Genomic DNA, 288,358 nt, shown 5'->3' with positions numbered 1-288,358 from the left:
CAATATAAATATAATAAAAACATATTCATATAATATTTACAATATTTTATATAATTTAAGTAAATCCACCAATTTCAACTCGGCATAAAAATCCTATATAATCCATACATTTCTAAGAATCTACACATTAAAATCTATGTTGATTTTATGTGTGTATGAATTAATAGCTCGTAATCAAATAAATCTTAAGATCTATAACTTAACCACTTAGGTGAACAACTGAATACTAAATAAAAAATAAACATAATTAAAAGGATTAAAATATATTTTTAAAGAATATATAAAAATACATTTATCAATATTATATTATTAACTCAGATTGTCCATCTAAGTTATAACAATCTTTAGATTATCTTGTACAAGATTTTTGAAAAAGTTTACTATTAAAATAAACTTTGAATTATCCATGAATAAAAAAATTAACAATTTCAAATAACGGCCTTGATACTATTTGTAAAAAGTACTAAGTTCTAAGAAAAAGGTTAGAGATAAACAAATAAAACTTTAGTTTTTACATAAAATAATTAAACATACCAATTTCAGTAGGTTAAATAAGAATTAAGTTATAATAAAAATGGTTTATTAAATTCAGAATATTATAAAGGTTACACTAATACGAGTATATTATATTAAACTCAATAAATTATTTTTTGAAATATGTTTAATTCTTATGTACTTGGTCACAATAAGATACGGTAATCCGATAAGAAGAGAGATCATTCTAAACAGTTTAATTTTTATAAAGAAAGAAGAAGAATGACTAAAGCTTGGTTATAAAAAATCCCAGTACTTAGATAAAATTTTAAACGACTAATAGGATTCTATAACCTGCAGTTTCCTAGGTCAGTATATAATTAGTTAATTTTAAGAGCACTTTAAGGGAGCACACAAAATAAAAAATACTCTAGATAATATTATATTTATTTTATATAATTTTACACTAAGTTACTTTCAATGAGACTTTGTGTATTGTTCCATGTACACAGTAGTAATTAAATGTGTGTATAACTAATTACAAACTTAAACTTAGACTAACATTTTATTTAAAAACTTTTTACCATCTATACCTTTTTTTTTTAATTAAACTATTATTCACACTTTTAAAGTTCTAACGAAAACATTTTTTTTTATGATATAAATGTTAAAAAACCACTTTTTACTCTCTTAAAAATAATGTAAGTTCAAAGTATCAAAATCAATAAAAAAAAAAAAATCGTTCAAAAATTATCTTGAATTTTAATGTAATCCAGCTATTTAGAATAGTTTAACTTTTAGTCCTTTCAGGACTGTTACTAAAAAATATAATACGACTAATTCAATAATGGCTTATTTAATGTTAATATTAGTTAAATGATTCGTGTTTCTTTAAATCATCACTATACTAATATTTAGAGCGGAAAATAGTATTTTAATACACCTGTTAAAAATTTAGGTCCATGTCGCTGGCACCCCCCATTTTGAATTTTGAATTCAAACCCAGGGCGATCGTTTGTGCTTCGTTAGTGCACGTTAGTGCTTTAAACCCCGTCGTCGTTAGTGCTTTATCCCTTCCAGAGTTATTCGCATTTTATACAGGGGGGTGTCGGGAACATGCCAGCACCCCCCATTTCGAATTTCGACTCCAAATAAATTTTAATCGTTAGTGCTTCGTTAGTGCACGTTAGTGCTTTAAACCCCGTCGTTAGTGCTTTATCCCTTCCAGAGTTATTCGCATTTCATACAGGGGGTGCTGAGTATGTATTAATTTGAGTCCAGTCCCCAAATTTTTGTCTAAAAATCTTCAATATAATGAGGCAAAGATGATCTTTAGGTACATTCCAGTTAAATCTCGTTGTTTTGGGGTTTAATAACTTTTATCTAAGTTTTAAATTTTTACAATTATTACGTAAAAAAAGAAAATGTATTTTTTTTTCTAGTTTCAGATTTATGCTTTATTCCACTAATAGCTTTATGGCTCAAATTAAATGCATTTCTACATATGATTTTCTGATATGGAAAAATATCGTTAATGTCTATTAGACCAGTGATAAATAAAACTGGAAATCTTCTTGTACAAATTCTAAAAAACTCACCTTGGTACCTTACTACTTATATAACTTAAATAATTATTATTTTGTACATATTTAATACTTATGAAATTAGTACGAGTTACCTATAAAATTTTATCCTTGTTTGAGTAAAGAAAAAAAATGCATGACCAATAATACCTATACTTATAGGTTTTGTAGTTTTTTATAATATTATATACAGGAGATTAAATTAAAATGTGTATACTGAAGTGTAATAATCCTTATATTTTTTTTATTACTTATCTTAAATTTTTGAAAAAAAAAAAAAATAATAAAAATTTCAAAATACCTAGTTTTCCAAAATTAATTAATTTATAAATTAAGTTATATTGAATCAATTAATTATTCAGACAATAAAAAAATTATTCAAATCATTTTCAAACACAATGCTAATACAATATACAAATCAGTATATTCGATTTCATTTTTTTTCTAGTTATTTCTTTAGATAGTTCTATATTTATTTCATTTAGAGTACTTTTCTATTTATTTCAAATACAAAAAGATTTAGAATTGTGAACTTAAAATACAATGCTAACTATTGTTTTTTAATACGTAAACATTTTAATTACAAAAATACCAACTATATAGTCCATATATCAACTAAGATAAAATGACTAAATATTATTTGAATAACTATATTTGAAATTATGTTGAATAATATTTTATTCGAATAACCATAGTTTAAAATTATTCGAATACATTTTTAAAAATGTTTTTATTTATTATTAATTGATAATAGCACGACTTTGGTAACAATGTATTGTAACAAATTAGACATAAACATGATCAATAATTATCCAAGTAATATTTTTATTAATTCAAGTAATTTAATTCATAATATTATACAGTATTATAGTAATAAACACGTAGTACTAAACTACTATCAATTTTAAATGATTATGGATATCAAATTATGTCTAATTATATATTTAAAAAAAAAAAACCAAAAACTGCTGTATAGTAGGTGTCTAGTGAAATTCACTCATAGGGTAGGTCACTATAATGATGTGTTAAATATAAATGCAATGGTAGGTATCATTGAATACAATAAAAGATTCTGAACGGAAACGATATATATATATATATATATATAAGCTTAGAAGTTAGGAAAATTAATAATATTACATTTATATATTATTAGTAATTAATTTTATATTATTATAATACTGTAATTGTGAATTATTATAAGTATTATAAAAAAATAAAACGCTCATAAAAATATTTATAGATTATTATTCGATTTTTTGTTCTGTGATTGTAATGCATTTTAACATGAGACTAAATTATATACATATTAATACATGCATATGTATTATACCTACTATGCAAATGATTTTCACTTATTTTAACATTTTTAATTTATTAACTTTACTTTAAACTTAATTGATATATTAAAAAATGTATTAACTTAATTTTTAATTTAATTAAACAAAAAATATTTAACTTAACTGAGTTCAAAAAATCATTAACTTTCCCAGACTTGTTTTTTTACGATTCATTAAAATGCACACAACCATTTATAATTAGTTATTTTTGTTTACTTTTTGAATATTTTTACGTATTTTTTTTTTTTTTTTACATGTCTTAAATGGTATAAAATACATTAAAATTTGAAATATCTAATTATATTAAAGAAAATAAAATTTAAATAAATAATAACTTATAAAATAATTTTGAATAATATAAAATATAATGCAGTATACATTTTGTTTTATAATAATTTATTATTATGTATAACATATTTTTCTTTGGATAATAATTTATTTTCATTATTTAATAAACATGTAATAATGTATTTTATTATTATTTATCGTTATACTCAATAATTAAAAAAATATGTTCACTAATTATTCATTAATTATTTTACATAGTTACATTATATTATATTATTTTATAATTAAAATATTGTAATTTATATAGGTACTTACCCTTTACTGTGTTGTAGATGTTCTTTATACATACTAACCTGTATAGCTTTACTTACTGTATTGTCATAAATGACAATGTATAACAATAGTCTATCTGGCCAACTATTACGAATAAATTATTATCTTATAACGCGCATTTGAAATGTACGTACCTATATCATGATTAAGTATTGGTTATCGGTTAAATTTGACAGATGAGACACTGTGACTGTCCTACCTATTTTATAATAATCTAATATTAATCTTATATTATTCTTTAAATTATATTTTTATAGCGGTAGACTTTGTTAACTATCTTAATATAATATAGTCAAACAGCATTGTATAAAATTTATCACTTTAAATTTGGCTTTCAATTATTAAATTCTTTGATAAACAAGACTATATTATATCTTTGTTGCGATTATCCAAAGTGTCTTAGGATCTTTGCTATTAGCTAAAAAATCATCTAAAACGTTTATACTTATTATATCGGTGATAGTTTATAATAACTAGATAGGATATTTAAAATTATATTAAAATGCAATTATAAGCTTAATATTATGATAAAATCATAAAACATTTAAAGAACATAAACTGTAGTAAAAGAAATATTAACAACAGCTAAAATAGTTCGATAAGTTAGATACCCACTATAGTTCAAGTAGTTTGCTAATTCGATAGTTACTATTTAAGTGCTTAAAAGGCATTAATACATTTTTGTAATTGTTCATAACTTCTGGCACGTAACTCAAAAAGAAATTATCTATAAAAGTGTTTTTTTTTTTTTATAATTTTCTAAAAAAAAAAAATGTTAACAAACTAATTAATTCAAATTAATTAATTATTACAGTGTTTTCTAACTAAATATATCATATAATACACAATATATAAATACAAAATATAAAATTAATTAAAAAATTATAGTTATACATTACTTTTATTTCACCGAACCACGTGTATTTATTTATTTTAAATCTTTTTGTATTTGAAATAAATAGAAAAGTACTCTAAATGAAATAAATATAGAACTATCTAAAGAAATAACTAGAAAAAAAATGAAATCGAATATACTGATTTGTATATTGTATTAGCATTGTGTTTGAAAATGATTTGAATAATTTTTTTATTGTCTGAATAATTAATTGATTCAATATAACTTAATTTATAAATTAATTAATTTTGGAAAACTAGGTATTTTGAAATTTTTATTATTTTTTTTTTTTTTCAAAAATTTAAGATAAGTAATAAAAAAAATATAAGGATTATTACACTTCAGTATACACATTTTAATTTAATCTCCTGTATATAATATTATAAAAAACTACAAAACCTATAAGTATAGGTATTATTGGTCATGCATTTTTTTTCTTTACTCAAACAAGGATAAAATTTTATAGGTAACTCGTACTAATTTCATAAGTATTAAATATGTACAAAATAATAATTATTTAAGTTATATAAGTAGTAAGGTACCAAGGTGAGTTTTTTAGAATTTGTACAAGAAGATTTCCAGTTTTATTTATCACTGGTCTAATAGACATTAACGATATTTTTCCATATCAGAAAATCATATGTAGAAATGCATTTAATTTGAGCCATAAAGCTATTAGTGGAATAAAGCATAAATCTGAAACTAGAAAAAAAAATACATTTTTTTTTTTTACGTAATAATTGTAAAAATTTAAAACTTAGATAAAAGTTATTAAACCCCAAAACAACGAGATTTAACTGGAATGTACCTAAGGATCATCTTTGCCTCATTATATTGAAGATTTTTAGACAAAAATTTGGGGACTGGACTCAAATTAATACATACTCAGCACCCCCTGTATGAAATGCGAATAACTCTGGAAGGGATAAAGCACTAACGACGGGGTTTAAAGCACTAACGTGCACTAACGAAGCACTAACGATCGCCCTGGGTTTGAATTCAAAATTCAAAATGGGGGGTGCCAGCGACATGGACCTTAAAAATTTTTTTATTTTAAATTAAAAACACCACCAATATATATATATAGGTATACACATGTAACTAATGTGTACCTTCTATATTCAATTATTTCCTCATGAGCAATTTTTTTTTTTAATAGTTAATTCAAATCTGTTTTTCAATTAATTTGAAATACATTAGAATTAAAATTATATTTCAACAGACATAATAAAAAATCATTATAAAGCATGTAATTTATACCCAAATAAATATATTAAAATATTATAATATATTTATAATTATTAACTATTCGAGTTTAGGCAGTACTCAATTTTAAAATGTAATTATTACAATATTTTCACATAAAACTTAGTAATAAAAACAAATAAATACATATCATTATCCAAAAAGTTTTTTTAAATGATAATTTTCAAACAATTTTAATCCTTTATAGAAATTAGTAAACTCAGAGTTTTGATTTAAATTTTTAAATAAAAGCTTTATGTTATTAAAAATTAATTTTACAGCAGTATTTTTAAAAACAATAATTGAAAAATACAAATTTTTTATCTTAGATCATAGTTATAATGTATGAATACAATCTATGAAATAAAAAGATAATAATTAATTTTAAAAGTATTACAAAACGAAAAAAATGTAAGAAATATTTAATCCATATGTTACTTAATACTTATTATATGGCAAAGTTATAAAACGTATTTAGCTTGGAATATGTGAATACTGTAAATTATACATATGTTAAACCGCAAATAAATTATTTTCATCCTTAATTTAAAATACCGATACAAATTGAGCATTGAGAAATATAATTCTTTTATTTATTCGAATTTTTAAAACATAATAACGAATTAAAAAATCCAATTCATTCAGAATATAATATACTTTAGAATATTGAAATTTGTTTATACATTTTAAACAAACACTTTACAAATTGAAAACCATTATTGTTACACAAATATAAAATAAATGTGAACCTAAAATTAAAAAAAATTACTTACCTACAAAAGTAATAATAAATAAATAAATTTAATAACACATTTTAAAATAAACTGAAAATTTCAAATAGTAATAAATAAATAAATAAATGACGTTTATATTTAATATAATTTTTTTTTATCTTAAATAAAACACTAGAATTGGAAATATTATAGTTATTGACACTGAAATTAATGATCCACATCAATCAGTTTTATTGTATATATACCGTTAGTATATCAATGATATTTTCAATATATTCAAATTTAATCTTAGTAAGTATTTTATACAGTTATTAATATTAATAATTTCTAAAGGCTATAAATAAGTCATACAATTCTTAAATATAACTACTTAAGTTCATATTTTAAGTTAAAAGTATTGTAATTATAATCATTTGAAGATCATCATGAAAATTGTATTAAGTTTAAATCAAATCATTGTGTAATTTTAATAGAATTAAAAAAACATTATTTTGATTTAGACTAAAATAGTCTACAAGATATGGGTTTTTCTAAAGTATTTTTTTTAATTACAATGAACAATTTTATAAAAAAAATGTTTATCACTTTTCATTATTTTTTGATATTAAGTGTCGAAATATTATTAATTTGAAAAATTAAAACATATTGTTTTAATTTTATTTATTTTACTGTAATTTTCATATATTCTAAAATGTTTCATTGTATCTATTTATACCCTTGATAAAGTTTAATAAAGGGAATTCAAGTGCACAAATAGAATGTTTATATCGACGATTTATTTCTCACGAAAACAATTGAAGCCGATAAAAGCTTTTTATCTTCAAAATCCTAGTTTAAAAACAACTTTAGCACGTGTTAATTTTCACACCAGACTCATTGTAAAATATTTTTCCCTAAGGAATGCAATAATTAATATTTAAATTGATTAAAACTTTAAATTTTGGGAAAATATTTAATAATGAATTAATAATATTTTCTTTAAATGTTAACAATAAAAGTAAATACTTATTGGTTCGAGATTTTAAAAACTAATTTGACAAAATAAATCGTAATATTATATAAAATTTCCATTTAAATACTTATATATGTATTCCGCAACCGTCTTTTCTCCCACTCAAATCATTTAATTAAAAACCTTTTTTAACCCATTGATACACTTAAAGCGCAAATGGTGTAGAAACCTATTTCAATTTTTAGCAAAAAAAATCCTATATAAACAAATAAATAAATTTATTTTATAACTTTAAAAATCAATAATAAAATTTCATAATTAAGGACTTCTTTAGTCGATATTTTTTATTTTATTTTTTTTCATGTTATCTATCTCATATTTTATATTTATATACGTATACTTAAAATAAAAAAATATAGAAAAAATATTTATTTATTTATAATTAAAAAATACAAACTATATTTAAACGTAAATTCATATCGATAGTTTTTATAATAAAACAAAATATAATCATTATTGTTTATACCAATTTTATACCAATACACATATACTATACGAGTAAATATCAAAAATAAAAATAAATAAATATTTTGAATGGACATCTAACATGGATAATTGAGTGCTCTGTCGATCTTATAAATTTTATATATATATATCTACCTACAGTGAAAAAATGTGACATGTCACTATAATGTCCTTTTAAGTAGAATAACCACGATGAATTATAATTCGGTTTTAAAGCTTTTTAAATTTATGTGCACTTTTAAACACTACTTATGCACTTACTATCATACTACCATTGCATAATTAATTATAATAAATAATTGCGTAACCTACATATATATTACTGGCAATATGAATAACCCTATATAATGTATAATGTATGGAAATTTTAAAAAAAGTGACAAAGTTTTAAAAACATCAGGCAATTGATGGATGTTATAATCACATAAAAATGTTCAATATTATTAATAATACTTATACTAAGTAATAATAAGTACTAAATAGATGAAAAATAGTGATCGGCTTGTGTCGCTTTTCTCATAAAACTCACCCTGGAATCTGTTATATTAAGCAATCAACTGTTTACTCTATTGCAGCATAAGTCAAAAGATACACTAAGCGTTTTCATCTCCATTTTATACTTTAATGCTATTGATGTATTTCAATCAAAATCGAAAATATATTACAATTTTACATTTAAAATTTAAACTTTATATTTCAAGTGTGTGTAATAATTTTCTATTTACTACTTACTTTTATACAATATTTACAAACTATTAAATTTTAAAATAATAAATATAATAACATAATCTATTGAAGTTTTAAAATTATTGAAGTCTTTATGCATTTTAAATTAATAACTACAGACATAAATCATTAGTAGATAAAGTTTAAAAACAAAAAAAATTCAATGATGTTTTGATTTAAATTCATCAACATTATTATAAAAATTATAGGAATAAAAAACTTACATTTAAAATGGGTGATTGTATTTAAAAACAATTTGCTCAAAAAACGATATACGCAATCTAATAATTTAAAATATGCTATTTAATAAATCAATCAAAAAATTGTAATTTAAATAAATACATGGTTAAAAAAAAAAAATTGAGAGTAAGCATGTTTAAGTAAATCACCTTATATCCTATTATATTTTAAAACAATGAAAAACCTAATCAACTACTAAATTTGAACAACAATTTTAAGTTGAACTTTTATTTGATGGATAATATTTTAATTTGAGTATTTTACTCTATCCAGATATTATTATAAAAAAAAGAAATAAATAATAAGAGGTTATAATAAAATTAACCACCTTCAGATAAACTACGCTCATATCACATGTTAATACCTTAAAGCCAAAGAATATCTACCTCAATTTTCAGAAAGTATGTTTATCTCAATCAAACACATTCTTTTCAAATTCCAAAAATATATCAAATTAATCACGGATATCAACTATCAGAAATTTCAACAAAAAAAAAAAAAAACCTGAAATTTTCAACAAAACAGAAAAATCCATCTATCGACTTATGAAATGTATAAAACTGATTCTTGTTAACTAATACTTCATTGTTACAAAAAATATTTAAATTAAAAAAAAAAGAAAATTTTTACCATACGTTTTAATGTAGTTTCTAATCTTGAATTTAAATTTCCAATAAAATAAAGACAGTTACCTTGAAACTTAATGTAATAAACATAACTATAATTTTAACAATTTATCAAACAAAATTGTCAAGATTTTATTACTTATAAATTAAATAATGTTATTTTTAGATCTTTTTGAAATGACAATTATACAATTATTTAAAAACATAAGAAAATAAATAGAAACATTTTGCACAAATTAACAAAACAGTCTATTTTAACATAAAGTTAATATTTTATAATAAAATAAAATAATGTTTCTTTCACTATGATGTTTAAATTATAAATATTTATAAAAATAAACATAAAATTGTATTTTTTTTTAGCTAAAAAAAAAATTATTTATCTTTTGTTGTGTTTATACTTATTATATTTATTGCAATTTTTAAGTCTTATAAATAAAAAAACTAATTTCTTATGACTGAAATGAAAAAAATCCCAATTTCAATAATCAAGTACCTAGCTATTTATAGGACCATATAAAACTTTTGGAGAACTGGCTCTTTTGTTTTAAGAAAAAAAAGTGTTGACGCGCTTATAAAAAAAGTCCTAGCCTTACGTGATATTCATTAATCAAAACGTAATTGCTTATTTTAATTGATATTATGTACCTACTTTCTTATAACATTATTTGTTTTGCCCAAATTCTGTTCATTTTTAAATATTTAATTTAAGGTTTTTTTTTTTTTACAACATATGTAATCAACTTCTTTAAATCTAAATGGTTTATATTCTTATTTAAAAATTAATGATAACAATTTAGATTAGCCTATTGAAAATTATGTAAATAGACATTGTATACTATACTTATATAAAGATGAATAAATACATTTTTATAATTGTTAATTTTCATATTTTATTATATCTAGACTAAATATATTATTATTTTATCAATATTTCTGATTTAACTTTATGCTAACAAATTAATCTAATATGTTACATTTTCCATACATTTATTAATTCACTTATGGCTAAAGACTACCACTCAGTGGTTTACACTACATACATTTAATAAATATTTTGATAACAATAAGGGTGAAAACAATTTAGATGAATCAAAAAATGACTTAGGGCGTATGGTACGTAAGCATCTACATACCTATACCAATATATATATATAATATGACGTATATACTACACTCCGAGATTTCATTAATCAACTGCCATAACCGCCTCCCTGTGCTGACTGTTATATATGTGTATTCTGATGCTCGTAAATCTTATATTTCTTTCGGTGCCCGTCGATCTCCGACACCTCCTCTTCGCAACCGCACCACTTTTTCACGTCGACAACCTAGTCCTTTTGTGCAGAACCTACATCACCATCACGGCAACAAGTGTACACTGCAATAAAATTTAAGAATGCACACCAATCGGGTACTTTTTACCACAATCACATCTAATTTTTCTATTTTTATGATCTGTATATTTAATATTATACAAGATATATCTGACATATCCTAATTTAATTTTAACTTAAAATTCTCATATTATGTTCATGATACACTATAAATATCTAATATCGTTGTCAAATTTCGATTATCTTAAATACGACTTAATATTCTGCGTACCAATTGTTACGTAGCTAGATGTCAATTAGATTACGTTCATTTTTGCATCATAGATGTTATCCAATAAAAAAAAAAAAAAAATTCGATTTATAAATGTTTATTATTACATTTTTATTTAAATTATTGTCAAGTGACATATATACATTTACATTAATGATATTTAAATTATATAACACGACTTTTATATTTTATTTTTTTGTCGTCACATCGTGTGAAATTAATTAAACTGACTATATCCGGTAACCCGAAATTCCCCTTATTTCTATTAATTCACCCACTCATATATGCCTTCTATAAGCTCTATTACAATATTTCTTCTTATTTTATAACATTTTTTCGGGGTATTATATAGTATACAATGATTTGATTGCCAATAAATCTTTAAGGTGCCTAAACCAATTATTCTTGTGTTGCTGTATTTTAACCAAAATGGACAAACACCACTGATGGCAATCCTTTTATAATAATATATTACCACACGTATTTGGACCGATGGTCCAAAAATATTTTGACAATAAATATAACATATTCATTTTATATCATATTTTCTTTTAAATTTTTCGATGACTTCTAAATGATCCATTTTATTTTGTAGATTCTTTTGAATACTTTTCATCTTATTTCAAAAAGATTATAAAACGTTATTTTCACAACTGTCAAGTTATATAAAACTAATAACAATCTTATATTTGAAATATTTCATTCAAAAAGATCAATTAAAAAAAATAAAAAAAATAAAAAAAAATATGTGTTCAACTTGAGACAACAACAATGAAATAATATATTCTCAGTATTGTAATCACGATACTCTACTAAAATTAATAACTGTGTTATACTTGAAATTACTATGCACGTTTCTTGAATTACATCGTTGCACTTTTTGGAGATAATTAAGTATTAAGTTTAAAAAAAAAATATATATATATATATATGTACTGGAAATCAAAAAAAGAAATTTAAAAATTATACTTTCAAATATAACACAGTATTTTCTACTAAAAACGATTAATCAAATTTATTTAAATCGTTATTAAATCGTTTATTGGTTATCTATATCATCAAATGGTGATTAATTTGTAATTTACAATTAGATAATTATCCATACTATATTACAGCATTAAAATAGTTGTAATTATTTATATAGTTTAAAAATAATTATTAATTTACATTAGTTAAACTAAACTAGTAGATATTTTAAATAATTCTACTAAAAAAAATTTTAAACACCGAAGTATATTGATTTCTTATTAAATATAAATCATAAGGTATAATTTGTTTTGACACATCATTTCTTGTCATATAAAAATTATAAGATAAACATTTTTCAACAATATTATTTTTAAATGTGTTTCAACATTAATTTAATTATCTAATGAAATTTTATTATAATAAATATAATAATATATTTAAATATTTAGTATTGATATAAATATTTTTTTTAATTTTCTATAAGTAGTTTTCTAAGCTCCAATCAGAATAAAAAAAATTTTTGATGATTATATTGAATCATTTCTTTAAAATGTATTTTTAAATTACTTGTAATCTATTATGCCCTATTTAATTTTTTGAAAATATATTTATTTTTTTTTTTCAATTATTTATATATCATTGAACAATTGGATTTAAATATGCCGTAGTTTACACATCTACTAAAGTAGGTATAAAACTGTTTAAAAAAAAAATAATTTCATTGTACTATTGTCTATCAAAAGTTTCATTTAATTTAACAGTTATATTATAGCAAAGGTAAATCCACAATAAATTAAATGAATCAGAAAATGTACGGGTTATTTTTTCATCTATAATTTGCATCATTTTTTGACAAAATAATAAAATGAAATTTTTATAAATATATAATTTTATCTATTTTTAATGATAAATGATAAGAAAAAATATATTAAAAAAAAAAATAATATAGATATAATAGGTACAATAACAAAAAAACAACCATATTACATAGATATGTTGTGAAGCCGAATAAATTTACAATTTCGACGTCAGAAGTTTTTGAAGTTGAATGAAATTCTGGTTATGCAACAAAGCCAAAATGAAAACTTGCATTGACGACAAAAGTGAGTAGAAAAGAAAAGTTGAGAAGGGTAGGTACATTGTGCAAAAACAAATAGAAAATGTTTTATTAAATTCAAGCGAATTAACAATAAGAACAGTATTAAGTCTTCAATCGTTTCTGGTTTTTCCTTTCTAGATCTGCATGAAAAGACATTACAGTGAACTTAAAGCCAGCTATTTTCCATTTGATGCTGTGTAATGCAATTCAATATTAAACAGATCCGTAATACATCATTTCTTTATCTTAAGCTTATGTTGAAATATTATATAAAAATGTATATATTTTATATTGTGAAAACGCTACTTGACATATTTAGTTTTTCACTTAAGCTTATAAATTTCAAAATACAATTTAAACGAAACAATACATGTAAAATATAATCATTTTCGAAATATAATACTTGAACGATTTTCATTAATTTAATAACATTAAATAATTACATACTTATTTTAAGTGGAGCCACGGTACATTGGAATAAATAACTCAATGAAACAATGTCCATTCACATTAAACGGAAACTAGGTTTACAATATGAATTATGATGTATAAAATATTATTGTTACTGTTGATACGCATAAATGTATGATAAAATGTAATTGAGACTTCAGAAAATAACTCTTAAGATGAGTGAGGCATAAAATAATAATTTACTATATAGATGTCACGAAAAAACTTTTAAATATCAATAATAGATTAAAATTTTAAATATGAATGATTAATGTTTGATAAAATTAATTTAATTAAACTGAAAAAAAAACTTCTGATGGGATGCAAAAACAGAATTTGTTTAGCATGTTAAACGCTGAATTTCTAGTACTCATAATGTATAAATATTGACTACAGTCTAATGTTGAAACAGAAATAGTCCAGTAATTCCGTATCCGGAAATATGAAAAACAGGATATTTATTAATAAATAATTCGAATTTTGTCTCTATTCCCAACGGTAAAAAGCGTAACGGAAATATAACTAATGAAATCAATATTACGTGACGTTGAAATAATATTATGTAGTATAATTTACACTATAAGGTTTGGAATATTACTATTTATAATTTATTGCAATCTATTGACCTATCGTGATAATAAAATATTGTTATCTGTTAGTTGTTACTACAGTACATTATCAACTATATTATAAAATAGAAATAATTAAATGAATGGAGTTACTATTCTATACAATGTACAGTATACATATTGTATTTCATGCTACACTATTTGAACACGTAGGATACGCGTAAATACTCAAGCAAAGTTATTGTATGTTTTGTACAAATAATATCCTGTACAAAATAAATATTGTTCTATGTCTATTGTCTACTAATGAAATGGCGAGTACGAAGAAAAAATGAAATTTATTTAGTTTCAAAGACTTGGAAATATTATATTATATTATATTACAATTATGTTTATTTTTTTAAATAACTGCAATGCGGAAAATACACGTTTCAATAATAAAATGTTATTATAGTTCCAAATAATCAATACATATCATATACATTATACGTATAGTACTTTATGAATCTATAATAATTATCATTTTATGAATTACAAAACCGTTTAAATGTGAAACAAAAAGTAAAAAATAATGTTAAACAAAATTATTTTACATTTTTTTTTTTAATCTATATGACATCATAATAAAAATAATAATAATATTTTCAATTAAATTATTCACTTTTAAACAATCGAAACTGTATTTAATCAACAAAATGTATCACTTAATACAACTGCATTGAAATTTTCCACAGGTACTGCCACATTTTTTAAAATTACTATTAACTTTAAATTAGAGAGAGGACAAAATATTTTAACTTCAATTTCGAGTTTTGAACTCATTACTATGTAAAATATATTATCTGTCAAGTTTTATTTCTATCAAAAATCGACAAAAAACTAACACATTGCTTCTTGTGTAGAACACAACAATGTGTTATACAGTTATGTATTTAGGGGCGTGTTTATGGGACATTACCTCGGAATCAACATTAAGGGGGTCAGCATATTTTATAAATTGACATGTTTTTTTTTTTTTTTTTTTTTTGCTGTGCAATGAAAATGTTCAACTAAAAAAAAAAGAAAATTAATTTAAATTTAAGGAAACAAAGTCCTAAATTCTTTTTTGCTTATTCCCAAGCCCATAACAATTTCTACACAATTAAAATTACTTACAAGAGTAAATTATAACTTACATTAATATTTAGAGTAATGAGTTGCATATACACATAATTCACAATTTAAATGACATCAAGATTTAGAGATTATTTTTTTTATTTTTTTTTTTTAATACGGATGTGATTTATGAAAAATTGAAAACTTAATGAATTTTTAAATATTACAATTTATATTTTTGTATTAATATTGAATTGATCTATTGATCTGCCACAAGATGAAATTCAATATATTATTTAAACTGAGTATTGTATAAGGGTAATAAATTAGTAAATTAGTTATAAATAGATACTTTTTGATAAAAGCAAATAATAGCAAGCAATAACGAGTGTCAACTACGACCTATATAATTTTACAAAATCGGTAAAATAAAATATTAATTTGTGTGATTAAGTTAATATACATATTAATATCCTAGTTTATTATCAATTTTATGAATATTTTCATAACATAGGTAAAGTTAAAATATGAAATCAATTATCTAAGATTTATCTATCTATGTAGATTTTCAATCGCAAATTTTAATTTAAAAAATGAATAAAATAATATACAACATTTATTTCAAGCGTTTATGGTTTTCCTTTTACTGAATGTAAGTACTTACATAAAATTTAACCAAATATATTTAAATCATGTTATTTATTTATTTTTTTTTTCGATAAAAAAAATATATATGTATATTATATATATTAAAAATAAAATAGTTGATCCTAAGTATGTCATTACCATGTTTGAGCGTTGTGTAATCACATTTTTTTTTGAAACATGCTTTTGTAATCCAAATTATATTTAATATGATTGCCCGAATAAAATAAAACAACTTTTTTTTTTTAATTGTATACACAATTTTAGAATGGAATAACAAAAAAAAAACACTTCAAATATATTATAAATTTATGTTAAATATAATAAATACTTAAATCATCTTTTTTTTATTCTAAGTACATTTAAACAAAGTAGGTAACCTAGAATTTTAGCATATAATATCTTAATAATGAATTCATTATTTTATTCCTAAGAATTATATGAAAATTCAATATTTTAAATTAATTTACACAAACTAATCTAACTTATATTTTTAAGCTTTAAATATTAAACAATATTATTGATTTTATTTTTTGATAATTAAATTATTAAAAAAAAAATGTTACACAATATTTTTTTAGCTTGTCAATTTCTAAATATATATATATACTTTATTACTATTAATAAATTATTAACTAAAAATTTTCTAATTATACATTTAAAACTTGTGCTGTAATGTTTCAAAAAAAAAAAAAAAAATACATTTAAAATATAATTAATACAATTTTTTAGAAAGTACATTATATCACTATCAAATGTGATGCCAATGATGTGATTAAATTTAAGTATACATATAATTCACTTTCTGATTATCCATTTTGTGAAAATCTAGTGTGTTACATTTTTAATCATGGTAATTATTCTGAAAAAGTTATTTTATACGTTAAGAGCATCCGGTTAGTAGGTATAAATATAAACTAATGTACGAGTATTTTTACATAGCTGTAAGTATAACTAAAAGTACCAAAAACTAACAAGTCGTAAAAAACAGTAACTAATGCAATATGTACGAGAAACAGTATAATATGTATATACAGGTGTTACAACCATTTCTCAAAATCAAGCCTGTCTCTAGTCTGGAAATGAAGTTTTAAAAACGAATATTGGACTAATGCAACGCGAATTCTCACATCCACCGCCGCCTCAACATGACCGGATGACATTTACCGCAATAATAGTATGTCATATACATACATAATATTTTATACACACAGAATGGTTTGTTTTAAAGCGAACCGAGTGACAAATTATTCACATTGTTATTCGTTCAGTTTAACTTACTTTTCCTGACTTTTGAGGACGTAAAGTTCATTATATTTTCATAATTCAAATACTATGTTTACCCTTGAACGTTCAAAGTAAAAAGTCGGGCAACATCTGTATAAGATCATATCATCCAGTTCGTGTGGTAACGACGACAAAAAAAAAATATCACCCTGTATGCGCATCACGACGTATTGTGTAGTGTGCTCCGCCCCAGTGGTGTGCAGAACAAAGATAACATTACGCAACGTTTACTTTGAATGACATTTTGGCCGAACGTAAAAACCGACCCACTGACACGTCTAACGATAGCAAATTTTGATAACGATAATTAAAATATCGACCCTCACAAAGTCACACAAAGGCCGATACAACTTTGCACCGCCGCAATACAACACGCCGTGAGGTACATGTAACATTATTTTATACGCTGTACGATATACATGGAAGGCTTTTGAATATTATATTATGGCGTGTGATTATGCATTATTATAACGCGACCAAGTGTGATGATGTGTATACGATATATTTTATATTATACTATGGACAAAATAACATGGAATGATAAAGTCACACACAACGTGTTTAAAATCGAATAGTTTTCGTGAACGAATTCAATTGTACACTAATTTATTTTATTTCATACAAATACACGTCGCTTGAAACAAACTCGAACGTCGAAGTTTGGACGATTTAATCGTTATAAGTTTTGAACAGGTTATCCTTAGAGCTGCCATAATGTCGCAGTGGTATATGCATTTAAATCAGCAAAAACATAAATCGTAGTCAGTTATATTGTCAAAAAAAAGTTGGAGATTAAAATATTTAAAAAAATACATCTATTTCGAACTATTCGTTCGATGAATAGTAAACAAAAATTTAATGCAGTAAGCATAAACACTTTATAAGTTAAATTTAATAATATATCTTTTTTAAGTAAGTAACTGTAAACGATATATTAAATTTAAATGCTATTATAAATTATTGAATACAACAAAATTATTTCAAATGAAGATGATCTGTCAGCGTATATTACCTAGAATATTTTATAATATATGTAATTGTTAATAACTACTATTATAATATAGTAGCTATTTATATTACAATTAATAATACGGCAATTTCTGTTGAAAACATCGCATTCATTCTATTATTAGTTATTATAATAAAATATATTCATATCATATATATTTTTGATAAAAACTTTTGAATCATTCCCAACAAAAAAGTGTAAATAGATTCAGGATAAAAAAGGTAATAACTTAAAATTTATCAAAATAATTTGGAAAATTGAATTGTGTAGTATAAACTATAATGAACAATTTCAAAACCCTTTAAACAATATTTTTTTTAAATTACTACAAAATAACAAAAACCATAAATGTTTATTTAAATATTCAATTTTAAGGAATTTGAACTTGAAATATCTATTGTCAAAAATCATGCAAAAATATTTTTAAGATTTTAAGGTTTCTACAGTTACTTTTTACGAAAAATATTTTAAAAATTAATGATTTTGACGACTTACTACTTAAATGCTTAAAAAAATAAAATTGTTTATATCTATATTTTCTATATTTTAAAACTGCTATAAATACAACTTATTTAACATCTTCTATTACATTTTTAAGGGTTTTTTATGACACATTAAATCATTTTTATCAATATAAAAAAATATATTAGTAATATTATAAGAATATTAATGTAATAATGTGTATAGAAAATGATAATTTAAATAAATATGGATTGTTACTAGTGCTAACAATTAAACTAATTATTTAAATTAAAATACAATATCAAAAATCGTTTGAAGAGAGATTATTATTTTATATACGAATATTCTAAACTTTTGAAAGTCATAAAAAATAATATTGTATATTTTGAAATTATACTCAACTTTTTAGATTCTAAGTGAAACAATGAATGTATTAATTTTACAATAATGCGCTGTTTAACTATGCGTGAAAAATAGCTTCAATTTTAAACTTAAATATTTTTTCTGTTATAAGAGTGAATATAGTTTGTACTTTTTTAATATGAAAATTAAAAATGACCAGTTTTAGAAATAATTATTGAGGGAAAATAATAAAAAAATTAGTTTTTTAACCTAATTGATTTTCTTATTTATTTGTAACGTATAACTGTGAACACTTGAAATGTTCACAAAATGTTTTTATAGTTTTTATAAGCATTTTTCGACCTTAGTATTATTTCAAAATATTTCTTATCATTTTAAACTTTTTTTTAAACATTGAAAAATTTTAATTTTTTTTTTTTTAATAATTATAGATAAAATATATTTGCTTGGTTTAAAAGCTTTAAGATTTGATCCAAGATTCTTTTTAAATTTTGATAAGCAAATTTTTTTTTTAAAAATACATGAAGTTTAAATTTAGATTAAATTAGATATTCAAACGATAAAAAAGGATTTTAGTTATTACTTATTTTATTATAATTATTCGGAAATATTATTCGCAGAGACTTAAAACTTTTACGTATATTAATATATTGTTATATTTTATACATGCAAAGTCATATTCAAAACATTCAGATTAATTTTAAGTTCTTGTGTATATTTTGTACCAGAACTTACCGACGAACCTATTTACACCGTTCTACGGTAAGGCGCTATTAACACAAAAGTTAGTAACAATAATAAATTATATGAATATTTAATACATAGTATTATAATAATCAAACATAATAAATGGAATGTTTCAGTAAATATTAATTCTGTATTGCTGAAAATAAAGTAAATTATTTGAATAACAATATAAATATATTAAAATTATACTTATACAATAGTGTAAAATAGCAAACCGTTTTTGCTTTGAATCATTTTTTATATACGATTATTTATCATAGAAATCAAATTTTACACGTATATCTCAGTGGCTTACTTAATGAAGAGAAATACATTTGACATATACTGTACAGCAAAGCGATTAACTACTGTCTTTTTTATTTTATAATTTAACAATTAAATCATTTTGTAAATGTTTGAATGATTGTGATTGATGAATTTCGTAAAAATTCAAAACTTTAAATGTTTATGAGAAAATTATTTACAATATTTTTTTTTGTTTTCTCTAAGAAAAACTCATAAAAAAATCTTATAGTATATCAATCATTTATACATACAATTAAAAATTTAAACAAACATAATTCAAAAAAAAATAAAAAGTCAATTATTTAAAATATTTATAAAAAGAGTCAATAATTTTTTAAATTATATTATGATATTCCATAATTTCATAAATAATTTTTTTAATTCTTTGTGATTTTTTTTTTTTTTTGAATTAGATGAAACAAAATTTAAAAAAAATAAATTAAATTGGTCCAAATCAGGATAAGCATAAAAATTTTAGCTTTTTTCGATTAATTAAAAAATTATTAGACATATTTACTATTTACTTCCTAAAACTTTTATGTTGAAAACCAAAGCATTTTTTAAAGTTGTATATTAAATACACACACTCAAAAAAAAAAAAAACAAACATTCATCATTGTAAAATAAATTCATTCATCGCTCCACTCAAAATCTAAAATGTAATTTTATTTTTTTATTTTAAACAATTAAATATAATTGTATAATACTTGCTATTTAAGAAAAACATCATCAATTAAAAATGTATATTACAGATTACGACAAACAGAAAATTAATGACTGATATTATGAGATTAAAAATATATTTGAACACATTACAATAGCTGTACATGTCTGCAGATTTGAATGTAAACAGGTCTTAAAATAATAATGTATTAAATTATTAAACTTAAATAGTGTGGAATTCGGTCACAGATTCCGAAACCACACTCGGTTCGACCCATCAACAGACGATCCCCTATTTAATTAGACTTTCGAATATTCTGCACCAAATAATCAGCATACCCATGTCCAAATATCAGAAATACACACACGAGCACTACGCATCTTATGTATAATTTAATACTATGTATAGTATAATGCATGGAAAATTACGTGATTCGAGGACAACGTGAACGCAATAATATTCCATTCCAGATTTTGTCATATGCGACGAGCAGCAACGATGACACAATACACACTGGTACCGGTTCGCATCATTGTCGCCGATCCGGATTATTTTCATTTTTTTCACCACCACACAACTCTGGGGGTATTCGTTGTATACACCCACAATCGTATATATAGTCGGTAGACCACGTTCAATAATCATCATTCAATCGAGCATTGTCCAGCCGTCTACATTCAAAATGATGAAAATCGTAAGTATTTAATATAATAATGTTCTTTATTACTGAACTATATTATACGTACTAACTTATATGTACTATAATGATTTTCTAGCGATTTATAATACCGGCATTGCTTACTATAACGTGAGCACTTATGGTAAAATAATATCGATGACTTTACTTGAGAGCAATAAACGGTGTTCATATGAAACTACACTAAGTTATATTTTCTTTAATAATCATGACGTATTGTTTGTGTGTGGTTTCAGGCAACAGCTCTTGCTATATTGGTGGCCGTAGCACTTGTCAGTGCTGACGCGTCCAAAGATGACAAGAAAACGGCCAAAAAAGAAAAAAGATTCGCTAGTAACTTTGAATACGGACTGTCTGGTCTGGGCTCTGGTCTGGGCTACAGTTCCGGTCTAGGCTACGGCTCCGGTCTGGGATACGGCTCCGGTCTGGGATACGGCTCCGGTCTGGGATACGGCTCCGGTTTAGGCTACAGCTCTGGTTTGAAATACGGTTCCGGTTTCGGCTACGGCTCCGGTTTAGGATATAGCTCTGGTTTAGGATACAGCTCCGGTCTGGGATACGGTTCTGGCTTGGGCTACAGCTCAGCCTTGAAATATGGTTCTGGTCTAGGACTATCATCCGGCTTAGGATACTCCAGTGATGCTATCGTCACCTCTGCCGCAGCCCCAGCTCCGACTACCGGCCCCCTCGTACCGATCTCCAAGGAAGTGCACATCATCAATCGTCATGCCCAACCAGTGTCCGCCCCGTATCCAGTGCCAGTTCAACACGACGTGCCCGTCGCCGTACCACACCCCGTACCCTACGCAGTCGACAGCCCTTACCCAGTCAAAGTACCTGCCCCATATCCAGTGCCGGTTGAAAGACCAGTCCCATACGCAGTCGATAGGCCAGTCCCTCATCCAGTAGCTTCACCATATCCAGTTCCAGTAGTCCATGACGTTCCCGTACCTGTGTCCAAACCATACGCTGTTCCAGTAGTCAAACAAGTTCCAGTGCCGGTAGCCAGCCCAGTCGTCGTACACCAACCTACTCCACTGATCGCATCCAGCTACAGCTCTGGACTTGAAACGTCTGCCATCGGTGCCAGTTACGGTTCTGGTTACGGTTACGGTTCCAGTTACGGATTATCATCCTACGGATCTGGAAGCCACTACAGTGGATCATTGGGATACAGCAGTGGAGATCTTTCTCTACACGGTCATGGACACAGTTTCGACTACAAAAAGTAGAGCTCTCAAACGTAACTCCAACTCAGCCAACAATGAATCTACTAAACTTTTATTTTATACCATGTATATTTTTATAGACAATTTTTCTTTTTATAATTGAAATATTGTTAATAACAAAAAGTTGTTAATTAAAATAAATACTTTTATTTTTTTTCATATTCACGTATCATCATTATAAGTTAAATAACTAAATCCTAAATTAAGCTATTGAATTATAGTAACCGTTCTTTTAATTATTATTTTTAGACTAAAACATGATGGAGTAATATTGATAATTTCCGAAAGTAAAAGAGTAATAATAATTAAAGGCATACTCTTTTGGGCCAAAATTAACCTTTCCCTTTTCGGCAGGTGTAACTTTCTTAGTATTCAGTAATAACCATTTTCAACCAGCATACTATTTTGGTCACCAATATAAAATTGAATTATTAATTTTATTTAACTTTAAAACTTTATCACCCGTTTTAGATTTATATTGGCTGTTTGCTTTAAGATTATCATATTTCCAAAATATTATAATTGTATATGGTATACAATGAGCATTTAGGAGGATTTTCTGATGTCTAATGATATTGTCATTTATTTATTCGTGTACAGTATAGAGTCAAGTGTAGTGTACTAGTGTGTTTGAGAACTGCAACGTAGTCGCTAATGTACTAGTTTTAAAAATTCACTGGCATTTATTTTAACAATTGTAAGCACTTAAAACAAGCATACAAATTTAATACTGTTTTATAATGTTGTTATTCTACATTGGTGGTTAAAAATAAATACTAGCCGAAAATACTTATTACAGAATAGCCGAAAAGGAAAAGGTTTTACTTAGGTTGAAATCAGTTTCGCCCATAATTAAGAAAGTATTGAATACTTTTTGGTTATTATTTTTAATTTGGCAATTTTAATACAAGTTTCCACAAATAATATATTTAATAATGACAAAATAATTAAAATCGTTTTTGTTTTAAAAAACAATGATTTCATTTATATATTTCTTATATTTTATGTATAAATATAAACTACTTATGAACAATCTTGTATAATATTTTCAAGAATTTTATTTAGTGAATAAATTTTTATCAATATTAATAAAAATATTTTAGAGTTTATTTAATTTTTTTTTCTTCTTGTAACATTATATTGAGTAAATTTGATTAATTTTATTTTATGCATTTTTCTGTCCATCTTTAATTTTTTTAATCAAAAAATATGCTAATTAGAAATCTTCTCAGATATTTGCCTTTTAACTTTAACATTTAATCAAGAAAACATCTATTTCAAAATAATTTTATAGTTTTATAGTAAATTAATTTTATTATTAATATTTTGTAACTAAAAATTTGTATAGTTACATATCTAAAGCTAATTTAACAAAAAAATGTTAATAATTTTCTTCAACTTAAATTTGCTTAAACATTCAGACACCTGTATTTTTTGGTGTTGTAATGTTTAATGTATGATTGTAATAAATAAACGTGTAAATAATTTATTTTATATGCCTCATATTAATTATTCTACTATTGGTGGACATAAATAATAAGAAACAAAATTATCGTTTTTAATTTATTTATTAATTTAGTTCCTAATTAAAGTTAATAAAAATAAATATTAAAATGTTTTATTATTATTTAATACGGCAATATTTTATAATTAAAAATGTGGAATTATAATTATTACGCAATATAATAACGAAAGAAATGTATTTATTTATCAGCAAACAATAATTTTACTATTAAAATAAACGAAAAAAAAAATGTGTTTAGTTCACTTTATATAATATAACCGAATATTGCACAACCCAATATATCACAAAGACTTCGTAAGCCTCGAAACGTTATGGTGATATCTAATTTATATGTAGTGGCGTTTCAAAAGTTATGTGCGTGTTTTTTTTTTTTTTTAACACTGATTAGTTTGAATACAAGCGGGTAGTTACTGGCTCCAACAGTATGGAGTTTTATAAATGACATTATACAATCAAGTGTGTATTTTTATACGTAATTATTAAAGTTTGTCTTCCCCGTACGATCATACATTATAATTGCGCGTTTCAACGTTTCATAATTATTTATAGATATATTTTCGTTCGTGTTTTGCCCCATTTATTAACTCCTATTTATTTCCATAAATAATTCAACTTTGATAATGATAGGTTGTTATTTTCATCTAAATATTCTAAAACAACAATAAATTACGGTTAAATAATTCATATGATTTGCCGACGTTTTGCGCATGAACTCTCCACAATAATATAAAAAGATACTGTTTAGGTAATATAATAACACGTTCGTTGACATTAAGTATACCTACATAATACCAATAAAATATGCGAACATCATAATATAGACAGCTTTGTGTACAGAGGTTCAACTATCTAAACACTAGAGATAGGTGTGATGCATGGACACAAGTAACACTTAAAGATTGTTTCATTTTTCAAATATTACTTACTAACAATATATTATGTGTTAAAATTAAATACGTTATTATTTTTAAACCTTAAGTATTTTTAAAATATTCAGTGAGAAATGATTGTAAATTGTGGACATTTAAATGCGATTTTGATGTAAAAATATTGTTGTATAACAGCTATAATATTTTGAATAAAATTCGGATGTTAAAAATATTATAGTTAATTTTTTATTGGTCTAATTAAAAACTATATTATCTATACATTTGTAGCATACTATGAAAGATTATGACATGAAATGTTATTTTGCTTGATTTGATTTATTGTTTTTTTTTTCGTTTTTATTATTATTTACTTGTAAGTTATTATGTTTGCTTTTTTTAAAGCATACATTTTTTTATAAAATATGTTTTAACTGTGTTTTGGAAATATTCGAAAGGTTGATATTTATTTCTATACCATAATTTCTATAGAAATTGATCCAATAAGTATTATCTTATAGTTTTAAATTAATGAAATGATACGGAAAATAAATTTAATTTCATAAAAATATCGTTAACTTATATGATTACCTAGGTGAAAAATATAAGCTAAATTAAATATTTACATAATTATTTAGATAACGCAATGTCTACTAGCTGCTGTCACATTGTATGTTTCATAAATATTATTTAAAATTTTTTTTTTATAATTTGTCATATTTAAAAAAAAAAAATAATTGTAATATTTTTTTTAACCAACTGTCATAAGTAACAGTAATACGGATTGCTTATATTATAATGTTGACTAAAATTACCTAATACGTCAAAATTAAAACTTCAAATAAATAATAAGTTATTTTAAAAAAAAATTAAAAAATTATAATACTTTTAAATTTTTTTATTTTATTTTAAGTACTTTTTTAACGTTTTATAGAGCTACAACATCCTATATTTTTATTTTAATAAATAATTATTTCTTCATTTATATTTTATAGTTAAATCTGCATAGTGTATAGTATTAAATATATAAAATTTTCGTTAAAATTAGTAGATAGATATATTATATAAATTCTTAACAGTATTATAGAGGCATATTTCAACATTTAGTTAAGAATTACTGGGTTAAAAATTATTAAAATACGATAATTTTTTTAAAAAAAACTTCTTTTTTTTTATTCAACAAACTTTAGTGGTAAGGAGCCGATTAGTTGGGCTAATTGAAAGTTGATTCATTTGTTTGAGCATATAGTAGTTTTCACCAATAATTTATTTTCTTAATATCTTTCCTACGTCTGACCTATGATAAATTATAAATTATTCGTGCAGACATGCTATTATCAGTAGAAGTCACGTGGCCATAATTTTCAAGTTATTTAAACTAGACTTTGGATAAAATAATTTAAGTTTTAGGAAAGTATGTAATATATATTTATAGTCACTTTAATATTTAAGATATTCACGTATCATAATTATACCTAGTTGTAACTTATTATATATTACTATTATTTTTATTATCATATATGCTTGTTGTTTGGTTTTGTTATAAGTACGTTTGGGTATAGGAAAGGATTAATCGATTGTAGAAAAACAGAATATATATGTATTTATATTTTTTGCGAAGCTATTGTTTTTGACAGTTAATATAATACCAAACCACCAATACATAATCCAATAGGTACAACATTCATACACGCAAAAAACCAAATGGTAAATGCATCACAACAACACACGTTAAAATTGAACTTGTCACCGACCGAAACTCTACAAGCAATATCTTACATAATGTAGGTATGCGTTAAAAGCAACTTTGACAGGTTCAAACAGCCCACACAATATAAGACATAAGTATATGAATGTAATAAGTTATATTAATATATACGAAAACTACATAAAGTACATCGAAATGCAAACAAGTATATACTTATACAAAAACACTTATATTTATATGCGCTCGCGTGTATGGGTCGAATTATTATTTTATTACAATTTTATAAGGACGTTGCTACAACAGCTAAACATGTATAAACCTAATTTTTTTGTTTTTATTTTTTAGTTTAATGACAAATTTACGAGCTACTATGTTCATAGAATATTATGTTTAAATCGTCTTTTTTTTTAACCCAGCAATAGCGGGTTTTTAGGACATCACTATTATTATTATTAGATAACTCACATCATTTGGTATAATATTATGTAAATGAAGTCGTTCGACCGGTAACCAGTAAGATATATATAAAAATATTTATGTTTAAATAATAATTCATTTATATACTATCATATGTACACATACATACATGCAATGTGTAAGTACCAAGCTATTACATTAACCACGGATAGCTGTCTCAGTTGCACAATGAAACATAATATTTTTAATATTTTGGTACTTTATGAATCGATGCTATAATTAAAAACGACTAATGTATTTATCATACAAAAATGTTAAAACTTTTAAAACTATTTTAAAACATATCATTTTTCTAAACTGGTTTTACTGAAGTTAATCAAAATCATCCGTTTTATTTGATTCGACAAAATAAGTACATATAATTCTGTATAAAAAAATTCAATTCAAACAAACATTTTCACATTTAAAAAATATTATTAAATATATCACTAATTTTGTGTGATAATCGAGTCTCCAAGTATAAAATCCTTACAACATACAATCCTATTACTTGGCACAAAAACTACGACTCGCCCCTGTCCGTTAGTAACTTAACATCTTATAGTGACTTCAATATACTATTATTCGTGACACAAGCCTCAAAACTTTGTCAGCGGTTCCTTAGTAAACTGCAAAATGACACTAATCCACTTCTGTTTATCTTTCTATGAACTTCTAAAATGTATAACATATCTCTGGTTAACAATAAAAAAAGAGTTCTTTTAAATTTTTAAAAACTTGTACTTATTCAATTCAATTGTAATAATTATACTATATAATATGTATTATGAATAAACTAAGTATACAATTAATGTGTTAACAAGTTTATAATTAACTTAATATTTATAAATATCTTATGTATTAATAAACATAGATTGAAAAAAAAATATTTTTAAAATAATGTCTGAGATAACATTAAATTATTAACTCGTCCACTCATGTTTCATTTTAATTATAAACTCAAAGGTTATATAACAATTTATTACATTTTATTATTTAATTATTTCGTTAACGATTAAAACAATGTAAATTTTTGCTATCGATTATTACTTTTATGGTAAATAGAACCATAGAAAAGTTTTTTTTCGGGGTTTTAATAACAATATAATGTTATATCATGATATCTATGTAAAACTATTCACTGGCAAATAAAAAACTATTACTCAAAAATAAAATTGAATGACTATAGATAAAAATTGTCAAAAAAACCACTAAATAATTTTTATAAATACATTATTAAAATCAATTTGTAAATTAATAATAGTTAATTTTTCAATTACTAGTAATCTTATTTTTCAGTGTTAGGTTTGTTTGATGCATCGAGCGTATGATGGTTGAATTATCAAAATAAAATGTATATAATTTCAAACTCAATTAACATTTAAATATTGTTATAATTGATCAACTAGTAAGTTGATATTTAAATTAAAATATTTAAATTAGTAAGTTTATTTGTTTCTCACATTTGCAAATTACTCTAAGTAAATAAAAAAACAACTATACTTTCATTTAAAAAGATTTTTCGTATATACGAAGTACCCACCCACATATATAACACAATTTGTACTGATATTCAATGTCAAAAAAACATTGCGATGTATTATCTATATATTCAATTTGTTCAACGATATCATTTCACGTTTTTCTATCACAAAAAAAAATTAATCGATATAATCATTTTTTTTAATTTCCATCAATATATTATATATGTGTGTGTGTGCATGCAATGCACATTTTTAAATTTAATTTTATATTTTCAGTGTACATACTTTTTATATACTATAAAATGTAATAGAGTTGAGTTTTCTTAAAAAAAAAAATATGTCTTTTTATTGAAAAAACACTAATTTAATTTTAATACAGGAAATAAGCTCTTCTGTATATTAGAAATTGAGATTAGTTTCTCATTAAATAGAAAAATTGAATTTTAATTCCATAATGAACTATTGTATACAATATTAAATCTAAGCGGAATCGTTATGTCAACCTATAATATTTCTAAAGATAATATGTTATTACATATTGTTATGATTTGGTTGAACAATATTTTTGTGTACAAAATTTCAAAATATCTTGTTGTTTATATAATATAATAATATCTTAATTTATAAGTGTCACATATCATATCATGTGAAATCATATATTTAGTAATATTAATTAAAATTCTCAGTATTGTAATTACTTTTTAAAACTATATTGAGTGTATTAAAACTGACATAGTAATTAAAATAAAATATAAGTACAAGCATATAGTAGTATATTATATAATATAGTTATATTTTATTTTTATTTGAATGATGAAAAAAATATTGCTGCGTGTAATAAAAAATATTCAGTATAAAACGTATAATATACTTTAATACTTAATTATTTAATCTATATAATGCACGATTCATGTTTAGATTTACTGCTACACTGGCAAAAATCATGATCGCAACATCGTTTTTTTCTTGGTTGTTTTTAATGAGAAAATGTAAGAATTGTAATTTTTTATTCTTTGTTTTTCACTTATAGCTCTGTATTGTTAAAGTACATGTCTAAAATATTTAACAATAAATTCGAGCCAGACTTATATCAATTAAGCATAATTTATCAGGTTTACGTTAGTTATCTTAAAGTCACTAATCGCGTTAGAATCGGAGATCTCAAAAGTACCACCAAATGTATACTGTTATGTACTAAGTTTTGAGAATAATAAGTTCATACATGTCATATAGCGTTCGTTAATTACACGACAATTACTTTTAATATACCTTTAATTTTTTCTTGTTACTCGTCACAATTGAACTGTTCAATAAAAAATATTAATATTTAATTGTACGTCTCTTCTATGGTAATAATTATTAATAACAATATGTCATATTCACACTCCATTGTTATTATACTATACATATAACATTCATTACAGTATTTGTTTCAAATTCTGTACAATTATTTCTAGAGCTGGAAAACGTTTTAAATGTGTATTTAAAATATTTTAATCGAAACTCAAAACAATTTATTTAGGCTTAAAAAAACATAAAATTATAGATATATATTATATTGACATCGATTATGCTATTAAATGAAATTGTGTGTGCGTATTATATAGTAAAATAACTTTAATTGTTGATATAAGAAGATCACGAATAATTTTATGCTATAAATAATTGAGTTATAATTTTTAAAGAATTAAAAAATTAGGTGCAACTATTTTAGAGAATAGTTATGATTTTATTTACCATATTTTTCTAGTTGGTGTTTAACTTGTTAGTTAAAATTCAAATTAAATTTGGTTCTGATGCCAAAAAAATAAATGCATTATCATTTAACACTTTCAATAAATTGATATCTTAATATTTACCATCACCTTCGTTTCCTAGGTATAATTTTTATGACATTGTTTTTGCACGTTGAAAAAAAATATTAATTACTTAAAACTTAAATTGTATATATGAAAAATATAAGAAAATAATTATCAAAGTTTCAATCTTCTTTCTTATAAAACACAACAACATGAATTAAAAAATTTCGGTTTTCATTAATCTGAAGCAAAAACCCTAAGTACCTTTTTTAAACTATAATGGAAGCGTAAACAATATGAAACCAATAAATAAAAGTCACGTCAAGTATGCATAAGTTATAAACAAACCAGATTGAAAAAAAAACTTTCATATATAAACAACGGTCGAACGAAACTAAGCCAAATAATAATAATCATACAGCGAATATAAGTGACAAAAAAAAGTAAAAATGTCCTCTTTATAACATTCGCAAATGAAACAATTAATTTATAATTATGATAGTTAATAACGAAGATAATATAATGAATACACTTTTGAAATATCTTAATCTCACGATAACCGTGATTATAAAAAAACAAAATAAGACCAATGACAAATTCTCTTAACACTAAACAATTTATGTATAATATATTAGAAGCTACTAAACCAGTTATTAACAAGAACAATCAATTAGTTAACTATTACATACGATATAAATGGTGCATATGAATCTTAAAACCTAAAAAATATAATCAAATTCTGTCATCCGTAGGTGAATAACTTCTGGTTTCGTTTTTAAATTAAATAACTTAATTTTCAAATTCTGTATTTTAAACATTTAAAACATGGTATAATAAATAATATTTCAATTATATCATTATTATTATAATATGTTAGAAAGTTTTAATTAGCACGCTATAAGAATATCTTATTTGAATCCATATATTAAATTTGTAAGATTTATAACAAACGAACATTTTATCGTGCTTAAATTAAAAATTAACAAGTATTGGCATTATTTAATAATAATTCACTATAAATTAAAACCGAGCTAGTTTTTCGTAGAAATGTTGTAAAATATATTGTTTTACCAAATGTTTGATGCTCTCAATTTACAATTGTTTAAATTAATTTAAAAATAAAAAATTAACATAAAAAAATAACAGTTTTTAAAAACTATAATTTATACTATGTATACTGTATAGTATATACATAACATTTTGTATAATTTGTCATCAAATTAAACTTTTAAAAAAACTATACCAATAATACAGCATTTGATTGTATTGTTTTCGTTTACCTTTATTCTAATTATCTAGTCAGTCTCATCAATCAATTAATATAGTATTCCCTAGAATAAATAAAGTAAATTTTAATAAAAATTAAGCATAATATATAAGTTATGCAAAACATTAAACTTATTTTAAACACTGAAAAATGATTGAATAAACATTAATTCCCTACAGTATTAAGTATTATTTTATACTATGATAGGATATAATCATAAATCTTAATAAATAATTAATTAAATGGACAGTACCTGTTATTATACTGTAATAACTATTTTAGTTTAATAACTACATAATTATTGCAATTCAATTTATCCCAAGAATTTCAAACTTTTCATTCTTATGTAAATTATTATTTTCAATAAATTATGTTTCAAAATATTTAGACTAATTTTAAGCTATTAGATCCACGAGCTTATATTTACACTGTCCTTTGGTACAGTTATATTTATTTATAAGTTAATATAAATAGTATATGATATTATATTTTTAATAATTTTATTATTATATGAAATAATACATTGCAATATTTTTAGTCATTCTAGTAAATTATTAAATAAACATAAATTAATTATAGAAATAGAAATGTGTTGAAAAATAAAATTGACAAAACATATCTGCTCATAATATTTTTCGTATGAAATTATTCATGGACTTGAGAATTCTGTTTACATTAATAGGTATGTGAATAATATTTTGCGATTCTTCTTACATACATAAATATAAATCAAACCTTAATAATTATTATAAAATACCATGTGTCAACGGAAACAGAGTCCACTTTATAACTCAGTACATTACATATTATATTTCTCAATTTTGTAACAAGATATTGTTAAATAAGAATTTTAGAGCAATTTTTTTCTGTACAAATTGAAAAATTTGTTGAATAATTTATTTTTGCTATTTCTGTAAGTAAATGTTGTGTAAAATTTATTATTTTTACAAAGAAAAAAATAATATTAATTTAAAACTTTGTTGTCTGGTAGTAAAAACCGTGTATTTATTTATGTTATTTCATCAATATTGTAATAATAAAATAAAACACCTAATAATTCACAAATTTTAGTAAATTATGGCTATAGTTATAATAATCGTTGAATTAAGAAGGAAACAATTCGTACAGTTAGGAAAAAATTTATCAAAAATTCATAAATAACAATGTTTTAATTTTATCATACCTTTCATTCTATCAATTTTGACTTTAAAATACGATATAACCCATCAAAATGGCATGAAAAAATCGATCAATCCAAAAATAGTACTTAAAGTAGGGGTTTGCCTCAAAAATAAAAAATTAAGTTTTGTTGTGTATGCGCAGAATACACGAGTTGAAAACATTGTAAATCAAATGAATTTATGATCCAATAGTCAATTTAAAGTTCCAAAAATATAATTTAAAAATATATACAATGTACTGAGTAATAAAGTGAACCCTGTTTCCGTGAACAGACGATATTGGATAAATTAAAATTATTTTTACGGAGTTCATTAAGTTCTAAAAAGTCAAATTATTATATTATTTATTTTCATCGCCAATTTGCACAGCCAAGCGTTTCTAAACAGTAATACCAAATTATAAAAATATATAACAGTCTGTACATATTTTAATGACATAAGTTACATATTTTGTGAACTCATACATCAAATTTATTCATTGTATATTTTTCTAAAAATTAAAAATATGTTGAACTTTAAATACAGAAATAATTTTTTTATGACTATGATTATTAATAATTATGCAAAATTTATGCTTCATAATACAAGGTTATTAGTGTTGTGCACATATTATATACATAATTTAAAAAATTATATAGTTTAAGAATACGATCTAATAAAAAGCAAATTAAAAAAAAAAAGAATACGATCTAAATTATACGAGTCAAAATTTTAATATGTTTTCATAACTCATTAGTTATTTACAATATTAATTTTGGTTAGAGAATATAGAATTTACAACCAAATTAGTGTTATTGTATCTTTGTTAGTTGTATAAAATGAAAATGTTAAGCGGGCCCGCCGTCGGGGGCTCCACCCGTTCCATAAGACCGGCCAATCGGAAAATCACCGTCGGCGGTCGGCCAGCGGCCTTTTCGAGATATCGGCCCGTCGCTTCGTTTCCGCGAGCCGTTCGTTTGCGCCCTAATTGGCTCGGATTCGTTTCCGTTTAAGCCGTTCTCTTTGAATCTCAGTTCTCATTGCACACGATACGATTAGCGTCCGCGAACCAAACTCAAATCTCAACACATCGGACAGTACGGCGTAAGGATCAAGGGGGAGGGATAAGAAAAATAGCACGGTCGGTGCCCAGCGGTAAGTCACCCGCGCACGTCTACCCCGGCCACTCGTAGCGTGACAGGTTTGCAGGCGTTAACCGTTCGGTCGCCAATGCGGTCGACCATCCTGCGGCTCGTGGGCGCCCGACTTTTTTGGTCTTGCGGAGCGACGATGGCGACACGGTGGTTAGCAGTGTCGGCACAGGCAACGGTTGCACCTCGACAGCAGTACCGGCAACGAAGACTTTGGCGCGGGGCGAGTGACGACGACAAGTGCTTGGAACCCGGACATCGGCGCCGCTGGACCCGTTAAGAAACTCAACGCTCCAAGACCGAGCGGTGCACGACTCTGAGTGCCTATCTGTACGCAGATACGGCCGACGGCGGACGCCAGGACCAAATCTATGGAGAATACTCGTCGGATACCGCGATGCATTGTCCCTACTCCCTTTTTCGTCACGCAACAATTCTGCCGGTCGAGTCTTGGTCGTCGCCGATTCCGCGACATCATATCTCCGTGCCCCCCCCCCCCCCCCCCCCGTTTTGATCACCACCGTTCACGCGCACTTGACATTCGTCCGCCCATCAGGACTGACCACGAAAACGATACAGAGGTTACTCGTGGCCAATATTTTTTCTCGCTATTTATATTTCGAAATTTCGCACCCACTTCGTCATCTGGTTAGTTTAACTTTACGTTTATTATGTCATCCTACCAATATACTTCCCAACCCCCTTCTTTTTTTCCCTTTTTATAAAGTCAATTTTTTTTTTTTGTATAAATACGTTTTGTTTAGATTCTTAATTAAATTTTATAGCACATTTATTAACACTTTCAAAAATACACATTCTTTTTTCAATTACTTCACTATTCCAAAATCTAATATACTATCTGAGACAGAGATTTCCAACCAGGATGCTGCGGCACCCTAGGTTGCCGCGAAATTATTTGAAATACATTTTTTTAAATGTAATATGTGTATATAGCATTATAGTATATACCTACACCTTACTACTTTTGTTTATACTTATGCACTGATAAATAAAACCGAAGTAGTCTAGCCTCCAGATTTTTAGAAAATGACTAAGAGTGCCGTGAGTCAAAAAAGTTTAGAAATCTCTGGTCTGAGCACTTGAGCCACATTTTTATTTGTTTTTTATTTTCAAATGCTAATTTTTGTATTTATTTACATGTATAATGATATGCTCACACATCATAATTTATTGTATATTTTATCATTTCGTTAAATAAAGTAACGGTCAAGTTTTCGCACGCAGATAGCCTTCAATAAAAACCTATAACCCCTATTGATCACTGACAAGAGAGACGATCTACATTGTTTGGCCACGTGGGAACCCAAACGCTATTGCGACCATATGGCACAAAGCGTTTGACCTATTTTCGTGTGCCGCCAAAGACAAGGGATGGTCCAATGAGGCTCTCTGTCATCGGGGACCCTGGCTGTCTTGATCACGTCGTCTTCTCTAGTCAGTGCATGAGCACTAGCCAAACCATCGAGTGCATGAGCACCAGCCAAACTATCGAGTGCATGAGCACCGACAAAAACACAGTGCAGGCGCACCAGACAAACGAGCAGGAGCTCTTCCCAAGACCCATCACACACCCCACAACTCAAGACTGCGAGCGACAGCTGGACTTCTTTCTTTTTCTAAGATAAAATCAGTGTTGTTTCTTCTTATTTAAATTTAAGTTTTCCTTAAATCACATCGCAACTTGTATTATCTTACATCTTTCTCTGAGGATCGTACTACAGGTATACACCGCGGCGAACCAGGTAAGGTGCATGCCCTACATACTTATTGTCAGTACGAAATATTTCACTATTTAATTTACATATGGTGTATTTGATCATATTCTCGAATCACGATCTCGAGAACCCTCCGAAGAACTGGAGGAAGGTAATAACGCAAGAACAAGTACATTCAATATTTATCAGTACCGGACTTACATACAAGGCTTGTGTCTCTTGTGTCAGTCCGACCATGTCATACTCATAACAGATACCCATTTATTTTAATTTTTGATAAGTTTTACATTTTAATTTTAATTTCTCTTATTTTTGTGTTATTACACATGTTTTACTATGAATTTTTTAAAAAATAAAAATTATTCGTTTAAAAATTGTGTTTTTTTTTTTCATATTATCGAATACACAAATCAATTATTAACAAAATCAACAAAAAATAACAAAATTAACAACTAAGTGTCATAAAATAGTTAAAATATCATGCACTATAACGTAATGAATTGTTTGAAAATCGAAACAATAAGTATGTCAGTTGATAAAATAGCCACCACAGCTTTAAATAGAACTATTTAGTTCATTTATAATATTATTAATACCTTTTAACTATTGCAATTTTCAAAGAGAAAATAAGAATTTATAAAAAAAAGAGAAAGAAATAACCGTCTGATAAAAATAGTTAAATTCACTGTCAATAAATATCATTTTCTCATCATCAATTTATAATGTACATATAACTGTATCATATATATTTTATCATATGCTTTTTATATATTATTGGACTCGTCCCGCTTTCAAATATATTTATTTTTTTCTTATATTAAAAAAATAGATAGTTATTTGCTTTTAACCTATATTTAACCATGTTTTTAAGTTAAATGGAAATTTTTTAAGCTTTCGGCTTGACATTTTTTTCTAAGATCTATCCAATGTATTACTTTTATAAATTCTATTTAGTTTTACTTCCAAAATTCAACATTTTTAAATTATTTATTAATATGATTTATCGAATTTAAAAGTTTTCTTTTTAAATATTTCCCCTCGAATAATGTTAAATATTATTAACAGATTTAACAGCATTTTTACCACTTGTCTTTTAGTATAAAATGTTTTAATTAAAACGGTGTTGTCATAATTTTCATTAATTTATTTATACGTACTATATTATTTTTTAACTAAAGTTAACCTTAACAAAAACTTTGTGATACAGTGTCAATAACTGTCAATGTCAATAACTTAGTCTTCATGTAACGTTTTTTTTAAATTGTCAATTATACTTGAGTCAATATGATTTATTCTAAAAATAAAATTGATTTTATAAATACAATTATAAGATATTAACAATAACAAATTGTTATAGCTTATTATTATAGTATTATATAAACTTAATAAAATATAATACTTTCTATTTTTTTCGAAATTCTGAAAGATTTCGAAAAAATCCCTTAAAATTCTTAAAATGTGCTAAATACAAAAGTATTTAAATATATTTCTTGCAGTTTAAGATTTAATATAATTTAAATGTATTATAATTGGAATTTTTTCAAAACGCACTTATAAATACTATAAAGACACCAAAATAGAATTACTTACGTTTTCGGTTCTTTAATTATTTATTTATAAACATGAAAACTGTGGTACATAAGTATTGTATAATTACTACATATCTTACATGAATACAATAAAAATACATAAATATGCTGGTTTTTATTACAAAAATATGTTTTATTCTAAGATTTACTTTTGTTTTAAAAAAAATTGTTAAAAATATATCAAAAATTTTAAAAATTTCCTTTAAAATTTAAGTTCGTCAAAAATGTAAAATAAAAATATTATTAAAATATTTTAAATTTCCTTTATCATATTTTTCATTTGCAGAGGTACGTTAAACATAATTAAAATAAAAAATGAAATAGTATTAAAGCAATTGTAAACTGCAATAATTCTAACTATCACTATTGTTCCATATAATTTGACATTTGTGCTATTATATGTGGTATTATCCTAAATGGTTAATTATATTTTTAATAACATCACTATATCAACATTTTGTTTAAAAAGTACCTATAGTAAACTTAATGCATGAGCGAATCGTTTAAGTGTTTATAATAAATAATAATATATATTATGTTACGCTCACAGATGTTCATTATTGTTTTCGTGTTTTAAGTTTATATTAACTGAACATACTATAGTCAGCAATTTCGGATTAGTTAACTTAGTATTACTATAATAATCATGCTTAAATGTAAATTGTTTGTGTTTTTTAGTAGACGGCGGGTATTTTCGATGTTTTTTGGAATGAGTTGTTGTATGTTCACAAATTAGTATAATACATAAATAAATTAAACAAGAGTATATGATATACCATTAGTATACATTTTTAATAAATAAAACTATAATGCAATGATATGATAAAGACATGAAATATACGCACTGGAACTTGTGATGACAGCTTCTTCAGCGTTTGCAATTCGGAACAATAGACGTCTATAATAATAATAATAATAAATTTATCATAGTTTACCTATACAATAATAATATTAGATAATAATATATCATTAATAACGTCGTATATCTTATGAGCTCACGCTAACTAGGTTCCTTACTTTTTCGTACGGTCTATGCGTCTCCATCGTTTTTTTCATAAGCAATAACAATTAATGAACTGAAGGTTCTTCGGATTTTATTTTTTTCTCCTTCCTGCGTCTATTCTTTTTCCATGACCATCGTTAGCCGAACCACATATATATTCATGCGCCATACGTTCTATACATACGTAAGTACATATTATATGTATATATGTTTATCCTTTTGTTACGGAACGGTCAAACGGGGTAGGCAGAGATCAACAGGTAGAGACCTACATCTTGTATGTATAGGTATGCACGAAAACGGTAACAAAGTACCGAACTCTGGCTGCAGTGGTTGGTATTATCGTATCCGTTACCCCGGCAACCATACCCAAAGGGAACAAAGGGCCAAGCTGAAAGTTCAAAGTCACTTTTCATATTAAATATTCAATTTATCTCGGTTTTCTTTATTTTATATTTTTCGTCCAGCGTTCATTTACCCATCGAAACGACATTCATATTAATTCGTTAACCCATATTTGCCGAACCATATCGTTATTATAACGTATCAATTGTATTAATGTAAATAGTGTGATAAACGATGGTCATTTCGGACCTTCTATAGCATAATATACTGCCATACCTAGGACTATAATTACTATGGTAATTTACGTAAAACATTCCAATTTTATACTCAAAAATAGAATACGTCTTCATTAGCTCTGTGGTAGAGGCCGCTAACGATAACAGGCTGATGTACTACGATAAAACGCACGAATCATCGGGAAAATGAAAATCATGCACAAACGGTGTTCAATTATAAATAAAATTTTACTCTTGACCGGCGAACGAGATAAACAGTTGATAAACCTATTTAGTTTAACATTTTCTCAAAGCTACGCTGATTCATAATAATATGTGTAATAGTAAATGACGTAAACTGTTAATGCTTGATGCAGCTAGTGTATATATTATAGGTTTATAGGAGCATATATTATAACGTTTATTTATATAGTGCTCACTGCTCGAATGTGGAAGTTAGACATCTATATTTGTAAATTGGAAACATTTTTCAGATATCTACAAATGAACAATGATAGACTCCCTTGGCTCCTCTTTCCTTCTTTTTGTGTATGCACAATGTATATTGTATATTGTTCAGGAGGAAGGAACAACAGAAAAATCCAATAAAAAACCAACCGGAAAATCCTAATTTTCTCTCAACAGGCGGGGCAGTTTTGATACGATTGTACGAATAATCTATGCCCATGTACGCCATATAATAAATCCTTTCTAACTGATATAACAGCTGAACACTCGGAACTTAATAATATAATAGCATGCATGTTAACGACTTTTTTTCTTCAAAAATAAATCATATCTTATATTTTTAAATTATTAAACAAATGAAAAACCCCTTCATTAAAAATTACTTGCTATGTGTCTGATGTATTAATTTGAGTGCTATAAAATATAATCGAAATCATTTTTTCATTATCGCTAGCTATTTATCAGTCTAATCTGTTCGTTGTACTGAGTAATATTGTTTGGTATGATATGGAATAATACAATAATGATACTGTTAAATACCTACTTCAATAAGTGTAATAATTTTATTAAAATTTATTTTTATCATATTTATAATAAATATTAATAATAGGTATTTATTATTGTATGTTTTTATGTTTAAATTATCTAAGTAAAGTAATACAATTGTACTGAATGTAATAAATATTATTTTTACATACTTTAAATTAGAATGATTTATTTACCATTAGCCTTGAAAATGACCAAGCGCAATTGGTAGGTATATTGCATTTGATAATATCATGGTAATTGAACTTCTAAAAATCATTCTAATAATTTTAAATAATATTATTTATTTTTTTATTTTTTTTTTAATACATTATTAATCGTATTTTAATAATTCAATCTAAACTTAAATACTAACTTTCATTTATAGTCAATAATAATATTCACAGTTACTTTAAAATATTTATGAATGGAAGATTTGGTTTTATAAACAATTTATCTATTATAATATTCCTGCTACCTAAATACATATTAGTAATGTATTCAATTTAGTTTCCTCGTCCTTTTGATTAGCACACCATCAGTTAAAGTTAAAATATATAATAACTATTCTAATCTATAACATTATTCAAGTCACTAACATGATTTTAGACGCGAGAAACTCTACAGTATTAAGCTATACCTTTTTATTTATATTTTATAATATTTTGAGTTATTTAATGAATTATTAATGAAAAATGTTTAAATATTTCAATTTTGAACTTATTTTACTTTATTTACAATAAGTTGAAGTCTCGTTTATTCACCTTTGTAACCGTGTAAGTATAAATAACTCATACTATTATGACCATTATAAATAGTAATTTGATGAAATAATCGATATTTCTATACTAAAATAATTTTTATGTTTTAATTTTCCATTGCTATGAATTATTTTTTATCTGAAATATTGATATATTACTATTACATGCATTGAATAAATTATAAGATCATAAATCATGATATTCATGTATAAATACTTAATGTTTTGGCTTTATACTGTAGATGGCGGATGACGGTTGGTTTATAGTATCTAAAGTTGAGTTGAAATATGGGTACTATAATACACCTCACTGGTGACTTTTTTTTGGTCACTCGCGTAATATTTCTACATAATATAATAGGTTATTCTGTTTTTAGTACCGAGACATATTATATTAATTGATACATTCATAATAATGTAAGATGTCATTTAAAATATTTAAGGTTTGCATTAGCATCGCGACGCATTGTAAATTAATTTATGTTCTAAAAATTAAATCATTAAATCGAGCAAATATACATATTATATGTATACAATTTAAACAATGACTAACTTATACATAATACTTATTTAAAATGGATAGATATTTAGTTCATAACTTTAATAGTTTGGTTATATTATATACAACATACCTACATTTTTCAAACCAGAAAATATTAACTTTTAAAACTTTTTACAGTATAGGTACATATTTAACTTAATTGTAAAGTGTTAAGTTAATTACATATAATTAATTAATTTTTATTATTTTGCTAATAGAAAAAAAAACATTTATTTAATATTTTGTAGAAATAATTTTTTAAACATAAAATAGTATGGCTTTAAAGAAATTATTTCAAATATAGTTATGAGCATAATTAATAAATATTAAATAACAATACGTTTTGAGAAAAAATTAATATATTTTTGAATTTTTTGTATTTTTGGTGATCAGTTGACTTGCAATTAAATAATAACCATATAATAACAGAGAAATTAAATAATAAATAGATTGTAATAAGTAATAACTTTTAAACTATATATTTAGTTTTTTTTTTAATTATTGATTGATGTGCTATATTATGGGTATATTCGATTGAAATGTGGGTTCCACAGCTTTCTCAAATTCAACTAAGTATACAAGCGTCCCAATCAATCAATCACTCTCCGTATGGTAACTTCTACTCTATAGGTCATGGTACATGTAACACACTCTACACTCCACACCGATTTCAAAATTTAAACAATTAATCAGTTAACCAATAAATGTTATACGAATTGTATTTAAAATTTCTGACTCAAACAAATCCATATAAATTACATTAAGTGTTAACAGGTCGGCTAAATCGAGTAATGCTTATACAACTTGATATTTAATAGATTTTACCAATAAATATCTTTTAAAATCTATATATATTATATACGTTCTATTTGTGGATATAAATTCATACTTTGGTTTCCGTATGTTCATATATACTATTGAGTCAAAACTCTATAATATTAATTATTTTATTTAAATGTTTAACCTATCTAAAAACCTCACTCTTCGAACACTCTACTTGTATTTATTCTTAAACTTGATACACTAGAACAGCATCGTTTACGTTTAATAATTTTTTTCACCTTAACCTGAAATCACCTTTTTCCTATTGAAAAGTACATTAAAATTAGAATACATGACTGTTAGAAAAACACTGATCTACTGATCTATACTTAAAGATTTAAAATGTATCACAGATTTTTTTTAAGTTTGTAATTTCTTTAAATTTTTATATTTATCTTATCATGTTATAAAAATAAAACATAATACTGTAAACAAGTGTCTATGAAACATTTACAAATCGAAAAAGCTACATTCTCGTAAAATATTGTATACATTTTAATGACAATAGCAAACTTATTGTCATTAACTTATTGTTGTATGATTTTTCAAATACATTATGTTTAAATAAATCGCAAAACTATTTAGTGTTAGTAGAATAGTGTGATACCATATTATTTGAACTTTACGCTATTACACCTTATTTCACTGTGTGTCGTGTTGAAATTTGAAAACTTCATTTTTAAAATGACTATTAAACATCTAAGTAAATAAACCACGTCAATTAAAAATTAAAGGGGAATAATTTACTTATTATGTATCGTTTCCTGTCCAGTTTCAAAAAGTTTTTCAAATGATGAATGGTTAATTTTATTGTATTATTATTAATTTATTTGTTCACAACTCAATAATTATACTCTTAGAAAAACGTCTACTATAATAAGATATTTTTTAAATAAAATAACATAATGAAATGCTAATGACTAGTTAATAGTAAATGCGTAAAACCCAATAAAAATTTTTAAAAATCGTTAAACTCGGTTAAGTGATTTTTCGTTCATACTATTTAATAGTCTTTCGGCGTCCAATGTGAAATAATCTGTTATTGTAATTGGTTTAATAATAATAATAATAAAGGTAAATTTATTTGAATGACTGATGTATTGCTTTAGTTTTATGAAATGTATTATAAAACGTGTTAACTTAGTCTGTTCTGTGCACAGTATTATGACAATATGAAATAGAACAAATGAATAGGATGTGAATAGATCACAGAAATAATTATCAATAGGAGGAGAATGATAATATGATTATTATGTTAAAGAATTATTTTTAATAATGAGGAACCAGATATATCTATTATTTCTCAGAATAAAAAAGAGGTGGTTTTTCATTTAAACTAAGACATTTTTGGTAGTAACAAATGGGTCTTACGATTTCAGAAATTGAAGGCTCAATATATTTAAAAGTAAAAGTTTAACAATAATATTTCTTTTCGACTAGTGCATCTTTATAACAGATGTTTTCGGGTGCCATTGTTTTATTTGAATTTCCTTTTGAGTACGTAGTTACTAGTTGGCATACAACAGTCTGTAAAGACAAATAATCAATAAATTTAATGGAAGGGCAATTGTCAAAATAGTGTTTGGCTTCACCACAGAAGCTAAACGTTAAGTTGCTATAATAATATATATTCATGTACGTATAAAATTTAAACGAAAATTGCACTTGACGGGGATTGAAAAATTGGATTGACTTCAAAAATAATTTCAAATAAAAAAAACTATGATTATTATTTTTTGGGCTGCAAATTTTAATTTCAATTTATTAATACAAGCCTGAAAATATTTCTACTTTTCTTTATAGAAATTATCTTAAAAGTTTCTTTAAAACCTTCCGCGATAGTCACGTAAAAATTAAGCAAAAGAATTTAAAATTTAAGCAAAGATCATTCGTAATAAAGTAAAAAGAGATTTTTATTTTATTTTATAACCAACAGACTTGATTTTTATGAAACCAATTAAGTTAGCGGAAAACAATTTAATGGCTCTAAAAGAATACCAGAAATCTAGACATCTAGATTTTTTTTTTTTTGGTCTATACTTTTGGTAAGAATAATTATAGAACCATAGGTATATTTTAGTTTAAAATATCAAAATAACTTATTGTTTTAATTTTAAATTGTATCGATTATTGAATTATTTGAAGGTGAAAACAAAGTATCTCATTTGATATGTAGCGTAGAACGAGTATTAAACTCATTAGGGTGATTGTTTCCGATAATAACATCATCAATTACTATCAAAAAGGACGTGATTTCAATTGAGAAAAAAGGTAATTATAATTGAATACCATATTGTGTGTGTTTTAAAGTTAATGAGTTTTACAAGACTTTATAAAGATGAGAAAAAATAAGGCTGATATAAGATTTTTGTTTGATCAACGGTCAATTTTGGAACTATATCCGCCATTTTCATTAAATGATTTAATTTTATTAGGTGCCATATGTTGACCAATGTATGATGGCCGATGATGTTCATTTAAATCTATAATCACTAATTATGCTAAACAAGCCGATAATAATAATATAGTCGATTATTACATCATAAACGAAACACGTGATTCACGACTATGTACGCAACAACTAGGTAGGTAACTAAATGCTACTAATAAAATAATAATTAAAAGTATTAAATGTCCTGATTATAAATAAAAGCTGACCATTTCTATTCAAAATGGTTGTTCATGGTAATTTGCTATTATTAACTTAAATGTCAATACAGTAGAATTATATATATAGGTTCATGGTATAAAATCTTAAAATTAATTTAAATATATTGAAAAATCTATTATAATAAATACAATTATTTGTCTGTATGTTCAAACTTCAACCAGATTTAACTTAAAGACCATTAGATGGATTAAAATGAATTAATTTTAAATAATTTCTTACGATATAGACATACTATCAAATGTAATTTCTAAATAAGTAATATTATCTGTGTTATCAGACATTGTCTGGGTATGTTTGGGAATAAAATAAAAAATAAAAAAATATAATACAATGGCGATGACTTACAAGGATATTTTCAGGGAAATAAATTACAGTTAAATAATGTTTAACAATAAATAATAATATATGGATATAGATTATAATAATTTTAATGTTAAAAATAATAAAAGACGTTTATCACATAATTAATTTTAGTAAATGTTAAGAGTAAAAAACAAATTACTCTTACAGTTGTTTCATTAGGCATAACTTTAACTCTTCTGGCAGGCGGAAGGACAGTGGCGCCAAACACGTACTTTTATAGGACGGTTCGCCCCTGTATTTAATCATGGTGGTAGTCGGTGGATGTCGAGTGGGTGCCGAATGATTGGGTAGGTTGACACTCTAGTTTTTAAGTTTTAGAAGTATACAAATTTTGCGATAACCGATCAGTAGCATTGATTTTATAATATATACTCAATATCACAGTAAATTCTAAAATCAATGTCAGTAGATAGTAGGATACTGTTGGATATCATCTAATAAAATATCATAAAGCAATAAAGCTTCTTTTAATAATAATATATATATATGATATTAATTCTTTGTTAGTTGTTTTTTTTAGATACGACAGATTGTATTTCTGAATACTCTACTTTTAATTAAAAACACTTATTGACAAAAATAGAGAAAAATGAAATGTTAGAAATACTAAAAATATAGGTTTGACAATAATACATACTTATAGTATGTAGCATTGATATTTTATATGTATCAGTATATTAAGTATTGAGGTATGAATGTATTATAAAGTAGAACAAATATGATTTATTATTACAATAACTTTACATTGAATTTATAGTAACGATTTATTATAATTGGTTAATTATATTTCACATTCAACAAAACAAAAATAATGATTTGTTTTTAAATCAATTTAAAGCCATAAAATATATGATAACTAGATAGGTAAATATAAACTGTATTTGTATTATAGGTTATAGCTGACATTTATTTATTTATTTATTTTATAGTTTTAATCTAAATAGTAACAATAATTATTAATATAACAAGCATAAATATAAATATTTTATATGAACTTTAAATGACAAAAACTATAAAATATTAAATAACTGACAATTTATATAAATATAAATAAGATTCACACTAATTTTTTAACTCAGACAATCGTCGAATAGCGTTTCCTTCTAATAAGTGTAGATTTTTCATATTTCCTAAAAAAAATGTACCATGTATTCCACGACAAGGTGTTACATTGTTTGAATTTTTCCAAGAATTTCACAAAGTTTCGAATCTGCTGAGTTCCATTTAACCAATAATGAGCACATGTAAACTCCTCTAACATTTTGTAAATTCCCCTAAAAACATTTTCTACCATATAACACTTACATAAATTCCACTAAAAAATATTTTGATCGCGTATTACACTTATATTAATTCTCAAAGATGGGCAGGTTAATGAAAATAATTAACTCAAGTTAAATTAAGAGTATCGATAAGTTAAAAGTCAATATGGAAAAAATGTTATCTCAACTCAGTTTAATATAATCAATCTACTTTTATTTATTAGTATGCAAATCATAATATAAAGAGTAACTATGTTCTTTCTAATTTCTTAAATTATAATAAACAAATTTATCGAATTTTTATCATGATGTACATTGTACAGTGTATACACCTATTTAACTTTACGTTACCTATTATTAAATATTTAAACTATACCTAAACGGCTACACATCTCAATAATATAACAAATATTAATTTGTTATATCAAATAGCAATTTAAGGTCATAAAATATTATGTTTATCTAATCTAATCCTATTCTTGTATTTAATCGTCATGCTCTTTTGAAACACATAATACATATCTATTCAATCAAATAATTTAGTTTCCCTCATAATACTAATAAAAACTATCAATAAATATAACTGGATCTGACTATTTTCCTTTCTTAATCAATCACATACAATCGTCTTTTTTTGATCTACAAGTATATTATTCTATATTAAATTTATAATATTGTATGTGTTTTGTGTGATATTTTAACATAACGTATTTATTTATTTATTAACCAGTATGTATGTTAGAAATACAATTTATAATCAGTGGACGTGGTCGTTCATTAATTGTGAATAAAATGTATAGAATATATTATTTTGAATGGTACATTAATTCCAACTGACGAAAATAAGTAGTGTTGTTGTATTAAAAAATGTCCAACTTTCAAAAAAAATATTAAAACCTTCAAAATTAATATCATCAAGTAGGTAATGAAGATCATAACCACGAATCTTGCAGTGAAAAAATGATACAGCGTTAACAGCTGTCTGCATCATTAAAAAGAAAAGCAACTAATAATTCTAACGATAATCCAAGTAAAGTTTTAATTCAATGTTTAAATTTTGAATGACCACTCAACCAAGAAGTTATTGATTTAAAATATGTTTAAAGAAACGCATATAGTACGTGTATTATATTTTATCTTCTATATCAACAAATATTAATTCTATCCTCGAAGCTATTAAACAACTTAATATAAAAACAACCTAAGATAAACATTCCATACTAACAAATAGTTTAATATATAATTTAATCATTTTTTCATGTAAATCAAATTCAAGAGCTATTTGTCAAGCTGAAATTGTTTATCTTGATGAAGCATTTGATTTATGTGTAACATTTTTTTTACCATTTCTTAACTTTCCGTGGTTACTTAAACGGTCATCATGTTCCTTTAATATATTTTTTATTAAGAGATAAAAAGGAATTATCTTATAAACAATGTTTTTAAACAATCAATGAGCTATGTAATGAAATTGATAGTGAATTTAAACTAAATATAATTTTAACTGATTTTGAAAAAGGATTAAGAAATGCTTGCATGTTACAATGATTTCACGACAGTTCATCGCGTATCAATTTATCGTGTGAAAAATCATCGCCGACGTTTTATTATATGCTTAATAATCGTGTAGTATCTTATCGCGAATATTTCGCCGTGGTTATTTCATCGTGAACACTATGTCACTTGTTTAATTTCATCGTGCTTCACTTTATAGGAAGATTATTATCGTATAATATTTGTATGTTCAGTATGTTGTATAGGTAACGCACCTATCTAACTGCCGAACTGTGATAGCCAAATCAAATAGTGCGAATCAAATACGATGTGTAATTCCACGAGATATAATATATTATTAATTAAAATAAAAATAAAAAAAAACTCGATATCATTATGGAAAATTACTTCGGTTTTTATATATCAGAGAACAAATATGTCTTGAATTTTGATGTCCAAAAGCAGTGATTTTTAGAATTGTATGTTGGAACTTACAATAACAGCCTAAAATATTAGCGGACTATCGCACGCGAATATTTTAGAACCGGTATCATAAGTTTTTAAATAGCTGTATTGAGTAGGAGAGTAGAGTGACGACTGACAATACATAACTGACAACCTCGTACATCCGTTTTCCGTATGAATAAATATTGAATGTTTTTGTGATATATGGTATTTTTTCTTTCTGTTTTTACGATAGTGTTTCATCACACGTATTTACTGTTATGTATAGTATTTTTTTATTTTTAAATTTTACCTAATGGTTTAACTTTTTTTTTAAATTATTAAACTAATGAAGCTAATAAATTAATAAACATTTTATAATAAAATCGAATTTATTTATTTGACTATATGAATGACAAATTATGTAGGAATACGATGATGAATATTGCGATGATGTGTCATACACTATGATATGCCATGCGATAAAATGTATTCGATAAACTGTTACACGATGAAATGTTGGCGAGGATGTAATTAGATGGTTGTCGTTTTTATTTATTGCATGCGTGATGGCGTGCAATTCAAAGACTTGGACTCGCAATGGATTATAGAAATGACGAATCAGAAATAAATAAAATAATGGCATCATTACTGTTTTGGATTAATATTTTTAAATCCAGAAGATGTTGAAAATAGTTTTAGTATTGACTAGTACAACACTAAACCAAAAGATGACCGCCCGGATACATTTTATAATTATTTAAAAAATGCATATATAAATTCATTTAAAAATACATATATTTGTGTAGGACAACTAGAACCGCCTCCACGTAGTGTCCTCTGGGTTACGCTAAATGAGAATTAATGTAAGTATAATAAGGTAACAAAATTACTTTAGGAGAATTTACTATTAGGAGAATTAATTGTTTCATTTTTCGAGTGGTTTATGTTTACCCCGATTCATTGATTATACCTTCCTTGTACGCAATAAAAGCTACTAAGCTTATTCACCTCAATCTCAATTTTTCAGAATAAATATTTTAAATGGAAATATAATTTAAGTTTTATAGATAATGAAAATATTATAACCTATTTATAGATACTTAAGAAAATTAAAGTTAATGAGTTAAAGTCATTTATATCACTACTCTCTTTCGCCACGGCCTGTCCTCCATTTTTGTCATACGCCCATAATATGTATCTACGAAGTTATTCAAATCGAGTACTATTAGGATCCGCCATTTTACAGGAACCTTATCTGATCAACGAATTTAAAAGATAAAAGAAAAAAAATCTACGTGTATATTCATATGGATACTTATAGACTATTTTTTTACGCAAATATGCAATAATTTACCTACTAAGATTATCTTAACACAATTCTGTTAAAACTTATCTAAACTTGAGAATTAGATTGTATATGATATTATAATATGGCGAATAAAATTTTAAGTCTTAACAGAAATAACTATAGGTACAATCATTCCAAATTAAATTTGAATAAATAATTATAAAGAAGCAAACTAAAAGTACCTAAGTTTAAAAAATGTAACCTTTCATTCTAACCTCAAATTATAAATACGATTGCCGACATTGAAATAATGTTATAAAACAGAACTAATACTCCACTATCGTGTTAAATGATAATACATTTTTTTTGTACAACTCATCTAAAAAAAAATTCTTACAGATCACATGAAGATATTATAGGTCAGGAATTCAAATTTTTTCTACGCAATATTTCCTTTCACAACTACATCTTGAGATCTACAACTGAAAAGAATTTTGTAAATTTGTAAATTACTAAATATTAAAAAATATATATAATGTAATTTCATTTAAAATAAAATATGATCAATATACCTATCATACATAAATTGTGCTTTACAAAAAACACATATAATATATAATATATATTTGAAAAAAAAGTTTTTAAATAAGTTTGAAAGTTTTGTAAAAAAATCAAAGATGTTTCTCAAATTTATTCCACCTCACTTACACCACCTTCATTGTTATAAACATATCGGTCAATAATATCTAATAGTTTTCACGAAAATAAAATCTTATGTATATAATATTATTTTATTTTGATATTTATTTCACATAGATACTAGATAGGCAACATTCAAATTATAAATAGGTACGTTATTTCTGAAATATTCACTTACCATTATGCAGTTAATCGCATCATTTGTTTTATTTATATGTGGATAAAACGCAATTTGCAAAGTTCCTAGAAATTCTTCAAAATCGAATTTCATATAAATATGAAACACTAAATTATTGTGTCTTTGATTTAGTAAAATACTACATTTTTGTTAAAGATAAAAAAGTATACTACAGGTAGCCGGTAGGTAATTACAAATTTTTCAAACTAATATTAAGTTAATTGTAAGATTTGCATGAGCTTTGATCGTTTAAATGGAATAATTGTGTTTAAGCACTCGTTGAATTTATAAAGAATAAAAGTTATTCTTATGTTTCAGATCCATTAGGAATTATTTTTAATCATACAATTTAACGTTTTAATTTTATCAAGCTTGTACAATTTTTTTATAAAAAATTGTTAAAAAATGAAAATTCTCTGCAGATATTATACATTTATTATTCTACTCAGGATATAAAATAGAATAAAGAACACATAATATTGTTAAACCAATATATTTATTGCTATGCAAAAAATCTGAAAAAAGTATGCATATATAAAAATAACATACAAATATGTTTCAATGATGATAAACTTAAACATCGAGCATACAGTGTAATACATTTCTAGAGACTGTTTTTTAACTGGAAATATATAAATTCCTTTACCAAAGTAAACTTTAATGATGAATTATAGTCTTATCAAGTTTAGATGACTGATTCGTCTATATTTATTAAAATATAAATCTTATAATATGCAGAATTTAATTTCAGGTTATAGATTTATAATATATTCACGTAATATGTTGACGTTATTATAAGCATTTTTTTTAATATTCCTTTTTAAAACCAACCTTTTTTCCAACATCTATTTTGCCCCCAGGAGTCCCAACGAAGATAAAAATACAAAATCTTATTTGTAAATAAATAAGATATAAGATAAAATAATATTTTTAACTCATAGATTATGACTATATGTATTATGTATTATATATATATATATATCTATTTCAATACAATTAAAATTCATCGCTTAATCAAAAATAATCATTTATTTTAGATTCTGTAAAGTGTAAGATAAATATTTTTAGTAGTGTGTGAATTGTATTTTTTAACTCTTTTTGGAACTTTAATTATTGAATTGTGCAATACTTCTGTAGGTTGAATAATAATAATAAACATAGATACAAATTTATCGAAATGCCTTTATAATCATTTAATGGTCATTTCAAATTTCTATTTGCTTATAAAACGGCAATTTAATTATAAAAGCATAGGTAACGCACATGTATTAAATATTTGTAATGATAAAACTGTGTGCTTTAAATATGTGTATAGTTTATCGAATATGTTATTCGTAAAAATATGGACACACTTATTTTCTTTGAAAAGGAAATCAAAACACAAAACATGTGACAATACATCATAAGTACATCCGCTATCGCACTGATTACAATTTCATAATACTAAATGAGACAGAGTTTGGTAGTCGTCTTGGAAATTGCATTCTATTAATTAATTATTTATCTATATGTTCGACCTCGTTAGTCGTTACGGTACCTAAATAGAGTAGATTAACTAATTTCAAGAACTTTAAATTAATGTTTAAGTTTCAAAGTGATTTTACTAAAATACAGAAACAGCCGTTTGAAAAATAATGCGTAACTCATAAGTATTATAAAGTCATCGTTAATTCGTTTACAGAAACAAAATATCGTGATGTGATATTGTTTAAATATTATATATTTTAAATTCACAAGGTACAATAAGGAAAATCATAATTTTGTTTTTCGCTGATTATTATTATTATTACTGTCACGAAAGATCGCGTTATTTATTATTTACTAGTTTGATAACTACTTACCAATATAATGTAGTATATTGTCGTGATCCCTGCAGCCTAATTGTTTCCTGCAGTGTATAATATTTAAAACCGTGACGATAAATTACTTTATTAATGTAGTTCATTCCGTAAATAAGGCAGGTATTTTAAATATAGCTCATAAATACAACCTTGAACCAACTCAAACTCTTATTTTTATCACTAAATTTATGTGTATAGTCTCTAAGTGTATGCTTTTATTCTATAATTTAAGAACGTAACACAAGAAATAGGGTATATTAATAAATTAGTATTCTATTACAATATATATATATATACGTTTATGTTTTGCGCACTCATGATAAAATTACTATTATAGACCCGACTTTATCGCATACTTTTTTTTTTTTAAGTAAACAATTGTTTATTACATAATGTGTATACCCAAAATCATTCTGAAAACTTACGGATAATCTGCTGTGACTTAAATATAACTCCAAGTATCCAAAATACTCAAACACACACACACATACATAATATTATATAATTTGTTATATATAATACTTAAAGAATAACGATCAACGGCTTTAAGGTCTTAAAGTTAAATGCTATAAACTTTTAACTTTCTTATACTATATGTGATACAAAGGATAATATTGACAAATTTATAATTTATAGGAAATAATTAAGGCGTAGTACCTACCATACCTTATTTTCATTTAGGAATTCATGTTGAGCAATCTTATCGTTTCACTTAACTCGAAGCAAATTCAATTTGGAATTTTGCTTTAAGTTATTTTGTCAATATATAGCTTCACTTTTAAATAATATACGAAATTATTACAATCATTGGATATATAGTATTATTTAGTTCCAATATTATATATTATATACATTTATGAACGCAAAAACGTTATTAGTTAATTATTCAAAACTTTTGAATACCTAATTGATAAAAACTATATACCTAATATACATAATTTTGGAAAAAAAATTGATTTAAAGATTAATAGGTACTTATTAAAACATATATATTAATTATAAATAATATCTGTGTAAAATAAAAATTAATTTAAGCTTATTATTAACTAATAACTTTCAAGGTTTTATGACTCGTGACAAACGTTATTCCAATCAATGAAAATATTATGGCGAATAAAAAATTGTTTTAACACATAGAAACTAACTTTATTAAGGATAAAAGGTTCATATTATTACATTATAAAAATCTAATAAATTATTACATTTTAATAGTATTACAATATTAAATTACACATTTTCATACATTTTTCATACGTCGAGAATTAAAAATTTCGTTCCAAAATAAGTTGATTATTTTAGAAGGAGCTATACCTATAGATGTTAATTTTTTATATCCTTCATTTTATTTAAATTTATCGATAAAATGTCTTTATTGTTTTCTATCGGTAATTTAATATGGTTTGTTCCAGGTAGTGTCAACCAGAAATTATGTTTATTGACGCTATTAGTATTTTCGCTAGTTCTTACCATCCCTTTATTATAAGCGTAGTAGTAAAAAAATAATATATTAAAAGATACTTTTTCTTCCCGTAGAACTGATCTATTTGAAGATTCAACCGAATTGCATGTTTTTATAATATTTATTCTACCATGATTTAAAATCAAAAATATCCGAGTGTGTTATAAGTTGGACTTCAAACTTGTTTCTATTACTAGACTGTATATTAACTTGAAATATTCGCGAATGGTATAAATCCAGTCAATATTTCTGATATTGTTGAGTGTAAAAACGACACAAGTCATTGACTAAAGCCGTTTTCACTTTTCACTCACAACCAGATTTTGCAGTTGTAATTTTATAGATAAAAAAAAAAAAAAAATAATTAAAGACATTTTTACAATCATTGGATGGAAACACATGATTAGTGTATGTTTTTATTAATGTATTAATTTTATAAAATATGTAACTCGTTTTCTGCAATCATCGATTCATATATAATAAAACTGAATAAAAATAATTTCAAATACAAAATACAGAATGACTACATTGGACTTCATCAAGTAGACATGGGAATAACTATGTGATATAGTTAATAGGTAAGTATTTTCTAATATAATACCTAGGTACATACCATGTACTTATCTACCTATGATATTTTTTAACTCAAATGATATTAGTTAACTATACAGAGGCGGATTTATCTTTTTTACGGCTATAGGCACCAACAATTTGCCGCCCCCATAATAGGGAATAACTGAACAAGTTACCACAACCAATAACCATGTACCATATATAGGATAGTAGAAAAATATAAAATAAATACACACATTATTAATTATTTTTCGTAAATATAAAGTAATACATTTTTCATTTTTTTTTTTTTAAAGTTCGATGTTTCTTTAATAAAACACTACACAATTTGCCGCCTTAGGCAGCTGCTTAAAGTGCCTAATAGGAAATTTACCTCTGTACAAAAATAATATTTAAATGGATAATAACACTTGAGACTTATTGATCAATAATTGACAATGATAAAGTGAAATAATATAATAAAGTTCCAAACGTAAGTTTCACGCATTCTTAAAATGGAATCAATAATTTATAAAATTTAAGTTTGAAACATCGTTTTATTTTTCTTCATTTTGATTTAAAAAAAAAATGAAACGTACTAGCTACAAATCTACGATACACTTCGGATAATTCATAATACCTACATTGGAATTTCGAACACACATTTGTTTTACATTATACTAATTAGCAATTGTATATAAAACTATTTTAAGTGAAATGCTAATTTTTAGTGAAATAATAAAAATAAAGCAACTTGCTAAAGTCAGCTACAACTAATTATCAAGTGTAATGTGTCATTCGAATTGCAAAGACTACGATATACCTAACTAATATTACAAAATTTCAGAAGTACAATTTTTAGGAAATTATCAACATTTTAAAACTAAAACATAGAAATGTAATTTTTTAAGCAGAACTTATTAAAGTGTCCGAAATTTATAAATATACTTAACATGATGGTATACATTGTAGGTATGTTTTGAAAGCACATATTATATTCAAATTTGTTTGAATAATAATTCAGAAAAATGTATTATTTCTAAAAATGAAATTCCTTGCTTGCATCAGTTCCTAGGGAAAACCTGCGTTAAAAATGAAATCATGCATTTAGTGTATAACTGTCTTGGTGTTGAAATAGATATCAAATTGAATAATAAGCACGTCGAATGTAATGTACAGGCGTTATAAGTGTATGATTGAAATGCACAACAAGAACATCACAATAATGATGAGATGTCAAAAAAATCTTATGATAAAAAGGGTAGTTAGGTAACAAAATCACCTATCTAGGATACCGCGGCGTGTTACTATATTTTATCATTATAAAATGACAACGTATAAGACAAAAACGTACATCTTAATTTAAATTGCAAAAGAATTTACGATACGAAAAAATGTATATGTACCGTTAGCATAATATATCGGTATATTAGCTAATAAAGTTTATCACCATGAAATTAAATGTTTTAATAATATAATATGGTACTGGGATATTTTTTAAATTATATGTACCTATAGATAAAATTCTATTCAAACTAATTTTTTTTAAATCTCTTTTTGATAATTAATGTTTACGCTGGAATTCGGGATACTATCTATGTTTTTCGTATAATCAACTATTTATTTTATTTTATATAACCAATGGTATCATGTCAATAAAAATTTATAAATTGATTTGTTTTATTTGAACGAATGATTTTTCTGATAAATTTTACATATGTAAAAATTAATTTTATATCAAAAAAAAAATAATAATATTTGCTTAAAATGTATTTATTTAGTAAAAAAAAAAAAAACAAAATAAAATCGAAAATACGCAAAACAGATTTATTGAATCAGTCTTTACTATTTATTTTTTGAACGAATATGCAAATGCATAAGTCTCGACTCCTGAGCCTTGTTTATGAACAATGAAATTCTGTCTAAAACAATCTTATAAAAAACGGCCTTTTTAAAAATATATTTTATGACCTGTTTGGATCATAATTTATTGTACATATTGTAACTAAGTGTAATTACTGTTTGGGTCAAATTTACAATGATATAATCAGCGTTTTTCTTTTTCCTCCCCATTTTTCATAAGCTTAAGACTGTCAAAAAGCGTTGGCTTTAGTATACCGTGAATTCGACGTTTAAAATAATAAACATACAACACAAGCGTCTATAGGTACTTAGCATACATTTTACTATCTTTAGTACTATATTCGTTGTTCGGCATTGATTGACCCTCTAATTAATACACAGAATCTAGTGGCTACAAATAGCATATTATGCTAGATATTATATTATAAGTATTAGGATTTCATTGTTATTTTAGAATTACGAAGTTATTCACATTTTTAGTTGACTTTAATTAGCTAGTAAACCATCATAGAAATACAAAATGTTTCATAAAAGCTTGAAAAGCTATTTATGGTTTAACCCAAATGTTTTTTTATTTAGTCAATATTTCTTGAACGATTTAAGTGTTTTCTCTTTTTGAGAAACTTTGTACTAAGATTTCAAGAATTTTGACTTTTAATCGGTTTTGTTAAAAACTAGAAAGTAAGTACAACTACATACATATTCCAACTCTTTCATAACTTTTTTCAATTCTTTTTATTGTTTTAAAAAATATAACCAAAATATTTCTCTTTACAAAATAAAAATCATAACACAAAATAATAGTCATTTAATTCTTCTCTCATTATCTTTAAATACTATGATACAAATCTTACCGTAAATATCAGACGAAAAAACAAAGAGTACTTTTATTCAATATTAAGTTGTATTTTATAGCTGAACCAAATAAAAACAGTATTGAAAACAAAATATTGACTTGAATTACTAAAAAAAGAAAAAATATAATAATAAAACAATACGAGTAGAAAAGAATTAAAATTGGTTAAAAAACCTAACCATTCTTAATAAAAAATAATTAAGTCGATGACGTATGAAGTAAAAAATTATAATTGATAAAATAATAATACAACTTTGTTTATGAATTGGGATATTTTTTTTTACATACTTCCCAATTACTTGTAAACACATTAAACAATATACCACAGATAATAAATTATAGTTAATATACAATATAAAAAAAAAAAGTTTGAAAAATAATTCTAATAAAACTAATGTGATATTACCATATAAATAAAGAATATGAACATTATTAGGTACATCAATAATTGTACAGACCAAATGTATCACAGTAATCTAAGCACCACACATCATACAAGCATCTTTGTTTTCCAATGAACACACCAATTGTTGCATATTTAGTGCATCATTCTTCTCAGTTTGAATTGCAACATTATTAGATAGTGTACTTTTGTCAACTGTAAACTGTATAGGATCGGCAGCTGGTCTAGTTCGCAAATAGTACATACCAGTTTTTAAACCCTGATAAAATCAAGTGAATATAATAGTAGAAATATTTAAAATTGTTTAAAATAATTAACATACCTTTTTCCATCCATAGAAGTGTACGGATGATATTTTACTAATACTTGGTTGCTCAATGTGAATATTTAATGATTGAGATTGATCAATGTAAGCTCCTCGATCTGCAGCCATATCTAATATGATTTTTTGAGATAATTCCCAATTTGTCTTGTACAATTCTTTAACATTGTCTGGAATACTTTCTATTTTCTGAGTTAACAAACATTTTAAGTTTAAGTACAAATATCAGTGATTAAATTATTTTCAAAATATTAATTTTTACCTGTATTGACCCTTTATAGTAAATCAATTTATTTCTCATATCTTCATTCCATAAGTCAAGCTTAATTAGATCATTCAATAAATGGCGATTGATTACCTAGAATATCAAGATAAATTAAAAATAAAATAATAATAAAATTATACAATTTACTAACACTAAATTCTCCACTAAGAGTACGTCTATAATATAGATTTGTGGTATATGGTTCAATAGATTCATTATTTCCAAGAATTTGAGCTGTTGAAGCAGTAGGCATTGGGGCTAATAACAATGAATTCCTAACACCATGTTTAGCAATTTTTTCTTTTAACATTTTCCAATTCCAGAGGTTACTAGGCTTTACATTCCACATATCATATTGTAAAATCTAAAATAATAAAAATTAATTAATATATAAATAGTTATATTTTAAAGTACATACTCCTTGACTAATTGGTGATCCTTGATAAGATGAATAAGTTCCATATTTTTCAGCTAACTCACAACTAGCTTCTAACGCACCATAATACAAAGTCTCAAATATTTGTAAATTAAGTATTCGTGATTCAGGAGAACCAAATGGAAACCTCATTAATAAAAATAAATCTGCAAGCCCTTGGATACCAATCCCAATAGGACGATGTCGTTTATTTGAAGTTTCAGCCTAAGTGAATAAAACGTTATATATATTAATGATTAAGGTTTGAGATTTGTAGCACTTCAAATGATCAAAACATGCTTAAGACTTGCGACTACAATTTTTTATATAAAAAAAGTCAGAAGAAAAAAATTTTAAAAATAAGTTGGAATAAATAAATTATTTAGAATGAAAAATATTTTAGGAATTTTTAAACTCATAAATTTAAACTAAGCATTTGAATAAATACACTGAATTAGGTAGGTTAGTTGATCTACAAATGGCAGAAACAATAACTACAAAACACAAGTATCAAACACATACTAATTTTATTAAGATGATAGGAAGTTTTTAATCGTGATTTTATTGAATACAATAAACAAAAATATTCATATATCAACAAAAATTTGTTCAATTACTGATAAAGACAATCGAAGAATTGTACGTCAAGATATTTTAGAAAATTAATTTTAAATGTTTAACACATAATTAGCCATCAAAATGATGATAATGAGAAGTTGAAAAAAGTGAAAAATATTCTAATGTGCTATAAAATATTCAAATATGATTTTTTTTTAATATGATAAAATATGCAAAAAAAATTGTATTTAAATTATTTATTTTATAAAAATAACTTTCATCTTACCAATAACAGTCTGCAAGTATTAAAAAAAAAAAGAACATATAAATGCAAGAAATCTCAAACCTTAGATATTACTAGATTTTAATTTAATAAGTTTAATTACTTCTTTGACAGGATAAAAATTGACATCTATTACTTTGTTCAGATTTTTTGTGACAATTTTAGTAATTTCTAAAAGTTTTTGAAAATCATATTCTCCATTAGGTTTTACAAACATATTTACTGCAATTGAAGCTAGATTACATACTGCAACCTATCAAATAAAACGAAGGATATAAATATGAATAAAATTAACCTAATAAAATAATTAATAATAAAAATATATGATTATTAACCTCTTCAGGTGAAGTGTATTGAATGACTTCGGTACAAAGATTACTACACTTAATTGTACCAAGATTTTTTTGATTACTTTTAGCATTGCATGCATCTTTATATAACATATACGGCATACCAGTTTCAATTTGAGAAGTTATAATACGGAACCATAATTCTCTTGCTGATACTTGTTTGTTGTAAAGTTTTTCATCTTCATACCTATGGTAGTAAAATTTATATTTTTTATTAGAAATGTGTTTTTTTGTATGATGTAAGTTGTAAATAATTTAATTAAAATTGTATTTAAATTATAGAATGAGGTAATAAATATGTTTCTTTATTACGGCAATAAAATAAATAATAATTATTTCAAGCGAACCTTACCATTATGAATTCAATCATAAATTATTATAAATACTGAATAGAGACAATATTAAATATTTTAAAATATACTTATATTATAAGAAAAACAGTGCAGTGACATGTTAAATAAAATTCATACCAAAAACATTAGTTGTGTTATGAAATTTTATGTGAAAACTGCATAAAACAGCAGTTCTCAACCTGGGATACGTGAGATGATCTCATGGGGTACGTGAAAAAAAATTGAATGGCAGAAAAATGTTGAATTTGTTTATTTAAAAAGATCCGTTTCAAAAATATTCAATATATGTTATTAACTATGAAAACTTGTATCACAGATTAAAACTTAACCATCAATTTATAAAATACTACACTATTTAGTACTATAGTGTAAATATATAATAATATAATATGGTAAGTTGCAGAGATGGTTGTACGGCTTAAGCATAAATAACAGCTAGGATTAACAGCAATATTGTTATTGCACATTCGTTCACTTGAGTAAAACTCAATTTTATATCAGAAACTAATCAGTTTGATAAAAATGTTTGATACTAGATTGTTTTAATTATATACAAGTTTAGATAATGAATGTAGTTAGAATTTGAATTACAATTATAAAACATATGAATGGCTTTACTAAGCTAGGTACTTAAAATACCACCTAAACTAACTTTTAATTGGGCATCATCTTCAATGTTAAAAATTAAAATTTGTTTACTATTTTCAAAGTATACAAAACATATCAAATACAACCAAAAAAAATAAAAAATAAACCATAAATAAATAATTGTTTCATTAACCCCTTTGCTCAGATTTAAAGATCAGTAGCTAGTTTTGGTAATTATAAGTATAGACTATTTAGTTAACAATCAATTGATGTTTTAAATTTGTACAGTAGAACTCTGATTATACGAAAGCCTATCATCCGGACGAGATATTTTTTTCAAAATAAAATAATAATTTACCAAGTCAGCTTATTTTTGGTTTTAAAATATGTCACATATTATAATTAAATCTTATTTTGCTTCAGTTAAATACATAATACAATTAATTGTTTATGGTTATAAATTTTAAATCATATTACATATTATATATTAATAATAAATACATACAATACATACAATATATTCATACAATTATATAACTTTAGATATACCATACGTCAATCATCCAGACCACCCTTGACATTAATTAGTCCAGATAATCGGAGTTCTACTGTAGTATAAATAACTAATAATAGTTAAATTTAAATTTAAATAATAAATACTAGTCATACTTTTTATAAAGTTTTACAAAATCATCACCCCAGACATCTGAAAGACCAGGGCATTTACGTGGACACATTAAGCTCCAAGATTGATCTGCCTCAACGCGTCTCATAAATTCATCAGGTATCCAAAGAGCCAAAAATAAATCTCTAGTTTTTTCTTCTTTATTACCAGTATTTTTACGTAATTCAGTGTAAGTATATATATCAGCATGCCAAGGCTCAATATAAACAGCAACCGCTCCAGGTCTCTATTAAATCAAAATATATTTTAAAAAACAAATTTCAACTAACTAAAATAAACTTACCCTTCCACCTTGATCAATATATTGCGCTAAATCATTAAGAACTTTTAACGGTTCAACAAGACCATGTGATTCATGTTTTGGATACTTGGTCCATGTTGTACCAGATGCACTAACATTGTGGAGATGTACACCAATACCACCAGCAGTTTGAGAAATTTTGGCGCATGTTTTAACTGTTTTACCAAAGTCTTCCAATGAATCTGATTTATTAGCCACCAAAAAACAACTAAACCAACATTTTAGGAAAATTTAATATAAATAAAATATATTTTATTCTTACCTTGAGAGTTGAGGTCTAGGTGTAGAAGCATTGAACATTGTTGGTGAAGCATGAGTAAAATACTTTAATGACATTAAATCATAAGTTTCTATAGCTGCGTCAATATCTTCACCGTGAATTCCAATTGAAACCCTCATTAATAAATGTTGAGGACGTTCTACAACTTTACCATTAATTTTTAATAAATATGACTTTTCGAGTGTCTGAAAACGTATCCATAAAAATAATATAACATATGATAAAATTATAAAAGAATATTTACACAATTTATTATTTACTTTAAATCCAAAATAACTATAAGCATAATCTCTATCGTGTTTAATAGCATTATTCAAACGATCAGCATGTTTCATGATAATATCATAATGAAAATCTGAAATGATTGGCATACGGCTTTTATTTCGTTCATTGGGCATGTTATACAGATCATAAACTACATCTGCAATAATATAATAAATCCAATATTAAATATTAATAACTATGTATAGAAATATAATAGAATAAATTATATACCACTGAAATTTTCTTTAGTTTCTTTGTAAAGATTAGAAATTGCAATACGTGCAGCAAGTACAGCAAAATCTGGATGTTTAGTTGTTAAATAAGCTGCAGTTTCAGCAGCTAAATTGTCAATTTGTACAGTAGTTATACCTGGGCATAAATCACCAATTACATGTAGAGTAATTTCAGGCTAAAAAAAAATTAAACAGTTAGTAAAATATTAATTTTCTTATCAACTATAATACTGTTAAACTATAAATTTAGTTGAAAAAGTATAAGGTTCAATAGAAAAATAAGAAAGAATTAAAAATATAATTTAAAAATGCATATAAACAGCAAAAATCTAAAAAACAATTGTAGATTTGTACGAATAAATTGATTTTTTTGCACTGTAATGTGTTTCCATAAAAGTCTACAAAAAATAAAAAAATCATAGAATAAATCTTATGTATTTTATATTCAGTTTTAAACTTTGTAAATTATTGTTGTAGTAAGAAAAATTTTTAAAAATTCTAGAAATGTAAATATTTATAAAATAGATTCATACAGTGGCACGATGGCTCAAAAAGAACTATTATTATTTTATTTTTTTAGGATTGCAATTGGTTAAAGCAAATAATATATATTTTTGCTTTTTAATTAGATAATATTTTAAGAAATTACCTCTTATGTAATGTCAAACTTTTTTTTTAAAATCTATTAGAAAAATTAGTACTTATTATTTAAAAATATGGTTAATAAAGTGTTATGTCAATAATATTTTTTAAATATTTATCATTATAGTTAAATAAAACCATTTGTGGCTTTGGAAGAAACTAATTTTCTTATATTTCATAAATATTATTAAATAATAATTAAAAATACAGTTAAGAATTTTTACCAAGCTCATCAGGAAATTTAAAAATAATCCTTGGAATTCATATAATTCACTGAGTTAAGAACAATTATTCAATTAGAATCGTCATTTGAATTTTGTTTCAAACTTAGTCTTTAGAAATTTATCATTTGTTATCACCAATTGCATGCATTATTTTTGTGTATGGTCATATAAATGCTGTCATAACGAGACTGCAGACATTTAATAAGTTATATTGTCAAATATACCAAGAACAATGATCATAATTATTAGTGTTAACAAATTTATAATGTTCTATAGATATTACAATAATTTGTGACTGGAGAAGGTAGAATATGATTAAATGCATACCAGCAATAATACAACAGACAATATAGCTATGAACTAGTTTGATACTACCACCCATAATGTAATTTATCAACACACGCAACGTAAAAACTAGATGCGATTACTGTAATAAATGATAAATTTCAAAACACATTCTGAATGACAATTTCAATCACTTTTCACTTATTCTTAACTTATATTTTTTTATAATTTCTCAAAGAGCGTGATAAAATTAACTTATTTCAAAAATTTTATTTAACCGGATCAATGAAGTCCATGTTGAGGCCATCGCATAATTGTTCAATTCGTAACGTGATCTTGTCCATCATTACTTCTTCCATACGTCCATCTAAACAAATACATTTCAAAGATTATAGATTAAACATAAGAAAATTTAAAATTTAATTTATCGAAGGACTTTGTTATACAGTAAGACATGTTATATAATTATGATTTTTAGAAATTTCTAGGTAACGGTATACATTTTTAATATACCAACCACTAGAATGAGTTGGAAGACTTTTTCAAATTTTAACATGTAAATTGATCAAGTTTCATATTTATGTTGATTATGTAGATACCGATATTATAATAAGTAGGTAAATTGTGTATAATTACTAATAAATAATAGAATAAATACATCGATACTTACCACGCTTTTTAACGAACAGTTTTGAGTTCAACTTTCCTGCATCGAACATGATTGTAAACTGTAAAGGTTCGTAAGCACGGTTAAAACTAATTTGATTAAAAAACACCGACAGGAGAATTTCGTAGAATTGGACAATACCTGGATAACAACGTACAATGGATACTATTATAACAGGGTCTGTGATAAATCAATAATTGACGTGTGTTCGGGGCAGTTGGTTTATACCTTGCCAAATATGTTTCCGTTACAACAGAATGAATTCAGTAGTAATAGTTTAACGGTATAGCTTATCCTTAGCCCCGACCCCGAGTAATTATTAACTGTTAATAAATGACACAAAAAAACCGGACATGAAATTTGCAATAACTGACGTAGTGGCGGGAAACGCATAATGAATAATGATTATATAATGATAGTATCACAAGGTTTCCCGCGTTTTTTTACCATATGTTTATGATTTGCACTTTGCAGTCGTACCCCTCGCAATACTAAAAACTAAAAACTATAACACATTATCTAAACATTTGACATTGCTGTATGCTGAATTGTAAACTTGTATTAACTAAGTGTAAAGTGTAACATATAAACAATGATTATTGTGTGGATTAATGACTTAAATAATAATATAAGATGAATATTATAAACGGCAAGCTACAAACTGAACAGACTATGTGTAAATAGAATGTTTAATAATCATAATATATTCTGGATCAAACTGACAAGCTGTGAATTTTTTCAACTCGGTCTGCGAACATGTTTCAACAAAAAAAATACCTAGGACCTAAAAACCATCAACTATCATTGTTTCTACCTGTCGATATTGTTATATAAGTCTAACTTTCCTATTTCCTAGGATCTAAGAATAAGATGTGAAGACTGTACTTGTTGTACTTGTTTTCTTTTTATGGAACTATTCATGCCCTCGACATAAAAATAAAATAGGTTATTACTTATTACTATGCGCGATACAATATTATTTGAGCAGGTGGAACAGGTGAGTATATTATTAAATTGATAAGCCTAGTTTTGGCCGTGTAGGTATACTACTACATTACTAGTATGGAAGTAGGTACCTACTTACTAACAGCTTTTTTACAGTTTTACTATCGGTGAATGTTCATATTTTTTCCAATCAAATACTAATGGTTGAATATTTTAATTTTAAATAATTTATTATTTTGGCCCTGTATAAAATATAATTATAATCAATACCAATAATGTCATTAGAATATTAACGTAGGCTTTAGTGCTATATTTTTATAATTTTTTAACATATTTATTTTAATTTGTACAATCTGTAACAGAAATATTTACAATAAGCACCTATTTTTATAATAAACTTAAATAGTTAAATATATAGGCAATAGTGATTATATCATCTACCTATATTAATTCAAGTTTTTAAATGTTATAATGACTCATTAGTTATTATAAAGTAGTTGGAACTCATAAAATAATCTTTAGATTTTATTAGTAAAATTTTAAATTTTAAGCAACGATACATAATACATTCAATTCGATGTCATAACTTGTAAGTCGTATACTTGTATATTGATTCGTTTAATATAAAATTGTATGCATTGCATACTATTATTTTAAACTTGACGCTAATTCGACACTGTTCAGCGAACGATACAATTTTTTTTTTCAAACCTGGTCTCACTGGCTTAACAATAGAATTTTGGCGCGAAACTACATCCTTGTGTTTTTTTTGTGTATGTATTTAAATCCATCTTGCTGAGTACTGAGCGAATAGCGAATATTAAATTACTGTCTACTGATACTATATTGTAATTCGCGTAGAATCAAACGACTATTAAGTATATAGGAACCATTTTGGTAATTTGGTGTTCGTAACGTCCGTTTTGTTCTTGCTCGTTAGTCAATACTTGTGAACTTCTTACATTTGCGTACGTTGATCATTAGTTAAAGTGAATGTTCATTGCAACAGTCTTCGATTGTAAACATAAAACATTTTAAAGTGTGCATATTGATATTGTATTAATTTAAAATTAATATTCGATCCAATATTATTATGGCTGAAATAAAGAAGCATTTGTACGTCCAAAAAAGAGGTATGTATTATATACTGTTGCAATATGTTTTTTTTGAAGTTCTAGAACTTGTATCTATTTGTCATGTTATTGACTACTTAACTGTGACTTACTAGACATATGTATGACTAATTAAAAAGCAAAGTATTATTTTAGTATTGTTTACAAAAAGGTAATGTAGAATGAGTAATTTTCTTATAATCTATCTGTGGCATATTGTCTTATTTTATATGAAAAAATAATGGATTTATAATGTTAGTACCTATTTTCAAATATTAATTACCTAGGTATAAGTTAAAGAATAAAATAATAGTATGTACATACTTTGGTTATAATTATTGTTGTAGATGGCAGTATTGAGAGTGTTCACTACGATGAAATAATTGCACGTATTAAACAGTTATGTTATGGCCTGGAAAAAATTGATCCAGTAAGTTAAATCAAATATATTTTTATTAATGTACATTATGATTAAAAACTTTTATCAAATGTATATAGTATAGTCAAATTTGTATAACATATTTGCTATTCAAGGCTGTGATAAAATAGCACACATTTTGTTTTTTATAAAAATAATTTACTAAAGCATTATTATTTATGAAGTATAAGATTTCAAATTAAATCTCATAAAGCTTATATATATTTTTTTAGGCTGCTACTGCAATTCATGTAATCAAAAAATGTCTTTATACTGGCATTACTACATCTCAACTTGATGATGCAGCTGCTGAAATGGCAATTACTATGGCTACTATTCATCCTGATTATGAAAAACTAGCAGCTCGTATTGCTATTTCTAATTTGCATAAACAAACTAAAGAGAAATTTAGCGGTACATATTTTTATTAAATATAAATTAAATAGAAAACCAAATATTAATTATATCTAGAGAAAGAAATAATTTTAATTAAGTATTAAGTACTTAAATAAAAGTATATTCATAATATATGTATATTTATGTATTATATTTAAATCTTATAAAATAGTTATAAATTATTTGGTTAAAAAAATTCTAGGTACAAAATGTAGGTATAACATCCTCTAAAAAGTGATAATATATTTTTGATTTCAGTATTAACTATTAATTAGTTTCCTTGTTACTTAAAATTACATTTTTAAGCATAGGTAAAAATATTAAACATCTTATAATTTGTATCTATTCTTTGCAGTGACTTGGATAAAGTACAACCAAGACCTATTATGCAGAAGAGCAATTTCCCTGTTTTATTAATTTTTTTTACATGTTCCTTTTATTAAGTAATAATTAATTTCTATAGAAACTACCAAGCCTCATATTTTTCTATATTACACCTTTTTCTTTAAATTTTCTTCTGTAAAATAAAGTTTATCATTAAACTTATTTATCAAATATTGATTTATTTTATTTTCTTTGTAGATGTGATGAATAATATTTACAAAAATGATGATTATTGGAATATTGGTTTATCAGATGATATTTATGAAATTATCATGAAAAATAAAGATCAATTAAACGAGGCAATTAATTATGAAAATGATTATAACTTGGACTACTTTGGATTAAAAGTAATATTATATTATATTGTGTACATTGTGTTTATATATATATATATATATATATATATATATTATATAAACACATTAGTATTAATGATTTAATTATACATATTTATGTTTTTTCAGTACTTAACCCAACATTTTTTAGTTAAGTCTGAAAATCAAACTATAGAACGGCCTCAACATTTGTTTATGAAAGTATCTGTAGGTATTCATGGAGATGATATTCAGTCAGCTATTGAAACATACAAAATGTTATCTGAAAAGTTATGTATGTTTTCTCCTGTGGTTATGCAATTGCAGCCAGCTGCTAGAAAATTAAATGTATCAGTTATAAGGTACTATTTATGATAAAATAAATAAAAATTAATACTTACTTTTGTATTTTATTATATTTTAGTCATTATTCAATAGCAATGATGGCAGATAGCATTGATGGTATTTATGATACTCTTAACCGTTTGTCAACATTTATTTTACCTTATTCAAGTACTGCTGTCCATGTGCACAAAATACGTGCTGCAGGCACTTATATTAAAGGCAGCAATGGAAAATCTAGTGGTCTTCCTCTTATGTTGAAGCAATTTGATTCCATGGTCCATAAAACAGAAACATTAGAAAGGCCCAAGAGTATTAGAGGCATAGCAATTTATTGTGAATTATGGCATGCAGATATAATGAAAGTTATTGACCAAATTAGAAAGACTACTATTGCAGATATTAAATTAAAAAACAGTCATTTAGCTTTATGGATACCTGATGAATTCATGAGAAGAGTTCAAAATGATCAAATGTGGAGCTTTATGAGTCCTGATCATTGTCCTGGTCTTATAGAAGTTCACGGAGAAGAATTTGATAAACTTTATAGAGAGTAATATAATAAAATAACTGAAACCAAATAAACCTTTTGTTTAAATTATTGTTATTATTTTTAATATTCTTAGGTATGAATTGAAAAATAAAAGTTTTGTTATAAGACAAATTGAAGCAAGGAAGTTATGGTCACAAATTATTCAATCTCAGATTGAAACGGGCTTACCACTTTTATTATTTAAAGATGCGTGTAATGCTAAAAGTAATGAATCTCATTTGGGAACAATTCAGTGTGCTGGTAGAAATGGAGATACTGTACAATTTACTGCATCTGATGAAGTAACATTATATAATATGTATAATCTATAGAAATATGTTAATTTATTACATAAAAAATAAAAATTATCTTGCATTTTATATATTAAGCACTGAGATATTAATCTTAATTTTTAATTCAATTTCAACATTGTTCAATAGGTGGCCACATGCACTTCAGCTTCTATTTCAGTAGATATGTTTTTAACATCAGAAAATGTTTTTGATTTTTCTAAACTTAAGAAAATAGCAAAAAAAGTAACTTATGATTTAAATAAAATAATTGAAAACAATAATACTATATTTAATGAGGTAAATTTGTATAATTTTTTATAATAATCTCTTTAAAGAGTGTTAAAATAAGTTTCTTTTAGGAAGAACGATTGAAATTTGGTTTAAAACAAAATCAATTAGCCATTGGAATTGGTATCCAAGGATTAGCAGATCTATTCATTAAAATGAGATTTCCTTTTGATAATAAAGAAGCTAGAGATCTTAATATAAAAATCCATGAAACTATTTATTATGGTGCTTTAGAAGCAAGCTGTGAACTAGCTGCTAAAAATGGACCATATAAAACTTATTCAAATAGTCCTACTAGTAAAGGGGTAAGACAATTCAAATTTAATATTTAATATTTGTGTATATAATTGTTAATTTGATTTATGCAGTTATTACAATTTGATTTGTGGAATGTAAAACCCTCTAATTTATGGGATTGGAATAGTCTAAAAGCAAAAATTTCGCAACATGGACTACGGAATTCTCTGGTTACAGTTACTTCAAATACCGAAATTGAGTCTGCAATTTTTGGAAATGTGAATTCAATTGAACCATTAGACACCAATATTAAAATTAGATATATTTCATTGGGAGAAAGTAAACCAAAAAAAATTCAGGTATTTTTAAATAAGTTTAAGTTATTTATTTATTTTTTTAAAAATGTTTGTCTTTAAGGTTGTTAATCCATACTTATTAAAAGATTTACACGATCGTAACCTCTGGGATGAGAATATAATATCTGAATTGGTGAATAATATGGGCTCAGTACAGGTAATTTATTAGGTACTAGGTATCAGAGATTTAGCACTCATTTAATAATGTGTTCAGGAAATCAAATGCTTGCCAGAAGATTTAAAACAATTGTACAGAACAAAATGGGAAATTGATCAAAAAGCTTTGGTAGTTATGGCCGCTCAACGTGCTCCATTTATTGATCAATCACAGGCTTTTTCTCTTAATATGGTCAAAGCAAATGAAGAAATAATTTCTGAAATGCACATATCAACATGGAAAATGGTAATTTTAGTAATTTTAAAACATTTAGTAGAGCATTTTCATAAATATAATTTCATATTTTAAATAGGGTTTAAAAACTGGGGTATGTCAATTAAGGATTAAGCAAACTGAAGAGGATCTAAGAGATTAATAATTTCTGTAAATATTATGTTTTTTTTTTTTATTATTATTATTATTTTATTTAAAAATTAAATGTGTAATTTAAAAATATTTTTAAAAGCTTATATTTTATAAATTTATAAAATTATTAGTATATTTTGTATTATGGAATATAATTATTCATTCGGTTAATTTTAATTTTACTATTAAACTATTAAGTATTTAATTCTATTTCTATAATTATTATTTATTGTCCACATTTGAGCTTAAGTTGAAGTGGTTATAATAATTTGATATAGGTGTGAAGTAGGGTAGTGAATTAATAATCAAACCGAGTGAACAGTTTTTAGTTCTACCTTTTCCTCCTACAGATTCATTTTATTTATAAAGAATAAAATTAGTTACAAAATAATTTGTTTTAATACCTATGTAATAGATCTATAGTTACTATAGGGATTGATTTTAAAGTTTATATCTATTATTTTTTAGCCATGCAATATTTTTATTTTACTTTGTAGCCATCTATGGACAAAAAATTATAATTTAATATAAAACCAATAACAATATAATAGTAGATATTTAATATGTTTTACAATCAAATATTATTATTATTAATAAATTGTATTAATAATAATAATAATATTAATTTAAATAACTTACATTAAATATTACTCTTATATAAGTAATTAGTATAATTACTTAGTATTTAAGTAATTTATGTATTTGTTTATTTTTGATACAAATAGACCAAGGTCCAAAATTTACTAGACTCTAGTAACTAGAGTATACTTAATAATACTACACAATAACAATAAGTCAATAACATTATCTATTCTGAAAAATAAAAATATTTATGATGGGTGTTAGAAAGACTTATAATGTAGTAGATGAAATAATTATAGACATAATTATTGGTGTGCAGTGAAGTTGCAAAAGGAATGTGAATGGACCTTGAAGTTTGTTTGTTAAAAGAAGTATTAATAAACCATTGATCAAATTGTTAATTTAGTTGAAAGTATAACTCTTAAAGAAGAAAATATACTGTTAAACTCTCATTTCATAGAACAGTGTGTGAGCACTATAGAACTGAATAATATTTTATATCAAGCATTCAGTTGTGCATTGTGATTAATTCTGAGTTTGCAAAAAACCTAATAAATGAGCAATGAGGACGGTACAATATATGGATTCTATTTATAAATGAAAGCAAGGGTAGGGTAGTTTTTATATTCTAAGTCCTTAATATGATAACGGTAAATCCAGTGTTAGAACAACTATTATATTTTAATCATGTTAAGTATATTGAAAATGCAACATTAATGTGACGATGATGAATATTGTTGAATATACTCTAATATCTACTATTATAATTTTGCTAAATAAAATATATTATGACGCATATGTTTATATGTACCTACGTTAAATATGCAGAAATGTAAACTACTCGTTAAAGTCCATTAGGTATATATACGATAGTGGTTACATAATTCTATAATCTGTTACAGCAATAAATTATGCCTGGGCTACATTTTAACACTTCTTGCAGTGGCGAGCCTTTATTCTTACAGATATAGGTATTATTAAATAATAATTTTGTCTCATTATATAATTGTGTACAGGCATAATCGATAATAAATCACTAAATACGTTTTTACAGTGTAATATTTATTTTTTATTTAATATTTTTGTGAAAATTAATAATCTCCTCTGTTTTAACAAAAATAAATTTTTTTCAATAACTTGCAATATATATAAAAAAAAATAATCAATTAATTTTCTCTTTTTCTTATGAATCATTGAATTGAAATCAATCACAGTTAAAATGACGATTTTTGCATAGAAATAACTCAAATATTAATACAATAATACATATCTAATGTGAATTTATTTAAAACTATATATTATTATTATTATTATTTGGGCTTACGCGATAAGATAATTAATTTAATTTTTCAAATGAAAAACAATTTGGCTAATTTAAGATTTACCATAATTTTTAACTTGATTCTTAAATAGTTACTAACAATTGTAGTTAGTATAATTTCAAAATAGATTTTAAAAGTGAGGTATTTCTTTTAAGTATGCGAGTCTAAGTCAGTAATTCAGCTTTCATGAAATCTTTGTACATAGTTGTTTGATATTTTATAATAGGTATTTACTTTCAAGATAATATATTAACGTTGAGTACTGAAATAACTGGAACGTACAATTTTAATAATTTTAAGACTTGGACAAAGACAATGATAGGTAGTAGGTACCTATACTACAAAGATAATTATAATAATTGCATGTATTGAAAACAATTATTTTCAGCAGCAGTGTCCTTGTTCGGCTTGTCCTCTACACCTTTTAAAATCGTTAAATGTGACATTGTGACAAATGACAATGTCACTATAGTTATAAAGTACTAAATGATGTATTGAACAAAATACCGGTTTTCAATCGCTATAGTACAGTCAAATAAGTCAATTCCTACTCGATATATGATACATAGGTACGTAGCGTATAGGGATTTATATTTTAGGCATTCAGTTGTTAATAGTATTAAAATATTTAATATGTAATGGGTGTTGTCATAAAAATGCGTTAGAAATTCTGGAATAAAATATAAATATAAGTATTTAATCAGGTTAACCTACTCAATAGTCAATCTTATTATTTGTTGTATTACAGTTAATAAAATATTAGTATAATAATTGGTATATTATATTATATCGTTTTAAATACGATATGTTTAAATCGTCTCGTACCTAATTCCAGTTTAAAAATTTAAAATATAATTTTAATAACAACAATATTTATGATTATAAGAGGCAAGAGCATCTGTTATTAAAAGATCTGAGCAGTAGGTAATTCGTAAACGTAAGCTCCATCGATAAGTACCTATCTACGTAAGTATAGTTATTTGGACTACACTCTTTCTAAGACCGATAAAGCTCGTTTCAGTTCACATTGCATCGAAAACATGAATTTCATAATCAAGAAAAATCGCACCGCGTCACGATGGTCTTGAAAATTAAAATGATTGACGATTCGCGAATATCGATGTTTCGAGCCCCAATATTGTACAGACATCGTTTTTCAGTGGTGGCGGTAGTAGTGCTGGCCAGGAGGGCGTGTCCTATGGTAGCGGCAGCAAGTTTTATGCGATAATAATAAAATGTAATAATTATTAATATAATGATCAGTAAGTAGTTTTAATATATTATGCCATAGCCTATGGGCTATTTTATACATTGATAATATTAATAGCTATTGCCTATTAATAAATAATAAAATAATATTAAAAAGCGACGACGAGAGCGTGATTTGGTGTTGGCCAAGGGGTGAGTCATCTTCCCATCCCCTCTACTGCCCGGTCCAGACGACCGACAAGCGTGCACCGTGGTCTGTGAGCCGGCCCTAGACACTAGACAGTTAGACTTTGATAGTCACTAAGTCACCAGTTATTAGTGTGCTTACAGTTACTCGTAATATATCGTTTCTTGTTCATGTCACCTGCTCAACCGTTATAGCCCACACATTATACTGTTGACCGGCGTCTTTGTTACAAGTCATTGAAAACATGCCGAATATAATTAATGAGGTGAAGTTGGACTTCAAAGATGTGCTGCTCAGACCGAAAAGGAGCACTCTGAAAACCCGGGCACAAGTGAGTGATGCACACAATACTTGGGCATAAGAAACAAAATCTATATGTGTAAAATCTACAATATTTTGTTCTCTGTTCTAGGTGGACTTGTTTCGGCATATTACATTTCGTAACTCTAAGCGTACATATCAGGGTATACCGATGATGGCATCCAATATGGACACAGTCGGAACGTTTGAAATGGCAGCTGCCCTAGGAAAAGTAAGAATTTCAACAAAAAATGACTGTCTAAGTCATGAAAATAATTATATCTTGATAATAATGAATTATTTATATTTTAAAAACCAAATTTTATATTTACATAGCATATTGGTTGATTTACTTAAATTCATAATAATATTGTTTTCTTGACTTCTCGTAGATATTCAGTATTAAATAACTTATAGGATTTTGATTATTTATATTTTTTTTAATTTTTTTCAACTGCTCAGGTTTAGTTAATAAATTATTATATTCTTTTTTTAACATTTGTGTTATAGTCTTATAATATATTGGTTATAGTATTTATATTTTAATGAATAAATAATTATATTAGTTATAAAATAATCATTGGTGTTTATGAAGAAGGTAATTACATTTTTAGTAATTACTAAAATTTAACTTTCTATGTCTTTGACCTACTTATTTTTTTTTTATCCTTCTGTCATAATAATGATAATGATGTTTTAAAACACTTCTTACATTTATGTTTATAAATAGATTAAGCTAAAGTAAGGCAAGGACTGTTTAATGTTTTATTGGCAACTTAACAAAAAATATAAATTATTTTATTTTATTCAAATATTGCTGTTTGTTTATAAATATTGTATAATATTCATGTGGGTTGTAGACATTTTCAATTTTTGAGTTAGGTATATAAATTTTAAACAATTTTTATTATTAGTTTAAAATGTTTTCTTTTTTTCTTTTCTACCTTTTATACAAATATTGAAAATTGTAAGCTAATTTTAAATTATTAGCTATTACAACTGATTAGCTCTTTAAAATTGAATTGTTTAAAAATATTTTTGTTGAAACTAAATTGTTTTTTTTTGTAAATTAAAATCAAAATCAAAAAATGCTATAGAATTTTAGTTTAAAATATTTTATTTATCACATTAAATTAATCATTATTATTCAATCTATAGTAATATGTCTCTATAAATGTTTATACATGCAATTTAATACTGGATACCTATAGTATAAATGTGTAATCATATATGATTTAAAATTTATGATTATAAATTTAGGATTATAATTCAGATAAATTAATTAATGTTATTCAGCTAAACTAAAAATTATTGTGTAATAATAATAATAATAATAATATAATAACTAACTATAATATTTTTATTTATTGTTGGTAAATAAGTTACTATAAATTAGCATTATTAGGGATTCATAAGTATATATTTTATGCATAATTAATATATTATATTATGTATACAATGTACAGAATTAAAGATCAATAGGTATAATTTCAGTTATAGGTTTGTTTTATTACTATAGCTAACATAGGAAGTTAATTTATCTTATAAGTTGATAAGTAATCTCATAAAACTATATAATTTTAAATTAAAGGTAATTTAAACTTAGAGAAAATAAAAATATAATACAATTCATTTTATTTTCAACATCGCTTTTTTATAAATTATAAGTGATAATGTTTTTTATAGACTAAACAAATACTTGATTAAGTTTGACAAAATTATTTTTCACATTATTCGTAATTAAATATCAGTTAATTGAAATTTATGTAAATCATAAAGACTAAATGTAGAAACTTGTTAATTGTGTACGTTGAAACATACTATTGTGAATCATGAGTCATGACCGTTATTATTGTTTAGACTCTACTGAAAATCGTTATTTTACGTCCACAATTTAAATAGCACACTATAATAGTAGTACTTCGATGTTTCTTTTTAGTATTTATCTAGATTACATGCAATAATAATAAAACATGACTACAAAGCCTGGTACACAACTGGTACGGTTTACGTTTAGTGTATATTATAGAATGATAGCTTATGTAATTTTCTTATGAAATCTAAACATTTTTTTAATAGAAATTTGAAGTTGCATTTAATTTGTTTCTTTAATTTCTTAGTTATTTTATTATCTTGTGGATATTATAATATAAGATATGCGTATATGTATATATTATATAATATGTATAATACGTATATACGAGTATATATATGTATATTATTGTACTTTAAAAGTTATTCATGTTACATTAATTTATTATTATCCATTTGACAAATTAGCAATATGTAATAAATTACTTAGTTTCGTTGGATCCAATTAAAAATATCTAGTTGTTTAATAATAATTGAGTTGTAATTAAAATTTATCAAAAGGCTGATTTAGCTTGGAATTATTATTACAGTATACTATTTGTATTTGTACATTATAAACAGCTCGGGTTTTCTCTATGCATTTGATGAAAATACATAAATAATTAATTATTATTGTGTAGAGTAGTTTCGAGCAATTTCAAATTGATTCATTTATTATTCAAATAATTTAAGCATTTCCACAAAAAATATGTTCTTAGTTCAAGTTGTAAAAATAAAGGTCCGACAATGTATGATAGGTAATAATTTAATTTTACTATTCCTTACTATAAGTAAAGTAGGTACCTATGATATAAAACTATTTTTCTATCATCCATTGCGTATAAAATTTTAATAGACATCTAAACTCAATGCTAAACAATGGCACTATGAATCACGTGATCGTTAAATTTACTTAGTACATACTTTTGGTGCACCATGAATTGGCATGTGTCTGATATTAATTATAATATCTATATTATTATCTATAATAATTAGTATCTAAACATTTTTTCTTTGTTGTGTCTTCTGATTAATGAATAATATTTATATTATTCACGTGATCACCTACAAAATAACAACACGATAGAGAGATTATTTTATTAAACAAAATATATATCTGTATTTTATTTTGCTGATTAATCAATATTATCTATATTATTATTTATTACCTCATATAATATAACGAATGTTAATATTATTGTCTTGCTATTTACTATAGGTACTAACGGATATTTTCTTTTCTTGATTTCCTTGTGATTCTACAAGGGGCCCTATGGTTACAGATAGTACGTAGGTTAATATAATAAAGTTAAGGTCATTTTCTTATTTTAGAATTAAAGAAGAACAAGTATATGTAATATTCTGAAAAGTACATAAGTCATAACTATTTTGAATTCTGAGCGAAACGATGTTTTTGTTTTTTCTCTAAGGTTTTAAAAATAATATAATCTTAAAATTTAACAGAGGTTTCTGGTGGAAAATTGAGTCTAGTTCGTACATTTAGGGATTAAAAGAAATAATAGTTTTATTTTTAACTTTGAAGACTAAGTGTATAAATACAATTCTAACCTCACAAAATGATATATATCTAAAGATGAATTAGTTAAAAAAAAAATTTAATTAACCAAGCTAAGTGTCGTCAATGGGTAGCTAAGGTGACTTCTTATTTAACTTTTCACGTTCATGTTTTATTTTTACTGTATAAACTTATTGTATATAGACTGTATAAATTGTTTATTTCTTATAATTAAAAAAGAAGTCTGAAGATATTTCAAACGTTTTAAAAATAAAAGTATTTTTTGGTAAATTTCATAATTTTAAAAATATTTGGGTTCTTTTTGAACTATAATATTAGATACAGACTTTTCTAATTGTTTTTTGTATTGTAGTAGACGCGTATTCTGTACAATAATGAACGACTTTAATTGTTTTAGTTTTATTTAAAAAAATATATAAATAATTAATAAATTAGGGTTATTAATTATTATTCAAGTAAAAATTAAATGTAATAATAAAAATTTAAAATTTATAATTTTGTCGTTCAAAAAAATCTACACAAAATAGTACTTAATCGGTTAGTCAATCTTCTTTAGTAGCATTTCACAAGTAGTATTTATTTATTTTTAAGGATGAGAATGCAGAAAAAATATTCTTTGATTGATACAGGCATTCATCAAAAGTTTTAAGAAAAAAAGTTTAGGCTACATATTTTAGAATGCTTCAATTACTTTGGTATAATAACTATTCTCAGTTACGATATGAATTTTTATTTCCTCTTGTTCTTTTCCAATGAGTTAATTCGATTCTTAATGAATCTAAATCCAAAAAATCTGAGTTCAAATCATAATCGCTTGTCTCTATTGAAAAATGTATGAACTTATGTGGTTGTAATCTATTGATATATATATATATAAACATTGATGAAATATTTTTTTTTTATGATTAGTAAAACTGTAGAAAAATGGAATTGTTATAGTAGTGCAATCTACAGTATTATACGATTTTATTGACGAGCCAATTACTCTGGAAATTAATTTTTTTTTTGTTGATCTATAATAGACTAAAAAAGAAGTTTAGTTTTGTCAAAAATCGATTTAAAAGTACAGTCCATATTTTCTCAGAAATTAACTTTCCCGTTTATTATAATAAAGTTTTTACTTAGAAAATATCAATAAATAATGGTCAATAAAGTTTTGTTCAACTATTGTTTATAGTGTTTCAAAAACAATAATTTTTATTGGTTCTAGATATTAGAGTAATACTTTTTTACAAAATTTCAACAATTTAATACATTTAAAAAAATCTTAACTTTATGGTTCTTTACTTAACGTGTAATATACACTGAAATCAATTTAGTCCACTTTGTACTTGGAACAATTTTTTTGATATTATTTTTTAATATATTTATACTCATTGTCGAATTTTTTTTTACATTTTCGATAATCTTGATTATGTTATTGACCTACACAATTTATCATATTGTTTTTACTCAATGATAAATACTGAATTCATTATTTTCTTCATAATGGTTATTGTTTCTGACTTAAACTATTAAAACTGTTTTTGATTTTAATTAATACCTATTATAGTCATATATTTTTATGAAGGAGGTTGTTTTAAATTGATTTAAATATAAATTTGATAAAACTATTTGAATCTAAACATTGGTTATTGAACCAAAAATTTTGAAACTAATTTTTCAGTCATAAATCTTCCACGAAATATTTTTCGAAATTATTTTCATAAACATATGAGGCATTTAAAAATTTTGTTTTCGGATAACATTTTTAAGTTCAATGTTTAATAATTATAAATCTTGTGTTTAATATTTTTCACCCTGCATTAAATAATTGTATAAATATTATATTTTTTGATTTAATTTATTTTTAGCATGGGCTATTTACCACAATCCACAAATATTACGAACCTGATGAATGGTTAGAATTTGCTAATAACAATAAAGATATTATACCGCATATAGCTGTTACTTGCGGTATAAATGATCACGAATTTGAAAAACTCAAAAGAATATTGGAAGCCGTACCAGATATATCTTTTATCTGCCTTGATGTAGCTAACGGTTACACTCAACAATTTGTGGATATTGTTCGGAAAACGCGTACAGCATATCCACAACATACAATAATTGTAAGTATTAACTATTTTTTGTCTTATGTCTGTATCCCATTCTTGGAACTTAAATTATAGTGGATTATGTATCCAACTATTTATATCACTTTGGATAAGCTTAGTTTACATTGCCACATTGCAGATAAAATTGCATTTTTATTGCTATACTAGTATATTAAATTATTTTAAAGATATTTAATGTATAATGTAATTTATAAAAAATTGTTTAAGGCCGGCAACGTGGTTACTGGTGAAATGGTTGAAGAATTAATTTTGTCTGGTGCTGATATTATTAAAGTTGGTATTGGCCCTGGATCAGTATGTACCACACGTATAAAGACTGGTGTAGGATATCCTCAATTAAGTACAGTTATTGAATGTGCTGATGCTGCTCATGGTTTGCAAGGACACATTATTTCTGTAAGTATTTATTTACAATTACCATAATTATTATCAATATATATTTTATAGTCAATATGCAATATTGCAATATATTTTTTTATTTAATTTTAAATTTAAATTTAAAATGCTTAAATATTATAGGATGGTGGATGTGTTTGTCCTGGAGATGTTGCAAAAGCATTTGGTGCCGGAGCAGATTTTGTTATGCTTGGTGGTATGTTAGCAGGACATGATCAGAATGGAGGCGAGTTAACCTTAAAATCAGATGGTACTAAGTGTAAATTATTTTATGGTATGAGTTCGTTAACAGCTATGAAGAAACATGCTGGTGGTAAGGCAGAGTACAGGTATGCTATTGTTATTATTATTATTATTATTATTATGTCTTATGGACATAATTATTAGTTTAATTATATTGATAATTTTAGAGCTGCAGAAGGTAAAGCTGTTGAAGTACCATACAGAGGTGATGTAAATGAAACTATTCTTGATATACTTGGTGGACTTCGTTCAGCATGTACCTACACCGGAGCACATACACTAAAAGAGTTGCCTAAGCGTGCCACATTTATTCGATGTACTCAACAAGTAAACTCTGTGTACTCCAATATAACTACTCGAGAATAAATACCCATGTTCTATAGTATTATAATATAATGTTTATTGTACATGGTAAAAAAGGTATTTATTTACCTGATATATGATATAATATTCAATTATTGATTCTATAGTATAATTTATTCCAAGGTCATATTTTGCATTACCTGAGCATCTGTAGAATTTAAGACTTTATTTTTTAAAGGATGTTTAATAGTTTTTATTTTTTTTATTTTTAAGAGTCCTTTCAATTTTGTGATAAAAATAATTTCTCATTGTTATTAATATTAAATTAATTATTCATAATTAATCATTAGTTAGTGTTTTTAAAATTAATTTAAAAATACAATTTAGGTTAGATCTGGTTTTTAACGTTTTGATTTTTTTTTTTTAATAATGAAAATTGTATTCTTAATATTTTGAACATGAAATTTCATGTTGGATTTATTATAATTTTTTATTTTCTTTATGCAAAAAGTAACTCAAATTCTATGCAATATAATTATAGAACTGTGATGTGATTTTTTTCCTATGTTTAGAAATATCTTTAGTTGTATCATTTCTAAGTATAACTTATATATCTTAAAATGTTATTAGTTATGTTGATTTTTATAGATTTCTAATCCTATTTATGATCTGATTACAATCAAATAATTTAATGTTAACAATTATTGGAAAAAAAATTTAATTTGTTTTGAGTGTTTGTAAAATTATTTTAAAACTATTTTATTTTACTTGTTTTTTTTTTTAATCAACTAATAAATTAACATTTGATTAAAATGTTATTGAATAGTTGTTTGATATTATGTTAGTATATTAAAAAAAAATAAAAATATGCTAGTAATATTGAATGTAGCAAATGCAGGTATTACAAACATTAGGATTCTTACAATTTTAAACGTTAATATTCTCTATACAATTAGTACATGATTATAATACCATGTGTAAATTAAATTTATAACAATAAAACCGCAAGATGATTTAATGTTAAAAATTCTGTTCTCATTAATGTGAAGAATGGTTGTTATGGTTTATTTTGTTAATAATATGATTCTTGACAATAAGCCTGATCACTAATCAGTTAATAGTTATCAATGTATAATAGGATATACTGCGTTAGATATCGTAGAACTTTATTTAGTAAGTTATTGAACATAATAAAATTGTATATTACAACTGAAAATATATTTTAAAAGTTATTACATTGATAGAGAAATTATTAAATAAGTACGAAATAATGGATTAAAATCGTCTCAATAGTTTATTATAAATAATCATTAAATAGAAATTACAAAATTGTCAGCCACCTTAGTGTAATAAAATATTTTACCAAATTTGCATTATATATTTGGTAAATTAAAATCAAAACACTGGTAAACTTAATTGATCGTGTATATAATTTTGTTTTCTAAAGTAATAATACAACTTATTATTTAATTATTATAATATATTTGTATCAACACATCTTATTTCTAAATAAATAATTATGGAAAGGTCAGAAGCAACAACAATAAATACGATTTGTGCAGATTATTGGTACCTATTTAATAAATAAGACAATTAGATAAAAAAAATAATTTTTAAATAAACTACAACTCACTATTATTAAATTGCTGCATTGTAATTATTAATTAGATTAATACTTTGAGTTAATTTTTATATACGAGTACAACCAGTTGTCAGATATTATGTTAACAAGTTAGAACGTGCAAATAGGGACTATTATAATATATCATCGCAACATTTGAAAATCGTTTGAAAAATGACATTACTGACAAATTTTAATGTGGAAATTGGAATTATGGAAGAATAAAATATTTTTTGTTTAATGGGTTACAGGTAGATGTCTTTTAATTTTAAAGTAAAATGCTTCTGACCTCTGACTTAGACATATGACTTTTTTACAATTGTAAATATTTACTCTAAAACTAATCCATAAGTAAATTTATTTAAAATTTTGTTACTCATATATTTTACGAAAAAGTTTAAAATTATACAATCTTAATACAACCACAGTAACATTAAGCTATGGCATTTTGCATATTTTGCTAAGTAAATGCGTACAATATAGATAATACAACAAAAATATTATCACCCTTATTCAAAATTTGAATAATTAATAAAAATTTTACAATCTACGCACAATTATTATTATTTTTAACATCGATTGACGTACAATTTAACATTATTGTTAATATTATAAAACATTTAAACCAAACGTGATTATTATTGATATAATTATCATAAATTATTAACACATTCATAATTGTAATTATCATAATAATATACAAGGAAAAAATATACAAGCTATTTGCAATTTATATGCGTCTAAATCTACTTGATACCCGATACTCCGAACTGTATGAACGACCATGTCGTGTTCATCAATATAAAATTCACTAAATAAACAAAACAGTAACAAACCGATAGATCGTCAAATAGCTTAAGTTCTAAAAATATGTTTTAGATGGATATAAAGTGTGAAGTAAACAAACTTAAAATATGTGGTATAAATAAAAAAAAACGTTGTAGATATACATAACGTTTGGATGGATATGTGTAAGTATATATATATATATATATATATATATATATATATATATATTATGATTATGATATGATTGAAAAAAATTACAGAAGAATCAGTTTTGGAAGATTTGAGATAGGTGGGTACATATTATACAAGTAAGTATAATATCCGTCGTATTGTTTTTCGTGTGCATGTATGCGCGAGAATAAAAAAAAACAATACGAATAGTACGAAAAAAAACAAATTGATTAAGCTAATACACCGATATTATATACCTAGGTATTAGATACCTACCTTTATGTTATTTTATATACCTATATATTAATCTTATGCTATTTAAAGATAATTCTCTAAACGTATGTACGTACGTGAAACAACACGAAAAATATACCCTTTAAATATAATATTATAGTTCCTACGCATATTAGTGGGTAATACGCACACAATTAAACTAAAGTCTAAAAGTCTTATTCGTCGGCCAGCCTATAACAGGCTCTGTGAAATGTATTCTGCCGAGAGTAAGTTATAAACTCGACCGATTTTGCCATTGAATAAGACAGCAAGTGTTTAAAATATATTAGGAGTGACTACTGGCTATGGTCATTTATCGATATTTTAGTGTTAGTACCTACAACACTGTGCATTATACAAGGATATTATATGGTGCTTTTGCCTTTTAGTCCTTAAAAAGTGTTTACCATTAACGTCTGTGTTAAGGTACACGAGTCAAAGGACAGCGAATAATACGGAAAAATCACGTAAGCTTAAGTACATGTCAGGGTTAGAATTTCGAGTTGGTTTCCTTACGAATTGTGGTTACCTGCATAATATTAATGCCATCATAACTATACGGTACATTTAAACTGAATATTATTTGTTTGAAATGGTTTTCGCCAATTTTCGGCCTTATCGAGTATTCCTTCAAAATTCATCATCCATAATTCAAATATTTTTGGAATAAACACATCAGTATAAAAATGTTTACAGAATTTGAAATAAAAAACATATTTTATTAAGTTTATAGATAGGTACTATACCAAAATTTTCAGCTCCTATTACCAGTAAAGATATGCTTGTTCATATTTATATTGTTGATAGCTTTCGGTAAATTTAAATAAATTATTTGTGAAAAGCAAAATGTAAAACAATTTTTCAAGACTGTTTTTTAATTATATTTTGAATTTTAGATTTAAAGGCAAACATTTTACCAAACCACTTCGAACATTATTAAATTATTTTTATTTTAAAATATAAATATATATATTTTTACACGTGCTGACACTTTTTTTCATAATGTTAAGTGATGTAAAAGACCAAAGAAAACGACGTTGAGAAATATAAAAATGAAATGACCGTACTCAAGTGAACGCGAATTCGTGAAAAACATTCGGTAAGTTTGAATAGTTATATATTACAGTTACAAAAAACTATATTAATATGCAAATTCAATTATACACAATACGTATAATAAAACTTTATTTGCGTACAACTAGACTAACTAACAATATTACGTGGTCCCTGATTCTGCTGGCAATACAAAATACGCGTTCGAACAACATTTTATAAAATATAAAATGAATGTATTTACGAACGCGATCGCAATAATAATGACAGTAATGGTCCCTTAAAACCATCATCATTATCGTCAGAATAATGACTGAAAAAACAACAAATTAAAAAACGCGAAACGTTTAAAAACGAAATAATAATTCAAAATCCATTTAAAATTAGATGATTATAATAGTATTAAATTAATATTAATATTATGTATCCAAGAAAACTACTACCTATCCAAACGCCGAAATGTTATCGATAATTTATTAATAAACTTCAGGCATTTAATCGTAGTAGTTGTACTTGGATTAACGTTATTCCTACGACTTATACCTATATTTTGACTAATCTTATAATTATTTAGTATCGAATTTTAATCAGAACCTTTTTCAAAGTTTTTTTTCTCAAAAATAAAATGCCTATAAAAAGACAAAAACGAGGCTTACATCTGAACAATATCATCTAACTACCTATATTTACAAAAATTTATGTTTTTGCCGTTCTTGTAAATGTATCAATTTTATTGTATCTGTATGAATACCTTAGTGTTGAGTTTACTTTTCAGTAGTGGTACCCGGAAAGTAACCGATTAAAATAATACATAACTTAAGTTTTAAGTGCTGAACTTAAATGTCATATTTTTTGATCAAATGTAATTATTATAAATGTAAATCCAAAAACTAGGAATGATGGTGGGTAAGAATTCTTTTTTGCATTGGTTCAGCCAGCCTGCATATTATGCTAATGATAAAAATGACAAAAAATAATAGCAATAAAAATAATAAAAAATAACATATGAAACGTTGATATAGGGTTTTGATCCTTTTTTTGCGGTTGTATTTAATATTTCTTAACGGGGATTTTTTTCTCTGCGAAACAGAGTAGTATGAAAAATACAAAATGCATCTAAATAATAAAAAAATTATCAATTTTATCTTCTTTTCCGAATTCGTTATTAGAGCACATGTAGGTTTTCACACGACTTGGACTTGGAATCTCTGGCCCATACCTTGCTTAACAGTCCCTTCACTCGGAGACTGGTAGACGTTCGGGACCCCCTGTATTTTTTGAACGTTGGTCCGCAGTTTCCTAAAGGTGACTTGGAGCGTTTGCGCATCGATGAAGACCGAGTCACGCCATGTTCCGGTGGCTGGTCCAACTTCAATCGAATCTGTGTCAGTATGCCTACTAGTAATTCGTCCACGTTGTAGTTGATAATCACCGACGTCTCGATAAATTTACAGTCATATCGAGTAGCCATTTGTTTGCCAACTAAAAAACAACCATTGGACATAGACATTTGAATTAGTAATTGTATCATTGGAAAGAAGGTATTTTTATGGTGAAGTAAACAACGTATCATCCGGCGTCGGTCTTTGTTGTATATTGTAAATTTGTAAATATATATATAGGCGATTGACATGTCTATTTTTGACTATATACACGCCGGGGAAAATATACAGATTTGGAAAGACATCAATTAGTTTGTCACTATTTTGTGTATTCTCAGTCCATTTTCATTTTCCTGAATCAGTTATTACACCATGTTTGACCAACCACGATGCGATAAGTAATTTGTAATATTAAATGGAAATTGCACGGACCCTGACTGATAACTTGTCGGTCACACTAAAGTATATTATATCGTGTACTGAACATGATTAGTTTGTATACCTAAACTAAAATTGTATTTTAAATTATATTACAACAGAATTATTTGATAAACTAAAAATAAAAAGTTGTATAATATGGTAAATATTTTAGTACCTATTATCAAATAATTCAGAGACATTTGTTTATATATTTTTTGGTATAATAAACTTGTTTTATTTTGTGATAGATATTCAATTCCATCTTATCTATCTTTTGCTGGCCTCAATATTTTGTTACAAAATGTGTGTTGTTATTGGATCGTTTTGTAGTTAGTCGTATAATTATGCAATACCCAAATATTATGCTACTGGACTAATTGACAGTTGGAAACCGTGTGATTTATGTTGAAATTCAATACATACTCTGACACAGTGAATATTATCTGAGCCGAAAATTGCTAGTCAAACAAGGCGCTGATTACCGTGAAAAGAAATGAAAACGGATTTGTAACATGCAAATACATATATAATATATTATACACAGAGGTGAATAGCCGATAGAACAAAAATATAAAATTATTATAATATATAATTAATGTTTATTGATAAATAAGGCTCGGAAGTAGTAGGAATAAATTGCATATTGTTCTGTATGCTCTCGATTTAAAGCAGACCAAGTTAGAAATCTGAACTGTACAATGGAGAGTTAAAAAATTGAAAATTGAAAATACATATTTTGCATATTTTGTCAATTTTAGCTAAAAAATGTGCATATTTTATTAATTTTATACGCATATCATGCATATTTCATATTTTTCTAAAAAAATTGATTTTTTTCTTTCCTAAAACTTGTATATTTCAATTAATTTTGAATATAAAACTCAAAATTTTCAACGAAGGTATTTATTGTAATTTCAAAAATATTAAATAAATATTTTTAATTATATTTTTAGCTCAATAAGATGTCAAAATGCTAACCAGTTACAATTTTTTTTCAGTTACAAACAGTTTTTATGTTTATTATTATTTTATTAATTTATTAACAATATTTATTGTATTTTTTTTTTGGTTTTAGAATTCAGAATAATTTTTTTGCACATTTAGCATCATTTTAATGCATATTTTGTATTTTTTTTTGTTCATATTTTGCCTTTTTTAGCTCCAACAACTTTTGAGCCTTATTGATAAAGTAGGTACCTAACATTAATGTAAAATACTACTGTACCTCCTGACGGCACGACGTTTGGTCTCACAATATCATTTTTGTTACCAACTAATATCACAGCTTTATTTCTGACTACATCTGCTTTCCATAAAGCTTGTAACCATTCTTCGGCTTGTTTGAAGCTGTCCCAATCATTTCTCGAGTAGATAATACAAAAGGCATGCGGGGACTCCTCGAAGACGTCATTACAATCGGCCGGCTAAAAACATATTTTATAGTTTTACGTTATTTTTTACACAACAAAAGACTTATCTATTTCTAAACAAGGTTTAGTTTATTGCCGATATATATGATTGAAACGCAATGACGACAGCCCCAAGGAAATGTTTCAAATTTAGTTGTTTGAAATTTGTTAATAAAATTAATTGGTATTATTTTAATTTTAAAATACTATGACTTATTTATATTTTGATTATTTTTATAATACACGACACTCCTTAAGTTGTACAAAAGAGCTTAACAATTTGAAAATTTAAAAATAAGAATTTAAATAAATATTACTAAAGAAAAATGGAGGTGATCATGCTTGGTGAAATAGTCTTTATCTCAATATCTTTCAACAAATGGTGTAATTATAATAATATTATTACACATTATAACAATGTTATTTAAACAATTTTAGGCAAATATATATATTTAGAATATTTTTTGATATTTTTTAATAATTTATTTTATGATAAAAACCATTACAATACTTTTATATATATTTTTATTTTGAACATTTGATTGGAAATATTTTTTTGACAACGAGTGATTTTCAATAATAAAATAAAATTAAAGTATTAATTCAATTGCATATAGCGTAATTGTTTTTTTAGAACTATGTTAAAATGATTTTTTAACATCACTTTTTTATTTAAGTTCAAAAACTTTCTAAATTCAGCTTATTTAAATAACTGTTTTAAAATATAGTTCTTTATTAAAATAATGTTTAAAATATTTCTCGGTAAATTATAGGTTTGAAAAATCCGCTGTTAAACCAATAATAGTTTATTTCTTAGATATCATATTTTTATTATTAAGTAAATAGGATTGTAAAAGTATAAGGAATTCAAACAATTTCAATTTTTTTATGTTTAATATACTTTTAATTTAAAAATTGTAAATACACAAATAATAGACGAAAAAATGAATTACGTCAACATTTATGAGTTTTACGTAATTAACTTAAAATAAATTCAAATGTTTTTTGATACATAATTTATCTGAATGTTGGGATAATAAAAAGATATAGAAATATTTGGATTTTATTTGGGTAAGGTGATGTATGTTTGGGGCACTTATGACAATATTACGCAGGATTGATAAACACTAATTAAAATTATTTATGTTATTTTATCAATATAATTTTAGTGTTTTAGTTTCTCGGTGATGTAACAAGGGCTTTTGTGTAAACTGTATTACGTGTAATATCAATCACGCGATGTGGCTGTCTTTGACGTTACTACATATTTTTATTGAAACAGGAGGGTACTCAGCTATTGATTTTTGAAATTGTAGCGACCTTTCTTGTGAAGTGGTTTTTAGTGCTTTTATTTTCATTTGTAAATAATACGTTTTAGTTAATTACGACGAATTCCATTTGATAAATTCTCAGGCTAATAGTGTTTATTTTATATGTAACACTCATCAATGATCACTAGTTACTTTAAATTAAGTTTCTTCATTAGTGAAATCAAATGGTAAAATAAATTGCTGCAGATAATTAATTAAATACATTCATGTATATATAAAGCAATTCAATATAAAAAAATTATTTTTATTAGTTATTAATTTATTTTTAATTGTGCAGTAATATGAATATAATTAATATGTTATAACTTATAACTTATGACAATTCAGTGAAATTTATTATATATAGTTCTAAATTCTTATCATAAAATGTATATTACTTATTTTGTACGCTTTAAATAAAATAAAGATAATTTTCAATAAAATAGGTTATCGGTATGGTATTTTATTTTTATTTTTTTTTATTACACTACAGGTAGTGTAAACCTAATAAATATATTATGTTTACAGTACAAAAATATATATTTATAAGCCTAAACAAATATTATAATGTATATGTTTTTTCGTTATTTTAAATGCCATTATACCTTACTTAACTATGTGACAAGAATAATATATTCTGTACAATATGATGTTATTAGTGTACCATACCACTATTAACCATACACACTTTAATTTCGGAGAGTTCCTCGAGTGGCTTAAGGTGCACGACTATTAAAATAATATAATGTAAAGTAGGATGTCTTTAGTGTTCTAAATAGAAGAGATAAAAGCCTGTAGGTAACATAATTCATACAACTTTTCCCGTAAATTGATCTATATAATCGGCAAGGCTTAAGTTGTTTAAAGAGTATTTAAGTATATAGTTTTATTGTAAGCGAAATGATGAACTAATTGGTTTTAAAATAATGCGTGTTTGTGTAATTTTTTAGATTCATTTTAGAAATATGAATATATTAGTTTTTATGTTTTTTTTATCATCTTTTAGATCATTAAAAATTATTCGATTTTTTTTTTTTTGAAAGTGGTTTGTGTAGCAAATTGGATACCTATAGTTGGTTAGTTTATGTGAAATTCTTCAATGTTTAATTTTAATTATTACAATTTAGTGTATTATTGGTAGACAATGATTTTTTTTCTTGATTTTAGGGAAATATTACAAATTGTATGCAATTTAAATGAAACATCTTGGTATAAAGTTAACTAAATGGAAATTGTATTTACATAAAGTCGAATTATTTTGTTCACGAATTTCAAGATTAAAAGATACAAGCGGTTGAGTTAGACAGGAAAAATGTTTTTAAGTGCCAAAATCATTGTCGGTACTGTTATTTTTAAATACAAAATATCTGTTTTTTCAAAACATACGTATTTACTACTACACCATAATATAATATCTTATAAATGTAAATGTACAAAATATTTTCAGATGAGAATTACAACTTATATTTTTAATTGTTTTCATTTACGATTACGATTTAAAGAGTAATTAAATAAGAAGATTGAATGTTTTATTAAAATCATTGCACGATAGACAAACGAGAGAATAAATATTCAACTATAATAGATTAATAAATTTTATATTCTATTAAGCTATGTGCTAACAGGGCAAGAGTTTAGTGTCTTGAGTAAATTTAAAATTAATATTAAATTAGATGAAACATTGGAATTCCTATAAATATTTTAAAAGTTCTATTTTTTATCATAATATAATTGATAGGTATAAAATTAAGAAATTATGTATTTTAGTTTTTTTGTTCTGATAAAATATTGTGACATACATACTTAAATATTAAAATATTATATGATGTATTATTTATTATTTATTACTCACCGCATTAGATTTATCTAAAAATATTAACTCGGATTCTTCTGCATCTAATAATACAGAAACAGATTTTTCTCCATCTTCGTCTAAAACAGAAAAAAAATATTATTTAAAATATTTTACTATTAACAGTCTAATGATTAGGTAAAAAATGTAATTTAAAGGGAATTCATGTTTGTATACATACTTTATATTATTAATTTTACTAAACTTTTTTAATAAAGTATTGACTTATAAGTATACAATATATTGTATAATTATTTCTGTTAATATATTGTAAAAATTAATAGTAGTAAAAAGTACCTATATTAAAAATACAAAACTGGAACTTAAGATTTTACGTAATTAATAAATTAAATTAAATTTGAATAACATTATTATTGCGCAATAATGGTTATGAGAATTACAACGGATACCTACCAGGAATTATATCTTTTAGTAAATTACTTTAAAATGTATTAAAACATCCTATATTAGGCACTAAAATCATAAATTCTAAAAATTCCAACAAAATATATTATATTTTACGTATTTCGTAAAAATTGTTTCTGTTACGTCCTCTTAATAGTAATAAATGTTAATAAGTTAACTAAACTCCGTTGGATAAAAGTTACGTGAAACTTTTTTTTTAATTTAGTTGCAATTAATAATAAATATAAACTTGTTGAGTCATATTTTCATCTGTATAGGTGTTAGAAGTTTCATATTTTTTTTTTTTAATTAAAGAATAGCCGATAAAATGTCTGTTCTTTGTCTTATTTTGAATTTCACAACAGAAAATGAATGCTTAGTTTTTAAAATTATTTATCACTTTTTTTTATACTTCCGCTATTATTTTATTATAATCAAAGAAAAATATTTTTTATTGAACTTACAATTTTTTTTTTTTTTTTTTAAATACTAAAATCTTCTATAAATTTCTAGTATTTATTTTTAGTGATAGGATTATAATGGAAAACAAATATTATATTATTTGATAAAATAAAAATCAAAAAAACTTATTTTTGTACAATTTTTATAAAATATTAATGGTAAACTAATAAATGATGATTAACTTTAAATAAACACAATAAATGATAAAAATAAGGAAAAAATATTTTAAATTACTTGATAAATATTGATTTTTAATTAATAACAATTATTTGAATAGTAGATTTTAGGATAGTAATACCTATGTTTTACTAAACAGTATGAAGTTATGAAATATGTAGCGTACATAATATTTTATTATACCTAATTAATTATACAAGAAATCGAAAACTGTACAATAATAGATTTATATTATTTACTATTTACACAATTTATACTGTAAGTAAAGTGCGAAGATATATTGTGTGTAAAATTTGTATCTAATTAAGATCTTTTTCCTGTAGTATTTACAATTAGTTATTGCATTAATTCTACATATTCATTACAGTAGGCTGTTATATGACAAGGTACACTTAAAATTTTTTAATGCTAGTATAATTAATAATATAACAAAACATGTTCTAGATTTTTTTGTTGTAATTTTTCCTTGTGATTAAAGGAATAAATTATTTAGACAGTTATCTTTTAAGTACGTACCAACTATTCGATATTTTTGTAATAAAAAATTGCTACATAAACATTTTTAAATAGTCCTACCATAAATTAATGGTCACATAAAAATAAAACTACGTGATTTTAAAACCAATACTTGGAACTTAAAAGTTATGAAATATGATGCTTTGATCATATTTTATATACCTACCTACTGTAATACGTAGAAAATGTTTTTATATTGAGCTGACGAAAATATATTATCCTATTTTTATTATATTATGAAAATGGAAATTTTACTTAATACAATTGAATATTAATTGTACGGTTTCATTATTTCATGTTAATAAAACATATTCAATTAATGTCGTTAGCGATTTACATAATATGCAACGTAGAAAAGTTTCCGTGGTGGCGAAACATGATAATTGCTTACAACGCACTTTTGTAGGTTATTTATTTAATTCATTTGTTCATATATTTTCAGCAAAAGATTAATTATTTAGATAAACTTGGCTATTCGGCTTTAATCATAACCATGTGGCTATTTGATGTTTACATAGTTTAAGGGATATTTAAGTTTATTATAGAAATTGAACTATATCAGCTAATTTATTTAAAATTCTAATTTTTTAAAAGTAATATTTAGTATTCACATTTTTGATTTGTTTTATGAAATATAACAGAACAATAAATTATAATAATACTGGTAATTTGTATTTATAATTTGTATACATACCAATATACCTATAGTAAATATTACATATAACCAATAAACATTTTAAAGAAAGAATATTAATTAAATTAGGTAACTATTTTTTTCATTTTATAGGTACCTCAAAGTAATATAAGTTTTGTATAGATGGACGATAGGATTTAAAAGGAAGTTGAATAGCCAAGAAAATAAATACTGAATGGGACAACATTTTCACGAATACAGAAAATACGAGGTAGAAAATAATGTATTAGAGATTACAAAAATATACTCTTTTAATGAAGACATAGTTATGAAGAATAAAAAGAAACACTGAACAGATTACAAGGTAGATCGTAGCACTAAACAGACGAAGACGAGAATTAAAAATAATAATAATAATAGCATGTTTTGATTCACGACTTAAGTACAGTAAATTTATTTTAGATAAATAGAAAGTAAATTATGAATTCTTTTATTTTATGTTTTAAAATTTTAAAATTCAGTTAATTTTTGAATGGATCATCTTGGATAATTATTTATTTATTTATTTTTGAAAAAATTTTGATAATTTCCTAGTTTTCACATTATATCACAACTTTTACCTGTATACTATGATATTACCATCTTATTAATATTTCTTTGCTCCTCACAATGGCGTATCAACTTAAGGTTAAATGAGCTTACGGTAAAAAAAATATAGTTTAACTTGTAATGTGATTCACGCTCACGTATATTGTTGAACAGTACGGATGATAACGTATTTAAATTTAAATAAATAATAGAATATCGAAATAGGGTTAACAACAAATTGTGCACCGGTGCACATTTGCGATATCGTGTGAATGGCGCTCTAGAAAACAGTATAGGCTTCGAGTGTTAATCGTTGGAATTATTGGCAGTTTCCTGGTCCAACAATGCCATTATCGATAACATTGTCTTCCCAACAACAGATTCGGTCGATTGGTTATTTATTATACTTTAATATTATGTTCGAAAACTGTCGTTGTTGTTTAGGATTACGCTATAGCGCGTATTATAATTTATTATATAATGTTAAATACTTTGTGTACACAATACAGTTGTTATTTGCATTACTTTATTATATTATTATATTTTTGCTGTATAGTAGGAAAAAAACCAAAACGAGTTTTATCCAATTGTATAATTATATATTTAAATTTTATATTATTGTATAATATTTGGTAGCCAAGTGTTCGTGATGATTATAACAATTTATTCCTATTCCCCTAAATATATCACATAAAAAACTGATGGAAAATAGATATTCTCTAGGCATTAATTTCAGATTTTCAGAATAAAAATACAGGGCAGATTTTAATAATATTTTATGCATTCATATTAAACCTTCCGTCCATTAAACTGTTTTTTTTTTCAATTTGTATTCATTTATATTATATTATAACCACTGAACGGAGAATAAAAAGAGTTAGAGGAACTCTTTGAGAAACCATTTAATCCAGAATAGAAAATTACAGTGAGCTAATTACGTTTGGCATAGTCAGAACCAACTTAACACATAGCAATGCATGTGAATCTAGGAGGGCAAAAGTCGTATGGACGACTCTGAGATGGTAAGACGTGGTAAGGAGATTTTAAAATCTTTAAATGAAGGTTCTGACTGCAAACTGAAATCAGCTGACAAGAAGAATTGGAGAATTAGTTGTATGACGGATGGTTTTAGAAGCCACTAAAACTTGAGAAGATATTATATTATTGTAGTACTTAAATGAAAAATACTATTTTTCTATCATTACATTTTTTTTTTAAATTATTAACTTATTGCTGAGACTAGGTTTATTTATGCTAACCATAAACTTAATAAATTTTCTGAACATAGGAAAAAACTTGTGTTGATTAACGATGTGAATAAATACAATAAAATCAAGAGTTATAATATTTATACATGTACGAGTATATCAACAAAATTTAATTTCATAACAACAAATACATTTTGGTTGTATAAATAAGACACGAGTCATAAATTGGTCACTCTTGAAATATATTATAGATGTATACATTATTATGATTTTTGGTCCATATTGAACTATTGAACTGAAATGTTTAAATAAATAATGTTAACAGAAATAAATAGGTTCATTATTGAGTTTTAAAAATTGACAAATCATATTTTTTCTCAAGTATAAGTAAATCGAATTACATAAATTGTAGATTATCTTATTTCTAATAATTATTTAAATTGTATAATAAACTTAAGGAATCAGGGAAAACGTTTTTATCATACTAACTGAGTTAGGTATTTGATTAAACAAAAAAATAAAAAACAGAATGATTTTTATGATAATACAGGACAATCGATTAATTTTATATTTACATTAAATCGTTATCATTTGAGGGAATTCCGATAGTAATATATATATATTTTTTATACTATAACACGATCGTTTTCTGCCGTGATTTTTGTTGTTTCAAATCATTGCAGCAGTAACCAAAAACTGTATATTGCAATAGGATAAAAAAAGGCTTTACCAAATAACGTGAACCTATACATAAATACAGAATATATACATATTATATTATTTTATACGGTGAACGCGATGGGAAGAGGGAAGTTTGGATGAGCGGAAAAGGAGCCGGAACATTTCACGTACAATACTCGAATGTATATTATGGTCCGCGGTGTGTAGACCCGTGGATGATAAATCACGTATGGCCGAGGTAGGTGATTTCTCTCCCCTACGATGCGCGTCGGCAGTGTGGAAAGCTCATCAATCGGCAAAGGCTGTGAATATAATATATATACATTTACCTGCCTACCCTTTTCATCCACTACCCCTCTCAACGTTGTCAGTTCGCTTTTGTTTTGTGCACGTTTACACATACGCAAGCAACCGCAATATATATGTGTATAATATTTTAGGTAAGTACGTGTTTAAGTACAACCTCCTAATTTAAAATACTAACACGTTTTCGATGACTTTCGTGACTCATAGCGACGACGTTTGTTTTTCGCTTTGAGCACGCCATTAGTGGACAACGAGTGTTTTCTATATTTTATTAACCGAACGGCGTTCATTTTTTTCAACGGTTTTTGGATCACGAAATATAATAATAATATATTTGTTTGGTTTTAGTAGCAAATATGCGGTCGATTGCTCGTTTACTAGTCATGTGTTGTCATTGCGTAATCGCTGCTATATGGTGGCGTTATACCGCTGACCTGAACAAATTGACGAAAAAAAAATAAAAAGTCAATACACAATCCACAATTGATATTGGTTTCCAAAACTTTTTAACCTTATGGTTTTTTGGAATGATTTATTCTTTTTTCTTCTACTGAGAGTTTATTAGACATTGTTGAATTACGGAGTTATGTACATTGAGGTTTATTGCATTTTGTTAAGTGAACTAGACAAAATATTATGTTTTTTTTGTTGAATCGTTTGAATTTTATTGAAAACTGCTATTTTATTTTTTTTAAATATCAAAGTAGCTTTTTCTTTCGTAAGTTATTTTTTTACTTATAATTTAAGTATAGCATATTGACGGCGCTGCAAATGAATGGATGAAAATATGTGTTGATTATTATTTAAAAGCTAGATCAAATGACTATTACTACTTGTATCTATATAACTAAAGAGTTTTAGCACGTTTACTTATTACTGTTGTCACACATAACGATGTGTAAGGGGACCTAAAATTTAACCGATGTAAAACTTACTTTAAAGTTTTAAAATTATATTTGGCTCTGCTTTAATCTTAATCGAGTTTTGTGTGTCAGTAACAAATAAACTAGATACTAAATTCTTGAATTTTTAAAACGTATTTAAATATGAGCATAATTATTTATAATAGTTATTAGTAGAGAAATGTAAATTATATTTAATAAACCACCTTAACAAATTAAAAAAATAAAGATAACATTTATTTTTCAAAAAAAAAAAAAATTAAATACTTATTATTTTATTTAATTTGTCTAATTTGTCGGTATTTATTTGACTTTAAATTGGTATGACGTGTGCATTGATATTATAAATTTAATAATAGTTTTATAGTACGTGCTAAAACATTAAATTTTATAAAAATCCAATAATAAAAGCAAACATTATATTTTTGTTTGAATGTATTAAAACATATAATGGTGTTAATAATTATTCGATTTATACAATACAATAAGCCAATATTATTTATATTCAAGTTTTATAAATTACATAAAAATTTAGAAAATAACTAACAAATCATCATACATATAAAGCATAATTCAATTTTTATTAATACCAGTCGTAAGCATTATCAGTTTTATTAGTTTTAAGTTTTCATTTAAAGCTTTTGATATCGATTTTAGACGAATATGAAAGCTGCGAGTAATGTGGTATACTTTTGAGACATGAAAGTTGTATTTGTTGGTTAAGTGGGCGTCATCAATTAGACGATTAATTGAATTGTTTTTGAAGTTGTTTAGTGGACGTTAATCTGTTTTTATTGGCCAAAGTAGGATATACAAAAACATATCATCAAAACTCTTTGGTTCTTTTGTTATAATAATTGTAAATATGTTTGTAGTTAATTCCTACTCGAATAAAACTGTGAATCAATTTACCATTATAAACAGGTTAATGTTATGCAAATTTAACTTGTGGTTATATATAAAAATAAATAAACAATATATTACCAGTATTGAAGTTATTTTAAGAACAGAGAAAATATGTTTTACTTTTCATACATTATATAAACTGTTGAGAATTGAGATAGTTAGCGACTGATTTCTAAAAAGACTCACATTGTTATTTCATAGAATATCTTACAAATAATTGAAAATTATTTAAAGTGTTACGAATATTTTGGGAAACTATAGTTAAATATTACAACTAGGCAAATTCATAACATTTTTTGTATACAATTTAGGTATTTTTATTTATTGATTTATTTTTGTTCAATTAGAAGCTTCACGGATCTAGTCGAATTTCACTAGAAATAATTAAACTGTTGATGTGCTCCAATGGTAAAAAGTTTTATTACCAACATTTCAATTTTTATATTTCCTGTATGCCAACTTTTCTGAAAAACCTCTTTCAGTGAATAAAATATTGGGAGTTGAATTGGGTTGATTCTTTTTTCATATATAAAATAAAAATTGGCTAGGGGAACTTTAGATGTTTGGAGTTTTCAGTGCTTCAATATTATACGCTCAAAAAGTTCAAAGGACATTTGTAAAAAAAATAAAATACATTTTATGTAAATTTTTTATTTTGCACGGTATATATGAACAGTGCGGAATCATTTTCATTCTTCCATTGACAATGTTTTAGTATAAAATATTATTATTTAACAAGAAAATTGTTCAAATTAAGGTATTTGAAAGATTTTTCTAAAGATATATAAATATTTTTCTAAAAACCACATGCGTTTTTTTTCTTGACTGCTTGCGAAAAAGCCACTAAAAGACAAGAAAAATAGATTTTTAATTGATAAATTTTATATTGAAGAACATATTATTTTATTATTATATTTATTACATTATAAGGTAAGTATTTTTAAAATTATTTGTGTACATATATAGTTTATAAATTATTAAATTTTTTTCCTTTTTTTCGAAAGAATAAAATATGTTAATATAAAGTTATTTATTCATTTTTATTTAGAAATTTTTGCTTTAACAGCAATGGTTATTAGTCCATAACTGACTTTTATTGTGTGGGGTAGGATTCGGTTTTGAAATATATTTATATGTAGCAAGGACTTGTCACTAAAAACTCGGTGTAGTCATTCATCCAGCAGCTAGCGACACCGCCCGATGCTTAACCTCAGAAAACATTAGCGACTAAATTCATCCACCGTGCTACACTAGGCCAAAGTTATCAACTATTTATACATATTTTAAACACATTTAATTGTATTATTTGGGTATCTTAAAATAATAATTCATACTATTTGATAATTATTGAATTCAAAAGTTCCATTCAGTTATATATTTTAATTTTAGTAATGTATGTTCTATTCGAATTATTTATAGTTTTAAATTGAAATATATTGAAATTATGTGCTTGCTTAAAAAATAATCACAGAACATACGTTGGGTAGTGACCTACATGGTCGACTCAAGAGTCGTGGCGTAGTTGCCTTAAACAATAGGTCATTAATTAAAATCCAGCGGTGGGATTCTTAAACTTTGGATAATGCTAATTCAAGTGTTACATGTCCACATATCAACCAGTGTTTTAATGTTATGGGATTAATAAGTACAAATTATAAAATATAAAATGATAAAACTGAGTAACTATTAATCAAGCGTATACATAAACACTTATATAGTAAATAATATACATGAAAAGAAAGTGTTATATTACGCGCTAATGTCCTTGGAGAGTATTTTCTGCAAAATTGATAAGTGCAAAGCTAACATTAATTTAAATTAAATAAATTCAATTCAATAGTTGCATAAATACTACCGTTAAGTATGCTGTTAAATTGTAAATAATCACAAAAAAACCTGTGAAATATACAATTAAATCTAATAATAAATATATTTTTTGTCATAGCATTTTTAAATTATATAAATATATTTATAGAAGATTTAGTATATTTTAAATTTGAAAATTTTAACTTTTTTAGTTCATTAGTCACTTATTATTAAAAAAAAAAAAAATAAACGACATATTTATTTTCTGTAAAAACATAATATATTAAAAATAAATCAAAAATAAAACATATATAATATTATGTATACCAGCTAGCTTAAAATTGTAAATTACAGCAAAAGTTAATATAATATTATTTATCTTTATTTTTACTTGTATAGTTTTTTGTTATTTTATTAAAAACTGTTCACTAGCCTAATAACAATCAAGGGAGTTTTGAGTGCAACATTGATTTAAATTAAATAATAATCTCTCCAAAAATTACAAGTTACAACTTACTAATATTAAGTGTTTTGATTTTATTAGGTTAAAAATAATTTGAATATATTTGTCTAATATATAAGGCATTAAGACAAGTTGAATTTTTAGAAGTTAAATATTCATTATAGCTTAATAAAAAAATATATATTTTTAAATTTAGAGCGTAGAATCATTTTTATATAATACCTGTATGCATATTTTTTAAGTGGGTATATTAAAAACTATATATTTATATGCACTGTTTACTATATACTTTTTGTATGTCTTAGAAGAAAACATAAAAAATATATTTTTAATATTTTAAGTTTAAAAATATTTAATACTTAGCAATATTTTAAATATTAAGCCCCATAAATATTATTTTTAACGTTTTTAACAATTTCTATCATATATAACCTAAAATGCGAATAATGCTGATAATAATTTTGTATAATAAAATAAAATTATAAAATTATATAATTTTCACTTTTATTTTTTTTACTTTACTTAAGCTATTAAGAGATCTGAGAATAAATGAGCTAATGTATTTAATAAAAAAAATATTGGCCTAGTGTATTATATTGTTTAAAATATATAGATTTTTTTAAATTCAAGTATTTAAATTACTATTTGTAATAATTTTTACAAGTATTCAAGTTTTTATAATTAAATGAAAAAAATTCCTTTTATTAACATCGATACTCATGGTAAAAAAAAACTTAAAACTAATTAAAAATTAAAATGTTGGATTTTGCGTAAGTGTGTAAAGAATAAGTAATTAAAATTACGATAAAAAAAGTTGTGAGAAAAACAAAATTGAATTTAAAGTTGTATAAATTTTTTTTTTTGTTTTAATATAATAAAATTATTGGCAAATAAATTAAAATGGATGATCTTTCGCATATTGGTTTATAAAAATACGTTATAAGGGTATTGTACATATTAAATTATTAATGGAATAACTAAATTTTATAATTTGACTAACAATAAAAATTTGTTTTTTATTAATTATAAATCGTTTTAAGTCGTAATGGAAACTTTATTTAGATTTAAATATTGTAAATGCATAGATTTATAAAAATATAATGTTTAGTAAGTATCTAAAAGCATTTGAATAAGCAAATATTATATTGTAAAATGTAAAGGATGTATTTTTTTTATGGATTTAAATCATTAACGCTTATAATCTATAATTATTCATTAAGAATAACCTAATTGCAATTGGATGAAAAGTTTTAATGTTAACTTAATCTAACTATAAATTATAAATGGTAACCTTAAAAAAATATGTAAGTGAATTTATGTCTGCTTTGTTTGAGCTATATGTAACGTAGAAGATTTTCGTAAAACAAAATCAATCTTGTGTATTTAGCTTTACTATTGGAACAGATTTACTTATTACCAAACTTAATTTTGGGCATTATATTTAACTTTCTTGATATATTAATTTATTGTAAAATATTAAGTGGGTTATAAATTATAATATTATGTGAAATATTACAATTTTAAAATATTTTTTATTCACTTTAGAGCTAAGATATCAATATAAGTATACGAGGTTTTTTGTCTTACCTTTGAGTTTGATAATGAATTAATTCATTGCAATATTAAAAATGACAATACAATATTATGCTGTTCCTGCCGAACAATAATTTACTATTTAAACGTGGGCCAGAGAGAAAACGAACAGCGTGCTTACTTCTTCTGAAGAACAAATTGAATATTAAACAGATGTCAGATAAAACATAATTACGATTATACTGATTATTATTAGCATAATATTTTACACGATGTTGCTTACTGTACAAAGATAATTAATAAACACTTTTAAATATTACAATAACGAAATATTTTATCTGTATAGGCAGATACAGAATAAAAAAATCATGAAATAAATAATATTGATAAAAGAAAAAAATTGCGACGAACTTTTTTTCCCTCCCATGTCTTTATTTTGATAATTGTTTTTTTTTTTATTTCTATTCTTTTATTCAACGGATCTTTTAGCAATTGACAGAGTCTATTGAAAATGTATATGCTCTGCCGCCTGCCTATCTATTAACGGTCCTTTGTCCTAAACATGACTTCATCCTTATCTATAAATTTGTAATAATTTGTCTAGCCTTGACGAACAAAAACTTTTCATCAATTAATCTTTTTTGTAACCAACTCAATTGACTGTCAATTAAGTTTTTAATGTTTTTTTTTACGTCATACTCGATTCACAATCCCTTTTTTTATTTCTTTAACCAAAATGAACTATTTTATTAATTCCCTTCTGCAGTATTGCTTAATGAAAAAAAACTCACCTTCAATAATTTCTTTAAAATTAATTTTTATTTAGTTAATCATTTGTTAATATTACCAACATGTCATATACATTATACATATTTATGTTTTTTTTAGCTTAGGTCTATAATGAATAAATAAGTACGAATATTATTATGATATAAAAATCTATATAATCGGAGTCAAAATAAATTGGTTTCGGGAGTAAAATTTGGATATTCATCCATACAATTATAATTTTATTTTATTTTATTAGATAAGTAACTGTACCTTCGTCATCACGTTAAATTATAAATGGGCGTATGATATATCTAGTATCAATACTCATGTATGATTAATAGTATAACAATTATATGGTAGTCTAAATTATATTAGCTTAAAAATTTACCTCGTTTGTTTTTATCTTTCATCTAAAATGTATTTAAAGTTAGATTAGTTTACATTTAAAAAAAGGAATACACGTATTATATAGTTTTAAACTCGCCTTCATTATCATTAATCAACGACTTCACTCATTATAATCAGGTTAATATAGTTTCACATTATTTCAATTAATATCTTTGTACAATATTTTAAGTTAGCTCGAAAAAAACATGTTTTAATAATACTTATTATTAAAATTAGTTCTTGCAATTTGTAAAAATGGTTATAGAACGAAAACAAAATCATCGCTGTAAACAAATAATAAATAAAAGGTATTACAGAATAATTTATAAAACTGCTGATTTAAATTTATGTTAAAATTAGTATTGAAAAAAAAATGTGGATAAGAATATATATGTTTATATACATGCGTATTTAAAATTCTTGAATTCTTTTCTATTTTTATTTATACATGTGATTTACTTTAGTTTTATGAGAGTAATAAAGTTTTAGTAATATTATTAATGGATATTGAATAGTTATGTATATATATATAGGCAAGTACAATGTTCAATCATTTTTATGTATATATATAAATATAAAGTTTGAATTATTTGTCTGTATAATAGAACATAGCCTCAGATTAATACTTATTTTTTTTAACATTTTCATTGTCTAGTAATTTAATATTGTTTATAAGGTAAATATATGTTTAAACAAGAGTTGTAATGTTTTAAAAGCAAGTTGTTTTAAATTGCAAGGATTGATGGCTTTTGAAACCCTTATTTTGGAAGATTAAACTGACGTTAACTTGAAGTCTTTCACATGACATAAGTTCGATATTAACAATATACATTTTGACGGGTTAATAACTTTACATATTATTTTTTTGGTAGCGTAAGTAGACAAAATTACCATAATATGATATTATAAATTAGACGAAATAGAAGTTTGAATATTTAAATTGTTTCCATTTTTTTTTTTGAAATACGTTCAAAAGTTAATTTAAAAAAAAAAAAGCTAACTGTTATATATGGTTGTATTAAGATTTAAGAGTTTATTTTTAATAAATTTTAATTTTTTTTATGTACTTAAAGTTTTTAATTTAGTACTAATGTGCAACAAAAGCTTTACCAAAATATAAGATCATTGTTTAAATAAAGGAAAAACTAACTAAAAGTAAAAATAATACAAATAATAAACATTTATATCCATTGATATTTTCAATAATTTTACTCATTTAAAATTATCAAATATAGTTTGAATTTCAAACAAACACAATAATAACGTTTGAAATTACAATATTTCATTAAATTTTTGGATTGTTGATAAGTGATTCATAGTAATAACGACTTATGTGATTATTTGATATTATAATAATAATTAATAATGTATGATGTATCTGCCTGGAGTTTAAATTAATTGTTACAAATATTACAAGATCCAATAAAAACTTAAAAAACATAAAAACTTAATGTAAAATAATCAATATTAATACAAATTCAAGAATATTAAATAATATTGGAAAACTTAAAAATAATATATAAATTGAAAATTGAAAATATTTATAGGTACAATACAGCTTTAAATAAATTAATCGCTTTTCTTATTGATTAGAAAAATCGAGAAAAAAATTTAACTTACCGATACATATTTACTCTAGTTATTTCATAATGTTGAATGAGTTAAATTGTAGATTATTTTAATTATACATATTCTTAGTTACTTATGTAACTATCGTTTACCATACAAAAAAAAAAAAAAAATACTCATTAATGTTTAATATTATTTTTTACAGAACAATTTAGTACTATTAATCTAACCTATTTACTTATACATTATATTATATAATTAGTAAAATACTTATACCTAAATATTATATCATTACAAAAATAATGATTTTAATATTCGATATTTTATTAAATTTAAATCTGAATAATATTATTAAAATAATTATATCAGCATAAATTAATTTAATTTAATCAATTTAAAAATATAATCAAAATATACGTTTTTAAATTTACACTATAACTTAATGTTCTTAGAACTATTATTTAATTTATTGCACGTTTGGTAAATGTGTAATTAAAAATATACTAAAAATTTTAGGAGTACAGTAATCAAAAAAGATCGTTAATTCTACGGATAAATAATATGATGCTTTTCTTGCACACCTCAATACAATATAGTAAGTTTACATACTGAAATATAGATGAGTATTTATTCTCAGAAAATGAGTTAAAATGGTAATGATTTTACGTTTAGACTAGATTATATGATAGTATTTTATCTATTATTGGAAAGAACATATCCGTAATCTTTTTAATTTGATTTCACGTGCTTGTATAAAATGTTATTTATCTAATAGAACGAAATAAATTGTTTTTTGATTTTCATAGTGTTTCTTTATTAAAAATGTTTATTTTGTAATATTTGTTATACATTATAGTATATTATTCATAGCATTTGTGGATTTGGCGAAATTATGTTTTTTGCAAAAGTATGTATTTATATATGTGATTTACTATGGAATATCATTAAATTTTACTTATTTAAAATGTCTCTTTAGTTAATCGTATATGAAAATGAATAAAATAAATCATAAATTATAAAAATTTGAATATCATTAATTTATTTATTACAAAAAAAAAAAAAAAAAAAAAAAAAAAAAAAAAAAAAAAAATCAACAAATTTATATTATATCATTTATACTATTATATTTTATATAATATGACGTTTTAATTCGTCTGTGGAATATTAATTAATTAATTAATTAATTGTTTTAAAAACGTAATCCATTAAAAATTATTTTTTTATTGTTAAATGAAAATACTTATATTATAATTATACTGTACCCACATAATAATCATTTATATTAAAAACTTTATTTTTTAGAGACAATTATTAGAATTTTTAAAAATCAGATTTTTTTATGGATGTGGTTTAATGTTATATAGTTCGAAATCGAATAATTATAATAATTATTTGTATTTTATTTTAAATAAATTATAAATAACAAAATAATATTAAAGTATAAGCTATGTAATTTTGGCTAAAACTTTTTAAAATTGTGAACAATAATAAATTGAATAAACAGTGTATACCTATTATTTTAGTTTTAAATGGACACACGCAACTGAAATAGTCTAAAAAAAGAAATTATTGGAGTAGTGTTTTAGTAAAATAATATTTTATTTTGACTTGATCATGAAATATACTATTTAATTTTGTTTTTTCACGAATAAAACAAAAAAAAAAAAGTCATGATTAAAATTGTTGATAATTTTTACTTGAACACGGAAAGATTTTAAGCAACCCTAAATTGTTCACACTCTTGATAAGTAAGACCATTGCGTATATGTTGAATATTTGTAATATATAATAGTATAATATACGATATTACACACTTAATAGTAGGATATATTACCAATGGTATTGAAAAAATACTACTTTATATAATAAAATATTTAAAAAAATGAAAAACAAACAGTAATATCTGAAAATTCTGAACTAGTGCACTTTATCACCAGTAAAAAATGCATTCGTATTAAATTTGGTTAACCGTGAATTCACCTCGTGCCAGTCTTAAACATTGTTAAATTTAAACTTCACAGTTATTTGCTTCTTTTTAATCAATTTTATTATAATTATTTTTATTGTATATACCTATAAATAGTTTTAAGTTGATAATGAGACTATGGAAGGATTTAAATGATTATAGAATTTCTCAGAATAACGTAGACTATCTTACAAAAACACACATAAAAGTCGATTTGGTAGTTTTGAGTCTATTGATTTTGCTTTTTGGATATATCATAATCTTTTTTTTTTTACATAGATTACATATATTTTATTGTTGAAATATAATCATATTTGTTCGTAATTTTGTTGGATATAATTAATTATATTTTTCTTTAAAATGTCGCAGAACAATTTAGTTACATTTTTCTATTAGATGTTTTAATCATTTCTATATTTAAACGTTTTTTTTCCTAAATTTTCCTTATTTTTACGTTTTATTTATATTTTTTTTTTTTTTACACATAGGTAACTGTGATGTATTTTTACGTTATTAAATAGTGCATGGTGTGTAGTAGAGTGTAAATATTCATATCCCATATATTGGTATTAAATTGTTTCAAAAGGATATGCCTGTGACGTGTGTACGAACATAAAATATGATCACTTTTATATAGATAGATACACAATAATAGTACAAAAGATATGCGGTAACCCTGTGCATGTAAATGGATCGTCCAGTCCTTTGGGAGGGAACCATTAGAGGGTTAGTGCGGTTACGTTATGTCGATTAGGTGTACCTTTGTAAAATCAGTAAGCGTGCGTGCCATTTTTTTTATCGTAACCGTATCATATAATTTAATAATGTGCAAAGCGTAACATAATGGTTGAAACATCCGATTGGCTGGAAATCATTTAGACAACATACCGATTTTATTTAGTCCTTACGAAAAGAGATTGCTAATGATAGAAAAACATATCTCATAACGGTCATCAGTTTAGCATACATTTACAAAGCTACAAAATTCCTATCGTCCTCAACCTTTAGCAGGAGAATGTTATAAATGTATAATATAAACTTTTTATTCTAAACTTGGTAACAATCGTTCTAATCTATTATAGAGAGAGAAATTTAGGTTTATATATTTTGATAATTTATTTAACCATACATTTTTTTACAATTTATATTTTAAAATAGAAAAAAAAATATATTAACACACGTGATTTGGTAAATTTATTTTAATGTTAATATTAAAATATATTAAAATGTCTAAAACATTATTTTTGTTCAAAATCTATTGGTCGGAGTGCATATGAGACACTCCAAAAACAAACTATTGCCTGATTTTTATTTGTTAGATAGTATTACAATTGATAGGTCTATATCAATAAACATTAATTATACTTACCTAATTTAATATAGACTTTTATATATAGTTAAGATACATAAATTAATAAATCATTTTATAAAAAAATTTAATTTCCATTTATTTATTTTAATACATTTTATATAACATAGTTGTTAATTTAAGAAAATCCATAACATTATAATTTTTGTAATAAATCTTCTAAAAGAGATAAAAGATAATTAACTATTTATGAACAAATTAATTCATGTTAATTAACATAAAAACGTTAATTTTATGCATTGTAAAAATATTATAAAAATAAAATATAATTATAAAAGCAAACACCCTACTTATTGATGATTAAATTTTAAATTACTTATATCAAATTATTGAATTGAGTTTTTTTTTATTAATTTTTATTTACTTTAACATTCTTGAATTTTTCTGTTTTATCATTGTATTATGATTGAAATATATATACTTTAAGCTATAATGGTTAGTTTCAAATACAACCGTGAAAATTCCAAAAATCACGGAAAATCAATATAAACATCATTAATGACAGTTATTTATAATAGCAATGTTTAAAATAATGGTGTGCCTTAGTAGTATCTAAGAACTTAATAAGTGTTTTAGTTCAATTTAAATGATTTTTAATTGAATATATCTTGTTAATTTGAATAGTAATACGATTTGATATTTTATATCTATTTAATTTGTCATACAAAAAAAATATGTTAGGAAAAAAGTTTATTTGTATTTTTATTGTTATACGTGGAATAGAGCTTATCTCTATTTTTTACTTAATTTTTTTCTATCCATTCAATATTATAGCTATGAAATAATTCATAAGAATATTATACACTCATATATATTATATATATTTGAAAAATTATCAACCATAATATAAGTTCATATCTTATTGGATCCAAAAGTGCAATAGATTTTAAATGATAAAATTGGTGATCATAAATCATAGAAGCATGGTTAAAAAATTATTAACTAGAATTTTATCAGCAAGAAAGATATTACCTAATAATATTCTGATAAATATGATTTTTTTGGTCTTTGTTCGCATACACAAATTATCGGTGACGCATTTATAAGAATTAAACAACTTTTTCTCTATTCGTTTATTTGAAGACTAATATAAACAAGTTTATTTTTATTAAAACATTTCAAATAAGTAAAAAATATAATTTTAAAATAAGTTTTTTGGTTCATATTTTGTATTTAGATATCTAATTTTCTAAATTAACGAGAACTTTGGATTTTTTTTAAAATATTATTTCATATAAGCATCATAGCTCTATAGGCTGTAGCTATATTATATTTAAACATATTATAAACATCGATGATAATTTTAATGTGATCTACGATTAAAATAAGTGCTATTTATTAGTTATTAAAAGTTAGTGTAATTTTTTTTCTTATACTACTAATTTTGAATATTTTTTATTAAACAATCTATTAAAATAAATAGAATGATAAGTGAACGTAAAAAAAAAATATATGATTCACAGAATGAAGAAGTCTCAATATAGTGGAGGAACTTTGATTAGTATCATTTAAGTGAGATAATTTTTTTTTTTAAATAATAAAATATATTAGATTATTCATTTAACAAAGGAAACTTACTATTTTAGAAACTATTAATGTTTTTGAAAATTGTTATTGATACATTATTTCTTTAAGTATTAAAAAAATATTTTTGAAGATAAAAACAAATATATAGTTTATTTTTTGTTTTATAATGTATTTTGCATTTTTTAGTTAAGATAAGCCGATTTGAGTGGCTTATGTTTCGTAAAAAAATGTTGGACTATTACTCCGATTATTTTAACTTTAAATAATTACAGATTATACAATTATAAATTATAACTAATTAACTACACCAACCGAATTTTAATTTTATAGATCAAAATATTCCGAATAATATTCCGTTTCATAATATAAGGTAATATAAGGTCATTCAAAAAAGTAAAAATGTAAAATACATTTATGATAAAAGGATTAAAAACAAAGTTAATTTTTTAAAGATGTTGTTTTGTAATGAATCAAAATTATATTCAAAAACACATTTATAGTTTTGTTTGAACGAGCATTATACTATAAATTAATCACCTGGTATACAATATTTTAAATTATAAGTTATGTTACTCCATCGTAATTTTATAGTACTTATAAAATATATCAATTAAAAAATTAGTACTAAAATTATATTTATATTTGCAAAATGCAACGGTCACTAGACAGGTAATACAAATTTCCAATAAATCATTTATTTTGTTTTAAGTGAAAACAATAAATTTTATTAGGAAAAGTTACATTTTAAATTATAGAAATAAGATAAGATTTTGGTTTCCAGATAATAAGTTATTACCTGTTAATTGAGCAATATTTTTTTATGCACAAACAAGTTTTTTTAAGAACGATAAAATTTGTATGTGTATTAAAAAAAAAAATAGATAATTATTAGTTATACATTTCAAGAAGAATTTTTAATCATCGAACTTTATTAAAAACATCTATTATATGGATTATTATTTATTAATAATTGTTTTGATGTTTTATTTAAAAATTAGTTATGTTGTTTAATTAATATTAATGTTATTTGATAGTGATTGTTATGCGTAATTTTAATGTAATAATACCTACGTACTTTGATTTTTTAAAGATAAATCAATAAATAAATAGCTTACACATAGCTTAAAATAAATGCGATTTCAGGTTTTAAAATACTGAATACTATTTTTATTGAATATTTATCATTATTTTATCTTGTATAAGTATGTAAATTTATGGCTGATACCTATTTAAGTACTATCTATTCGAGTATGGCTTAAACTAAAATATAATATAATGCTAAAATAATAATTCTGAAAGTTGTTTGCATCTTGTAAATATTTATCATTTGATCCTATGTATCTTGGTTAGAAAATTAGATTATTTTTTTTTTTAAATAGAACTTATTTTATTTAATATACTGTATTAGGTGTATACTCTTGTAAGTGCTTAGTTTTATAAAGAATTTTATTTTTCGCTATATATTTAATATACCTAAGTCTATAAATAGAAACCAAAAAAATATAAATAATATAATGCATTTTTCTTGAAATTATCATACTAAATGAATATTAATAGACTGAAAAAGAAATACATAATATACGTGTATATTATGTTCTTATTTAAATAGCTCGAACATTAGTATGTAAAAATTACTTTCTATCTCGGAAAGTGTTAAATGACAACTACGGGTATTTTTACTGTTCGAGAGGGAGATGATTTGTGGTTGTTTTGTTTTTAAAATATACACATATCCGAGATACACAAACACTGACTTCTGTTTAAATATGCCGCTAATAAATCAGATAAACTACCTAGATACTTTGTTCGGAAGACACCACCTTAAGGTTTCTGAGTTATTTAAAAAATAAATCATACACACAGAAATCTTATTTTATTTTTTTTTTTTGTAACAGATTAATTTTATCTTATCTGTTACTTTGTTTATTACACCATCATAATAAGCCCACACGTAAATTATTATTTTTCATTTAAATTAATAATATCAATTTTCTTATTTAAAATTTAAACATATTTTTAATATATAAATATTGTACACAATTATGCAGCATAATAATTGATAAATATAAACTTCGTTTAAAACTTTTAAGGTTTATGAAGTATATTTGTGAACATTTCGATGTCATTTTAAAAATCTTAAATTATATTTATATCATCATTTTTTAAGTAATTTATTTTTATAACAAAAACACACATTTTTAATTGGATACAAATTTCTAATCAGAATATATTTTAATAAATTACAATGTATAAAAAATAATTATTTAATTATAAGTATTCGTAGCTTAGATAAATTAAAAAAAGCGGTATATCCAGAAAACTATCTTCTACTTTAATAATTTCCAACTAAAATATTTATAACTAATAATTTTTTGGAATATCTATTTTTGTGTATTAAAACACTTTAAAAAATATCTTGCTAAGAAATTAAAAATGCACGCAGTTGTTTTAAAATTGAAAAATTAACTGTTATAATGATAAAACTTAAATAACCATTCTGTTGTACAGTAGTCAGTAGTAAATAACTGTACCTTACAATCGAGTTGAGTACCATAATGTACGGTGCGGAATTTGATTTCAATGATAAATCACTGTACACAAACTATGATCTTAAGCGGACATAAACCGTCAATAAATCATCATTCACATAAATTGCTATTAATTACTAAAGTAATTTATTATAATATCATATAAACTATAAAAATAGGTAATTGCATAAAATGTATCTAATTTTTTCAAAAATATCATATAATAGTAGGTATATAAAATATAATAATATAAAAATAAAACCAATGTATTCTTCGCTTAAATATCGAATTTAATTTAAATTTGAATTTAAAATGTCTACAAAACTGATCAAATACGTTTAATTTTTAGATATTTTGATTTAAATATAAACTACTTATGAGGAACTTTGTGTTAAATATTTGAGATTTTTGACCGAGCAAAAATATTTTTTATCTACAACTCTAGCAATAATTAAAAGACAAATATTTAGAAATAAATTAGAAAGCGTGAGAATAAATTGTATTATGCATATAAGATGCTAATATAAATATTTTTAAAGTATCTACGGTTATTTGTTTTAAAGTATTTTAAAAATGTATCAAAAAGATAATATAAATTTAATCAAAAACTGGTTTTGAGTAAACATTCTCATTAAAAAACAATAATATATTTCTGACATACTCATAAAAATCACATAAACATGATTTTGAGTTAAGACATTTTGTTAAACTGTAGTACTAAGTATATTTTTTATTTATATTTATTAATATTATAAAAATATTTTTGAAAAATGTCCGAATTATTTAACTTAATTTAATTCACACAATAATATTTCAGTATAAAAAAAAAAAAAATAAATACTTTTAAACTTTTGAGTCAATAGGTTAATTTGTCGAAAACTAGTTTTGCATAAACATTTCCATTTTATTTTCAATTTCAATTTATTTAAAAAATATATTTCTAAATACATTAAAACTTTTAGAAAAAACTAGATTTTACCTTTAACACTTAAAAGGATTATTCTATATTATATTATAATATACACATTTTGTGTTTGTAATTATTGATGTTAACGTGATAATTGAAGCGAATGTCAATAAAATCGTAAAACAATAATACAATCTAAAATATGTGTATAGATAGTAGATTTAATACAAGAATTAATTGACTTTTAGTTTTGGGTTAAAAATAAAAATCAATATGCATTGGTATGTGTGTGATTGTATAAACATATATATATATTTAGTTATAATAAGGTATACATAATACTGTTATTCAATATTTTGAACCATAAACATATGTATATAAATATATTTTGAAAAGCTAATAACATGGACACGCTTTTTAACTTTTAAAAGATCGTCTGTGATGGAGTGGCTTGGGTTGAAAGCATATAATCCTTGAAATGTATAATGGAATGTTTATCGAATATGGGCGTAGTACATAGATGGATGAGTGGATGATTATCCATGTAACTTTGCGTGTCATTCTTCAGTTAGGATTTATAAAAATTGGTGAGCATTAGGCTTACTAAGTTGCTCATAAAAAAAAACCTTATCTATAACATCTCTGTTTCTCTTTAGGACCTTTATTAATGGCTGACCTTATTATGGGTAAAAGTAATAAAACACTTTTAGCATCCTTACTTAAGAGTGTTTTAAATCTGAACAATAATAATAGTTTAAATTATTTTTTTTCTTTATCAATAATGACAAGTGTTTAAATTTTAGTGAACTAATCGCAACAAAATTTAAAACCTATTCTCATCTATAAACAATCTTCACACTAGTTTTCCATAATATGCTATAATCTGTAGAGATATTAGGGACGGGCTGACAATAATAGATTCCCATAAATCATAAGAATGTGGTTATAAAACCAATCAAAAATGTTATCGTATTAAATGTACTAGAGCTTAACAAGTTATTAACAACAGGAAAAGTTCAATTCGTATAAAAGTTCATAAGTACATAGAATAGCACAAATAATTACATTTGTTCAATTTTATTAATCAGCTGTTTGATTATAGAAACTTTTATTCATTAAGGTCTCGAATATATGCTTCAACTTTAATTAGATCAATTTTATAGAATAATAATAAACTTGTTCTACGATAAAACTTCAGTATAGATTTTCGTATACTACATATAAGATGATGTTTTTCTTCACAGTATATAGTATGCTCAAGATTAAGAGTATTTATTATTGCTATTCATGCTTTTGAGACTCTTGTCAGCTTCAACTAAACTTATCCAGCTTTGCCGGTATATGAAGACTTATAATTTCTTAGATTTATTAACCATTCTTACGTTTGGTTTTATTTAGTTCAATCATTTTTGTCAGGATCTTTTACGTTTTTGTTTCTCAAATTAGTAATAATATAGTAAATATTATGCGTGAAAAATATATTTTTACTTGTTGAAGTTTAAGAGAATATTGTTTCTTTCCATTACTTAGAAAATAAAATAAACAGTTCACTGATTAATATAGCTAATACCTAATTATAATTTAAAATATTTAAATACCATATAATAGTCAAATACATTTATTTACTCAATAATAATTTAAATATTAAAGAAATAAAAAATTAATTTAAATTTTGGCCACATAAATAATAGTATTATCGTGCATTATAGCTTTGAAATTAAAAACTTTTAATGTAAAAAAAAATGTTCTGAATAATTAAAATACCAAGAAAAAATATTGAAACATTAATAAAAAAAGTCAATTATATTGATAGATTGTATCTATTTTTAAATGTTCTGTTAGGAATTCAATTATAATTATAATCAAGGTAACATGCAACTTTAAAGTTTCTTGAACTAGTGAATAACAGAGTAGAAACTAAACAAAGTACATTAAATAATACTAAAATGATTATAAAAAAAAACATAATAGTTGTTTTCAAAAAGTAGAAATTATAAAGAATACAATTTTTTCAATAATCTAAACATATAAAATTTAAATATTATAATTAAATACAAATTTTTTTTAAAAATAAGAAAAAAATATAATATACAGTATATAGTATAACCTTGTAAATAGACAGTGTCTTAGGATAAAAACACACATTTTACTTATTATCTTTAAATGCTCTGACATTTATATTTAAAAAAAAAAAAACATTAATTTAAGTTTAAAAAGAACCAAATACTTTGTTTTTAACGTTTAAACATTTTCAAATTTAATAGCAATTAATAGTTATTAGTTTTAAATACTTATTTTTTTAAATTGAATACAATATTTTTAATTTTAAGTTAACTTGTATTCTATATTTTATGGTAGGTTAAATATTTCAAGTGTTGAAAATATTTATTTTAGATTATCTTAGTAATTTTTAATATACAGCTGTACAATATATGTTGCACTAAAGATAAAATGCATTAAAGATTTTTTTTTAAACGTGTATGATATATGTAAATAGATTTTATTCAAAGTCTATATTATATGGTTGTTGTGTATACTAATTGTTTTAATGTATGCAATATAGGTAAGATAAAAATGGTAAAATTATATATCTTTTTAACTTATGTGGGGAAATAATAAAGCAAAATTAACAATAATTTAGATTTATATAGCATGAAATATTATATATTGTTATATGTTCAATCATTATAACTCAGAAAAAAATTATTTACAAATATTAATATATTAATTATTGTCATTTTTCTAGGTTTTAATTTTTAGTTTTATGATTTATTTGAAAAGTAAGTACTGTGAATTTTATTTTTGATTCCCAAAGTACAAATTTAATTTAATTTGTTATGAGATAAAAAATTACATTATATTTTTAAATCAATACGTTATTGTTTCATCTTACATAACCTAAAATAAAATTATTAGATAAATTTAAGTTTACGTTTTTTGTGTGAATTTTATGCTTTATTAGAGTAAGTATGTTAGATTAAAATATAATGAACAATGAAATACAACTTTATTTTTTTAATGAATTTATCAGATAATAGTTTTGCTTAAAATCATTTAAAAGAAGTAGTTTAAAGTACTGTTTTACTATTTTTAAATATTTTAAAATAATATTTAAAAATTATAAATTTTAGGATTTAATACTGCCCAAGATTTCTTAGATTGATTATTATAATCTACTAATTTAGAAATACTGTAATTTTGGTAATACAAAAAGTGAAATTGTTTGTTTGTTTATTTTTTTTGTCATTTAAAATTTTGTTTAAAAATAGAAGGTGTTAAACTTTTAACTAAAAATAAGTTTATATGTTTTAATGTCATTATATAACTGAAAGACCTATAATTTTTTAACTTTGACAAATACTATACACAAGTAGTTATATTTAATTTGTATAGAAATAAAGAATAAAATAAATAATAAATCTTTTTAGTCGAAATAATAGCGCTCAATAGATAAACTAACATTAAACCATTTTATTTTATGCTTGACATAAGAAGTTTTTAATCGTGATGTCAAAATGCCATCTACCATTATATGGAATACTATTAAATTACTTACAATAAATTATCGTTTGCCCCTGTTAAAGTATATTTATACATCGGTTAATATGTATCATTTCCAATATTACAGTTAAATATCTTGAATATTATTATAATATCAAACTTATTAAAATTAAAAATATACGTTTTTTTTTTTATAAGTTGATTTGACACATTGTAAACTAAACATTTCACGAATATATAATTAAAATATTTTAAATGTTTGTTAAATCGATTTGATTGAAGTTGATAATAATAAATAATCACGAATAGAGTTTAATAAATAGTGTTTTATTGAAGTACTTACAACAGTATTCTAATTTTTAAGTAGGTATCGAAGTGAAGATTTATTATTATTTAAATAATAAACAATATTTTATACAGCCACTAGTGACTATGGTAAGTGTTATCATACTTTTACAGATAGTACTTAAATAGATCAATGATAATTTTGTGCTTATAGTTTATCAAAGAAAAACGATAATAATTTTCATGACAAAATAAACCTTTCACGTATCATTATCAGACGAAAGTCAATATACCAGTATCAATAATCGATTATAATTTATTGTGTATAAAACGAGTAGGTAGTCAGATTACCTTTATACTCAGCGTAGAAATGGTAAAAGGTATTATAGGCATAAAAGAGATAAATAAACTACTGGATAATTATCTACTCTTTTTTTCTTACTAACCGTATGTATAATTGAATAATAAAAAAAAATGTTTCTTTTCTCAATAGTACTCTGGTAGTATACATAATATTAATGTTTATGTTAGTAAGTAAATACAGCCAATTGCTCTAAAAACGTATTTAACATAATGGTTCCTATCAACGTCGTCCGGGACAAGTTTTACGTCGAGTATCATATCTGAAAAATTCTTCCAGACCAGTAACCCACCTATTCGTACAGTACATACGGACTAAAATTGATGAGAATGCACTCACCTATTGAAGCGTCGTAAATGTGCAGTGACTCGGATGTCATGAACTGACACACTAACGATGTCTTGCCCACGCCCGTAGCTCCCAACATGGCTATGCGAAACGGCTGGGTAATGCCTGGACAACTGGCGCAACTGGACTCTCTGGAAGACGCCAATGACGTGCCGGCACTAGTTCTCGCCGATCCCGGGTAGGAGCCTCCGCCGCCACCACCACCACCACCACCACCGCCTCCAGGACCACCACAGCCTACGCCGATTACCGTGTAGTTGGAAGTTGTCAAGTGTTCGGTGCTGAAAAACCAGACACTATTATTTTTATCTTGTTATGGGGGACAAAGCCTTAAGTTTTCAATGAAAACGATTAAGTGAATATTTAAAATACACTAATATTATTATAAATTTGAAATGAGGAATTAAAAATCTTTATTAAATAATAAATTGTTATTTATAAAAAATTAGAAGTTCAAAAAATAATAGTAACACATATAATTTGTGTTGTAATTAAGTATATAAATGTCTTTAACAATGCATACAATGGCTGCTGGGTATAAGAGACTCAGTTGTTTAATAATAATATTATTGTGTGACAGAAATAACTATAACTATTCATCAAAAGTATGAAATCACATTATCAATTTAATAAAAATAAGTGGTCAGTTGTCTTAAATATATATATAAATATATATTATAGGTTTCGTTCAATTTCGTAATACTTTATTTAGTTTGTGACTGTTATGAGCAAATAAATGTCTAGATAGTAATGCGTGTCCAAATATAATCCGTGGTAGTATCATATCTGAATTTAATACAATTGGTGATGTCAAATTATCTCAGAGTTTCTTTTTACAGTGGTTGCAATTTCGTGGAGTAATTACTTTTCACTAAAACAGCTATAAACGAAATAGTAGAAGTAAAAAATAATTGTTTGATTTCTTTTTAAGAAATTAGGTAGCTTAAGTATTGATCCAGTATATAATTTTACTTAAACGATATCGCTTAAATGTAATAACTGAAATTATGATTTTTAAACGAAAAATAATGAATTTTTGATTTTGATTTCTAAATGTTTGTGTGTTTTAAATAAGTCTTTTAATAATATTAAGTCAAATGTTAGAATAAAATTTAGACAAAAACTTTGGTTGTAATTTATTATGTCTTATACTACCATCAAGATAATTTAGATTTTTTTTTTTAATAAAATATAAAATTCATATTATATGATAAAAAAATTAAATTGATTTTTAGAACAAAATTAAAAATAAATACAGAAATAAAATTTTTGTTTAATAAGAATGATTTATTATTTATTTTATTTATTTTATCTTATTTTAACAACATTTAAACATAATTTATACTTATTTAAAAATAAAATATATATTTAAAAATTATATAAATTCTAAATTTAAATAAAAAAAGTAAAAACATTTTATATAATTATTTTTTTTTATGCACATTTTTATTTTAATGTTTTAATTCATATTAATCTCATTCAAAATGAAATATTATTGTGAAAACAGAAAGGTTTTTCCTATGTTTAATTTAGATACATCATTGTACAGTGTACATATGCATGTAGCTCATTATTTTACTTTTAACTAGTTATATATTATCATGATTATGTATGAAAACATTGTACCAATACGAATTATAATTTTATGTGTGATTGTACACGACTTATATATATATATAAGTTTGAATAAAATATACTAAATAGTTGTACGAGACATTTGTTTATTAAATGTGGCCATGTGGGACAAATAACTGAAATTTATTTTGAAAAGTTTATGTTTTGTTGTTATTTGTTAGGTGTATGTATTTAAATGGACGAAAAGTTTTTTTGGAAATATGATAAATCTAAAATCAGAATATTTTGTTTTGAATAGATTATTAGGTAATTTTATAATATTGTTCAGATATAAATGACATTACTTTTTGATAAAAAAAAAAAAAAATCGAATTTAAAATGATTGCATTTTATTTTTTTTAAAATTAATTTGCTAATTGTATTTTTTCAACTTGATTATAATATCTGGGATACGTAAATAAAATATGTTTATTTTATAAAAAAAATATTGAATTTATTCGGTTTATATATTTATGAATTTTGTTGATAAATAAAAACAAAAAAAGTAATCGTATATTTACAGCTGCATCTGAATTGCATGTAAAAAAAAAAAATATGTTCGAATTGCATGCCGTGTACTCACAAGTTTATCTTTATTTATCAAGTACTTATATGCACAACTTACACTTTATTTTTTATTTTTCTAATTAAAAAAAAAAATATATATATACTATATTATATGTTGTTAAAAACTTCACCAAATTGTTTAATATTATTGTTTGTTTAAAATACAATGTAAAAATGTAAAATTACAGAATTAAATTTACTTATTTTTGGGAATTAAAATCTGTTTATTAAAGTGTACTACGATTTTTAGTAGCAAATGCTTTTGTACTGTAAAGAAAATAAGTTTAAAAATTACTGTTCTAGAGGATTCACACACAACTTTACATATAAACTGATACATTAACATAAGTGTTCTAAATTATTATGTTTATTTATGTTTATTTTTTATATGTTAAATGATCTATATAAAAATGTCAAAATTAATCAGCTAAACAATTAGCGATTGCTTGAATTTATCTTAAATACCCAATACAATTTTAATATTAATGAACGTATCCTTTTAGACTTTCTTGTATCCTTTAGAAAGGATCTCTATTGTTTAAGCATATTTTGTTAATTTCTAATCAGTAATAGTCTAGTTGCATTATTTTAAGTTAACCTGTCGTTAAATTTAATACATCTATAATATATATTAGGTGTATGTTTATAAATTTTAAATAATATAACATAATATATGCACATGGATAAAATTTATTTTATGTAATATATGTAATTAATAAAATATTTTAATCACTTGAAATGTTAGATAATTAAATACAATTGAAAACGAAATACATAATATCTCATGAATTATTGAATTAAAATTGGCCTTGGATATATTACCAACTAAGATGACAATGTAATTTTTAACCACCATTGAGAGAATTGTAATGAATAGTACTAAATTACACCTGTCTTAAGAGTTAAGTCGTAAAGCATACGAATGGTAATTAAAGCAATTTTGTTGTATTGCATTTTCAATTATGTTGTGGAAATATGAAATAGATGAAAAAGAGAAGGCATTTGTTATTCAACACCTGTCAAAGCTATTTATTTATGTTGAAAATACTAAAATGGTACAATTTTACAAAAATAATATTACGTAATATTTAATGGTTATGGATTTTATAATTTATGTGCTTAAATTAATAATAACATAAGCCTTTTAAAAATAATGCAACACTAAAAATTTGAATATTATAACTATTAAGTTAAATATTAAACATTAACTAAATGCATAACGATAGAGTAACTTAGTTTACTTAAAGTATCAATGTTTCTATACGAGAAGATTTTAAGTTTTTTTTTTTTAATGTAAGTTAATCTTTAAAATATTTAAATGTTCTTTATTCATTCTATAGTCTTAAGGTTTAGTTGACTTTATTCAAATATTTTTTATATTGTTTAATTAGTTAATTTTATTCATAGGAAAATAAATGTAACAATTATAATAAATTCACTCGGACAGAACCAAATTATATCAGAAAAATAGTTATAATTTGTTTTTGTTTTTACGAAAAAATATAATAAAAATAAAACATCATAATGATATAGGTGCTTCAACCTGCTCATACAATTATAAATATTCGTAGGTAACTTATGTTAATTACAAACCAATTTAACTGAATTATTGAATCTGTCTGATTTTTATAGGTTTTATAGTACTATTATTTTAGCCAATGAGCTTAACTTCTAGTCAATATGTGCAATTTTAACCGTAGTTAGTGATATATTATGCTATAGTGTTATTAAATTTTCAAGTCGTATCTAATGATAATTTGTACAATAAGTTGCACTGGCATATTTTGGCTACTTAACAAAAATTATAGGTGTTTTCCAAAAATGTATCGAAAATTTAAATTATTGAACGGCACAATAATTTATGACAGATCAATTAGTTCTGTAATTTTATGTTAGTCAGATAAAGGAAATACATGGTTTAATATATTTATTAAAACACAACGAATGTCATTCAAATTTCAAACAAGCTTGTAGAGTAAGTAAAATAATTTTGGGTAGGTACGCTTAAATTTAATATTAACTTGGAAAATTCAAATTAACAAAACAATTATAAATGTTTGTTCTTCTTATTAAATCATGGTTAAATTCGTCAGATAAAATGTTCACTACTGTAATATATTATGACAATAATGAGATTGAGCTTTTAACTAAATCTAACTTATGAAATGAACAGAGTTTAAGCTGCTGCATTGATAAATAAATTAATAAAGGTAAATTAAATAAAATCAAAGAACTTGTTCAATTCAAAATAAGTGAAATAACCTCCAAGTCAAGATTAAAATGACATTTATCTTATGATATTTTCATGGAAGACCAACTAGACAACTAATAAATATATTTTATTTTGTATTGTATGTACTAAAAACATTAAGTTTATTGACTTAAATCAAATATTAATAATAAAAAAAAACATTTCAAACGCATAACACTAAAATCAAAGATTTTGAGTAATAGTGATTTGACCACAATGTGGTTACGCAGCTGTGGTGCAATAAAAGCAGATGTCACTACATTATACAGCATCCCAATCAAAATAAAATCGCAATAAACATTCTGCTGAGGCCATTAATTTACAAAGAATAAAGAACAATAGTTTTTGTGTTATCAAATGCCTATATAAAATTACGGCCAGATAACTTTTGACCATGCCATAATTTATAAATAAAAGTTTTATTAGAATGTACGTATATTTCGTAATAGTTCTACTAATTAATTAGTAGAAATATTTTACTAAATTATTATTAAATGTTTACAATTTGTAATTTGCATGTATATTTATTTAAAATTTAAAAAGTAAATTTAGTACAAATTGTGAAAAAGTGAATTCCGTTATAGAAATATATTACATATTTAAAATAAATTAAACATTACTCCCTTGCAATATTAAGTTAATCATTAATATTATTTAAGTAAAACTATATTATAGTAAATTTGTAATGCATAATTGTTTGCATACCATCCATAAATTATTCTTTAGTAAAAAGCTTATAATGTCGATAATCTGACATTGATAAAATATATTTTTTAATATATATATATACTGTTTGATGTTTCAAACGATAAATTTAAATCATATAATTATACAATTTTTAATTGGGTAGCAAAAATGTATAAACTGTTGTGAAGAATATCCATATTTATAATTTTTTATATTTAGCTGTTTTAATACGTACTTATAAAATACAAGTTATATTTAAATAAATAAAAAGAGCTGCATTAATTTGAAAACTTGAAAGCCCTATGGGGATGCAGATTAAATGTGGCTGGGTCTATATATTTGAGAAAGATGAATGAAAAATAAAAAAAAAACAAAAAAGTAATGATTTAAAAAAGTAAGTATGATAAATAAAAAGTTTGAAAAAATCAAGATAAATGTGTTACATGCTAACATACAAGAATTAGCAGTTTATTATCTAAAACGTACCTATTAAAATTATAAAAAATTTAATATTCTTACTATTTATACTGATCTTGAAAAAGTGTACGATTTTATTATTAAAATTTGTATTTACAAATTTATTTAAAATAATGATATTAAAAAAATAATTTATTAATTATAAGCAATTAGAACCTATTTCAATATAAGTAAATATGATAAGTTTAACAATGAAATTCATAAAATAAAAAAAAACATAGTGGCTTTTGTAATCTCAAATTTATTAACAGTTTAATTTTCATATTTCCATAAGCCTATTTAATGTATTGACATCAACAATTTTAAGTATAATTTGAATTCAATTTAATTTACCTGGAATTACTGGATGCAACACTGTTATTAGATTTTGATCTTCGACTTTTTAGCGAATCCCCTCGGTTGATAATCCCTTTACCAGAAATTGAAAACTGACGGATTCGATAATATTCTTCTTCGACACCAGTATTTGGCATACTAGCAACTCTGGACCTTTGTTGTGGCAAGGTCAGTTGGTTGGAACGGTTTTTAGGTATACCGTTGGGTCCCAATTGCAATTGTACCGTGCTTTTGCTGCCAGGCGTTCGAACACTTTGTGATCGACTATGATGAGGACTCCCATACCTACGAAATACAATTAAAATGCTTTAAGTTTATGAAATTGAATTAGAGTTAATGAAATTGTAGATATGTGTTCAAGTAAAATTACAATTTCTCCACAAACGATTATTTATTGTAATTTAAAGCCAAATAAACCAGTTAATCATTAGTATAGTTATTGTAAATTTGCGGTCAAGTATAATGACTATAATGTTATATAATGATATATAATTTATATATTTTTCATAAACTAATACAAATTCATAAATCTATAAATATTAGTATAAACATTAACAGATGATTACACAAATGAAAATTATTCAATGTTTTTTTGAATTAAATGTATTTGTAATGCTGTTATGTTAGAATGACAATCTGTTAAAAGTTGAATTAGATATTTTAAAAGTTTTATATACAGTTGGTAAAAATTGGTAGTAGATCTTTATCATACATATTATCTCACTAAAATTTCAATTTAAAAAACATTATTTCAGTGGATGTATGTGTGTATCTTTTTAAAACTAGAATTGTTTTAATATTAAATCTCAAAAATATATTTATTGCAGCTAAAATTAATACACCGGTTTATTATACCGTAAATTCAGTTTTTTTTTCAATTTTGTGCTTTTCTCATAAAATAAAAAGTAATTTTGATATACATGAAATACAATTTAAATTTAATTTCCGATCAATTTTATACATATCACAGAATACACTTTTAGAGTATTAGTACTCTAAAATGTTACCTTGATATAAAATAAACCCATCATCATTGGAAAACCATTAGGCTTTATCACATTGTTGTATAATCTAAAAATGATTTTTATAGTATTTCAATTATTCATTCAGATGATAAGTAATAACGATATACTATTGTAGTAATTGGTTAAATATAATATTTAAAAGTATGTTATAAATTAAAAATCTATCAACAGATGGTTAATAGGAATTTGGTTTATTATATTATACAATACCATACATGTTTATAATAGTTGTGAAACCAAAACCATGTATTTACTATATGTTCTTATTTAATCATTCCGTATATTTAAAATGATATATATATATAAATATTTTAAATATAATTTTTATTTTTTAGAACATTAATTCTGTAAAAATTAAAAAAAAAAAACCGAGTGAATTATAAAATAATATAATGCCATTATTCATATTTGCTCAAACATTCATGATTTCAAAAAATAAAATTTAAACTAATGAAGAAAGGTAAATTTAGTATAAATGTATCACATTTTTTGCAAAAGTTAAGCTGGTATTTAAATTTATATCATACTTCATCAGTATTTTTATTTTATTTTAATCAACATTTTACAGCTCAAATTATTATATACTATTATTTTACTGTATGGCGTGTTTATAATAAATTTTATAATAGGTATTATTCTATTCTGCGTTTGATAACTCAATACTTTGCCAGACATAACTATACATGTTAGAAAAACTACTTTCTTTCATTTGTCTCAACTATTTCAAAGCGCAAATATACTAGATTTATATTCGTTTCGATTATAGCTTTAGACATTTTGCAATGACCCCGTCGCTGTTTCATATTGACAACACAATCCCGTGGGAATGTCGAGTAGTCATGAAAACGCCAAATAGGGAAGAAAAACCCTTAAAAATATTGAATAACCAATGAAATTTGTTTTCAACCGTTTTATTAAACACAGTGAAGTATCCCATACGATAAACTTTGAATGATTATTTACAATGAATATTTTGTTGCTAGAAAAAATGTTGTATATATTCATATAAATGTAGTATGTCGTTTGTATGCAGCAATTAATCATCTATGGACATTAGACATGTCTATAGAATACAAATATGTGCACTATAGAAAGACATCCAAGTGTTGAAGAGTCATTAATATAAAAAATGAAAGCGTCATATATTTTATTGATTTTCAATATGTTTGATTGCTTATTATTAAATTGTTACGTATAATTTTTAATTTATATAATAAAGAACTAAGTGCCACTGATGAGAGGATTTAAGTTTTTTTGACTGTAAAATATACATTTGTCGACCCACTATTTTTTTTTTTATTTGATGTATGGGTATGTATTTTTTTTTAATTTAAAATTAAATATTTATAATTTAACTGACCTCGTATTAGAATTTAATGCACCTATACCTTTTTTTCCGAAAAATAACAAAACAATAAAATATTGATATACTTTCGTCTATATACTTCGATATTCTTAATGTTTAATATATTTTACATAAGTTAGTTATCAAAGGATGAGTTAATAGGTCTTAGTTTATTAACAGAGTCTCGTTAATTTAATATACTGTACCCATTAACTTAACGCCTACAGACTGGAGAAAGGCAGCCGTTGTCGTGTTCATTCAAATTTACCCTATTATGCTGTCTCTATTGCCACGAATATTTTAGATCTTTGTGTGTTGACAAGCACATCCAATAACGTGCACACGTAAATTAATAATAAATGAAAGTGTCTCAGTGGATTTTCCCAATAATATTTATAGAAAATATAATATTTACTGGTTTAAAGCTGTCATAGGTTTTCGTCATTTGTTTGAAATTATTATTTATTTATTTATATTTTTGCCCAGAAACTGACGTTTTTAATATAGTTGGGTGGACGTTATTATGGTATGTCACTTTGATGTCTTATTTTAAAAGAGCGTGCAACTTGTATAAATCATAAACATATTGTATTTCACATAAAGCAATCAAAATGAATAACCGAAATAGTATTATAAAATATATAGTATATTATAATATTGTTATTAAATTTCAAATCAATATAATATGCTTCGGGGTATATTGAGTCAAACATAATGGTTTTATTTATATCTCAATAATAACAACAACAATAATTATTATACTTAGCCTTCCTGCTAATATACTATATCATACATGCTATAGATCAAAGAACGATAAAGATTAAATTAAATTTATATTGTAAACATTCCTCTCCCATGCATATTGTTTTTAAATAAAAATATTTAAAATCGTCTACTCATTATTAAATAATTAAGTTAATTATCATATTTGAGAATAAAAAGTAAATATATTTCAAGTGTAAATAAAATATTTATTTTTTATTTGTCAATAAAGTTACAAACCCTAAAAAAAACAGATCTTTTATTTAATATCTAGAAATAAGGAATATTAGAAAATATTTGTGATTTTTGAATTTATATTTATCAAAAACGCTTGTATTTTATTTTTTTATTTTATTGTTTTATGACAGAAAAATATAATTTTTTTAATATACTAATGATGATGAATGTAATCCTAGCGTTGTGAATCAGTGAAAAAAATTACACAATTATTATAAACGTAAAACCAATTATGTAATAGCTAACAAACAAACATTGAAATGTACACTGTTAACAACGCAAAACTCAATAATAAGAAAAATGATTCTATATAACATTTTACAAAGGCCATTTTATGGATCATAAAACGAATTTGCAATCCATCCAATGAATGTAATTGTGAGAAAGGGAGGTTTATACTGTTTTATCATACCAGTTTAAAATGAGAAAAGAGCAGTGTTGTTTTCAAGAACTCACTACAGTCTTCATTGTGAACTCAATTTTGAAATGATTTTTCATTACGTTATGTATATTATAATATAATGTAATCGATAGTTGGTTTTATAGAAAAAATTAATAAAACGTAAAATAAAATAAAATAAGATAAATACCCATTTAATACTTATAATTGAGTTGTATTTACAATATTTGCATACAATTTTAGACATTATTATAAGAATATGTCGAATAGTTATGTAAGTTTTGCACTTAGTATTGTCACATTTCATCATCTCTAAATAAGTACTACCTATGCATAATATATGAATTCCATTGTTATTATTTTTTTTTTTGTGAGTTATTTATATAAAAATATTATTTTCAGTGATATAAAATATAAATCGTGTTTCTTAAATAGTTTGTTCTTTTTATTGAAAAATATTCTTCGAAAAAATGTCATCATAATATTATATAAGATGGTGAACTACGCGAAGACGCGAAGTTTTCAATAAATAAAACCATGGAAACGTGATTCCCTTGGTAAATTCGTAAAGACTATTTGTCTTCGATGAACTAAAAATAAATTCTGAATATATTTAAATATGATATCATATTTTCTACTTTATTTTATTATTATAAATTATAATAATATAATGTACCTATTTGGTTATTTACTTTATAACATAACATATGACATATGATTCTAACATTACCGGAAAATATATTAATGCATGTAGACATACAGTATGTACTCCTGCTTACTTTAATATGTATAATAAAATCATAAAAATAATTCAAAGTTGATTTACACCACTTAAAGTTCAAAACTATAGGTATTTTATAAAAAATAAAATACAAAACATTAATAAAATTAAAATGTTGATAAATAATAAATGTCATAACAATTTTCATATAAATTAAAAACATTTATGATAGCCAAAAAATAATTAGTTGCTTATGATTAAAATTGCACAATATTTGTGTATCACGTCACACACATAATATTAATATGCCTAATTGATAAAACAATATAACGTGCATGATGTGATTTCTGGAGAAATATAAATAATATACGAAAGTCTCTTCATAAATATTTTAGTGTTATTTATAATAAGTCAATAAAATATATTGGTTTAGTATTAAATTTATATTAAATAAATTATACGAGACTTTTAAACCCGTGTTTACTATGAAATTTACTAATGCTGCCATTAAAAATGTTATAGGCATTTCGTATTTTTTGCCAAGTCGTAAATCATTACGCAGCACATGATACAACATTAAAACCAAACAGTTCATTGCTCTTAGCTGCAGTTTCAGTTTTGTAAAGTCACATCGTAAAATGCACGCAGTATAAAAAAAAAATGAAAAGTAGAATAACTAGATGCACACATGTAAAATGATGCTATTATTAAATTTGACATGGAAACTTGTAAATATAGGTTATGCGCAAACCCTTCATTTTACATCAGGGTAAAGCGGGTCTTTCGTCCTTTTACGGGCGGTGGCCATAAAAAAAGCTTGATTAATGATTCTCTTTTTTCTTCGCAAAAGGTTAAATGAATGGACAGTTTAGTGTGATGGGAAAAAAATACATTATAAAAACTACAGTTCATGACAAAGCCGATGTTTTTTTAAAAACATAAACATAGGTCAACTTCCCGAGCATTTTGTACATTTCGTCAATAACAATTTTTATAACATTTAAATTATATTTTAAGTTAAAAAATGTCCCTTTTGTACACCCTGAAAGTATAATATTTTTTTTCCTTATAATTTATTATAGTAAGAATTTTCAATACATTTTTTTTTTTAGAGTTCACTGAGATCCGTTGATTTAAAAATACAAATAATGCGGTTGTTGGTATAACAATCATATTCTTTTTTCTTATTGAGCACTTTTTTAGTAAATACTTTTTTTTTTTTATAAAAAGAATGCTCAAACTTAAATCGTATATTTTTCAAGTCAAATATATAATATGGTATGTAAATTCGTGTTTCAGTCAAATATATTATAAACTGCATTGTACCATTTCAAAAATATTAAAAAATATTATCAAGTGCAGTTATAGCACTAAGTCATTAAGATTTTTGAATAATTTAATATGTTTTATTGAACAATAAATGTATTTCAATATTATTTAATTATTTTCAAAATAATTTATATAAATATAGCCAACTAGTGGATCCATTGTATCCAATATTCAAATTATAAGTATCATAAATTTATTAAAGTTAATAAAATATTAGACCATCCTGGTTTTCAATTTTAATTAGTAACTAATCTACCATAAATTTATATAATATAACACTATGTTATACAAATAATTTTTTAGATTTCTTGGATTAATTTTGAAGAAAGTTTTATAGGGAGTATTTCCTTTAAAAAAATTGCTAAGTTTGTATTCATTTTTTTAAAATCATTATTAAAACTAACTATGTTTTCAAAGTATATTTACTTGACGGCAAAATAATTGATGGATTTTTCAACCAAATTTTCATTATCAAAATTTAATATCATTAATATTATATTTCTTGGTATTTGTTATTAAATATATTTTGTTTTTAAAAATTATATTCTTATAACTTAGAATTATTTTCATACAAATATTAAACATATAATTTTAAATTTATGATCAATAACTTACTGGTTCAACCATAATTACTTAAACAATATTTCTACTAAAATTGATAAATTCTGTTTCGCCAGGTTATATTTTAATACTGATTGGCGTTTATATACTTTGTATATTAGAAATTATAAAACATAGATGAAATCTATATTGACTGAAAAGGAGATAGATCTTATCAAACCATTTTAATAGTTACAGAAAAATAAATATTAATATTAAAACATATTAGAATTTTAATAAATAAATAAAAAATAAAATGAATAATAAAATATAACCATCTCATATTTTGTTTGAGAAGTTTTTGAAATAATATGACGTTCAAAAAATGTGCAAATTAAAATTTTTATATCTTACAATATTGTGAGATAGAAATCATTAAAATCTAATAACTTTATAGTTTTTGCTGATATATCTAAACACAGTTCATTATATTATGAAATATGGTTTTATTACATACATTAATATTTATCAGAAGAATATATTGTTTATTTTTCTATAAGAAAAAAATGTAAATTTTTTTTTAAAAATCAGATATACAATACAAGAACACGAATAAAAGTTTTTGATGAAATTAAGTCTTACAATCTAATACATCACAGAATGAGATTTTAAAACCAATAAAACTTACACACTTTAATGAGCAACAATAACTTTTACAATCTTAAACGAAAAAACGATAATAAAAAGTGAAAATGAAGGAACATTTCAGTAAAATGGTCAAAAGGTTTTTTAGTTTCTAAACTCTGAACTCTATCACATTTATAAAATAAAATACATTTTTTAACCTGTAGACACAAACATGCTAGGAAGTGAAGATTTAGGTTTAAAAAATAAATAAATGTATATCCCAAAATCTTAAATTCAACTAATAGAATAAAAAAGTTACAGATATTCTAAGTGTTTTATATTGTTAACTATTAAATTTTATAATTTTATAATTTTCTATCAAAAATTTAGTAAGAATTTATATTTTTATGTTATTTGTTATATTTTAGGAATACTTATAAATCTTTTATTTTATAACGATTTTAACTAATCAGAGTTATTGTCATTGAATTCAACTAGAATAAGTAAAACATTTTTAAATTTTTTTTTAATAAAATGCCATTTTCTGTAACCTTATTAAGTAAGTTGAAAAAATTCATGAATTAAGTCAATATGTTGTTTTATTTGAATTGAATTAACTAAATTTGATATCAGAAAGACATATTTGTTTAATATTAATACCAAGAAAAATCAATAGTTAATATTTTTGTAGTATTATATTTTGTTCACAGACTTTTTTTTTTGAAGTTTTGAGGATTCATTGGGAGGAAAGGGTAGTGATTTATTTACTTTAGAATTGAAAATTCAGTAAATACATTGAAGTCCCGGAGAAGTCAAATATTGTGTTATTTGTTTTAATATTATTTGTTCTAGCATAAAAATAAATTATAGATATTTAATAATAATTGAAAATCATAATAAATAAATAATATATTTTATAGTATATAAATAATGTATGTATGACTATATAAATTATAGTGAGATAATTCGTTTTCACTTAAATTTTTCATAAGAAAATAAGTATTAAAAACACTAAACATTCCTTAAAAAAAACATACAGTCATTTTTAAATATTGTATTATTCCTATTTGAATGGTTTATTATTTATACAAATTGTTTCGACATAAAATACGGCACAGTCGGCCGATATCAATTTCCAATTAATTTTTATAATCCATCAATAAAATATTAAAAGGTTCCATGATACGAGATAGTTACCTGAATAAAGTAAAATTTCAAGTTTCTTTAATAAGTAATAACTCTGTTCTTTATTTATGTTTGTCTCTTAATGCACATTTAATTACTGACCTCCTAATATCAATTTATAAATGCACGATTTTTCGCATATTTATCTACAGATATTATAGTAATCACTAATATATCATTTGTATTAAAAATTATAGCCAATACTTGGCGTTATAAAATAATAATTAATTGTTAAGCAAAAATTTGAAATTCACTTGATCAAGACTAGCTTTATTAATTTCACGTCTCAGTAATAATGAACAGTTGTAAAGAATTACATTCTCAATAATATTTTTCAGGCAGTGAGAAGATTGTGGCAAAAAAAACTCATCATATTGCACGGTATACAACCTTAAAGTATAAAAGTTAGCATTTCACTTGATATAACGAAATAATTTCTAATATTATATGGATAAAAAAAAATTGAAATAATTATTTGTTGTCGAGCACAATTTAGGATTGTGATATCCAATCATTGGGAAAAATTTACACATATGCCCGTTAATAAAATGTAATTATATCGACTGTCAAAAAGTCCGAAATACCGGAATGCAAAACCTAATTTGAAATATTGCATGCTTAAAATAGTACATTGACACAACTCACTTCATCTGAAAATCGTGATACTGTTGCGAACTTATGCTGTTGGCGAAGTCCGGCCACCGATTAAAATCAATCGGAAGTTCGACGGGCGCTGTCTGGCACCCTTCGTGCCCCTGCTCGGGTGAGTTGGCAGAGAGCGATGGCTGTTGGACGACAATTGTAGCTACTTGACCCGTATCCGACATGACCACCGCAGCCGATTGGCTCTTGTTGATGACCAAGGCATCTAGTAGCACCGCCGAGCCCTTTCGCTCCTTGTTGTTCCAGTTCGGTGTCCGGCTGTAAACCGTCGACGGCCTCCTGGAAACCGTGTAAAGTCCCGTAACAATCATTCGTAAATATCGTAAATCTTTATAGTAAAATATAGTATAGTATAGTATAGGTAAAATCGTGTTTATCTTTTCTAATAACTTAAAATCCCCTTTAGTGTTCGTGATACGCAGCACACGTATTACAGTGATCCACGACGTCGTGGTACGTGGCTGTGCTATCCATACGGATGCAATTTGTAAAGTAGAAAAAAAATTATCTAGTGGGGGAACTTCTACAACGCGCACATGAGTGATTCAAAGCCAACATGACTCTCTACGTATGACCTGGTCGGATAAAATCCAAAAAATAAAAGAAAAAGACAAGACATATACCTACTTTCCGCGTTAATGCATCCGACGCTTCCAAACAACAGCTCCTATTGTATTCAATAATGAAACGTTCATCATTATTATGATTTCTTATTTGATGACGATTTTAATAATTAAAAGTCTGATTTCAATAATACGATCATTTGCGACTTATCGAGTATTGTTAACGTTTAAAATATTACTAATGAATAGTGTTTGGTTTAAATACATGATATTTAATTAATTTTTATAGGCGTATTTTAACATTATGAATATCAAATAAAAATTTGTTTTTGAAAATAATTTTTTTTTTCTTTTTAATTTAAAATTTGAAACTTAAATATCACAGAAACCATTAAGACTACGAATGAATTAAAATTGGGTATTCGAATATGAGAAATAAATTTACTTGATAACTAGTGCAAAATGCAGGTAGTAAACATAAAAATGGAGAATGTTATATTTAAAAAAAACAAAAACAAATAGTTGTATTATTGGTGGTTGTTAGTAATTATATTATACAAACGAATCAAAATTCCTCTATATTTTAGTAAAGCAAAAAAAAAAAAAACGATAACGATTAATTTATCTTTTAGCGTAATAACTCAAACAAAATGAAAAATTCATTTTTGTTTAATAATAATTGAAAATATAATACCTTTCTATATCAACACACATAGTTTAGTAATTTGATTTTAATACTGTTATTAATGGATAGCAAAATCTTTTAACGCGTATATAGTGTATTATACTATCATTAGTAACCATTAATTTTGACATATCATAGTTGTGCAACAGTAATTAATCTAGTGATATCCACGAACAATATTTGTGGTGTAAATTTCTTGTACCTGCGTTATTTTATCAATTTAATTTACACGTTGTATTATATCATTTTTAATAAATTACTACATGCATCCAATACTTATAAAGATGTGACGAAATATGTGATGCATGCTAACGTACATACATTTCTTAGAAATATGTGTTAATATTAATTATTTCCTATATTTATAATATTAGAATGAGATTCTTTTTGTATAACTTTGATTTTACACAAAAAATCTATTATATGAAATTATAACCATAAGGAAAATGAATACAAATCATATTGTAATCTTATCGTGTTTTATAATTAATTTTTTTTTAGATAATTTATATTGACTATAACTTATAATTTTAAACTTTTTATAAACATTGTATTTCATTGATATGTTTTTATGGAAATATATTTGAAAAATAAAATGTCAAGTAATAACAAAGTTCATTAAGAATTATATTATTTTAAATATTTCTTTATTAAGAATGAAAGTGTTTTTTTTTTTAACTTATTTTTATTTGAATATAAATATAGTATGATTCATATATATATATATTGATATTTTAATTATACAAATAGTATATTATTAAACACGAAGATAAAATAAATTTTTTTTGCGATTTTCTTGGTTATAATTTTATAATTTAAGTCATAACTTTAATTGGATATATTATTTTAATTTGTATAAGTTCAATTCAATGTATTGTGTATAACTTATGAAATGAGTACTCACTAAGAGTTAATAAATGTGAGTATTGAAAAGGTGCCAACAATAATTATTGATTCTGGTATTTTTATCAATTATTCACAAAATAAAGTTCAAGAATATACAATTATTGTTTGTGATATTATACATTTAAATAAATTAAAATTAGGTTATGCATATATATATTTAATTTTATTGATATTAATAGAATGACTGCCATTATTATAAATTCAACGATGTAAATATTGATTGTGACCAGTATAAATTAAGCTGCTTTAAAATAAGATAAATAATGAATGTTAAAATTAATTACCCAAAAGCGACAATTACTTTAAAACTTAACGATATTGCCAATAAGTAAATAATGATAAATTGACAAACGGATTAGCAAATTTAACATGCAAAATGTCTATTTATTATTAAACAAGCAACTTGATTATAATATATATTATTATCAAGGGTTAAAAAATGAATTGTTTTTAATCGTGATGTTTTCAAAATTAATTGAGTTCTATAAATTAAATTTTAGATGTGGCTTTTTATCAAAATAACTACAAAATATCTATAATTATTGTACATTAATAATATTACCAAATATAATAATATATTGCAATTTACAGTCAAATGTTAATCATATAATATTGTTAACTAATCTTTCCTATGAAATATTCACTGGCGTGTTTCAGTGTTAAATGCAAAATGTCTTATGTGTAATTTCCCTACTAACTATGAGTAATTACTAGGATAAATGCAAACAACTTGAATACGTATCAAATACACAAAAGTATGTAAGTAGTCTATGTCGTAAGTAATCTTGTCGATAAAATTTTAAATATATTCGTTTATAAATTAAAATGACTTTAATGAATTAAAATGAATAAAATATGGTAAAGGTAAATTAAAACAATGTATTTAATTTTTGTGGCATAACAAGTTGAAGAAGTAAGACTTAATATCATTAAAGTATAGACTAAGTTGGTAAAAATGTTATTGAATAATTTAACAATCATATATTATTATCTATAATTATTCAGGGATTCAAAAGTTTGAAAAATGAAACATTAAATAAATATAAAAAAACATAAATTAGTTTGGACGAAATAAGGTAAAAATGTTTTCTATATTTGTTGAACACGTACTAAGAACGGCAAATATTTACACTCGTAAGTACAATAGATATAACCGATTACTTTTGGGGTATAAGAGTTAAAAATAATTGTTTCTGCAGTTGGAATTTTTTATCCCAAGATATTAGGAAAATTTTACAAATTCGGGATTTTTGATTTAAACATAAAGCATAGTATTATATTTACCAAATGACAAATACACTTCATATAATTTATGTAGAACAATCGTCAATCATATTTTCAAGAGTAAAATAAATATTTTAATTTTAATATATTTGATTTATATTTTAAAATTTAAGAAGTACAGTTTTTAAAATAAGGTACATTTGAAACGATACATTTAAAGGTAACTTGCGATTAGTAAGTACTATATTTTATTATAATATTGTTTCAATATTTAAAGATATTTGCAAATAATTTATTTTTCATACCTTTTATTTGTTTCATTAGGTTCATCTGTTTCGTTGACTGTGGGGAACGTAAAATGTTGTTTTGACTTTGTAGGTGATGATTCATCGTCGCAAGTAGGTGACTCTGGAAGACCAGTCGGTGACGAAGGAATTGGTGGAGATCCATTGTCCACTTGGAAAGAGTCTTCGCTATCGATGGTCATTTGTTCAGCAGCGAAACCTGATGAGTTTCGACCGATCTCTGTTCGAGTTCGGTCCTCTTCAAATCGACTTTTAGCATATCTCCTCGAAAGCAATTTTAATCTAAATATATGTATTAATTATAAAATCAGTATCTATATTGTTTAAAATATTTTAAATTAACCAATAATAATAAGTAGTTTCTTGGAAAATTTTTACTATAAAATTGTTCAAATTGTAGAAAACAATTTCCATTAAATAGCCATTGCATAAAATATTATATTATCTATCGCTGTAATTATATATACTATACATTTTATGAATAGGCATATTTTTTTTATTAATTTTTAATACATTTGAATGTTTAATATTCAAATTTAATTTCTTGAATTATGATTTATGTACTAAAATGTATACTCCAATTATTTCTAATTCTTGAGTTCTAAATTACTTTTGTTTTTAAATTATTAAAATATAAGTTAATGTACGAATATTAAATATTATTATGTTTTTTTTTTTTTTTTTTAGAAGTATAGAAACTCGGCATTATCTCAGAATAATTCAAACTAAAAGGTAAATAACTAAATAATGTAGCTAAAAACACACGCATATATTGAAGATTACAATAATGGTTATCGTAAGTAATATATTTTTAAGATGTTATATTTGAAAAATAAGAAAATATTTTTTATTAAAAAATTGGGTTTGGTTAGTAATATCGTTTATTTATAAGATTATTCTTATGTAGCATTTTATATTTCCTGGAAGAACGTTTTATAAAAGTGAAGCGAAAGTATTACTTATCGTAATTTATAATCTCTACCTATATATTACTATACATATAAACACAATTGAAGTGTCTGCAGGGTTATTTTTCAAATGTCTGTATCGATTTTGATGAAATTTTCACTGGCAGGTAAAATACCTAGCATTGAGTAGGTAACTTAGGTTACTTTTTTGTATTAGAATTCAATTCTTAAATATAAGTTTACAAATGGATTTTATCGTTAAAATACGAAATTTTTTTTTTTTTTATTTCTAATAATTGCATTTACCGTTTTCATACAAAAGTAAGCAATAGAAAATATCTTAAATGTCTTGTACAGTTAAATGTTCTAAGCATTGGTTAAGTTAGGTTAGGTCTTCATCTTGGTTGAATCCACACAGCTAGATACCTAATCTAACCGACATTAACTTGCTTATGAATTTAGTTGAGTATTTCACTCAATTGGAAATAAACTAAGCCATGTATTTTATATTTTTTAGTTCTTTTCCTGGGAAAAGTTGATAAATAAAGCCTTTATTTAATAATATGTATTAACTGAAATATTTAATATTTCCGTCATATGCCGTTATTAAATTAACGCACAATTACAAATAAAATCTTGAATTTCTTACTTTGGGAAAAGCATAAGATTATTAATATGGTATGCTAGATAGCATAATATTAACAAGTAATTCTAAGAAATGGTTCATGATAGGAAAATTATGAAATATAATTTTGTGTTTGTCAAAATTGAACATAGTAATGTTTGATTGTGCATTTGAAAATGTTTCTTTTTTTAGTTTTCATCTCCAAACGTAAGACATATTTATGTCAATAATATAAAATGATATGTTGTTAAAAACATAATTGCCAGATTAATCACAATAATTTATTAACATTATTTGATAGATTAAAAAATTTTATCAGGCATATAAAATATTCTAAAAAATTAAAAAATTGTGTTTCCTAAATTTTTAATTTATTCTAAAATAACATTATTGGTTAAATATATTTATTTATTTTTTTAAGTAAAATTGTATTTAGTTATTATTAATGTTTATTTAAATATTTAAACTTATATGAAGCCATGAGGGAGAAGGTAACCCTCTGAATCACATAAAAGTTAAACCACTATAAATAGGCTAGCTATATTTTTATGGTTTTTATTTTATTAGCTCAACATTTTTACATGCATTAGTTGCATAATTTACTAGAGTTACCCATTATATAGCAGAATATACTTTTTAGCAAAATAATCTCTAGACATTAAATGTGTGGGTACTTTGAGTATTCATTGTAGGTATTAGGTAGTTACTAAGAATATTATAGTCGTTAACCTTTAGTGGGTACCGATTGTGTTTATTTCCTCGCTTTATCTCAAACTAAGTGTACATAATATTAGAATTTCATGAGTTCACATTTATCAGGGTACAAAACGTTTAGTCAAATATTTAAGTATTTTTCAAATTCAATTCATTTTGACCTATATGTAAAACCCTAGAGAATTACTGGTATGTAAATGCATGCATCCTAATACATCTCCTAACTATAAGTGATACAAATTCCAGACTATGGTAAAATTATTTAAAAAATTATATGAATAGCATTATTTTATTTATTTTTTAATTAACTGTTATATAATTTTTAATTTAATTGTGTATTAGATTAATTTATTTAAACAGTTGTTTGATACCGAAGAGAAAAAAAACTTAAACCAAAAGCTAATAATATTATGAAATACGAAGTATTTTTATGATAGATTAAGAGTCATGTTTTTTGTATTATTAAATTAAGGGTCTATAATTTATTTATAAGCTCTGAGTCTTAGACTTACCTTTTATTCGCTATGATGGTGTTACGGTGAAGATTTTCGAGCAGCGCTTGCCGCTTCATGATGTTACGCCATTCCAGCGTGTTGTCTGCGTCATCGTCTGCGCTCCTGTCTCTATCGGCTGGCCTAAAGTCTTCAACTTCCGCGATGGTGTTCTGCTCCATAGCACTGCCGTCTTTCCCGTAGTTGTTGTTCGTTTTATTGTCGTTATTGTTGTTGTAGTTATTGTTGTTCTGGTGATGATGGTGAAAGCTACTCGGCAACGTAGTGTACTGCATCAGTGGCATTCCACTGTCCTCGTATTCTTCGGGCGCGGTATCCTGGACGGTGAAAACGGCTTTTGGATCATCCCTGGGCTGTTCCTCCGTACTAGACGCGCTGTAAAATTCATCGTCCTTTTCTGCAGATGACGAAGACTGAGTGCCGTTGAGCACTTCGTCTAACAGGTTCGGAATTATACGCATTTTTGGTTCGAACTAACAAAAGTTTATAATAGAACCAATTAATAATCAAAGCATTGTCCATCGTGAACTTATTGATAGCTATTAGAACTATTAGTTATTACATGTTTATTGCACGATCAATATTATTTTTCTGTACGTTCTTTTTAAACTCAAAACAATAAACACATGTGATTATATAACAGTTTATTGTAATTTATTATGACATTTGAACTACCTTTATTAAAATATATTAATTTTAATAATCTATTATCTATCATCAAATTATTTCAGTAAAAAAAAATTGATTACATTTCTTTAAAATGCTGTATGATTATTAATGTTATGTCTGAGTTTTCATGATACGCAATATAAAATCTTTACATTTTCAATGGAGCAATGATTCTGTTGCTCTTACAATAATGTACTTTTTTTTTTTATCTGAAGTTACATTTAAAAGAAGTAAAAATTCAAAATTAAATTTTGGTGTTGGTTTGTTATAGAAAATTGAATTTACCTGACGTTGGTATTTGATTGTATTCGTATGTCAAAAAACAATAATTAATAATATTTAGACGCAATTTTTTTATAAGTGTTTCAATGAATACGTTTAGAAAATAAAAAGTATTGAAACATTTTTTCAAAATAATTAGTCTTGTTTGTATAATTTATAGATATTTAATTTCATTTTTTTTTATATAATTACAATGATGTGTATTTTTTTAATTAAAATAAACTGCAAAGTATAAAACTATCAATAATACATCGTCACAAAAGAACTTTTTGAAAAAAAAACATGAGAATGTGCACATTTTTTTAGTAACATTTTTATTTTTGTAAAACTATTTTAGTTAAGGCTTGAAAATGTAACACAAATACTTTTTTTCTTCAGAAATTGGTGTAAAACAATTAAAATTTACAGTTATACTCGTAGTCATTTCAAGTTCGAAATTCTACCAAGTATTATTCAAATTTTTTTATTGATTTTACAAAAATATCATACGTAGGAATTTATATGAACTTTCCATCACTAAATATTCATATTAAGTATTCATTATAATATCTGTGAAAAAATATGAATATTTTAATATTTATAAACCATACTAAGACAAAAACAAACATATTTTAGTATCATTGAGTACCTACCGTAAGTTACATAGGTTTAAAATAAACAATAAGAAGATTTGTCTAGTTTTATGTAGAAACCAACACTTACAATTTTAAAGTGGTACAGGAATACAAACTCATCTAGTTTTTATTCTATTATAGAAATTTACATGTACATGGTTTACTTACTAATGTAAAGTGTACTTATCAAATCGACCTAAATGCCAGTATTCAACACAGGATTATGGATATCGCAATAATACATACAAGCATACAATGTGAGTACCTACACGAGGTAATCAAATGTTGGTAATAATAATATTCCCAGAATGGTTATAATAACGAGATTGGAAGAGATACAAAGAGAAATCGAATATCAAACATAATATTATATTAGCTTTAATAGTAGGTAGCTTATGGTAATTTGTGTAATAGTGAATATGTCTGGTATTAGGTATAATATATGATACTATGTGATGTAATTTATACTTAATGCACGCGAAGAGCACTTACTCACATTTTTCTGCATTTACATAAATGTATTTTAGGTTTATATTTTATAACTAGATCAAAATTTTAATTTTATGTTTTACTTTATTTAATTCTTTGAAATTTAAATTTAGTATAAATGCTACAAATATTAAATATTTTATTTTTCATTTTTTTTTTTTTTTAAAGCTTAAAGTTAAACTGTCACTTAAAATTAAAAAAATAAAATAAATAGGTAATAAATATTATTTTTTATATTATTAAATTTGAAAAAAATTGTATATCTAATATAATATATTTTAAATACAAAATAAAAGATAAAAATATAGTTCAGTAGACACGTGAAGAAATTTTCATATCATACATATTTGCATATAGTGCTAATAAATATTGTAACTGTCAATAGAATATTTTTCGGGGTTGAAAGAATGATTCGCCTAATGATTTTTTTATTATGATGAAAAAATATGACATTTATGGAATTGCATTTTCTGTTTCAATATTCATCGTCATGAATGTCAAATATAATAAATAAATAAATAAATAAATGACTGTAACAATCGATATCATATTCTATTTGTTGATGTAAAAGAAAAAAGTTATGCTCGTTTGGGATTTAAATTAACGTAGCTTTATGCGTTAGGTATTCGCAAATCACTGAAGTTAAATTAAATTAATTGCTTAAACTGAAAAATGTATTTGACACAGCAATTAAAAAATATCCAATAGAATTTAATTAAAGCAAGTAAAAAACACTTTTACGGGAAAATATTCGGTATTGAATAACAACAATACAATATTTGAATTCAAACAAACATACTACAGGTATATTGAAATAGCGTGTCACTAATCAAATTCACTAAGGGAAAATAGTATACATTCTTTTTATTTACCCTATAATAATCTCGGATAATAAAAATTGGACGATGGGGAATTGATTTTCAAATGCTCTTTGTGAGGTATTACAATGGGCAAAGTAGTATATGCTTGGATTAATATCCACTTTCAAACAAACATTGGGTCAAAACAGTATAGTATGTATAATATATCCTTGCTTGTGTTTGTGGATTTAATTATGGTATAATGCACATAATTCCCCTAACGCCTTTGAAAAGTGTAGTATGTTTAAATGGTTTTTTTTATTTTTAGTTTTTTAGAATCATTTTAAAGCAAGATTGTTTTTTTTTTTTTTTTTGCTCTGGTGTGGTATTACAATAATTGTTTATTTCTATATATATTTCATGCTATACTAAACATGCGATTTAGACAATTCCTTTAAAACTAAATTCTATTTTATATTGAGCACAGATAATTTTAGTATACATTATCTTTAGAGTGTTTATAAGAGTTTCGTCTTGTAGTACATAACTATTCACTATTTTAGTATTTAATTACTAAATATACTATTTGGCATTAAAAATTATAAGGTATAATTTTCAAACTGAACCAACAGATTTCATACTGAAATTACATACGGTAATTTATTTTTGTGTAAAATATTGATTTGGAATGTAATTTCAGATGACTTTAATTAAATAATATTACATTTTAAATTACAATATTTAAAATCAACAAATTCGTTTAATCTCGATTTTATCATTTGCATAGTTGTGCGGACATGCGGTACCCAAACATCGGTGGCTCAGAGTATAATAGTACATTGCGGTCACTCAATTTTGTCGGGTTACCACGCTGGCCAATCGTACTGTAACTGTATAAAATATTATCCAACCAGAAATAATTGAATTCCTGTACCACGTCTGTCTTACACACACGACTTACGCATCAAACTGTTAGTCGTGTACGGGTTACTACCGTGTTAACTGTTTTCTCGGTAGAGCGGAAGGTTTCGCGGAACCTCACGTCGTCTAGTCATATCACAAGAATATAATGCCAATAGTCGTTTAGTTGTACTCACCGGGTTTTCGAAATTGTCCTCGTTTTCCGTGTCGTCGGTAACCGTGGTCATGGTGGCCGCGGACGAATCGGTGCTGGTGTTGACCGTAGCCGACGATTCTATGGACACCGAGCTGGACCCGAGCACCTTGAGCTTGGGCACCGGCGACGATTGCAGCGAATGCGGCTGCTGTGGCTGCAAGTGCTGCTGCTGTTGTTGTACCATTTTGGACCGGTTGAGCATGCGTTGGGCGCCGGCAGACTTGAAGTGTAGCCGGCGCAATGCGCTGGACGCGCTGGCGATGAGATCGTTACCGGATGACGCGGTACCGTAACTGGAAGCCGACGACGGCGTGGGCGATCCCGGCGCCGACTTCCTCACGAGAACCGCCATTCGGTGTTTGCCCGTGCCGCTGACCACGTCAACGCCGGCTGGAGTCCAGCCACCATCTGCCTGAAAACACCGAGAAAATAACATTCCGATATTATAATAATATGCTACCGCTATGTTAACTTTCGCACACATGTATTATACGCGCGTATCTACTGCTGTATCACGTCATAATATTAAATATTAATTATTTAGGTCGATTTTTGAATTTTGAAAATATACTATACTCATAGAAAAATTATCACAAAACAGTATTCATCTATAATTTTTCAAATTTCGAGGCCTACAAAAATTTTTCTTTGACTATGATTAAGGTGTATAGGCGTGTAGCCGTGCTTTTAATTCTAAATTGTTTGACAATCGTTAGAATTCACCGTGGTGGGAAAACCAATTAAATATTTCATCAAGGTTAATAGGTTATTTACGCATTTTAATAATATTCTCAATGATTTATAGGCATGCATATTTAAAAAAAAAAAAAAATTACTTGTAGCTACATATTAAAAATGTCTGGATAATTTATATATTATACTGAAATGTTATTTTATGAGATATTTCTGAATGTTATACTTAAAATATTATTATACTCCAAAAAATCTTTATTTTAGAAACTGAGCTTACGATTCATACATTTTATATATTTTGAATATAATTTAATAATTTATTTAATTGACAAAAGTATAAACAAAGTTGAAAATATGACAAGATGCCATAAAGTTCGTTGACATAAAGACACACTTTGCTGTGCAATACTTGAATTTATATAATTAATTGTGCAAAAGTAACTCTGTCAAAAGTATTCTTTTTTATATTTTAACTCAGTATTTTTGTTGTTATCCTCATATTTAATTATTGTAAAATGTATAGAATGTACAACTCAACAAATATTTTTTATGAAAATAAAAATACATTATTTTAATAAAAAAAACATTTTAAAACGATCAAAAGCAAGTAAAACACGTAATAACCTCACAAATAAATTATTGACCTAATAGTAATAAAAATAAAGAGTACAACAATTAAATTATTTATTAAAAAGCAATAAATACGAAAAAATAAATATTACAGTAACAAAACTGAACAAAATCGTGATAAAACAAAATTTATTTAATATTTTTTATAAAACCATTATTGTATATTTATATTATAACTTACAAAAGTACTCAAATTTAGCTATAAATAAAGTATAATCTGCTTATTTTTAAATTCTTAGCGAAGAGATAAATATATTAATTTCATAATTATGTGAGTTTTTTTATGATTGTATACGTGATAGTCTATAAAATATTTCGATTTTAACTATGAGCGAGGTTCTGAATAAAAAAAATAAGATTTAGTTTGTACTTTAAAAAGATCAAAATTGAAAACTCCCAGTATTTTTTTTTTTTTTTATAAACGGGAATAATAAACAAAAATTAAGGAAAATATGATTTTTCGTAAACACAACATTGTAATTAAAACAATAATTGTTTTGTAACCACAGTTACTAAAATTTAGACAATATTTGTTCAGAGTAGTTTATAATCGTATACCAAGGTTTATTATTCAATTCAAATTTAACTAAATCCATTAAATCGATCTACTCAATGATGTGTTCCACTTGATACCTAATGTATAGCAGAGTATTTTTTCATTTTCTTACCATTTTAAGTTCTTATTTTTACCTAAAAATAATAAAACAGCAATTATATTGGTTAAAAAGCTTCAATGTTTATAAATGATTGTGAACGGAGATTCAAGTTCTCAGTTATAGGCCTGTTGTCAACTTCCTAATGATAATCGTTTCGCCAATATTCAATAAAGCTAAAAAGTTTTGGTTATTTTTGAACAACTAAAGGTTAAAGAACAGATTAAAACTTGCAAATCGTTCTCCTTTAAAAATTCAGTGGAAATGAGATGCATTTGTACTCATTTATTTTAGAACCATATTATTCCTTCTATTTCAGCTAGTTTTAATAATTTTGCTTATAGAAGATAAATCGTTACACAAATATTTTTCTAATAAATTATCCAAAATAAATTGTATAAATAAATATTTAGGCTGTAATTATAAACCTCGGTCGTGTGAATAATTTTAAAAATTACTATTTTAATCATTGTAAACTCACTTAGATATTGTAAAATATATTAGCAAGTAATAAATAGAAAATATACAAAGACTAATACTCTACTCTACAATGTTGGTTTCATACTTTCATACAATTATCGAGATGAATATTTTATTTTTTATTAAAAATACATATTGTTAAAAAGAATAACTTTCAGGGGATTCCATCCACAAGTAGAATACTGATTTAATCAATGCTTATTTCTGTTAGAATTCCAGATAATGATACTATTATATTTTATTGTCAATCACTTCGAAATTTATGATGTTCTACTTGTAGTTTGATATCGATTCAATTTATTGTGGAAACATAGTGTTAAAAAAATCCGGTTTCTTAAAAACGGCCATTTTAACATTACAAGTCAAAGTCTAAAATATACATTTTTTGTCCTATTAAAATGTGCATTATTGTGAAGACAAAGCTTCTCACACTCCTCAAAATGAATGTAAACCATACACATAAATATGAATTGGTCAAAGTTTTAATATAAATTTTATGTAGAACGATATTAGTTTATATTTTTAAAATTAATAATTAGTGCAAGTAAACCTCAAAAATACTCAAGTGAAACGCGAAATACACACAATACTTAAGAAAATATCACATTAACCAACTTTTTTGGAAAAAAATCGTAACGTCTTAAGTATTATAATATTTAATATAAATAATTATAAAATAAATATTATTGCACAATTTTAATTAAACATGATTAAATAAATAGAAATAGAAATAAAAGTTAAATTATATTAATTATAATGTTAATTATGTATTAAGAATTAAAACATATTATAGCACATTTAACAATAAAAAATTTATATATTTTTATACACAATTAATCATGACATAATAATATAGTTAGTATCATACCGCTAACAATAATATTGTGGTAAACCTATAATTTAAAGAGTAGATAAAATACGATAATAATGATAAATTGATTATGTGTGAATATATCATTACCGATCATAATAAAATCTTACAATAAAATTAATTACGATATTTTTCCAAATAAGATTGATCAAATTTAGCTATGCTAGGAAAAAAGTTAAAATATGATTTATTTCTCAAATATTTTGGGAAGTTCGACTTTTGCTAGAGAATTTTAAGAGTTCAGTTAATTTTGACTTTTGAATGTAGTATACATATTATACGCAAAATATGTTAAAATATATTAATATATAGGAATTAATCAAAAATAAAACGAAAACAACATTAAAAAAAAAAAAACAGTTTGGTCATTACACATTTAGCATTTCATAGTACATACACAAAGTGTGTCGTATTAAATGCAATTTTAATCATTGCTCAAAATAAAACGTTGCGTTTATAATTATTAAAGGTGTGTCTAATAAACTAGTACACACATTATTACACTGAGTTCTGAATATCCGAGATTAATATTTAGATAGGTTTTTTAGTTAGGCATTATTTATTAGTTATTACATTATAGGCGTAGAACCCACACTGTCGGACAATGATTAATAATAATTGCAGTTGACATGGCACCGATAATTTGTCAATGAGAATTATTAACTGACATACTTAAATTGTTCAGAAATTAGTTTTAACATTTAAAACCAAATAATGTAAACCTTGTTCACATCAATTATAACAGGGAGAATGATTCGTAAACATAGTCCTTTATCATTAGTTAGTACCTACAGTGTTTGGAGCATTAATAGATAACAATATTGATGCAATCTGTCAAAAACGATATAGTCCTAATTACTTTTGTCTATTTACAAGTATACTTTACGCTGACATAAAATTAAAATATTAAATATTAATTACGTAAGTAATAGTGTCCTGTGAATTTGAGTAATAAAACTATGAACTCGATTGAAAATTAATAATTTAGCGAGGTACCCAACATGAGAGATACATTTTAACAAATTATTATATCAATTGACATTTTTATGATAAATATAAAAAACAAAGGAGAATTTTATGTTAATTTTTTAATCACAATTTATTATTTATGTCATTAACAAAAGAAGGTAGTACAATATTAGGGCTGTGATCATAAATAAAATTTTTACTATAGCAATAAGTGGTAAATTAAGATATTTTTTATGTCAGCAAAAATATGTTTTATTCAGATAATATCCCCACTAAATTATTATAACTGATAATCAAATAAACACCTAAACCATACTTACTATAGCATTATAGTGTATCATGTAAAACACCGCGTTTCCGTCATCTGGATAAGAGGACCAATCCTTAACCTAATCAGACCATCGTCCGGATATACTAAAGGATAAGGACGTTATGCATGGTTTTCAAATTAATTAAAAACTCAATTAGTAAACTTTTTTAAATTACATTTTATTCTTTTATTCTTTTTTGTGTCGAAAATAGGATATACTAAATCTTACACCCATTAAAAGAACACGTAAAAGCATTTTATTGTTGTTATTTTTTATGTATTTAGGGTAATTCACGGAGAATTCTCACTGCCATTTAATAATGAATTAATTCAAATTATGGTTTTTAAAATTTTTAAATACTTTAAATATCATATTTTTAAATTCTCATCTTTTTTGTTGTAACATTTAAGCAGTATTTTGTGATTTGGGGTGATACAAATTCTGGTTTTTCAAATAACGATCTCTTTATTTATTGTAAAATATTTATTGGATATATTTTTATTAAATGTCGATATACTTAATTCAAGATTTGATGAGTAGTTTTTCTTATTATAATATTTATACTATAGATAATAATAATTCTAACAAGTAAACATATAAAAATATAAAATAAATATAAATAAAATCAGATCTATTAGTATTTTTTATGTTTGAAACATTTATTAATTGCCTATAAATAATGACTAATTAATTTAAATTACTAATACTTAGATATTGTGAACTTAGATTAGGTTTTAAATTAGTCTTTTGAATTTTGATTTAACAAAAATTTTCAGTAAAATTATTCACAAAATAATTTATTATGTAAAATGTTGGATTACAATTTGAAAAACAGAAGTCTGTTTTTCAACAGTATACTCCTTAAACTTTAAAACTTCTTAAGAATTGGAAACTATAGTATTTAAGTAGATGTATTTAAAAATTTTGAAAATTAGATTTTGAACCATTGTACAATAAAAGAACAAAAAGGTAATTATATAATACTTTTTGATCGAAGTAGGTTGCAGGCAAAAAAGCGTAGCTAACTATTGTCGGACGGATGTATTCGCGCATTTACCTCGACAAACTTCGATCATCCGGTGTTTTTGTTGTTGATTTTTTTTCTTTTTGTTAATATTTATACACTTAAGTTTATCAACGGGAAGAACAGTATTATACAGTAACAGTTTAGATGGAAAATAACAAATGAAAAATAAAAATAAAAACAATAACAATACTTATCATTTTGTGTTTTAATGGATGCACTGGTTATTAAGGATAATAGTCTCAGTATAATGTTTCTCTATAGGCTCCATTTAACATGACTATGCGTGAATCTACAATCAACCCCGTATCGTCGTAGGACAATAAAACATGTTTCATTCTCAAATGCTTTTGGTTTTGTTCATTGTGTGCCAATATAAGCAATCCGTCAAAAACTTAATACGGAACGTATCTACATAGAAATTCAAAACGAAAATATTGTTTAAATATTATACGACTATTATAATAATCTTTGGTTTAACTGAACACTTTCTAAAATTGTTATCTTTACTATATTATTCTTATGGTTACCAATATATATATATATATAAAACGTTGAAACATATTATTAGAAGTAGGTATAACTTAAATTTAGGTACTCCAATATTTATACATGAATACTTATATAAATATTAAGCTAAATCATTAAAATAATATTATAATATTATAAATATCTTAAGTAAACACTGCCAATTAAATATTTAATAATTATTATAAATAAAAATTATTTATGGATAATTTTTTTTTTCTATTGGACTTAAAAAAACATCTATAATAAACGTTATTAGTTTTTGTGTTTAATACTTATTTCGTGGTATCTTGAACTAAAATTAAAATTATACAATTAATACGTTGTTAATTATATGTAATAATTACTACCTACTAATATTAATATTATATAGTTATCATTAACAGAATGTTTAAATATTATTGTATAGGTCGGTCTTTATTAGAGAAGGTAATATATTTGAGCTTTCTGTTCGGAGGCGATTAATTATGTTTTTTTTTACTTCTGCTAGATATATTTTATTGATATGAAATGTTTCATAATGTCGCAATGTGCCTTCTGCGTGTTTTATTAATACATTATAACATACCTAAATATTAATTCATCATTTATGTTTTTTTTTGTTTTTTTTTTTTTTTTTTTATTTGGTAAGACAATTTACAATCTGTTTACAATAATTACAATATGCAAATGCGATGATTTACACATAATAAAATAACATGAGTAGCGTGTTGAGGAAGAAACCCATTGGTAACACCTCTTATATTAATTTAATAGATCTCTACACCATTTACGCTTTAGTCTGCGAGGTGGGTTTTTTGGGATGGTGATGGTGGACATATTTGATATTAAAGTATTGTAATGCGTATTGAAATTATGGTGGAAACGTTTGTACATTGTTTTGGCAAGTTTGGTAGTATTTGTTATTTTTAAGCCTTTGTGTAATGAAAAGTTAGAAACATACCAGGGGGCTTTGGTTAGTAACCTTAGAGTAATTGATTGAAAAGCCTGGATTGGTCTAATGTTCGAGGGCTTCGCCGGACCCCAGATTGCTATTCCATAAGACCAGACTGGTCTTATGATTGATTTATATATAATAAGTTTGTTTTGAAGTGATATTGTGGAGTTGAAGAGGGGTTGGAGATGATGAAGTCTATTATTCTCTGATTTTCTTTTTTCTTTTAGGTGGGGGCCTCAAGTTAGTCTTTTGTCAAGTGTTATGCCTAAGTATTTTATTTCTGTTCGGATGGGGATGGTGACGTTGTCCATGACTAATAGAGGCACTCACTTGGAGATTTTTTTAACGTGAAAGTAACTTGCACAGATTTGTCTGTATTTATTTTAATTTTCCATTTTTTGGCCCAGGCATCAATTTTATTAACATGATCCTGGAGTGCAGTTGAAGCTAGTTAGGATTTGAACTGGTAGAAAGAATAGCGGTGTCATCATCGTATGTAGCAAAAAGGGTGTTATTAGATTGGGGGATATCTGCTGTAAATACATTATATAGGTCAGGGGATAAATCACTGCCCTGTGGGACTCCAGCATATATTAGGTGATTAGATAATATATCGTCACTTTGCCGTACAACAAACGAACGATTTTGTAGATATGATTTAATAATAAGATAGTAAGGAGCTGGCATGAATAGTTTTAATTTGTATAGTAGGCCTTCATGCCAGACTATCATTTATGTTAAATACCAAAAGTTTTCTTATTTTTTAAAAATTACACATTATGAGTATTGTGTCTCATATTATTGAGTATTTAAGATAATAATACATAAACTTTATATTTTATGGTTACAAAAGTATTTACCGGTTACTTGTGATACCCTATAGTCAATACTAAGATAATATAAATAATAAATATTATATTTTTCTTCAACAAGTATGCTGCTTATATAATATTATTTTAAAGAATTAAAATATTCACGAGTCAGAAATTCTGTAAAAATAACATCAACTAAGTAAAAATTAAAATAGTATTATTGAAAACCTTTTGGTGGATAAATAATTTTATTGTTTATTTTTAAAATAATATATTCAATAATTGTTTACATTCCATTTTCTTGATTTCACAATAAAATTAAATATTAGTAATATTTTTTTTTTTTTGTTTTATTTTTATGAATATTAGAATAAGAAATTCATGATTTAATTTTTGTAAACATTTGCTTTTTTACTTAACAAAATTTCGTGTATTTTAATAACATCACGAGATGAGATATTCTTTCAGTATTAATATTTATAGTATATTTAAATTTATTTATAAAAAAAACAAAAAAAAAAAAAACACGTAAATTGTAATAAACGTAAAAATGTGGAAGATATGCAATAATTTAAGTATGAAAATTTATAAAAAAAAATTGATTACATTCAGAGAATTTTAGTGATGATAACATAATAAAAAAATAGTTTTACTTTCGAGTTTCTAATGTTACTAAATACTAGCTGTATAACCTGACTTTATCAGAAAGTAAAATAGACGAACATAAAATTAAGTGCTATACGAATTTCGGTTATAGTGTATTTCAATCTATAGGAAAATCGGTGTCAGTATACCTTGCTTTATAAACTAATTCAATCGAGATGAGAAATTTTCCTGCGGCTGTTTTGATATAATATACCACTTGGTATATTTTCGAGCGTCGCTTAAACTACTATTTAAACTTTCTTGATACCTCTAAGAATTAGGTCAGGGTTAGTCCATTCAATTTTTTTTTAAAATTAAATTTCTGTAATCAATAATGGTAACCCGCCATCTTACAACCTAACAAAAAGTTATTCAATTTTTGTGAGCCAAAACGAAATGAGCCACCCTAAATCAAACTTATATGGGTTGAAAAAAGAACTTACAAATACTTTTTAAGTCAAAGAAAAATATGCATAAAATTTGGCGATATTTGGTTTATTAATTTCTCATTCTAAAGATGTCTCTTCCATTGAAAATGTAAATTAATTTATGTATATAAAGTATAAATAGATAGTATGTGATGATAATTATTATTGTGAGTTTGTTTTTTTTTTTTTTTTTTTTTTTATCAATAAGCTTTAGTATAAATTATATTTAACCATTTTTATTCAATTTCAAGTGTAGTTTTATATTTTTCATTATTGCATGATTATAAATATTAGACTTTTATGTGCGTAAAATATAAGTGTAGTAGACGAATTTTAATTTTTAAACACGCAAATTATAAATTATTTGAGAATTTAATACATTTTTATCAATAAATTTTAAAAATAAATTGGTAAATGAATATTCAAAAATTAATATTAACTCTTATGATAGAAAAAAAAATGGTTTTTATTTTATAAATATTTATGGATTTGTCTGAATGATTTAAAAAAAATCATCTTTCACTTTTGTAGCTATTGTATTATATAACAATTTATATTTAAAGGTACAATGAAGTTTAATTATATTATATAACGTTACATTTTTTAGAAAAAAATAAATTCTCATTTTTGTAAATAGTATCCAACAATAATATTATTATTTTTCAATTTCCCAAGAAGCGGTTATATTTTACAGCACATTAGTCGTGATATAATATACAGATACAAATAACAGTTTGGAAATTTTACTATCTATGACAAGACCGTTAAAAGTAATTATTACATATTTAAAAAACTTAGAAAAATATTTGTCATTAATATTATCATTAATTGTTAGCTTGTATGTATATTGATTTGTTTATGCAAAATTTTTAAAGAAAAAATATTTTGTATTATTTAATGTAGATATATGTGATGTTGTATTGTATTTTTAAATAAAAGAAATATTTTATTTTTAATTTATACTTTGCTATTTGTTTTGTTTTTAGTTAATTATACAGTTTATTTAAAAATTAAAAATTAATAATAATAACTATGTATTATAATAAGCCTAATGAAACACGTATTAAATATTTATAATATTATTGGTTAAAATAATGCATATATATTAAATCATTAATGAAAACTATCAAAAAACGTTTATGCTAATTTTTCTGATGGCATTGTTTTTGTTGGGATATTTTTGTAAATTTAAAATAATTCATTTCAGATTTCTAGGAAGTTTATTTAATATACCTAAATACAAGTATAACTTAAGACTATTAAAACATTATTTTACTTATAAGATAAAAATCAACTATTTAGTCGCTGAGCTTAGATTTATTATAAAAATAAATGTATATAATTTGGAAATGATAAATTCTAATGTTTAATTTAAACAAAATAAATATAACAATGTAATAATTCAAAGATGTTTTTTTTTTAAATAAACACTTGAATTAAAATACGATGCTACTTGAACGTTTTGTTAATATGCATAAGCTTTTATTAAACATTTTATAGTTTGTGACAATATTTAAAAAAAAAATGTTTATTTCATTTTACGTTAAACAATATTTCAAAGACTTCATAAATATGTTATTTTGTTTATACGAGATTTATTTTTATAATGTCATATTCTGAGAACATTTATTTGTAAAAATTTCGTTTGATGTTTTACATGTGCTTTTAAGTCAGAAACTGATTGGTTGTTAAGTCTTTTGCACGTTTATATAAATTGATGACATAACAAAATACTTATAAAATAAATTGTAATATACGAGTAATATGGTTGGATTCATACAAGTATACATTTTGGAAGCTTGAAAATATGAATCTTTATGTTGTCGAATCATTTAAAATGTAAATAATTTATTATTAAATAATGTATAAAATATTTTAAGTTTCACATAAGACGAAATATATATTGTTGTTTTATTTTTATTTTTTTATTTTTTAATTCTCTTCTGCTATTATAAGTATAAATTAAATACACGGTTATAAAAAAATGCTTTTTATTTGTAGCTAATTTAACTATTTACGGATACAAAAATTAATATCTTTTAAAAGTAGATATTATCTACACAGATTTTGTTAAATTTTTAAAATAGTTTTCTGAACTATCTTATAATGCGGTCATTCATTTTATACTGTTAGTATTTATTATATCATTTCAAGTCAATAAATTTTCATTAATTTTACACGGGAATGCGTAATATATAAGAAGACAAGATACTTAATTAATAATTTGGTTACGTATAACAGCTAAGTGGTATTAAGCATTATAGGGTACTCTTTGCCTCTACGTATGTAAACTTGATATCGAAATCGAAACTGTAAACCGTCTCTCGTGTTCCGTAGAATATCATAGTTTCCATACAAGCACCAATAGAGTTGTTCAGTGGAAGTTATTACCGGATATTCCTCTAACGAAAAGGGTTCGAAAAACAGCCCTATATCATTTTACATAGGTACCCATGTATGTAATACAACGTCGACTTGGTAAAGTTCAACCAATATCATACTCCGGTTTTACCTTCAAACAGCTGAATAAATCTGAGGTTTTCATGTAAATTTGTACAATATAAAAAATATAGAAATATGAATAATTTTTTTTTCTTTATTTTATTCGTTAAAGTTAGATTACATTATTTTTTTTTCGCCAGTCTACGTCTGGTACCTACTAATTCTAGTTGATTGATTTGTGTATGTATCTGTCAAATACTCGTATGCATCTTGAGACATAAATTGACCATCCCCAAATTCAATTGTCAAATTTTTAAGTTCAAAAGTTCTATGTAAATTAAATTTGATAAATGATTGATTTATAGTCCATTAATACTTGCGAAGTTTGTTCAAAGTATAACTTAGAAATGCAAACAAAATAAACATTAATATTTTGTAATATATAAAACATGTTTAGTAGCATTATTATATACTAAAAAAAAAAAAAAATCGTGTAGGTATTTGAGCTATTATTTTTTTTTTTTTAATTATTGAGGTGTTTGATCTTTTATTTTAATCAAATATTATATTAATAATACATTCCTACTATTTTAGTCGAGTTTAATGAAAAAATAACGAGATTTTGTTTAAAAAAATATAATAGACACACTTGTTCTTATATTAACATTATGCAATAAAAGATAAATATTATAATTAAATAAACCCAAACAATTAGATTACCATTTTGTGCACATTGAAAACTTTGTAATAAACATTTTAAACAATGTATCAAAATAAAACGTTCTTAGGAAAAAAAAGTATAATTAAATGTTATCATTATGAAAATACGGTTCTTTAACCATTCACCATTATCAAAAACAGGAATGTCAATTTCTTTTTAATTGGGCTATTTATTTCCTAAATATATATTAACGTGATACTAGTACCTTCAGGATTGTCCGCGTGTTTCAACGTGGAATTTTAATTTAAGCCGTTATTAATACATGGTCGTTATTTATTGCATTCTGTAACTAAAGCGGAAAATCTTATCATGAAAAAATAATCTTAGTACATAGTATAACGTAAAAAAAAAATGAATAATAAAAGAATAAAATGGAAATGTTCAATGTTTTAAAGCGTCTGTCTGTCACATTTCTGGTTCTTCTATCCATGGACACAAATAACAAAAGTTGTGATTGTGACATTCTGTTTTAGATTTTTTCACTTTTATTAACAAAAATAAAAACGTAATATCATCCGGTGAACCCGAGGGATGATAATAAAAACAGTAGTGAAAAAAAATTCCTGGTGGAGAGAAATGCGAGCTTGTTATGGAAAAATTATACGCTCTAAATGCAAATATATAACATGAAAGAAGGATGATACTCTCTCTGAGAAAGTTTTTAAGCTATAAGAACGATAGAAATCAGAGAAAAGCATATATTGAACGAACATGCTAAAGAAGAACTACAAGGATATTGTTTTAAAAATATGATGGCAATTCAAAGTACCTAATCATTTTTTCGATACATTATATTTTAATGATAAACTAGGTATTAATTGTATAACTTATGCAACAGTACCAACATGTTATTATTTAAAATACTAAAAATACCTATTATGATACATATCAACATATGCAATATCAAATTTGACTCTATAATGCATTATATTTGTATATATTAATAGTATTGCATTATTCAGAAGTTAATAATACCTAACTTATACTTGAAATTCACAAATATATAATATGTTATATAGGGTGCTATATACAATTGAAAAAAAAATTAAACAAGTCATTACGGACACTGATATTATTAAATAGTGTATAAATTCTCATACATACAATTGGAAAACATTTTTTATAGCTTTAAGACTAAAGTAAAAAATTAACACAATGAAAACAAAGCTGGATGTTTATTGCACCTATTAAGATTTAGAAACATGTATATACATTAAAAATAAATAATGATATGTAAAATATATGTATACTTATGTATATTTTGGTTTAAAGTTGAACATTTACAAATTCCATTTTTTATGTAAATCCATTGTTAAAAAAAAAAAAAAATAAATAAATAAATCTTCTTACTGTTTCGTTCATCATGAAACATTCATCGCAACTAAGTACAATTGTACCACGTATAAGTAAAGTTTGAATACAGAGTTTTAAAATGATTATTTTTAAAAGGTTCCAAATAATTACAATTTCATGATTTTTGATCAGAACATTTTTTTTTTTTTTTTGTAAACCGAGAATGTTAGTTAAGGTGTATGTAAATATTTTTAAGCTTAAACACAGTTTTTTAATTTATAAATATGAAGTTTTCTTTCATCGCAAGTTTTAAAAATATATTTTCACTTTAAAAACCAATATGTAGCATAATACTCGTAAAAAATTAAAAAAATTCTGAATACTAGGTTTATACATTAAATTACTTAATTATGTGTGCAGATAGTTGTTTTATGATTGACAGATGCTACAATGAAAGCACCGAAAAGAAGAAAGTGTTCGCGTGTAAGACTCTACAAAATGTAAGTAAGAAAGATAGTTAAAAGATTTTCCCACCATTTTACCATTCTTTCAACTATTGCGTGTTTCGTGTTCATTTATATAGTACACATAGAATTTAATCTTAGTCGCACTTTTCATTGGTCAATGTATGGTTTTTTTTTTTTTTTTTTTTTTTTTGATCAGTGCGAAAGAATGAGGTCAACTCGTAAAGACAATGACCTTTATTTCCTAGTTTTATTCTGAAAATGTTTTTTCACTTTTATTTTTCTGTAAAGAACTTAATTCTAAAACTACTAGCAATGGAATTTATAATCAATTATAGTAGTATATTATAGTCTGTAGATATATTATAATGGGTATTATTATGGTACATATATTTTAATTTTTAAATACACTTTAAAGTAATATTTTTTTTTATATATACATTTATACATTATATACCTCTAAGCTTGGAAGAAGTAATTAACTGGAGTTTAAAAAACTTATGTTTTATAAAAAAAAAAATAGAAAAATTAGAAAAAGAATTATACAATAATATGTTTTTTATATATTTTATAAACATATTAAATAAATAAAACATTATACAAAATTTATACTATTGTACTTTTTTATACATTATTCGTGTATTAATATAAATTATAATAAACTTAATTTGTAAATAACTTTAATTTAATATAAATATTATTCAATAACAATTTTTAGTTATATAATTATCTTAATGTTACATAATATAATGAATAATTTTATTTTTAAACTAATTTTTTTGTAGAGAGATTTAAAAGATAATTTTCCATCATAATATTTTAATATTGAATATTATTTACTTACGCATTTTTTTTAATGACTAGTCAAACGCTAAAAACATATTCCTTTCTATATTTAAATATTTAGATAAGTAAAATATTTATAAATTGTATATCACTTATAAATGATTGTTTAACATAGTTTAAATACAAATTTAATTTAATTGTTGCGTGATACTATAATATTGATATTATTGATATCGTATCATATTGAATGCATTACAAAGCTCATGTCTTATAATATATTAAAAGCCTACGAAGTTAGCGCCATGTTGTTCAAGTTTGAGAATAGTAAAAGCTTGTGTTAAACAGTGAATTACATTAGCAATATTTTTAAAGAAATTAAATCCTCAGAAATGTGTCAACCCTTTAGCTAAATGTTACTTTAGGAATGTTATTAATTTTACAACTAACAACAGTAGAATAGTAGAATGGGCTTCAATTATTAATAACCTCGGTGTTGTTAAAAATAGCACTTAGTTTTATTTCTTTGCGAAATTACGTTGACCTTATGTTGACTTTTAGAATTCTATTGTCTGTACATTTTAAGGATATTTCAATATAGATTTTTGTATATCCAAGGACAACTCAGCTTTTAGCGAGTAACTTTAAATCATCGTCCATTGCATAAATTATGTTTCATTTTTTTTTTTTTTATATATAATATATTATTTTTATTTTACTTCTGCATGTAAACGTTTTGAAATATTTATGCATGAGAATAACATACGAAAACGATTTAATACACTCAGTACTTATATTGAATTTAAGGATATTTAAGATTATACAGATTGTTTTGAATGCATTATAAATTTCATGGCATTTGTCAATATTTTCGTGCAGTAGAGTAGGTCAAATTAGGCATTTATATATACATCGAATAAATGATTTATTAAAATTCATTTTTTACAGTATTGCGGCGAATTAAATTTTTTTAATAAATTTGCAATGTTTGGGTAAATTATTTATCTTATAATTATATTTCGAACTATGCTAGGTAGTTGTATGGTACTAATAAAATATATATTTTGATAACTTAAGAATTTTTATGAAAGATATTAATATTTTTTCACCTCGGAAATCACGTATTTTAAAATAAACGATATCAGTACATATCACTTTTTTGCGAGTATCAGCGAGTATATAATACAATACAGAAACTTCTGTGGGTAATAATTTCCTTAATTGCTGGTTCCTATTTTAATTAAAATAATTATTTAAGCAATGAAAGCATTTTAATGATCCATTCATAAATTATTTTTAAGTTATAAGGATTTTCAAAGTAAGTATTAAAAATGTATTAAAAATTAATTTTTGGAAGTTTGATAAACGTAAATTGTTCTTTAAAAAAAAAAAAAAAACTTTAAACGTTATACAGAATTAATTACATTTTAAGTGCATTATAATACAATTTAATACACAGTAATAGAGACTTTTATTTCGACCAAAAATTGAAATCGCAAGAAAAACTCAAATTTTAATGCTACAGTTATAATGAAATATATTAATAATTTTACACAGTATTCTGGCTCCATTTAGATGAAAAAGCTATTTATTTAAATGAGATATAAAGGGATAATAAGCAGAATAATAAATTGCTTAAGCAAGCTAATCGAGATCGTTCATTTTTTGTTAAGTAACGCAAACGATATTCCGATGTCGCAAGTACCGTTTGATTATATTTAAATAAAATTAATTAATTAAATAATATTTTAATACTGAGAATTATAAATATTTTAATCAAGAACAAGTTTACCGAAATAAAGTTTTACAGATTTTGTCGTTTTAAATGCAAATCGTATAGATAACAATGAGCTATTTTTTTTAATTTTTTTTTTTTTGAAAGTTACTCTTTTTATAATCTCACAATAGAAATACGGGTTAAAAGTTTAGAAAGCATAAATCGATGCGTTTTCACTGATTCAGTGACATGCCGTTTTTCGAATGTCGTTAATTTAGAAACGGTTGAACGAATTTAATTGAAACGCGCTAGTCGGAGTTGGATCATGATAAAATATTGTTTAACGACTCGTCGATACGCTGTATAATCAGGGTTTCTGAAGCGTTATTAATAATAAATTGTATATATTCAATGCAAAAGTTGTGTAATACACCGTGGTTCTACTGGTTCTATAAAAAGTCACCACACAATAAAGTATTCAAAGGTATGTTTCATATTTTTTTGAAAGGTTTGAATATTTGAAAAGAAAGTACAAACAAGTTTTATTGCCCAAAATAACCACATGAATTAAATGTACGTACAGTTTTTGAATCATTTTCAGCTTAGTTACGTCTCGAATGAGTTTCTACTTTAGGAGGTATTTATTTTTTTATGCAAACTATTGAATTAAGAAAAACAAAAAATATTTCATAAATATATAATATATTTCATGAAAAATATAAATATATACGTTTTTCATTATTTATTAAGTTTTAAATAATAAAACTATATTTTATACTCAATCTTCTTTAGAATATTTAAAATATGTTTATATTGTTTATAATGTTTATAAAAAGATAAAAATATATTTAGGTAAAATAAAGATAAGCAATGTCCATATAATTTCTTATGTTTCAATTTTATACTAGACTTTAAATTTATTGAATATAGTCAATTCACCATTAAATGGTTATTAATGATTTAATCTTATAACATCGGTTATTATTTTAAAGTCATATTATATTTTGCCAAGGAACTAAAGGTATTTTATTTTTTTTGAATCTATATAAACAAACTAAAAATACTAGAGTAAAAAAAGTTTTATATTTTCTGGTTTAAGTAGCTTTAATATAATTGAGAAAACGTATAATTAGACTAAAATAAATGTTAATAAAAAAAAAAAAAATATTAAAAAAGGACAAAAATACGAGATATAATATCATCATAATTAAAAAACTCATTGTACAGAGGTGGCAATATTATATAAAATTTTTAAAATTAATTATATAAATATATAAAATAATATTAAATGGTTTAGAATAATATGGTTTCTTATGTTTTCCCATGATATACTTGAATACCTTTAAGCCAACCATTCACCGTTATCATCCCTTGAGATAGAACGGACTAGGTTTTATGAAAACAAAACCTGATGGTAAAATTTGTTGCATCTGGGACTATATCTAGCGGATCTTTTACTACAAAATTCTTTTTTAGTAATTCGCTAGAGAAATCATACAATACGTAGAAATCGGTATAGTCATAAGCGTTGTTTCTGAGTATAGATTTGTAAAATTTAAATACAATATATTTTATAAAGAATGTATTCATATTTTTTTTTCAATTTGTATATAATTTTCTTATGTTTTTTTTGTATTTTATACTTAAACAAACTTAATATTCCACGATTTTATTACCACTTGAAATACTTGAAAATTAAAAAAAAGATTTATATATTCATTATAATATTCTGCACACTTTTTACTTTATATTTCTAATATAACTTTAAATTCAATATTTAGAATAAGTTTTTTTTCTAATAATTGAAATTATGTTAAAAACGATTTTTACTATTAGAGATATTTTTTTTATTTAACTACTGCTATTATTTAATTAAATATATTTTAGGGTAATTCGTTCAAATATTTCATGATGTACTAAAACTAAAACTATAACATTATCTATTTCTTTTATGATGAAAATAAACAATATCCACTTCGTTTGTTTGATTTTTCTAAAATATAACAACTAAAAATACTGCAAAATAATTAAATTTAGTTAATTAATGCATTCAATTATGGAATAAAAATTAAATTTTAAAGAAGACGACATTATAAATATTGTATGATTAAAATGATGAAAAAATCTAAAATTTATTAATTATCAAATTTTTTTGGACATTTTTTGATAAGATAATTCAATTTAATCATACTATTTATCATTTATATTTGAAAAGCAAAAAACTTTGACATGAACTCTTTAGATTATAGTAATTATGATCAGTAATTCATCAACTGGTAATCGATCATTCGATGAATACAATTATTCTTAATTATCTAATATTTTTTTAAGTTAAGAACATTTTATTGAAGTTTAAGAATTTGAAAATATCTATGGTAGAAAAAAAACAGAATGTTATTTTAAAAATTAAGTTTTAAGTATATTATAATATACAAAAATGTATTATATACATTGGATAAAAAAAAAAAAAAAAAAATAGAAATTACCTTTAAAGGATTAAAATATAATTATTAATTATTGAAAATTTAAAATTCTTTGCAAAATCTTGAAGATTTGATTAAATTTAAAAAGTATAGATAATAATATACACTAAATAATTGTTGTATAGAACTGAAATTAACTAAAAACGATACTTTTACTAACTTTATTAAATTTACTGGTCTTAGTTACTCATTATGTATGTAGTTTATGATATATAAGTAGGTATGTAGTTTTTTTCATATCATATTCTTATAATATATTATTTATTGTTTTTGAAATTTAACAAATAATAGCAGTCAATTATGTTTTGTCTCACTGCAGATGTACACCGTGATCTAAGCTGCATATTTATTACAAAAAAGTTAAAAGAAAATAACTTTAGTCCCTCGATAAATTTCGCCTCATATACACAATTGTATATTAAATATTACAATTAAGTAATATATATATATAAATTCTTAATTATGTTTACACTCAAGTGCTTAGATAGTTTTCGTTAATCACCATCTGTGCCGACTAAAGTTTAATTTCAAACAGGCAAATAAAATACTCCATTACCATGATTATTTATTATTCGTAAGCTGTCGTTGGTCAAAAAATATTTAATTCTTTCGCCAATAGTGGTGCAGGGATCAGAGATTCGTAAAAAACAACGTGAAATAAAGTTTTCAGCTTCAATATTAGTGGTTAGTAGTGATACTTATGGTGAAATTCTCCACACGTACGATATATTATAATTATAATAATCCTCCCTACGGAATTGTTTCCGGTATTCGAATCCCAGTCGGTACGATGTTTTCGACATAGGTACGTAATAGGTAAAGTTGCTATACATATTATGTTCATATAGTTCCTGTCATGCCAAACACATATATTTTATTAAAATATTTTTTTTTTATAATTATACAAAATGTATAATGGGAATTTGATAAATTTTACATTGAAATTATATATTATACCTATTTAAGTAGAAAATTTATGATACACATTATAGCAGCAGTCACAAGTACATAGTACAAGTCAGTGTTTCTTAAAATGGGATCCGCGGTTATGCGACTGGTAGGTCGTGTAATATTTATTTTTTTTTTTTTTATGTTTTCGGTTATTCAGTTAGTATATTATTTTAATATAAAATTAAAAAAAAAATTAATTAATGGTCTTGACAGTTTCACATTCAATTTAGAGGGGCCCATGATAAAAAAGATTGAGAAGCACTCGTATAAGCCACAAACACTGCACACTGTTTTTTTTAAATCCATGACTACGAGATTCAAATAGAGCAGCTCGGTAAACTCTACATACATTATCCAAATGCGCGAAAGACAGAAAATAGGACTGAATCATGTTGAATATACGGCCGTTACATTGTACGATTAAGTATAAACAGCCAGTCCGACATATACAAACACCGATTTCATTCAGCAGGTTAACAATGTTATTTTTTGAATGTTATTTTATTTTTTAACTTTTTGTCATTTTATTTAGAAAACGTTGTAAGACCAGCTATAAGCTTGGTCACTCATCCATCGACGTTTCATTATTGTAACATCGTATAGAAAAAAAATATTAAGTGTATATCACAACGAACGCAGTGCTGTTTATGCGTTTAAACTTAATTAATATGATGTTTGAGTTGTTGTATAATATACATCTACTTAATGTCATTTGTCATGTATTAATCTATATTTTGACCGTCATTTTTATCACTCTATGACCTATTGATTTAATTTATTACAAATTGGCAGGTACTCTAAAATCTTTATCGTTGTAGTCTCTCTCTAAATATAACATTGGAAATTTGAAGTGATTTGTTATTTTAAGAGAAATAATAGTTTTGTTGATAGGTTAGGTAATTCAGAAAAAAATGTTGAAGTCTAATAGCTAATCGTATCTCCTTTTTGCTAAAAAAATATTTTAGTATAACGTATTTAATAGTAAGGGGATTATCATGGGTAACACGAATAAGATGTCCAAGTTTTTCGTAAAGTTTGATGTGTGAGCTTAATTGAACTAATATGACCAATATGGAGTCCACTGATAAGTGTTTATATATTATTTTTTTTAAGATTCCTGATGGAAAAAACTACGGATATATTATATGATAAGTTGTTTTTTTTTTTTATTATTTAGTTTAGATGTTATTTTTATCCATAACGTTTGATTTCACATGCAGTTTCGCGTCATATAGATCTATATAGAAAGGGCAGCATACAAAGATATATTTTATTGTTTAGGCGAATAATTGTTCATTTAATTCGGCGCGCCACACTAGGTAAATCGTTGAAAATGATGAATTATGAACTGGTGGAAACGCTATAATAAATTTATTATTAATAAACGATGGCTAATGGAAGTCGACGGTAGTGGTTTTAATATAGAAATCATTACTAGTTGTTTCAATCGTTTCATCATCATTCGCAATCGTTGTATACGATCGTTATTATATGTTTACCCGCATAATATTAATATACCTAGGTATGCAATAAGCATAAATATTTAAATGTGTATAATATTATATATTATTCATATAATGCCACCCTCGACAACATGCTATATTGGCGAGTCGCATTACTCATTAATATTAATAAATGATATTAATATTGTGTGTCGGTCATTTACAATCATTGCGATCCAAAATATTAAAATACGTCCGAAGAGCGGTTCAGCTCTATCTCGCTATCCAAGTAGTCTATACATGTATTAAATATTTCGTTCGTGACCATCACGCAATAACAATTAATTTCGTTACTGTTCTTAAAATGTCAAATCGTTCCTAGTTTTGAAAAGCACATACCTAATATATAATTTTTCATGAACATAACATTAATCACGACACGGATATACGTTTGAACAATATTATTGTGTTTACACTATATTTTAAAGTTATAATCTTTAGTATAAGATCGATAAAATACAAATTATTTATTATGTTTATTGTATAGTGTAAACGTCTTATTTTAAATAGTTTATTACCTTGCTTCATAATAAAAAAAAAAAATTAAATTTACTCCAGTGCTGTACAATTTTTAAGAATAACTTTTCGAAATAAATTGTCTTCTGTAAAATAATATATTACTTATTTGTTTAAGTCAAGAAACTTGAAAATTAGAGGGTTATTTTTAACTATGGTTCTTAATTGTATGCATTCAACTATACTTTTCAATGAAGAAGTTAATGTTATTTTTGATGTAGTTAGCTACTTTATAAAAATTACGACGAATTGGCGCAAAAAAGAAAAATTTATATTGTTTTTTGTTTATTTAATTTAGCTACTTACCTATATATAATTATGATTTTTAGTGGATTTATTTATAAACGTCAGTTAACTTTGAACTTAGAAAAAATATATTTTTCATAGTTACTGTAAATAAATATAATTGTAATAACAAAGTCAATTTACATTTTAGCTTCTGCAAATACATACATTTAAAGTTCTAAAAAACGAAGTTCTAGACTCTAGACAGCGTTAATTCTCAGCCAAGTGTCACTAATGGGTGATTTCTTAATTCAAGATATTCATGTTACTATTATCATATCATATATACTTATTGTGCTATGTTGTATAGATTGTGTATTTCAAATTGTAAAATAAAAAAAAAAAAAAATAAAAAAAAAAATACATACATTAATTTATCTACTCTTAAATTAAGTAATATTCGTAGAATAAAAATAACTATTTAACGAAGATGTCTGTTTTCATTATTGTTATTTCTCACAAACTTCATCTTATCTCATAATACGGTTGTTAAACAATCAACTTTTTAATGGTGTTTATTCTTTTGTATGGAAATCAAATTTATCATTATTTATTTTTGTTATATGAACGCGTCATATTTAAAAGTTTAAGCGAATATTTTTACGCTATTAAAAGTAAATACTTTAGAAAAAGTATGATTTAAATATCTTTATAAAATGTATACAATTCTATCTACTGACTTATAGTGTAATTTGAGTACACTGCAATAACAAATTTATTCATCAGAAAAAGTATCTTATTATTTTTTTTCTCCAAAAATTGTTTAATTAAACATATAAGTTACTTTTACGATGTAGGTAATATAATATATTTCTGATCTGATGAGTTATTAAAATATGACATTCAGTACTGTTTTAAGATTGTTTATATTATGATATAGTCTGTAAATTATTATTTTAAGATATTTTAGAAACCAAGTCTGTACTCTTTCAAATATTTATCGAATTTGCAAAGCGATCGGTGTCACATGTAATACATATTATATACTATATAATAATATTTCACAATATACGATTAGACGATTAGTAATCGTGATGCATAGTCGGGGTTTTATTTCAAGTAAACTAATAGCGTAAGTCGCTGTTCTAAGTCAGGTTAAGGATATTACAAGGGAGGTTAAAACACTCTGATTAATAATATGTATCATATATTACTGAGCTCTAAGTACCTTCATGCCAGACTAATTGAAATATTATAATTTTGTAATCAAGAAATTTTAGGTAATTTAAAATTAATTATAAATTTAATTTTATTCAAGTTCAGTTTTAAATATGTAATAAAAGTAATGAATTCGATTATAAATCAGGTAAACAGCAGTAACATTTATAATAATTTAGGTACCAATTGAATCAATAAAATAATATTATTAGATATATTTAAATGAGTAGTGTTTGTATAACATATAAATATGATTTATCTAAATAAAATAATCTAAAGGCGGTATTATTTGTTATTTTTAAATAACCTTAAAAATATTATATTATATTATTAGGTGTTTGTAAATCATGAAAAACATTTAGTTTATGTTGCAAAAATACTAACATCTTTATTTAATTATGACTCGTTTAGTATTATAAATATTTAAAATATAAAAACAAAAATGTTCAGTGTTAGTGTAGCTAAGCACATGAGAAACTTGAGTGACAAAAAAAAAAAATTTAAATATTGGATAATTTATTTTATCAGTGATAAAAATACCTCATATTATTATGTTATTTATTTGATATAAATAGACTAAAATTAAATGTGTGTATAAAAAAATATTTTTAAATATTATTTATAGATTATAACGGTAATTGTAATGAATTATGAAAAAAAAGAAAACATCGTAATCTGAACAGTTTTCGATTGTTATCAATAATATAATGGTTGATATTATATTAGAAGCACTTAGTACATACACTATTAGGCCGAGTCGTAGGTTGTAGATTTGTGATTAATATTCAACGATGTTCATGCATATTAGTATTATGCACGTGCGTATACACTATACATATATGTTATGCGTGTGTGTATATTACGGGTAAGTATATTATAATAATTTATTGTGATATCGATATTAAATTAGTACTGTTAACCCAATTTGGTGGCAGAGAAATCTCCGATGAACAATTATTATACCGTTGGATTGCGATTTATGATTTCATACACATTAGGCTATACGTGTCTACAACTGATTTAAGATTTGTTTGTCATAAAATTATTTATTTCTCACCTAACTCATCATAACATGATAGTTAGAATAATACTCAAACGATCGTAGACTCTAATACTAAGGGCGTAAAGGCCAATTTTCATTAATTGTTATAAATAATTAACATTAACGTCATTAACTAAATTATTACAACGAACTTTTTTTCGAATTAGAATTGTAAATCATTATTATTAGCGCCCACACTGCTACATCTAGTTAAATCTAAACGGTAATAAATACGAAGTATATTTATACCTTTTTGTAAAGATCTACATGATTATGATAATATATGTGTTTTCGTGTTTCAATAACAATAAAAGTGGTTGTAAACGCCAAAAACCAATATTTGAACACGATAATATATGTCGGCATATGTTTGTTCGCAATGAATAATGATTAGGTCCATGAAAACCACGCAGTTATAAATAATATAGCATTTGCCCCTCATCAAGTTTTGCAATCGACTGACATGATAATCATATATTGGTTTTGTATATCGTATTTCTTTATCCGAAATGTTGGGTTATAATCGGTGATTTTATATTAATATTATTGTGTGGAAAATATTTTAAAATACCGAGAAAATCGAACAAGATCAAAGTGAAATAAATAGATGGCATAACTCAAACTCAAGACGTAAGGAAAATTTTACATTTCAAAGATAGTCTAGAACAAACGAATTTCTATAGCTAAAGGAAAATAATCCTATTTGCGTAAGTCATGAAGTGGAGTTATTCTTTTCGTCGTACAGTAAGAACAAAACATATTAGCAGTCTTGTAAAGAATTTAAGTAAATGTATTTTAATTCTTTTATAGTATTTTATAAGTAAATATTTATATTGTCTTGAACGTATTTTTACTTGAAAATAAAAAACTTTTTAAAATTTAATAAAATTATTTGCCACATTACAAATTGCTTTTTGATAATCATTTTATTATTTCATAATTTCATATTATGTATATAAATAATTGTGTAATTATAATATTTAAAGTAAAAATAATGAATCTAATAAACCTTAGAGTAGGGTTTTGAAAAATCCAACGAACGCGAACAAAATACCATTTCGGTAGGTACGAACAATGTGTGAAATTAAAGTCAGATGTTCGTATAATAACATATTTCCTACCTAATAAATATATAAATATATTATGTAAATAGTATAAACATATATATATATATATATATATATAATAATAGGGAAATACATAATGTATTAGAACTTCTTATCGACTAGTTTAAACATATACTTTTAGAATTGGTTATTTAATCAAATATTACATAATCAGTTTTTGATAACAATGTATTCTAAATATTTTGATACGGTTTCGTTATTATTGCTGTTGTTCCGTTGGGTTGGTTTCATTTATACGAAAATGATATTTTGTACTCAGACAGTCCTGTATTCACCTACATATAATATTATACTGTGAGGACTTTTGTACTTTGGCTATATATTTTTTTCTCCAGAAGTATTGTAATATACGTATTATGTGGCGAGTTGGTATATAGCATCAAGACTGGGAGAGGACGATTTGAAAAATGACCGAACAACGTGCGGCACTACCATAGCTCAGCAATGTGAAGAATACACACACACACGCGCGCGCCTAACCACCACCGTTGCATTAATATTCGTCTCCGGTTGACTGTCTGTCCTATATACCGTTGTTTCACTAAAATAATAATTTCGGTCTCCGACACCCGAACTGAAATCGTTCAAAAACCACAGCAAAGCCCTCGGTTGGCAGTTAGTCTTTATAGTTTATAAATTAATTGATAGTGATGTTATTTTTAAAAATTTAATTTATGAGAAATTTCCGGGAGCAATTAAACTAAAAATGAAACAATAAAAATACCATTCGTAACTATATGCAGTATAAATTGTTGTGCATTAATTATATTTTGACGTGAATCAAGAAGTAATGATTACTAAGGAATTATTATTGTTTTGTTTTAACAAAATATGTGAAAATACTTTATAAAAGAGTAGTTTTATTTTTCAGAGATTTTTAACTCACATCTCAAAGTTCAACAACAGGTACGTATATAGATATCATGATAACGTCTCTAGTTTTATATTATCTACACGTTCGCAATATAAAATGCAACATGATATTTTGCTACAGTTTTTTGGTAATAATGGTATGTAGACGTCGCAGAGTCTTTCATCTGTAATGCCACCGATAGAACGAATATTGAGTCAGGAGTCTTTGATACTGTATTATTATTATACTGAAATCCTATGATTTTATACACCGCCACCGCTGCGCTACGGTGATGACTATTTGAAGTATAAAGTTTTCAAACAATTCGTTTCAACCAGACGCATTTTGTATGTGAGTGTATTATGCTGGTATATATATATATACCCTTTCATTTGGTTGCATATAAAAAGGAACTTTTGTTTATGTCAACCACAACGGTGTACACAACAGATGCGTTTGTCGGTTAGTACTAACGATCTTATTATTCACTAGAGCTAAGAAAAAATGTGTGCTTCGTCATTGTGCGTTTAGACATCCTTTCGTCTAATTATGTTAAAAATGTTTCTTAAAATTGGTTACAGAAATTGCACATATACAAAAATTTCCTTTTATAGTTATTAAATAACCATATTTAATGGTGACACGTACAACATTCGTTTTTAGCTATCAAAAAAGTCATGAATAAATATTTTTTTCTTTAGTTGGATGTTTCAGAATATTTTATATTATCAATTTAGATAGCTTTTATAATATATTTCTAGATTTTTTTCTTAATTCTATTGCTTGAAACTTTGTAGTACATCTCAATACACTATATACTATGTGAATAATAAAATTGTCTTCTTCAGCAAGAACACGCAAATGTTGGCACTCGAGACGTTATACGTTTTTTCATCTGTTTCCTTTAAGTTAAAATTATCGTGGAAAAACTGAACAGAAAGTATTGTAGGTATTAATATTTACTGCATTTTTTTCATGCGTTTACGGGTTGGAAACAAACGATACCCGAAGACAAAAAACTGGATCATCAAAATATTTTACTTTAATTTAGTGGTGTTTTCGTAATGATAAATAATAAAAATAAACATATATTTTACTTAATTTATGAAACTCTGGTAGGTATCGTTAAATATATAAAAATAAAAAAGTGCACTCATAAGCGCCACGGAAAAAGTAATATTTATTGTAAAATTTTACATACATTATTGTAATAAATAGTTTATTTCTAAGTAATTTTTACAAATCGCTTCCTTTTTATTATCTAAGCAAAAACCTCTATACTCTCATATTGTTTAGTCAACGGTTGAAATTTTCAAATAAATCTATAGTTCTTATCATTGTAGTAAAGCATGACGTGGTTCGAATTCACCAACTGTAGGATATATTGATGTATAAAGAATTGTTTATTGTTGCTGTTGATACGGATTGTATTTTGCGTGTTTTTAAACCATTATAATACAATATTAATCGTTCATCATCATCTAAATGTAGCTTGACAACAAGAATTCGTGCTACAGAAGAAATTAAAGTTTCTAATTTTCCGTATTTATTATACCTCTTAGTCACTATATTTTATTTTTATCTTGTTACTTACGCCATACATAGTTTTATACTACACTTTTTAATAAAATTTACACGTTCTAAATTTGTATGTACCAAAACAAATTTAGTTTTTGGTTAGCACTTAAAGAAAAAAATGCAAAAATCGTCAAAATTCTAGCTCTACTTATAATATTTCCTAGTGAGTAACAATTATTTTTTCCACGACACAGACATATTGGACTTATAAAGATATAATATAAATATGTAATTTTGTAATGATTACATTATAGTTCATAGACTGTTTTTGTTAGTATGTACATTATACACACGTCTAACCCATAGTGCACACTTTCTGTTGCAATGGATACAAAAATAAAACCTAATGTAAAATAAAAGAAAAAAACGAAAAAATACAGTATACAACTATATATTAAAAATAATATATTTAGCAGAATTTGTCAGCAGTTTTATTTGTTCTGCGGTAACCTCAACAGCCAAACAATTTGTCTAAAATATTTTGATTATCTATTGTAGCTGACGATAAGCGTATCAGTTATCAGATATTTATTATATTATGATTTAAAATGTGTAATGTACAATATTATATTGTTCCATAATTAAAGTTATTTTGTTTTCAAATCCGCAAACATAATTTAAATGCAATTGGGGGAAAAAAATGATTGATACCATTAAATATTTTACCGTAGTAATATAATTATTTATTGGATGCATACGTTTTTAGATATATGTTAGTTTAATTTATCACCCTAATTGAATTGGCTCCAATATGCTCTCTCTCTTTTGTACTTCACTGTTTCATGTATTTCGCTTCTCACTAATTATAAACATATCGGATCAATTTTTGCATCATTATTTTATTTGTAATTTATTTGTTCTCCAAATGTCCCACCGTGATTTATTATACGTAGGCTGTCCGATAAATAAGGTACAAAGTTATTTTTGGCGTAAACAATAGACGATATCGGCTTGAAATTTCCAGCATTGATAATATATATAACAAACAACATATTCTATGCATCATGACTATTTTACTTTAGTGTTCCGTCGAATACGTAAGTTTAAACATGGAAAACCAATATTTAAGTTTCACAAAAGAAGAAGTTCGCGCCGTCATTCGGTTTTTTAATTTTCAAAATGTTTCTCCGACTGAAATTCATAGAAAATTAACCGAAGTTTATGGCCCGCACGTAATGTCTCGAAAAAGTGTATCGGTTTGGTGTACAAAATTTAATTCAGGTCGAGAAAGTGTTGAAGATGAAGCAAGAAATGGTCGACCAATAAGCACGTCCACCGCCGAAACCATTGAGGCGGTCGAAAAATTGTTACGATCGGATAGACGACTTAAAATTAGGGAAATGGCTACACAACTTGATCTACCAAAGACCACTGTACATGAAATTGTCCACGAGAAATTAAATTTTCGTAAGGTTTGTTCACGTTAGGTTCCGAAAATGCTTACACCAGACCCCACATTCAGCGGGAAAGACTAAAGCTTGGCTGGAAAAGTACAAGTGGGAATTATTGCAACATCCACCATATAGTCCTGATCTGGCACCTTCAGTTTTTTTTTTGTTCGGTCCGTTAAAAAAAACACTTAGGAAGAACTCATTTTCAAAATGAAGAGGAGGTAATGAACTCAGTTACAGAGTACTTCGATGAAAAATGTGCTGCATGTTTCCGAGATAGCATTTTCAAATTATTCCATCGTTGGGAAAAATGCATCAATTTAAATGGTGACTATATAGAAAAATAGCAAAATATGTCTAATTTATTGTGTAGAAGTTTTAAAGTAATAAATTCATTTTTCATTATTCGGTATATTTTTGTACCTTATTTATCGGACAGCCTACGTACATTGTAATGATTTCTATGTATTAATGATAAAATTGTTTTTACTAAGACGATAATAATAATTATCTTTATCGACGAAAGTTAAATAAAAATATAATATAAAATTACATTTTAGATTTAGCATATTATTCGATATTTTGATTTATTTAAAATTTAAATGGAAACCTTTTTATTTTTTTTTGTCATCAAATGTTGATAAATATTATTTCATTAATGATAAAAATATTTTGTTTTATTTCAGATAATTATAGGTATTTTCTATAAAAATTAGGTGAGAATAATATAATATTATGTGTATTTGACTTTTACTCATATTTTCAGAATATTTATAGCTGTATTATCCGGCGATGCTTCATGATAAAAAATACAAAGATGAGTTATTCATTCGAGTTAAATAGTAATAAATAACTTTTTTTAAATGCAGGAATATTCAGTGATCATTTTATTAGTATTAATAACAAATAAGTAACTTTAGATGACTTAAAAAGTTCGATGTATTATTTTAACCTTCTTAATAATATTAGAATTGGTCGAGTATTTGTATTGTTTCTATAAACCTCAATTTTTCACTTTGCATCTCATATATAAAAGCTATTATTAGGCGCTTATATTCTAATACTTTTGGGATTTATGAGTTATGACCCATCTAGAATTTTAAATAATATATGTGCATAATTTGATGCAATGTGGTTAAAAAATGTGTATTTTTATATGTATCATTTAGACCGATTAATAATTTGTGTATTAACTGACTATTTCTATCTGTATTTTTATTTAACGCTATATACCTAGTCCATCCTTATTCATGTATTTAATTTTTTTTTTAACCTAAGATTTTTTGATGAATTGTTTAATTCTCACTTAGATACTCTATGTATAGTGTTTAATATATGTTGTAATACTCTATAGTATATACTATACATACAAAAATTTAACATTTCAAACCTATATCAAAAGCATTTATAAATTTATTTTATTGTTATAATTTGTGTTAAGTATAAAATACTTTTGGAGCGTTCAGTTAGTTGTTTTTACTGTAAGATGATATAATGGTTCAGAAAATAATATTCATTCAGTATTTCTTGTTACGATCTATGTACGGTATAATAAAATAAATTCCACCAGAATTTTGGTAAGACATATAGTTCGCTCAGTTATGTTCATCATCAATTATTGTTCATATACGTTAAAGCATAATATAAAGCACCTACATAAAGTAAGTAAACGATAATAAACAGTGTGTTAAAAAACTGTTAACGAGAATTTTTTTTAAAATAGCTGTGTCAAAAGTGTTACAGTGAGGGCTGGATTAATCAGAGATAATATTATTATAGTTAGAAATCGTGTAGGAAACCGGATAATAAATCAATTTGGAACGTGTCGGATTTAATCGGCAACCGACAAAATAATATATGATATGACCCTGTTAATATAACATACGTGTGAAACGTAAGAAAAAACAATAAAAATCGTTCGCTCGCGGAGTACCGACTTAATCGAGGCGTACGGAAATACATTTCTGTCAGATTAATTTATCGTGGCTACACGTATGTAATAGGTGCCTATTATTATAAGCGGTGTGCGTTACTATACGAGACAGCCATGTAGAGCATTATCACGCGTTGGGTGGCGGGTTCCATAGGAAATTCGTGCAGTGCACTTATTCACATTATCTGGGACAGTTTTCACAAACAAACATAATATTATAAATAATAGTAACATGACTATTATTATCGTGTATGCATTTCGGCAACAGTATGTTTTCGTACAAAATGAACCAATGCTACAGTGAAAACAAAAAAAATAGTTATAACTCGTACATACTTACTATTCCACATAAAAATAATATATTGGTACATGTTTCAACACTATAATGTACAGTCAATGACAATTGTCATGTTAAGGGTATAGAATGACGTATATTGTACACAATGTAACTGTTACTGCGCGTAACAGAGCGTGTAAAACGTGCCTGGAAATGTCCTGTGTTTTCTTTTTTAGGGATGAAAAATCTGATCTTATCCATTTAACATATCATTTTTCACATTTATATTATATTGATAGGTCATTAAAAGTATTTATAAACGCTCAAATAAACTTTAAAAGAATTTAAAAAATCAATTCACGTTATATTATATATATATATATTTATTGCTTACATGCCTAATTTATATAATAAATATGTAGTGGTCATTATCGCAGGTATATGATCAGTGTGATAAATCTCGCTCTAGGATTTTTTTTTTGTTTGTGGAACAAAAATAATGATTTATAATTTTTGATAAAATGTGTACGATACTTAAATAAATAAAATTATTTTTTTATTTTAATTTGTTATTTATAAGAAAAAAATACAATTTTTAATAAAAGAACGATTAAACTTGTGGAAACTAAGCACTTACTTATTTAGCTTAAATATACGTATGCTGTGCGATAAACATAAAGAAAACTTTATGCATATTGTAATAAATCGGGGACACGAGAACACAATTTATTAAATTATTGTTAATTTAAATTAAATTATTAATATTATTTTAATATTTAATTATTCATGTTTATTTTTTTCAAATGAAAAAAAAATAAATATTACGTTTCGATATGCTTAGTTAAACTTGTAGTTAATGTAAATTATATTTGCAACTGAAAAATAATATTTTATAATAGATATGTTACCAACGAGTTATTCCAAAACAAACATTAAACAGTATCAAATTTAATATTTATCATGAAATTTATTATTTTCAAATATTAATTATATTAAAATCGTATATTAATAAAAGCGAACTACGGTGATTGTTGGTATTTTCAATAGTGATGCCCGTATTCATATATACACTATTCATATATACCGCTGTGAAAACTTTTAATAGATTACTTAATTTTCTAGAATCAATTACTTGCTTTTTGGCATAAACAAATGAGTATCTCGTACAAAATACTATTTATTTATTCTCTTTCATACCACACGTATAGTAGGCTATGACCTGGATATACATCATTAAAAATTAACATTAATTAAATATTAGTAAGAGTCGGATACGGAAATGGTTAAAATACATTTTTAATTACAAAGTAGATAATAAGTCATATATTTTTCTAAAGGATTTTGAGTCATTGCATGTTGTAAAAAAAAAATAAAATGTAACTCATTGTGTTCATGCGATAAAATGTAATTAAAAACGTGTCATTAAATACTATCTAATATCATAAGTATTTTATCTCTAACTATGTTTTTAACCAAAATAGTAAGTTCATTAATAATTGATTTTCTGGTTGTATAAGACATGTTAAGATATTTTATTCTATCAAAATATTTGAATAATTACGTTGTATAAAAATATACATTATATATTGTAATATATTATAGTATAGATATAATTTAATTTTCTGGTATGAGATAATTTTGAATATATTACGTACCTTTTGTCTCGTACATAAATTTACACACAGTCGAATTTTCACTCTGGTTAAATATTATCCTTTGAAAGGATTCTTTGGAATGTTTTTCAAAGTATATCAATATATCACCTGAAGATAAAATTTTAGTAAGAAGTTGAGTACTTTCCTCTGGAGTATACATATTTTCTAATCAACATTTTATTAATTTTACACTAGAATTTATACTCTTGAGTGTCGAACAAGGTAGATAATATTAAATATTGTTGTAACATTTAATTTGTTATACTTTGAAGTTTGAAGTTTTCACAACTGAGATGGAGTTAAATAATATTATACCCTTGTATAAATATGAAACGGAATAACGTATTATACGCACGCGTGTATAACTGAAATGTCTGATGAATAATCGTAAATAGGTAGAATAGTGAAACATAAATATAATACGTGTATATAGATAGGTACAGGCGTAATATGTATAGAAACAACATAATGGAAAATACACGTCTGAACTTGACCTACAATGATTGATATTAACGATATTTTCTTGAAGGAACCTTCGACGTTAACTTCAAGAGCTTAGTAGTTTGTTATCAGATTTTATATTAAGTATACTTACAACTTTTTATGTATGCACGAAAATGCACTCACATAAATATATCACGTTATGCATATTAAGTGTAATACATTATATTCTAAAATAGTGTATGTACATTATGTACCCTTGATCGCACGCAAGCGTTGAAGAATATAGTCTAACCGAAGTCACCGGGTCGTTTAATTTGTGAGCATTACGACACGATGAGCAGAAAATAGAAATTTGGACGTGGTGGACGGGCGAGTGGGCTCTTAAAAAAAAAGTCAAAAACGTGACAAAACTTACATGACAGCGTTAAGCGGGGCGTTATCGCGTGGCGATGATTGTGGTGATGGTAAGGGGGTATGCACGCGGGAATTTGTAATGAATCACGACGATACCGTTGGGCTTTCGGCCCACGTAGCACACGGTAGTAGAGGAAGAGAAGAAATACGATACGACAGTGATGACTTACGATAGACGAACATTGTTGGAAAACGAATATTTAAATTGTGTTTGAAATCAAAAAAAAAACAGCAAACGTTTATTATTCATGTCGTAGCAATCAATTTTTATCGGAACACAGCTTTAGTTACACGGAGGAAAGCATTTCCACTATCAATTCTGTCCTCGTAGTAAACTCGTGTCAAGTGTTGTATAATTAAACGAACTGCGCAAAGTCGTCCATACAATATTTTTTAAAGTCAGCAAATAACACGTCCGCTCAGATGTTTTTCGAGTGTTTAAGCGCAATTAGCGCACGAGAAATATACAATTTTTTATTCACAACATTTTATTTTTTTTCGCGTAGGTGCATGCGCGCGTGCTTGAGAATCCTGTTTATTTTAATGCTTATATATGAAAACCTTGATACGTACATGAATAATTTTAAAATTCATCCAAGAATTAATTTCTATGGATAAAACAGTTTTACCTTATTCCATTTTTACATTTTTTTTTATTATTATTATTATTATTATTGTGTATATTATTACTGAAGCCGGCTGTTATCAATTACAGAGTATACCGTAAAAGTACAACGACCATTTTATTTTCATATTATGAGTATCCCTATTAACATTCATAATTCAAATTGACATAAAATTTTACACAAATAATATATAAATATTAAATGAAAATAGTATAAAAATAATTTTTTGTTTAATTGTAAATATATTAGAACTATAAAATTTGATATCCAACCAAGATTACATTTTTTTATTGTCCAAACTATTTTCACTGTACGAGTAGTGTACATTTACGATTAAAATCAAAGTTTTAATTAGGGATTATGACTCATTTATCAAAAATAAGAATAAAAATAATTTATAATCACATTTGCTGAACTAAATGTAATTATTATATAATTCTCAACGAAAAATTATATATTAGAATTTCGTAATTAGTTATTATTGGGTTTCCAACTAGCGATTAACAAATGCTGATGGTGTTGATCGTATTATGTCTGATTTTTGGCATTGTTGTCATTGTTATTATTTTGCAATTTGGTCGTTTACATGTATTTATTTTTTGTTGTCTATTCCAATAACTGATTTATTTTGCTGGTTCGATAACTCGGTTGAGTGGAAATAAAAATGGAAAATATAATACATTATAACATTTATGAAATGAGGGTTGGTTTGATGACGGGAGTTCGACAGCCATCAACCGGAAACTCGTATTTATTTCCCTGTGAGGTTAGTAAAAATATCTGAATAGTAACTGGCTCAGAATCTGACGATATTACGCGTTTGCAGAGCAATGAAGTGATGGCAATTGTAAATAATAAATAAATGTACATTTTTTTTTTTTTTTTTTACTGAAGTATGCGTGAAAGGGTATAAACTTTTTTTTACAAATAACCACGTATGACCATTTAGGTAGAAAATCAAATTTAAATCACCAGACTTTTATAATACTGATCCGCATTTCTGTGTTTTTTCGCATTTGTTATTTATGATTTTTTGTTCTCAGTTAGCCACATGATTACAGTTTCTGACTTTATTTTTACTGGCTTATTAAACGAATTTAATGAAATTATGATTTGTTTTAGCTCAAATATGTTAATCATGAAGTATAGAGTTTGATTCGTAATCATTTGATTTAGTTTACAATAACAATGTTGGTATTCTACATTTTACTGTATAATATAGAATAGCTAAGTTTGTTGTAAATTTAATTTAACTTAAAATTAATTGAATTATAAAACAGTTATAACTTAATCGTTTCGGCTACGGAACAAAGTGAAACATGGCTGACTCAATCGAAATTTATACTACAGCCTTGATAATCAAGAGAAATGTGTATAATGGATAGTAAACTCGACGGCGCGCGGCGTAAACATCTACTGCAGTCTGAAGTTGTCAGTTATAACTGATACAAGCCCCTTTAATCCATTAAAGTACTTGGAAGTGAGCAACCATAGTACCTACCTATAATTATTTGACAGCAATCATTTAAATTTTGGTTAAATGTATATTATATTTTTCAAATTGAGTATGTTTTTATATTGATGTATTTCGACTGTGATTTTTCTAACTAAATATTGTAAACAATTATTCGTTATTTTTGAAACTCTTTAAAATATTGTTGTAATTTTCGTAATTTTTAGCATCAACAGTAAATAATTCCTAACTGTTGCAGTATAAATATAAATTCTAATATAATATAAATTTATAAATTAATCAAAATCGTATAAAATAAGATTTACGTAAATTAATACATTTTACATAAATTAAATACAGATTATCGATCAAACATCGTGTAAATTAATACATGTGTTGTTTTATGAACAATGTAAATCGTAACCATGATAACAATTAAAAATTATTAACTAAAAAAATAATTTATAATTAGAATCCATTAGTATCTAAATTATAATTAATAAAAATAGAATATTTCATAAAATTACTAATTGCTATCTTTATTTCTTAAAATAGAAAAAATAAAATACTTATGTGTTTGTTATCTCTTATACTAAAATATTTTATCATATCAAATGGGCAATTGTATTCAGTATCAAAATAATAAAAATATACTTAATTTAATCAGTTATGTATAATATTGTATCATAATAGTATTATATTCTAGATAAAATTGCAGGACAAATAAAACTACAGAATATTGTTGATTTAAAGTACCTATTAATTTTTCTAAAGTACTTTTACGTATTACATCGTAATATAATAATCTGACAGTGAAATTAAACTATTATGATATTATATTAGTTATACTATTAAAAAATTCACATGATATTCTTCTAAAATTAGTAAATATACCTAATTTTGACTTTTTTTTTTTTAATAATCTGTCAGATCTAAAACGACATTATTTAAATTACTAATATAACTGAATAGTAATAATTAAATTTTACTTGTTAAATTTATCCTATGTATCACATATATATAATTATATCTTAAATTTGAGTCTATTTTTGTAATACGAAATTGTATTAAATATGTTACAAATCTGTACTTGAACTTACTAGAAGTTTGTTCCAAAATAAATAATAAATAAGTTATGAAGTCTACTTAAATTCTTAAATTAGCACATTTGACTTATTTGAGTGAATATAAATTGTTATCTTTCTGTCTAAACTAAATAATCCTTAAAAAGATACAGTTTAAAATGTATGGAACGTGCATCGCTTTAATTCTATTTAAATTCGTAAAAGCGAGTTTTAGATGGAAATCGTGTGAGAGGCTGATCAATCTCCTGGGGTTATTTTAAAGCTTAAAGTTTTTTTTTTTTTATATATGTATATATATTAAAATCCAGTCCGTGCCTAGACGGCTAAATATTACAGTTAAAGTTGTTGGTAGGATTTCGAATAATGTTATTATGTAATAATAATAATAATAATATTTAATTTAATGTTAAAAATTATTTTTATAAATTTTAACTGTGTATACATTTTCGAGATGGAATAATTTTTCATCCGTAATCAAGACTCATAGCAACAATTAATTTTGTTTAAGTTGAACGCAATATTGAATTATATAAGCATATTTCACTATAATAAATATTTGTTTTAATGATAATGTAATGTACGAGTACAAGTTAAAAAAAATTGTTAAAATAGTTCTTTGAAAATGTGCATTAAATTGTTTTCATAAAATAAGCTTGTTGTTATTTTATTTTGTTTATATTCCATAATATTTTATGTTTCAATTTTGAAAAATTAAATTAATTTTGTTCTTTTTTTTTGATACATTTAATGGGGCTTAAGAAAGTAAGTTTGTATAAATATATTTTGAAATAATTTTTATGTCATATTTATTGAATTTATTATTATATATTATAGTTTATTGTAATTTATACTTTCTAAATGAAAGTTGTATTAAAGTCAATAAAATTATGAATTAAAATTATTCTGATTACACATATCAAATAACCAAATATATTATATTCTTGTATTTTTTTTTTCGATAAAACGCTAAGTATGTGAATAACATCAGCGAAATTCTAAAAAAATAACTCAAATCTATTTAAGAAGTAGGATTTTCAAAATAAATTTATTTAGTATATCAAGATCTATGATTGCTAATGTTAAGTAGATTATAGTCACATATTTTTTACTTTTATCAAAAACAATTTAAGCGTATTCTGTAAAGCTTTATTTTTATAGTTTATTACAAGTTGATAAAAAGTGTAATTCAAGTAAGTGATACCGTCTTACATAGATCTTTAATAAATTTGTTGTATGTTATTTGAGCTTTTATTTTTTATAAAGTTCGTTATGTAATCAAGTTTCAAAATGTGATGTTTGGTGTTTTAAACGTGTAAAGCTATAAGTGAAAATAGACTTAGTACAACATTTAACAGAGAAAAGCTTTTACTTGTCCTTTTGTTTTCGTGTCAAGCAATAAAAAAACGATTTTAAGTAAAATCATGTTATATACATAAAAAATTATTTATATGCTCGAATAGACTGCAACTATATTATATACTATGTGGATTTTTAAAGCCTGTTGAATTAAAACACTCAATGATTAAGTCGTTTTAATGTATTTGAATTATATTCACTTGTGTTTCTACATTCCTTGAACTCGAAAGGATTGAAATAAAATATACTTAATAGTTTTTTTTTCTGTCTTTCATGATACATTCCTGTAAAATAAGTTTAAAACTTAACGAATTTTGATTAATACTAAAATATAATGATAAATATTACATAAGATATGTTTTTGAAATGCTATAATAATTTTCTAACTAATATTATAATATATATTTATTAGAACAAGTGATTTGCAATTTAATTGATTTAAGTAATGTTTTTACATTGTACCTTAATAAGAAACACTAAAAATATAACCACTTATTACGAGTTAGAACTATCTGTATAATGTTTTCATTTAATAAATCAACGAATTATATAAAAAAATATCTATATCTTATAGTTAAATGAACGTTTTGATCTTTTAAATATGCTGTTAGTATTATGAAAACACATAATTACAAAATCAAAATATGATGATAAAATACTTGTACAATGTATGGATTGATCTATAATATTATAAAAGTATAAAATAAAGTGTATAATTATTAAAATTAACAAGCGATAATATAATAAACATATAGTAGTAATTTATGAAAAAAAAATTTACAGATTACTAATTGATGTTATACGTATATTAATTAATACGAGTAACTATAGTTTATAATATTTATCATACTTAAAATAAAATCAATGGTATAAATTACCTATGGTTACACAAAAAATGCATAACACTTAATGTCTAGATATGTTATTTATTATTATTTTACATATTATTTCTTAATTATTTGATAATTTAAAATACCATGATACCTATTTAGAACTTTGAATACGTTCCTTTATTCTAAATTAAAATGAATCTAGTTGTATTTATATATCTTTGAATTATTTGTAAATATATTATAATAGCTTATGTAGTAATTATTATTCACGTTGATAAATTAATTATTCTTCATTTGTTTAGACGTTTTAATCGAAATAATCTTGTACATTATGTTGTTGTATAAAATTTGGTACCACCTTGTACAACACAACACACACACACACACACACACCGTATATATTATATATTGTGATAAAAAGTGTAAGAAAAATATTAATTAACATGAACATTTACTATGAGAGGTCGTTGGGTTTTAGGTTTTACGTGATAAATCAACATGCAGTTGTAGTGCGACAATGAAAATTATTTTATTGTAATGACTGGATCTGGATCTATTTTTTGCAAATGGAATCTACAAAAATTTGCACCTTTTTACCACCAGGATTTTTCTTCGTTACTGTAGTACTGTACCCACTGATTGGGTAAACACACAACAATAGAACAAAAACAAACACGCAAGCACGCACACACGTATAATGCAGGTATCTATTGTAGTAGTAATATGCGTACCTATGTATATTACTTTATGTTTATGCATGCAAGACCTAACTACCTGAAACAGAAACTACAACACAATTTCGATGCAGATGCGGTGACTCGGTATGAAAGTTTCCATACAAAACTTCTCTCGTCACCTCGAAGCAATCCTATTTCATTATAGCCATATGTTTCGCGATGGTTTTCAGGAGAACCGACCACTACTATTATTGTTGCGATTATTATTTATCCTTTCATCGTCGTCGTCGTTGTCGTCGTTGTCATCATCTACCCCATCGGTAGTCATTAATCATTTGCAATTGTACCCAGTGGCTGTTGTTAAAATATAATGACGACTGAACCACGGCACGAAAAGCTCTAGTAAATACTTAAAGGGGTTTAAGCGAGAAGGTCGGTTTATCTTGGGTCAAAGGTCTTACTATGCGTGGCGACCGGAGTGAAGATTTGTGTGTGCGGGTAAAGAGGATGACCTTTTATTTCGCTTGGTGACAAATCTTGCGGAAACTATGTCAGTGATAAACACACCCATTCGTTCAGCACAACAAACGAATTTATTTTTGTATCTTTGTTATATACGTACGTACAATTTAATATATAATTATTAGAACGAATTTTTCGCAGAAGTATTACAAATGTTAACAGTAAACGGGAAAATGATCACGCATATTAACAGCAGGGAACACGGACATTTTTTGGGTGAATGACAACAATGCTAGAAAAAGAAAAACATAAGCATACTGAAAACACACATATACAGAAGGAATAAGAGAAGAGTGAGATAGAGAAAAATAGAATGTGATATAGAATGAAAAAAAACAATAGCCGTTGGATTGGAAATACCATTCCCCCGGGTAGCTTCGATCGTTTTCGTGTGTTTTGCGTTCGATCTTAAATTTTTTTTTATCTTGTTTCTCTTCCTTTTAATAGCTAAGCTAGTAATATATAAAGGACAAAAAATAGTCCCTCGAGATCATATGACTGTGAAAAAAGATAACTTTCAGAAAACGTTCACCACATTTTTGGTTCAAAGAATAAAATGTAAACGATAACTTAAACTTTAGAGTTAGATGCTAAAATTGAATAATATATATTGTTTATTCTATTTTTTACGTATTATTATTGATTATTCAACATATTATTTTTCAATAAGTCGAGTATTTTTTTTCATACTTTTTTTGCTTGATTTTATTTAAAATACTTTTTAAATAGTTTTTAAATTGTTAGTGTTTTTTTTTTTTTATCGTTATCTTATTTATTTATATAAAAAAAAAAAATAAATGATTTATACTTTATCATCAACTGATAAGTATAATTTAACAAACAATATTGACAAACAAATATGATTATGTATGATATTGAACAAATAATACAAAGAAATAAAAAAAAACATTTTTAATATTATTAGTTAACCTAATAGTATAACTAAGGTTTCAATAAAAATATAAAAAAAAAATATTATTAGTCACAATAATAATAATAATATTCTGCAGTACAAAAATTATGAACACAATACATCAAATATCATCATAGGTATGTTTATCCTTGTACAATAAAGAATAAGATGAATACGGTACTATAAAGTACATTTTATTTACTTACGTAGAAGATTCACAAACGTAAAGGTAATACCTAATTGAAATGTGCAAAAACATTCAAACATTCTAGAATGTGGGTTTCACTGAAGTATGTAAAATGTTATTTTACGTGGTTCGATACACATTTTCTCGAATCACCGATGCACATCACAATATTATAATATAATATAATATGACATTATACAACATAATATAACAATATAATATTACCACACTTGTAATAGCAATATACATACGTGTAGAGTTTATTGAATTCGAGTGTACTTTGAAGTGGCATTTCTCGTTACTATATCATTATATCAACCTATGTAGTCCATCATAAAAATAAACCACTTAACTACGGCTTATATCTCAATAAGAGGATATAACTAATAACATGTAAATAATAATATCAGTGACGATAAATGGCATCGAAATTAGATCGAAGTACGTAGACACTTAGGTATATTCATATATATTGTTCAAGGTAACTTTTTAGCAAATATTGTATTATTAATAAGTCTTTCTCAACAAACAAAATATATCTAAAAATTAGTTGTGAGTTAATTTTAAGAACGATAAACCTGTAAACATACCTATATATGAGTGAATATAACGTATATTTCATTATGATATAATTAGTGTATTAGTATTATTATATTACGTATAAACGTAGTGGGATATAAACGAACCGCGTGACGGTGAAACTTTTTGAAAAGTTCACAAAGTTATTACGAAAGAAGACATACCTTAACGCATTGTGTGACCATATCCCCAGAGAACGAGTCAAAATCGGCGGTGAAGAGGTGCAAGGAAAAATCAAAAGTATAAAAAAAATGAAAAACGTCATTTCATTAATCTCGCCATAAAAGCTCCGGCAAGAGCGATGGCCACTCCGCTTTAGATTTAGACGGCTGTCGAGCGCAGCTTCGCGTTTTTACATCACGTCTTTGCTACCGATAAGCGACCTCAGCGGGGATTCCGAGGAGGCTTTTACAAACCAGGAGTGTATTATATCAGACAAAACACCAAGCGCATTATGGAAATCTTGACGACCGTTGACGCCACAAACGGAACAAAAACCATGTGTTCGTAATATATTTTCGTCTTTCCGATGTCATAACGGTGACTGTTCATCTCGTCGTTAAGTTATGATGAATTTAATAAGTACAATTATAATGTTATATATATATATAAATAAAAAAAATATCCCTAACGCGATACTATGAATGTGTTCGAAGTAGATTTCTAGTTTCTATATATATGTGAATTTTTGTTTGCATACCGCGTTTATTAATCTTCCCTAAGAAAAATACTAAAACGGTCACCTCACTAGTCGCTATAGCTAATTCAATACACTTTTATTTATCGTGCAAATATTTAAACACAAAATCATCGATTGGAAATTATTTGTTTTCCAACAGTCGTATTACATGCCTTTTAAATGCATAACAATTAATTTTATTTTATTCGCGACTGATTAAAAATTACTTAGTTAAATATATTCTGGAAGCCAAATTATAGTTTTTCGTGGTTCATTTTTGATGTAAAATATTACATTATTGATAAAATTATCGGTTTTTGAATATTATAAAAATTCGCATATAATTAATTAAGTATTTTATATTTATATATTTCATAAAATAATATTAAATTATACTATAATTACAATGAAAATTAATTTATTTCCTTTTGTATCCTGATAGTCTGATTATTGAATTTATGTATAACATCGATATTATCAGTTTTTTGAACTTATATTATACATTATAAGCTTTGCAGTCGTATTGTATTGGATTTTATTTAATGCGAAAAAAAAACAAACGATTCAGATGTGTTATAGCATAAAACAAATTCAACATCGTTTTCATGTTATACTAAGGATAAAATAAAGATAAAAAAAATAAAAATAATAAATTCAAAATCAATGGGTTCAAGTAAAGTAATGGTATCCAAATCAATGTTTACTGAATCGAAGCTTGTTCAAACTTTGACTGACTGCAATACGGTAAAAGTAAAATATAATCAAAATGTACATTGTTTCCGTTATTTTTTTTATTATTAAATTAAAACAAGATGTTCAGAATATTTTTCCTATTGTTCACATACTATTTACTTATTTATTTATTTTTTTTTTATAAATATGTACCAAAATATAATGAAAAATGCGAAATTTCTGTATAGAGCTTTAACAAACATAAGTTATGTGTATTATATTACTGCATGATAAAATATGATTGTTTGGATTTATAAAAAAAATAAAAAATGTGGCTTGGTGAGCACGGTGGTTGGGCTTAGTCATTTATGTGTTTTGAGGTCAAGTATCGGCCGGCGTTGCTAGCTCTCGGATGGGTGACCACCCGAGTTCTTAGTGATGAATCCATGGTGCAAACACATACACATACATGATGTAACCGTACTAACCAAACTTTACAAACAAACCTTACACAAAAAAACCTACTGCTTCTATCCACAGCTAATGTCCTTAGTTTCCGGGCTTAAATAAGATCAATAAAAAATAAAATAAATAATGACTAGTTATTAGTGATTGTTTAGCTTAATAGATTATTTTCATACATATTTTATGGTTAAATGTAACACTTCTACCAAAAATAATTAAAAACTTCAAATGAAAGTTAATTTTAGTTTAAGCAGCAATTGTATGTCCTATTAAACGTATTCAAAATTAGTATAATTAATATTATAAATATATTTACAACCGATTAAGATAAAATGGTTGGTGTTGAAATAAATTGTGGTTTTAAAGATTTTATTATGAATCAAAATTATTTTTTCTTTTAGTAGGAGTTGAATATACTATATAAATATTATAAATAAATTAAATGATTTTCAAATTATAAAAATTCATATTATTAATTAAAAAACTCACACTTACAGTAAATTTATTCATACACAAATTTATTAAAAATGTACTCATTTTAAGTTTTGTTGAATTTATGATTTACTATACTGATGAATTATAATAGTTAAGTATTTATTATTTATATAAGCTTTCATATAAGTTCGATGATCACCTCAGGGAAATTCATAATAATATCGAGTTAAAAAGTTATTAAATTAAATTTTCGTGATTTTGAGAAATGTTATTAAAAATAAAATTTCGAAGCTTATAAATAAAAAAATGTGTAGCTTTAATAATTTTAAATAGCGATAACAACATATTATGAAAAACATTGTTTTAAACTTTCAACATTTTTAACTGATTAAAAATGTTTTTATCATTATTTTTAGAACAAAAAAAAAAAAAAAACTTAATAAAAATTGGAAATATCATAATATGTCTATAGAGAACATGGATATTGCTTAAGAATAGTTAAAATATTTTTAACTGAATGTTTTACTATAATTAAAATTGCTGATATAAATATTTGAAGAAATCATCAAATTTTTTTTTTATATTTTTTGCTTTGTTAGATATTTTATGAGATATTTAAAATGTTGTTTTTTAACTTCTCAAAGTACTAACAACTACATTTGATTTTTCGCTATTCTCTAAGTTTAAAATCTTTCTTGGTTTTACTGTCTTAAGAAGTTGGTAACAGTTACACTTAAAAAAAAAACACACATACAAATACATTTATCACATCTCTCAAAATCTATAATATGCGTGATCTTATTAATTACTAATGTATTTCATTTATAATTTTATGTAAAAACTTAATTTTCAAAAAAATAAAACTAATTAGCTAACAAAATACATTTAACTAAAATAATACAAAACTTCAGAACTTTATAAATTTTAGATGTGTTATAAAATAACAAGATATAATTTATGACGTCTGTGGCTATATCTGGTCATTAGGTATGATCTTTTCGCGAAAGCTACAAATTTTATAAGTTAAATTTTCAAACTATGTTATATCATTAATATTAAAACCTTGGAAGCTTAAGAGAACCAAATTTATACTCAATACGATGATCGTCGAAATCGAAAAAGCAGTTTTTAGTTAGTTTGATAAATCACGTCTGACGACTAAAAGTTCTGACTTCCGATATTACTAAGCCCTTAAAAGTTGTCTATTTAACTAGTCTCAAGTGCTCTTGGATATCAAATATTTTATGTTAAATGTCATGATTTACAGTATAAATATTGAAATCGATAATGTTGATTGGGATGTTAAATATATCTAATATTTTTAATATTAAAGGATTATTTACTGAGCTACTAATGGCATCAATACAGCGATATAGAATTTTTTCCTAAATTATATATTGCTCTCTATTATGTTAAAGATACACGTTTGAATCACATTTAAGTTTATCAACTTAAATGCTTATAGTAATAAAATATGACCAGAGGTTTGTTTTAATAATATCGATCTTCACAACTTCACGAGGTCTTAAAAATATTAATTGATAAAAACTTACATCAAAAAATAATCAATAAGTTTCTACAAATAATTGAAATTAATCGATAATAAATGTTTTTTGATATGAATTGTTTATTGAGTACCTATCTTCCTGTAATATATAATTATTTGTTATAAATCAGATACTTAATCGACAGTAGAATGTTTCCTGCAGATTAACACATTAATTATGATTAAATTGTAATTTTAATAACTAATTGATGTTTAAATACACATTTTAACAGCTGATGACGTGAATTGTGAATATATGTAAATCACCATATTTTTTAACAGGTCGATACTATTACTATTAAACTTTTATTACAATTCTACCATGTTATCGACGAAATTGATCAAAACTTCTAATGAAATTCCCACGTGCGGTCGTCAGCTATTATAGTAGTAATTTCTATTCTATAATTTATGTGCAAAATTGTTCGGTCGACTATTGTACTAGAGTATACGTTGGTAGTCGCTTAAATTGTTTAATATATGTAAACCACAACCATGTTAACGTCAATATAAGTACAGGTCATAGCAATGCAAACTTCTGTTCAATACTAATATCCTCGAATACCCTTGTTATAGTCCCGTGGATGACAAGTGAATGGTTTTTGTTGAATCATAATTATAAACAAAAATATAATAATTAAATTAATTGAATTTTTCTTTTACACTTAAATAACTGATATTTAGTGAAAATATTGTTAATGGAGTGATATTAGTAAATAAATATAAACAAAATTCATTATGTATATTATATATTATTCTTATTTTTGTTTCATAAGTTTTCATGTGTTATAACATGGCTCATAATTTATAGAACTTAAGCTATGGTTAGGTTTGTATAGTTTGTAACGTTTTAATATACAGAAATAATCGAAAAAAAAAGTCTATTTTAATTAAATTTTACAATTCCTTAGGTATGATAAATATATTAAATATATATATATATATATATATTTAAGGAATTTTAGTAAGAAAAAAGAACAAATAGTTATTTTTTTATATGAATATTTTACCAATAATCTAGGTATTATGAAATTATATTATAAATAATTAGACAGATAAAAAAAAAAAATTGAAAATTGAGAATTCACATTTTAAAATTCAATGTCCATATCGTTTTAATTATTGTGCTGGTGTTCTATAACAAATGCTGTCGTTATACCGAAAACCCACATCAAACCACTATACAAACTCAGCAAAGTGTGGTACTCCTCTCTGGAGAGATTCCCATGCCATCCCATTTATAATATTTATTATGCACACCTAACAATCATCAATCTGAATTGCAAATTTGAAATTAACTATTGGGTTTGCCTACTTACTCTTTATGCCTTAGTAATTAATTCTAAATATGGTGGCAATAAGTAGGTTCAGAATTTATCACCAACATGGAGTTTCTGTAACACTTAATCCAATCAGATATATATTTGCCTAACACTATCTATTTATTCTTTAAATTAAATTATAAGCTCCTAATGTAGTCAAAATAAACTAACAAGCATTTGTCAAGCAATATTGTTTGTGTTCTTAGAATTAATTTTCATGATATTTATACCTATCATATGTTGATTAATGAAGATTTAAATGTAAAATAATAAAATAATATAATATATATATATAATTTTAGTTTTTTAAACGTAAAATGAGATTATGCTTTAGCAGTTTAGTATTTAAGGAGAAGATTTAATACCAGTCCAACTGTGGATACACACATAAAATATAAAAATTTAGACATGTATTTTGCCAAGTATAACTATTGATCTAGTGGATTGATAAAAAATCTGAAAACACATTTGAATTTGTTGTCAAGTTTATTTAAGATTGATTTTACTAAATTTAAAAAAAAAAATCAAATAAGACAATTTTTAATTTTAATTTTTTTAATTTAATTATTTTGAATTAAACGTGACTAAATATTTGGTTAAGTCAAGAATTAAGGAAAAATTCAAAGTCGTTATATATTTATTATCACTTCACTAAATCAATTCGCACAATTGGCAAAGAACACTTCTAAGTTTCTATATTCAGTGTATAATAAACAAAAACAAAAATTCGGTATAGAATCTTCTTAAGTTATAACTTATACTACTTGTATATTAATAATCATACAATTGAAGTAATGAAAGCATTTGCAATGTTAACATCCACTTAATAAAAGTATTTTTTATTTAATTTATATCTTAACGTATAATATATACTTATTATTAATAATATAATTTTGCTGTTTTTAAAATTATTAAGAAACTTTTAGAAATCATTTTTTTTTAAAACATTGAACAATTATAATTAAAATATCACTGAATTTATAGAAATCAAATGGTGAACATAGTCTAATTCTTATTTACTTATCATGTTATGACGTTTCTCTTAAAGGAAGTTTTAAACAATGCCGTTTGTTACGAACAAAAAACAAATTCAACACCCATTGAGACTTTATAAAAGACAAACAACTTTTGAAGTAACTGAAATCAAGTTTTTTTCTTATTGCTACTGTGAATTCTAATAATATTTTGAATGCTCATCTATTTTCCATTTGGTTCAATAGCTAAGGATACGAAAACAAATAAAATGTTTAAAAAGAAAAATATTTTCTTTAAAGAATTTTTTTCGATAGTATTTTTAGTACTTTTGGTAAAGGTATCATATTATTTAGTGTTCAATTCTGAATATAAATAAATTTAGTGAAAATATAATTAACATTTCTTAACGTATTGAGTTGAGATGTTTAAATCATAATTATTCATTGGAAAATATTTAATATATAAAATATGAAAGACTTAACAGATTGCTTGTGTATTTTTATTTTATTTATGGTCTGTATAATTTATACAATTAAATAAATTGTTTAATTAATACGTACCAATTAAAAATTAATTGATATAAACAATTAATAATAAAATCTCTAAATAACATATATACTTGTATACTTTGATTTATGTACCTAATTTTATTTATATGCATTTTATTATGGATATTTAATACATTATTTAAGAAATAATTAATAACTTGTGCTCATTATAAGTAAAGTACTTATTTAAATATTTAGGTATATATAATACTTAACATAACTTTTACATTAAAACAGTAGATATCGCTCTGCTATGCAGAAAATTAGAATAATAATTATAACATAATTATAATTATAACACATCATTTTTTAAATACATCATTGTAATGATGTGTTTAAATTTAATTGCATGATAATATTATATCGTAGTATATATAAAAAAAAAAAAATTATTCTAAGTTAAGACAGCTACCTTTATTATCAAATATAGTTTAATATGATTTTTTTTTTTTATTAGAGTAATTTATTTTACTTTTAGTATTATGGTAGGTTAATTCAATTGTTAAAATTATTAGTTATTCAAATGTCTAAAAAAATAATTGGGGTTGTATATAGTTTAGATTTGTAATTCTAGTATGAATTACATAAAATTTAAAACATTGTTTTAAATGTTTAAATCTTAGATACAAAAATAAACATTTTCAACAACAAAAAATTGTTTAAGATTTTAACAATTTTTTTCAAATTTTAAACTAAAAATGTGTACATATATTTTTAATATATTTTGATTAGTTTAAGAAAAAATTATGAGAAACCTTGTATTCTATTTGAAAGCTTTTTTTGAACAAATGAAAATATTTTTATTAGTTTTAAAAATAAAAAATAACTTAAAATAGAAATTTGTTATCTAATTATCGTTTGAAAAAAGTTAAAATAGTTTTTATTATTTTTTTAAAAAAATTATACAATGTATAGATTGTTTATTTTTTGTTTTTTATTCTGGGTATTATAAAGAGCAATGGATTTTTTTACTTTTGACTCCTGAAATATCAACTAAATCCAATTTGTGACCAAAAACTGCCTCACAAGTTTTAGATCAGAAAATTTTCATTGCTTCAAAAAATGAAGACAAACACACACACAAACTATACATTACCTTAAAATTAATAAATTCATCTCTTAGCTTAAATTTTGTAATAACTACAAATTGAGTTACAAGGTACTAGATTTTTTGTTTGATGTGCTTATATTTATCATAATAATTTACTTATAATTCTGATACCTCGTAATGGTGCGTATAGTATAGTACAAAAATATTGCTAAAAAATATTTTGATATAATTTTTAACTTAAAGTTATTTGATATTTGTAAAAATACAAATTTATTTTCCGTTAGCAATGTTTAAAAAAATTAAAATACTTAAGTTAAATGTTTCATTTCTTTAGATAATATAAATTTTTATTTTCATGCGCATTGCAATTTACATCAAATATAATAATATGTGATTTAATATAGTAATTAAATTAGTGACACAATTAAAATTTGAGCATTTGAAGCACTTACTACGTAAAATTAATCACTTGATACTATAGTTAAGCTTTCTAACTTGTTTAATATCTTCATCACTTCAAATTGAGTTGACAAATTAAAATCTGTATAGCATCTAAACTGAGAGTGGTTAATACTTATCTCTTTGCTTCTCTTATACGAAAGAAAATATTGACATTTAATTTTGTAATATAACCAAAGTACAAATTATATATTTATCTTGGGAAAATGTATTAAAAACCAACCATTTATCTCCTTTAATATTTTTACTTGCTTTTTGCAATGTTGTACTTATTCTAAATAAATAAAAGTGTAAGTATTATCGATGAATAATCATAGTTTATATAATACATTTTAAGAATTTTTGTTTAATTTAACATTATTGTTTAGACAGTGTATAATATATATACAAAAAATTGTAATTTGATTTTTGATTTTTTCTTATACATAATACACACACACATATATATAACTAAAATTTATACTTATTAATTAATAATTCTTCTTACTTAAATTACGAATTATAATTTTCGCATATTTAGTAAAATTTAATTTTAATATTTAATTTATATTTGTGTGAAATAAACAATTTATTAATTAAAGATACAATATTTAAATGTAATTAGTTTACTTAATTTAATAGTTAAAAATTGAAAATGCCTACTGTCTTACGTAATATTGCATAATGTGGTGATACAAAGTTTAATTAATTTGTTGTTATCTTCAAAAACTATAATAATAAGATTACTTGTTATTCTTTTAATGTATTACTGTTTGATGAAAAATAATATCATTACCTTAATCATCGTCCAAATGAATATATAATAAATTTCAAGATTTTTTTCAGTATTTTTTATAAAAAATATAATAGTATTATTATGAATAGGGTCTTGGTAGTTATTACAATAAGCTAGCGCGGCTATTGAGAATCTGTTTATTGGAATCAGCTATAACATTTAATCTAAAAGATTTGAACGCCTACTTATTAGAATTACTTGGTAAAATTATCTTAAAGCCTGTTTTTTGTTACTTTTTAATAAATTAGCTTTGAAACTCAAATATATAATATCATATTTTTTATGTATTATGGTTTAAATTGTATTTATTATTATGCACGTGTAACTACGAAGAAAACGTGTTTATTAAAAAATATATTTAAGTTGACGACAACGCGACGTAGTAAATGTAGTGTACGTATACAATGTGCAAACAATTATTCAACAATTATTTAGTTAGTACAAACGCATTATATAACAGTATAAGTTGGTATTTTTATTTATTTTTACCACAATTTGATATCTTGTTATTTTTTGTAATGCTTCAAAATGTTTAAATAATTATATATTTTCATATTTCTTATGGATTTATTTAAAGTAAACATTATTTTTCAGCTTAATCATTAAACGTGTATAATTTTTATATATGGACTTATAAACAAAAATGAAATAAAAAGAAAACTAAAAAACTAAAAACAAAAATAAATAAATATAATTTTTTTAATTTGTATTTTGTGTTTTAGTAAATTAGTTAATCTCAAAAAAAAAAAAGACAAAAAAATAATTAGTTTACTAATATATTATGATAGATGTTGTTATTATTTGTAGGTATAATGTGCTTTTATTTTTTTTATAGAAAACATCAAGTTAAAAGATATAGAGTTCAAATTAGTTTATTTAAGATTTAGATATTACATTGCATACGAAAACTACTAAAACAGAGTGAAACAAAATTATTTTTATGTTGACTTATATTTCATGCATTAACAATTTTATAACTGTATTATTTTCAGTTGAATTAATTTATGCATAATTTGTTCTTATTATTTTACGATATTATATTTATTGTATTAATTTTATTCCAAACATAAAGATATGTCACGATAAACTTATTTAACCTTTATATAATAAAAAATTCAATTTTCAAAATGTATTAAAATATACAGTGTAATATTTGCTTAAAATTAAAACCATGAATATATTTTAAAATTTAAATTATTTAAATAATTAGAAATTTCAACAAGTTAAGTATTTGTTTCATTAAGTTTTATATAAACAAACTTTAGGTGAAATGCAACTTCTTTGATTTAAACCCAAATCCATTACTAATTTGATGTAAGATGTGTGCGCATAAAAATAAATCACATTAAATAAAATACATTTTTTAACCTTGTTTTACTAATAGTTTAAAAGGGCTGTTATTTTTTTACATCCAAGGCCATTTAATAATATCGTAATATTTAGAGTGCAATGTGGTAAAAAATATTTATCCAAAATGAGACTCGACAGATTTCTGCATAAAATGTTTATATATGATGGTTGCTATGGGTAACACGGTTGAAGTTATTCACCTGAATAAGGAACAGTATAATAGTTGCAGCGGCGTCATTAAACAATGTCACATTTATACTCGGAAAATGTCCGTAAGCAAAAAAAGTCAAGTTATTACAGTAACTTTGTATCCGTTTTTCAATACTCCCTAATAATTTGTTTATACCACATGGCTAATATCTTTTCACTAATTAACGTTGAATGAATTTTTTTGTATTACACCAGTGGAATCAACCGATAATACATTCTGCTATTTACTGTGTATTTTTATTTCTCTACAAGTTTTCCATTAATAGGAAAATTGTTTTATATCAGAATAATGGTTTTTACAAAACAAATTTAAAAGTTCCATACGAGTATATTATGGTGTTAACATTTATTAATATGACACATGTACAATGTACATAGTGGTACAATACCAATGCTTATTTATGGCGTAGGTACTCAAATACCACTGACGAAAAATTTTTAATGGCGATCTTTTATGGACAAATTGAGTAGTAGAAAATTAGTTATTATGATTTATTATTTTATTTTATAATATATTTAGTTAACGGCATGGCATGTTGTTTAGTATACAACAGTGAAATTTCAAGAAATTAAAACACGTTTTTGTAGACATAGTATTGTATGACAAGAATAAATGCTATTATCAAGACAGCACAGTTATGTATATTATATAATATGGTAAATATTATATAGCACTTATCAAAATTTGATAATGTAAATATTATTTATTTTTTAAAAAACGGTGTTTTGATCAACTATATAAAAGGATAGGAAGACGCAATACAATGAAATTGTTTGGCGGATAGGGATTGCAAAGTCGCTAATCACGAGTTTGCCACAGGGTTTTACGTTTCACCGGAATGTAAGTAAATAGATAGTTAGGTGTATCGTCTAGTTCTTCTTGTATGCGTAGGTCTAACAACAATAAATTTTAATGCTCGTACGATGACATCGCACCGTCGAAGCGAACACGACTTGTGTTTTGTGACAAGCTATGTACCTATGTATGTGTTCCACGCGTGGCGGCCATACATAGCATATATACGTGCCGTGTTGACGTCGAGGAATGACAACCGACTTTGTTTATTATATATAACACGTGCGCCGTATCTCATAATACACCGTGACCATATAAATAAGTTATGTGCAACCGTGACTGTGGTGTAACCCATATGTAATACATAATGTGGGTAAATAGATGTATGCCGTCGTAACGTACACGCGCTACAAGCACTGAAAAATATTTTTCATTGAAGAACTATATTAAATAACACATAATATAATATGTATGAGACATGTGTGTTATGAAACAAATAAAAATAATATCGGGGGTAGTAGAATTTTATCAAAACTATTAAGTTTGTATATAAAGCGGTTTAGTAAATTCAATAATATTAGATGTATTAATTAAATAATAAAAATCGATTAGTGCATAGAATGGAAAATCGGAAAATAAGTTTACTTTTTTTTTTCAGAATCCTTCATGATTAACGTTGTCTTGGTAGTGATCCAAAAACTAAAACAACATTGAATGGGTTAATAGATTAGTTAATTATCATGTGGTTCCGACAAACACTGAAATATAAAAACACTAGTTGATGCATTACGAGCAATGATAATGATAGTAACAATTATGAATTATATTATAATGTATAGATTTTTATGATAAATACTCATATTTTTTACTCCAAATACTATCGGGTACACGTCTTTTTTTACATATATGCATATTAAAATATAATCAAAATAATACGAAAATACAAGTGATTTATGATAACAGTTAAAACAGTTAAGCAGTTTTATTTGAATTTTGTTTCGTTTCTTTTACCTGGAATTTCACAAACATTCGAAAGTTCTACGCACAAAAAGGAGATTCGTCGCTCGGGACGGGGTCTATTTTATAAGGATTTAACGTTAATCTGGGATTGCAAAAACCATCTTATTGCCTACCCCGCCATCCACTATCAACTGTTTGGAGAATTCGCCGCGCAACTTTATCGTCTACAATAAGATATCCTCGCCGAAAGAACAACTCAAGACAGACGTTTTCTAACAAGATCTTATTGGCCTCCCAAAATCCATTCAACGCGTAAATAGTATATAATACAGTTTATCCACAACGTAATTATAGCACGTTCGCTTTTTGTCTCAACACCCTGACAAGTGGACCAAGTTTAAATTGGATTTAATGAATAAAAGACTGTATTACTATAATTATTGTTGTTAGCAGTTAGCACATTTAAACTTTAACCTCTTGAGTAATACATTTCGTATATTCGCCGAATAATCACGATTTTTTTAAGGAAAACCAAATGGTTATTACAATAAGAAAATATATTTGTAATAAAAGTGTACTAAATTTGGCTGAATTGGCAAAAAAATTAAATTACATGTTTGATTATATATATATTTTCATTTTATTATCAAAAATCGCATAGTGTTTTCCCGCTTTTTTTTCAATCGGTACTGAACCTATTTTAACAATCTAGTTGTCAAGTTATTCTCTTCGAAATTTTACGGCTCGTGATTATATTGGAATTTTAAGATACTTAAAGATACTTAATACATTATAAATCAAAATAATAAATCTAAAAGTCACACTACCAAGCCTAAATTAGTTGTTTTATTCGAAAGAAAATCCCAAAAGTAGCATTATAATCTGTATTTGAAAAGATAAACTGATATATAAATATAAAATAAAATAAAACGTTTTGAATATTTGAAAAAAACAAAATTTAATATTTTGTTTTCATATTAGTCAAATCATTTAAATAATATTTTTTATTTTTACACTTTTGGCTATAATAAATTAAAATTAATAATCTTTCTTAACCATAAATTTAGAGTTATTTTTATGTGAATGTTGTGGATGTATAAGTATGATTAGGAAATATTTTTTGAACCAAAGAACTGTACATAAAATATTAAAATATCGTTGTTATGGTAAATGTGTTAAGTTCTAATTTATAAATAAAACTTAAACCTTTTATCATAAAAATAATTTTTAAAAATTTTCAATAATATTTATGAGACAGTTTATATTCAAATTTAAATTGAAACAATTGGAAAGCTGTACATTGTTCTTTATAACTGTATTAATTTTAATAAATCAAGGCATGGTTAACCTAAACTTAAAGTATTGTACAGAACAACAGTCACCGGTATAGTTGAGTGATTTATTTCCAGTTATATAAAATATGGTTCATTCATTTTCAAGAGTAATCTATGTGAATGAATCTTGTCTAACTTTCAGCCAATAAGACAGCTTTAGTATAGTAATTTAAATATTCACACTGAGTTTTGGCAATATAAGTTAAAAGTCCCATATAAGAATATGTATAAAATGGTTCTAGAAAGTTATTGTGTGATCTATTAAATTCTTCCACTTCAAGAATATACGTCGAGTTGAATAATAACTCAATTCTGAAAAGTTTTTTGTATAGACTTCCCTCCAAATCAATTTTTGGATGTGACAACCTATTATTGCTTTCAAATGTTAGATTTCAATACAAAATTATACTATAGAATTAATCCACTATGAGGGAAGTCGTTAAGTAAGAGCTCAGAACCACGTTTTATAATATGTATAATATTCATTCTGAATTTTTGTTGTTGTTTAGTTTTACTCTGAAACATTATTTTAAGAATCTTATTGACTTAAATAAAAAAACATCAATATGAATTTTTTATTGTTGAAACTCGAGTGAAAAAATTGTATAATACGTATGATATTACTATTAATAAGTACAGTAAAACATCCCTCTCACCTCTTACGAAACTTCTCAATGACCAATTTTCAAAAAAAAATATTCTATTTTTGGAAGAAAACTATACAATATTACAAATTTAACCATCATAGTAGTAGAATCAATTTCAGAGATGAGTGTCCGATAGTTAAATGCCTATGTATAATAATAATTAATAATCTATCTTTTATCAGTTTTAAGTATTTGATAATTATTTTATTAGATTTTATATCTTTAAGTTATAAATTTAGCAATATTTAACATTCATTTTTTTTCTTATTTGCCTCGAATATAATGCTTTATAATACACCACATTATTATAACACTCATGATAATCAGTTTTACAACCTTCCGTCCACCAACAGAGTTCTGTAATCATTTTGCCTATACATGACGCCGTCATACTTTGTGTACAATAATTATTATAATATTATTATTTTACAGTTTCCTTCAATATCTGATAATGTTATTATAAATTTAATTTAAATTATAAATAATTTTTAAAAAATTAACAACGTATAAAGGCTATTTAATTTACGCACTAAACAATAGTGAAATTGAACACTATTCAAATTCGAATGTAGTCGTGTAACGTGGTATGTCAATACCAATTAAATAATTTAGGTATAATAATGTTGTGGCATTTACCCGTATTTAAGTATAGAGATATGACAATTAAATATTTTCTCTTTCATAATTATTGCTTTTGTTTAAAATAATATCATTATATTGAATTATTTATCTAAATATTAGAAAAAATAAACTTTAATTATTGTTTACTTGCTTATGAGTAATAATTTAGTTAAAATATAAAAATAAAAACTGAGGTATATGATAATCACAAAATATATAAATTATATAATATATTCATACACGTTTTCTATTTTATTTATGTAATTTAATATATAAAAATCAAAAAAGTTCATAATAAATTATATTATAAATAATATATTAAAAAATTATATATAATACAACGGTTTATCAAAGTCAAATATAACTAATTGAGTAGATAAACCAATTTGCGTAAATATATTGAAATATTGACAAATATACGTGTATTTAACTACTGATGACTACATTTTATTGCAATATATATTTTGATAACAAATGTCTGAGACATAATTTTTCAAAATAATTAAAAGTTAACTGTACATTTATTTTAAAAACTATATAAACACATTATACCAAGATTTATATCATTGTATAAATATACCTATACTTATTATCAGATTAATAATAGGTATCATATTATTGATTAATTAAAAAAAAAAATTTCACGGATTATATCGTATTTTAATAAAAAAAAATAAAAAACATTTATATTTTTGTAAATATTATATATTTTACTAGAGGAGTTAACACAACTAAAAAAAAAAAAAAAAAAAAATGAAATTTGTTTTTATCTATAAAAATAACTCTCAACATTGCAATAAGTTTTCATGATTTTCAGAAAAAAAAAAAAAAAAAAAAGTTGAGTAGCGCAGTTCGTAATAATTAATAACTTTAGAGTTTTAGAGTTTAAAAAAAATTGTTTTATTTAAAATCGTTTGAAATACAACATTTTGTTTAATTATAATACACTAATACTTGCATTGATGCACTTTCTTAAAAAAAGTAAGACACATTTGGAAAAGTTAAATTATTATTGTGGTTTATAAACTCAAATTTTATTTTATAAAAAAAAAAAAAAAATAAAAACCCTATATTTTGTTTCGATTGTCTGAAATTCATTAGCAAATGTACACTAGTGCCATTAGTGTATTTGATATTAATATTATTCAATGGGTATAATTTTAAACAAAAAAAAATTTAAAAAAAACATATAAGGCATATTAAGCAAATTAAATGTTTAACATGTAAACTATGAAGCTTTTGGCGTTATTACACTTTTTGCGTGTATTAAATTTGAACATAATTACGTACATTAGTATCGCTAACAATATTCATATTATTATTATATAATGTAATAATAAAATGTACTGTCTATTAATATTTTGTAGTTGTCTCAATATTAAGCTCAATAATTAGGGTATTGTTCATTTGAACGAGTTTTTTATATATTTTCTTACTACAAAATATAATGACAATGTTATGTTATAGAAATCGATAAATTAAAATACGGTTTCTTCGTGCATACTTTGGTATACTAGTATAATACGTTCCTACTCTAATGCTGAAAGTAATCCATGTTAAACATTTTTGTGCCAATACAAACCAGAAACGTCTTTCATATTTATAAAACGGTCTGTGTATATACATTACATAGAATATGTGTGTAGTGCTGTACGGTTAGCTATTACCTTTTCAACGAGTCTCCAACATCAAAAATATTGATACTTGATTTTTTTATTCTAGTAAAATCTTTTTACCAAAACTTTGAATAATATTCTGTTGAATGTTCGTTGAAATATAATAGCCAAACAATTAAACTTATTCTCATAACAATATTGTAAACGCCTTGACAAAATTAGTTTGCCATAAATCAACAACATTTTAATTTTTATACAAATGACTATTTATTTATTTTTTGTCATCCTATATAACTTAATATTTTTATTTTACGATAGAAATTATTTTTTAGTTTTATATTTCTAATTTCTAGTTATAATGTTATTATATTATATTTGTATTAAACCGTTAAAAATATTTAATTGAACAAAATGTTGGCATAAAATAAATTATGTTTTTAAATGTATTATCATTTATGATTTATAGATATCAACTTTTGTTCGAATTGTTAAACATATAAGTGAAAAAAAGTTTCGTGTGCTCGTTAGTTATTCATCCAATAACAATATGTGACGATACATAAAAATAATAGGCATTTATAAATGTATAATGTGTAAAGTGAAAATAACAAACAGTGACAAACAATTTAAGAGATACGTAAAAAAAAAAAATTATTTGTAATGCGTAAAATACGTAAAGTAAATAGATAGAAAAATTACTAAAATATTCTATAAGATAAGTATTTAAAAATTCAAAGTATTTTTAGAGTAATTATTCAAGATAACTTCTTTTAAAAGTATAAGTAAATTCAGCCAACATAGTTTAGTTTATGTGATTCTTCTTTTATATTAACCATTTCGTATTTTTGTATTAAGTGGTGTTTATGAGTGGTTTTTTTTGTTGTTATATTTATTATGCTTCTCTTATTTCTTGCACGAGTATAATATAATTTTATAATGTGTAATATATTCTAACAAGTTATAATGCTTCGAGTCATATAACTGGTAGTTTTAGCCACAGTTAGTACATACGACATGTTTCGAGTTTTACTAATTATTATATCGTGATTTTCTCATTTTAGCTGTGCTAAAGTAATAATGACATAACATAACACTCTTATTTGAGATACATTTTAGGTTATAACAATATATCTAAGGTCGACTTTAAATTAATTCATTACGTCTAAAAAACAATAACTATTTTTTTTTATTTATTTTTTTTTTAATTAATTATAAATTATAGTATATACATTTTAAGAATCTTAGAAAAAAATAATTAGTTATACAATACTAAAAAAAAAATCAATACATAAACAATAGTATTATAATTTATTATTTTTTCTTCCATTAATAGTCAACATTTACATATTTTTTAAAACTGATTTTTGCTTTAATATTTATACATTTAGATGTCATTGTAAAAGTAAGGAGATGTTTATAAAATGTATAGTCAAAAACTCTTAGTGTGAACTTATGTTTAACACTTGTATACTCAATAGCTAATGCTTCCAAGGATTTGCTTTCGATAAAAAAAAAAAAGTAAAAGAATAAAATACCATTTAATAATCAATAAAAATTATTCACAGTATTCTAAAATAACAAATTTAGTATTAATGTTTTATGTTCTTTTTTTACAATTGCCCATTAATAAATTATTAAACTTTTTGTATCTATAGTAAAAATCATCACCGCAATAATCCTCTTATTTTTATAATTGATTGTTTGAAATTTTAGTATTTTTGATAAACATTGTGTCAGATGTTATAATTGTAATTAAACAGGGAACTAGTGAGGTGTTATATTGCTGTATTTTCCCATTGGGAACCTTTATGCTCATTACATACTTTTTTTTCACATATCATACTGAGAGAATTACATTAATTAAAATATATTTTTTTATAAGCAGACTAGACAATGTACTTTTAAAAACTATTTTAGATTTAATAAAATCGAGTAAAAGAGTTATTTTATGGCACAATATGGAATAATAATATGAATTATAAATCATGCAAACAGCATAATATTAATTATAATGTGTATACACAATTTTATACATAGATAAATGCACAGAATAATAAGTATATTCAAATTATATAAACTTATTAAATCACAAGTATCTATTCAGTTGAAAAGATTTTAAATCAATTATGTTCTCATTTTATTCAAGATTATAAATTTGCTTAAAAATGAATGAAGGATTGTTATTATATATTCTATTTACATACATATAAGGGAAAGTAATAACAATGGAAATATATAATCTAACTCAAAATGAGTAATTAATTGTGATATATATAATATATTTTAATTCAAAAACCAAAAAAATAAATAAATATTTTTTTGTAGTGCTATAATGTAATGTTAAAAAAATGGGTTATTTTCTAATGCATATTTATATTTCAAATCAAGAATAATTATAAACCCACAAAACCTAATCTATGGTATTCAAGTTTTTGATGGTTATTTATAAATAATAAATAAGGTGAGTAATCTGATTTATTTATATTTTATACTTATATATGTACACCTTATGTATTTTATAAATATAATAGTATGTATAAAAATAAATTTAAATGTATATTATATATTTTTAAGAGAACTGTTTACATTTATAAATCTATTTTAAAACAAAATACTTTTTGTTTATATATTAATGAGTTAACCAAAGAAAATGTTTAATAAAAACTAACAAAGAAAAAACCTTCAAATAGAAACTTTTAAAGTAATTTATTTGACGTTTTGCTAAGATTTATAGACAAATTAGACATGTAGTTTTCAAATCTTGAAAGGATTTACATTACAGAAAAAAGATAGATCTTGACTTGTTAAGAATTATATTAGCTATTTAAAATTATATTGATAAAAAAAAACTTTCATTTATTGCAAACAGTTGTTATATATTAAAAATGTTGTGGCTAAGAATTGTAAAATAAATAAATTATATTTATACAAATTTATTAATACTGATTGTAGATTTAATAATTTCTCTAAATTAATTAGGATATAACAAATATTTATTATTTTTTTTTATATCAAATTTCTTAGAAGAAAACTAACTATTGATTTATAAATACACATGTTTCGAAGTATAGTTTAATGATACTTAATACAATTAAGATTTAAGTACATAAAAAATATTTTATTCTTATTATTTTGATAACCTACTATAGAGTAATATGATTAATGAATATAAAAGTGAAAATTAATTAAACAAGATGCTTACCTGAATATTAAGCTCACAAAATTTTATTCACAAAATCTATTATTAAGTTATTCATAGAATAAAATAATCGCAATGATAATAATAATGTGAATAAAAAAGTATTTTGAAAAACATTTTCTCGTAATTTACAAATGTGTAATTTTATTGGATTAAAACGATACTATGAAAATAGATGAGGAAAAATATGAAGTATTCTGACTTCGTGTTAAACTCACAGTAACAATATTATACATATAAAACTAATCAAATTTCAATTGTACTTTTAAGCATTTTCATTTTATATAAATATAAATAAAATGGGATATAAGATAAAAACAGTATGTAGTGTGTTATTAAAAGCCAAAATAATTTTAATAAACATTTTTATAGACAATATTAATTAAAACAACAGTAATACAGTATATAATTAAAACATTTCGATAAAAAAACTAAAAATCCATTCAAAATAAATCAAAGCAACTCAAAATTATAACTGTAATTATTGTGTGGTTAAAATATAAGTGGAATAATCAAACAAATAATTTATAAAACGAATGATCACTGAGATTTCTAAAACTCCATAGACTGTACTAATAAATCACTTACATTAAATTACGTTTCGTGAATGTATCTATAAAACCAACATTTATGCATTTATTTATTTTTAAGTTATTTCTGAAAAAAAAAAAGCCAACAGTTAAATTAGGTGACGATTGGTACATTTTAATACTCAAAGCTTCGTAAGTTTAAAGTTTTTCACATTTACTCCAATTTGTTTTTTTTTTGTTTATGACAAATTATCTTGCTGAAGTGCTAGAATTCAAATAGTACGAATTTATAGTGAGGAGAAGATATTAGATGAAATTCACTTTATAAAGTTCGGCGTGTGAAATGTAGTTCTATGAGCACGTGACAACGATTTTATAAGAGCAGAGTGCCCGGAGACGATGAATAAATTAAGACTGTATAGTTCAATGAAGAGTCATTCGAAATGGATCACTCCTGGATGTTTTTAAAAATACCTAGGTATTCACGCGGAATAACAATAAATACTTTGATATGTAGTCGAGTAAAGTATATAAAAATCAAAATCAATATTACGAACATTTCATAATTTTAAATATTTATATCAAACGTCATTTTATGATATTTTTTTCAATTAAATCTTACTAAAATGACTTTAAAACTAAAACTTTTTTATACGTTAATAATACCTACTATTATAACAGTTTGTAATTTAATAATGTTTTGTGATATAGTTAGCATTTTGTTCCTTTTTTATGATATATGTATATTATGTAGTATGTATTATAAATAGTATGTACGTATTATCAACACAATATAAGTACAGTATAGTAAGCAAAGTTTTAATTATAAAGTAAAAAGTTTTCGCTTTATTAGTTTTAATAAAACTATTGAAAAATAACCTACACTCCGTTTTGAATACAATATTCATTGTCAATGTATTGTTTTATATTGGCTTTATATCTAAAATTATTGATCATGTGATAATAAAAATATTTAAATGCATATTATTTTATACTTCCGTCTTTGCGGTCATGTTGACAATTAATAAATTAACTGTATTTATTTTGAGTTATAGTTATTAATGATAATACGTATCAAATCATAAATATATAAATATAATTTTTTTTGAGTCTGTATAATAATGACACGTTCACTACGGAACTTTTAATTTTTTTAGGTTTTATCATTATTTGAGCATTTATAATTAATTAAATAAAATTAGTATACATTAGATGATTACAGACAATTACACATACTTTGTATAAATAAAAGTATTATATTATTATACAATTTTAATATATTGTATTATATTTAAATCTAAAGCAGTTTTTAATTTGTAAAATGTTCAATGTCTTAGAATTATATTTTTTTCAAATATGAAATAAATTATAAGCAATCTGTTAAAGTGACTAAAATTAAAAAAAAAAAAAACTAAATAAAAAACTTGAGAAAGATATTAAATTTGCTTTTGCAAATATTTTTAACAGGTAAAGTATACTGTTTACCTAAATAATAATATCATAATAAGTATAACCGCGCTTCTTGGAAATTAGGTCGGAAACAGCTAACTTTATAAAATATTTTCGATGTTATCTTCCATAATCTGTAAAATATATATTTGTTTACTTTCGTTAACACATCCTTCAATCATATGTTATAAATATTTATTATATACGTGAATAGACATGGAAGCGGTCGTGTTGTTTCCCAGACTTCGTGTGCCTGATCGACTATGTGCTACCATAATCATATACAATTTGTACGGTATACTTGTACCTACGCTTTCTGCACATGAGCCGTCATGAACGGATTTTGTCATATTTCGTATACATAATATGTACTATCTACGTACACAATTCCAAACTACTGATATGTATATATTATAATAATAATATAGTGCAGTGTAGTAAGAATAGTTCTTACGTGTATATGCGACGCTAGTCTTTTTTATATTACATATCTTATTATATTATGTAATTATTATAAGTCCAACAAGTGTAATACACGCTTTAGTAAAATACCGTTCATATTCTTGCGTTACTAACGATACCGGTAATATTAATCAATAATAACATTAATAATATTTAATAACATACATAAAGAAAATAGCTAGAGTAGAAGTCGACAATTAAATTCTATGGCAGTCCAGATTTGAAAAAAAAATGTCAAATATTAGTTAATAATTTATTATTGTGATATCGTAATTATTATCGTAAACAGCGATAAACAATGAGCGCCATTGTAATCTCCAAATACATCATAAAAATGTATTAAATATCTATTATATGCAGAAAATCTGTATTAAAAAAATAATATTGTTGTCGGTCCAGTGATTTCCGCTTCACGAACCGGATTTGGCTCGCGAACTACCTATTACCAACCCCTGAGCTAGAGGTTTTAGTTTTTTTATTGTTTTTTTTTTTTAGAAACGGGAAAAGGATTAAATCATATAGGTATAAATATTATGCGAATATGTATATTTACACTGTACATATTCGAAATAAACGAGTGCGAATCCGTGATAATTTTGTGAGTGTTTCAGCGGTATCTACATCCTTTTTATAACGAATTCAAAATATTTTACGTATAAACCGCACTATCATCCCTAAGGTAGGATTTATTTTTGGTTTTTTTTTTTTTTTTTTTTATTCACTCAATATTTAATACAAAAAATTCTCTTTAGTATAAAGTAAACTAATAAATAAAATTCACAACATATTTTATTACTCATCAATTAAATTTTTATGCTTAATGTTATCTTATTTGAATCAAGTATAAATTAAAATTATATAATATTAACATGACTTAAATAAAGGTCTTAAAAGTATGCAAATATTTATATTTTTATTTGATTTTTAAGAGCGCAAGTAAAAGGTATTTTAAACAAACCTATGTTTTTTTTTTTTTTAATTTAGTAATTTAACGTAAAATTTATAATTAAGATTATAATATAACACTAGATTTTTAGGGTGAATTGAATAAAGTGATGTAACTCATTGTGAACATCCTACAATAGTCCGTACTCGACCCATAAATACTTAGTTTGTTTTTAATAGAAACTATTTTAAGCTAAATCAAGTTTTTATGTTAAAAAAAAAAAAAAAATAAAATAATAATAATAATAATTATAACAACTATATCATTAATTATTATGTAATATCAACGTTTAATAGCAAGCAAAATCATAAAAAACTGAAACGGGAAAAATAAAAAAAAGAAGCTGGGTAATATTATATTGGATATGTTGAGGTATGTCGTAGACACATTAAGGTAATTTTATGACTTTCATTTCTTTTGAATGCAATGACTTAAATAAATATTTTATTTTTTTTTTAAGGTACTTTAACCTTCATAATGTATCTTTTATTTTATTGAACTATTGTAATATTTAAAATATATCAAAGATGAATATAATAGTATCATTGATGATAATGGAATCCATGAACACTTTGTTAATACATTAAAAATGGTAAGCCAAAAATATATACTTAGTTAATAATAATATTACATACCTATTCCATAATTTAAATGATTTTTAAAGCTATTTAGTTTTTTTTTTTTTGAATATTTCAATTGTATAAAATAGAATAATCTATGTTAAGTTCGATGTATAGTAAGTAATATTCGTATCAAAAACAATTTGACTATTTTATTTGAATAATAATAATAAAAAAAAACTAAGAATTTGTTTTAAAAACAATTCTAAATAACTTTGATGCTTTTATTAACAATACGAGGTATTTATAAAAAACTTAAGTAATTTACTTAATCATGAAATCACAAGTTTGAAAATTATAGGTACTATATAATTTAAATTTTAACACATTTTTTTTATTTATATCTTTGAAATAAATATTTATTTCTGATTGTTCTAAATGTTCTAAATATATATATATATATATATAAACATACAATAGTATTTTTTAAGAGAATCTAGTTGACAATCGATGGTTTGTTGTATTGGCTCAAGCATAAAAAACAATTGTGTTTAATTGTTTAATTTTAATCTCATTTCAATCACGTTTGTAACAGGGCATAAAGCCAAATAGTTAAAATAATAGGATGCAGACCTTAACGCCATTCACTATTTTGAATAATTTTCAATTTATGTCGATTCGGTGTCCTAAAGAAAACGAAGAATTATTTAGTTTACATGACTTATCATGGATACAACGAATTGCAAACCCATAATTCGACGTTAATTTGAATAACCTAACGAACTGATAAAATTATTTTAATTTACCAGCACTATAAGCAGATCCATCAAAATTTCACCGTAAGATAAATGTATTATATTAAAACTAATAACCGTTAGTTTTCAGTTAATAAATTCTGCAGGGAATGAAAAATCAAATCAAATTATTTTTTAATTGAACATTTATTTATTAAATTATCCTCTATAAATCGCCAAGGTTTTGCAAAGCTCAAAATTATTTTGATATCTTACCAACTGCGTCGTTAGAAAACGTAAATAATGTTTTACATTTGTTTATATAATTACAAATTGTATTGCACATAAGTTTCATAGTGTCTACATTTTTCTGTAAAACAAAAACTGTCAAATAAAATAAGATATATATTTCAGTGAATAATTCATCTCAATTCAGTATAATATAACTCTATGTATAATTATTTTTTCATTGACAAATAGAGAAATGTGTAATGCATTGTTATGAAAGACAAAAAAATAATCTATCAATAGATACCATAAAAACCTGTGCCTATTTCGAGTTCATACAATATACTGTTCGAAATACTTAGACAATTAAGTTTAATATACTTGGTATTTTTTTTTACTGACGCGATTTTCAAAAATAAATTTTATCCAGTCATACTTAACTGCAATTTCTTGTTCGTGACTAAATTATTAGAATAAAAAAGAAAAACATATCAAAAATAATCAATATTATTGATTATAATAATTATTACTTATGAAATATATACCACAATTATGCATTATTATTCTATTAGTATTCCAAAAAGATGTTCTTCATACGCTCATTGATTCATTTATGTAACTGCATTATACCCTTACTAATTGTAATATTTTACAATCAAAAACAACAAAGATAGTTTTCATTTTCCACCGTATGTAATATAATAGATTGTTTTTCGCAGTGTATTTTAAAATACAAGTTAATAATGCTTTATTGATTGTGATAAGCGAATGGAAATTTATACTACACACTTTTGTTTGTAATATTTAGCTTTTTGTACCAATGAAGTTTTACAGTGAAAATTAATAAAAATCACACAAAATAAACATAGGATAGCTATTATTTATCATTGAAATATTTTCATGAATACTAATATTTTAAATATAGCTATCATTCTATTATGTATTTAAACAATTAATTAATTGTTATTTGTTAAATATTAATTATATTATGTATCATTTTTTGTCTGTCAATTATCTGTATCCGGTTCAAATCATATTAATATTATGTCATATATCGATACCATAGTCATCATTATTTGGATTAAAAATTCAAAAATTAATTATAACATACGTAATTGGATTTATTGTAAACAAAATTAATTTTACACGTAATATTTTTGTGCAATATTTTATAATTATTTATACGACGTAATGAACTAGCTACCAATATTGTTTTATTGAAATACTATTCGTGTACGAAAAATAATTAAACATTTTAATCTAATAAAACATAATCAACATTTAAATCTTCTCAATGTCAAATTTAACGATATCATTTAATTATTAGCGGATTTAAGATGTGTGTCAAATATATGTAATTTAATTTTTTAATTTTTAATTTAATTTTTAAATTAATATAAACTACGAGATTGATAGTCGTCATAATAGTTACATATTTATTTAACGAAAATGTAAAAATAACACACAAAAATTATATGACATCGAAAATACTCGTATGAATACATTTAAAAAATATACAAATGTGAACATTTATTGTAAATTTGTTTTTGATAGGCGTTATGTGTTATTATTTTTAAATTTTTTATAATTTTTTATTTTTATTATTATTACTTTTTTTTCTTGGATAAATGCACATAAAAACTCATATTCGGTGGTGTTTTCGTTTCGTCTTTAATTTATACTACGGACTTCACGATGATGTCACGACCTATATTGTATATTATATAATAACTTTTCTTTATATATATATATATATTTATACATAAAAACCTTACCGCATACGTTGCACAATAATACAACTCTCAAACATTTATCCTGCGACATGATACCAGAGGACAGATCGTCTGGAAATAAATCTGTACTACACACCATAAATGGGTCTACCGAGCGAATGAGTCGTTTCTCTTTTTGACCTTTCGTTAAAAAAAAAAAAAAAAAAAAGGAAACAAATAATAACAATGAAGCAAAAACCTTCCGTCCATTTCTTTGAGTACTCACCATCCGTTTTGTTTGAATAGATTCCACCAGAAAAAAAAAACGAACGCACGCACGCACTTGCACGCGCACACTATCGATGTGTGTCAGTTAAGCAAGTGCGTGGTGGCGATCAAGAGGACACAGTTCTTAACGAAGCATTTGGACCTTCGTAATTGGATTAAACAACGTAGCACCGCTATGTACGACAACGATTGTGATTATTATTAAACGGACCGAAAGTACACGGTAGACTGTACAATAACGTATACACACAATCTATGTACACATTAAAAGTAACACACAAAAGTATAATATAATTTTTTTTTTTTTTTAGTTTTACACTACATGTGATTATAATAATTTTGTTTCTTTATAAATATAATCCTTCGGTATGAGAGAAGACGGACAATTTAAAATAAATATATACATTATCGAAACTGTTTTATGTAATTTTTCATTTGCTGTATATGTATTTTTACATATTTGTATAAATATAATATGTAAACACAAAATCACTATACAGCTTATCATTTTTTTTTTAATGTATCAATATTTTATTATTATTAGTATAGTAGTAAAACTAAAAAAGAGTTCTGATTTTTAGGAACTTAAAAATATTTTCAGATAAAAAAAATAACGCATTTAAAATTCAGCAGTGAAGGTAAAAACATGTTACGCTATCAACAGTAATAAATAGTTTCTTTAAAATTGAAATATTTCCTCTAAGTTTCATAATTATTAAAAAAAAAAAAAAAAAAGAGATTTAGATTACTTTTTAACTCTGTAATAACATATGGTATAATACAAATTATACATGTATAAGCTATTAAAGTTATCGTTTCTATATAAATTATAGTTTTACAAAATAATAGGAACAAAATTAAGTATTCATAATTACCACAACACAAATGGGAGTGCAACTTTTATTACATTATGTTTAAATACTCTAATAAAAATATATATATATTATATTATATTATATGTCAATAACAATAAATTAGAAATATATATTTTTTCTAGTACTCGAAAAATATTAAAAAAATATATTAAATCAGTTTTAGGAGCATATAAAATACAATAAATATTGAATGTCTGAGTAGAAAATATTTTTAAACATTCTTGGTATTATTTCAAATGTTCTCTCGTGGTTTCTTATAACAAAGTTTTAACGGGTAGCAATCTTTCTCTAACATAGTTGTCATTTAATTTAATCAGTAATTACATTAAAGTTATACGTTTGAAACAGAACTGCCTTGCGTGAGATTTTTAATGAATTGCAAACAATAGTTAATTTTTAAAAGTTTTCAAACTTAACTGATCTAGACACCCAAAAACATAACTTGTTCAAAATTTGGTAAAATAGTTTTGGATATGACAATTATAAAATTTCGATGTGTATACTTAATATACATATATATATTAAGTATAAAATATTATAAATTTATATTTTTTTTTAAATTTTAACTTAGGAATATGTAGAAACTTAATTTTTTGCTATTTTTTTTAATATTAAAATGTATTGTATTGAAAATAATTATTAAATACTAAGTTATTGAGATAAAATTAGTCAAAATAATAAAGTTTAAATGTTATAATTGAATGTAGTAAAAAAAAAAAAAAATGTTATATAGGTATTATTTATTTTCATAGTTTAAAACATAAATATAGCCAATCAAAACCATTGAATTGCCATTGAATAAATGTACGTTTTTATAAATGACTGCCAAAAACGATTGAAGTTTATTATAGTTATTGTAATTTGATAAATATATATATATTTCTTTTTTTTTCAATCTCCTGGCATTCGTGCAGATTTGTTTTTAGGCGATTAATGTTATAATTATTAGTGTTTGTCGGTGTCGGAAAAAATTTAAATTATATCGACGGTCAAATACCTGGCATTTGTCCAACTGTACATCGGTATATTGTAGTATTGTAATGGGCTGTTAAACATCATCGGCAAAATTAAATGTAAATCCATTCGTTAGGAATGCACGTTGAATATTATTGTTAATACTTTTTAATTAAATGAACTCAACCTGTAGTGGATAATTTTAGATCTTGTCGAGTACTTCAAATAATATACAATGTAAACTTTTTATTAACTGAGAATGAACACAATTAGGCTCTTAAACGAATTTTGATTAATAAAAAAAAAAAAACAATTTTATTACATTAGAATAAATCAAATTTAGATTTTTCTTACGTTCAGAATAATATTTATCTCCATCATAGTATTTCTAGTATTTTTGTTTAACCTTGAACTCATAAAAGCAATATTTATATTAATCAAAATGACTTACTGCTTGCACCTCGTCAAAATATACTCTACTCGTATTTGACATTGTATGCTTCATTAAACTCAGTATTTGTGAAAAATATCGTTCCATTCAAATTATGTGTATATTAAAGTTGATAAAAAAGTGTTTCTACACGTATTAGCGTTAATTTCAATATAAACTGAGCGTTTTTGATAAAAATTTAAAAAATAAGACATTTTTACGTGAATTTTATTTTTAAAGGATAAAAATAATTTAAAATATTTATTTTTTTTATTAAATTAGAGAATTTACGATTTGCTACATTTGTAAAGTAAGCAAATAGAATATAATAATATAAAATGAAGAATATTTACATGATAATAGTGGTAATATACTATGAAAAGGAAGGCTGTCTAGTGACAGAACCTTCATGTGGTATTATGATCGGGGATTTAATAAATTCCTGCACCAGAATATATTTTTATGTTGGAGGTGAGGGTTTCTGGCAAAATGGTTTAATATTGAATGGCTATGCGTGAGTTGATGTGAGTGACTAGTTTGGAGTGAGATTTTTTTGTAATGGTAATTGTTAATGGTTTTAATGTTAAGGTTATTATGAAGTGAATTATTAGAACCATTCCAAGATACAGAAATTAGTAAACGAAAAACAATTGATTGGAATGCTTAGATTGTTTTTATTTGGAATACTTTGGTACATTCTCATATCTATATTTAATAAGCCCAAATGAGCCTAAAATATTTAACTAAAATATTAAAATAGTTATTGAATATGTACTTTATTTTACAGATTTCTTAAATCGTATGTTTTATAAAGTCTGGAAAAAATATTCGTTTATATTTTTTTGTTAATATGTATTATTAAATAAGCGGTTTTATTTATTTTATTTAGTTTTTATAATATTTCAAAAATTTTGTTTTTAGTTTGATTACTTTTTTTGAATATTATTATTATTATCAATATAAAAATCTGAATGGTGTTTCGGAATATCGAGCGCATATTTACCACCTAGCTACGCTAAAATGTATAAACTCCGTTTAAAGGAGAAATGTTTGAAAATATTAATATAAATCTAATAATATATTTTTTATAAAAATGCTTTATGTTAGTGTATTAGTTTTTTTTTTTTTACCCACATGGACTTTGATAAACAATTTTATCAAAGTTATTCTCACTGTGAAATCAAACAATTATTGACCGGGTCAATAATGTACTACATCGGATTTACTCTGTACCCTTATTATACGGATACAAGAGGTTGAAAAACTATGATATAAAAAAAAATAAAATGTTCAACCTTTCGGTAACTGATTGAAACACATTCTTCAGTTTTACTTCAATAAGTAGTATCGAATAAGTAAAGAGACGTGAAATATTCTCGTGTAATAAACGCGACAACAAAAAAAATCGTTAAAACTCTAAAACGGAATTGATGGTAGCGTTTCTATCTTTGGCTGTTGGAACGGAAAAAAGGGTGAAACATGTGATCAAAGTGGAGTTCTTACAATCTATATAATAATATCCAGCAGGCGCATCTTATTATGACACGACTACAACAGCGTAATGAAAGTAAAAATCCCCTCCTCTCCGATAATTTCGATAGCAGTGGATTATTGTTTAAAATTTTTTTTTTTTTTTTTGAAAATTTACAATCTGTACAAATATAATACAATAAGCAAATTTGATAACATTGATTAAATTGACATGAGTATCGTGATAAGGAAGCAACCTATTGGTTATACCTCTTTTAATTGCTTAAAATGTTAAGTAAGATAAATAGGCTTTGGTACTGGTGGTGCATTAGCATACATAGAATCTCCAGGAAGAATTAAGAATGTTTATTTTTTTTTACTATTGCGTACTTATTTTATGTATTGGGTGGTAATAGAAAAAAAACACAACTAGGACAAAGAAATGGTAAATTTATAATATAGAAAAACATAATATTCGGCAATAGCTTGCAGTAGAACGGTCCGATGAGACTCCTGGAAAAGACTCATTAGTCACCGCCACCACAACCACACATCGTCGTAAACGTACGTATGTTATATAAACCTTTACACGTTTCACTGTTTTTCAAAGCAATGAAATATTGCTAACAGCTGCGTTCTTATCCGCACGTGAACACGTTTTAATTGCTTCTCGTCGTCCAGCTACAGCACTACTCACGAATTTTAGATATTGATGTTTGGTGAGGGGTGAGTTGTATTTAATTCTTACGTTTTCCAACAACAAAACAATTATATTACACTTTACACATACGGGTATATATGAAACTTTAATAATATTATTTAATTAAAAATAAGGATTCTTCGTTCAATTTTAAATGGCCGTAATGGTAACAAAGAAAAAAAAATGTATCACAATATATATTCCGTCATTATGAATAAGTACTTGCATTCTAAATTAATAATATATTTATACGTAATAAATTATAAATGGTATTTCGACAAAATATATCCTAATAATTATTTACATAAATATTTATTATTAAAATGCATAGAAAATGTATGATTATATTAATTTATTCTTATGGCACTTTTCATAATATACTAATATGCTTTGAATAATGTATATTGAACTGCAATTAAAATAAGATTTATTATTCACCAAATGTTCCCTTTTTTTTTAATTTAAATATAATTTATAATAAAAATAACTGACAATAGTATAAATATAAAAATTTGTGTCTCTGATTAGCTGAAACTTTAAATCAAAACGAAAAAAAAAATTATTTAAGATAAATGAAAACATGAATGATTAAATATTCAATTTGTATTTATTATAACATAATATTATTAGAACGGGGTGCTGTTAAACCAATTGAATCCAATCAAAAATGTATAAATTGAATTAAAATTTATGAAAAATAAAAATTAATATTTAATTTAAATTTTAAACAAAAAATCTAAAATAATACAAATTAAGTATATATTGAACATAAATTTGGATGCAAAAAAATTATTTAACAGAAAATGTGCATTATATTTTTTATTAAAAAAGATAGAAGCCATAATAATGCATATTTTATTATAAATACTTAAATACCTAGTATATAGTTTAATTTAAAACGAAGATATAGTATTTTTAATTTATACTTAACATCAATTTTATTCTCATTATTTTTTTAATTTAATTTGAAGTGGTATTTTAAACAACAATTCGTAACTTAAAGTAATTATTTTATAATTAAAGAAATAAAAAAATACTTCTAATAGATGATAAAATTATTATATTTTTTAGAGATTTTAAAATATCCTTGAGTACTAATGTTTACTAATGTTTTCAGGATAATTATGTTTCGTATTTTACATAATAGTTTATAATGTTTAAAACTAAGTTAAATCAAGTAGACCTGTATTTAATTTTATACCGAGTTCAATATGTTGTGTATATTAAGGTAAGCGTAAATAGTACTTCTGAGTTTTGAATCTTGAAGAAAATTCACATAGAATATAAAATATAGTACTTCTTTTTAAATAAATACGCAGTAGTGCATTGAACTTGCACAAGTTAACATAACTTAATTCTTAGAACATTGTGTTTTCAACTAAAATATAAAGTTTATATAAGTTTACTTACTCAATATATCATATATTTAATTATATTTTATTTTTGTGAAAAATAATTTTCGTTTATATTTTAACGTTATCGCGTTAATATATAGTCGTACAGAGTGACTACAATAGTTGAGACAGAAAGTCATTGAAGCCTATGGCTACACATGGTTGAAAAAATATTTTCATACGATTAAATACCGTCGATAAACGTCTAGCGAATGTGGTTCGATAGAATGTGAGTGCAAAAACCAACACAGAAAAATATTCGAGTATAAAATATATCTAAACCATCGGTGCGCGCGTCAATGGTGGTATCGTTATTATTTCCGGATCATTCCGCTTCGTGACAAATTTAATAACGTCTCGTCATAAGTGCCGCGTAGCCGGTGCCCCTAAGCACTTCCGGCACAAATTCTCGAACGTATCCATTCCTAAGCACTATTATATGTATAGCAGTATGACCGACATAATATACGACAGCGCTAAATGCAACTCGTTTTGAGTTTACGAGTTTCCAGCGCAGTGCGGTCTGAATTGAAATATTATCTGCACGTATTTTGTATCTATTGGATGGCCATAATTTAGATCAAGGAAGATATTTTATAATAATAATTTGAGAGTAATAATTCAAGCCCAATTTTATATTTTACAGATTGTATTTTAAATCAATAGTTCACATATTTTTTTTTTAGATAGATATACGTAATCCCAGTCAATTTTATAATAAGGTTAAGTGCATTTAGGATTTACATTTTAAAACCATACTCTTTAATGATTTTTTTTTTTTTTTACTATTATTATAATTGAGTGGACCATCTGTTTACACATTTATGTAATAGCTTTTATTTAGTCTACATAATTTATTTATATTTTTTGATAAATGGTTATAAAAACTATATTTCAAAATGAAAAAAAAAAACTGACAATGGACCTAGCTATAAAAAAAATAATTATCGTACAGATTTTAAATGTTTACTAGATCTTTGTTTAAGTAATAAAAACAGATGCAAAAAATATAACTGAGTATTATGTTATGCTAAAATTCAAAATTAAATTTGATAATAATTAACAAATGAAAATGTATTTCTAATCAAATATCATTCAAAACTTATATCAGGGAAATCAAAAATCAAAAATAACAACTATTAATCGGCGCATCTTAAATTTTATTTATTTTTTAATTGTTCATTTTCTTTTTTGACATCCTAACAGTAATCGATAGAATAGAGCTTTGATAATGCTAATAATATGTACGAGGATATTTCACTTCGAATATAATTTAATAAACATGTGTAAATTTTATATTTATCGTGAAGACAAACAAATATGACGAAAGTGCACTAAAATACATAATTTATTTCATATTTGCCATGAGTAGGGTTTAGGAATTTTTATATTTGGATATTTTTTTGTAATGCTTGTTTAATATTTAAAATATGAAATTGTTTTGGGGGAAAATGAAAAATTAAAAACGAAGTTTTATTTTATATATTTATTGCATTTTATAAAAAAAGTCACATTCCAAAAATTAAACAATTTGAATAATTATTTATAATATCATATGAGTAAATATTTCCATACATTTTTGTATACTTTGTTTTAACCGTTTTTTTAGTATAATATTTTTATTTACATACTTAAGAGTATAATTTTCTCACGTTAATTTTAATCACATATTACTTACATATTTTAATAATGTTTATTACAAATAGTGGATTGTAGTTTGAACATATGATCATATGGTTTAATACACCTCTAATAGTTGAGGATTTATCGGTAGGCATGTAAGAGTTTGGAGAACTGATATTGTCATATTTTTTTAATTTTTTTTTTTTGATAAACATTTTATGAATAAATTGTGCTACATTTTAGTTATAAATAAGTTGAATGATAAAGATAATTTTTTTTTTTTTTTAAATGTTGGTGTTTATTATATTAACCGTGTAATATGAATGTGAAATAATGCGTATTATTACTGTCGTTATAGGAATAAAAAGAAACTCTCATATACGCAGCGTAAACTTTAGTAAAATGTTTTACAATTGAAATTTACAACTTAGTGAAATCCTTTAATATTATTTGAAATTTTAAAACGAATTATAAATCTTAAGCTAAGATGGAAAATACATCCAATTAAAAAATAAAAACTTCAACAGTCAGTATCCGAGTAAGATTAGTGTGCTTCTGTGCATTTTTAAATATTATTTTAGTAAAGACTTTTCTTCCCTTTTTTTTTTTTTATATCTTAAATTATTGTTTACTTTAATAATTATTATTTTCCTAATTATTATAAAATGCTTATTGAATTATACAATGTATTTTCCCATACGTAAATATGAATTTGTACTTTATATTAATATTATTACCAAGGAAAGTCAAACGTCAAGATTAATTGTTTAATAAGTCTAAAAAGGAGAAGTATTCATTGAAGCTAAAAACAACGAATGTAACTTGTTTTGATGCGTGTAATTTATGCAGATCTTTTAAATAAATTGTCGTTTTTTGATAAAACGTACATTGATAAATATTATAACTTCGAATTGATTATATTTATAACTGTTTCAATAAATTATTCTATTAATTATTTAAATATCAATAAAATATTATTAAAATAAAAATATTTAATAATAAATACATAAGGGATCGATGTTAGTTTTAGAGAGCAAAATCTGCCTTGTATTGTGATCAATGGGTGGTTTTTCATAGTCTAAAGTATAACCGTTTTATGTACCTACAATTATGTACCCCAAGACTCAATTGTCTGGTCGATAACACTTGTATTCCCATAGCAATGTAATATCCTCAAAAAACGGATTCATTGAGTCTAGAAAGCAAAAAGACTATGATAATATTTTATTGTTTATGTAGTCAGTGTCCAACCCAGTCTGGTTTACACTATGGCGAAAAGGGGCATTTCAGTAAATGAAATAGCTTTACGTTTTGTGGGTTCTTTATTTAATTTCAAGAGTTCGCAAATATATATATATATATATATATATATATATAATATATTTACTAGTTTTGGATATTAACCTTAAATGATTTATTATTTTTTGTTATATCATACTGTACAAAAAATAGGTCAATATTCACGTACGTAAATTTTTATGCACGTGTTCAGTATCGTGATATAATTCGATACGAAGTCACTCTGAAAGTATTCTCACATACATTTTATATCGATATATTATACGCATATGAGCGATCTTTATGAGGCTGAGATTATAATCACATGAACTATTATCTAATCCTAGAAAAATTATGTCATGTGGATAAGACTTTACAAATATAGTTGTGCAACAATTGTGTATACCGACAACTGAAGTTCGATGACTGTAGTCCACTTTTATATATTAATGGTTAAATGCATTCATCAAAAATATGTAATTTGACCTAAAATTTTGAGACTAATGAAATTGTAGTTTGATTATTTAGTGTTTTGGATGTGTCTTAGTAGATTTTGATAAAACTGTTATACCTAAATAACGAGACAAAAAAAATTAAAAAAAATTATCTAAACAAGGAAATTTAGCCAATTCACTGTTTTATGTTGATTAAAATCCATTAAATGTGTATAATTATACATTGATAAATATTTTAAATAGTTAGTATATTATTATATCTCCACCAAATACATATTTGTAAATTTCATCATCAACAACTAACATACAATATTTATCACAACAAAAATCCTTTGTAAACTACATGTAAAAATGTCTAAGTAAAAAAAAAAAAAATAGATCTTTAAGCACTATAAAGATGTGATAATATGAATAAATTCTAAGTATATTGAATTTATGTAAACTTATTTTGTTTTAATAATTTATTTATTTAACGAGAAATTATTTAGAGTGAAATATAAATAGTAATAATAACAATTTTAAAATAATCATAACTCATATACTCGCCATTTAATTATTTTGTTCATCACACTTTGTTTCTTTTAAGAAATAATTCCTCACCAAGTAAATAAATTATTGAAACAAAATAAGTTTACTTAAATTCAATATACTTAGCATTTATTCATGATATCACATATTTGTGTTGCTTAAGATCTAAATTTTTCTTTACTTAACCATTTTCACCCGTAGTTTAGAAAAGATTTTTGTTGTGATATCACTATTTTTTATCATTAATGCAAATTATAATAATAATAATAATGATAATGTATCTATACTTTTACCTAAATAATGTATCTATAATTGTTTTAGTTTTGTTTTTCTAAAATTATTATATACACGTCTTTACCACCAAGAGGCCATCTTTCTTTATTAGAAAAAAGATCATATACACCTAAATGCCCTAAACCAAATATTCGATTTTTTGATTATAATTGCGTAATGACTTCCCGTGGTGGCAATTGCAGAACACAAATTATATACATTAATTGTATGCGATATGCGAAAAGTTAACGGCTATAATTACTTAAAGTATAGACGATAGCTACAAACGACGGTAGACAACGAAATTAATGCATGATTATGACCCGCCGACACTCTCACTGAATTTGGCAGTTGTCATAAAAATATTTTTTCCTACCTACACCTCGAGCTGTATACACGAAATCGATTGAAGAAACCGGTTGTTGTGACGACGACGGCTATAGCAATTCTGAATTTCCATTAAAAAGTTCGCACTTTTTCATCTATAACTTAATTTCTAAACGTACGATTTTGATGAATTTTACAAAAGCACGTTTTACACAATATTTCTGATGTTTTGGAATTTACTAGAAGTTAATTGATGCATTAGAAAATTAGTTATGTCGTATAAAAAATTTACCTGTATTTTACACAGTTTAAACAGGCAACTCCTGCTTCGATATACACACACCATCATGCAGTTATTTTTCATTTTACTTAGCTTGCACCACGACAGTGGCACTGGATAATTAATCTCATTATTCGTTATTAATTATTTATTTTGATTTTACTTAAACATATGATAACAATAGTTTTTATTTCGATACAATATATTTAAAACTAAGATTTTTAATTAATTAACTTAAAATTGTCCTAAAAATTAATAACTATACTTGAATCAATTTCAAAGGACTTCTCAAAACTTTTTGAGCGCTCCTTTTACCAGATAAAGTGTTTATAGAAAAAACATCATTATAAAATCGATATCGACCCATCATCATTATTTAAAACTAATTTGGAACAATGTATTGCGTTTTGTAATGGCAAGAATAAATTATAATCATTAATTAAAAAAAAAAAAAAAAAATGAATTAATTTATGGAATAAAGATTTAAATTTATGTATATAAAAAAGAGTTATCTGAGTCCAATTAAAATTATCATAGTAAGATTATTATGATATACGACGTTAAAGTATCAATTTATTTATTAATAAACGTTATCTACGATAGACTAAGACTCAACATTTGTTTGTTTTATTTATATAGGTATTTATTTTATAACGTAATATAGCAGTTGATCACTCAAACCGAGTACTAGATACTTGGGATTTATTACAAAAAAAGTTACCATATTCAATGTATCAGGTAAGTAATTTTATAGTGAAACCTTACTATTTTTTAATTTTAATAAAAGTATAGAAATACTGAGCATAATAAGATGGTAATTTTAAAAGTATTAAACGTAAATCGACAATTCTTATTTAAAAGTGTATTAAATTATATAATATTTTTAACAAAATAGTACGATTTTTCCTTTCAACATGGTCAAAAATAATATAAGAATATAATTCAATCACATATACTAAATAATATTTTGATGATTGGTATTTAAGTACTATGATCAGTTTTTAATATTGTAACATATAAATATATATGTGAATATTTACAATTAAACACACTATTTAATATACTCTTCTGTTTACATTATTCTTGACAAAAATTTAACAATTGTTTTACGTTCTAATTAAATGATTTCACATGAAAGTGTATTATAACACTATACCTCATGATTCTTATTAATTGCAGTATATTATATTCTTACAAAAAACTTGCAAAATAAATAAAACAGATAATTACTTTTATATTTTGTTCTGTAATAATAATAATAATAATAATAAATCATTTCATTAGCATTAAGGTAAAATCATTATTCTTCTTAGCAATATATTAAGGTTGATTTTCTAAAAAGACAAATAACAATAAAAAATGTTCTTTTCTGGTTATTTTCAAAATGAGAGTAATAATTAAAAGTTTTAATTAGTATTTTTCTCTTGATGCTGCTTTATTTGGAGTACTATTTGATTTAAATTAGGTATAATGTAGTTTGTTATAAATCGAGTACCAAATACTTAATGTATATATATTTATCTATTTTTTAATTTCTACTGATAGTAAAAATAAAAACTTTCAAGAAAAATATGATGGTAATTATGTCGATATAGTAGATATTTTAGATGGAATTTTATTAGAAAAATCGAAAAATCTTGTTACCGTGTCTTTGTTAGTGCAGTACCTACTCATCTTTTACATTATGTCCAAATTGGGTGTGAAAATATAGAACTAGTACTATCAAATAAATCGATAATAATATGTGGAAATATGCCTTACACTTTTATAAAAAAAATTATCTTTTTAAAGAGATAAGTTGAAAATTACTGATGATTAATGAAATACAACTAATTGCTATGTCCTTTTATTCTTAGAAGTGTTCAAATTATAAAATGTTATTGTATTTTTATTTTTGTTCATAAAAATTTGATTTTAGATGTTATAGTTTAGTTGAAAGTTACCACACTAAAAACTTAATTAATAAATTTCTTTTAACTTAAAATATATTTTACTTAGGTTATGATTCTTTTAACTTAAAATATATTTTACTTAGGTGTTGACCATAAATTATAATGTACCTATTCATATTTGTTTTATATTACAAATATAAACATGCTGTAAACGTATTCGAACTCTAACGATATAAACTTTAATGTTAAGTAACTATCACGAATAATAAATTAATTAATGATCAACGCTAATGTATTATTTCTAATCACATAAAATCATTTATAAAACTTTGTTGTATAATTTAAATCTATTTGTTTGACCTTTATTAATACAATATGTTTTATAATATATGAATGTAACTGGTATTTTATTTATAACATATGTATATTTATATTATATAATTTAATTTTAAAGATTTTATAAATATTAAACAATGATGCTATTTTTTTGTTATTTTACTATCACTAACATATGGTACTATACAATTGTATACAATTTTTCAACATTTATGTAAGTTTGTTATATAGTATTTTAGTTTAAACAGTTAATGATTTAAAGCAAAAAAAAAAAATAAATAAATAAATAAATAAATAAAAAATGAATGAAAAATAAAATTATAAAATATGAGTATTGATGAGTACGAGTTTAAATATTAAAATAAATTATAAGATATTTTGTTTTCCGTAAATTGAAAAATTAATTAATCATCAATATTTAATATTTATACTTTTGTACAATTTTATTTTGAATAGTAGTTTTAAATCAATTTTTTTTTATATGTTTTCCCGTATATATAATATTGATATTATTATTTACCATTTTAAATGTATGCAAATACTTTTTTTATACGTAACGCCAGATCAGCTTTTCTTATATCTATATTCTGTTTTAGTTATTGGGTTTAATATTATTAAAGCGCTGAGAAAAATATTATAATTTTATAATCAGTTCATTAATTGTATACAAATATTGTTTCATTAATTAATTTATAAGTTCTTCACAGTAAAAATGTAATAATGGTTATGAAAAAGTTATATTTTATTTTACGAACATGAAGTCAAACAGATTAACAAAATTAAATTAAAATGTAAATCCATTATCATTATTATGGTGTGATTTAAAATAATGACTAAATATTAATAATTCTATTTTCTATTAAAGCAGTTATTTTTATTTAATTTTATTTCAATCATTATCTAGTTTACTAAACACATGACGCACGACACATCAACCATCATTTCTATTCAAAGTAAATGTTTAATGGATTTCTACTGCATTATGTCATCTGTTTTTTTTTTTTTTTAAATCTTATCAATCTGCTTAAATGGCAGTTTGAAAGAAAAAAAGATATTTTATATTAAAATTGAAAAGTTTACGAGTTTTGGTTCAAACCATCAGCGAGTTATAATAAACCTTATTAGCAATGATCTGTTATTTAGCTTGTTTTTATTTAGCTTAACTGTTTTAAAATGCATGCATTATAGCAACCATCCCCAAAAATATAGCGAAAATTTTATATTCTATTATATTACATCATATTTCACGTGAATACTCACACGAGCATGATGGCGAGTGGGTTCTGCAGTGTTGTTCTCATGGGACTGTCCAGAGGTCCTCTGCCGAAGCCGGGCCAGGGCGCTTTTCAGCCCCTCCGTGTTTGCCCTACCGGTGTACAAACCACGCCATCTCTTCGACCTTGCATCCGCCGCCGGCACCCCAAACACTTAACTTTAACATCTGAAATATACAATTTTTTATAATTAATTTTTTTTTTTATAGATAATATATACTTTGGAACGACATTTACTTAATATATAGATCGACAAAATTAAATTAGAATAAACATGAGTAAATAAATTACTCATGATGTATGAAAATTTCACTAACCTACGTTAAGCAAATAAAAAACAGTATATTTTAGTCTATATAAAATAAGAAAAAATATGCTTATCTTGCTATTAACTTGAAAAATACGTTTTAATAATATGTTTCTTTAAACGAAAAAACGAGAATAATATTCATTTTTTTTTTTTTTTTTGCTGAGTTCATAAGAACATATTATGTATATTATTAATTACAAGATTTTCTTTACTCCTCTAGTCTATTTTTTCATCTTGAAAGACTTTTCATTTTCTAGAAAAAACTAAATAACTATTAACATAATATTTAGATGTTTATTAAAAATAATCTAGAAATAAATTTTTTACTGGTTTGCTCATATTAAATTTTTAAATATCCAAACACGTATGATTAATTCATCAAAAAAATAAAAAAATAAAAAAAATGCGTTTAAAAATAAAATTATTATTATGAACCATATACTTAGATTTTTTATGACTAAATATTTATATATGTATATCTTAGTTTTTGTTTTAAAGTATTATTTAGATATTTTAATGTTATTTAACTTTATTTAAAATTATATTTATATTTAATTTGTTTTAAGCAATAAGCATAACTTAATATTTGTATTGTCATAATAATATTATTCATCGTATTAATTAGTGTTTAAATAAAATAGTTGAACATTTAGTTTATTTATTTTGCATTACATTAAATCGAAAAATAATTTATTTTATTATTTATACTGAATTCATTTTTTTTAAATATGGATGAGAAATCTCAACTTTTAAAATATACTATGGAAAATTTTTCTATTCTATTAATATCCAGAGGAAATCGCCTTAGATTCACTTTATTTAACATTATGTACCCAAACATTTTCATAATATCATTAAAAATTGATGTTTATTTACGGTTTCATTTTGTAGTATACATGTGTAAAAATTTAAATTTAATTTATTATGATGTTATATTTAAAAAAAAAATTGTTTAATAACAATTTAACTAAGTAATTCATTTTGAATTGTTTAAGAATACTTAATATACCGTTTTGTAATAACGTATAATAATATAATTAAAAATAAGTTTAAAGTTGGTACATTTGTTATATGAACTTCATAATATGGCATAAATATACTGAAAGATGATTTATTGAAAATTTGTTTATACATATCATTATATTCGTGAATCATAAGTAATATTTCAAAATATTTAATGTTAATTTATATGTAAAACATTTCTAGTTTACTTAAATAGTTTTGAACTAAAACAGTTTATTTCACAAGAAAAATTTCGCTGACTTATAATATTATTCAATGGCATATATTATATTGAATAATTACCATGCACAATCACACTGTTAATTCAATTCTGACCCGCCAAGAATATAATAATGATTTAATAAATAAAATATGACACTACTCTAAATATCTGATATACAAACAACACTGACAAAATCCGGATTAATTAAAGTAATTTAGTAACAAGTATTCAATGAATTAAACCACTGCAGTAGCTATTAAACTAATAGGTGACTTGCTTAGTTACAAACAAGTACAAACAAGATCCTAAATAAAGTCAGTATTGAATAGATAAAAAAAAAAAATAATAATAATAATTAAAATATTGAATTATTTGTAAATTTAGTATTGAAAAATTATATTTAAATTATAATTAATAAAAAAATGTAAATTTTAAATTTTATTTATAAATAATCAACGAAATTTATTTTGACTAATTTATGTGTACTTGTTTTTAATATTTAGCAAAACAATAGTTAATAGTTGACAAAACTTGAATTGCCTTTCATTTTTCAAGTTGTAAAATAAATTTAAAAAAAAATCTTTTACCACAATGAAATTTATTATCGTTTTGAAAACACGCTTTTTATTATAAAACTTCGAGATCTGTCGAATAAATGATTGTATTTTAACTAAACGGTACCGCCGTAATATTTATATACTTATAGTTTCATATAAAGTGTATAAGGTTGGTGAACAGTTTATAAAGTTTGAAAAATACGATAAAAAGTGCGCGGAACCTGATAAAGTGAAATTATAATGTAGCGACTCATAATACGGTGAAGAGTGTATACGTATGTTTGTGTGTGTGTGTACATAAATTGGTAACGCACAAGATATATTGTGGCTGCGAGTGTTAGGGAAATGGGGTTCGGACGAGAGACTGTCGGAGGGCAGGTGGAGAGAATCGGTTGGTGTAAGGCCAAATCTGCTGAATAGCGCATAAAATTCGCTATAAACACAAAGGGACTATGGCAGGGATGGCGGGTACTATAAGTTTGGTCGAAGGTGTGTGCAAGTGAGCGTATATGTGGAACGTCCCAGGGAATTTCAACCCGTTTTCGTGTATAGAACCCTCGATCGGGGGCACTGCCGTTGCACGCGTATGAAATTATTATTTCGACGCGCGGCGTTGCAGTGTATGTTCGGTTATCGATTATTCACGTGCGTGTGTCGTAGTGATTGGAAAGTAGGACTAGCGGTGTAGCGTAACGGGAGAATTATGGTGTGGTGGTATCCATTTTTTCTTTTATTATTTTTCCCCTTAAACGCTATTGAGTCACACACGATTTTCTGTACGATCACCGACTCGACGCTAAAGCTTCTTTGAATTTTTCAGATCTAGGCTAAATCTCGTTATTGGTGTTTCTCAGAATCATATTCTTTAAAATTCAATTTTTATTTAAACAAATCTGTACATTTTAGATCATTAAATATGAGAAAAATAAAGTTAATGAGAACTATTATATTTATTTATCTAATCATTAAAAAATATGAACACAGTCTTGTGACACAATTTTTTTCAATTTGTTCTCTTTATGATCACGATAAACGAGATTAATAAATCAGAGAAGACATTTCTAATAAGATTACAATATTGAAAAAAAAATATATAACTGAAAATATCTATATTCATGTTAAAGAAAATATCACACAAAGGAATTTGATTAAATTGAGAATTACAATATATAGAATACAGTTAGTTGGGAGCCATGGTTTTACGTGTTAAAATTCACTCAAGATGAAAATTATCGTGGTTCGCAGTCACGGTACATTTTTCTTTACCATCTTAACACTCCAACTATGGTAAAGTTTGATAGTCTCAATCGTAGTTTCAGATTCGATGATTACAGTTGTAATTGTAAAATATACATATTACATACATGTAAATAACCGTGATATTTTCCATGGTCAGTATAGTTCAATAGAAAAAAGTAGCCACTTATCGCATTTTCCATGTCCACTACATTGTTTATTTTTAAAATAATTAGGTATTATAAACCTTTTCTTCGTTTATGAGTGCATTAAGTGTTGTGAAAAATGTGTTTTTAGAAAAATATAGTCGTAGTTTTTTATATTGCGTCTGTTATGTCGTAATGTTCGTATCATTTTCACGTTGTTGAGCATAAATGCTTACAAATTATAAGTAGTAACAAAAAACGAATATTGTCATATTTCTAAATCCTAATCTAAGAATTATTTTTATTATAAATGTTAAATATATCTGTTTAATATCTATTTATTTATCTATTTATCTATTTATCTATTTAATCGTATAGTAACTACTTTTTGTTTTATGTGATTTGTTATTCATATTATACAGTTATATAATTATATTCATAATATGTAGTTGCTTATTAGTAACTATGTATAGGTATAAAAAATATACAGGTTAGGTTATGACTAAATATAATTGTAAACAAAATTTATATATATATATATAAAATTTATCAAAGAGGGAATTTTTTTTTTTTTTGAAACGTATAGAATATAGATATACCCTTAGTTTCAGATAAATTATATCGTATACAATGTAAATAATCATTGCAAATATGCCACAGCATATTATATAAAATTATATTTTTGTGACAATTGAATTCTTGAGAATTTTTTTTTTTATCGTTTGGAATAAAAGTTGCTAAAATGGGGTTGATAAATATTTTAGAAAATTATAAATATTTTTTCAACTTTTATACTCCCTGGATTAGTCTTAAAATACTTATATCATATAATCGAAAATTAAATCCATCGGAGTTTCTACGATTTTCCCGACAGCTGTCGGTTAGGCTACTTATTCACGTAAAAACATAATAACATGGTACAATAGGTAGGTTTCCGCATTGTCTTGTTATCTGACTAACAGGCCTAAACCCTATGGGTACCGTATTCGAACGAAAGTGAAGTATATAATGTTATCCGTCGCGTGATTAGAATAATGTCGTATAATATTCTACAAATGACAACAGGCGATTATGTAAAATATCAATATATCTATATTATAAAAATAGTATCGTAAACGACTTAATCGATGTTTACGACAAACACCCTAGAAAGGGTTTTTAGGGTGTTTCATTCTGAAACACATATACATACATACACACATATGCGCACGCGTGCGTTCCACGGTTTAATAAAGCCCATGCCAACGCATTTTTGATCACGTATTGGTATCTCTGCGATGAAATTGAATAATTAAAATGTACTATAAATTATGGTTATTGATATAACAATATACTACATTAAAAATTAACATTATGTATGTAAGATACTCAAAAAATAAGGATTTAATTATTGAATAAACAATATGTTTTGATACTAATTAAAAATGTAAAAGAATAAAAAAAACAATTTATTTATTTAGTTATAATATATCTACTATACATATTATCATACAATGCCATCGATTTTATATAATATTAGAAATTATAGTGGGTATGTATCAAAAGTAGCTGCTTTTTTACTAATTAACAAAATACTAATCATGGTTTTATTTGTATACAATTGTATATTATCATATAAACAAGTATGGAAATTCAGTTTGCTCTAATTATACTAATAAACTATATTTAAAAATAAAAATATTCAAAAATACTACACTATTTTTCAATTATAAAAGTATTAAATTAAATTTTATTTATTTAATATAAATGTGTGCGATTATTTACCATGTTATAATTATTATTAGTTCAAATAGTTATATTACGTAACTTCTAAACACCTATCATACATTAATTTGAATATAAATTTAAACGACTGATATAGTTTTATTTAGTTTGGGAACTGATATTAATATAATTATAAAGTAAAATTATTTAGTTTGATTTTTTATGAAGTAAATTAAAAAGTTTCTTAATTTATATAATTTTAGAAAATATTATCTTTTCAAGCAAAAATCATTACCTAAAAAATTAAAAGTGGCTTGGCGTGGCGCGTTGGCTGCTACCAGTCGCGGAATGCGACTGAGAGTAAGTAACGGCCACAGTTACTAGCTCCCGGATGGGTGATCACTCGGGATCATAGTGGTTAAAAACCTTGCCACACATACACGTGTTTACTATCAACCGTAACAATCATAAAAAACAACTTACAGTACCAACCTTACCACTACAGTTCATAACCCCTACAACAGCTAATGTCCCTAGTCGCCAAAACTTAAGTTCAATAAAAAAATAAAAAAAGAAATTAAAAATATTAATTATGTGTTTTAAAATATTTATTTGGCCAATATTCGTATTTTTTTTCATCAATAACCTTAATAGTTGAAATGTTAAAATATTTAATAAAAGGTGTTTAATACATATATAATTTTTAGGTACCAAATTTAATATGAGATAATTCCAAGAATAGCTTTTTATTTTTACATTATTCATTCATGTTTGTGTTAGTTTAAATACTATATTATTAAAATTACAATATGATATATATTTATTTATATTCACTGGTGGTTTCATTAAAATATATATTATTTAAATTAAATGGTTTGACACACGTTAATGTATTGTATACATAACGTGTAAACTAGTTCATAATTTTATTATATTATCAACATGATATAATATAAAATTTAAAAAAAACAACTAAATTATCTTAAATCAAAGGGTTATATTAGGCTTTTATTAAATGTTTTAAATAGCCTAATCTATACGTTTATGATAGTTAATTATTAAAATATGATTTATTTTGATTTTAATCAATTTTTTCTTTCTTTTTATTACTTTTTATGTTGATAAAAATAGTTTTTGTTTTCAATGTGAAAAACATTATTATTTGGTTAATGCAGATATAATTTTCATAGTTTTTTTTTCGAAAAAAAAAATCATGGCATCGTCACACACCTAATGTGCCTGACGCCTATACAATAACATAGTTTAGTAAGCTCGTATTAATATTTGTAGTAATGATAAAGTCTCGATTGTGGTTGATTAATATATATCTTATATGATATTATCTTTTGTTTTATTCATACTGATCTTCAAAAAATGTAAAAGAAAATTTCTGTAAGTATTACGTATGCACTAAAATATTTTTAAAATAGTTAAAATAGTTCCAGTATAATAAATACGAACAATTTACACACACATTATTGAACAATTATTTAAAACACAATATCTTATACGAAAAATTCAATTCAATTTTAAAAGAAACTTTACTTTATCTTTCCAAATCTCCTATCACGTAAAGAGTCATTAGTGGGTGACTTCTTAATCACGCATACCATGTCTTCTGTCTCTTTTAACTTATACTTATTATGCTAAGAAGTATAGATTGTATACATTATTAAAAAAAAAAAAAGAAACTTTGTGTTTGAATATATATATATTTAAACACGAAATAATCAGTAAGTTTTTGATTTAAATATATTTTTAATATATTTTATGTGCTTCATTTTGTTGAAAAATATTTTATGTGAGTTACGTGTTATAATTTATGTATTATGGTTAAAATAAAATAATTATATACTAAGATTAATAATCTTTATTATATCATAAAAGTTATAATTGTATTCGTGAACAGTAAAAACACTTTTTTTTTGTGACAACAAACCAAAATATTTTTTTTTGCGTATTGATGAAGGCGTGGTTTTTATTTTTTTATCTCATTACATTCGGTTAGGTTATTCAGCAACTTTTCCTTTGGGTTGAAAATGCACCTCGAAACCTTTGTTATGCGCTATGTTGTTCCCACGAGACCCGTGTAGATTTCATACGTTTTCATGGTACATGCACGAAATGCTGTCATTTTTCTCTGGGGACCAATCTTTTTTTTTTTTTTTTTTTTTTTGTTAAGAATGTTCAACATATGAATGGAAAAAAGAATTTAAATTTCTATTGAATGTTTGAAATCAATTCCATTGCAGGCAAATTTGTAGTTCAACCGTTTAATACTATAATAGCAAACACACATCTTGTATACATTACATTTATATTTTAAATATTCTTACGTTATAGTGATTAAACTTTATTAATCTATAGATACAATATGTAAAAACAAATTAAAACTAACATAAAAAATGATTTTCTTTTGTTTTTTTCTTTTTTGTAGATGAAATGTAAATATATCATCACAATTTATTGGAACATTATTAACTATAATTTCAGTAGAATCTTGTTATTCATTTATGTTTTAATTTAAAAATGTTTTTATCTTGGTCCATAAAATTTTAATTAAATAGTTCAGAAAACATTTTTACCTGTTATTAATGAGCATCATATTGATAAATTATTAAAAATAAAAGCAAAGTAAAAGTTGTTTGTTAACATTATGAAAATCTACACAAGTAAAAAATTAATTTTGAACAATTTTAATGATGTTTTAAATATATGTGCTTTAAATCTTGTGTTAAAGTTTTCAAAACATTATGCTAGTACCTCACTCGTGTCTTAAAAACTTTAAAACTATCATACTGAACCAATTTTTATCGTCCTTATATTTTGTAACCGTTTACATTTTTACTATAATATACAAGTTTAATGCACACACCAGCTGCTGGCTAATGTTTCATCGTAACTATATTATTACTCACAATAATGAATTTAATGCCATCCAAACAATATAATGTATAAAAGTGTGATTTTTCCAATGTTTTTTTTTAAATTTATTTGATCTATATATATGTTACGGTAAATGATGTTAAATGGAAATTAACGTTATTCACCGGTTATTAACGTTATTTACCAAATATACAGGTAATTATCGTTATAAACTGGATAATCACGTTAATGACCAAATACACAGGTAATTGATGTTATAAATTAGATAAGCGCATGAATCTCAAATACTACAATTTGAAAAATTATGTAAGTACCCAGATATTTTTAAAAATAGAATAAATGCATTATTATTTTTTATTTATTTTTACAAGTTTTACTCCCATGACATTTAATATAACATAATTTTTCAGCCCCAAGGTAAGCACAATGCTTATTATTATTACAACTAGTCTTGCAATGACAACGCTGGTACCTTCGAGGGCTCGCAACCGAATTATTACTAGCTACTTCCCTCAGTGTCAACTGTCTACCATCTGCTAATTTTATCACATTGTCCATGTCTAATAGATTTTATTTGCAAACAGCTATTTTTGGCATGTGAAATAATATTTAAGAAAACTATATTCCGTATTTATAAAATAATAAAACAAATTTTAATTTTAATAGTATATTTTTTCATTAAGAATTAACTTACAGAGTTTGTATAAATCATGTTCAACTTGAGTGACAACTAATAGTATATTTTGCATAGAACCACGAGCTCTATCAACGTTTGGTATAAATACACATACAGTTAAGCCTATTTCAAGCTGAGGAAACTTTTCTTTAGAAAATTTCATCATTTCCTCTCCTTGTTTTTCTAAATTTTTTTTTGAATTTTTACATACAATACAAATATTTTCTTGACAATCATCAAAAAAATATTTAAAATAATTTTCAAATATTTATATTTTAGTTTTATTTTTGTTATATTTAAAATTCGGAAATTTATCGTTAAATAATTAAAAAATATTTAAGTACCAAGTTCCGAATTTTTTTCTGCGATTTCTATGATTTAATTTCCGATTTTGTCTTCTTTGATGATTGGTTCTTTGGTTATTTTTTTAAATCTTCCGCAATAACCTCTTTTATTTTATAATCAGATCAAAATTTCCCAAATCATACGGTTATTAACGTTATTCACTAGAAAATAACGATAATTCCCACATTCGTAGGTAAATAACGTTAATAACCGGCGAATAACGTTAATTTCTGATATAACATCATTTACCGTAACATATATATATAATAGTTATTTTAAACTAACTGTCTTATTAACTCGATATTTTATATACTGTGGATTTAAATTCAAATAACAAACGTCATAAATGTTTTTTTTTTTTTGATAATGTTAAACAAATATATCAATGCTATCAATGAACAACAGGTACAGTTCTGATTATAAAATAAATTATTACCAACCTTATCTTACCAGAAGGTTAAAATGTATTATCCAATTCGTATAATAATTTGTCCAAGAGCCAAACTTTTTGTTTTAAATCGCGACTTTTACAGCACAAATAAAATACGTAAGATATATACTTTCTTACCCTACTATATTATTATAGACAAATAGGTAAGATAAAGTCTAATGGGATGAAAAATATTTATTCTCAGTACCAGTTATATGAATCATTGTATAATCGTACAGTTAAAACAAACGTATAGGGCATAGTTTGTAAATAGCTAGGGTTGAACACTATGATATGTTTTAGATAATATAATTTCTACGTTTAGCTATACCGAGAATATAAGATAATTTTGTTTAGGAACGATTTTACTGTGGACGTTACTCTTTTTAAATAATTCGTATCCTTTTTATAACAGAGGTTTTATTTAAATTCGCCTTAACTGAAATGTTTTTTTTAACCATTAAATTTCGATTTTTTTCAAGCTCGGCTTTTTCTCCCACGACATAGATTTTAATCTCAAACCGTTCTTTACGTTTCTTTAATTTTTTTTGGTATAAACTATGCTCAAGTGAGCTTAGCTTTAATGTAAAAAAAGGTAGTTATAATTATTCTATATATATATATACTGGTTTTATATGCATATAAACTACCGCTGATGAACGAATATTTATGAAATGAAGTTAATTATAATTCTTTCAAAAATCAGAAAGTTAAAATATTTGAATGCAAATTATTGAAATCCGTTAAATAAGTATAAATAAATTAAACAACAACAATTATTTGTATCGTTGATATGGTTAGTTGTGTATATTTTAAGTATTTGTTTAAATAATATTATTTTGATATTCTTACTCAGATATATTATAAACCTAACACATTGTTTTCAATTATAATAATTAATCTAAATAATGTTTAATATTATTATGCCATCTATTGTTTTAATTAACATTCATTGAAATATTATCAAGCACAGAAATTTTGTTTGTAATTTTGTGCGTAACTATAGTCATACAACTAATAAAAGCTAACATTATTTAATAGATCAATTAATACAATACATTGTCCATTGTTGTATATTTAAACACATATACGGTTTTCATAAGTATTCACTTAACCTATCAGCTTCATTTATAATATACGTTAGTATGGTTTTTATAGCACTCATTTTTAAATACTAATGAAAAATATTTTATACAAACAATATTTAAAATAAACAAAAAAGTTGTCATCCATTCATTGGTTTTAAAGTTTTTTTACATAGTAGTCTAGCCATTAGAAAACCAAATACTAATAGATGTGTACAAACAAAACAATACATTACTATGGAACTTTCTATTTTTCACGTTTTTTTCACAAGTTCTTTTTATTTTTATATATATTTTTTTATTGCAAACTTAACAATTTTTTGTAGAATTTTATCCATATCAATACATATTGGATTTTTGTTATCCATTTTATACTTTTCAATTTTCGTCCATGAAAACAGTTTTTTTTTGTATATTTATACACGCATCACATACATAAAGAACTTGATATAGGTATTATGTTATGAAATACGCAATAATGGAATTTATATCCTAGATGAATATGATATAAAAAAATCAAACACACTTTTTCTTTTAAAATATTTTTCGTATTAAATTCATTAATACTTGAGATAATTTTGCTATTAAAAAAAAAAATATATCAAAACATAACGTATTATCTGAAATATTCTGAAATATACAAGTGATGCCTATTACTCAATTAATTTATTTATTATTAGATATCTTAATACCATCAATCTTTAGAATTTTGTAATATTTTATACCTTATTGCTATTAACAGACAAATTATGCATCAATGTCACTGAAGTCTGTTTATTCAACAGACATTTTTGATGAAACAATTTTCAAAAGAATCTGTCGACTTTTCAGTAGCGCATATTATATAGCTTACAGGTCCTTATTTTACATTGATTTAGTTTTAATGATCGTGTTTGTGCACTAAAATCCATTTCTATGGATGAAATATAAAAATATCTCATAGTTAGCGTCATAAAATAATAACAATCATATATTTTTAATATTATAGCTACCAAAACTTCTAGTATAATTTATTTTTCACGATGAACTTCTCAAGTAGAATATTATTTTTAGAACACATATTTTTTTAAATTTATCTTAAAATATACAATTACCTCAAGTTTTTTTATTTGAACACATTTTATTATTATTATTTAAAATATGTATTTAATGTCATACAATAAGAACATTTCTTGTCCTATTTATTAGGCATGGGTGACATTTAGTGAAACTACTTCAATATATTTTATAAAAATATATTGATTGATGAAAAAAGAAAGGTTAAATATAATAGAATATTATATTTTATAATTAGTCTGTAGGTAAATAATATAAATAATGATATAAAGACTATACAACATTTAATATAATTTCTATCTAATATAAATAAATGATATCTTAAGTAATTCGACTTTTCAATTTAAGATTTTATTTAAACAATTTAATATTTTAAGAGGAAGTTATATCAAATTTGTAAATAAAGCTTCAAAATTTAAATTAAAAAAAAAAAAAAAAAATCTAGAAAAAGACTTAGATTATATGCTTATATATTTAATTTTTATAATATAATCAGATATTTACTTTATTATCAAAAGTAGCAGCAACATAAAATAGATAATTTTGAACATTAAATTTTCTATTTTAAAAATTATTACAATCTTAGTTTTCAGCTTAACCACGATTGTTGAGATTTTTTATTTTTTATTTGTAAACGGTTGAAGAATGGATGCGTGTTTAATTTTGAAAGAATATCATAGTATGTCAAGATTTCGAGTAAACGTTTACATGATAATAATGAGATGCGCAATTGAATATTAAATTTAGAGTTTGATTCGCGTTCAATATTTACTCACATTTGTAAAGCTTGTTCGCCAATTTACATACGTGTATTTAAAGGTTGAAAAATCACTGGTATAGTAAAATAGAGACAGCACATTTCGGGTATCAATCTACTTTATAATTTATTTTTAAACATTATAAACTGAGATTATTTAAAATGTGTATCAATAACAAACTATAGAGAAACAAAACTTTGTTTTTAAATTGTTAATTTATTATGTCTGTTATTGACATATATATATAATTAAGTACCACTTTTAAATTAAAAAAATCAACAGTAAGTCATACTCTTTCCATTACTTGTTCATTAATAATATAATAATTAATCGACTTTTTTTTTAACTGTCAATAACAAAATGTATGCTATTTTATATAGATACCTATAAGGATATTACTCACAATTAAGTTCTTATTATTCCAATATTTAAATTATTCATTTATAATGATAACTTTTTTAAAATAGAAAACTAAAAGATTATTATTTTGAACTAATATAGTGTCCATCATGTAAAGTGAGACTCTTAAAGATATAACCAATTATTGTGTGAAGTTCATTCATATTAAATAATATATCAAATGGGGTCGAACGGTATCAAAATGTACCTAATAGTTATGGACCATAAATTAGGGTTGAGCACTAATTTTCCCCTGGGTAAACCTACAGAATTCACACACCACTCGTATTATTTATGACGTGGAAATTAAATTTAAACTCGCGTTATGTGTATTTGTCTCATCGTGGAAATTTCAGTCGGAAACACCCGTCACATTGAAATCTGTACATTAACTTTTTGTACGGTGGTATTTGGAATATGTGTACTGTGTTGTATTCAAATAATAAGTTTAAATTGGGTTCCTATATTTTAAATGTTGAAAATACAGATTCATCAGTGGAATAATAAACAAAAATATACATGGTTTATGCGGTTGTACTTGCCACTTTTCATAATGTACTATAAACTATTTTTAATATTATTATGATATTAATAAAATATGGTAACAAACAAATAAAATATAGCATTATTATATAAATAATTGTTCGAAAAAAGGTTTGAATAAAAAATATATCTATGAGTGTAAAAATACGAAAATAAAGTATCTTAAGACAAAATTCATATTTTAATTTAATTAAGCTTTATTGTTATATTAAGATTAAGCTAAACGTATTTGTAAAAAAAAATGTTTTCATGTACGCTTGTTTAATAATTTAACTTACTGAAGAAATGTAAGATTCAATTTTTGCATTTCTTGTTATATATAAAATTAAGTTGTATATTTTATTTCTAATGTAAAATAGTAACAATATATATAATGTACTGTAGAACATGTTTATATATCAAAACTATCGGTGAAAATAAATTTTTATACCTACAAATGAAAATTGTATCGCAATTTGGTCGGAAGCCAATAAAATTAAACCGACATGTTATGCATTAACCTATATATTTCATGCCAAAATTACCATATGTCTGCAGTTAAATACATTTTATATTTAACTGAAAAATTCTTTGCTTTATATGATTATTGGGTTTAAATATATGTAATTTACGAGATAGGTATTCAATTTTGTTAGTGAATTAAAACAGTCATTAATAATGAACAAGTTAATTATTTATTTTTGTATATTATATGTCTAGATTATAAATATTATCTAAGAATAGTATGTATGATTTATCATTATTTACATTTTTTTTTTTTTATTTTTTTTTTTTAACAGGTTATCATGAAATATATTTATTTAATATTAATATAATTGATAAAAATATCGTAGAGAATTTTTAGCAAAAAAATATTAAATTTTTGATGATATTTATTGATAGATCACAAAAATTTGTATTTATTTATTTATTTTTTTATTTGACATAAACAATCTATAGAATTTGCATAATGAGTTTATTTGTTGAGAGTAATTAAGACATGCAATATTTGAATTAAGCAGCCACTCATTACAGACTCTTGGCTATTGATTAGTTAGTTTTATTTTATTTTTTTTTTTTTTGGCCATGAGATGTTGGACATTAAAGTTTTGTAAAAGGTCACGGCACCATTTCCTTTTTAATTTGCGGTTAGGATTTCCTGGGAGAGTAAGGATAGAAAGATCTTTTATGAGAGGGTTAGAATGAGTTTAGAGTCATTTATGAAATGGTGTGTAGAAAACGCGTGCCTCCTCATCTACTATTTTCATATGGAGATCATTATGAAAAATGTAGTTAGAAATATAGGGCGGAGCATTGGATAACCGGCAAAGTGAAATGTTTTGGAACGTTTGGATTTTGTTAGTATTAGATTTTTTTGCTGAACCCCACATTCGAAATCCAAAGATCACAAAACTAGATTTAGTTAATATAAACTCATTAGGATAAAAATAATAATTTGAGTCATAAGCCATATTATCTTGAACAATAATATAAAATTGAACGTAGTGTTATAATATATTCATATTTTTATCGGATAAACGATAATATAAAGTATAAAATATTATTTTACGTAAATAATTTAAATATTAATGTACATTTCATATTAGTTATTGGTAAATGATTAAATGAACAAAATTCAATTTCATGATTTTATCTGAAGATGAATAAATATTATGTAAAGCGAGTCGAGAAGAAAAATATGAAATAAAAATGCCATTTCAATTATCTATGAAATAATATAGTTGATATTATCTGATGATTTAGTTAGAAAGTATTCAAAAAGTTATAGTGGTTCTTGGTATTTATGTAAGTTGCTTACTACCGATAAAAAAAAAAAAAAAAATGAAGAACGAAGAGACGATTGAATATATTTTGATAAAATAATCAAACATGTTAATGTAATAAAAACTATTGACTTATCAGATATGAGCTAGCACAGTCAAATTTTCTTTTCAATAGCCATACATGTGATGCATTTAAAAAGTAATATTTTTTCGTTGAGTTTAATAAATGAACACAATAAAAAAAAAAAAAAATGTCTGCATTTTAAAAAGTGCATGTGCCTTCATCGTTCACGGTATACTGTCACGTCATAATATAGACTGAAAGTACTTTAAAGTTTTATTGCTGCAAAGTCGAGACTTGGAATAATAATTACATTACAGTTGAATGTTTATTGGTTAAGAAAACCTATTCAATATTTATATTATAATTATACCGATTGTAATTGAAAAGTAGAAACACACGGTAAATAAACGATAAATAAACTACAGTGTTTGATAATTTATAAAGCATTAAATCATTTACTTTTTTTTATAATTTGACTGATGAAAATTTTTTTAAATTGTTTCAAAACGTTTTTTTTTTTTTTTTTTTATTAATCCTAAAAACAAAATCTCGGCTACAACAACCAATTCATTAGCTCTACATATATATAAATACATTTTTTTAGTTATTCAAGTTAGCTATTAATATGCTGATTTTGCATATTGAACAATTTTAAGATTAAAGATACACATTATTTACAATAAAACTGGCTATTTTTGTACAATATAGATAATAATATTTCTGTAGTAATAATAGAATAACTAATTAATTATGCATTGGTTATTGGGAGTTCTATGGTTTGGTTTTAATTTTTTTTAAGAAGTTTAATTTGAGTTTAAGTATTTAATGTGTTTATTCTATATTCTTTAATGTTAAAAATCAACATAGAATCGATCAAACTGACAAATTTTATGATACTTTTTTTTTGATAAAAAAATTAATAATTCAGCTTTTATTTAAATTTAATTTTACAATTCATAGTTATATGAAATGTTACCTTATATTTTCATCGTTTCAAAAAATCAAAAAGCTACAGTGACAATTATAATATGTTGATTGACATTTCGACTACGTAATTTTTGATGACAAGATCGATTTGATCATTATGATTCACGTGTAATCGTGGTCCCTGATCGCTTATTGTCTCTAGAAGTATATACTATTTATATATATATATATATATAAATACGTGCGATATAACATTATTGGTGACGTTTTGTGCAATACGGCACCCCTGTGTATAATCTACGAAACAGCCTTCTTCTCACCTGTCCCAATCGTAGCTCTGGCGTGACGGAAACGTACGTTCCCAGTTCGTCGTGTTAGAACAAGACTCGTTTCTGGTTTAAGGTGCGGAAAATTACCACCCAGCATTAGCGACTGAATAACGATCGAGACGTGTGTATGTGTGAATATACGGTACAAACGTCATTATTTATATAGGACTTCGGCCAAGAATGACGATTAAAATGCATACGCTCTATAGAGTAACAAAATATTAATCACCAACGCATTCAACAATAATATGTACAATATACATTTCTGCATTTAATAATACACATAATATAATGGTTGCGAGAAATATGATTATTTTTATTTCCGATGTTGTCTGACCATCAAAACCGCGATCCAGAGTAACAAGGTAAAATAATTATAAAATACGTGTCTACTTAACTGTCATAACTCCTGAACCCTAATATGTGAAAAGGGTATGTCGATAGAATATAATGAAGCCAATATGACATCCACAAATAATATTTCCAGTATATCACTCGTATCTAATATTATATAATCTTATCCTTATCTGCCTATTACCTATATTATATTTTTGATGATTACAGAATTACAGCATAAATACCCTGAATTTTCATTTTATAATTTTGTAAACTATAATACTTTGTACCTTTTTATTTTTTACTGACGCTTACTGAACACATTTGTTGTTTTAGTTCTATATTTTTAATCATAAAATATTTTTTATTTTTTTTTATATTTTAAATGACATTGGATATTAAAAAACCGAAAAAGTAAAAAGTTTATTAATACTCAGTGGTTTTATTTCTACCAAAGAAAAATGTGGTGCTGATTTCAAAGCAAGACATATAAAACTACTGTTTTATCACTAAAAATTATTATTCGTATTTTATGGTATGTACTTTTATATTATTCTACATTTTGATTTAATTTTTTTTTTTTAATGAATTATATTTGAGTTTTGTGTATACTTGTATGATTTTTTAAATTTTATATTCTAATTTAATTAATAAATATGTTTATAGTGATTTATTATATTATATATACTGTGTATTCAAATAAATCTATAAAAAAAAAAAAAAGTAAGAAAAAAATGAACTTAATATTAAAAAAATAATTATATATTATTCATTATTAATACAATTATTATACATAAAATATATAATATAATTAATTAATTTTTAAAATTATAACTATAGTAGTTGAAGGTTATCCAAGTCGAAGGTTCAAAGACTATCTTCGATGTATTAAATTTAATACGAGTATCTACTTCTTTAATAATTAATTTATTAGTTATATTTTTATTATTATAAATTATTTTTAAACCATAAATAATAATTCTATTACATATTAATATGATAACATTATATAATTTAAAATATTTATTTGATACTACTAGATTATATAATATTATTTTACGTTTTTTATACCAAAAATTAAATCTTTATTATATTTACATTCAAGTTATACATATTATATAACAATTAAATTGTTGCTATATTTTTCCATACGATATGTTAATGGTGATATCTTGTCGGTAATTCCGGAAAAAAGATGGAAAGCATTTATTGCAATTGTGAAGAGGAAGAGTATATTATGTCGTTAAAAGAGCAAGTGGAAAGAGAACTGGACTCATTGGCGGGATGATAGAGATATTATTATTATTTTTACTATTACGATTATTGTGGACGACAAGGATTTTCCATATGAGCGCAGAGAATTCCCACGGGGTTTTATTGAAAAATAAACATAATCAGCTCCAAATCCTATAATATAATGTGTAATAATAATATACAAACGCAAATATGATTTTCATTATTTAATCTCGAATCCCGCATATCTAGATCTGCTGAAATATAACGATATAAATTTATTAATGGAACTCCGTCAGTTCAGCAGATAATAAATAAACCTTCATTCAGTAAAAACATGATGGACATTAATAAAAACGAAAAATACAAATGGTCATGTGCGAATTTTTTGATTACTAATATCAGTTGTAATAAAGTTGAATGTGTTTTTGTAGTTGATTAGCCACATAATTTACCATTGTATAATTTGCAGTTATAAATTGACAATATAATATTCACAGTGATTCTGATCATTAAAAATATTAATTAATAAAATGAAACACAATACTCTATATTGCAAATATTATTGTAAAAAAAAAAAAAAACATATTTTGACATTTTTTAATGTGGTTCTCATTTAAAAAAAAATATATTTGACATCATGTGAAAAGTGCAAAACGCTTTATTGTATTAAATTAAATTAAGACACTTTAAAAATTTGAGAATAAAACTTTCGTTTTTTAAATAAATCTTAAAGATATAATGGATATTTTATCAATAAAATTCCCAAAAGAATTCAAATATCATGTAAAAAAAAGATGAAAAAGTGGAATGTATATTTTATAATATGATAAATTACTAATGTTAAGTAATATATAAATTTCATGTAATTTTTTTTTTCGTTTTGAGCAAATTTGATCATTATTTTTACTGGTATTATTTAACCTTAAATTATTTAAATTATAATAAAAGTTTAAATTAAAAATACAGGAAATCGTTTTTATTTTGTTTTAGTATTGTTAAATAAATAATTAAATTGTTTTGATCTATGTTTAGTTCAACAAAAGAGTTTGAACATGTCAATTTCGAATTTATTACAAGGATACCACGATGTAGATAGTTTTTTTTTTTTTTTTAATTAAAATATTTAAACTATTGAATACATTATTTTCACAAATGTCTCTAATATTTTGAATATAAATAGTAAAACTAAAAGTGAATATATTTAAAAATATATATTTATTAATGATAACATTGTGAAAGGTAGAATTACAAAATTATATAGACTTAACATTTTCTTAAAACTTCAGTTTAAGTATATTAATTATTATTTTCTGAAATTGCTTCTTATAGGTTAAGCTTTTATAGCTTTTAAAAGAAAATAATAATATTTGTTGACGTTGAATCAATCTTATGTAATTTAAAATCAAGTGGTCCAACTTATAATAATTAGTAACAATTTTTTTCTTGTAGTGGAATTCAGTTAACAATTTGTTTTTTATTAATTAAATTAGAGTATTTAGTCAAAAAATTATTATTAAACATTTTTCATGTTCAATAGAATATTTATTTTTAACTAAAACGATGTTCAATTAAATTTTAGTTTAGTACAAATATATTTGATCATAACACACACTAAATCTTATATTTACTATAATTGAATTTGTAAAAATGTATGAAAGCTTACTATTATTGTATATTATTTATTTAATTTTCAATATTGATTTATTACAAAAAAAAAAAAACATTAAATAATTAAATTGATTTTGAAACTAAATGTTTGTTTTTTAAGCCGTAATTAGTATTACAATAGCGTATCTAAAAGACGGTGAGGTGTAATTTAAACTGTTTTGTCATTTTGTCATTTGTCGATTAGGTCTAATACTCTAATGAATAATTATTCGTCACTATTGATTATTGGGCTAATTTCGTAAATTAAGAACGCAAGACGCAAATTGATTTACATAAATAATTATTTTAATATTGTATTAAGTTAAAAATGATTTGTTTATTTAACTATTTATTTTCAAGTTTTATTTCTTAAATTTACATATTGTATATTTTCTTATAGTTTAAGAGAGAAGAAATACTTTAATCTTTAAAAAGAAAACAAATAGTAAATCCACAAGTTTATTATAAATATAAATTTAAAATTAAAGCTACAATGACAAAAAAAACGTCTGCGTATACCTAATGCAAAATTATGGATTTTTTATTTTATTATAGTATATCATATTGTGCAGTTTATTCTAAAAGTTTAACAAATATGACATATTTATACTTTAACGCAGCCATAGTAACTAGTCAAGTTTATAAAAACATTCGATCGATTTTTTTATAAAAATAAGACAGATATAATATCCAATATATCGCATAACAATAACTCCAATTTTAAATTAAAATTTACTCATTAAAATTTACTTAAAAACCATAAAAATATAAACAAAAATATAATGAAAAATTAGTGTATCAATAAAATACTAATGGTAAGTTTGGTTATTTACAAAACATCAGAAAATATAAATAATATTCAAATTTACCGAAAATAAATGCACACTTATTTAATGATTTTTTTTATTTATTGCAAGGTTAAAGAGTATGATAATATTGAAAAACAGACAATGGAAAAGTACTGTTAACAAAAAAATAAAAACTCTTTAGTTCAAAAAAGTGTAGTGAACAAATATTTCAATGCATCCACTATTTAAAAAAATATTATATCCCCCACGTTAACGATGGAAAATCCTTAATTTATTTCTCATGAAACGCTGAAAGGTGTAATATTTCAAATAATTTTGTTCTGCTATTAAGTGTTCAATCTTGCCATGATGAATTATTCTAAATATAATAGACGCTATTTTCCATGATTTATCGTTTCTAGAATGCAGAAACTCTAGTTGAAATTTATTTATTTTAGTTGGTTAGAAAATCATACGAGAATAAAAGAACAATGCAAGTATAACAAAAACAGCCAAATATAATACACGTCAAAAAAAATGTTGATGAAATATTATCCAGCATCCAATTAAATGAGTTATAGAATTAATTTTGTTTTATTATTATATAAATTATAATTTTTGAAATTGATTTTTTCTAATAAAAGTGTTAGGTTTTAATTTGTTGACAATCAAACCTATATTGAAAACTTAAAAAAAAATGTTGAAAAATAATTTATGTTTGCAAAACTTAAAAATAAATTTTGTTTTTTTTTTGGAACCATCTTTACAATGATAAATATAGAACTATAATATAAGTAATACATTATGTATGGCTTGAGCCGTATTCTTAATAGAACAATATTTAATCATTATAAATATATACTATATTTACTTTTGTATACAAAATGTAGTGAAACTGATGATTATAGGTGTTGTACCTTATTTTTATAAGCTTAACGATGTTAAAAGTATACTTGTATACGACGATGTTTTATTTTTCTATGTACAATGTAATAATTAGAAGCAGTACTTTAAAAGTTTCAAATTGTTTATTTATCTATTGAAATTTGAATTTAATTTTCAGTTTTTAAATATTTCCAGTACAGTTTAACATCAGTAATTTATAAAGCTACAGTCCATCTCAGAAAATGTGGTTTAACCAATATAATAACTGTTTTTTATTTATATAATTTATCATTGCATTCTTAAAAGTATTCACCATATGTTTGTCCACGTTATGTGACAAAACGTGTGACAAGCAATATAATCCTATCTAAATTTACAATATAGACTGTATAAACAATGCAATATTTTTTTCTTCTAAAGTGCTATAATAATTCTTGTTTAGAATGGTTATCAGTATACTTTTATCTTATCTAATATATATATATATATATATATATATGAAAAGTGGTTTGTACTGTTGTAATAATACGATATAAAATACTGAGGGGTTTTCGGAACCACGGCTACTATTATTCGATGCACTAATTATATTAATTTAACTGACGTTTCATTGTCAATTTAGAAACTGTATCTATTATCATCGAATCGCAAATGGACATAACCCGAACATAACCCTACCCTTAGTGCTAAAATATAATGAGTAGTATATTGAAGGCTATCTACTTAACACGTTTCAAATTTGTTATGATTTTTCTTGTGCGAGTGTGTAAATTGTAGTTTTCTAAAAAGAAGGATTCTCTAAAAAGAAGGATTCCTATTAATTATAAAAATCGTTTAAAATATAATGCAACAGATTATAATCCAAAATCCAGAGTATAAAGTTGTGAAATTAACGATTTAATTTCTCGTTAAAAATTTATTGCTAGAGTCAAATGTGAAATTATTTTTAATACTCTTGTCTCCCTCTAGGCTATACACCAAAATGTAAATACTATGATTTTAATTGCCATCGAACACGATAGAATTCTACAATAAGAAAAAAACAACGATATATTTGTATCATGCCTGTTTTGGATGGGTTGGATGAAATTCACTGTGTCTTTGCAAACGAAAAATAATGTCGTATTCTGAATCACTGATGTACAAACTGCGTTATTGTTTTTAACTCGTCACCACCCTCGGTTTTTTTGACAACCTATTTTTCTTTCTTTTACACACACACACACATATAAAATACATGCATCGGATAAAATATTCTTTGAAATAACAAATTTAAAGGTAAAACTGGTCTGCGTTCGACCATAGGATTCGTGAAATCGCTGAACAATTTAAAGTTCACCTACGTAAATTTTCTGCATATTAGGTAAACTTGTTAACTCAATATTGTAAGAACGTCGTATGACGTCTTGATAATTATTTGAATTACGAAAATAATAAAACAGATACTGTGTGTACTGAAGTGTAATTTAACAATATAGGTACTCGTGTTAGTGTATGTGTAAACGTGTCATGTCTCATCTCATTTTTCGAATAAAATAAAAATATTATATAGAACAGATATATTCAATCTATAGTCACCTTTCTACCATAGTCATTAGAAATCTTTTCTGGTGAATATAAAAAAAAGTGCATTTAAAAAATATTGTTTAGAAACGTTTAATGGTAAATATCCTTGAATGTATTGATGTAAATTATTTATACGTGTTTTAAAAATATAATTTAGCTACATTATTTTTTTATGAACCTGGATAATGAAAAACATTTTTATTTCATTTTTTTTATACATATATAATTAATATTTATAGAATAAACATATATTTTTTTAAATACATTTTGGTTTAAGATTTATTAAATTAAATTTTCCATTAAATATTTAAAATTAAACATTAAAAGTATTGTTTAATATTACATTCATTCTATAATCTCTACACATATACTTGTGGGATACATATTCAATATTGCTTATTTGTTACAAATATAATATGTAATATGATTTATTGTATTTTCATTTTTTGTTTACATTCAATATTAATTTTTAACAAATTTAATAAACTATGTTTAATTATGTTAATATGATTGATTTTATTGTTTACATTTGATTTCATATTTTCATACAATTTCTACTTTTAATAAATATAAATATTTTATTGAGTCACTAAACTAATGATTATTACATTATTTGTCAAAACCCTATTTACTTATAGATTTAGTTGTCCGAAAGTCAATAAAAATGACCGACTGGCGGAAATTAAACTGGAAACCAAATAGAAATCATTTAGACATAATTATGTTCATAATTTATTACTTCGAAAAGAATAAAACTTGTAGAAACAAATAGTAGTTAACAAGTATTTTATTTTTATACTTACTTCTTTTTAGGTAAAAGTTTTTTTTAATTTGATGTGACTTTCAGTGATGATGATTTTTTTATAAAATGATTAAAACCACATATAATTATACAACATAGCTAATATTATTGTATTCAATTTTTACAACCATATTTAACATAATTTTATATTTTTTACTAACAATTATAATTTTAATTTTAATTTAATTTAAATATAATTCAAGTCTATAATAAATAATTAATAATAATAGATAATGTTTCCATTTTTATTTTTTGTTAATTTAAAATAATTAAATACACTTTGATATTATATATGACTAGTTTGGGAACATTTTTTTCTTTTTTAATCATTTAATTGTTCGAAAAAGTTGTATGTATTATTTAAACTAAAAAAAAAATAAAACTTACATAAAAATTAAAAATCTTTAGAATAATTTCAAATGGTTTTGTGAATTGCAATTAACGAAAAATAAAAAATAAATAATCAACTAAAGATTTTGGTGGCTCTAATTAATGCACATTTATCACTAACCAATTTTACTTTGGTTTACATTTGAATACAAATGCCGAAATAAATAATATTCTGTGAATTTAATTAAAATATATTAATTATGTTTTGGTATGATGCATACTCGACATCTTATTTTTTAGAAACATTATAAAATGGCATATATTATATGATATTGTTTATCAACAAAAGTAAATTTGTAAAATTACTTATTTTTAATAAGTTTTTTTTTTATTTACTACTTACTTTTATATTTTGTGAAATAATTTGATAAATTTTGCACATAAATTGAATAATAATGTTTAGTGTTACCAAAAATTCAAAATTATATTTATTAAATCTTTTTAAAAATAAATTTTACATACCATCAAAAATTTTCGCACTTTTTATTTTTGTAGAGGTAAAATAATAAACTTTCTGCCAATTTTATTGTTATCAAGAATTAAACTATAAATGTATATTTGAATAATGCAATTTTTGGTAATATTATTATTAATACTATTTCAAAGTTGTAAATATTTATATATATATATTTTTTTTTTTTTTTAAATATATTTATGATGATACTAAAAGCGGAAACTAAAAAAAATTGATAATATTAAATATTGACATCGTTTATTAGAGCATACAATATTCTTATCGTTGAATTCTTATCTCAAAAGTCATAAATACATAATATTTTGCATACAAATATATTTATATTATGTTTAAAGGTGGCACTGTGTTAAACTGTATCTAATTATCATATTTCACTGATTTGTATTGAAGTTTTAAATAAAAACAAGCACCATCGTTATTTTTATAATACTATTTTATCTATAGTAATATTGTAGTATATTATTTGTAATTTAAATTGATTTCAGTTTAGTGTAGGGTGACCATATTAAGAAAATAAAAAAACGGGACATCTGAAACGTCTACCCCCCCCCCACCCAAAGAATGAGTTTACGGAAAGAAATTCATTGATCGAATGTCAACAGCGAACAGTGTCAACTAACAACTATTAGCGATAAACGCGTAATGCCTATAAAAGACGGAAGAAGACGGACAACGTAAAAACGATAAAGAACTTAATAGAATTAGAATAGAATAATAATAATAATCGAATCAATATAATTATAATATTCATAAGACTACAGGCTTGTCGTCCAGTTGTCGATACCGTAATACGGGTATTCGTAATAATTGAAAAACAAAAATAGCAGACGACCGTCAGCGTACACATACTTTTATATTTAAGGAATAATAATAATAATTGTGTAGCGTGTGCGTGGTTTGGTCGGTCGGTGCGATAAGACGACGACGACCGAAATAATCGCACAGCTGAACATGGTGTCTGTTATTTATAAATTTGGTTTCTAATTTTAATCATATATACGAGTAAAACTGTTTTATATTAATTGTTTCATAAATCGATATTTTTTTCACAAACATAATATAATAATATTGAAATAACGGGATTAAAACAGGACCATCTTCTAAAAACGGGATAAAAAGCGTCCCGTTCGAAGTTTGTCGGGACAACGGGACATGATGACCAAAAACGGGATAATCCCGTTTTAAACGGGACGTCTGGTCACCCTAGTTTAGTGACTTAAAGTGAAACCTTAAACCATGAGACAAATAATAAATATGATCCTTTAAGAATTTAAGAATAAGGAATAACTCAATTTTATAACATTTACAACAAAAATGTCTGGATATTTTTTGATAAAATATTTGTCTAAAAGGAATATCTTTCACTTTTATTTTGTCAGAACATTCTATTTGCAATTTAGAAAAACCTTATAGTATTACCATAACTAAATTTGAAAAATTGGTTTGAATACCAATACTTATTTTTTTCATACTAAAAAATAATAATGTTACTTTTTCACGGGACATGATAATATTTATTATATTTATTGTAAGAATTTAAATTTTGGAAATATGATGACTTGGCGTCTTTGGGTCGCGTTCATTCTAACTACATGACGGTCATTTATTTTTTTTTTTTAATAGTATAATTAGTATAAATATAAAGGTGCATCATTATTATGTAAGGAACTAAAATATATCAATGAATCATAGATCTTGTGTAATAAAATTATTGTACTTAAATTAATATTATTATTATTATTGTTAAACATCTTTATCTAGCCATGATATCTGTAACATATTAATTATTGTTGTTTTTATATGTTATAAATAAAAACCAAAAATAAATTTAATACTAAATACACACTTAAAAACTAAGAGACAATCATTATGCAGTATACTTTCTTTAAACTAATTTAAAAGTAAAAACAAATTTAGTTTTACCTATATGAATTAAAAAAACAATGTTTAATACGTTAAAGGACTTTTTACCTTTCATAAACTCATAATATGAGTTATATTTAACTCTTACTGTACCTACATTAATAGTTATGAGTGTTATGACTTATTGTTTCTATACATGAATATAATATGACTATAGATACAATAATATAATAATATATTATAATTAATTTAAACATTTTGAATAGTTCATAATTGTTTAGCATACAATTATAATTTACAAAATATTTCTTAAAAGTTTATAAAAAAATATAAAAGAAACACAGTTTTTAGCAAAAGCAGTACGTGAAAATTATGTTGTTTGAACGGAAAATTTTTTATTACAATATTAATTATTATACTTTACACCTAAAAATAGTAATTGCATGAATATTTAGTTTTAAATTATTTTGGAGATTTGTTTTCATTTTTAAAATTGCTTCAACTCGTTTAAGATTTAATTTGTTGTCTAAAATTGTTTTAAAACCTTACATAAATCTAATATATATAAATAAAAAAATGGATATTATTTAAACTCGAATAGTATTGTAGTAGTAACCAGTAAATTTTTCGTAAATTTTCTTTTGATTTTTATAAAATTAATCTATTTTATCTCATATTTTATTTTTTAAGATAACTTGGCAGAATCTTTATAATTTTATTTTGCATTAAAGTTTAAATGTATAATGTTTTTAAATGTTTTTGAAAAAAAAATATCTAAATAAAATGATATGAACTTTTGATTTTTGATTAAATGAAAGAAGATTGTTGTTAGTAATGTAAAAGGTTCAATAATATTATATTTTGCCATAATGTTTTGGTTTTCACAATATTTGTAATAAGAACTAAAATATGTCAGATGATAATTTAATTGACTTTTTAAGTTAAATGCTATAAAACATTTAAGGTTAAAATAATTTTATTAACGTGATAAATTTAACTTTATAAATAAATAACATCTTATACAAAATATGTTTAACACATATTTAATTTTTAATAGTCGTATGCCACGTTTATATTAAATTAAATTGTTGAAGAGTAAAATTTAACTTATTTAATTTTAAAGAGATTATCATAATAGTATTTCATAATTATTTGAATATTCATAAAAATCTATTAATATTATGTATATAAGAAAAAAAATAATGGTATGCAGAACAATAATGATAAAAATATGTATTATGTTACGTAATAAATAATAAGGATTCATTTTTAATCATTAAAAAAAAATTTTTATATAATCGTTTATTCGAATCAAAAAGTACGTAATTATTATGTCTGGTAATAAGATTTAGATAAAGTATAACGTTTAAATAAATAAATTTAAAAGAAAATAAATGCCTATGTAGATTTTACCACAAATGGACATACTTACTAATTGTGTATAATCAGTGCTAGATAGTAAGTAAAATACATAACTGAATTATATTTTTAAATTGTATTTTGTATTTAGTTACATTTAATAAAATTACTTTTTACAGTTTTATTTTTTATTTTTTTTTTTTTGGGGGGGGGGGGAGAAATTGGAATTAATAGATACGAGAAAATATATTATTATTATTATTTTTTTTAATTTTAAGTCTAAAATTATTGTTCACTTGTGTTAAATTGTATTTGTCCTAAATAATAAAAGATAATTGAAGAAAATTAACATAACTTAAACATCAAGATAATATAAGTATCGATAGGTGTCCAATATCGTATACATTTATTTCAATTGAGATACTGAATATTTATATACAATGGTCTATAATTTATAGATAGTCTGTAACAATGAATGATAAATAATATAACTTTCTTTAGCAAATTTTTTGATATCTTTTAAGTTTTGAAGCAATATTTTAGTATAAAATGCTAGTTTAGTTTCTTATAACTACTTATATTGAGAGTTGTTATTTTGTTAAATGTATTTCATTATATGTATGATTTAAACATTAAAAATTCAATTTGATAACAAATGAAATCAATGAAACACATTACCTTTAAATTTTAGATTTCGAAATTAAAAAACAAAATTATAACGAAAATATCATTAAACACAAAGCAAACTTCGCATGTGTGAAAAATCGTTGATAATTGTTTATGTAAATTGTATATTAATTTATTTAACCAAGTTAGCATCTTGAATTTGGGTAAAACTTTTTTATGTAATTTTTAAACTGATATTTATTTTAGTGTAAGATGTAACTAGATTACAATCTATTGAATAACTCGACAAACCATGGGCATATTATTCAATCATTTTAAGAGTAGTATAAGAGATTGTGTAAATATTATACGGTTATTATATTGTCAATATATATTACCCATATATTACGTTTTTCGAACAAACAATATTGTTGTTGGAAATTCCTAAGCCTCACACATCTACTGAATTAATATTAGGCGGTCTGTTGATCATTCGATAAACAAACTATAATCGAAATAATCCAGACGATATAGTGTTAAATAATGTACCTACAAACTGTAAATAATGTACAATGCATTATACAGCTATGGTATTATATCATGTTTACCATCCGTATAGGCGTCTATCGAACTAAAATTTCAACAATATCAAACATCTGTATTTATAAATAAACTGTGCGGTGTGTGTGAAGCCCGTGAGTGTTTATATTATGTAATAGTTTAATACCCAAAATATGCCATTATAGTTAGTTTAGTTTATTATTGTTGAGTTCAGTGTAGTACAATCGGAAATTTCCCAAGGGAGAAACTTTATCGTCTATAATAATATTTATAGATAAACATTTATTTATTTTATACCTAAAAGTATATAAGTATAAAAGTATACTAGATATAATATTATTAATATGATATTAATTGTTTTATTGGGAATTTTTCATGTCAGTAACGTGTCGATCCGATGATGTTCAGTGCAGTGCGTGACCATTTCGGTAGTAAAGCATAAATAATATGAATGCCTTTACATCATGCATTGATTTCAAACATAAGAATCAGACAAATGAAAAATGGTTATTTAATTAAAATTGGAACTTCAACCAATACCAGTGTATGTTTGAAAACATTAGTCTATAATAGCGATATAAAATTATATTAAGATATGAATCTTTTTTATATGATTTTCGTTTACATTAAAATATATATATTTTTTTTAACAAAATGTTATATTTTGTTTTAGTGTAAAGTATATTTCGTGTTTACCTAACCAATTCTTTGTTGTTATAGCGTCAATATATGTGTGTGATTTTTATAAATGAATAAACTAATGAACTGCTAGTTCATATCATATAGATGCTTTTGGCTTTATTTACCTTGGTAAATAAATGGGAAACTATGTGATTTGTAAAATTTTAACTTATAAAAAAAAATATATAAAAACCCTATAAATATAATCATTTCAAAGATGTTTTATAAAATATTAGGGGTTACAAATCTCACAATTTAGATACTCGTCGCAATTATAAAGAAATATAATTTTTACATGAAACAAACAACACATTTAGAAAGTTAAGAAAAATAATCATTATAACGAAAAATAAATAAAAAAAATCGTTCATTTTTTATATAAACTTAAAATTAATTTATTATTATTTTATTAAATTTGTCTTTAATTGCTTGCTCAACCACTGATAATATTATATTTAATTTTAACTGACGCAGTTCTTTTTTTTATAACCTTATCTTCAATTAAATATTTAATATAAACATAAATTAAATTACATTTTTGAAACCATTCACCAAAACATTTTTATATAATGCAGATATATTATATAAATATTTAACTCATCTGTACATTTGCTTGAAATTTTCATATTTATTGGATGGATGTTTAATCCATAAAAAAAAAAAAAAAATAAAAAAAAATGAAATAATTGCTAATTAAATTATTTATTATTAAATTCAGAAAATATAATAATGATGAATTTAATTAAAGTTAATAATTTTAATTTGTTTTTTAATAGAGTGTATACTACTATTCATTTCGTTGTATCTTATTTTTTCTTTTGCATTTAATCAGTATTAAATCATATTTCAGTAGAAATATTTTATTTTACTGTGGTAATTTTTTTTGGAAAGATTATAAATTATAATTTTAATAATCTAACTTAATAATTTTAATCTCATTATTTAAAAATCTGTTGAAAAAAAGAAAATAAATAAAATACTAAAATATGATGAAATTATTAATTTAATTAAATGTATTCGGTTATTAATAATGTATGGCTAAATTAATAAAAAATAAGTTTTTTTAAAAAAAAAATTAAATATATTTAAATACTATTTTAGGTTTTTTTAAGCTATATAGTTAATCAAAATAGTTAAGTTTAAAAATATTTGCTATTTAATCTATGATAGCAAATTATTCACTAGAATTTAGAATCTAGAGTGTATTTTCAACATTATAAATACTCTTAATTTAAGTTTACTAGGCCGCTTTCAACAATTTTCACAATGTTATGCAATAAAAAAAAAAATATATATATATATATAGTTATGGATAACTCGTGTTCATGAAAGAAAATAAGAGGTATTTAAATATTTTTCATCATTTTCAGAAACTAACGTGGTAGATATTGATAATAATACCATAAAAACAAATGTCCAAAACAATTTACAGCCGTTTCATAATAAATTTAAAGATAATTATCCACTTAGTAAAAACCCACGAGACGGATATTTGTGGGTAAAAAATCCATTTTTAACGGACTTGCGACATAAATTGTGCTTAAAAGATGAAGAACTTTTGTTAGAGTTATCATCAGATGTTGATCAACAATTTCAAATTAATGTCTCAAACCAAATTTTAATTTGAACTAAAGGATAGTATTGCAGGCTTTTCGAAAAAACAATAAAAATTCTATATCTATTTTCTTTGACATATTATTTGTGTGAGGCTAGATTTTCCTGAATGATCCATATAAAAACCAGAACCAGAAATAAGCATAATATTGTGCATGCTCTACACGTGGATTTTACTTCATCACTGAAACCATGATTAGATAAAATTGTCATATAAAAATAAGTAAAACGCTCTCATTAAATTTTTTTTTTTTTAACTTTAAATTGTACTTAATTCATTTTTTTTTCGTAATTGATACACCAGTATTGTTATATTTTATTTATATTTAAATATGCTTCTAACTTAATACCCTAATTTACAGGAAAACAGAAAAAATAAAGCATTACTTATTTATTTGTTTAATCATAACTCAAAGTGGTTCGTAGCCCTACTTAAAAGCCATCTAGGTAGTCCGCGACACCAAAAAGTTTTAGAACCACTGCACTAGACGATTCTCCCTTCTATGATTCATTTTTCATTTTTGTTAAATATTTTACCATGAAAAATTATTGGAAAAATTTTTCTGATCATAGACTTTTTGTGATAAATAATTACAACACTGTCAAATTTCAAATTATATTATAATAGACCTATACTATTTATTTATGTAATTTTTAGTGTTTTTAATAAAAAAACTAGATAAATATTGATGTTAACGTTGAAGGGGTTGTTTGTAAGAAAGTATAAGAAATTATTTATCAACTTATCTTGTCAATATCCTGAAACAAAAACCCTTTATCATAATTATAATTTTGTATTTTATTATGATAATAATTTGTCTATGTTGGAATTTTATCGATATTTCTGCTGTAGTTGATAACTAAACCAATACACAATGTGTGTCTGATTTCACACATTAGCCATTTGCTATTAATACATATATATATCATTTGTCGGTTTTTTTTTTTATTTCACTTTTTTCATGATTATCACTCCATTTTCCGTCCACCCTGCCATCCATTGCTGATCGCTTTTCACAGAACTGTTTTCGCTGTGCACAGGATTATTAACCTCCGGTATACCACGATGTCTTTTACGAGTAGATCTCCGATGTCTTACTACACGACAGACGAGAAGCCTTAATCCTATTGATACACATACCCAATATATATATATATATATATAATATAGTTGTTGTATATACTATTGCGATCGTGAGAAACTGAAATTGCCACCATCGTTATAGGGCTTCGATTCCTAACCGTTAGTGTTGAAAAATTCACCGTATGCGTTCAATACATTCGGAACCAAAACCTACGATATCGTTTCAGATTGTTTTTTTTTGCTCCTTTTTTATATTTTGTCTGTTCAACATATAAGCCTATTGATGCCGTATAACATCTTGATGGTGTTAAATAGACGTCTTAATATAATAATTATTTACCAGACACACATTATTATTTTATGATATTACATTTAATATCTATAAAATTATATGCATTTAATATGTTTTTCAATGATATTAAAAAAAGGGAAAAAATTATAACGTTTTCATAAATTTAGAATATTATATAATATTTGTCTGTGTAATTTTGTTGAAATATTAATTAGATTTTTCTTTCAAAAATTATTATTTTTGTATTTATAATATTATTATAAACATTGTTTTTATTATTATCATTATTTATTATTATTTTTTTTTTTTAAACACCATTAATTATATTTTTATAATTTTGTGGTTGTATTTAAGTAAAATAAATCTCTAAACTAATCAAATCTTAATTATTTGAAGTTAAAATTTTAATAAACAAATGCATTTGTATAAAGATCAAATTAAAGCTTCCTTAAACAACTATTCATTGGAGCAGTGATAGAAAGTTCTATTTAAAAAAGCGTACTGGGTTTATTTATTCAATTTTATTTATAATTCTTGTAATGTAAGCAGAACCAGATGTAACATTTTATGAAATAACTCACTGTATAAATTATCAAGTACGAATATTTCAATTAATATTGGTTAAATAAATATAATTAAATAAGTTCTCAGTTTACACCATTTTTGTTTGTTAACATACTTATATATACAATAAAAAAGTTAAGTTATATACAAATGCATGGATTACATTTTTGATTGTGTAAATAAAAATTGAATGCTAAATATTCTAGCAATATTCTAAATATAATATTGTATATTTAAAATTGATTAATAACGTATATTTTTTTAAACTCATTAAAAATTATCTATTTATAAGCCAAACTATATCTTGTATAATATTTTTTATGTCTCTAATTAAATAAAAACGTTTACATTTATTTGTCTTAAAAAAGTAAAAAATATATTACTAATTATAACAAAGCACTAATTATTTACACAGATTTATATAATAACAAATAAATATAAATTATAAGTATAGTTTTATTAAAAATTGAAATTGATAATTTTAGCATATTAAATTAAATTATGCATTAAAAAAAAAAAAAAAAAAAATACGAAGTTTTTCTATATCAAAGTAAAATGTGAATTTAAAATATCAAATACATATACCATATATTTTTAATTATTTCTTAATTTATGTGTTTTGCAGTTAAAATACTGAATTATGAAAAAAAAAGTTGTACATACAAATAAATGCTTTTTAATTTTAATATGGATATATATATATATATATATATATATTTAACTATATAACTTTACGAAGTAAATATATATATATACAAATATTATTCTATATTTTTATATTTAATACGCTAAAATTACCAATATTAATGATTAAAAAATTGTATGTTACTTGTTTCGTTATTTACGCAACAATAAATAAACTATAACCTTAAAACACACGTCTTACATTAAATCTAAATAAAAAATACACATTTAAGTAATGGAATGTAAATAATGTGAATATTATATTCAGTATTTATCTACAATTATATTATACATCAAATTATGACATTATACATGTATACTGTATTGAAATGTAAATTTATAAAAAAAATTATGGATATTATGTGCGTATAGATCAAGAGGCATATATCAAAACGTCTTGAACACTGGATGAATAAATGTTTTATTTTTGGTTATATTTCTTGGATAAAATCAAATTTAAATATGATAGTGTTACGATGGTAATATATTATCCTGTTTATATGTAAGTTATTTCGTAGTATTTAATAAAGAATTTAACAAAAAAAAATCTTTATGAAGTGGAAACAATACTATGAAATCAAAGTATACTACAATAATTGTTTCAGACAAACGAATTAAATTTCTACACGAAAAACATTGAACACATTGGTATACATTTTTATAATATTGTTATTTGACGTAATTATAAGGCGTGAAATACAGTACATTTAACTGCCAAGAAAAAAATAAAATAATTACTGTAAAATAGTATTTATTATCCGCTCAGAATATTTATTGCACGCATAAAATAATGTCAATATCAGTTATAGTATTTAGAGATATATTCCAGAGTATGACCTTATTAATTTGTAAAAAGTTAAAACATAGTATAACTAATACAATGAGTGAAACATAGTATTTAATTGAAAACGTATAATTCTATTAAATAATAATGAAAAAAAAACAAGTATTGTAAAGGTTTATTATAAAATATTTTTTCATATTGTTCCATTGATTTTTTATATTTTGCATACCTTTGTGTAATCGACTTTGACAGAAGTAAATTTATTACTTTTATTATAATACGGAAAAAGGAAGTTGTTTAATAATTGTATAAGTATTTTTAATAACCAAGTATCATTCGCGAATTTGCATTGTACTTGGGAAACTCAATTTAATTTTAAACATTATAAATAAAAAATCTAGACGATTCAAATTTACAGTATAAGAATAATACTATACATAAATTATCTGTGTAAATGATGTAGTTCCAAAGATATTTTATTATTTACTTGTATTGCTGTTCTTAAAAATTAACTTATTTTTTTCAGTTTCCATTGGAAATTATTACATAGTAATTAGTTTAATATTGTTTTATATAATATAACTAGTTGTTATTTAATTTATATAAATCAATAACAACCTATACAAACTGTAAAACTCTGAGAATGGATTCGTGATATAAATATAGCTTAAAATTAATCCACATATTTTGAAAGTTGTATTATTAGTAACAATAAAATATATAGTAATAGAAAGTTTTTATCCCCTTTAAATTACACTTTTTTATATTATAACGAATTAGGTGAAATTGTTATTTTTTGTTTAAATATTATTTGTTGTCAATATTAAAACTTGAAAATATTCTATATAAAACTAATAATTGTAAATTAAAATGTTTAACGTTCTACGAGAAAAAAATCACAAAAAACATTTTATTAAACTTTAAACCTTAGCTATTAAAATTAAAATATAATGCATTTCACACTTTTTTTAGATTAAGTAAATTTTCATAAAATTGATAAATTTAATGAATATTTGAAAAAAATATTGTGAACAAATATTTTCAATTGTTTATGAAGGGTAAAATAACTCACGGAAAACCGTACATTAAATGTTCTCGCCCTTTTATTCCAAAATATACCTGTTATCATACATAAACTAAAAAATCATCAAAAAGTCAAAATTTCAAATATTTAAAAATAATATGTAATCTAAAGAATTCTATTATAACTATTAATAAAAAATTTAACTCTTTACAGTTATACATTTATGAACTAGTTTTGTGCAATTAATATCTCAGTTTTTTTATAAGTGTTATTTTTTTTTTGTTTTTACTAATTTTTTAAAAGTAATTAGAAATATATTATAGATAATCATTGAAAAAAACTGAAAATATTAACTAAATTTAATTTTCTAATAGAATCAACCCTCAGGTCTTAAAATAAAAAAGAAAATTGTTAACTGTTCTTTATAAAGTTACGTTAAAAATACAAACATGTTTTATTTTATAAAAACTATACAAGCGTAGATATTACTTAACGAATACTTCTTATCAGATTCTTCCAATACGTTTCAATATTTTGTGTGTTTTATATTAAACATTAAGCGAAAGTTTTAAACAATCTGATCGATTTAATACTCAATTATTCATTGTTATGAAATAGTAAAAAAAAACCCTACTAACTTACATTATATTTCTAAACTTTCATAATATTGAACTGTAAAATTTTCTTGAAATGGATAATAATTTACCATTTTATATACTAAAGAAAACTATGAAATTAAATATGTATGATTTTAAGAAATTTTCCACTTGTGTTCTTTTTAACTTGAAGTAAACTATAAACAGCATATATATAATTAATATTATTTATTAGTCTTAATAGTATAACTGCATGTATTTACACACACACACACTTATATATATTTAATATTATTTAAGTGACGATTAAAATAAAATAAATTCATTACATGTTTATTGTCTTATTGATATCACTCATACAAATAAATGTACTATGTTTAAATTAAATATTTGACTAATATGAACAATTCAAAATATTTTATGTAGATAGGTAAAAACTAAAAACTGATTCGTATAATAGGTATTATATTTTGAAGTTATATTTTATATGCATGCACTGCTTACTGTATATTTTAATATATCTATGATTATTTATTTTAACTTATTATTGTTTGAGTTTTTAACATAGATTAATAAGGATTAGCTAGCAGACATTTTAAATTCTTCAAACCATATAAATGTATAGTGTGATTATTCGGACAAGTAAAACTGAATAGTTTTAATCCTCTGTTTAAATTTACTAATATAAAAAACGAATTCTCCTTACAATCATAATTCTGCATAGGATGGTAGATTTTGTGTTTAAATAAAAAAATATCCTCATTATATAATCATGAGTGCGCGTGGTTCTGAAGTCTCTATGTATAACAGCAGAATACATTTGTCAAAATATGTTTCAGTGTTTTAAAATTAATTATTATTTTAAAATTATTTCGCCTACCTCAAAAAAAATAAAAAAATAAATTTTATTTGAATAAAAACACAAACAAAAAATTAATCAAAAACAATTGTTAAAAGTGTATTGTAACGAATGATTAATAAATGTAGTGGATTTTAACACTGGGAATTAAAACGAAACACGTCATAACAATATACGCAAGTATAAAACAGAGTAAAGTAGAAATAGTGTAATGTGTAACAATGAACTTCATGAGTTAAGATATTATAACACGTAATATATCGTGTTTATGCTTTAAAGTGATAACATCAAGTAACTTGATAACGTGAATAATATCCTTATTAAATATGTTATCCAAATAAATGAAAGTATAATACGTAATATATATTTTATTTTTTATAAATTATAAATTAAAATAAACTAATTATTTATTTTTTTGATAAAAACATAATGTTCAATCACAATATGCACGCTATTTAATGTATATAATTATACTTAAATTAAACATTTAAATCCTAATTACTATGAAACTGTAAATAAACTAGACGTCTGAAATGAGTATATAACATAAGTCATCAAAGAATTTTCAACTTATATATTTGTATCTAAGACTTGAAGCAAACTTAAAACTTTTGTATGCAATAGAAATAAAAAATACATTTTTTATTGATACTTTCATAGCATTATTAAACTAAAACTAATTGTAATATAATCATACATCGTATACGATGTACAGAATGTTATAGTGTTTGTCTCCGTACCTAACTGTATCCTCTACTATGTAATATTATAAACTCTTACTCAACTACAGTAAGCAGCCTGTTAACTTTTAAACTTTCATAATATATGAATGAAAATGAATAACCTAACTTTTAAAATATTTACATAAATTAGTCCTATAAGTTTACTATTTCAGATTTTCAAGTGATAGCGGAAAAATAATGATTTTTTGTTTTTTGTTGTTAGTTTATACATTGAATATTTTTATTTTTGTTTAAAATATTTTTGATGTGATTTGTATATCAATTTTTTGTTTATTGCACCATAAAATAATTATCAATGGATAATATTCAATAATTTTACTTTTTAGCTAGCTTTGAATGATGCACAACCATAATACAATAACGATGATAAGATAATATTCAAACATTTTAATTTACTCATACGCACTCTAATCTTGGTATAAATTGTCAAAAACAAAAATATGTATTGATAATTTAATGATAATTTCACAAAAGTTTAATATCTATCAATTCCTGTAAACTAACCATGAAATTTAACTGAGTATTATTAATTTAATTTTACAGTGAAATATTTAATACTATTTAATTATAGTTAAAATATTCTCTAAGAGAAAAATAAGACCAATTTAATTTTTACACCCGTATATGTGTAAAACACTATAACAATATCGATCTGACATTGTTTTAAGTATACATTTAATCATAATTACAAAGAATCTGCAAGTTGAGTAGATGGAATTTTATTTTAATTTCACAATGTACACAAATAAATACAAATGTATTTATACTTTTTAAATTATCAATATTTTTGGAATAAATTAATAATTTAAATAACATTAAAATATACATATTAACATGTTATTTATTCAATTTAATATTTTATTTTTTTTTTACTTAAGTTTTGTTTTCAATAATATTTTATACAAGTGCATGTTTCAAATATTTATATTATTTTATTTTAATTATGTTTTGTAAATTAGTATCGCTATGTTCCAAAAAAAGTAAGTAAGAAGTAAGTAAGTGGGTACCCGTATAGATTGCATGAGGTGTCAAAGAGATTTTTACTACGGGAGTGATGAATTTGAATTCAATGATGTAAAAATCATAGCGGTAAAAATACTTAAAAGTTCACTCGAGTAATGTTTTTTAAATCAACACCAAATATATAATATCGTAATTTATCTTTAAATTAATAATATTGTCCAAATTTGAACTTAAAAGTCTATCAAAAATAATTGGTTTTATGTAATTTTAGATTTTATAGATTAATTAATATGAACTAATTTTGAGAAATCTTTTATTAGCATTTCAAAACATATAAATAAAAATAATAAATTTTACAAATTACTACCAATAAAACGATTTGTATATCTTAGAGATTTTGAAGAATTTTATCTAAATTCCAATTTTAAAGACTTATGAAAAATATTTTGTGTATATATTTTTATATTTTTTCAATAATGAAAATTAAATGAAAATAAACAATTTGTTAATAGTTTTGTACTATCTTTTTAAAATTTAAGTATTTCTACAAAGAGAATAATATAAGTAATTACAATAACTGAATAGTGAAAACAGACCAAACAATAATTTTGTAATTTGAATATAAGTCTTTTTTCATAAAATTTAAAGTTTTACGAATTAATTAATTTGCTTATTTACTTATTAATAATAAAAACAAATATACATGCAAATAATTAAACGTTTAACACAAAATATGTGGCCTTGTATACGTCTTATTGTTATATTTATTAAATCCTTCATTTTATTAATAAACATAACCTTAAATAAACAATAACTTTCTTAATCTGTTAGTAAAATCAAAAATATTAAATATGTATACAACTCTTGATAATATATTATTATTCTATAAAGTCAAAATTATATCTATATCTTTCAAAATATTAATAACTTAAAAATTAAAATATTCTGAATTATGGTCCACTCTCAACATAAATGTAATCAAACACTACAATCAGGCCACCAAAAATACAATTATATTTATAAAAAGACATATATTGTTTAAATATTAACACCTAGAGATCATTTAGTAACATCAATAATAATAATAATAATAAAAAGTAACAGTTGCAACTAGCAATACGAGGTTATCACATTTTATTAAATTTCATCAAATCGAATAAAATTACTCCAATGGAAAATGTAGTATCTAAGTATTCACTTTCTGTGAAGTTCATGTTTACTTTATGTGTACGTTCTCCAAATGCCGCATATAATCTCAGAAAAGAGAAAATTCTAAACTTCCAGAATAACTGACCGAATCAATCGAAACTCTGATTCCATCATTGTTACCATAAAATTCATTATTTCTCCTAATATACTCAACTAAATGTAATATAACTTAACTGCTTTTATACTGTCGTATTTGGTAACCGTTCATTCTAAAGTGTTACACACAAAAAATTAGAATATTAAATTATTTAGTAATTTAAGCACGATAATGTGTTATAATTACTTCATTCGAACTATTAATATTTAAAGATATTTTATATATTTACCACAAACATCAATAATGGTAATCAATAAATAAATTATTGAATTTTTAAATGCATTATATTATTATATGAACATTTGATCTACATGTTTTTTACACAAAATACACGGATACATGTTTAGCAGTTATATTGTATACACATTATTCAATGATTACAAATTTAAATTTCGAAAATATTTAAAAAACCATATTACATTTAACGCATTCAATTTTTTACGTGTATACCTTACATCATAATTAAACTCATATTTTTAAATACAAATAGAAGTGTTCTCTTTATTCATTTCGATAAATTGATTTTTTTTTTTAAATATCTAATTACTCAGAAATAATAATTGTATTTAATATTGTTATATTTTTTATCAAATAAATAATAAATAATGTATACCATATTTATGAATATTAGTTGTCCAATAAAAAATAGTTTAAAAAGTATATGCAATGATTTTCATAAATAAATATTTTTGGTAGTCAAGAAAAAAATACAATTAATCAATTAATACAATAACTTTAGTTTTATAATTGAATATAGTATTTAATTAATTACTTATCACATTACTATGAGTAGTGAAATAAAAAATTTAAAAAAAAATTGACACTTTACAGTTCACTTTAAATTATTTTATAGTTTATTATCGACACAACTTTTTACACTTAGAGTAAACAATTAATGATGAATCGTTTGAAAAAATAAACTTCAAAAAAATTTTTTTATAAAATAATGCAATGGGTTTTGAACAAATTAAAGAAATTCAAATATTTTCTGATTATTACTCGTATTTATAGCAAAAGATAATAACGCAAGCCATATTATTATAGTTTGGAAGTCGTAAATTATAATATACTAATATTATATTACGGTGGAAAAGGAAAAACAATTATTTTATTTAAAAATACAAACGTTTTAGAAAAAAAAAAAAACAACCTTCTATCATTAAATATACGATTTTATCATTTATAGATGTCGATGAACGTGATGCGCACCAAATTTTATTGAATATTAGCAATGGTCTTTCGTTGTTGAAGCTCACAAAAACTGCAATCAATACGTCGCACTACTATCTAACCCCTTTTGCCTACGTCGACTTTTACACAGGACGTAGTTAACACGCGAAAAGTAGGTAATCTATTTGTCGTAACGTATTTTATCAAAACTGATAATCTAAAAAAAAACCATTTGAACTTTGATTACGTGTAAAATGTTTTCTAGCCAGCAGTAGCTAGTATAACTAGCCAGTAAACACAGCCACAAATTACAAATGATTATTGCAATAAATGTTTAAAATCATTCTCAAACCACATTATTTTAATTATTACAAAAACATTATAGCTGCGTGTAATTATATAAAACGTATGTTTTACATATATATATCTATTTGTGTACGTTTATCATACATAATTTTCTGTTCTACAGCATAATGAAAAATAATGTAGTAGAAAAATCATATTTTTCATGTTTATAGTGAAATTATATTTTTATATTTCATATATATTTATACATACATCATGTGTGTAATGTAGTGTAAATTTAATTTGGATACATAGTATGTAATTTTTTTGAATAAGTAATCATATACATATAACTCAAAATATGTGACACGGATCACATTAATTTCTATTTTATCTACATTTATTTAGTTCAATTTATGACTTTAAAAACTGTTAACTTCTACACGAATGTTCGTGCTAATGTTAAACCAGAATAAATTTAAATTGTGTTACATTTATAACGAAACTTTTTAAATACTTTATTTGCTAGACAACATATTATTCATAGAGTAATAGAAAGTGTTTTATGTTAATATTGTTATATTATAATTTATTTAAAATGTACTTATGTAGCTTTTGTGTAATATTATAACATAGTATCACTGTTATAAATTACAACTGTATATAAAGTTTGGTTAAAATATTTGAATTAAACATATTATACAAATTTGTGTAAATATTTTTTCAGAAAAAAAAATGTACTCAATTTTTATTGAATACTTAAAGTCAAGTTTTACGTTTTCCAAAATCTTGATTTTAGTTGGAGTTAATTATTTTTTAGTTTTTTACATGTCTTACATATATATTATAATTTGTTTAATAAAAATGTATTATATTATTTATAGAGTAATTTTTCTAACGTTAAAATACAAATAAATTAATGTTTACTTCATCATAGTATGGTTTTATTAATTTCAAACCTTGTCTAATAGTTTTATTTAGTTTATAATTTTTTCACTTCTGTGAACCATAGATTATTATTTTAAGTTTCAAAGTCATCACCATATATTATTTATATTGCACAATTATAAAAACTTTTTGATGGAGATTAAATTTAATTCATAATTAATTCTTTATTTAAATTATTTAAAACTCTAAAAACTACAGTTTTTTTTTTTTTTTTTGTATTTTTATATTATTTGTATAATATAGGCCTATATAGGGTTATATTAAGACAGAAAGGACACTCAATGTTGTTACTCTTTGGAAGTTAATCTTTTAATCTCCATTTTATTAACTATATTATGACCAATTATTTATCTTTGAAAAACTAAGTAGATATTAGAAAAACACACACACACACACACACACACATATATATATATATATATATATATTACTGAGAAATTTTCTATTACAAGTAAAATTGCAATTGTTGTTCCTTATAAATATTATATAATATATTTGAAAAAATTACCATAAAAATAATGTTTTATGTATACTATAAAAAAATGTAAGTATTAAAATGTATTAGTTTAATATGTTTAATTAAATATAGGATTTTTACTTTTTATATTTGTCATATATTATTACAATTTTATCAATATACTTTTCTGTTGAATTGTAAAATTTGTAAATTTTAGGTCATCAAAAAAAAAAAAAAAAAAACATGTAGTGAATATTATACTTTTTTGTAAAATAATTTCTAACATTTAAAGGGATTTTAAAAAGTAAAAAAAAATTTTCTTTGTATTGAGCAAGCTATAGATATTTGTGAATCATTTAACGTTTAAAAACGTCAATGGAATTTTTCTTATGTTCACCGCCTTAAGCTGTTTTTAAAATATATACGTCAATAATAATGAAATTCTTATTTGTAATTTTGGCGTAATGGAATTTTGGTTTAAATATATGAATACCTTTTTTTATGTATATTTATAATAATATAGTAAGATGTAGAATAGACATTTTCTTTTATTTAAGATATTATTATTATTATTATTATACTTTCGACAGTTTAAGATAAAAAAAGAAAAAAAAATAGAATATAAACTGATTAATCTTTTTTGGTAACCATCTCGAAAAAATATTTTAGTTACGGTGACGTGACAGATTGAAATATTTTTAAATAATTGTATTCGCAGGTAAAGCAACTTTATAAAGTACGATTTTGTTAGTCGGTAAACATTACGTGATTGGGTCGGTCGACACTATAAACAATAATATGATAATGTGAGTTTATTGAACGTTCGCATGGTTTGCCAAGATTGTTTACGTTATATCGTTATCATGTACATCGGACAAACAAATGCGTTTTGGACAGCTCAATCGTAAGCGGGCACGCACAAATACTAATATTGGAAAAGGGGTAGGTCCGGAGTGAAGCAATTGCAATACATTATTCAATATTATAGATGATGGTGTTATTGTCACAAAAACACATTGATGGCGTGTGTGCTTATCGGACATTAAATGTAATATCGAGGTCAAGGGCGAAATTTGAAGTGTGTTGGTTAGAATGTCCAATCTGGATATGCGTAGTTTTCCTTCCACCACTTAAAATCCAGGAAAACTATATTCATTTAATATTTTTTTTTTCACTGTTTATCTATTTGGATGTATTAATAATTAATATTAAATGTATTATTATCAAGTAATAAAAACAATTATGTTTTAGAATAATCGTCCAATGTTCGAGTTATTTTACTGCACGTGTCAAGTTAGTTTTTGAAGTTATAAAAAAAAAAATAAACGCGCATAGAGTTTGTGAATTTTTATGAATAATAATTAAAATCCCAACTATATATATATATGTATATATTGACCAGATAACGAGGTCATACTCAGTAAGGTCCTAGACTGCAAAGTGAGTATGCCGTGTCACGTTTAGTGTGTCAAGACGGAGAGCGAAATATACTGATGTGGTCCAAAAATGACAGCCGAAATTAATTATTACAGTACGAATACGCGAAACGAGGCCACGTGCAACAGAGAAACCGTTTACCAAAAACTAATGCAAGCGTTTAAATTGTTTTGTAATTAATAACCTGCACTGTTGGTGCTCGCGGTGGCATGAGAGGGACGAGTGTAGACGCGAGTGTGAGTAACAGAGAATTGATCCTAGATCCCTCGCCGCTGGGACCACAGCTTCAGTGATCGTGGACTGTACTGTTTTGTTATTATAATCAAGTATAACGGACGATGAAATAAAGACGGCGTCACCCCGACCGACGCCTGTGAGTGCGGTTTGCGTGAAACGTGACAAACGGTATAATATGGCATAAATATAGTGATAAATTATTATAATAATATTTAACTATTTATACTAAAGATTTACAATGTATATTAGACAGTAATTTAAGGTGGACTTTTTTTTTTTTTTTTTAGCAATGCTAATATTTGAACAATTTTCTAAAATAAATTAATCTAATTCTTAATTTTTTCTTTTTTTTTTTTTTTCATCACTCCGGGGTTTTTGGTTTTTTTTTTTTTTAACGCAATTATACGAGTATAATGTTTTACTTTTTAATTGTTACATAGTCAAAAAGGAAATTATTGTATCTTAAACATGTAAATTTTTAAATTGCGATTGATTTATTGCATATTTAACATGGCACACAAAGGTTATGTATAATTATAGTTTACTGTGTCATTGAATACATCATGAATTGGAACTGATTAACTAAGCGTTGTTGTGCTTAAATGGTGATTATAAATTAATTTAAATGTTATGTTCTATAACCGATAAGATAAAAGTATTTTAGAAAAATCCTCAAAAAGTAATTCATCTTTAAAATATATATATAACGATTAAGTATATTGGTATAAAAATAAAAATCCTATAGTGACTAAAAAGACTTGGGCTGGGCGCCTACTGTTAAAGATTATCCAGAAATGTTTTAGGGTGGAAAAAGCCACCAGAAACTTGTTTGTTAGTTTAATTAGGATTTTTTTTTCAATAGAAAACTAAACATTATAACGGTTTTTCTTATACCAAATTATGATGATGTATTAACTCTTTTCAGCAGTTTACGCCTACAGTAGTTGTATTTGTCAAAGTAATAATGATATTGGTGCATTGTTGAAAAAAGTTTTTGTAATAATATTATGTTGAAACATTATTTTTTATCTTTCTAATTATAAAGTTTTAATAATATTCACATAGCATTAAATATGGATTTAAAAATATCATAATCCCGTTGTATGTAATCATCGGTATGCATGGATAAAATTTATAATTTTTTTTTGATTTTTCTCATCATAATATATGTTTATAATGATTTGAATGTATAGTATTTTATTTTCGGATGGATTACTAATCGCATGTGAATCCTCATAGTTCAAACATATTTAGTTTTGCAAAAAATTGTTAACCAACATTTATTGATGTTATATAATATATATATATATATATATATAATAAGAATTTGGCTATATATCGCATCGTAAATTTTATGTTTTATATATGACCATAATATTATATATTTAATATTTTGAACAATAATTATTTATTCTGCCATTTACAATAAAATAATTGGGAAATTTCTATATAAAATATTATATAGTAGGTAGATTTTTTTTTTATTAAATTAACTAATTTTATTAAAAATTAATTTTCAAATTCTTTAAATAAATAAAACTGTAACTATTGCCTATTTTATATTTCTTATGTTTTTTTTTAACTGTTATAAGAATAATTTATGATTTGATATAAGATAAAATATTAATGTTTAAAAATATATGATTATTTATATAAAAAGCTAAAATTTTAAATTTTAATAATTCATAATTAAAATAAATAACAAAATACCATGATTGGTCATAGGGATGAGTACGCTAATTAAATTTCTATTTTATATTACTGATCATCTGACGTGTGTACACAATAGAAGAAGTTTAATGATTAGATATTGTAGAAAGTATTTTATCAATTAAATACATATTTTTAAAACCTCATCACCATCTTTAGTACTGTTTTGTGCATAATTTTGTTATGAGTTGATTTGGATTAAAACCAATAACGAAGTAAAATTGTTAGTTATAAGTTATAACCAGGGCTAGAATAGTATAGGATTTTGTATTTTTTTTTTAGGATTTACAGGATATAGCTTTTCAAGCACAAAATGTGATTTAGTCATCTACGAGTTCAATATATAGTTTTTATATTGCATATTTTTGTAATTTTTTGAATTTAGAATCATTTTTTCAATTTTATGGTCATTTTTTTATACTTTCTTGAAATCTGGGTTATATTTTTATAAATTTTAAATTTTTTAAAATTTTAAATGGTCGTTATTGATCGTTATAAAGTATTGTACAAACATATAAAGATACAACATTAAAATAAAATCATAAACATATTTTCTAAAAATATTAATACTTCAAAATACCAATCGTTTATATGTATAATATAAAATATATTTGTTAGATTAACAGAGCAATAATAAATAATAATGTTTGATTACGTGTTACCTTTATCAATTTATTATTAAATTTAATGTGCTAATACCTATTCATTATACGTATGATATTGGTTTTTACTTAATTATTATTTATTAATTTTTTAATATAATTATATTTTTTTCGATCATTTTATAAGGTCATTTTTTCTTATTGAGTCATTTTTTTTTGATCATTTTTTAGTTTTTATTAGGTCATTTTTTAGGTGTTTTAGGTCATTAAAATCCTAGCCCTAGTTATAACTATCCTAGATTTCTTAATATGAGCTTATTAATTTCTCGATTCTAATTTGTACTCAGATCTTGCTCAAATTTAAAATTTAATATTTAATTTGTAATTTTAATTAAGTAAAATAATATTGATTTTATAACTTTACATACTATTCTAACAAAATATGTAAAAACGTTCAATTATCATTTGAAGTATGAAAAGGAGAAATAAATAAAATTTAATGAAATTTACATTTTACTCATACCATTTATTATGTTCGCATATAATATTATTATATGCTTAGATATTTTGTACTTGTATAAGAAATAAAATAAATTTATATTTTTCACCAATTACATTTATCTTATAATTTATTCTACATAATTTGTCTTTTTGTCGACAAAAGTATACTTGAAACAAAAAGTGAGAGAAGTTACTGATCTATAAAGTTCGTAATACCCTCATAAATTTTATCTCAATTCAAGTTGACTGTCAAAAGTAATATTTGAATAGCTCGAAATTCATGTCATAGGGCAAATAATTATAAGTTCGTATATCTATGTAGATATAAAATAAACTTTAAGTTATATTTATACTGTCGTGTTATATTATGTCCATTCATATAACTGTTTTCTCATTGTAAGGTGTCGTTTGACTACCTAATAAAATCTAAATATAATGCGATGAAATTTATTAAACTAATATGTTTTTAAATACAATTTTTATCTAAATAAATGTACATAGGAACTTATGATTTTTTATTTATTTATTTATTTTTTGAATTTATGATTTTACATACATGGCGAAATACAGTGAATGAGAATTGTGCATTTAACTGGTGAGTAGTAAGAATTAATGGGTTATTGCTTATTGATTAGTCTTTCTTTGTATTGAAGTTATACAGAAAAACTCAAAAATATAAACTAAAATAAATCATTTATTTCACTTTACTATTATTTTTCACCGTAATATACTCGTATACCATGTACGGGTTTTCAGAAACTTATAAATTGTATTTTAAAATAAACGTACATCAATGTCTTAAATTCATTTAATTTAATACCAATATATTTTTATATAAATATCAATCTTATCATACAAAATTAATTTATTAGTTATAATTAATCTATGTTAAAGTAAAAAATATTAAAATAGTTGCAGACACTCAGATTTTTGAGAACTTTCTATAATATCATTTGTTTTTAAGTTATGTTATATCATACATATATTATAGACATAGTGGTTTTTAAAAATTTCACAAATAAAATAATATCACTATAGGTTTTCCGTTATTTATTATCTTTATACTTTTAGAAAAAACCTATTTTATAATATTATTTGTTTTAAAATACTTTAGAATTGACGTATTTTAAATATACACAATAACCTGATTTAATTGATTTTTATTGAACGAGTATACAATTTTAAAATAACTTAAATGCAGTTAAATGTTTCTTAAATGTTCAAAAAATTAATAAAAATAACTTAAATTAAAAACCAAATGCATTTAAATTTAAAAGAATCAAAAAATCTTTAAGCGTTAAAAAAAAAAATATAATACTTATCATATAATTATTAAAAAATGATAATTACAATATTTTAGATGCAAAAAAAAAAATAAACATCTTTTGAAGTATAAAATTCTGTATTGAGCCAATAATTTGTAAAAATATAATTATATAGCGTGGCATGATTTTTCTTATCCCTCCTCTGACTCAAATACGAATAAAATAGTTACTTTTCATTGTACATGTTTTGTACGGACGAACATAATGCTTAGTTGTATGTGCTTATTAAGCTGAAGTGTAGATACATTTCACATTTACAAAAAAGAGTTGGTTAATAATTTATTTTGTTTTTTAGACCAATAAGTCAACGAAAAACCCCCAAGTAACAAATATATTTGATTCGTTTAATCAATGGCTAATAAATAATAATAACATAATAAATAGACAAAAGTCCCTAAATAGGTATATCTGATAAAAACTATACTTATACACATTTTATGTTACTCTGTATATATACTATTATAATTCATTTATCAAAACTTTTAATTATAATTAAGTCAGGTTCAAAAGCTCCAGTTTGGAAATAATTAGCATTCTTTGAAGCGTGAAAAACTTTTAATAGTTAAATAATGATGGTTAGAATATTTTTATAACTTTCTCAAAAATATTAATCTTAAGTTTACAATACATTTTGATTACTGTAATATACACTGAATAAGTTAAATAAAAACATGTTTTAATGGAATATATAACGCAAGATAAAAGGTTTTTTTTAATTTTTAATGACTTCTTCTCTAAAAAAAAAAAAAAAAATGATCCATATAAAGACTTAACCAGTATTTATCTATATTAAAATAATTATATGTCAAATATAACTATAATTTTATAATAAAAAAAATCATAATATATTTTTTTTATTTATTTTAAGAATACCTCCAATAAATTAATTTATATTCATTTAATATCATCATATTTAATATGAATAGTTATTTATCTTGAGAATCAAAGAATACCGGTAATTAATATTTTATGATTAAAAGATCTCTATAAGAAAATGGGTTTATTAATATATATATTATATAAATATATATTTTTTTTTTGTATATTTTATACTCTTAAAAAAACTAATTAATAATATCTAATTTTATTTTTATGAATAAAAATATACAATACATTTTAATAATTGACAAAATAGTTATAACAATAATATAGTTATGTATGTTTAATTTTTTATTTTTGTCTTCAACGGCAGATTAACTTACATATTATTTATTAGTTGCCATAGATGAAACATGTATTATCTAATGACTCACCAAAATATTATTTGTTATATATTTTCTGAATATAATTGTATATGCAAATTAATAAGTATACAAATAACTTAAAAGTATAGTTTTAGATTATTTAATGTTTATTAACTTCTTTTATAGAAAATGTATTGTAGAAAAAGTTCTTTATCTTTGTAATTGAAGCCAATGTCTTGTATTCAATTTATTTTACTTTTTTTGGAAAACGGTATAAAATTTTTAATTTATTTACAAATAGCTGTGAATATTTAATAGAATACAAATAGTATAAATATGGTAATATTTATACAACACCATTGTTTGACTTACAAGCGTTTTTTTTTTAAATATAATAATTTGCTTAAAATCATTTAATGATACAAATTAATTTTTATGTATTTATTTATTTACATTTTTTTGAAGTTAAGAATATTAAAAACGTTGATAATTTTTATCATTTTTAGAACTTAACAGTCCACAAAAACTCTATGGGATGTGTAATTATATTCTAAGGTATATATAGTTGCGAGTAAGATTCATTACTAATTTAACAAAAGAGATTTCTTACAAGTTTGACAACAGCTTTTTCACATTTTTTTAAGTTATTTTTGCAGCCACTGCGTGTTTCTAATTTGAAACTTGTTGATTTTTACTTACTGTAGTTATGATAAGATTAAAACTTGACACGAATAAATAATTGATATAATTTTCTCGAGTTTGGTGTTTTGGCTCGATTACAATTGATTCTAATGATTACGTTTATGTTTGAATTACTAATTAATATAATATGACGAGTTAACTATTTTGATATTAATCTCTATTTATCATATTAGGAACAAATATAAGCATTTAAATAAGACTAAATAATTCACGTTGAATTTTTCTTATATATTATATACTCGTATATGTTAATTATACACATAAAATACGGTACAACAAATATAAATAACAAAGATAAAAAATATATTTGTTTTTAGCCTATCGATTATACAATGTTTACAAAATCTATTAAAACAACGACATCGCCAAATAACTACGAAACAAATGTGATATTATATACATGATTAATCTGTTCAAAATTGTTATGTTTAATATGCTAAATTATCCAGAATGTCGCGTTATACAGCTAGATAATTAAATTAATTTTGTACAGATATTAATAATAATGTACAGTTATAGTATTTCGTTTCAAACTATCTATAATATTACAGCAATTATAATTGTCGACAAGCTTAAAATTTTGTTATATAAGATGTTTCCTTGATATTATCTACGACGCATTAACGTATAATGTTGATGCAACGTTAATAATAAGTGAATTGACGGTAAGGTGTAACACTTACAACCTATACTAATTTCATCGTCATATATTGGGAGATGGAAATTCTCAATTTATGAGTGTACTCAAAGAAGAATATCCCTTTGACTATTCAAAATGATAACCTTCCATGAGATATGCACAATTACTATAGGTCATTGAATTATCACATTTGTTTGTAAGTATACAATCACTATTTATCACTAATTAAAATGTCATACAATAATATTATGGTTCATTGCAAATCTTAATATATGATTCATGGTGGAATGAATAGGCTTGGAAAGATATAATTTTATTATATCATAATCGTAACAAGTTTTTGATGAGACTATACATTAATATGATTCTACCCTAATAAAAGAGTTAATTTGCAATAAGTATAGTTGTAATAAATTATTATGATGTACATATCTTAAAATGTAAGAAATTAGATGATAAAAATAAATAATTTGGCTTGGTATGGCGCGGTAGTTGGCCTGTCACTAATGTCTTCTGAGATCAAGCATCTGCCGGCGTCGCTAGCTCTCGGATGGGTGACCATCTGGATTCTTAGCGATGAATCCAAAGCGTACATATATAAACACACGTTTATTTTACAAACAACAACCCTACACAAAAAAAAACCTACTTTATTTATCCATAGCTAATGGCCTTATTTGCAGGGCTTTAAATAAGATCAATAAAAAAAAAAATAATAAATAAATAAATAAATAAATAAAACTATAAAAAAAAAAATTGTACTGATGTTTCTATAGTATTATGAAACTAAAACTTACAACGATAAGTATGATTATATATCGTATATTAGTGGTCATTAAATGTTGGCAAGTAGGCTGGAATTCGGCCTACAGACAAGGAAAAATGGTAAAAATCGATTCTAATAATACATTGATTTTTACCGGTAAAAGCAGATATTATACTAGTTGCGAAGCAATTCTCATGATGAATATAGTAGGCACAAATCATTCGCCAAATTTCAAGTAGTCAGTTGGGAGTAAGACTTGCCATTTTTCTCATTAATTTGAATCCAATTTTTTATTTATATTACAATTATTATTAATTTGCATATTATTTTTAATATTTATAAATAATAATGCCATTAAGCTACTACCTATGTTACATTCTCTTTTGGACTATAATATTATATAAATATAATATTTTAAAAATAGTTTTGATGGCTCCTAAACTTTTTCAAAACTCTCAATGTGAACCTTCCAAAAATTTTTTATAGTGACCTTGGTCATAATTGGTAATTATTATTATGTCTTATGAACAATAATAACATTTTAGGTAACAATAATAATTAATATTTTTCAATATTATAAATTAATGATTATAGTTTTAAATACTGATACATGCATTATTTTTTGAATATTTCAAATTATATAAATTAATTGGTTTAAATTATTTATACTAAATTTTTTTTTTTTTTATTTTAACAAAAAATATATAATCTGTATCTTTACAATAAAAATATGTGATATGATATTTTGTACATTGAAACGCGAAGAAAGAAGCTATATAGTGAAAGGACTACCTATTTATTTATTATGAATTAATTATAATTTTTTTTTAATAAATTTTAATTAATTCGTTTAATAAATCTCAACACCAACTTTTTTCAATCTTCATGAGGGATTGCTTGGGATTTTTCAAGAAGCTAAATTAGATATGAGGGGATTACGATGATATGGAAGTTTGTTATGGAATCTTTAGTAAAATGTCATTGCTTTAGCATGAACTGTTTTAATATTTAAATGTGTGTGTAGAGTGTAGTTGGAGACATATTATGGTGGAGCGTTAGTGATTTATCTTAAAATTTTGTTTACATTGCTTTATTTGCATTGTCTCATAGTTGTAGGCCATAAGTCCACATTGGCTTGATTAATGATTTATTTATGAGAAGTGTTGTGTTTAGTTTGGTGCATTTGTTAGATATTAGTGTTTTAATTTAGCGTAGTCATTTGTTTAGAACTAGTATTTTAGTTCTGATATGATGTACCCCGATAAGGTTACGGTTAAAGGTTAAGCATAAGTACTTAATCGACTTGAATGATGGAATTGGTATGTTACCAAGGTAACTTCTGGGTAGGGAGGGAGACGAAGAATGAACGTAGTATGAATGGACATTTATTGGTTGACTTGAACTCGCCATTTTTTTTATACTAGATAGACATTAGATCAAGGCGGTTTTGAAGATTTGAAGAAACAATATGTGAATCTTCATGTATTGATACAATTGTCTTATCATCCGTAAACTCAGCTTCTGATATAATTGGAGAGAAAGGTTTGTTTGCCGTATAAACGTGTATATTAAATATATTAGTAAAACAATGCCAACTTAAGGGATACCAATATTTTTAATATTTGAGAAGAAAGAACTAAACTTGACTTGAAAGTGATGACCCCCGTAAGGTAAGATTTAATGAGTAAAAATATGTTGAGGAAGAAAAGCTATTAATTTATTTAGCAGGCCCTTCATGCAAAATCCTATCAAAGGCTTGCGAGACATCAAGGAACACGCACGAGCAGTATATTTTTTTTTTCAAGTGAGAAAGAAATCACATCAACTAATCAATATAGTTGATGAGTTGTGAAATGAGAGGCACAAAAGCCAAATTGAGCGTTCGGAAGTATGTTACTTGAAGACATGTCTGGCAGAATTAATTTAAGAATAAGTCATTCAAAAATTTTCCCAAAAAAGGGTAAAAGATATAAAGGTCGATATGAAGAAATAATATTAGGTAGCTTTTTGGGTTTTGGAAATACAATTATTCTTTAAAATTTCCAAAGTTGTGGAAAGTAAGCTTATCTTGAGAGGCATTTATCAAAACCATTAGTAGGACAATTGCTCTTCTTGGGAGGCATCTGGCTACTTCTGCAGTGATTAGATAATAACCAGGGGATTTCTTTAAGCTATAGTTTTGAATTGCATTTTTTATATCGTTAGGAGTAAAATGTTTTGAGGGAAGAGTAGGTGAAAGTGGGCTATCGAGAAATTCGTTAGCACATAGTTGGAGATTTTGTGTATCAAAATGTGGAGTGAACATTTTCACTAGATTACTAGGTGATTTTTTAACGGTTTTGCTTTGTCAGTATCTCAGAATGCTAATCACCGGATGGGTTTATTAGCGGAGTATTTGGGCTTGGTGTTGCAGAGACTTTTTTGTGGCTGACCAAAGGCTACCGTCTTTCAATGATAAATTTGCAAGATAGTAGACTAGTGTTTGATTTTTACGAATAGCAAGAATTTTTTTAAATAGTTTGCTAGGTGGTTAAAGTTACGTTTGAGGGATTAGAGGCGATATCGTTAATATAGGGTCTTTTCTCTTACCTGTTTAGCTATTAATAGACAAATATGTTCAGGAATTTAAGAAAAGTAGTTTGCGTGCTCTTTGAGTGTAGCAGTAGTATACCATGCTACAGCTTGAATAATATTTGTAAAATTATTAACGGCATCATAGATTTCTTGGGTTGTTTTAAGATTAATATATTCAACTTAATTAATTTATAGCCAATACCTACTAATTTAATATTAAATATAAAATTAAGTCATAATATTTATTTTTATTACAGAAATTCTCGAATATGCTTCCACTTAACTATGTAATTTAATCTAAAAATATGAATGAAACGTAACTTTGACAAAAGGAATTACATTTTTGCCAGAAGTCATTTGTACTTACTAAAAATTAAAATGGATTTGTATGATATTACAGCTGAAAAAATTAAAACAGTCAAAATAATGTGAAATGGAAATTATTCTCATAGTAATTTTAAATAATGTAATACAGGTACTCTAGGGTACAAAATAATATATACAATGGAAGTGTCAGAACTCTGAAGCAAAACATGTTTATCATAAATAATTTGATAACAAAAAAAAAATATTTCTTCTACAAAATAATGTGACTATTTTGATATACATAAAAATATATATTATAACGTTGTATTTTACATTTATTTTAAAACAAAGTGGAAAAAATGTAATACAAATATCATAGATGTATTTTGATAAAAAATAGTTATATATGAAATTGACTCGTTTAAAAAATATAGATCATCTTTTTTAGATCTTTAAAACTATAATGAAATTTTAAAATATAATTAATATAAATTTTTTTTTTTAAATTTTAAGTATATAGATGTAAATAGAAAAAATAAGGATTCAAGCTAAATTATGGTGAATTCAAATACATATTACAATAATGAAAGTTGTTTTTTAAACAAACGATTATGAATTTAATCCTTGTGTAACAAATAATCGCTTTTTTATTTCAGTATTGTACTTTTTAATGAGTTATTTTTTCAGTTATATTATTTTTTTAACACATTTTTCACCTGAATAATTACTCGTAACACACTTTATAATATCAAAACACATTTTTACTCAGGTAATTTAAGTATCATTTAAAATAATGAATTTACTATATATAATTACTGATTTTATTTTTAGACAATAATTTTGTTTATTGAATAGTATTGATCTTATCAGTATAAACCAATGTATTAACTAATTATAAATGAGATATTGTATCATTAAATTAAACCTTTAATACAATAATTCTTTTAAAATTACTCAAAAGTTATGTTGTGATTGTAACGTTATAGTTATTATAAATTTTTATTTAATATTATAATTTATTATTTAAATGCTAATAATATGAATATATTTTAATAATTACCTTATTTAAGATAAAATTAAGACAATACAATACATTAATTTAAATTAGTATTGCTTTTATTTTTTTATTACTTAATATGATTTAAATAATTGAGTTTGCAAATGTAAAGTTTATATTATTCACTAACAATAATATAAAAATGATTTTAATTAATAATTTAAACAAATGTATCTACCATTAAAATTTCCATTGTGAATAATATCAACATATTTTTAAGCCTCTAGATAGAAAAATTTAATATATTTGTTTGATTTTTAATAAAACAGAACTTCGCAGTACTTATTTTAATTGATAAATGGTAAAGAATAACAACACTTGAATTAAAAATCAATTGCATTCATTATTTATTTTTATTTTTTTATATATGAAATTTTAACTCAATTTATGATTATTTGCAAAGTTTGCAAAGATGATGAAATTATGTAAAATGTAATTTATGTTAAATTATTAATAAATACGTCACAATATAACATTATATTAATTAGATATTACAGTTTGTTTTGATTAATATTAAATTGGATACTAGTTTTTACTCTTAAACAACAAGATAATTAGTTATTAATTAAATTATAAGATATACGTATATTTTAAATGTATTATATTATTAAAATATTGAAAACTTAAATCATAAAAAAAATACTGTTTGTTACATAAATGATTAATACGCATGTAGTAATAACCATGAAGTGAAATATATGCTAAACAATTTTACTACAATATACCATCCCCACCAAATACACTACTACTATTATCATTTAAACTCAACGTGATAATTGTTTGGTTCTATGAGTATTTTTAAAGGAATTAAATTAAATATTTCTGCAGAAAAGTTTTTTTTTTTATTTTTTTAAAGAGAATAACTTACTATCCATATACCTGAACCTTACTAATACTATAATTAGCTATCTTTAATAACTATAATACAATTAAAACAACTATATTAATAATTATAGACAAGTTGTTAAATTTGTGTATAATTTGAATGATTTTATATTTAATTTTCAATGGTAAATTAATAATACTAATAATATTTTCAATTATTTAAAAATAACTATTAATTTCATACTAAAATGCATTCATTATTCAATATTACGTGTAATAGTGTATTATATTATGTTTGTAAAAAAAAAGTGACAAATTTAATATGTAATTTACTTATCTGAAAATCAAAATGTAGTATATATAAAATACATTCTATATACTGTGTAAATAATTTAAATAATATTTTTATATCTAACGAAACAAAAAAAAAATTATTTTATTCAACATTATTGTCATTTCAATTTTTATAGAATATAAAAACATAGCTTGACCCAGTTTTAAGTCGTTAAACGTGCAACAAGTAACATCTAGCATGAATAATTTAAGCCATGCACGTGATTTTGAAAGAATGACTTAAACTTGGCAGTTTAGCTATTTCACCAGGTCAAATATGGAAATTGGTAGGCATACGACCCAAAGTCATATACGTATAGGAATCCATTGAGTTTTTTCACAAGAAAATTTTTTTTTTAATTTTTTTTTTTTTAAGTAGAAATAATTTGTCTTGTAATGTATTTTTTCTCACGTATAAAATTTTATTAAATTTAGTCAAATTGAATGCATTATTTAATCCACTGAAAATAAAAGTGCTTAAAACTTTCTGATTTGAAGATAATATCACAAAAATATACACACATATGGTATGGACCATTTCATAAAACTAATCCAAGCTTATTAATTTAAATGTAGTTTGTTGAGTGGGTCATAGCCTGGTAAACGAGTACGGACAATATGATTTTCGCCCCGAGAGACTAATATTATTTTACTGTTTTTAGTAGTTTCTAAACTAGTTTTATTAAATTATTATTATGGTAATTACTATAGTTTTACTAATGGCCAGCACAAAATAGTATGTCATATTAATTATCACTTAAAAATCAAATAATATTTAAATGCAATTATAATTACATTTATAGATAATTCTAAAAAAGGAACTTACGTAAAAATACTCTCAAACGTTTAATTTACAATATCAATATTATGTATTATTTAGGTTCAATTATTATTTATAACATTAATTTTAGTGAACAATCGTGTAACAAAATTATCTTTATTTTTTAATTTTGTTATGGTATTTAGGCAAAAATTTTCTTAAATTATTATCTTTATATTGATTAAACTACTTAAATATAAAAAAAAAAGTTCATAATTATATAATTTACAAAAATAGTATTATTAAATTAACTTTTTACTTTATAATTTAATTTTTAAAATTACAATGATTTAATAAAATTAGTTCTAACTGGAATATAATAAAAAACTAAAGTGTTTTGAAATATCATTAATCTATTTTGGGTACACGTTGAAAATTAAAACGTTAATCATAGAAGATTTACTAAAAATGTGCATTTTGGTAAATATAAATGTATAGGACCATTAATTTTGGAACATTGTTATTTTAATATTACATTCCTCAGGGTAGTTTAATACAAATACTAAGCTCTAACAGATAAATACATGTTCTTTTCAATATTTTATTTGTTTATTATAACCCCAATAATATTTAATCAATATATCAACATTGTAATCTTTTAAGTATAATAAAGTTAATTTTTTTCAAATACAATTTAAATATAATAAACACAGAACTGATGGAAGTTTTCTTTTGTTTACGTCTTAAATCGATTAATCAATATTCGAGTTTGATTTTCAATATTGTTAACTTTACTTCGGATAAACAGTAATTTAAAAAATAGGGAAACTAGTTAGTCCAAGTTTAAATTGTATCGAAGATAACAAATATTATTAAAAATACATTATACTTATATTTTAAAACATTTATTGAACACTATTGATTTCAATAAAAAAAAAAAAAAAAAACATCACTGATATTAAACTATATTTATTGAAGTCTCAAAATATAAAGCACAATGTATAATGTATACATACCTAAAGTATGTATGTATTAATAGAATTCAATACACAACATTGAATTTCGTTATAAATTTAAATGAGTTTTGTAAAAGTGTATTACTAACTTAAAGTTTCTAAAAGATAACACTTTTGATACTATTTTGAATTTTTAAATGATGTTTAGAAAATGTAACTAACCAAACATGGTGTATATGTGTCGAATAACAATCAATATAAGAGTATTATATATTTTAATGACAGCTACAATTATACGAATGCCTATAAACATCGTTGGACGTGGTATAATATTTCATGTCAATAAAGCGGTATGTTTTTGGGGTGCGTGAATTTTTATTTAACACCACAGAAGGGATAATACGTTGTGCTTCACTGGTCGCTCTACATGATCAGTATTCAATAACCGCGTAATAACTAAGCGTAAGCACATTTCTAAGGGGGAACACCAAGGATCATTAATACACGTTATTACTCAGAGAACTTATCTGGCTGTTTAAAGCATAAGTCTGTTTACCGTTAACAGAAAAACCTAGTGTAAAACACTAGGTGTTGGAATTCTGATATGATGTAACAGAGATGGCCAGCATCAATAGATTTGCGGGCCACGTGGATAAATACAATGATACCAAAAGCAAACACGTTTATAGATACGTTTTGTATTAATAATATATACCTAAATAATTAAAATTCATAGTAACTATAACAAGAGAGTTTTGATTTTATAAAAAAAGACGCGAGTCGCATCTGACAATGACGATAGTCACGTGTGGCTTGCGAGCCGCGAGTTTGCCATCCCGGTGATAAAATGTAATACAACGTACTAAGACCGTCTAACGAATGTGATTATCACAATAATAACAGAACGACGTAGAATTAATATAATAATATACTCACGTGTTTAGCGCGATGGCAACGATTGTGATTATGTCGATGGCGGCGGCGGTGTCGGTGGTCATTCGCTTAACCCATCAGGAACCGCGGACGACAAACGTTCGAGAAACGCGAACTCGGTGGGTTTGGTGAGAAACGTGAGCGAAAAGTGTTTTAGGGGGGGGGGGGGGGGGGGGTTGAATTTGTGAGAAAAAAATAAAAAATAAATTAAATTTTCAAAATAATATCGGCCGTCGATCGTCAACGGGACAAGGTATTCCTCGTCGGCGTGATCACGAACCACAACAGCGGCGACCAACTGTACGTGGGTGCGAGTCTCTCACGGGTGCGTGTAAAGCGATCGTTTTCGCGCGCGCGCGCGCGCTCGACCGTGCCGCCGTACGATTTGACCGGCGCGTGTGGCGTGTCCGGCTGCGAGAGAAACGCGCACGTCGTTGATGCTCCGCAGACGGCCGACTGAACACGTGTGCTCGAAAAACCGTCGCGATAGTGCGAAGGGCCTGACGACGACGACGGTGGCGGTGGCGGAACGATCCTTTTCCCCCGAAGATGGCGCGTCAGGCGTCCGCGCTAATCGCCCAGCACGGTATTTTATGCCTATGTGACACTCGATATCTGTTGGAGGGCTCCGGTCATCGGTGCTACATATGATGTTATTATTCCTTCCGCGTAAAAAGTAAGCTGGTTGTGAGTTGTGAGCCGCACTTTGGGTGTTCTGTCTGACAAGTCATTGTTATTGTTTTTGTTATATTTATTTATTTATTTTTTTTTTTTTTGTCGCGAGCAAAGGCAAAACTTATGACTTAACTCTTGTGTTGTGTCTTCCGATTTTTATAAAAAAAAAAAAAAAAAAACATATATTTAAGAGTACGATTCCCATAAGTGCGATCACAAACTCTGTTCTTTTTTTGTATATAAATATAATAACCAATATAATACAATATAATAAATATAAATACATCCACACGTTGTTATCATCGAATACAGTTTTAATATAATATTCAAAAAAAATTGTACTATAACAAAGACTATTTACCGTCTTTGCTCTGTTGTATACTTTTTCCAATATTTAAATATTTAAATGGTTTTTAAGTATTTATAAATTTCTAAATTATGTCTCCTTTATAATTAGTAAAATTTAATTTTTATATATTTTTTTTTATTTTTTTTTAAAGTTTGAATTTGTATAATCTATACATGAAAATAACGATTGGTGACTTGGTTATGATATTGAGCAGTTGAAGACTTGTATTTTAAATCCAATTGATTTATAATTTACACGTTATATAAACAATATATTATTTTTATTTAAAATTAATTAATATTAATTATTATTATTAATATTATATAAATTATAAATATCTAGGTCCCGTAGGTTATTATTTCAGTTTTAATAATAAATAAGATAAAATATGTTTTATATATATTTTATGTTTAAATATCTATGAAATTTGATATTTAAATTAATAATAATGAATTCAGTTATTTTATTGTATTTTTAAAATAAAAAAAAATATTAAATTTATTAGGTAAATTTTTTACCATTACTTATATTATTATTTACTTGAACACTGGAATTTACAAAATATTATATACCATTGTCTTCGCTTAAAATTGTTTTTTACCGTATACAACGACTTATCATTGAATTGAAATTTAACATATCCATTAGAGGAAAGCAATATTTCTCAGTATAGGATTTATGAACTCCTAGATTGGGGGTTTCATTGGAAAAAAATAATTAAACACTGATGTAAAAAAACAATCTTTCATATTAATATTAAAGATAAAAATTAATACATAACCATAATGTTATTTATATTTATACACTCGAAATGTTTTTATATTCTAGTTATTTGTTTATTTAATAGTTAATAATACAATGTATTTTTTAACTGGTAAAATAGATAAAAGCCTAAATTAGTTTTTATTATAAAAAGGCAGGTCATAATGAAACTTATTTTATGTTTTCTCTATTTTGGGGATCGCGTCGTTAAACAAATCGAGAAACACTGTGTTAGAGTGCACTAGGCTCGTTGAACGTTGGCTACTTAGCTACTATATGGAATGACTGACTTTTTTTTTTTTTAACGAGTGTAATGCAATTCAATTTTATAGCACTGTTTTTGAAAAGAGGTAACGAAAAACTTTTTTTTTTTATATATAACTTGAAGGATACTAAAGGGTAGGATTTTAAAATCTGCTCGCAGCAGTTTATTCGTTATCGCATTACTGGTATTAAGATAATGTTATTTTTTCTATATGAGAAATAACAGATTAAATATTATGCAATTGCATAGTGTAGTAAAAAAAAAAAAAAAAAATGTGTCTATAACAGCATCTATTGAACATCATGAATAAAAATAATAATATATAGATACTATAATAGTAATATTCTACCAAAATACATGTGACGGTTTACATATAATATCAAGGTTATAAGGTTATTTTATTATAAATTACCAAAAATTAATTTATGATTCTTTATAGATTTAGATGATTACATTTTATAGCTGTATATCAAAAATATATGTTCTAGAAAAGTATTTAAATATTATGTTTATTAAATATAATATTCTACAGTTTTTAAATTATGTAATTAAGTACACATTAAAAATGTTTATATCGTATAAATTTAAGTAATTTAGATAATATCTTGAAAAAAATAAAATTATAAAACATATAAAATGTATAATTTCATAAAATTAATTAAACTTAAGTCATAAAAAATCAAATTTCTTTTACAGCAGCTTTGTTTCATTTTATATGACTTAAAGATTTAAAAACTCTTCAAAATCATAACTCAACTTTATCTACCGACGCTGGTCATCATCAAAGTATATAAAAAAAAAAAAACAAAAAAAAAATATTAGGATAGTAATATTTTAATTAAATTGCCTTCATATCTGTAGTTTTGGGGCTTAAATTTAATACAAATCGCTAATGTGTTTGGAAGAATACCTACAAAATAAATGTTTTTGAATAAAGGTTTAATTATACTTGTGAAATAAAAAATAATATACAAAATAATGTTTGTAACGCTTATATATAGAATATATAAACCTAACCTAACACCGCATATTTCGTATGAAATATAGAAATACTATAATGTCATTGAATTCAACAATGCGTTTGCTTAGATTTTTCATCAATATGTATTGTTCAATAATATTGATGTGGACCAACCTTGTTTAAACAACAT

General features: G+C 24.0%; 6 protein-coding genes across 11 annotated transcripts; 4 read left to right on the top strand and 2 right to left on the bottom strand.

Annotated features, from left to right (window-relative positions):
- The first annotated feature begins 21,798 nt into the window (after nt 1-21,798).
- Nucleotides 21,799-23,250, top strand: LOC112595804 (tetra-peptide repeat homeobox protein 1-like). Its single transcript, XM_025341152.1, has 2 exons — nt 21,799-21,907; nt 22,147-23,250. The coding sequence occupies exons 1-2, from the start codon at nt 21,896-21,898 to the stop codon at nt 23,140-23,142; spliced, it is 1,008 nt and encodes a 335-aa protein (XP_025196937.1). The 5' UTR covers nt 21,799-21,895; the 3' UTR covers nt 23,143-23,250.
- Nucleotides 23,251-57,884: 34,634 nt separating this feature from the next.
- On the bottom strand, nt 57,885-65,058 carry LOC112595771 (ribonucleoside-diphosphate reductase large subunit-like). 4 transcript variants are annotated; one of them, XM_025341083.1, is made up of 15 exons: nt 64,879-65,058; nt 64,654-64,711; nt 64,262-64,350; nt 62,831-63,008; nt 62,596-62,756; nt 62,318-62,520; nt 62,038-62,263; nt 61,739-61,980; nt 60,114-60,315; nt 59,882-60,031; nt 58,941-59,162; nt 58,674-58,886; nt 58,520-58,615; nt 58,258-58,446; nt 57,885-58,194 (listed from the first exon to the last, which is right to left on the bottom strand). In XM_025341083.1, exons 1-15 carry the CDS (start codon nt 65,041-65,043, stop codon nt 58,009-58,011), a joined length of 2,580 nt encoding a protein of 859 aa, XP_025196868.1. In that variant the 5' UTR covers nt 65,044-65,058; the 3' UTR covers nt 57,885-58,008. The 4 variants fall into 4 exon arrangements, with proteins under 4 accessions (XP_025196868.1, XP_025196869.1, XP_025196871.1 ...); XM_025341084.1 differs by having other exon boundaries at nt 58,009-58,194; nt 64,792-64,972; XM_025341086.1 differs by having other exon boundaries at nt 58,009-58,194; nt 64,808-64,972.
- A 1,309-nt stretch (nt 65,059-66,367) lies between these two features.
- On the top strand, nt 66,368-70,867 carry LOC112595807 (ribonucleoside-diphosphate reductase large subunit-like). The gene is made up of 13 exons (XM_025341157.1): nt 66,368-66,728; nt 67,055-67,137; nt 67,359-67,539; nt 68,104-68,252; nt 68,370-68,581; nt 68,644-69,114; nt 69,188-69,395; nt 69,534-69,683; nt 69,746-69,979; nt 70,043-70,270; nt 70,329-70,424; nt 70,482-70,670; nt 70,738-70,867. Exons 1-13 carry the CDS (start codon nt 66,689-66,691, stop codon nt 70,798-70,800), a joined length of 2,304 nt encoding a protein of 767 aa, XP_025196942.1. The 5' UTR covers nt 66,368-66,688; the 3' UTR covers nt 70,801-70,867.
- A 3,467-nt stretch (nt 70,868-74,334) lies between these two features.
- On the top strand, nt 74,335-81,118 carry LOC112595836 (GMP reductase 2-like). The gene is made up of 6 exons (XM_025341212.1): nt 74,335-74,421; nt 74,503-74,622; nt 79,632-79,889; nt 80,103-80,291; nt 80,415-80,620; nt 80,702-81,118. The coding sequence occupies exons 1-6, from the start codon at nt 74,335-74,337 to the stop codon at nt 80,898-80,900; spliced, it is 1,059 nt and encodes a 352-aa protein (XP_025196997.1). The 3' UTR covers nt 80,901-81,118.
- A 3,480-nt stretch (nt 81,119-84,598) lies between these two features.
- Nucleotides 84,599-285,605, bottom strand: LOC112595781. 3 transcript variants are annotated; one of them, XM_025341108.1, is made up of 11 exons: nt 285,160-285,605; nt 225,288-225,468; nt 142,383-142,814; nt 138,432-138,904; nt 135,673-135,954; nt 131,972-132,268; nt 123,153-123,440; nt 117,215-117,504; nt 91,118-91,197; nt 87,772-87,970; nt 84,599-86,226 (listed from the first exon to the last, which is right to left on the bottom strand). In XM_025341108.1, exons 3-11 carry the CDS (start codon nt 142,752-142,754, stop codon nt 85,910-85,912), a joined length of 2,598 nt encoding a protein of 865 aa, XP_025196893.1. In that variant the 5' UTR covers nt 142,755-142,814; nt 225,288-225,468; nt 285,160-285,605; the 3' UTR covers nt 84,599-85,909. The 3 variants fall into 3 exon arrangements, with proteins under 3 accessions (XP_025196893.1, XP_025196895.1, XP_025196894.1); XM_025341110.1 differs by having other exon boundaries at nt 142,383-142,810; XM_025341109.1 differs by lacking the exon at nt 285,160-285,605 and adding an exon at nt 241,732-241,818.
- LOC112595892 (protein GVQW3-like) lies at nt 171,348-171,725 on the top strand. The gene has a single exon (XM_025341280.1). It carries the CDS (start codon nt 171,348-171,350, stop codon nt 171,723-171,725), a length of 378 nt encoding a protein of 125 aa, XP_025197065.1.
- Nucleotides 285,606-288,358: the final 2,753 nt, after the last annotated feature.

The sequence above is a fragment of the Melanaphis sacchari genome, unplaced genomic scaffold (assembly GCF_002803265.2).
Source record: "Melanaphis sacchari strain LSU unplaced genomic scaffold, SCAv2.0 Contig2_pilon_pilon, whole genome shotgun sequence".
Classification (NCBI taxonomy): Eukaryota; Metazoa; Arthropoda; class Insecta; order Hemiptera; family Aphididae; genus Melanaphis; species Melanaphis sacchari.
The sequence above is the reverse complement of the archived record's forward strand: the minus strand, read 5'-3'. Positions and strand labels throughout refer to the sequence as shown.

Bases quoted from the DNA above. Each gene is read 5' to 3' on its own strand.
- LOC112595771 (XM_025341083.1), bottom strand. From the start codon at position 65,043: ATGCGTTTCCCGCCACTACGTCAGTTATTGCAAATTTCATGTCCGGTT. The intron at 64,351-64,653 runs GTAAGTATCGAT...GTATTTGTTTAG, and splicing joins ACTGTTCGTTAAAAAGCGTG to ATGGACGTATGGAAGAAGTA. The intron at 58,616-58,673 runs GTTAGTAAATTG...TTGATATTCTAG, and splicing joins CTCTTAGTGGAGAATTTAGT to GTAATCAATCGCCATTTATT.
- LOC112595807 (XM_025341157.1), top strand. From the start codon at position 66,689: ATGGCTGAAATAAAGAAGCATTTGTACGTCCAAAAAAGAG. The intron at 67,540-68,103 runs GTACATATTTTT...TTTTCTTTGTAG, and splicing joins AACTAAAGAGAAATTTAGCG to ATGTGATGAATAATATTTAC. The intron at 69,980-70,042 runs GTAAGACAATTC...TGATTTATGCAG, and splicing joins ATAGTCCTACTAGTAAAGGG to TTATTACAATTTGATTTGTG.
- LOC112595836 (XM_025341212.1), top strand. From the start codon at position 74,335: ATGCCGAATATAATTAATGAGGTGAAGTTGGACTTCAAAGATGTGCTG. The intron at 74,623-79,631 runs GTAAGAATTTCA...ATTTATTTTTAG, and splicing joins TGGCAGCTGCCCTAGGAAAA to CATGGGCTATTTACCACAAT. The intron at 79,890-80,102 runs GTAAGTATTAAC...AAATTGTTTAAG, and splicing joins ATCCACAACATACAATAATT to GCCGGCAACGTGGTTACTGG.
- LOC112595781 (XM_025341108.1), bottom strand. From the start codon at position 142,754: ATGGCGGTTCTCGTGAGGAAGTCGGCGCCGGGATCGCCCACGCCGTCG. The intron at 135,955-138,431 runs GTAAGTCTAAGA...ACATATATTTAG, and splicing joins ACCATCATAGCGAATAAAAG to ATTAAAATTGCTTTCGAGGA. The intron at 86,227-87,771 runs GTACAGTAGTAT...GTTGTTTTTTAG, and splicing joins AAACGTCGTGCCGTCAGGAG to TTGGCAAACAAATGGCTACT.
- LOC112595892 (XM_025341280.1), top strand. From the start codon at position 171,348: ATGGAAAACCAATATTTAAGTTTCACAAAAGAAGAAGTTCGCGCCGTC.